The sequence below is a fragment of the Meleagris gallopavo genome, chromosome 9, assembly GCF_905368555.1.
Source record: "Meleagris gallopavo chromosome 9, MGAL_WU_HG_1.1, whole genome shotgun sequence".
Lineage (NCBI taxonomy): Eukaryota > Metazoa > Chordata > Aves > Galliformes > Phasianidae > Meleagris > Meleagris gallopavo.
Genome location: NC_139412.1, coordinates 14,484,824 through 14,773,181, shown reverse-complemented (window position 1 = coordinate 14,773,181; position 288,358 = coordinate 14,484,824).

The window sequence follows — 288,358 nt, the reverse complement described above, 5'->3', positions numbered from 1 at the left end:
GATTGAATGCTGTCTGGTTGCACATACATTCCTGTGTTAGTAGATGCTCCTACTGTTAGAGTACATCTGGTATGATTGCTATTAATGGGCTAAAATTTAGAAAATGTCCAGAGGCATATTCATTGTGTGGCTTTGAAACATGCAGGAATTATCATATCCAAAAGCAAGCATCCTGCATGCATACAGTGAAACCTCACAGAAAGACTTCTGATCTGACCTTTAAATTATGTGTATTTAAAGAAGTTGAAAGCTTTATAATCAGTACATTGTGGAGATTTTGGGGGATGGGTGATTTTGAAGGAACTTGATTCCAGATTTTCTTACAATTGAATAGCATATGTCCACATTTGCACTCAGAAATAAAATTGTTTCGTGGCAGTGGCACTTGAATGTACCAGTCTGGAATAACTGTTGTTTGGATATTTACTGTGTTCAAATGAATTGCTCATTTCTTCTTTCTTCATCTTTTGACACATTCACCCTTCATTAGTATTTTCTCTTCGCAACAGTCATGACAGGCTTGACTGTAAATTAACATTCTAAGCATTTTCCTGAATTCTCTTTCCTTCTGTGAGCTACAACTAATTTTGCATGCATTTTGTTAATGCCTTCGTAATTATCTTATCTCACCAACAGCTGTAACACAGTAACAATGGCTTACAGCTACTAGTAAGCATGAGGCATATTTTCTTCCATGAAAAGCAGAAGATATGGAATACTTGCAGCTCCCAACAGGATTCCTGGGTACAGTACAGATCCCTTGTGTGTCTGCAGTTGCTCTCAGAGGGTAAAGACTTTTTAACAAACTGTTACAAATCTGTAAATGATGAATATATGACAAGAATGTCGTAGTGATAGATAAACATTTACAGTGAAGACATTAAAATAAGAGCTGTCAGTGGTTCTCTAACTTTATCCTTGCTCTCCTGACTTGAAATTTCACAAGAGAGAAGGGCAGACTTAAACAGTGCATGGCAAAGCACAAGCAATGACTGCCCCTTGTGCCTGGTGAGGTAACAGCATCAGCATTCATGCACTATATGCAACTGTATAATTGAACATATTTTCTCAGCTGCCCTACCTCCCTGAGTTTAATATCTCTTGGATTACTACCAGATCCCCAGCTGATAAAAATCCTGATAGTTGTATCGATTTCCTAGAGCTATCTTTTTTCAAACCAGATCACAAATACCAGGTCACAGTAAACCCATCTGCGTGGGTTAAATGTGCAGCAGTGCAAAATCACTAGTTCCTATCCTCTGTTTTTACATATTTTCCCTTGCCTTGGAGATCTTGAGAAACAGAAGCCGCAGTTTCACATGTCATACTTTGAAAGAGAACATCCGAGCGAGTCAAGAAAAAGCATTTTTCTGATCCAGGTCCTGATACTTCATGATTGCAGAATGTAAAGATGCCCTGGTATTACTGCCGAGCTGTCTGCACTCATCAGACACATTGAATTGACTTGTTCCCTCTTCTGCAGATTCAGTTTGCCAAGTGAATTCAAAATGAGGGAAAGAGAGAAAGGATGAGAATAAGGGAAAGGAGGGAAGGGTGGAATGCAGCACAGCTTCACACCATCCCTGCCATTAAAATGGCCCAGTAATAAATGTTCTGAAAGCATGTATGTGGAGCACCAAGCAATGATTCAGAATTCCAACAGCAGACGACCCAAGATCCAGCACTGCCATAACAGTGCATCCATGCACCTCACCCTGCACATCACAGTTTGAATGTCAAGTATACAGTACCAAAAACACCACTTGCTGAAAACTGTTAACAAGAGAGACTTTTCTTTGTCCTTTCTTACAAAACTCAGTTAAAATTTTCCTCCATTTTTGAGAAAGATGAATCGTATCTGAAGCCACTAATAAATAAAAACATGCATATAAATTTTATCATCTACAGGGAGACACTAGTGCACCCAGACGTGAACTTATTAGTAATATAGGCCTCTCATCACACCACTTACAATTTCATTTTCACCTGCCTAAGGGGTTATTGACATTGATGTTACTTAATACTAGTAAGCACCCCGAGGCTGTGTAGGTAATTCTTAACATTTTTATTATTTCAACTCTTTGGATCTGATCCTGTTTCATTCCAAGAGTTTCCATGTTTTCAACTTGCAAAAAACCTTACAGAAACTGGGGATATATGAATTAGGATCATTTTTAAAGCCACACTTTTTAAGCAATATTAATATTTGTTACCTATATTTTATGCATTTTCTGGTAAGATAAAAGATAAAAGAGCATCATATGGACACTTCACAATCTTTAAAATGTATGGATTTATTTAGAAACTGAAATAAATTAAAACAACAAAAAAACTACTTTTCAGCTGAATAATGTAAAATTCATTTACAGCAGACTAACCATCCAAATTTCATGTGGACAGAGTAAAGAAAAAGTGATAAAGACTGACTAATTTGATGTTAAGTACATACAATAGTTGAGACTAAACACTTTGACTTTTCTCTATTCTGCAAGATCAGAATGACCTTCCCTGTTAGAGCAGCAGTCCTCCATGCAGTATCTTTTTTTAGCAAAAATGATTTCAAATAAGACATCCTGAAGAAGCAGTATTCTTCTGGCACCACTAAAATCTTTATTGTCTTCTTTTATCTGAGGTTAGACAGGCATCAACATTCCTTTTATTTTACTTCTAATATATTTATTATTTTTTTGCCCTGGTTCTGGCTTAGTTATACATAAATCCTTATGACTCCCAGTGGCAGGAATGGAATTGTTGAATTACACCACAGTTTATTGGGTTTTACATTCAAATATAATCCAGCTACCTCTTAAGTTTTCTTCCACTGCAGTGAGATAATGAATTTCAACACTTGGAAAGCAATTTTCATTTAGAAATGAGCTCACAGCAGTTGATGATCCAGTTCAAAAAAGTGTTTGTTGAGGGGTTGGAGAGCCACAACAGAATGTGTCATTATCTTATTAATGAGAAAGAAACAAAGCAGGTGTTGCATACTTAGTGGCCTTAAAAAGGAAAATGTAATAAGCAGCCGCCAGGTGTAAAATAACTACTTTGTAGTTTATCTATACCAAAAGAAAAAAGACAAACTTCATAAAGATATCATTAGAAACCAATATTTTAAAGGGATACAGTGGATAAGAAGGAAAGCTGGCTGAATATTAAAGCCCAAAGCAAATGGGTTAGAGAGTGATACCTGATGACTTCTAAAGGATACCAACTTTCTATCTATTTTTTACTAAGTTTAATCCTCTGTATGGAATTTGAGTGATTGATAGAAAAATAGACACATTATCCTCTCGTCTACTTCTCCTCAGAGAAAAACAGCTACGAGCTGCTACTGGGAACCTTATGCTAATTACATATCAAGAGTTCAGGCACAGCTATCTTGGAAAGAGTTATTAAGTCACAGTTAAGTGAAGTAGCCACATTTCTACATGCCTCCCTCTTTATTTGCAAAGAATTGCAGGTGACAAGGAGGCTGTTAAGAGTTTCTATTCACTCGCACTTTGCATTTCAGTACAAAGCAAAAGAGCACAAAGCACATGAAACCTGCACAGCGACACATCTGTCCTGACAGCCCATAATGTTGTGTCACAGACCTGTCCAGACCTTTGGTCTCAACTGGGCTTCAGGAGCAGGAGCAGCTCTGCTAGTAAGGCAAGAGAGAAGGAGATAACTGCTAGGTTTACTCCACACACCAAGGATGATTTTTTTCCAAATCTAATCATTCTTTCTGAAAGTGATCGTGAAATACATCAAGAGAATTAAAAACATTTATTTTTACCTTGTCAGGCCACCTCTTTTCTTGATTATAGAAAAGATAAGCCAGGAACATCAGTTCAATGCATTCCAAGTAGAATATAGATTTGCTTATTGTCCCTGACTCAGAGAAGGAGCTAAAGCAGGCATATCCAACCCACAGCCTGGCACAGAGCAAGCACCCATTGCTCACAAATATCAGTGTGCAAACACCACTGTCTGGGCTGAAACCAGGGCATGGGGAGCATGCAGTACTAACTCACTCAAGCTATGATAATAATTGTATGCGTTTTGTATGCTCAACACAGCCTGATGAATAGCAAAAAGCATGCAGCTCTGGTTTCTGTTTTGATAAAGGAATTTGAGAATAGGTTTCAAGACAGCAAAAAAAAAAAAAAAAAAAAGAAAGAAAGAAAGAAACCATCAAATGTTTTGTATGTTTTCAGCTCCATTTTCAGTTGACATAAATACATTACCTACAAATTTTAAAGTGGGATGCATAGAGTTGAAATCAGACATTCAACTCAAAAATTGATTAAGTTTCTTTACCAGGCTTTTATGAGATCTATCACACCCAAAAAAGATTTCCTTTGCTTCACAGTCGCACCTTATTCATGTTATCACTTTTTAGCAGTACATACATCTGTGAACTGCTATTCTCTAGGATAAAGCACAAGAAGAGTAAAATTTCATCAGAAATCTCTGGTGAACACCATGAGAACTCACTAAGAACTACAACCATTGCCATCAAACTGGACTAATGCCTTTCACAAAAGCAAGGTGAAATATCCAACTAATTTTATGCATCCGTTGATCTTTTTTTTTAATGCTTTAGTAAAAAATATACATTACAACTATTTGTTGGTTACATACATTAATTACATTATATGTTTTATTTTCTCTTCATTCTGTGTGGCCCAGGAAAGCCAAAAGGTTGGATATCTGTGAACTGCACAAAGGTTTAAATATTTTCACTGACCATTTCCCTTGTGTGGCAAATATTTTAATGGCACCTGTATCACATTCTCCTGATCACTTGCTGTCTGGTACTTCCTTTTGCCTCCCTGCTCTTTTTCCAGCTGTGGCTGATGGGAATTTACACTGGAAATAGCTGAGTTGAGGACAAAAGAGATCTCTTGTGTACACAAGAATTAGTCCAATGTGATATGCTGCATAATTTTCCTCAAGGAAGGCAAGGCAAAGGGAACACTGCCACGTCCCTGTATGTGAGGACATGCTGCAAAGGAGGAGGACCGTCCTTTCTTTTTCTTTTTCTTTTTCTTTTTTAAAGAACCATAGGATTTTCTTCATTAGAGAGGATTGAGGCCTCACCTGCCATTTCTTCTGCCTTTTGAGGGCTAGAGTTTAATTTTAGAAAAGAAGGAAAACCACAATTTTTTCCTAGTGACAGTAAGACAGTTTGTATGCAAACAGTGTCTTTGCTTTAGTGTGTTTAGGGAGCTGGAGCCCTCAGCTTCCATCTGTCAGGAACAAGGGATGCATATAGGTGCCAGTTTCAGGGGAATTCAGGATTCAGCAGGATCCGTCTTAAAAACAGGTGGCATTGTTAGGCTGCGGGGCTGTTTGCTAATTTAAGAGACCCATAACCTAGCTAGAGCTCATTAGATTCCAGCAGAGATGATCCTGGTCCTCTGGGCTCACATTTGGGCTTAACCTTCCAAATGGACTAAAGGGAAAAAAAAAAAAAAAGCCAGCTCAGAGCTTGTGCTGGAGCTAAAGCTATCTGAAACCATCCGCAGTATCTTACAGGGAAAGGGGAGCAGCGGTGCTAATGTGCAGTCATAAAATATGATCTCAGTTTGAATGTTTGCCATGTTTGAGTGAAATTTGCACTCTCACTTCAGCATGCAAAAAAGAATTTATTTTGTTGTGATGAAACTAAGAACATCTCTGCAAGTAAAGAAGGATTTAACAACAGGATTAGCCAAGTAGTTTTTGTTCTGTTTGTGAAGGGATTGGAATTTTCTTCCTGTATTTAACAAAATTTGTGCATAGCACCAGAAATATTGTTTGTCAGTTGTCAATAAAATACAGTAATAGAGCAAACATTAAAAAGGACTAATGATCCAAAAAGCATCATAATTTTGCTAGGTAATCACTTGTGATAAGTATAATATATTGACTAGTAAAATGCCTCAAGGTTTCATATTTATTTCAATTTTAATATATTTATTAATGATAGCGGGGATAGGCAATGAGGGAGCAAATGCAAATAACAGACCCCATTCAGAGAAGGTTATGAAGAATTCTGGGGGAATTTTTCCATGCTGGGTGAGTGGGAAATGGATAAAGAAGCTCAATGGGAGGGAAAGAATTCGAACTATCTTCACTCCTTATATGTTTGGATCTGCTTTTCGTACCATGGGAAGCTTGGAGAGAGCCTCTATTCTCTGTTATCACATTAAGATGCATCAGGAATGAGCAGAAAATGATGTGCAATACATTCTAATTCAGCCTCCTCTGGAATGCTATAAGCTGTACTGAAGAAGGACAATAAAAATAATACAAGCATAGAGAAACTCTCACACAAAGAGAGCCTGCAAGACTTAGACAGTTTATCTTGGAAAAGAGACAAATAACAAAGGACATGAAAAGGGCATATTCAAAAACAAAACGACAGGGAAGATAGATCTGACATTACGATTCCACACACATCATAAAGCAAGAGCAAAAGGAAAGCTAATGAAAATGAAAGATGGTTGAATTGAAATGACTGAATAAATGCTTTCTCTGTGCACAATTAGACTATGAAACTCCCTGCCACCAGGTGCTACAGATGCAAAGATCTGCATAAGGATGTCTATCCTGTTTCAGTGGCGATTGGCCATTTGCATGTATAATAAGGATATCCTGAATTCCAGTGGTTGCCAATAGAAAAGATCACTGAAAAGAGAATTGGACTTCATTCTATAGGGTTCAGTGGATACCTAAGAAGGGCAGTTCAAAATCTGACTTCAGGGAGAAAGAGGGATATAAAAACATTATTTTACATGTACCTGCTGTGCAGTTTCCAAAGAGTCTGCTATAAACCTCTGTCAGAAGGCAAATTGTAGCAAGATGGAACACATTTAGTACAGCAATTCATGCCTGTTAATGATTAGCTTTCCCAAACAAATGATGTTTTTATACATTTTTAAACACGGTGTTGTTCAGTCGTCCCTCCAGCAGACACTTTCCGTATCAGAAATGACACCAGAGCCAGGATGTCTGACTCCTCAGACTTGGGACCTGCCAGCCCCAGGAGCCAGCACAGAGAGCCTTCTCACTTACAGCTTGGCATCTCTGCGTAGGCCTGCATATGAATGTTTACCCTGCTGTCTCTCTGGGCTGTCTAAAAACTGCCTGAACATACAGTCTGGTTCTTCTGCAAATAGGTACACAGTGTAACACTTGCAGGCAGAGGTCTTTAACCAGAAAACAGCCAAGCTGTGAAGGGGGTTGCACTGTAAATTACACATGCCAGAAGCCATAGTCATGTGTATCAAACAACATTCAAGTTACTTATTAAAAACAAACAAATAAAACAATAGCTTCTCTTACTGCTTCTGTTTTGGTGGTTGTTTTTTTTTTTTTTTTTTCTCTCAGCTACCAGATTTAAATCAATAGGCCTGAAGGGAATTTCTTATTACTGTTTTGATCCATTAGAAGACACAAGGCCCCACTCCCCCTAACCAATCTCAAAAAGAAAAGGACACAAACTTCCAGTATCTTTATGTTTCCAGTACGCTTGCTATGATGCAAGAATACTTTCCTTTAAAAAAGAAAAAAAACACTTTGTTTCCACTGTAGCATAATACAGAGAAAAATGTGATTGCAAAAAAAATAGCCTAATGATCCCATGTCTTGATGCCTGAAATTACTCTCCAAGAGAAAAGGCTTTCACTGGAAATACATCATTTCAAATTCTTTCTTCTTCAATGACTTTGAGAACACCTCTTTCTCAAAGGAACTGTGGCTAAGATGTACACACCAATAACGTTATTATCTTTACAGACAGGATGCTGGATGTTTATGTGTTGCCAACTATTTTCCAGTGCCATGAAGGGGTGTGTATTAATATAAAAAGGATGACCCAGACTCACAGCACTTTCTGCAGAGGTGTTTTGTAATATTTGGGGAGCAGTGAGACAGCTCTTCCTTTCAAAGAGGCCAGAGAGCCGGGTGCTACCCTGCTACCTCCTCCATTTGGAAGCGAACCAGCATAAAATCCTGAACGTTCTGGGAATAACTAAAACCAGCTTCTAGAAAGGCCCAAATGAATCCTGCCTATTGAAATAAAAAATCCTTTCCCCTGCTTTCCCAGCACAACATGACGTAGTGATTCACTGGTCTTTGCAAGAAGGATTAATCAGAAGAAAAACAGCTCCTGAGTAAAAGCATTATTTTCAAATGGTCCACACACTCCTTCTGAACTAAGAAAGTTTTCTGCTGCTACAAAAACTGAATTCATCATTTTCAATTAATTTTACCTTCATACAAATGAAATGACTGGAGAGGTGAATTATCACACGGCATCATCAAAATTTGCCTCAGCATCTTAGTTAATACAGCTTCTTCTCACCAAACTTTAAACAGTAGCGCATTTGAGATAGATAGTCATCATTATCTATTCAACTGGACTCAAAATAATTTGTTACAGTCACTTGGTTTTATCATTACTTGATATTGAAAACTGGCAAGCATCATAACTCACTGGCATTTTTAAATCTCTTAATATTTTGACCCTTCAAAAATTTGTTTTCGCTTGGTAATCTAGGTCTGGCTTGCTAGGCCAGCAGTAATTAGTTTCATAAGTATATTACTATCTCAATGTGTCTTATGGCAAGAAAATGATGAAGGGGCCTTGTCACAATTCAAACTAATAGTCTCTCCAGCCTCTTTGTGAATTCTCCGAGCATGTCCTCCTCAGCTGCTACACTTCAGGTCTTTTATCTCAGGTAAATCACATGAAGCTTTCAGACCAGAAAGTGCCCTACTGATTAACCGTTCTTATCAAGAGGGCAATTCTCAAACCTTATTTATTTTTTCTCCTATCTATTGCCTCCTGTGCATGACATATTCACCCTCTCTGACTACTGGTGCAGTACTCCTGCTGCTCTGACTTCCCACTCCCCTCTGTCCCTGGGCTCTGTGCTGCCAAAGCCCTCCCTGCCCTCCAACCCCCTCCACCTCCAGCCAATCTACAGGCACCCTGCCCTGTCTTCCTTGCAGTGAGTGCTGCTGTTCCTGGAAGCCAGCTCCAACATGCTTTCACCTCCTTGCAGGCTTACACACTTGTACACCTCGTGGCTCAGTCCTGCCCTGCTGCATGCATGCTCCACCAGCACACCTCTCTTGTGGGTCCAAGCAAGGGGCTGGATCTGGGAGATGGAAACAGAAACTCTTTTTCCAGTTCCTTGATCCCAAACATCATACAGTCACATAAACAAGAAAGCTGAAGACAAATGTAGATGCTGCTTAGGGTGGATAAAAGCTGCTGTTGCCACCATGCCCTGATGTGCCTTCATCTCAGCATTCAAAAGAGAGCCCTGGAAGCACATAAAAAACCTGCCTTGGTCCCAATTCCTGGAAGAACTTGATTTTTAAAGCACACAATGTGCTTTGGTTTCTGTATCCACTTATCTGAGTTATCAAATTGCCAAAGTTATACATGAAAATGCAAAAGACGAAGGGAAATACTGTTCTATGAATGCTGATAAGTGAACAGCTGTCTGGCTCCCTTTCCCCACCTAGAATCACCAGGGTGACTCCAGAGTTACCTTATATTCAAGAAACATCATTTTGAGTATTCAGATAAACGGATAAAGTATGTAGGATTGTTAACTTCACCACATACAGATTAACATTTGAAGAAAACAGAACACATTGTCACTTTAGAACCAACGCTTTTCTTCCTTTTTACATTCAAATAGCTGTGGAAATCTAAAGTTCACTTGCTATGCTTCCTGGAAGATCCTCCCAAATTTGTGATATGTTCTGTACTGGATGATACTTCCCCCTAGTGTGCATTCTATGTAAAACCCCTCTGACACCAAACTCGAATTCTTAAAGTATGCTCCAAAACAAGCAACGTAACAAAAAAAAAGTTGGAAAGCTGCAAAGCCATTAAAGCATGCCACCTTGCAAAATCACCTCATTTCTCTTCCGACTGCAAACAGATTTTGGTTCTAGCAACTTTTCCATCTTCTGAATACAGCCAGCATACCTAAATATGATAGAGCAGCTGTAAGCTGAGGAAGAAACTTCTCAGTGCAAAGCAAGCTCAGACTAATCTGTCATCTAGAACTTGTATGAGAAAGTGATCAGAAATAATTAAATGATTACTCATTTGGTCCAGTAATCAGACTTCTGTACTAGAGTACTTTGTCAAAGTAAATTTAAGCAGCATGTAGAATGTTACAATCTCACTCAAAAGGGGTGAGCATTTTGAGTGAATTTCCCACCAACCCACACCTCCCCAGTAAACTAGTGTAATCATTTGCAGCATGATTTGAGTCAATGTAACACATTTATCTTGCTGACAGTCTGACTTTTGCCTAAGCTGTGGATAACTATGAGAATAAGCATTCAAGGAGAGATCTATTTCTGTCATTTTAAGAAATAATTGGGCTTTTCCCATCCCAACCTCTGAGTACTATGGGTATTATGGGGTATTTCAGAATTAGCTACTTCAACTGAGCATTCAAACCTCACATTCACATACAAAAAAAAAAAAAAGGAAAAGAACATTAAACTTTCCTCTTGGACAGTATATATTTTTTCTCCCAAAGCTCAAAATCAGGTGTTAATATACTATGGCAACTTGCTTTTGGGCCATGAGGGAGAAAGAGACATGGAATAACCCTTGGACACACTGCAAATTTCATGGTCCTTGCTTTTCCCTTTTCTCAATTTCCATCCTAAGCAGAGGAGACATTCTCTCAAAACAAGGATGTTGTTAATTACACATAAAGACTGCCTGTCTAGTAGCTAACTACTTCTTTTTCTCAGCCTGCTTCTATGGGCAACCTGCACATTTTCTGAAGAGAAGTCTTGTGGCTTGTCTTTAGCTTCCCTTTCTCCAGCATGCCTGTCAACATGCTGCATCTGCTGCAGCCACTCTTGGGGCAGTGCAGGAGCTGTGCAGCTGTACAGTTTGGTAGCCTAGGGAGAATCAAACGAATTTAAGTAAACAAGTTTGATAACTGTCATCAACACCGCACTGCCTAGAGAGATGCCCAGGTGTTAACAGCAAGGAGGGAGAAAGGAGCTGTACATAAACACATACGTATCCTTTTGCTATTGCTATGTAACATGAATTCCTAGCATCTCCAAGAAATCTGGGAACACTGCAGTACAAATGTGTACAATACCAACCATGCCTTAAAGCAATCCTGAACTACCTATCTGGGAGAACAACCATAAGATTTTGTGTTCTAACTGAATGTTAATCAGCATCTGGAAAAAAAAATATACACCCTGATGCTATCCTGAGAATGAACACTGACTCCAGCCTGGTGTCTGGAGGTTAACAACACTGCTTCTAGATTCATCACTAGTACAACCTTCTCTACAACTGAGAGGGGTGTAATCACTTTATCCCTTCAGACCACTTCTTCCTACACATTTGGGTGCAGTTAAGCCAGCTCTGCTAGTTCATCACAACTCCAGCTCCTACTCCTTTCTATTTTGGCCGCTTATTCTCACATCTGAGTTGAACTTCACGGCCAGTAACTTTACTGAAAAGGTCCGGGTTAAAAATAATCATTTAAAAGCAACAGCAGAAAGAAAAAGAAGATATATTAAAAAAAAAAATAAAAAAAATAAAAATAAAATAAAAAAAAAGCACTGGCTATGTGGCCAGTGTTCAGAGAATGGGGTGAGAAAATATTCAGGCCATTTTGTTGCTGAGAAAGTCAAATTTACCACGCTTGTATGTATAATATACTTCTTTCAAGTAGTGACACTCGTTCAAACACTATCTGGTATAATATCACCTTAGCTACCCATGGGAGTCCCAGGTATTGTGTAATACAAACAATTATGAACTAAAAGTGAAAATGCTATTTAAATCTACAGGGTTTCTTTCCTGCGAGGTTCCTCTTACCTTAGCTGTATTATTTCACCACAAAGAAACCAGGACTACTGAGTCCCTGTGTTATTCCTTAACAAACGCCAGAAATGTCAAATGTAGATCAGACATTAAATAAGGAAAACACTGGTTTCTAGAAATAAGCCATAACAAGATGGACCATACTACATTAATCTCAGCCTTGATTTTTAAGCAAAATACAGGTCTATTTTTCCTTTTTTTTTTTTCCTGCCTGCAGGTATGTAGTACAAACTAAGTAACTCTGTAATGAAAACTCTTTAAGAATCACTGCGCCCGCATTTATAATCCTCTGGTATCATCATGTATTTTCATGTATTTTTCAAATCAGTTTCTAAGAAAGAACCACGCTGAAACTTGTAATGGTAATGAACTTATAGATGCCCATCTGTCTTGTTTTTTATCCATTCAAAGTGTTTGCAGCCTGTGGCTGTGCCTGAGGCAAAGTTATATCATCTTGACACAAAGAAATACGAAGTCTTGCCTCAGAGATTTCCCTTGCCTGCAAGCAGCAGTGCCCTAAAAGCTCCAAGGTGCTACAATTAAAAATGTATCAATTAGTTACAGAGTCAACTAAAGGAGAACGACCATTAAGGATTCTTTTCATCGACATCGCAAGCCTTTCATTGTTTATCTGGGCTTGTACTTCTAAATTACTGGTGGAAAAGCTGTGTTCCTAGCAGGAAAAGCATGCCAAGAGGTCTTCAGTGCTCCCCAGGATCACCAGTCAGTCAACCTACAAACTACTCGTTATGTATACACTTAACACACAATTCAAAAATGTCAATTAACCTGCAGGTTTTCTGACCTTTGGGCAGCTGGATACAATCCCTCTCCAGAAATGCTAATGAGAACTTAATTGCAGGCATGAAGTTGAAATTTTAATTAAAGAATGTTTATTATTAATTGATCCTTTCTGGTGCGCACACAGATGTGGAACAGAATTAGAAATATTGTAAATAAAGAAACAAGCACTGCAGGCTAGCATCGCAAAGTTTAAGGCAATTTCAATCTTTTACCTCTGTGCCACATTAGCAAATTCCCTCCCTCACGCAAAGTTTACTCAACAAAATCCCCAACTCTAGTCCTTTACAATGAGTAAGACCGGTAACAACAGGAATATTTTATCTTGTTGGGAAGGGGAATACAACAATTCCTACATAAACTAAAAGAAAAACCCCAAGCCAAACAAAAAAATTGGTTCTATTTGAATGTATGCAAACATTATTATTATTATTATTATTTTTATGGACTGTTGGTTTGTTTTATTTTTGTCATTATATTAAATAATAGATTCAACCCACTGCAAATAATTGTGGTGCCAATTTCACTACATTGCTTTGAACAGAAACTAAGGCAAAACTGGTCAATGTTAATCAATTGCCCTGCAGGAAGAGAGCGCTTTCTGACAGACTTGCATAATGGATGAAGCACCAAACGAGGTAACTGGGAGATGTACTTCCTCACAGAGTTTCTAACTGCATCAGAAAAGTTTCTTCACATTCCTACATTAACCTCTTTCCCTGCATGAACAATGTATGCCCATAGTGAAACCCAGCAAAGGCAGGTTTTGGTAGTTGTCAGCTATTTAAACCTGTGCTTACTTTATTATGCTAATAAAGGCCTTAGTCAACAGACTTTCACCTTAGGCAATCTTCTGTAAACTGAATTAATAAAACATTAGAAGAATGCTTAAAATTTGCTATGTAGTTTCTTTGCTTTCAGTAAGTGCACCAACTGCATAAAATGATGATTGCTTAAACCTAACTTAAAAAAACCTCTAAATCTCAGTATTTATTTTATCCTTTATTATTATTATATTTTATTATTATATTATATTATTGTTATTTTATCCTTTATTATTGTTATATCATTAGTGCAAAAATAATATAATAAAAACTAAGAGCTGTAGAAAACTGTAGACAATAACAACTCAGAGACAACGTTTTACAATAAAGAGAAATATTTGGCTTACAACCTGGCATTATAAGAAGCGAAAAAGTAGAAAATAAATCTAGAGGTGTTCTAAAGGTATAGCTTTAGAAGTAAAATATTCACCAGAAGAGTAGGAAAGTCTTTTAAGTGAGGTTTCAATCCAGTTCCTCACAGCTTCAGGGAGATGTTGGGGTGTTTCCCCTATTTTCACCTTTTTCATTTGTCTAAAAAAGAGCTAGAATACATGAGAACATTCTCTTATTTTGCATATAGTTATGAAACAGATTTGAAATAATTTTCCTGATACAAACCAGAATACATTTTTCCTTTTAATTTGAATCTTTTGTTTCCTAATATGTTATGTTTAAACTTAAGATCCTCTATAAAAAATATGTACATGATAGCAGCAAAAATGCAAGGAGAACCTTGCATTTGTTGCCAAGCACTGGAATGCGAGCCCCCAGCTATATATATAAAACTGGAATTAAAGTAGTGAAAAACCACGTTGAAGTGCAGCTCTTGTCGCAGCCACAAATTCAATTCACTAAACTGAGTTATTCTGCAGCAGTTGCACAGCACCTGGTGAAGTTTTAGAATACACCTTAAAAAATAAAAAATAAAAACCTGCAGCAAAACAAAAGAAATTGAAGAAATTGATCTCCATGCGCAGTTCTGAATGCTTTCAGTAAAGATTTGCATAACATTTTAATATTTTGAATAGATGTAGAATCACCTCTTGCTCATCTGATAGCAAGTAGATCATATCACAAGGAAACACCAGAAGTGTTCAGCAAGCATTACGCAGTGAAAACTTCACAAAATTTGCAAAAAAACTGCAAATATGTCATGGCATGAGGAACATAATAAACACAAGAAACAAATAACATTCTACAAATGACACTTCTGTCTGGGAGGGGTAACAGGGCTTCCTAATCTGTACCTGCCTTTTAACAGCACAGGCAAGTAGGCCTCATGCTATGTTTTTTTCACTTCTGGCTTCTTTTTCTACTCTTTCTCATGTTTTTCTACCTGTCTATGCATGTACACATCTGTTACCATCAACACCTAAATTGCACATCAGTGTTTCTGATGAAAATAAAAAAAATGTCATGGCAATAAGAGAATGTTTTGAAAGCAAGCCAGTTTGTCAGTAAATTATAAGCTTCATTATCATAAAACTCTAACAAATTGAACCCACATCTCATTAACTGAAAGTACAATATGACTGCAGCAGTATTCATCTCCCGGAAGAGTGCTTATCTATAGGAAAAAAAAGATAAAAGTTTTGCTGAGAGCTGCCAGTAATGATAGCATTAACTTTATTTATTAAAGAATGCCTGAACATTTCTGAAAAACATACTTCCACCTTCAACTATGCTGTTCTGATTAAGTAAAATACTGTATTAATAAATTATATGAATTTAGCTTTTCTCTGTCACAGGACTGCACTATTTAAAGAAAGAAACAGGCTTTGTCTTAGGTTTTATTTTCAGTGGCTTGCCCATTTCCCATCCCTTCCAAAAGAACAATCTGTAAGTTAAACTCTCACATGACCAGTTCTACTCTTTTGGCATATTCATAAGGAATATCAAAACTATCCAGCTATTATTGAGGTCACCGGGCTTAGTTTGTATTTCTAAAGATATTTCCTGTGCTTCTATAGATTGTTGGAAACTTAATTATAGAAGCCACTGAGAAAAGTCTGCCCTGCAATACATGAACGAAGCATTACAAAGCTAGTATTAATTAAGGAAGACAAATATTACAATAATATTTCCAAATCACTTCAAACTTCTTATGAAGGAAATCACTTGGTGCTCTCAGCCAGCATTCTATACTCATACCACTACCAAGAGAGATCCCTTAATTGCTCAATACAAATTATGCTGCCTGTGTGAAAGGACACATCCACAGAGGCCACAGGATTTTGAAACCCAGTGTCTACCACAGCACATCTGCGTGCTGCTTTAAGAGAGCAGAGGGAAAAATGATTTTAAGCATACAGCAGCCTTCCTGCTGGTCCTCCTTTATGTCTTGTGGGGTTTGTATGAAATGAGTTGCCAGAAGTCAAGAGTAATTTGCTTTGATCTGAGTATCACATTCAGAATCTCTAATTCTGACACGCATGAAATTCACAACAGAAATTGTCTTCGACCATCAGTAGCTCCCAATAAGCCATGCACACCTGAATCCACAGAATCTTAAAAATCACACTTTCACCAGTTGAATTGTTTTTTTTTTCCAGTGTGAGAAATGTATGCCATGGAAACAACTTCATCTTGAAGAAAAAACAATGGGTGGAAGGTGAATTCTAGGTGATATTATGATATAGTTTGCTTTTGAAAGCATGCATATAATAGAAAAGGTTACAGACAAATCATTAATAGGAATATACATTGCAGAAAATTAGTAGTTGTGACATTCAAATAGTGGTTCTTCCTTTATTCAGTAATGAGGTCAGCCTGCTTGATTTTCTCCTGTGAGGATAACGTATTAAAGAAAAATACCACTTTGCAATTCTCTTTAAATATCATGTTTAAGTCAGTGAAATCCTATTTTAGTATTGTTTACTTTACAAAAGTACTTCAAACTTCTACATTGGACTCCAGCTTACAAAAACAACAATAAAAGTCTGAAACGCAGACACCAAAGTTAATGTTATACAACTATTTATGCTGAAGGGAAAATATCAACTCTACACAGGGAAATCAACTGTGGCTTGCTTGGAAATGATATTGGAGAGTTCAAACTGGCAAATATTTATGCATTCTCTGAAATTATTTCAAATCAGACATTATTTACTTACTACCCAAAACTATGGAGACAGCAAAAATATTTTACAAAAGCATTTATGGTCAAAGAGGGTAATAAGAAATACAACAGAAGCAAAATCCTCCGTCTGCAAAAGGTTAATGAACCCGCCAGTGATGTAAATCAGGGCAAAATTAAATCCCTGCACTAACAGATTCTGTCTGATTTGGAGGTTCTCTTCAGCCTCCGTGGGGCTCCCTGTGCACCTGATGCCACGGCTGTTTTTCATGCCAAGTCACACCACAGCCTGCAGCTGCTCGCCAAAAGTCTTGGTTTGAAGCTGAGAAAAGTATTAACAAAATCAGACTACTATCTTATTTTGAAAAGTCTCTCTGAAAGCCATAGAACTAACAGGAATCAGTCCTAACTCCTAGGAAACTGCAAGCACTGTGAAAGCCATAGATTCTGCTAGGACTGGTGCATTCAGCCTCCGGGGAGGCTCCGGGCAGATCAGTCTGTCTAGCAAACCCGTTCTTTTTGCTACAGCTTCTTTCTTGCTTTTGTTGCTCCATATGTACTACTGCCAAGTTGCCAACCTTGGTCTCTGCTCTTGCTGTTACCTATAGTTGCATAAGTGTGGAATGTAGAAAGATTTTTTTCAAATGTGTTTTATACATTGAAATTTTACTGAACTTCAACTCCAAAATTCCACAGTCCTCTCCTCCCATACTAAGAATATCTAAAAGCTCTTTTTTTCTATTTTACTTTTAACTCTGATCTCAGAATTCTCCTTCATTCTAAATACTTTGAGCAAGTTTACGTTAATTGTAACAGGTGATAAGCAATTCACAATTTCCCTAATACAATGGTTTTAAGGAAAAGGCCAGGTTTTGCTTTGATTTGGAGTGTTATCAACACAGGTTTTTTTCTTCTATGTCTGCTACAGCTATTATATATATAGGTACATATCGCCTGGTAGTTATGCCCCTTTTCTATTTTCAAAATTGTCCAACTATTTGGACAGCAAAATGGGAAGTTCCAAGAAACAGAAGGTGATGCAATCTGCTTCATGTCACATGGTTCAGCTTACACTATTTCTGTAGCAATCCGTATAGGTCCAACCTGAGGAAGGAAGAAATCAAAGGCTGTACCTTTGACTTGCACACAATGGAAGGTGCAGGGTCAGCATGTACACCCAAATAAATTCTCTCTCATACTAGTTATTTACTATACTAATATCCAACACAAAACTAGCTTGAACTCATATCTGCTAGAGGAAGCCATTACCTATATTGTTCCTGCTTGCTTTACCTGTCACCTGCTGTTCCATGCTACTCAGCAGGGCAATTTTTTGACAATACTGATAATGAGAGGTAATTTATGGGTTCTTTTTTTGAGTCTATGATCGTACAATACAAACAGTTTCAAGTCTTTTGCTTAATAGAAAGATATGAGCTGGAAGATGATCGGAGGCAAATAAACTTACACGATTATTATTAATAAAAGCAGATTAGATATTCAGCATTTACATTTACTAAACAGCCATTCCAACAACTTTAAGTTCCTGCTTCTACAGTTGTGTTCACACCATTAATCCTGCAGTCAGTTGCTAAAGTTTCAGTTTCCTCTTGGCCCCTTTTTCACAAAACCCTGCACAACAACTAGAACCTGCAGATAAGGACATAAGAAGAGAATATAAGTTAGCAAACTGCTCCTATTCTAATGCACTGATAATCTCCTAGGAAAAAAAAGAAAAACAAAACAAAACAAAACCAAAAACAAAACAAAAAAAAACATGTGCAGATATCCACAACAAGAAGAACTGTGATCAAACAGGATCACGTTCCTCTTGGTCTTCCATTTTGGACCCAGTCTGCCTCTGAGGTATCATCCCAAATAACTGTTCCTCACACCTCTAATAGCTCACGATCTGCTGCATGCGTAATTGCTTTCAGGATGGCATGTCCCATATTGAAATTATTGTATTATTGGAATAATTGAATTGAATTCCATTAAATTATTGTATTAAACTCAAACAATGTTTATGAATGACCTTTTTTATGCAGAAAAGGGATTATTTATACCAAAGATTTCCCCAAGCATTACAGAATATTTTTACTGGGCTTCAGAAGCCTTCACAAGTTAAAATCCAGCCCATAGCTCAGACAAGCTGGCTGTATGTTACAATGAATAATAAATACATTACATTGGCATTTCTAAACTTTCCTGTGAATAAGCCAAAACACATAACTGCATTTTAGCTGGGCTAAACAAATATAATTAGTTTTTGTTGTAAAAAGCTACTGTTTGTTTAAATGCTGTAATCCTTATGCTAAATGCAAAATGGAATTTAATTTGGTGGCACCAGTAAATTCTTCAAGGCCATTTCATCAAAACTGCCTAATGTAGTTTTTCTTTCCTGATGACAATTCTACATTTCCATAATTACAACTCTTTACTATTTTTCCTGCTGTTTCCTCCAGCTTGGTTAATGGAACTCTCATGAAGAAAAAATAATAAAAAAAAAAAATAAAAGGGAGGGAAGGGAATAAGACTTCTACTGATCTGTGAAAGATATATGTATTTCTTGGTGTGCATACACTAGATTTATGTGCAGATATGATGTACTGAAGAGGAAAACCAAATTGCGCACCTGAGCTTTTTGGTTCAAGTATTTCAAACATCCATGTAATTCCTGCTAGGTGGTTTAACCACAATCTCATTGATCGAGGTCTATTGTGTGCTTAAACCCTCAACATCTTTAAGTTCCACACATGATCTATGATAGTAATAGCTGTAGTATTTAACTGATGCAGATACAGGGTTTGATTCAATACATACATAGGAAACACCACAGTCAAGAGAATTACTTTATAGTTACTATGCCACTAAGTGGCAGGCCCCCTTGGCTTCTGTCTCGTTCATCTGTGTCTCCAGCAAGCTTTGAGACAATGATGTAAAATAATCTCTTACAGCTTATGTGTTTAATCCCATCTGTTTTAAGAAGCAACTACATTAGATAACTTGTGTATTTCTGAGCTGAACTGCCTCAAATTTAAGGATCTCTGCTATAAGTAAATCACAGCGCTGGATGAGGGAGGAGAGCAAAAAGATAAAGATGTGCCTGAAAGGGCAAAATCAATTCACTCCTAGAATTTCTGAACACCTAGGACACTTTGCACAGGGGCACCAGACAAGAATCATGACCAACCTGGTAGCCACAGGAAGCAAACAAGAAATTCTAGCCATGCCAAATCTTCTGTCTTTCCACACTGCTTGTTAGCATTTGTAACAGTCAATTCTTTTTAGTTTTTACTAACTATATTGGTTTAAAAAAAAAAAAAAGTCCTCATCTGGGGATAAATTAATGTTTGTGCATCGTTACTGAGGATACAAGAACAACCTGATCTAAATGTCAGTTGAGATGACCAAACTAGCACATAGTGTATTTATACAAACATACAAGTATAGGTACATGTTTTGAAAAATTTGTGGAACAGCAGAAAATTTTTAACTCCTAATTCTATTTGGCTCTTTACACATATCCATCTCTGGATTTGCTTGTATTCAGACCTTGCTGGCTGAAGTGACATCTAACTGGTAAGTTCCTATGGGACAGTCCCTGGCCCAAACAGGTAGGGAGTAAGCAAAAATGGAATCAACTGGGAAAAGCATAACTGAAATAAAAGAAAATTACTTTTATAGTGCCTCTGCCTACCGAAGCATCTTCAGGGACATGCTGCTTATTCATCCTTTCTGTGATCTTTTTTGATGAACAGTGGGTTGATTTTGCATAAGCACTTCCAAACCTTTCAGTTTGCAAGGGATGAAAGTGTCGTCTTTAAGGTTTTTTCTTACAATTCTGACCAGCTTTTCCCTGGAAATCTCATCTCGAGAGTGTAGAACACAGGTCATTTTGTTGATTTAGTAACTAAAGAATGGCTCTCAGCTCATTGGAATCCATCTTACATTTCACTTATTTGCTTTAATTGGTTTCAATGCTAAGAGCAAGACCATTTTTATGTCTCTATTATGCTGTAATTTATTTATTAACTTTGAATAACATAGTAAAGTGCAGAGCACTAGTTGGCAAGACGTATTTATGAAATATAAAGGAAAATTATTGTTCCTTCAGAAGAACATAATGTCCCTCATCAAAGGCCTTGAAGTCAGAGTCTAAGTGCTAATTCTTATCTAATTTCTTTAAATAAGATCTGATGAATCTCCATTCCTCCAAATTAAAAAACACTTAGGAAATGGGCTAGAGATGACTGTAGCAAGGTGAAAAACAATTAAATCTGTCACTACATTTTTAACTCATTAATATGAATTTACACAGGGCAATGGTCTTTTATTTCAAATAGACCTGTCAATTTGTAAATTCCAAGTATTTGCAACCCTTAGTTCCAGCCACACACAGAAAAATTCTGCCATTAAAGAGGGTTGTCATGCTTTTCCGTTGGCAGTCAGGCATGTAATTAATCAATTTCAAAGTGCTGATGCAAATGCTGGGCTTTGCATGTGCATATTTACCATCTTCAAACACTGTTTCAAAATTTGGACCACTTGAGTAAATCATCTCTAAACTGCTTCTGGTTTGCTGGTTTATGTCTCTTTCACAGCAGTTTAAATTTTACATGCAGATTTGTACTGAATGTTTTGTTTCCTTGCATAAATAAATACAATGCACAAAGATAAGAGTAATCTATTTCCATAAAATGGCAAACAATTTCAAAACAAAACAGCTCTCTTCAGCTGACACTGGACCTATGCTGTCACTTCAGAACCCAGGAAAACATGCCTGTGTTGTACAGCTAAAAACACATCTAATAAGTCTGTTTTCATCAGTTCTTCACATGAAAAAAATATAAAGGAATCAATTTGACAAGACAAACACACATGGAGGGGCAGCATGACATGCTCTATTATCCATCATAAATAAGGATAGAAGCCTTTTGTCATTAGTGATTTTACCACAGGCAAGTGACACAGACATAATAATACAGTGCACTTTAACAAAGAATTAGAACTGCTCCTTTGGGGTGGACTTCCATCATTTTAATTTTGGGTCTCATCAGCATATTTTCTTGCATCTTGAATTACAGGCAGTTTATTAAGCTTCATCTTGCGAGTTGTTTATTAAAGTACATCAGGAAAAAATGTTACTGAAATTGTTTAATGCTTTAAAATCACTGTGTCAATCAAATAAACATTCTCAAAAGCAACAGAGAACGACCACCGCAATTCCCTGTTCACTTAACTGATTGTCTGCACAGTTTTTCCCTGTTGTGAAAGTCCAGATCAAAGTCAGTTCTTAAAAGATAAAACCTTGATTACAATCTGAGGTCACAAAAAGGGGACTGACTGCTCCAGAAAAGGAGACATACACTTCCACCTCCTGCCTGTGTGGTAGGACATTACACTCATTGCTATACACTGCAGTCACTAAATGGAAGGAAATGAAGCAGTTGACACGTCTGGGTGTTGCGTTTTACTGTTTTCTTAGATTCTCTACTAAGAAAAATGACAGCATCCAGTAACACAGGACTTGAGACTTAAAAAATAAAAAAAAGCTCTCCAGTTGCTCTTTAGTTGCAGAGGGTTGAGTATTATACATCAGAAATGTTGTCATAACTCTTCAGACAGAAAAACACACCTTGACAAGATTGCCTTGCACTCAATGCAGTGAACAATAAAAAGCTAAATCTCAGCAAGCATTTTTCCTTCAATTAATTTTCACTGTAACATTGTTCTTTTTATTTTGAAATGAAATTCTATCCAGGATTTTCATGCTAGTCACAACTACAATATTCTCTTTTATGTGACCTGTATTCATTTAAGATGAAAAAGTCCTGCATAAATGCTTGAAAACAAAATCCTTATTACTGTGAGCCCCAGCACTCCTAATGGTGTGGTAGGACATTATTCCAACCCTACCGCTCCATGTTCTCATGAAAATGACTTCACTTTTCTTCTTGGAAGTTTCTCTACCACTATGAGGATATAGTAGTTACCACTCTTTGTGATCTTTTACATCTACTTTACACAATAGACACGTAACAATGGGCACTTTATGTATTAAGAGTTCTCTACACCTTCAGGTGCTTGGCCTCATCAGCCTGTGCCCCTTCAGTTCACACCATCCTTGGATATCACAGTAAGAGCAAGGAAGCAGCAGCTAACAAATACAATTAGCAAATTAAAGCAATGCCTCAAGCTATTTAGCTGCTGAAGTAGTTGCTATTGATTTAACTAGAAACTTCTTATCCTTGACTCAGCCAGCTCAGTATAACAGAGCTCAGCCTTTCTCTCCTTTGACCTTCTTGGCCTAATTACAGAAGGGTGTCTCGCAAACAGAGGAGAATGCTGACTGACAGCAGCAGCCTTTCATTCGGTCCCGTTCCCAGTGTGACTAACATGGCCACTTCAGCTTTTTCAACGCATTTATTTCTTACTAATTAGAAAATTCCAAACTTGTCATTTCTTAGCAACGCTGACAAAGAGCAGCACCTGCACCGTCTCAAAGCACACCGACGCTTGGCCTTGAGCCACATCTGTTAGTGGATCTTTTATTTTTCAGACTGACTTTTGGGAAGAGTAACATTTTAGACTTTAAAAAACAATAATACAAAAACCACTCTGGGATCCACCTTATATACAACGTAAAAACAACAAATTTTTAAGGAGTACTTTTCTTTGGGTGGCATATAAAGCTTACTTCAAGAAAAGTACATTGTTTTGGCAGTAATGCAAATGCTTAATTACTTCCCTATTGTTAAGAAGGAATAAACATACACATGTAAGATTCCCAGCTGGAATATCAAAGCAAACCTCAAAATAGCTCAAAAGCAATGAAACAATCTTTGAAGAGGCCGTAAATAATCATAGCAGACTCAATTTTCAGCTATTTTACTGGCAACTTCTCAATTTCTGCTACCTCTCCAGCCCCCACAAAGTCAGATATTCTGATTGCTGACTGTCTGTATTTCTCTGCCTTTACCAGGATTTTAAAATTACATCAAACTACTCACATTCTGCTCTTTTCCCACATCCAAGTGAGCAAGATCCCCCACCACCCATATGGGCAGATTTTGATTGCTTTTGGACTGAGATGGAGATATGAGTCCAACGTGATGCTGAACTCCTTTCAGGAGGCAGACTTAAATGTCATTGAATTTCATTTAAAAAGGGAGACCACAATAAGGATATTGGAAATCCGAAGAAAAAATGAGAAACTTTTCAAAAAATCTAGAAAATAGCAAGAGATCTCAGTATTTCTTCTGAATACCAAATAAAGGCTGTAAGGAAAATCCAATATATAAAATCAAACTGAAAAAGCATCAAAGATGTAAATAGAATAGTTATAGATCAGTGTAGTTTTGAGTTTATTGGATTCTGTGGTAGAACTGTGAGAAAACTAGGGTTTTAATCTCATTACAGAAAGGTAAGCACGGTCTCAGGTAGATTAAAATGCAGTTTGAGATGTGAGGGAAGTATCAGTAATATAAGGCTGATTTGCATCTCTTGATCCTCAACATGTAAACTGCTAAGATCTTTAAACGAAAAGAGGTTTCTGAGTTTTCATCTTCAAATACTAGGTCAGAACTACCATGACTTCACCACGCAGTATTTAAGTATGCAAATATATTTTAAATCTCTTAGGCATGTAGGCATATAAAAAGTATTTCAGAGAACCACAGAATGGCTGAACATGATGAACACCTCCTGTATTTTCAGACCTCACAGCAAATGAGTTGGGAATCATTATGAAGATCAAAAATAATTTTTTCTCTACAACCTGCAGTTTTAAAACCCGCAGATTTAATGACACACTGTTTTTAAACACTGCCTCAATAACATCTTTCTAACTATCTGAGTCTGCAGAAGGTTTTATAAAGGGCTAGTAATTATGTTATTTCAAATCTACAATCTTTCTTACAGTCTTATTTTTACCCATGTTATCCATAATATTTATTCACATTTATTCACAAATATCTCGCTTGCAAAAAGAATATTATATCCTAGAAAAAATATCCAGCAAAACTAGCAATTTTAAACTCCAGCTCCTTTGCTGAATCCTGTAATAGTTAAAAATTCCTTTTCCCTCCCCCCCTTTTCTTTTCTAGAATTACCAACACTTAGGAAACACATATCCGAGTCCTTAGTATAGTATAATGGGAAAGAGTTAAGGGTTTTCTCTCTCTTATGCTTGTTACAGTCATTATCACAGGAAGAGATTCATGTTGTGCTGTTTATTATTTATACTTCTCATTATATTCTTTGTCACAAGACTGCAGCATCAGAATTTTAATGGCTCATATATTCTGTGGAAGATAATAGTAAAGTGTACCACTTTGACCTTTTCAGTGTCCCATACTTTGATTCATTAGCCATTCCTATTCTCTTCTATTAACAGCATCAGTAACCTGGGAAGAAGAGGTAGAACAGGCAACCAATCAGCACAATATCGAAAAGGTTAAAATTTAGATGTATAAATCTATTCAAAGTTTATAATCCTTTCCAAACTATAGTTGATAATAAAATTATGTCAGTATTCTGGTAAAGATTGCAGCTGGAATAAAACCAAAGTAAATAAGTTTGAAATAAGATTGAAATCCTTAGCTCTTTAGCAAAAGTCACGGGTCAATTACCTCATTAAGCAGCCTATTTGTCTTACATGGTGTCTGCCAATTTATGCCCACGTTACAGATACAGTTAGAGGAAATTCTGTAACCACCGCATTGTCATGTAATAAAGATAAGTGTCACTGAGAACTGCTGCCTGCAATACAATGTAAGAAAAATATTTTGAACAACATACTGTTTGCAATAAAAAGATTCTCTGGTAGGAAAGCCGAAGTGGCTTACACACAATTATTTCATGATCAGCAAGTATCCTCAAATGATTTCTTAGACTGTGTTTACTGCACAGTAAGACTAGACTCTTGAGTACAATATAAAAACATTCCTATTATAACAAAGATAATGATGCTAGTGGCAAATGAAAAAAATGAGAGCGTAGAAGTGAAAAATTCATTCTTATCACTATTGTGTTTTACTACTACATACTCACAATTTAAAAGCAGGCTTGTTTTAAACTTCCTTAAAAGTGAAACAAGTGAAAAAACAAACAAACAAAAAAAAAACAAAAAAAAAAAAAAAAAAAAAAGAAGAAGGAAGGAAATGAAGCCCTATCCTTTATGTGACTTTGGCTTAACATCTGATATTTTACAATTTTGTGCTACTGACTGCAGGATGCAGAAGATTCTACAGTTAAATAATTTCTTAAGCTAATAGGGATTTTATAGAAATCAGGTTATTCTAAAACTCCCCAAATTCCTATATTTCTTAGCACAGTATAGCATTCTAAATGGAAGATATAGATAAAAAAAACTTGAAGTAAACAAATTCTGTTAAGTTGGAATTTCTTTGCCTGACTCACATTAAGATTTGGTTTTATGATGTATGCAGTGATAACTGAAAAGAGCTATTGGACGTTATCACTGAAAATAGCTTTGTTAGAGCAACAGTCATGGGAGATTTAATCTCTGCTTCAAACACTTTGTCATAACGGATGCTGATGAGTTTAGAATAAACAACTGCAATATTTTCTTTTTCTTTTTGGTTATCTGAGAACATTTTGTTTCTCCTTTTCCACATTCCTGGCATTCTGTATTTTAACAATTCAAGGAGGGGTATATCTGTTTTTATTCAATGCAATCTTCATTAAGCAGCCAATAAATGTGTTTTATTGCTCTTTGCATCGTATGCATTAACACTTCTACTATGTAAAAAAGGCCGTATATTTTGGGTTTTTATATTCACTCAATAGTTAATCAGGAGCTCACACCATTATAAATGAGCTGAAGACAATGCATAATGCCACAGCCTGAGCGCTGATTATTCCTTACAGAAGAAACTTCTATTAGTAATAGGTCATTTATGCAATATGATGGCTAACTCTTGGCATAAATTATTATTTAAACCCAAATATGTTTATATAGTGGGCATTTTTTGAAAGATCATCAGTAGAACATAATGCATTTATACAAAATACACGATAAAAATGATTTCCTAGCCTCATTCCCTCCTTTTTCATAGTGTATACTGCAGTCTCTACAATCAAACACAAACTTCTTTCACTTTTGCAAATGCTGGTATATTAATGTTTGTCTTATTAATAAAGTTCTAACATTTCCACATAATGCATTAAACACCTGCATTATTATGTAGAACACTAAGAAAGTATTTTTGTAGTTTCATAACAGCATTTATGTTTTATTTCCTGTGAGTTTTCTACATTACGCTTGCACTGTAGCTGACATTGCCAGATGCAAAAGGATGTGTCCCAGATCACTGGCATCCCTTAACATAACCACCAGAGCACCCAGTAAGCTCTCAGTAAGAACCTAACCCAGAAGTTGAGCAGAACCTGCCACGTTTTGCTTCCAACTCACTACAGTAATTCCTGAATAACTCAGTAGCAAACCATCTTAGCAAGGAACGTAGCCTGAGACCACCTGAAAACCATGAATTGCAGCAACAGCACAACACATCTGTTTTCTACAGATATGTTCTTCCTGCCCACACATAAGGTTTGAACTGGGGCAGGTTTCAAAGGCTTTTAGTTTTCAGTTCTTCCAGGATACTCAGGCTTCCCACTCTTCAAAAACACGTGTGGGGAACGCCTGGCATAATTCACATCAACTTCACATCTGAAGCTTCTAAAGAAAGGCAGAATCAGAAAGGCATGCGTCCAAGCTCTCAAACATTTATATAATAGAGCACTCCTGGGTTCTCTATTACTTTCTATCATCAATATGAAAGAGGTCTTCCTCCCTTGTTTAGTCAAAAAAAAAATAAAACAAAATCACAGAAAATATGAGTCATTTTACAACATTCCTTACAAAGCAAAATTTACTTACACCTCCTCATCACAACAGTCTTCTATTTGGAGTAGAAAAGAATGTATAGACAGTAATATTTAGCTTATGTTGCATCTTTGAAAAAAACTTTTCAATTATTACAGATTTAAGGTCTAACCATTAATATGAATTTTTCAACCGCATATATTTTCTATTTTCAGACAATTAACATAAATGTTATTGAGCATTTGTGTTTTAGAATACAGACCAAGTTCAACAGCATTTTAAAAGATGATAGATTTATAGTAAGAAGACAGAAATACGAGACTTATTTTTTTTCCCCAGGACTTCAATTATCATCAAGACATTTCTGCAGATTCTTTCATGTCGTACCTGTGCCTAAGACAGTCCATACAGGTGTCAGTAGAGATGAAAAGTAAAACACTTCAGAAATATTCATAGTCAGTTTGACATAAGGGAATATATCTTCAGGTATACTGAATGGAGGAAAAACATACCGTCATTACGCTGTTAAGAAATTAGAAGCCCTAATATAACTATTAACATAGAATTGCAGTATTATACTATACTACATATTAAAATTGCGTGGAAATTGTAATTAAGAATGAAGCCCTTCATAAGTAGGTATCACATACTTTAACAGTATACTTTGTGTGAACAAGTTTCGTCCTAGAGCTTCTTTGTTTGCCACACTTTCAAAGGTATTATGTGGCACACAACTCCTTAAATGTAAATCCATCAAGCACTGCAGATCTATTCACATTTGAAGTGAAGCAACTTATTTAACAATTTCTTAGGCAGTGTCTCTTGGGTTTAGCTGCAGGCAGGAAATGAAGTATAATTAGCACTTTTATGTGGCATTAACAAACAATCTTGTTAGTTCATTACTTTTTAATATTTGCATCAGTCTTCTGAAAGCAGATTAAGACCAACTGTAATTTCCATATGTGAGATTCAGTGACTATAAAGCTCAAAGAATGTTCACTTTAATCAAACCCACTGTGATGTCTTCAATTAATGTTTTTTTCTCCAAGATCTTTTTGCAAACTTAGTTTTATGTGAGTGAAGTACTAATCTGTAACGTTCTTTACTTGATTCTGATTTCTGAGTTCACAGTCCTGCCTAGGGTCATAGGGGAAGGCTGTGTACAACAGCACAGAGCTGAATCCATTTTTAAGAACAAAATACAATGAAGACAAATAAAGTGCTCAAATGTGAAAAGAACATAAGCATTCTAATTGAAGATAGGTTTGACACGTGAAATTAAATGATCAACACAGTTCTCAGTTGCCTATCTACAGGAATACACAAATCCTTGGGTTTTTAGTAGTAGATGCTGTTGGACACGTGAGATCCGTGTATGTGGATCCTGAAGAGCATTTTCCCAAAACATCTAGCATATGCTCCCTTGCGGTGTTAAGTAAAAACCAATTCTAATTAGGTTTACTACGTATACTATAAATAAAAATGGAGTTAGTAAGTGGTCTAACACTCAGACCACACAAATATACATTACTCTCCTGCAACATACAAAAGAGAGAAGACAAAGTTCTTCAAAAATTTAACCATAAACTGATGGTAATAAAAAGCTTTCCTTTTTTATATGTGCAAAACAAGTTTGGTAACTCTTGCATTTAAATTGAAAGTGGCAAAGCGGTATACAAACTTTGTTAGCTTCGATCATAACCTGAAATTACAGAAGATTTTCTTTAGGACACCCTGTATCCCTGTAGTCACAGAGAACTCAAAAAAGGTCCATTTTAAGATTTTCAGGTTCAGGTTTTACACTGATTTAAGAACTTTATGTTCATGGCATTAGATTAGTTAAGGGCAATATGCCATTACAGAAAAATTTTTACAGCCAAAATCTACATCTTCATTAAGTTCCTTTTTGTTTTGAGTAGTTTGCCAATTCCATACTCATTAAAATTACTGTTGTAAATGTTGCATTCCATTACTAGACATATAATAGGATTTCAGTGTGCCAAGCTCAAAAGAGAAACACAGGCTAACAAAAGTGTAACATCTTCCCAAATAACCCTTGGGCATAAAAAATTTAGGCACAATCAGAAGTTTATAAATCTGGCAACAGATTTGAAGAGAATGTCAAAGTGCATGAAGAATTATCGTATCTGTTAATTTCTGGATTTTTTTAAGCAGTGCTGAATGAAAGAGAAAAGTATTTAATTTTTGCAGGAAAGAAAAGTAACCTTAACAATATCTAATCACCGCTGGGAGCCAATTTGCCATTCCTTGGTGAGAAACATTAGCTAGAGCCTGGTAAGAACTTGTAAACAAGTCTTTTATCATTTATCCTTTCCATACAAGCTAGAATCAAATAAACCAATGCCACCAATGTGTGGCACAGCTTGATCGTATGATATTTTCTACTCAAAGCTGAGTTGTTTTCATTTGAATGGTGCACTATTGTTGACCAGTACATTTCATTGTCCAAAATAAAATGCTGGGTTCAGTTTACTTTCACCTCATCCAAAGCAAGACTATTTACTTCTTTTTAAACATTCTTAACAGGTTTCGCCCACAAGAGAGAAATTTTCTCAAGCTATCTAGGAGGTCACTCCTGAAAACTACTTAAGAAAAATATGATGCCTTCAAAACCCACAAAACAGCACACTTCAGACAGTTTATAGGTTTGTATGCATATGCTTACTCACCCACATATATACATACATGCTTAAATTTAATAACCGGGAAAATCAGAAGAAAAGAAATTGAACAAACCAGCTCTTAGAGCCTAAAATATATGTGCCCAAACACTTCCAGTGGCTCAGCTAAAATTTTAAACAAGAAAAAAAATTGAGGCATAATTCTGAACAGAGAAATGTGGAGGAATCTTATTTATCAGTCAGAGAAAATGAAGGCAAAGTAATCAAGACGTGATGACAAAAGCCTCTGCAACAGATTCAGTTTTTCAATAATTTAAATACCAATGGATTGCTGTGGTTTAGACACAATCACAACTGCATGTAAAATACAGTAACTGGGCTATTATATGAACCTACCACACTGTTTAGTGCACAATCTGTCACCACAAAGCCTGGTTGTAAATGGTGCCACAACACAAAGGGAAATTGTGGTGAGCTGCAATTACAGCTTTGGCTTGAAACAGTTAAAGTTGGTCAGGCTAGCCTGAAAGTTCCCTGTTCTATGGATTTTAGCCAGATCCTTAATGGTACTTGAACATTTTTATTGTGCTACGATTATGTACTGGCATATTAAACATTCACTATAGAAGCTCTCTGCGTATGAGGTAGAAGACTTGAAATGCTACTCAACAGCTCCGAAATATTCTGGAAAGAAATATATGGAGACTGGATATAGCATGGCATTTCCAACTTCAACCTACGTGACAAATTAATGTAAGTTTGTGTTACAAAAATATTTTCCTATTTTGTTCTATGGTTTATATATATTTCCCATCAAGGGTGGCAAAGAATGTCTTTCACAACGTCTGTAATTAATACAGTAACAATTTGATTAGTTAGAATATGTTCTCTAGATTTTCAAAACATTTTGAGCGGCATATGTTGAACTCCTGACAATTTGGCAACTGGTGTTGTAAGGGGAGGTGCTGCTGGCACTCTTCAAAGTCTAGCTGCTACTCCAGCACTTACATATAAGCTGAGCTCTCAGTCCTTATTGCAGATGGTGAACTGAAAGTCTGCCATTGCATTAACTTTCTGAGCAGTAGTTTGCTTTCTGTACTTACAAATGCTAAGGGAAAGGACTCGCATGTTTCAGTGCCTACTGTATAATTCTAGAACAAATAATAATACATCACATGTTCAAACAAAACGAAAACAAAACAAACTAAAGTCACACACTATACACCTTTTCTTCTTAAAATATTTGAAACGTGCATACTTCAGAATGCGGTATGATCTATTTAAAATCTATTTCATGCATCATCTTACTCTTTCCTAATATCAGTGGATGAACTGATTTTATAATCAGAGGCGCTGTCAGTTTGTCACTTTCTGCAGTTCAAAATGTCAGATGCACTGTAAACAGGCTCAGAGTAAGCCAGACACTTCAGAACAGAGAGACTGCATGCTGGGTTTGAATGTAGAGGATAGATGAAGTCTCTTTATATTACACAGAATAATACATGAGCCAATAGTTGTTATAAGGGCAAATTTCCTTTGAGGGATTATGATGAACAGGATAACTGTGGGCACTGGAGCACCTATCAACATAGCCTAGCAATCTCATTTCTTTTTTCTCTGAATTATCCTTTAAGAAGTGTGCATGCTGTACCATTACAGAGATTCTAAAATATTTGTATATTTCATTTTCTTATATATATATCAGTTTTGTTCGTTTTCTCTTCCTCTATCCCTCAATAAAGAAGTTTAATGGAAAATCGGATGTGGGTAACCATCTGAAGGTCTAATGCAGCCACGAGTGCAAAGAACTGTGAGCAGTCTTGTTCATTTCAGGAGGAATCAGGGAGTCCAGAGAGTGTCATTTGTTGAAATACAGTATTCATTTCCATGTTTTCAGTTTCTGTGCAGACAGAAAGGATAGCTTATCTCTTTTTTCATAGCATTTCTGTCTAAACTATGCTGCCTAAAAATGTAGATTTCACTAAATGTCTAGCATTTCATCAAGAGCTCAATAAATTTATTAGAATGAGAATAACACAAGCAATAGGGCACTATTTCAATGATACAGGCAAATAAAAATTTCTTTAAAAGAACTTTTAATTTTCATTAGAAAAGGACTAAGTTTTTGTCTTAACTGTATTGAGCCCAAAATGCTTTCCTTTGGAACCAAACAGTGAAGTGCTGAAAACACCTCAGTTTTGCTTCTGGTGTGCCAAAGAACATCTCTAACTCAATCTTCATGTCTTTGATAGCAATGTTTTGAACAGATACTGCACTTACACACCAATCCTTGCACAGGAGCATTCCTGGGACAGTGATGGATTGACAGTTATGTCCTAGATAAAGCTGGGATCCCAAGGACTGGACAGCAAGAGAGCTACCACTCCTTCATTTACACCAGGTATTGTGAAGAACATAAGATGGAGTCCACAAAGGACTTAACCAAAGCCTCTCACTCGAAACTCTGCAACTCACTTCATTAGTTGAAACTGTGGGGAAAGGTAGGAAGATGCACAGATACACACAGGAGATCATAAATACAAGATGAGTCTCGTCTGCATTGCACAGAGGCCAGCATACACTTCATGCACATACTAACATATGTAGGTCGCTTCAAAAGTAATGCCTTCAATTTATTTCCATAGAAATTACAACAGATACAAAGAGCACAATAAACACAGTTTGATAGAGCAAATTCTCAGCTACATAACGTTATTGCTCACCATAGCCATCACCATTAGCTGTACATTTTGGCCAGCATGGAACAAGAGCCTGCACACTGCACTGGTCAAATCTGCACCAGCAGAGATGCCGCACAGTCACCATCATCACAGCTGAAACACACCATCCACCATCTCACTGCTCACATCCACTGGTTGGTCTCCATCAACATTCAGCAAGCACTGACAAATGTCAACAAGTGCAATTTTTTCCCCATGGAGAAATTCAGTGACACCCCTTTGCTTCATATGCATATCAGATGCCATTCTGTCCCACGCAACAACATGTAACAGAGTAGTGGTGGGGAGGTTCAGTCTCTACTGCCATACCACTAACATCCACCTCTAATGTCTTGGGCCAACAGAATAAGAGGCATTATTTCCAGAGGAAACTAAAATGTACCCCAGTACATTAAAGCATACAGCACTCAAGACTTTGCTCAAAACACTTGTTGCAAGCAAACTCGGCAGTCAATCTGCTTCAATACCTCTTTTAACAGGGTAAGATAAATTTTAAGTAGGAAAATGTTATTGATCACCTCTGTCAGTGTGTTCATTCTGCTGTCTTTTTCAATGCCTGTAGCCTTGCTCTAAAAGCATTAGCATCGACATAAAAAAAAAAAAATTATTCTACTGGTTAAAATCTATTGGTGCTAATGTCAGCAAGTGTCACTGATTTAGGCTGCATTATCCATGCATTCCTCTGCCTTTGGTCAGGCCCTGAAGGATTACAGTCAAATGTTTTGTCCCCAGAAAGGATTTACACAAAAAAACATTGTCAATGTTTCTGTCATTCCCTGATTTAAAGCCAAAGATTTTTCAAGATTCAGGTGAGCATTTTAATCACAGGAAGGCAGAAGGAGAAAGAAGGACAAGAGAAGTTATTCACAACAAGAGGCAATGGAAGGAGGATCCCCTTGAACATTAAGAAACACTTGTTCACTGTGAAGGAGAGAGTCCTGGCAAAGGTTGTTCAGAGAGACTGTGGAGTCTTTCTCTTTAGGAAAACTCAAGAGGTGTTTGGGCATGGTCCAGAGCAAGCAGCTCCAGGTGGTCCTACTGGAGCTGATGGACCCAGTAGTTCCTGCCAATCTATACTGCAATTCTGTTTGATTATTACATACTCTGATTGGATATTTCTTGTAAAACTCCCATATTGTTTTGCCTAATTTCAAAAGAACTGTTATTCATTTAATTTTTGTTTTATGCACAGAAGTGCAATTCACGTTATCATAACTTCTTTCAGGAGGCAGTATAGTTACATGTGCTTACAAAAGGATAATCTCAAATTACTACTGAAAATGCTTAGTAGGTTTCTTCACCTAAATAATTCTCTAAATGACTGTTATTCACAAATCTCTGTCAGCTTGATACAATTTGTTATATTGTGAAGTTAAAATATCAGACTTCCATTGATTATGTTATCCACTCATTTTCATATTTCCCTATTTTTAGGGAATTCAACATGGAAGATTACTGATATCAACAGATCATATAGAGAAATGCAACAGAGCAGTTTGGAGTTGGGTCTCAGACACAAAAGGATCTGCTATTCATAAAAGATAGAGTACGAGATGAAGGTAGTATTAGTCCATTGGATTTAATGCCTATAATAAATACCAGAAAATGAAGGCTGATCCATTTGTCAAGTAGGTACCTACACAGAAGGGTTCAGGCCCATTAATGGCAAAGAGATACAGTAATAGTTCTGAACGACATTCTACGTATTGAAAGACTGCAGGGAAAAATCCAGGCAGAGTGAAACTATAATGCTGGATTCAGCATTTTGCCTGAACAGTATTAAGTAAAAAGAGGTATGTAGGATGTGGCTACAGGTACAGTAATATTTTACTCCAAGAGAGAGAAGGGAGAGAGGGAGAGAGAGGGAGAGAGGGGGAGAGAAGGGGGAGAGGGGAAGGAAGGAAGGAGGGAAGGAAGGGAGGAAGGAAGATTTCTAAATATAATAATCAGACTTCATGCACTCCCCATCCTAAGGTACTTTATTAAGTGTCTCTGAGCACAGTAAATGTCTTCAGACTGGGAAGACTAGTTGCCCTAAGTCCCTACTTTTGCACTGATTCAAAGCTGGTGAAAGGATGATAACAATAAAACCTCTTTTACTTGCTGCCTAATAACGTATACCAGACTCCTTTAATGTTAGTATTAAAAATTTTACTGATACTTACATTGGATTTTTTGTTCTGTTTGAAAATTTTGCAATATCCATTTGGTTTGCCATGATTAATTAATCTATCACCTGGGTAGGAAAGAACATATGTATGTTACAATTTCAAGGACAATTTTCACTTCTGTACAATGTCAGGCTGATCTTTTCTGCTGACAAGTGGTCTATTTGAATTTCAATGAGTTGAAAATCAAGTCTTTTTCGATTTCTTAGGAGTTTTTTTTTTGTGACAATCCCATTATAATTACACATTGTTCAAAATGCTTGACATCACATCTGCACTAAATGTAAGTAGTCTTTCCAAATCTATTACCTTAACTTTGAAAACATATGGCTTTGTTTTTGAATGACTCCTTTTTGCCTTCTTTATCTACATCTACACTGGGAGACTTGGAAACACTTCCAAATATCTTTTGGAAGTTTGGTTTTCTTAACCTCACATGTGGAGTCAACAATAAAACTGCCTTCTAATGCCTCTTCTCCCACAGGAAGATTCCACATCACAGACCTGACCACTGGAATAGTTCATGATAGAGAACTACAGCAGTATATCCTACATTAAGCTGAGAAGATTTCAACATAACTTGATAATTTCCATGATAATAATGGCATTACATATAACTAATAGTAGCTGTTAAAACCACAGTTTACTTCTAAGCACGTTTTCTTCTAAATAAAGCGCTTACTTTTCTTGTATCTTGACTTAAAGACATGTCTAAACAACCACGTTGCAGAACATTCAGAGCTGCAAGGTACAGTCTGTAATCCAGTCAAATAAAATAAAAGATTTTTGATGCTGGATCAGATCAAATATTCCCCAGGGCTACATACTACTATGTGGGGAGAAGAAAAAATATTTCTCTTCCATTTCTGTGCTCCTTGGACATCTCTCCAATTGTAGGTAATACAGATTTGCCATGTAACTACAAACTGAGAGGGAGCAACTTTCATGATGGAGCAATGCATTATTCACAAGGAGAGAACCACACTGAGCCAGATCTGAGTTGCTGAGTTGTTTTGTTCCCTTTCTGAGAATACTGCATCAGCTTAACAGCTCCCTTGCTCAAAAATTTATCACCTGGGCTTTCTAACCAGCTCTGTCCCGTCTCTTTAAAAAAAAAAAAAAAGAATAAAACAAAGAAACCAAAAATATAAAAACAAAAGAAACAACAACAGCAACAAAAGAGCAAAATAAAAGCCTCCAGGGACAGTATATAAAAGGAAGAATCTTGACTAAGCATACCCATCTTAGCAAGAATGAAGCATCTTAATACAACTTTTCAAGCCCATTACTTCACTTTCTCACTGACTTCAAATTTAACAGTTATGTTATTTAGTATGACAAATGTGAAGAAATTCAGAGCAGAGGGGAATGCTAAAATTTTGCTTATGTAAGAATTTTTCATTGGAGCTTACTTACAACCACAAAAAAAATTTGTTATTCCTAGAACTCCTGAATCTTCTAAAACATCAAATTCCTAGCCAACAGACAAAGCTTGCTTACTCGCCAAAAAATATCACTTCTGAAAACAGTTGCATGAAAACTGGCCTCATAATTGGCCTAACCAGGGTAAAAAAAATATGTGCATTCTTTTTTCAACCTTGGGGTTTTAAGCCAATTCAATCACTTTTTTCTCTCTGTAGAAACTGCCATACGTAGTAGGGAAATAAGATACAAGCTAAATCCACATTTTATAAACCATATTCTCTGCAGTGCTCAAGCCAGAATCATGATCCTCAGGATAAGAAAACAGGGAGAGGAAAGTTTGATTTTCATATCAGTATTCTCACTTGGCATCTCATTCCCAAAGCAGCTATTTTTTTACCTGGTTGGTACATGTGAAAACCATCACAGTTGCTTCACTAGCATACTGGCAGAAGTGTTTCACCGTAACTGGCCTTCTATGACAGAGATATGGTATTGGTGGACAAAAGGAAGGCAACTGATACTATCGACCCGGACTTCTGCGAGGCCGTTGGTGTGATCCTGCACCACATCCTTATCTGTAAATTGGAGAGATACGGATTTGAAGGGTGAACTATTTGGTGGATAAGGAATTGGTTGAAAAGTAACAGGCAGAGAATTGTAATAAATGGCTCTATGTCCAGGTGGAGACCAGTGACGAGTAGTGTCCCCAAGAGGTCTGCCTTGGAACTGGTACTTTTTAATATCTTTAGATGCTAGAGATGACATAGATTATGGGATTGAATGCACCCTCAGCAAGCCTGCAGACAACACCAAGCTAAGTAGTACAGTTGATACAACAGAAAGAAGGGGTGACATCCAGAGGGACCTTGTTAACCTGGAAAGATAGGCTCTTGCGAACCTAAGGAGGTTCAACAAAGCAAAGTGCAAATTTTTGCACTTGTTTGGGGTTATCCCAGATATGTATACAGACTGGGAGAAGATTCCCTTGAGAGTATCCCTGCTGAGAAGAACTTAGTGGTCCTGGTAGATGAAAAACTTAACAATGCCATCTGGAATACTGCATTCAGATCTGGAGCCCCTAGAACACGAAAGACATTAAACTTTTGGAGAAAGTCCAGAGGAGAGCGACAAAGATGATCAGAGGGCTGAAGCACCTCTCCTATGAAGGCAGAATGAAGGATCTAGGCTTGTTCAGTCTGGAGAGGAGAAGGCTCTGGGGAGATTTCATTACAGCCTTACAATGTTTAAAGAGAGACAATGAACAGGAGAGAAATCAACTTTTTACATGAGTAGATAATGATAGGACAAGGGAAAATGGCTTTAAAATGAAAGACTCTTTTTGATTATACTGAAATGCATGTGTGAAAACAATGTAATGAGAGTAAGGAATCATCTAAAAAGCAGGTAAAGGAAAAAAATTTTTCTTGTTACATCTTGTGCAAGCATAAAAAAAGAATAATATAGAACAATGAAAATTTCTCCCTGAACAGTCTTTTGTATAATAGTGAACTACTGCAAATTATCTTCCCAGTTAGTATTTCCAAGACTAGGATTCAATTTAACAAATCAGAATAGCCTAGGCAAAAATGACAAAAATACATTATAACACAGCTACTAGAAGATCCTTACAGCTGTTGTCTTAAACTATACACAAGTTTGTGAAATCTTAGAGAAAATGTGTGTGACAACACCACTGTACCTAATATCCTGACAAAAACATATTTCAAAGTAGGTACTTGGTTACTATCTAGTATGTCAAGATAACAATAATAATTAAAAATTGCGAGCTCCAGGTGCCATAATGAATGCAGCAGTTGTGAACACTTCCCACTATCTCATAGCATGTGGTCTGTGGATAGGACAGAAACAGAGAAACAGGGAACGATGCAGCAGGACTGGGACTGCCATGCAAGTTCCTCATCCTGTGTCACAGTGATCATTCAGGACACATAAACTTGTCCAGCATCCTTCTGTTTGTAAGAAGTATTTTAGAGAAAAGCCTCTTGTTAAAATACACAGCACTTTTGCAGGCTTGGGGAGAGGTACTGGGTTGTTTCAGGCAGGAAACAGGAACTGCCACACTTCAGTGAAAAATTAAGATAAAAAATCCTTTGCAGTTTCTCATCTCTTCTTAGATTCTTTTCTCCTATATTTCCACATAATACAGAGTGTGTGGCACACAATCACTACTTAAACCTGAAAAGCAAACGGATGAATTTATTTAATATTTTTTTTTCTAGAGAAAGGCATCTACCATTTGAAAGAATGATCTATATTGAATGTCATGATAACAATCTTGCTTGTTTTGCATTAAAAATGCATATATATATAATATGCATTTTATTTTATTTATATATATATATATATAAAATTATAATTATAAAATACATTTGTTCCCCAGAGGATCCTTTTCCTCTCAGGAATAGATAATAGAAGTTAAGAGACCACAGGATGCAATCTTTTCTTACACATACATGAAACTGGTAGAACTCTAATCGGAAAGAATTCTAAAGGAATGTAACAGAAAAATGATATATTCAAGTAGATTTTCACTGCTTGAACTTCTGATAAAATTGAATATATTTTAATCCTCACAAATTGAGAGTTTTCCATAGAAAAAAATCAAAAATTTTGAAAATATCATTAAAAAATTAGAACACGTTTCAGTGAAGCTAAATGGATCCCTGTTCACCGACTGAAAACTAGCACTGAAGACATGAACTAAAAGGCTGGCTTAAAAACCTAACAAAGTTCCAGAAAAATAAAAAAAATTATAACAGGAATTGAGTATGGCACATTTGACATTCTCCTATTCTGCCTGTGCTGACTTTTTGTTATTATTATTTTTTTAAATCTTCCAATACTTGGAAGTATGTCTTCTCTGTCTTTCTATGTCTTCTCTGAAACTGAAAAGTAGAGGAAAAGCAATGCAATCTTCATTTCTGTCTCACATTACTATTGATGCATTGATATTCGTAGTAATTACCAGGAATTTTAACCTTCACAGAGGACCTGATAAGGCATAAAAGGTGTCTCTTCATAACTTTTGAATCTATTTAAAGTTACAAGTCAGTATTTTATCATGCAATAAGAGATCATTAAATAGTTGGTGCCAGTGTCTGGACACAAACACATACCAATGCACCATAAAAAGGCAATGTACAAATCTCATTTTCATGCTGAAGTAACAAAAAATAACATCAATGTTTTCACTTAAATAATTCTGAGAATAAAGAGAAAATAATTTCCTCTCTCTGTCTCTCTCTTTTTTTTTTTTTTTTTTTTTTTTTTTTTAAGTAGGTTTTCTGACACTTACTGGTAAATGAAACAATAGAAAGAGCCAGTAGATTCTCTCAGACAAAAAGTGAGGGCAAACATTTGTTTCTACAAGGGGATGTGCTGTAAAGCAATAAGGAAATCCTCGATAAAAATGAAAGCAGTGAAACTGATCCCTGTACAGAGACAGAGCAAAGTGTCTGGAAGGTTCTGCACGAGGTTTGAGTATCTGCCTGCAGCTTTTCTAACACAGAATGCTGAATGTACAAAACAGGCGAAATACAGGAGTCACATCTCTGACGTATCCTAATGCCTTATCCGTAACAGAGACATTGCAGACAACAGTGACTACAAACATAATTTCTTATGGTTAGGAGAACGTATTTAATTTTGACAAAAGAGATTAATTATGTTCTGTTGCTACATAACGTCACAATTAATGTGTGCTGCCATGTCAGACAGCTATTTGAAACACATTCAAGGAGTGGTAAACAGCAGATTACCTGGAAGCACAGAAAATGTGTCTTCAATCTTCTTGTCTTGTTTGTATATGTAAAGCTTCAGCCAAGTTTTAAACATCAATATTGTCCTCCAGAAGAACATTTCTTTGTTTCTGAGACAGAACTGCTCTACCCTCGGGGACTTTTTGGGAAGCACAGACAGGTTTGCTTGGTTGGGTTTGTTTGACAATCAGTAGTTACCACATTTGTAATCGCTGCCACGCAGGTGGAAATCGTTCTTTCACAAAAAGCCTGTGCAATTTTAGAAGGACATGAGCCATTTTAAGAAGTGACAGGAAACTGGGACAAGACAACAGATGACAAAAACAATGTCTCTCAGGTTACATTTAACCTGTTTAAATAAGAACTGTTTGTCCTTACTCACTCCCCAAAGCCTTATTGGAGCTAAGACAACAGATGTTTGTCAGCACAGCTACTCATGTGCTGCAATTTCACTCTGGTGAGCATCTTTTGGAAACAAGCTAATGGGACGATCTGCAAGAAACGTGTTTGGTCCCCCCTGGCTAATATTTCCTTGCCAATGTTATTTATCCTCCATAATGAGGGAAAAACAACCTGTAATTGCTTTATCCTGTACAAAAATATTGCAAATATAATAATAAAGTGTTTTATACGTACGTGTCTAGGAAGTCACTTTACACGAGGAAGTATGTTCTCAAAATTGAAAATGTTGTCAATACTATAAATTAGGGAAAATTTGAATAATTCTGTATTCCAAATAGTTCTCCAATAGTCTGCCTGTGTACACAGCGTACATATGATTAGGCCATAAACTGAGTCAAAACAAAACCATGGACACAGAAGACTGAAATTTATTCCTCTGTAACACATTTTTTTACAAACCTGAGATACAATTTTCTACTTCTTGAAAATTAGCAGTCAGACAAAGGAAAAACCATCAATAAGTTGCATAACCCGTTAAGGTACACACCGAGATGCTAATGATCATCTGTATCTTAAAAAATATTATCCAAAGATACGCTCAAATTATTATTTAATTGTTCCAAGATTCAATATCTAAGAATCCCAACCAGCTAATTAGGTTCATATTAGCTATTATCATCTAACTCCTTAACAATATTTTTTAGGCAATAATCTCTTAATCAGAATGAAAAAATCTCAGTTCTCTCCTCTGCACAACAGTGTAACTTTTACCAAGTTTACTTATCAATCTCTTTCAAAATTAATGCAATATTTCCAAAGTTTTGAACCAGAATAATTTTTGACAGATTTGGACTTCTCATTTGAAATTTTGCATAGATAACAATTCATTTTCCAATTATTTTTAGTTATATAAGACAGTAAAGTCTATTGCTGGAATGCTTGGTGTCTTAAGGATACAAAACAAATTTTACATGTGCACCATTTTGCATTTACTGGTCAAAATTAAATCTAATTTTCCTTCCCATCTGCAAAAACCACAGACCTGAACAACAACTTGACATTTCTGAGAGCTTATCAGCCCAAGTTCTGGCACAACTGAGCCCTTAACAGTTTAGGAACTACAGCATTACATTCAATCTTAGACAAACATTAGTCACTGTAAGATCCTGCTAAAAAAAAAAAAAAATAGTCTTTTGCTGAGGTAAATATTATCTAAGAGAGTTCTGATATTACAGATTGTGTGAAAACATTCCTGGAAACTTCATACGGATTCAGCTTTAATTAGCTGCTTCACTTCTGTGTTCATCATGACAGGAAAGAAAGAAAAACAAGAATCTAAGAAACAAAGTCAAATCCGAAGGAATAGCAAGTGAATCTGGATTGTGATGCTTTTTTTTTCCCTCTAACGATTTGCTGTGCATTTCTTTAACGAGACATTTTCACATTTACGTCTAGTCAGTTAAAAAGAGAATTAAAAGTAGTTTCAAGCACTACATCTGCCCTTGAGTCATTCTGCCAAATTCCGTGATTTTACAAACACATTTCTTTCAAAATGTTTTTCTCTTCTTAGCTGTTGTGTGAAGCAATCAGACATAAAACAAACTGAAAAAAAGGCTTTCATTTATAATGTTGTCTTTCATAACAATGATAGGATACAGAGTCATTGGACAGAAATGCAAAGCTTATGCAGAGCATTAACTTGAAGCTGGATTTTAAATCATTTTCCATTTATCTGCAGTGGAATTGCAGAATACTCTTGAAAGCAGAATAAAAAATTAATCTTGTGGGACAGAGGCTATGCCACTGTTGAGTACGATGAATACAGCTACAATTTTAAAAGAAATTTTAAAAAAGAGTGGATTAGCATTCACTTAGCTTCACTTATATTCTGCTCAACTTGTGCCTAGTGAGATCAGAGGGAGCAGATTTGCAAAGTCTTGAGGACAAGACAGGAGAGACAAGTGATGGCAATACTACTGCATCCAGGGACAGTATGAGCCATGTGGTCAATCAAACACTTCCCAGGGCGTTCCTGCAGAACAGCAGCTTGTCAGAGAATGAAATGGATGAGCAAAAAGGCAAAGCACTAAATCACCACTGGAAAAACAAGCCTTTCAATGTTTCTTATTAGACATATTTTCCCTCAGAATTTTTAAGTTTTTACTGTAGCTTTGAGTTTAATGCGACATAAAAGCAATACTGCTAAAATTTATCAGAGCATGTAAAAACCACTCTCAGTCACACTCATATGACAAAACTCAAAACGAACCAGAAATCCCACAGTCCTGACTCAGCAAACTCCAGTAGGTGACTATTTGGTAAAGTCACATCTATGGAAATTACAAGTTTTAAATCACTCTCAGACCCTTAAAAACTGGCCAAAATAATGACTAATCATTAACTGTTTTTTTCTGAGCTTCTCGCAGTCTGATAGCAATTGCCATTATAAAGGACCTAGGTTCTCATCTAGCTCCTCTGCACCATACATACTGATGTGTTTTTCCATCCCGTGTCTTGGTTTCATTGTGAGCTATGCAGGACTGTATGAAACAGTGGCATTCCGTTAATGAAATTAGATGTTTAAACTAATGCAAATGACTATGTCATATAAAACAAGTGGGAGAGATGGCTTGATTGATTAATCAAGGACAATGTGAGGTATTAATTGCTTATAATAAAAAGGCAGTTTAACATGGCTGATAAGATTGCAAATTAAAAATACATTTGCAAATAAAAAAGGGAAAAATAGCATCTACTGAAAAAGGCAATTAATCAAGCAAAATTGAAATTGGTTAACAATTAGTAATCATCTCAAAACTCAGTAAAATTTGGCTTAGGGTACTGGAAAAAGTCAACATAGTTTTCATGAATTTAAGACCAGTGTTTGTCAGGCATCTTAAAGCAAATGTGATTTGCATAGCATCAAAGAGTCATAGAATGGCTCGGGTTGGAAGGGACATTAGAGACCATCCAGATCAAACTCCTACCAGATCAAGCTGCCCAAGGCCCCATCTATTTCCTTAAGCAACTCCAGGGACGGGACATTCACAGCTTTGGGCAGCAGTGCCAGGGCAGCACTGCTCTCTAAGTAAAGAATTTCCTCTTCAAATCTAACCTATACCTCCCCTCCTCTAGTTTAAACCATTTTCCCTTGTCCCAACGCTATCTGTCCATATAAAAAGTCTGCCTCCCTTCCGTTTATAAGCTCACTTTATATACTTGAATGCCACGATGAGATCTCCTTGGAGCCTTCTCTTCTCCAGACAAGCTCAACTCCCTCAGCCTGTCTTCATAGCAGAAGTGCTCCAGTCCTCTGAACACCTTCATGTCCCTCCTCTGGACCCACTCCAACAGTTTCATATCCTTCTTGTGCTGGATCACACAGGTCTCCAGACGAGACTTTACAAGAGCAGAGGAAAGGGGGACAATCATCTCCCTTGGCCCACTGGTAATCCCTCTGCTGATACAGGCCAGGGAAATACTGGGTTCCTGGGCTGCATTTTACAAGTCACTTATCATATCGTATCTACAACTACATCTGTACTATCAAACTAGTTAAGAAACTCATGTGTGAATTAATAAATAGTTCAAATCGATTTAGATGCCTCCAATAGTTCGGATGGAAAGCAATCTCAATTATGTTTTATTAAGCTATGAAGTTCTAAATATATTTTTCAACCTTTCTAAGCTTTCAGCTTTAAAAGTATTAGAGTTCTTGTTTAAGTTCATTTTTTAACATCATCATTAAGAAGTGTATATTTTGAAGTATTTCAAGTTTGAAAAAATAATTTGGTTCTAATGGAGTAATGCCTGGACAAGTTATTTTTCAGTTTTTCACTTTTTTCCTTACTTCATTTCAAGTCTTTTCATATGGCAATATTCCTGCTCTCTTCTTCATTTACTCCTATGTGCATCTGAAACTCATACCCATTTTTTTGGAACATTATTATCACTATATATATACAAACACGTAACTGCAGAGATTGCAGTTCCTGCATTCTATTTCTCTAACATGACATGAAGTTCAATAAATACTTTCTCCATCCTTCTCACACTTTGGACCAAATCTAAAGGAAGCTAGGTCAGTAACGCAGCTGAGGAAACAAGTGCATAGTAAAGATTTATGCTGCCATGTAAGATTTTCCTCTTGATTTACAACGCATAATTCTATTATTTTTAGAGTAGCTTAGAGATTTTTTAATTATTATTTTTACAGTAAGACTGGACTGGACTTGGACAATAAGACTGGTAAGTTTAGGCAACAAAACAAGAAATTCTGCGGTACTTCATACATTTTTTGCAAAGGGATAAGAAATGTAGATGTGGAAGGAGCACGAGTCATTCTGCAGAAATTTGTATTCAGAAAGACAGGAATTAAACAACCACTCTTAAGAGCTTATATTAGATGTCTGACAGGTCTCTGACCACGGTGATGTTCAGTGTTATTATCTGCAGTGACAGATAGTCACTATACAAAGAGTGATAGACAAGCAGTTTATAAACAGTCACTTTCAGTTTGTAGTTGAGAAAGAGAGTAGGACTAAGAATGGAAACCTCCACTGTACAGACTTAGCTATAGAGGTCTGCTTTCAAGGGTTTCAGAAGTTTTTAAATAACTGAGGTAAATGGTGATTTTTTTTTGCTCCTGCCACCAGCTGGGCACAGCCCTTGCTCAGCACCAGTCCCAGCCAGACAGTGGGCCAATAAACATGGGGCAACCTGCTGCTCTCTGGCTGCCGCAAGACTACAGCAACGCTCCCAGTATGGCAAGATGCTTACACTCTTTTATTTCCCTTTTATTCTGGATTTTGTGAATTCTTATGTGAATAAACCATGCAGTTATTTGTTTTCTCATGATATAGTGTGTATATATTTGCATTCAATGATATAGCGTGGAGGTAACTTTTAGAATGGTGATGAATGAAGTTTTAAATTACTTTTTGATTATTTCTATGATATATATCCTTGATAGACTCATGTAAAGTGTAATCATTTAATATATATTCAGAAATAATGTGATTTAAAAAAAAATGCAAGCCGACAAAAATATTTCTACATAAATAATTCCAGAAGTACTCTTAATTAAATTTTGAAGTGCAAAATATAGTCAAACAAACATAAGAAGGTAAATTATTTTGTCCTATATTGAAATGTTTGGGATTATAACTACATCATTTGAGAAGACAGAAACATAATATGTATTCCAGCAGTGTTTCAATCTTCAAAATAAATAAAAACATAAATTTAAATATGAAGGAGTTGATAGTTTTCATTTGCAGTAAGAAATTCAGCAATGGAGTCATTTCCATCAAATGCCTTTTTCACGTAAACAGTTGAAGTTGCAGAAGAACTTTGATGACACAGGATATAGTCAGTATTTTAAAGAATCAATGCATCAATTACAAAATTATTTATTATTATATTCCACTTTATGTATTTTCATTCTTGACCTATTATAGTCAGAGCTTTAAAACTGAGTTAAGCAGGGCTTACTTGTTTGAGGAAAGTGCTCTTCCCAAGATACTTTATTCAATACACAAGTCCTGGAAAGTAGGCTATTCATACCTTAAGAGTCTGGTAGTGGTCAATGCTACAGTTGAGAACTCAGGTATCAGTTTATAAGAACAAATCTGTCATGAATGTGATGGTGTGATGATCAATTGCAAAATCCTAAGAACTATCCTTTCTGTATTCCATCTGAAGGGCATCATATAGCAGACCATGGAGCTCTAATTATGATCTGTCTCATTTGCTTGCAAATTTGAAATGATGCATGTATTTAACCAGTTCTATAAGCGAGAAGTTTAAATAATAATTAAAAAACTGATAGGATTCTTTCCAAATGCAGAACTTTGCCGGTTGCATATTCTGTGAGATCAGAAACACTTGACAAAATTTTGCATTAATATTATTTACATACTGAAAACTGATACTCTGTAGTCTAATACTATTTAAAATACTTAATATATTAAGTATTTTTTAATATTAATACTTATATATAAATATATATATATTTAAAATGTGACTTAAAAAGTTGAAAAGATCCTTTTAAAACCTGCTGAAAGGAAACACTGCAGCCTTTCTGAAATACTATGTTTCATTTTTAAGGTGAAAAAATTCTTAAATATTTGATATTCTTTTCCTCCTCCTTCCTAACAGGAACAGCTTACAAATTTAACATGAATGTGAGAACATTTTTATTCTCCTATTGGGGAGATGATGTTTTCTCAGTAAGCTCAACCATCATTGAAAGCACTTTTTTTGCTTCTTTATAATGTATCGCTAATGCAGACCAACAAACTCTAGATACAAGGCTGGACCATCCTCAAAGAGCTGCCCAAATTCTTGAGTACTTCACTTAAGCAATCAGCTTAGATAACACCAGGACTGACCATAACATCTAAAATAAATCAATCAGGCAGCTATTAATAAATGCTCTCAGTCACTACATACCTGGCTTATGTAAACTGCAGATTTTACCTAGGCAAAGGTTTCTTTTTTTTTTTTTTCAAATACATTCATTATTGGGTTTTAGTAAAGGATAGAAGAACACTGTAGTAACAGGAAAAATTATAACTTCTAATCACTGATCTCAGCTATCCTAAACTAAATAATGCAGAAATGCTAATTTAAACATGCTTTCATTTCTGGGCAGACTGCATTGTAATGAATAAGCAACAGAACGTCCTCTGAAAAGTAACACACTCTATCAAAAATCATGAGTTGTATTTCCTCCTTTATTTTTAGTCCAAAATGTGATTCCGAAGATATCATTAAGTTATAATACCTTAGTCATTTTCAAGCTCAAGGCACTTCAGGTGCTGAATTTTAGATTGCTTTTTTATATTCTGCCTGTGCATTTCTTCCTTACTGTATGTTAAGTTATTAAAGCTGCCTGCTCCAATTTCCCCTCTACTTAAGAAGATATGACAGAAAGATGAAAGGGACTACCTTTAATCTTGAAAAGCTAAACACACCGTAAAACATGAAACAGTGGAAACTGTAAGGAAACAGTGGAAACTAGTAGTGCCTTACCAAGGTAGTTTACATCGTTGTAGTCACTGAAAATAGATGAAACCAGGAGCATAACACAAGTTCTGCTCGAGTTCTTCCAGAAATAGCACAATACCATTCCTCATGTTTTCTATTAGAAAAGCACTAATATATATTAAAAATAGTAATAATCCATTAAGTCAGTCTCATCATAACGCTTAAAAAAATTCAAAACATAATTCAATGCAGTGAGAGAATCCATTTTTAAATGTCACATTCTAATTAACAAGGGAGATTAACCCCTGGGGAGAATATTTCAATAAAGTAATCAATGAAAACTTAGTTGGAATCAATCTGCATTCTCATAGCTTTCAATACTTAAACTAAATTCCATCCTGGCAATATTTTTTATTGGCAACTCTTGCTACCTTGATAAAATAAGAAAGATCTGGGTATGTATCTCTATGACCAAAGTACCAATGGTCACATTTCTATCTGCATTTGGAAAGAAAGGCTTCAGTATGCTATATTACAGACTGTTCTGCAATAGATGGTGTAATTTGGAAGAAAAAAAGGTGAACAGTTTTTTTATATATTTGTTCAGCTATGAGCCACTGAGTGCAATTATGTTTTGCTCGTTCTGCATTAACTTGTATCTAATATATACGAAATCTATCCAGCTAAATTTCAACAGAAAAGATCACCACAAAACAGTAGCAACAACAAAAATTAGAAGCCAAAGTCACCTGAAAAAAAACATTCATATCCATGTATTTACAGGAGACGGCTTCAAGCCCATTTGTTGCAAGTGGCATTTGTCCCGCCATAGGCCAAGAGCAATACTACATGTCTTAAGTCCTTTTGCTTAATTCAGGAAATTGCAAATGAACCATGAAAGTAAACTTCTCAGCCAACTTGATAGGCTGTGTTTTCACTCCCATAATATTTCAAAAGAAATATCCAGAGCCATTAGTAACACCGAAGGTAAATAAAAATGATGACTTCGGATCAGAAAAAAATGCCCTGAAGTGGCTCATTAAACTAAGCACTAAATGGATACCAGCCTGTGTCAGCTTGAGCGGGTTCCATGCTGACGAAGCCCAAGGCCCAGGTATTGCAGTGCCATTTGGTTTGGTTGGAAGCACAGAGTCAGGCTTCATGTCAATAAGTGAGCATTAGTCTAGCAACACACGCTGTGATACACCGAGCCACATCACCAAACCATCGTTCCAAGAGCAAGTTCTTCTGCAAGCTTACAGAGGAGTTTTATGGTTTTCCTTGGAGCACTTGTCATTAATAGTTAACTGAGCCTGTCCCCCCTCGGCTGCTCAGCAAACCTTTGAAAGGCACGATGGCTGTGGGTTGCTTTAGGCCAAGGGGAACCGCTTGCTGTTTTTCAAGTGCTGGTGACAGGAGCAAGGCAGATTTTATGTGAGAGATTTGCATTAGTTTTATGCTAACAGCTTATTTTTTTTAATGTCAGGGGAATCAAGCATTGCAAGACAGAACAATAAAGCCACATCTTCCTCAGTAAGGGACTACAGTGAATTACCCTTCTCCAGAGGTGAAAACAGTGGTACCTCAGATACCCCTGTAAAACAAGAGAAGATAAGCAGTAATTTGAAAGAGGTAACTATTTCAAACGTATTATTTGTCCACTGGCGGCAAATTGTCTGTATAATTGGAGGGTGGTTTTTCAGACTGAGATAATTATTATTTAAAAATTCTGCCAAGCAGTTCTGCTATATTGATAATAAAATTTTCTACTTAGCAAACTCATAACATTTCCTACAAGCCATCTCTGACCTCGTGTCAATGCTGATGGCAATATTTTTCAGAATTCTCTCTCAAATAGAACTGTACAATCAAGACAAATTATTTTCCTGTACTGCCAAAGCAAAAATCAAAGATGTCAGCTCCTATTTGTATCCCACTAGCAGCTCATCTGGAAGATCTGATAGGAAGAGCTTCCCTTTAATTACTAACAGAAATGCTGATATGAATATGCTGTAATTACACAGGATAAAAATCTATCCATCCAAAGCGGTACAATAATTTGTATAAATTCATTCTACTCTGAAAGTCAGCTCAGAAGGCAAATAACTCTAATAAAGACTAGCATGGTCTCTGTGTTATATATACAGCAGAAGGAGGAGAGAAAACGAGTACAGTAATTAACGTGATTACACAGATATCTCTTTTTCATTCAGCCTTTTTACTGCATTCAAACACATCCACTCGCAGGCTTCCTATGTTACACCTCATTTCAGAAAATACAATAAAAATACGATGTATATAAATTTAAAGTAATTATAATATATATTAAAAGAATAATTAAGAATTTAGCTTGCAGACACAGTCCAAACCCTTGCCATGAAATGTGAGAAAGTGACTAAATCCATATATCAACAAAAAAGGATTTTGTTAAGTATTCAGACAACAGATTCTTGAATAAGAGAAATTAGATGTCTGTGTATTTCTCTTAATTGGGATATGCTAAACCAAGCATACTTCTTTCAGAAAACAGAATACTCACTATTATTCCTAGATATACAGTTAAGCAAAGTTGAGTAGAAAAAGAGATAAACCTGCTACAGAAGAGAAATGTATCTAGTCTCAATGTTCCCATTTCACCTAGACAGCTTTGCTGATTATTAGTTGCCTGTTACTTGCAGTGACTCTGAGTTATGACTCTGAGGATGGAAATCCTTATATACTTACTGATCCAGGGCAGAAATAACTTTACTAATACAGCAGCATAGCTGAAAAGGAGAAGTTGCTATAGAGGACACTCATGGTGGAAAGTGAAGGAAGATACCAGATAAGTTCTGGTATCTACCAGAAGGAGACCATGAATCTCTCCCTTAAAAGTCAAAAGTGTCTCTCTCTACTCAATTTGTTTGTGAAGTAAATTCAGGCCACTAAAAACAAAGCACTGGCTTCTATTAAAACAGCTAAAAACAAGGCTGAATATTTTCCACTTCCCTATAGTAACAAGAAGTGCATTGTTTTCTTACTTTGAAAACGTAGATAGAACAATAGTAGATGAACAAAACTTCAGCCTTGATAATGTTCTTCTCACTTACAAAAGAAAATACATAAAGTAGAATCCATCAAATAGTCATATTGTGTAAACATCAGCTATTCATTAGCTCCTGTATATTGCTCTTGTAAGTATTTTACGTCCAGCCCCTGCTGAGCACTCAACAGAAATAATGTTAAGTAGCACAAATTTGGTGGAGCTCTCAAGGAATGACATGTGGAACTAATTAAACTATCATGACCATGAAAAGAGGATAAAAATGTTCAATGAGTGGACAGAAGAAAATAGAAAAGAAAAACAAACTGATCTTATCTCACTTCTGCGATGCTTTTGGGGAGAAGTAACATCATGAGGACAGCAATCACAGATTTGCAATAATAAGCAAACAATAAATCTTGTCTATCAATGAGAAAATTATAGACCGCAGGCAAACAGAATTTTGATTGTTGTTTTTATAGAGCTTGACTATCCACTTTCTAGATTACCTGATGACTTTTTGACCTCTAGCACATGGAGTTCAGTATTTTGTAGCACGTGCCTGAATTTAGGAAGCACATTATACATTAAGGAGACTACAGAAACATATTGTCTTCTCTGTATTTCATTTCTTTCAGAAATTGCAGCTGTCCACAGTATACTCCACTAATCCTTCAAAAACAAGAGAATTCAGAAGCCCTCCGTGAGCACCCCCCCATCACAGCAACTTCCTTCCTCTGGTTTCCTATTCTCTTAAGAACTTTAGAAGGTGTCAGCCAGAAAAACACAGGAACTTTCTTAGCAATAGACATAACTAGGGAGAGTTTATTATCAGGGGAAAAAAAAAAAGAAAAAGAAAAAGACAAAAAAAAACACATGCAGAAACAATAGCCAACAGTGATTTTCATCAACATATCTTCAAAGACGTTCTCATTTTGCATTGACAGCCAGCAGCAGCTACGCAGAAATAAAAGCAAGAATCCGACCATGAAAGAAGCAGAACTTCTGTGTAAATTATAAAGTCTGAAATCTGTGAGGTGATAAAGAAAAATATATCCTGTTTCCTATGTGACAGAGGTGCATGCTCACTGCTTAAACATGCGGCACGAGGAGCAGTAGCACGGGAACGGAATAAAACACGATGATGAGAACATGATTTCTATGTATGTAGTACATTTTTACCATCCCTCTCAACAGGGCTTTTGTCACAGAAAAGAAGTAAGGCATAATCTACAGATTGATCATGCAGCTGTGCATATTTGGCTCAAAGGTGTGTCAGCTTGTATTTGTTAGAAAGTCAGCCAGCAGGCACACATTGGGGGTGCCTGGGATGGGATCGATACAGACGTATGTTAAAAAGAGCAAGCAAATCTGGGTGGGTTTGCATCTCCATTCAGCTTGGTGCTTACAGTGTGCCTACTATAACTATGGTGTTCACTGTTTCTTCTTTTGTTTATTGAGTGAACAAGGTTGTTCTTAGAGTTAACGTGCCTACGTCCCAATTTTTAGATATTATTCAGATCCCATTTTTATATTAAAATCGGGTACACTGAAACTCCAGGACAAGAGTACAATGCAATGGTTACACTTTGGATGATTTCTCTTCAGCACAAATAGCACTTTTTTCTTAAAAAAAAAAATAATAATAAAATTACAATTAAATACTTTTAAACCATCATCTATGCAGAATATTAAATCATGTTTATGTTTTTTATTTGTCCCAGTCATGCAAATACAGTTAGAATAGTAAGAATAGATAGAAAAAAAAAAAAAAAAAAAAGAATAGTCCAATGGGAGAGTTTACTGTCATAGGATGTGGGAAGTGTTAATGTGATAGATGCTGTAAAAACAAACACTAATAAAGAAATATATTTGAATCTTCCTAGAATTTTTTATTATGTATTTCAGTGATATTTCAACTCCAAATTCAGCTCATTTTTCCTGCGTGCCCCCTCCTGCAACCCCTTCATTTCTCATCTACCTTCCTTCTGTGTATTTCCTAGCATGCTCTACATCTAGAGTTCTTGTTTTTCCTCAAAGCATAATTGCAAAACTGAGGAAAAGAAATAAAAAATAATAGGAAAACTCCATATGCAGCAATTCAATGCCTAGCAACCTGTGATAGACTGAAGGAAGAAATCACAAATTATCTGCAAGAGGCAGTTGGAACTAGGGCTTGGGGTAAACAGACACACAAACAACATGTCAGCCATGATAAAGAGTGTAAATTTGAACAGATGTCACTTCCAGAGCAGCAGCAGGCAGATTAAACAGAATTGACTTTGGATGAAATCCAAGGAAGAGCAAGAAAATATGATGCTTTCACCCGGAGCTCTCACAGAAATCGAATCTCCAGAACCTCTTTTCTTTAGTAATCATAACTGAGGATGGCTAAAAAGAGGAAGAGACTTTAAGAAAGGCAGTTTAAAACTGCATTGATTACACACACTCACCTATCTATAAATATTTCCCTTACTGGAAAAGAAGAAAAAAAAAAAAAAAAACACCAATCTCTTATGAACAGAAATTGCTTCAAGTCTTCAAGTTCTAATAATTTATGGTAGTATCAATTTCATCAACATGCTACTACTACTCAATGAATTTAGGTTAAGTCTGTGAAACAAGAAATAATGCTGAAATTCTCCAAACTAAGTAATAGTCATTACAAATACTTTATGTACATACTGTTTCTTGAATAACTCTGAATACTACCATTCTGTGCATGTATATTTTAAATCCAGGCTTCTTCTTACTTGCACACAACAGCTTATCAATAATAATATACAGTCCCAAAGCCTCTAATGTCTCCTTGACTTTGAATGCCAAATAATGAAACAAAACTTCATTTCAGTGGCCATAAGATTAATGAAGTCATGACCAAAAGAGTTCTGAGGTGCTCCCTTCATAATTATTCTATTAATTTCAAACCATCTGAACTCAAGAAAAATAAATTCCAATAGACTGCCAGCTGTCTATATTCACACACCCTAGAATTAAGAAAATAACATCTAAAAATCCAGTACAAATTCTGAATTAAGCTGCCATCACAACCACCATTGTTACTTTTACCTATTAGATACAAATAAAGAAAAGAGGGAAGCTGAATTTTGCCAAGTTGCAAAAGAAAGAAACAAACGACAGAAATAGATTACCAAAACAACTGCACTTTCAAATATTACTACTGAAATTAACTCCATCATATCATATGACTCAGGATCTCAGGATTACTCCTCTGGTTTCATAGAGGCCTGCTTTCAGTATGAGTCACAGAGAAGCTTATGCTACTTGCATGAAAGAAAAATGAATGTCAAGTCATTTCTAAAATTAATTAATATCAAATTTTCTAGTTAATGCTAAGCTTTATGTGGAATAGATAAAAATCACATTCTTTCTTTAATACGCACAACTGATGCTACTGTATTTCCACACATCTGAAAGCATTTTCATGTTTGTAAGTCCATATTTCAGGCTGAAATGTTACAGACTTTTTCTAAGTCTATCATACAAGCCTACAAAATTAAAATGCACTACTTGTGTCAAACACAACAAAATCATTGTTTGTTTATTTTTAAGGTGATAATAAAAAAGATTAATGATAGTGCTGGATAATGAAACAATCTGCCTCAAGGCAGGCAGCAGAATATAGAGTGAGACTCTAGCCACAGTCCTAAAAAAAAACAGTTTTCTCCCAAACACATTTAGAAGTCCCTTTCATTATCAGGTGACATTTTTGCATTTAAAAGAGAGTTGATTTTCATGCAGTGCTTAAAGGTCAAATAGTTAATCTACATCTGTAAGGAGAGTATTTTCCTCTGAAGAGATTTCTAGAGGACATCAAATCATTAAGAGCCATCAGACCCTACAAAAATTCAAATCTTTCAGTGTTTTTATGACAAAACCTTACATTGGTCCCAAAGAAACTAGATCTAGCTCACAAAAAAAATTTCAGATATCACACAGCTTAAAAAAGTAGCAACATCTATAGTTGAGTAGAGATGTAAACGTTTTAATATGATTAATTCAGAAGAAATGTCTTACTTAACGTGGGCCTTGGCAAAATTTCATCATATACGTTCACTATGTCTTTTCATTTCTAAGTGGAAAAAATCCAATGGTAAGCTGTTTTAACAATAGAAAGTTGCACTCACCTTGCTATGAAGTGCTGAAATTTTGACTAGCACATTCTTCATCTGTCCTTCAGTCCTCAAGTCATGTGGCATAAAACCCTTTGCTTTCTCCTGAAGCAGAGAAAAAGAAAAAAAACAATCTCGAATGAGAAAAGTGTAGGTCTAGCTGTACAAATCTTGTTTTATTTTTCTATTTGTTCAACATATTAAATAAATTTCTTAACTTCCTAAGACATCAGCCACTTGTCCTGTATACAGTGGCTGAAGAATTTTGTTGGGGACACTTCAAATAATAACGAAATACTGAGTTCTGGAAGCTAAGGACAAGTAATCTCAAAAAGATATTTGGCTTTGACAGTTATTGTCTTGAAAGAAGGCTATTCAACCTATCATTTTAGAATGGGATTCGAAAGAATTGCTTTTAATTCCTAGCTCTGACACAAACTTGTACAAGTACTTTCTTTATCAGTTTCATATTTGTAATAGGAACTATTCCAATGCAGATAATACCTTTTCTGGCCTTTTCCACAGACTGGTCTGTGCGACTGTGTCAAAAAAGGAACATTATATAGAAATATATTCATGCGTACACATAAATAAGAGAACAGGTTGGTATTATTTTATTCTCACTTCAAGGCAGCAGGCTCTTTACAGCACAAATGAAGGGAGTAGCAAAAAAAAAAAAAAAAAAAAAAAAGAAATAATAATGAATTTAAACTAAATGAGGGTAAGATGAGGTTAAGATGATCAGAGAGAAGGAAGAAATTCTTAACTCAGAGAGTGAGGAGGCACTGAGAAGCTGTGGATGCCCCATCCCTGGAAATGTTCCAGGCCAGGCTGGATGGGGCTATGAGCAACCTAGAATAGTGAGAGGTTTGGAACTGGATAGGCTTTAAGGTTCCTTCCAACATAAAGACCTAAACCATTCTGTGATTATACAAAAACAAGTTTTGACCTTCACTACGCATGAAATACTCTTATGTGCCTGAAAGGAAGGTAGGGCTGTGAATTACATGAGTACTAAAGTCTTCTACAAGGACAGCTGTTTGTATCTTTCTGCAAGTACAGAACAGCACTGTTTATGAAGTTTTGCCTCTGAAGGAAATTTAAAGAATGAAATAAAGGGAGAAAGTGAGAAAAAAAAAATCCAATGAAAACTAAAAGGGTATATTGTACAAGATACGCTGTACAGACAGTAGTAAAAATAAGTTTTTGTTTGAAAATAATTATTCAAGCCACAGAAAAATAATTCAGCTGCCTGGTCTGTACTCATTGACAAATTCACCTTCACAGTGACATTGTCATTTCTATCTGAGCTTTATATTGAAGTTTTAGTACATACATCTTTAATTTTCATTCCCTTTTCAGCTCATCTAGAATAAATCTCAATAATTCCTTTGTCTTGCTTGCTTTCGGACCCAGGAATAAGAAATCCATAGTGTATAGGCTTTGATGCTTTTTGTTTTCATGATAACTGAGTTTAATTACAATTTTGTTTGCAGGGTCTCTTCAATGAAATTTAAAATGCCATTACTTTCCTCTCAAATACACGCAGTAATTTGAATGACTTACATTTTGACGTAATTAAGGTAAAACTAATCATTATATAAAAAACATTTTTGAATGTCTCTTGACAAAATATTATTGTTTATTTTGAATTCTTGCTTCATTCATTATCACAGGTGTTTTTGCTGCACCTGATGATCAATTTTATCGTTATTAGATGTAGAACTGTTAGAAAAATATTTGCTAAACTAACTTATCTTCCCAATTACTTTAAACAACCTGAAACAGACTTTTCTCCTCTTCTAATTAATGCTCTATGCTTCTATACACAGTCACCCTTGTCTCAAATTTTCATTTAAACAAATTTGTGTCCTTTGGAGGAGAATGAAAACTCCAGATCCAGGTCGTAGAGAAAACATGGACTTGTGGAAAATTGTGTCTTCCTTTCTATGTCCTCTTCATGCATCAGCCTGTCAGCATACACAGTTCAGTCTGGCTGTAGACTAACCTCCAAAACAGGTTTATGGTCATCTGAGATCCAAGTTAAAAAAGGACTGTGAAAGAGACCTAATGATATCCCAAATTCCAGACAACCAGATAGACTTAAGTTTTGGATATGACTTTGTTTGCATTGGAAAAGTGAATATGTAATATAATAAAGCACAGGTCATCCAGCACACAATACAGTTCTTTATTTCTAAAATATTTCAGAAAATTATTTGGTTTTTGGTCTTGTCAACTTATTTGTTTTCTTCCAGTCTTCCCCACAAGTTTTTACTAGGCCATTCCCCAGGAATTAAGGATGCAGTTCCATATGAATGCCATAAATCTTAATTTTTAGTTGTCTCAATCCTCCCTTCATCTATATTCTTCATCCTCACACCAAGATCTACTTTTTGCTCAGCAATCTTCCTGAACTGGCTCATCACTGGATTGTGAAGGTCCCTGCTGTTTCAAGATGAGTTTAAACTGCTCTTTGCTCCCATCCGCCTGTGCCACAGGCTTCCCCTTGCTGCTTTTCAGGCACAAATAATTATCAGACCAGAAGATAAGCCAGAGAGAGGAGAAGATTCAGCTGAAAGTCACATTAAAGGCAGCCCAGACTCAAGACCAGTTTTCAATCTTGTGCATAATTAGGTATAGATAATGAAATAATCTTATCTAAAACAAAAATACTAAAACAGAAAAAAAAATCCATTCTATTTAACCATCAGAAATTATAAAATATGAAATTGCAACAGAAGACTTGTTATATAAATATCTCTCTCTCCAGGTTTAAAAAGAATGTCAAAACAAATTTCTAAATTAATGGATTCTTCAGTGAATACATAGGCTTTGTGAGCAACCTAATATAACCAATATCAAGTTATCCTTCCTTGTCAGGAAGTTAATAGTTATTAATAGCACACTGTTCAGAGAAATTTTACTGATGGTAAATAAACAGTACTAACAGGGCTAATTTACTTCTGATTACAGTATTTTTCCTGGTGAAAGTATCAAAGAAAATCCACAACACTGAAGTCTATTTTCTCTGCAAGAGGTAACTTGAGTAGAATAATATAGAATCATAGAACCATAGAATGGTTGGGCTGGAAGGGACCTTAAAGCTCATTCGTTTCCATCCCCTTTGCTATAGGCAGGGACACTTTCCTTTAGACCAGGTTGCTCAAAGCCCCATCCAACCTGGCCATGAATATAGGCGTTATGCTGATGTTTGCTTTCGCATGGACAATGAATAGAAGTAGACTATTAGGTAAAAGGACAGAGAGGGAAAATGAGAATATACCATGCTTTAAATGGTGGTTTATTCCCATAATAAAAAAGAAAGCGAAATTATCTATTTCATCTGAAATGGAAACATTTTCCCTAGATGAAACCGTTGTATCCTTGAAATTGTTAGTGCCTGAGAAATGTAAGCTCAAATGTTAGAGATGTATACTGGAGGAGGTATATTCTCCTGATTTCTTATGATTAAATAGTCACAGGGCAGTTATGCCTTATTTATTTACAGTTTTACTAAACCTACTGACACTTTTAGCTGCCTCTTTAAGGACTACTTCTGTGTTGTGCAATTAAATGAATCAATAAGACTGTCCTCTGCAGCAGTTTATTTGCAACTGGTAGCACAATTCTGTTGCATTAACAGTTCCTAGAGGTTCAAAGGCCTTCCCTAGACTACACATCCCCTATCACAGCACTTTAGCAGCACAACAGCTGGGCTGCAGGCAGATTCCATGCAATCCAAACTGTTATGCTATCTGGCAAAGGGCACGTGTGATGGAAAGAACAATCCCTGTGAGATCTGCCTCCCTTCTGACCTACTAAAAGACACAACAGCAACTGCAAGATCAATGTAGGTTTTCTCCTAAGGGGCACGGGGCGCCTGTGGTTACACCAGAGCAACACAACCTGGGACACAAACCTCTGCCCTCAGCTTCCCTAGGCTAGTTCCAGAATAAAGAGGGTGGGATCTTTCCAAGTCTAACAAAATATACAAAAATATGGGTACAGACTTATCTGTACCTTCATCTTTGGTTCTGATGTTTGGGGCTCAATATTACCTCTCTTTTACATTTACTTAGGGTTTGCACTGTAAAAAGTCAGAAGCAACAACAGATGCTTGTAATCTTTAATTCTAGCAATAATTTACAAAATGATTAGAGATGAGACATGAGTTGTACACTATGAAAAGAGAGCGAGAACTCAATCAACAAAGAATATAAGTTGGAGTTTTTCCAAAAGGAATTATTGTCCATTACAGAGGAGGGGAATAAGCATTATGGGGATCTCATAGTCAGTTTTGGAACATAACTTCACATAAAGTGTATATCTTTCTATAACGATTAAGAAGGGCAAATGTGACTTGGTAAAAGTAGAGGCAGCTCAATCACTCTGTACATTTTTATAGAATAAATTTATCAACTATTTGAACCTATTTACTGACCAAACAACTTACTAAACAAAACCAAGGTGAACAGAGGCTTTCCCATCTTGCCAACTAGTCAGCCACTGGACAACTGAAATGGAAGTTCAAAAGGACGTGCTTTCCTCAGCAGTCTACCGTAGAACATAAAGCTGACTCCCAAACTCAAAAAGCAATGAGTATAGCATGCACAGCAACTGCCCAAATCTATCCTTACTGTAATTTCAAGGAAGGAAGGAAGGAAAGGAGGGAAGGGAGGAAGGGAGGGAAGGAGGAAGGGAGGAAGACAAAAAACAAAAACAAAAAAACACCTTTTTCCTGGTACAGAAAAAAAATAATAATAATAATCCCTTTTTATTTTGTAGAAAACCATAGAAGCCATTCCACTGAATGAACAAAACCCAACAGCTTTAAACTGAATGATTCTCTTACCTCATCTGTCCCTAACTTACACAATACATTGCTTCAGCCCTTATAAATGCAAGTCATCCTTTCTCCTGCCAATCTGTTGAAGCTGATCTTTTGACTACAGACTCAAAACTTTCCATATCGTTAAGACCACGATCACAACATTAAATGTTTCATGCAAAGAACTTTAAACTCAGTTTTACAATGTTATTTCCTTCCTAAATTTGCATGCACAAACTAATACCAAACACATCTTAGCTATCACTGGCTCCAATACCTCACAGCAATAATTGAAGTACGTTCACTTAAGACATCTCTTCTGCTTTTAAAGGTCATCAGGGTTTCAGAGGCATGTTCTATACTTAAAAAGTTTCCTCACATTTTAGACCTATTACCGGATCTCATTATATTTTCCATATATGAAGTACATCTCTTAAAGTTTACATTAAATTTTAAATGGTTAGAATTTTGAAAGGTCAAATAAATAATGAGGTATCTCACTGCCACAGGAAATATATTCGCTATTTTGCCACAAGGTTTCCTAAATCAGTGACTTCTGGAAGAAAATCCTTTGCTGTACTGACTTACTGCACTAAAATCTTATCATGCCTAGCCTTACAGAATATACAATACAAAATCACGTCAGGCAGAAGCATAACAAAACCTGGAGCAATGCTTTAGACTTGATAACTTTTCTCAAATGTACTTACACATAAAAGATTACCACCAGAATGTGTACAATGCATTGTATAAAACCCAATTTTGGGGTGTGTTTGTCTTTTTTGTCTTGTTCATTAAATGACAATGGTGGAGAGTGAAGTCAGGTCTGGATGTTTGTTAGCCTTCTGGTATACATTTTATTGATCTGCCTCTCTTGGGCAATCAGCCTCACCCAGGTACAACCACACCTGTCTTATAATACAGAGACACAGTTGCTTTTGTTCCATAGCTTGCATAGTGTTATATTAGCTTGCAGCTATGTAATCTAAAACTCAGAATCTTGTGCTAAACTGCATGTCTTAAATATCTCAAAATTGAGATGCTTTGAAAAGATGAAGGAAATGGGTGGGACTGAATTCCCCCGTGCAGAAAAAAAAATGACACCCACTGACGTTCATCCATGTTTGCTGAATATTTATGGAGAACAAAGAGTGGATGTGAGCACAGTGAGGTGGTGAGTGGTGCATTTCTACAGCACTGAGTAACCTGAAAGACAAGCCAGGGTTTGGAATGTCATGCACAGCTGTCACTCCACAAAATGAAGTGTCTCAATTAGCTCACCTGTGCAAATTGGCAAATAGTGATCACTATGTTGAAAAATAGTGCTTTATAACTGAGAATTTTCTCTATCAGACGATGTTATTGTGCTCTTTGTACCTGTTGTATATTCCGGGGAAATAAATAGGAGTTACTTTTGAAGCAACTGATGTATGTAAGAGTAAATAGATGTTATCTACAGCAGGGACTTGAAATGTCACTCTCTAACTCTCTAAATCCTAGAGCTGTTTCTGCACTTGTTATTCTTGCTGGAGACTTTCTCAAACTCCCCCATGGCCTGCTCTGCTATACTGGAGGAGTAAAATGAATTTAGATTTTAATAATTCTTTATTAAATACTTGATTTTTCTCTGTTGTTCAATGCAAGCCACATTTGAAATAAAAAAAGATCACCAATCCCATCTGAATTCTCTAATCACCAAGCTAAATATTCTTAGGACACTTTTATCTTTTTATCTTTTCTTTTTTTAATTGTTACACAAAAACCAGGCAAGTAAGCACCTGGACTCTTTAATAAAATATTCGACACCACAAATGGTTTTACAACACTGGAAGCCAAGTACCTGTTTGACCAGTTAAGTGAAGCTCATCCTCTCTTTAGCCTTTCCCATCAATCATCTCCAAAAACAACTCCCTGCACAACTGAAGTACATCTCAGAGTAACTCATCGATAAGACACTGAGGATTACATTAGGTTGTATGAAATGTAAGTAAGCATTTCAGTATTTAATCATTTCTAAGAACGTACTGCTTGGAATATTAAAAATATATATCCAAGAAAGAAAAGCCTTATGATTAACATCACAAGGCATCATTATGAAGCACCATAATCAAATGTGGTGCTCTACTGAACATCCAGAGAGTGATTTCTGCTGGAGTTGTCAAATGGAGTTGACTCCAGAGAGAAACCTTTTCCAAGTCTGTGGTTGTTTGAAATGAAAGGCAGAAGTCCCACAGTTTTTCTACTCCAATTTTGATACCCCAAATTTTGCAATCTCATAAGGCAAATATACTTCATCATTTACTATCTATAACTTTCACATTTTTTATACTTCCAGTATAGCTATATAAACAGTTCAACTTCCATAAAACTTTTTACTTGCTAAGGCTGTTAGCTTTACAGCAGGATAACATAAATTTAATTCAGTTTTCTGTTTTATTTTCATTTTCTTTAATAATTCCCTGTAGGAAAATTCCTTTATGCTTTGTTTCTTAGCTATAATTGTATAGAAGAGCCTTGAGGCAAATTAGAAACATAATAATCAATAACAGAGTTTTATTAAGAAATTGAATTTAGATAGACATGCAAACTGAACAATAATGTACCAATTTATCCTGCTACTTGGCTTTCTACATAAGATTTATTCAGAAAGATGCTGAATGAGGCAAAAAATGTTCATATTGGTGAACATCAGATTTTCTACACTGGCACTATTTGTAACTGTTATCTTTTTTCATTCTATTTTTTTAAATTTTGCCTTAATTATGGCATATGAGACATGACACTTAGCCTATTAATCAGATTTTCTATAATCACAAGACTGGCTACCCAGAAATCTTGTCATATCAACCCTTATGTGAATGGCCTACATGGAGCCACTTTATAAATTCCTTGTGGATGTTGCAGAAGAAAGAGCAGATCAGATCCAGTGACAAAAATGCATTTACCTTTTATTATACAAGGAAATTTAGGGAATTTTTAGGAGGAGGACATAACCAAATTATTGAATTGACTAAGCAGAAATAGTGAAACATATTTGGCATTATCATAAGAACAATAAATATCAACATCCTCAAATATTTTGTTCCAAACATCTTGACAAAGAGCAGCACAACTGAAGGCTCAAGCTCAGTGGTGGTGAGAAATTTAATACACTGCAGCCTGGATGCATGAAGGCAGCCTCATCTTGGCTATAGGAAGCTAAAAAATCCCATACTTCTACAGAGCAGAAAGCTTGCACTTGAAGGGACTGGATTTTTTTTAAGGCTCATTCCTAAGCCAGTACCACCACCTTCTGCCTCCAGTGTAACATGAAGGGTCACCAAAAGAGGTGCCAGATCCCTGGTGAGATCATGTGGGCTGGGCTGACGTGAGGATATCAGAAAGCAAAGGAAATGCAAATAAAGGCACATCCCACATCACCCACGGGGTATAGTGCTAGGGCACCTTGGCCTCCAGAAAGGCTTGCTGGTTGCTTTTCATACCTCCCAGCTCTCCAGAACCTGCTCTACCACTGCCAAAAATCTTTGCTTTGCTTATGAGCCATTCTGCTTTGTTCTGGCTGCCCTTTCTGCACTGAGACAGCACCACAGTCATCGCACTGCAAAGAGTTGAGCTTTCAATCAGGCTATCTCTCACTGCCATAACACATTTAATCACAAGAAAGTTAAAAGAAAATATGCAAAGAGGTATTGCCTTTTCTCCTCTTTCAAGTCTGAAATAAACATGAACTAACTGTCTCACACTATGCCAGACCTGTCTAAATAGATCTGTATCTTTGGAAGAAAAAAGCTGATGCAAAATAGGAAAGACGTAAATGGAATTAGATAAATAATGCTCCAGAGAATGTTGATTTTATTTTATAACCCAAGTGATCAAATATATCAAAGAAATTTAATCAAAAGAAAGGTGTGGTTTGAACTAACATTTCTTTGACCTTTAAGAGTCTGTGATTAACAGAAACTTCATTAAAAACTGCAATCAATGCTTGAATGCTTAAAGCAGTTTCTAGGTGATCACATTTTACAAACCCATAATGAACGTTTGCTACAGAGATTTCTCTTCATGCGTGCTCAAACCATACCCAACTTTCTCTTCATTCTGAGAGTCTCTAGGTCAGTCCTTCCAATTCTCACAGTGCCAGACACAATAGTTGCCACAAAAACAGTCCAGATAAATTTCAAGAAAGGTTATGTAGTTTTTTTCTTAATAAGTTCTTAATGTTTTATTCCTCAGTTGTTCCAAGTTACTGTACCCACTGAACATTGCACCAAGCAAATATGTCCATCCAAGTGCATCTACTGACAAAGTTCTAAATCCTTTCTTTTAACTGAGGAAAACCATTCAAACTTGATCACAGCACAGAGCCTGCATTAGAATCATTGGATTGAAAGGCAGAATCTAAAGTTATCTTGTTCGATATATACTGAAGTTAAACACTTAACTGAATTTTCAGAAGACATTCTATTAAGTATAGAGTAGTACCATTAGGAAACCACAAGAAAATCCTAATTTTTTGTGCGCTCTTGAATATCAGAATTGTTCGATGACTTTTTCTGTTTCCTTTATATGCTGATCATCAATGTGGTTTCATTTCCATCTTTAGCATTCCATCACTAAGGCATATGGTATACAACTGGCTGTATGTAATGCATTTTGTCCAATTTTCCAATTCCATCTAAAAAATTCAAAGCCAGAGTTCTGACAAATGACTCACACAATCAGCTAAATTAGGGTACTCCAGTTGGTTTAACTGGCAACTTTCAAGCATGCAAAACAAAACAGCAAGGTTTTAATGGTTTAAAACCTCCAAAGTGAATCATAATACAAAATGTATTGCTCATCAGCTGGCATAGAAACCAAGGAATGCCATATGCTTTCAGTTTCATTTGTGTTGTTTATCTTTAGTACTAAATCCTAATGCAATACACTTTCTATTACTTTTCCATGTCAGGCTTTTTTAATGTGTAAGGAGGGTCAGGAAAACAAGACAATATTGGTTCCAACAGTCACAAGCCAATATAAGCTCTATTAATTCCAGGGCAGCTGAGAGCTATCAAATATTAAATTATCTCTTTTTTTTTTATTATTTTCATGCGTGAATTAGAAAGCCCATAGTTAACAATACAGTTAAAATACCTGTTTGGATGGCTACCTATATGCTTTAGATCGATTTGAAAACAAAACATCAATAATCCAAAAACACAGATGATCAACTCAAGATTTAAAAATGGAATAGTTGAGACCTACATGTGTAAATACAGGTTAACTAGCTGGTGGAGAAGGGAATTTCCCCATTAAGCAGCACTGCATTAATAGATTCAGAGCTACATTTTCACTTAAGTATAGAAGGAATTATAGTGCCCTGGTGACAGTGACTCTCCATCTTGCAAAGCAAGAAGTCAGTACTTATGAAAACTCAGATTCCATCTAACATAACTCAGAAGTTCCCATATCCCTATCAGGATGCTGGTGTTTGCTTTCACTTTGTTCTATTCTGCTATAGACAAACATCAGCGTTGTGGAATTATCTTTGAGATTAATTTAAAGACACCTTGAAGTCAAAGTCAGATAAATTTTGGAGGATTCCTTTGACTTTCAATCACTGAGTTATTCCTCTCTATAACCTAGTGGACGTTCCTTCTCAATGACAAGCTGTTTTCATAAGTATATAATGGTCTTGTAAATGGTGCTAATAACCTCAAGTGACTTTAGAAGTTTCCTGTATTATCATAATCATCCTGTCAATTGTAACTATGTTTTGAATAATCACTGATCAAGGCATCCAAAAAGCAGAAGAGCTTCAAGATTAGCTATTCCTTTAAAACCTTTCTTTTCCTCTCAACTTCTGGAATCTTCAGAGATGAGTCATTTTGCATGCATTTCTGCTATTCACCGAATGGAAGGCATTTTATTGCTTCCTTGCTCCCCTTACTATTTATGTAGTACTTTCTCTGATTCTAATGCAAACAATTTTGGTCTTCTGTCTTCTCCTGGACTTGAACTACACCCACTATGAACAAGTAACATGCTGCAAAATGACATGATAAAAGCTTAGAGAAGGCAGTTTGCCAGCTGGCTGCTGTCCTAGAAACTGGGAGAATGACAGAAGGCAGCACATCGAATTGCTAACAAGAAATATGGCTGAAGACAGAAAATGTAGCTTAATAGAGATGCTGTAGAAATTAAAGCAGGAGAAAGAATGAATTGGATGAATTTGATTATCACTGGGGAAACAGTCACCTAAAACAGCACTCAAACACCAGACCATCAAACTCCAGAAATTCAGTTTGACTCAGTAAAAGAACAATCGCTTGGTAAAGAAATTGGAAGAGATGGTTGACCACAGGCAGTTCTGTCTACTTGGATGACAGAAAGCTGGAAGATACGCAGCTGAACATGGAGAAAGAAGAGTTAAAAAGCAAAGCAGATTTTGCTGAAGAGAAGCACATTAATTACCTTCCAGAGAGAATTAAGTCCCTGCAGTCTTAAAACACTTTGAACACAGTTTCACTGGGAGAAGGTCAGTGAAGCAACTGCTTTGTTCTCATTTAAGAAAAAACAAAACAACCCAAAACAAAAAAACAGGAGAAACCCCTGGGAACCATATATTCACTAAATTGTCTGTTTTATTTTAGAAAAAGCAATTAGAAGTAAAAATTAAAGTGCAATTAAAATACAAACCCCAGCACTCCTTCACGTATCTGGGAAGTATTCATCAATTCAATAACTATATTTGCCAAGTATTGATTAATATTTAGTAAATAAAAAGCAGACCATGAGGTAAAATACTTTTTGGGAAGGGGGAACATCTGCAGACAAAGATGTCTTTAAAAAGAATTTGCTAGAGGTGTCCCGAAGAGTTAGAGCCTCATAGAAAAATGTCTTGCCTTTGATTATTTTAAATAAAATAGTCTTAATATTCTTGAAGCTCATGACACAGCATTCTCTGCAGGTTTTACAATGTTCTCCAGTGCCAGCTTTAAGGCCATTACCTAAGAACAATTTCACTACATATAAATGTGCTAAGGCATAGATTAAAGTTTAATTAATCAGATTAATATTTTTCAGTGCAGCCTTTGAATGGACAGTCTATATAAATATTTTTTCCTACATTTATATAAAACTAAATTTCAAATAGTGAAACAGGAATGTAATACTAAGAAGAAATATTATTCTTTATCTTAATTTGACAATATTTGAACTAAGGCAGCTTTGGAAGGTTTTGATTTGTTTAAAATATTCCAATATCTAAGTCTGAGCTGAAGTTAACTTCTTAGGAAAAAATTTAATTATTTGTATAATGCCTTCTCTCTTAAAATTTCACTTGCAGTCTGAATTTATTTAAACTCAACTTCTGTCCAAGTGGATAGAATCACAGAACATTTGGGGTCTTCAGGGATTGGTTCCTGATGAGAGAATCTTCTGATCTCTGTCTCGTGACCAGCAAGAGAACCTGAGGGAATGGCATGGAACTGCAATAGGGGAGGTTCGAGTTGAATATCAGGAAAAAAATCTTCACGAAGAGGGCGAACAGGCTTCCCAGGGAAGTGGTCATGGCACTGACTTTGCCAGAGTTCAAGGAGTATCTGGACAACACTCTCAGATATATGATCTGACTTTTGGGTGGTCAGGCATGGAGCCAGGAGTTGGACTCAATGATCCTTGTGGGTTTCTTCCAACTCGGGATATTCCACGACTCTATGATATCACCTAGTCCATCAAATTGGCTAAAGTAGGTTGCTCAGGACCGTGTCCACTCAGATTTTGATTAACTCTGAATATGGTTACTTAATATTCTCTCTCAGTAATTTCTGCTAGTGCCCGGCCACAATCACAGCAAAAAAAAAGGTTTATCTTATTTAAATGGAATTTCGTGTATTACATTGTCCTGTCATGAAGCATCACTGAGAGAGCCCATACTTTACTATCTTTCATCAGGGATTTAAGGGTATTCAGATATTTATTATTCTACTTCCTCAGGTTGCTGGACCTGTCCAGTAAAATCAAGACTTACTTGAGCCGCGGAGCACAGAACTGGACAGAATGAGCTCAAAGATGATTCACTGAACTATATTCACAAAATTTCTATTTAAGATCCCTCTTTCCTACTCTCATCTAATGCCGTTAAAATAAGATCTTGTACCTCAACTACTTTTGACTGCTTAGCTGAGCTTAAACACTTTGTTTCCTTTTGTTTTTAGATGACGCATTTAGATATCCATTTCTTATGTAAGACTCCTTGTTTAAGATTCAGGTGGGATAGAATTATTTCTGTTTATCTTAGTAAATAGTTCATCCCTCCTCTCCCTACCCACCCCCCCCCCCCAAAAAAAAAAGAGAGAGAAACAGGTTTTAGAGGAAAATAATCAATTCCTATATATACATACACACATATTAATGTAAGTAACAAGTGATGCACAAGTAATTGCTTACCATTCCCTTAATTAATGCCTAGCTAGCCCCCTGCGCAGCAGGAAAAAGTGAGATGAACTCTCACTCCCTTCAGAACTCCTTCTGCATGATGTCATATGGCATGAAAAAGCCCTTTGGCCAGTCCAAGTCAGCTATCTTAATTCTGTTCCTTCCCACTTCCTTGGGTCCTTTGTTACGAGTGGCTCTGGCCCTTTACAACACTGCTTAGCAGCAACTATAAACATCAGAGTGTATCAACATTGTTTTTCTCCTAGAACAAAACATAGCATCATCCAAACACTCTGAAGAAAACAATTTCATCCCAGTTGAAACAAAAAGACACCTCTTTTTCTAAATATATATATATCTTTGAGAGCTGAGTTTGTATCATGCATGAATTCTGCTATGATGACTAGCTTCAAGGACTGCGTTCTATGAAGTGGATTTTTAGCCCAGGCTGAGCACAGACATTACCTCTATTGTTTCTGGCAAAGAGCATGAGCACTAGCAGGTGCTCCATTTGCCTGGTCTCTTAAAAGCCAAGAGGGATCAGCAGTGGAATCTCTAGAAGTTTAATACTTCCACCTCTACTAGTTCTTTAGTAATCTGAAGCTCCAGGAGTAATCCCAAAGTTTCAATCCTGCCACCATTTTGAAGAAGAAAAGAGATTGGATAAAGAACTCACATGCTTCCAAGACCATTCTCTGATTTGTAAATTCTTATCCACTGCCACATTTATGTAACAGAGCATTCAGAAGCCATCTGTTCTCCAGCCCACTCCTTGTATTTTGGTACCATGGACCTACAGGCACAGCCATCACCAGCTCCTACCTGAACACCACCACTTGCACATGCTGCCTAGAGCTCTGCAGCCAGCTGCTGCTCTGGCACTCTGAAATGCAATTAACTTGTAAGAGTAGAAACTCCTGCAGTTTTAGAATTCTCCGGGGAAGCGAAAGAAAAAGGATTGACATTAACTATATTATATAATTCAAGTTTTTATTATATATAATTGTGTACCTGAGTGACCTGGATATCACTGTGAGCAAATTCTCAAGAGCAAGGTAAAGCAAGCTTGGGAAATTCCTTTCTATTACCAAAATCTCATGGGCTACTGCTACTTTTGTGAAAGTACACACTTCCCACTTGTCTTGATTTCTCTCACAAAACATCTATACATCTCAATCCAAACTTAATATCAGAGCAAATCTTCACAACTACTGCCATCATTTTATGATATTTTTGATTTTTCACTGTAGCTCAGGCTATCTCAGTCACAACTGTTCTTGGATATGATCACCTACTGAAGAAATACAGACCGTACTTCGAACTTTTAGAAAGATTTTCTTCCCAGAACAAGCCTCTGAAAACACTTGGAAAACCTTTTGTTTTTTGGATCTTAGTGTTGTTTTTTTTTAAAATGCTACTCATCCATTCCCCACATAAGACCCTAACGCTTATTAATCCAGTGCTTTCAAACGAGTAATGGATAATTCAGGAAAAACATCATCATCTTGCACCGCTAGATCTAAAGAATTGGAGACAAAAAACACTTCATCTCTGGAAGAGACAGGAAGTTTTTGTTTATGCAATCTCATAGTATCATAGAATTGCTTAGGTTGGAAAAGACCTTCAAGATCATCAAGTCCAACCACAACCTAACCATACTACCCTAACTCTAACAACCCTCTGCTAAATCATGTTCCCTGAGCACCACATCCAAACAGTTGTTAAACACATTCACTAAATCACCTCCCTGGGGAGCCTATTCCAGTGCTCAACAACCCTTTCTGTATTTCCATTTCCTCTCGTTCTGCCACCAGTGAGAAGAGACCAACCCCACTTACTGCAATCACCTTTCAGGTATTTGAAGAGAGCAGTAAGGTCTCCTTTCAGCCTCCTCTTCCCCAGTCTGAACAGCCCCAAATCCTTCAGTTTCTCCTCATAGGACACATTTTCCAGGCTCTTCACCAGCCTTACTGCCCTTCTTTGGATCTGCTCCACCACCTCCATGTCCTTTCTGTACTGAGGTGCCCAAAACTGAGCAGAGCACTCGAGGTGAGGCCTCACCAGTGCCGAGTACAGGGCAGGATGACTTCCCTAGCCCACCTCACCACAGCATTCCTGATACAAGCCAGGATGCCACTGGCCTTCCTGGCCACACTGCTGGCTCACATTCAGCCGACTGCCCATCAGCACACCAAGGTCCCTTTCCATCAGGCAGCTTTCCAGCCTCTCCTCCCCAAGCCTGTAGGGTTGCATCAGGTTGTTGTGACCAAAATGCAGAACCCAATTCTTGGCCCTGTTGAAACCTTGGCCTATCAGTCCAGTCTATCCAGGTCTCTCTGTAGTGCCTTTCTCCCCTCTGGCAGATCAACACTCCCTCCCTTTTCTCATCATCCTTTTTTTTTTAATGGCTGCAGCAAGTCCCTGTACAGAAAACCGAATTTCTCATGATAAATTAATATAAACATATTAACTCATTTGATAAAAGATTTATGCTTCAATCGCAGCAGGACTGGGAATTTCTAGCACCCCTTGATGTATCTGACACGCAGATACATTATAGGATCTTTGGGCAGTTTACATGCAAATCACCAAAAGAAGGTCCTCTGATTATCTTTTTGTCCATGTCAGATCTCATCACTCAGTGAAGAAGCACTCTCTGAAGCTAGAAGCCCATAAACCGTGACACCACTCTAGTGCATCTTTGGACTCCATGATTCACACTCCATGATCCCACAGGTCTCAACACCAAACCTGCTTCCTAAGAACAAGCCAGTGCATATGAAAGCAGTCCTTTTTTTCCACTCAGGCCACTAGCTGATGCTGTTCAACATCTTCCCAAGGACAGAAACTATGAAATGCTTTACCAGGTTTTCCAGTTTCCAATGGAAAATTATAATACATGGGTATCAGCTGTCGCCCCATTATGCCCTCTCCATCTCTCTCTGTCCCTTTTCATGAACTTCAATTTTCTTTGCCAGAAAGTGAAAATAAAAATATTGCTGTGCTACCATATGAATACATGATGAGCCTGCATCTTGAATGCTATTTACAACAATGTTCGACTCCGCCTCATCAAAATAAAAATAATAAAGAATAGAGAAATCATCAAGAACATTGATGAAAAATGTGGTACTTCTTCCAAACGAGGAGCAATTAAACAGACTAGAATTCCTCAGCTTAGAAAAGAGAAGCCTGAGGTGTGTTATCTACATGCACATTCACAATGCAGTTTTATTTCCAGGCCATCAAAGGAGTTCAATTGACAAGGGCCAGTCCTAGTAAGGAACAAAACTAATCAACAGTTCTAAAATTGCACTTTGATATGAGTCCTTTTTTTTTCTTAAATAATTTTACATGCCATGCTAATTTCAAAATTTAATCAAAATTAAATGCGGTATCATCTGCCACTTTGCAGCCAACTCCATCAACACTATCACGCTCACTGTTAAAAAATGCCATCCAGAGAGAAAAAAAATCAGGCTAGTCTTAGAAGAGATATTCTCAGCTTGACTATGCTCAGTTACACTCATATTCATCTACTTGTTTCTTTGCTGTTCAACCCAAGTACTGATACTGTGGCAATACCACTACTCCTACAAACATTTCAGTTAGCTAATGCATTTGCCACCATTCAGTGTTCAAAAAGAACTCTTAAACCATTTGATAGATAATGCAAGTCCTGATTACTTTAACAAAGGTTATGTTATACCTTGACAAACTGCTGCAATGAACAATATTTAATCAAGTGTATTGTGTGCATACACGCTAAATGTATATTTTCCTCCACTATAAATTACGCACATTCCAGAATTTTCATAATCAGCTGGTACCTTTGTTAATATTCCTTTATTCTCAGGATCCTCTTACTAATGATACTATTTATAATCCTTATATTTTTGTTTCCTTTTGCTTTATCAATTTCTCTCTGTAGTTCCTTCTAAATAACATGCCTTTGTTGCAATCAATCAGCTTCCCACTCTTCCTATTTGTTATAGTATTTTTGTTTTTCTTACAAATGCTGTAGTTCTCTCTCTACAGCAAGTTTTATAGTATAGCATATAAAATCTTTAAAAAATTAAATCCAACATACTCAACAAGATATTTCCTTGAGGGACATGAGTGTCAGAGAAGCTCTGAAAGCACTTTAATTAAAATGGAAGACCTGGTGCTTTACATTTAAAAATCTCACCGAAATAAGAACATAATATTTCATGAGCTCTTATTTATGTAAATGAGTATTTTGTCATATAACCAACTAATTTAATAATATTTTCAGTTCATTAGAGGTTTTAGAGATTTTCTTTGTTTTTTTAAGTCTGTCTACTCTCATTGGTTCATCTTTCTAATGAATCACTAAGAAAAGCAACCTTTGTCTTTGCTCAGTTTATAAACAGTAAACTAAATACAGAGCTAATTACTCACTGAATATTAAGGAAACTTCTAACCTACTGTGCTGCTTTCAAACTATAATATAAAATGAATACAATCCTTAGATTATTTTATTTCACAAAATTGTGTGCAAAATTTTACAAAAATGTAAAAGTATTTACTGAGAAATATTAGTAAACTTGAAAATAAAAACATACGATGAACACACAAGTAGTGTGAATTAGTAAGAGCAGCATGAGATCTAGACAATGGATCTATCATCTCACAGCATCATTTATCATCTTTTTCCAAGCGCATTTTGAAAGTATCCAGCCAAATGCAAAGGTTTGAAATAATTTTATTAGGCATTCAATTAGCTTAATAGAGATTGTTTTAATTGCTCTGAGATAAAACTAAGTTTTAGCTTTCTATATACATGACTCCCTACCTTGGATGAATTAAAAAGGGGGCTTATACAAAAACTAAATAAAGTAATGAATGTAAATCATCATTATTACTTTCAGATGGAAAGCATTTTAGTCCAAACACCTTGAAACTGTTGTAGAAAACTAAACATTGTAAATACTGTATTACCAGTTTACAAATACAGCTGCTGACTCAGACAAAGCAGGTGGAAATAAAGAAACCCATCTGCCATCTTATGCTTTATGACTGCAGGTAAAATTTGCTTGTAATTGAGCCTGGGAATTGTTACAATCAATAGAAATATTTTTAAAGATTTTTTTTTCTCTAAGAAAACATTTAATTTACAGTATGTAGCCTTTTGTGAAGCCAAAAGAAAGGTCAGGTGAACAAGAGATCTATCTGATGGGGGTAGATCCTGTGTGGACTACATCTAATCAGGCAGCGAGGTCCTCATAACCTCATCTAACCACAACCTTTCCCAGAGGCTAACTGAGCAAGACAAGGCCCTGCCAGGACTAGTGAAGTCATGGCTTCTCTCCCTCCTGAAAATTTCATTCTTGTCATTGACACCTGAGCTAAGATGACTCCTCTCAGATTCAGAATCATCACAAGTGAACAGAGACCCTTCCTCATCTTGAAAGGGTTAGATACAGACAGTAACCATTTTGTCTGATTTTTCAAATAAAGTATATTTTCCTTTTCTCTGTTTCAGTACCTTTAAGTATGTAGTGCCTGAAGACTTACAACAAGCTGCTAATGTTGTATGAAATTAGAAATTCCTATTCAATGCATAGAGAGATTATTTTGTGCATTCACTATGGTAATATTTGTTCTAAAGCTCTACTCAAACATAAAAAAAAAATAATAACAATAAAAAAAGAAAAAAAACATATGAAGTTTCTCAGCGTCACTGATAAAGGAGTCACAAATGGAAAGAGTTCATAAAATCAAGACAAATATTCTGAAAACCAAGCTACCATCCATTTGTATATTTCTTATTTCCAAGTGCATCTCCTGACCAGAAAACACAACAGCCTCAAAACAACGTTAACTGAAAATTAATAATATTATAAAGAAAAAATATTGGAAAGTCACATTGTACTGCTGCCCCATGCACTGCTGCAGGCAGCTACTGATGAAGGCACTGTGAACCAGAAGAACTGATTCAGTAACATGACCCAGATAGGTGACTCCTGCCCCTGCTCCAGGAGCAATGTGTGCCTGGCTCTGTAAGTTGTAGCATGGAGAAGCAAAGATTTTTAAGACACCTTATTAGCTGATAAAGGTAACAAATAACATAACGACAAAGCATAACCAAAAGAAAACAAAACACAGAGAACTTGATGAAGAGTTATTCCTTACTTCTAGAAGCATCATCAGCACATCTGCATGACATTTCTTCGAGCCCAAAGTGTTAATCCATCAGAAAATGAATTTGGTGCAATCAGACAGATTTTACAGTGAACATGCTTTCAGTAAATCCCAAATGGCTTAAAATTTCTTCAGTAATTAATTATTTAAATCATAACAGAATTTTTCATTATACTATGTAAGTCCTTTACAGAATTATTATAGAAATTTAACTTACAAAAATGCATGTAACCACTGTGGAAAAATGTCTTGGTGTTCTGGTGCCTTTCTAACATGTAAGTAATTTTATAAGAAAGCTTTACAACTTTAAGTATCTAATTTAACTCTAATATTTTCTAGGATCCAACTAGCTATTTCTTTCTTCATGTCAGAATTGCTTTTTTCTTGAAATCCCACGTACTCAGCTGAGCTGAGAAAAATTTGCCTCTATCTTCTTTCTTTGATTACCTTACAGCTTCACCTTTTCTACCCCATCCTTTAGACGTGAATACTACAGAAACCACAAGATGTGAATGCAGCAGCTGAAGAAGCACTATTAGCCCATGTTCTACTAAAGGAACTGTACACATGTAGGCCACAGAACTTCAGGCACACCATAGAGCAGACCAAACACATTAATGATGTCTGCTAGAAGCCATTTTTATGAAAACTTGTCAATTTGAAAATTCAAAGAATAGCGAGTTTTGCAATTAAATTCTAGGTATATCAAGCCATTTCCAAAATAATTGAAGTTACCAGCAAAGAGTTATTAATTATTCTTGACATTTCCATTGTTTTGCTCATTATTCTTGTGCCACATTCTTGTTTCGTACTCACAAGCCAGAACTCAGGAGCCTGAGCTTCCCAAGCAGCACTCAGAGAGCCTGTTACCTCTCATCCTACTTACAAGGCTCAGCTGTTGACTGTCAGGCAGACCTAGTGAGATCTTCCACTGTCCTGCTAACTCTTTAGTTTCTGCCAATATCAGGATCCAGCTTCCTTCTGGTTTCCTCTCCAGTGACCCTTTGTACAGTACCTTATGCACTTCCATGAAAGCCAACTCACCAGCAAAGCTTACAAAAAGGAAATACTGACATCAATCAAAAAACGTATAAACTTTTTGTTTCGCTTATGGCTTTTTTAGGGGATGTTTCCATTTAGCTGACATTTGGTTGATACACAAAGGAAGCTGAGTATATCATTAAACATGAAGACAGGAAAATAACATACAAATAAAAGGTAAGGAGTTATTACTGTGTTCTCAAAAAAAGTAATAGCATTCATCAGACTTGCTACAGTCCCCTGGAAAAGCATTAGTATGGATAGTAGGTAAAAATTAAGTTGATAAAGGAAATGAATAGAATCATTTGGAAATAACCACAGCCTTGCAGAGCTATGCATTTTGAACACAGGCAGATGAAAATCACAGGCCTGACCTAAAATGTAACCCTTTTCTTTACAGATTACATTATTTGTGTTCGACATGTCAATCAAAAATAGCAGGAATTCACTTCAGTAGCTGTGAAATTTGATTAAAACTTAATGCATTCTATCTTTTACAAAGTCTGAATGCATTTGGATGGTGAACAATCTGTGAAATCCCAGTTCTGTTCAACTGGATTTCTTCCTCAAGCAGCTTAACAGACTAAGGTGTAAAAAATATTGGGAAGATGATGAATTATTTTGTCAATGTATATGATATGATTAAGATCTATCATGACATTTACTAATCATTATTTCTCTCATACAGAAAGTTAGAATACTTATCTATCAGACACTCTATAAATATTAGGTACATTGGGTCAGAAAAATATGATCTTCATTCATTTGCTGAAGCTTCCACAAAAAAAAGTTATAATTAAGATAATTCCATCCCTTTGCAGCAATAAGCTCCACAATTCTGAGTCCTAATTTTCAGCTTCCTTCCAGTCCCTAAAAGAAGCAGTTTCAGTAGTGCAAATAGAAGTGAAAGCATTTTATGATAAATTAAATTTTATGATTTGGATTTTATCTATATAGATTTATCTAATTGTGTCCATGTTTCAGATGTAGTATTTTACAATGTAGTAACATCAATTGCACTAATATCTGTAGTACCAAATTGGTAAGACTGGATTTGAAACTCTTTCACTACCTTTACTACTTTAAAGTGAATAATTTCAATAATTATGATATTCTTTTTATTATAGTCTTCAGGGGAGAGTGAAAGAAAATATATTCAATCCTTTTACTTTCATGGGAGACCTCTAATAGCAGCATGTAATTATTTTACTGTATTTACTGAGTGAGACACATGGTGCAGTTAGGTGAAGGAAATACCAACAATATATGGCATGATGGTGATAGGCATGCACAATCTCAAATCTATATGAAACTGCAGAACCAGTTTTCTCCCCCTCCTGAACTCAGCAGTTTGAAAGAAGAAGAGAGAATGGCCTCAAGTTGCAGCAGGGGAGATTCAGGACAGATATTATGAAAAAATAGTTATGTGAAGGAGTGATCTGTACTGGAACGGGCTGCCCAAGGAGGTGGTGGAGTCACTGTACCTGGAGATGTTCAAGGAATGTGTAGATGTGGTACTAAGGAACGTGGTTTAGTGGGCAATATTGGTGGTAGGTGGATGGTTAGACTAGATGGTCTTAGAGGTCTTTTTCAAACTTAGTGACTCTATGATTTCACTATTATCAATTAAATCAGTGATAATTTAGTGCTTTTTAAGGTTGTCATTACAATGTGGAGTCTACCTCCCCAAATTACTGATGATTCTTAATTGCAATCTTAGTCTAAAAATCTGAGTTTTCTGTCTTTGTTCATCACTTTTAAGATGTTAGAGCATTTTTAGAAATGTAGCACTGAAGGCTGTGTAATCTCCCAGAATTCATACTGAAAACTGTCTTTACTTCCCCAAAAACAAAGTCCTATGTTTAAAAAAAAAAAGTGAAAACATTCCCCAAAATTCTGTTTTTGGGTTTATTGCAGACTGTCTTCTACCCTTTCAAAAGAAGACAAATGTTTTTAGGGGCAGTTATTTGGCAAACAGAGCAACGTGCAGAGAAGATTTAGATTACTATACAGTATCATGATTGACACTTTAACCCGCAGTTGGAATTCTATATAAAATCAGTCATAAATCATTTTGGCCTCTGATTTCCATGTTTTTTTCTTTGAATGAATACAATGGACTGCACCATTTTTTCTTCAGGGTTATCTGGAGACCTGATCCCATAACAAAATCTCGTTTTCAACTTCTTGTAGCAACAGTAAATACTGTCTCTGCAAGCTGGTGATTTCCAGACATCTTTGGAAGATGCGTGGACAGCAAGGCCAAAATGGACGGCAAGCATCCCTGCGGTGTGGCTGAACCACACTGCTTTATTTCTGTTACTGCTATTCACCTGAAATTCATGGACACAAATCTATGTAAAAGACAACTTACTGCTTGCTAACATTTATCTGGCCAGATAGAGCAGCAGGGATGTAGGGCAGATTTAAAGATTTCCACCAGGTGAGAGATGTGAGGCCCTGGTGCTGGCGTTGGGTTTGCACAACTCTGTGAGGAAATGGAAGTGACTCTGGAACCCCTGCATCTAAAATAACCCTAACCAACCCCTGTGTGAGGAGAAGGATCAGATGTCACTACTTGAAGACAGTGGTGAAACACTCAGGGTTTTCTGAAGTGGCCTGTTAACCAGAAAAGCCATCAATTCACATTTTCTTGGGCAGATTAATGCAAAACAAAACCCAAAAACAAACCCAACCTTAAGACAAAAAAGGAAAAAAAAAATCTGTTCATTAAAACCATGACCAAGAGCAACAGACCCCACATTTTCAGGCATCCTGAACAAACTCATTATAGAAATCAGTGTTAGCAGAAAAATACCAACCCTGGAAATATGCTAATTCTCTTAATCCATCAGCATGTACTTAGTCCAGTAATGCATGCTAAAGCCATTCCTTTATTAAAAATAAAAGAGCTGTACAATCTGAAAAGTTCAAGTCTTATATTGATAAGTAAAAAAAAAATAGTACATATACACAATATATTTTCAGATTACTTTCTGTATGAGGAACACACAAATTCATCTATTGCAGTAGCTATGCGTCATCCAGCCCTAACGTACTTACTATAGCAGTAATATATATATATATGCAGCATATAACAGGTTACCTGTCCCCAGCTCCTTCCCCTTGTACCACCTTCCTCCCCATCAGGAGTCCCTCGAGATTTTCTTTTTGCTTGTAAGCCTTGAGTTTCATCCACATTAAGCATAGGCTAAATCAGGAGACGTGTTATAATTTAATCACAGAGATTCCAAGAGTCCACACACAGGAATGGTAAGCAACCTCACACAGAACTCTGCAGCACTGCATTTGTGCCCAGGCCAGCTCAGGTATCATTCACATGACACTGAATTGTGCCATGTAGACAAAACTTTAACTTATGCAGATGATATGATTCTCAACGCCTGAATCCAAGATGAATAATTCTCAAACACTTCCCACTAAAATAACGTATGCAATCAGTCATCTTAAGCTGAAAAAAGAGGAACCCTAAAAATAAGCTACACAAACAACATATCTGTGCTTACAACTTGTAAACTCAGGGGTTTATGCAGTAGTATAGAGATCCACCTTAAGACAAATAATTGCAGTTTCGAGGCCTTAATCAGTAACTTCTTTGTTTTTGGGGAAAATAAAGAACAAAGAATAATGTATAGTTCAAAACAAATTTTAATAGGTTTACTCTTCACATACACTCCTGTAGCATGCTTAGCCACAAATCAAATTAGATTCTTTAAGCATTCCTTGTCCTCTTGTTCCAAGTTTCTTTTATAAAGCCAAATCAGACACAGCTGTTATGAACAAAGCACTGCTAGAAGGGCAAACCCACCAAGTATCATTATAAATTTTAATAGAAACAGCATTCATTCAGTCAACAATTTATAATAATTTTATAAGAATAACTATGCTATTACACAGATCATAAATATCGCATTAGTTCATAGTTCATTTTTGTGCATTCCATGTGCTCTCCACTTCCTTTTAATGGTTTAATGAATGAACATCACAGATTCCACCTGTAAAATCTCTATTTTCTATTTCCTTAGATTATTGAAAGCTGCATAATAACATGAGAAAGATGTTAATATTCTTATCCATTAGTCATTTCTTGATAGAGGAGGATGAATATGTTATCACACTCAAAATAGAAAGATGGTTCAGGCTGTCAGCGGGAACTTGATTAGTTTGCAAAAGAAACTTGCTCAATTTGTATGCTTATGAGACACACTGTCAAAATTCTGTAAGATTAAAGACAGATGCCCCATTGGAGTACATAGGCAAAGATAATGTACACGTAAATGTACCATCAATCCAGATAGATTCACATTTTTCAAACAGCAGTCTAGTTCAGAAAGGTCTGAATGCTCTTCATCGAAGAACAGTAACAGTCTGAGTGCTGAGTATTACCACCAGAGAGATTTCTCACGTGATTTTTAAATTGAGAGACATCCTTTAATATTATTCTCACTCTTCAAGCTAAAGTAAGGTAAACTTTTCTTTTTCTGAATGTAGACAAAGTAGACAAAAGTTATTTGGGGTGAGGAAAACTTTGTTCCAAATACTGAGAGGCAAAATGAAACTGCAATGAAGTATTTTACATCCACATTCTTACCCTCATTTATTACAGCACTCTAAAATAGCTATAATAATAATTCAAGCAAGGCTTATTATGGACAAACCTCCACTCTTCACTGTGACCTCTACAGAGCCTGCTAAAGTCATGGCTGCAGTGACTTATGCATCAGAAAAAATACTTATGATTGATTCATTCTGATTAAGCACAGGGACAAATGCAGAGGTAATGCGTATGGTGGTGGAATGTTACACATCAGTGAATGTAATGTCAGATGTCAGGCAGTCTTAATCAAAAGGCAACCATGCTAGTATAATTTATGTGCCGGAATGCTGGGGAAAAAGAAAGAATTTTATTATAAAGCAAGGATGTGCAATACGTACATTAGTACACTTTAAGTTGGTGTTCTTGCTAAACTAGGTTGCCCTGGCATGTAAATAAATACCAGCCTAGAATTCCCACGTGCCTGTTAATTTAGAAGCTATCTGAACAAATCAATAAGCCCGGTATCAAAAAGCAGGAATATATCTAAGCCAGTCTGGGCTTGTCAAACAGAAAGAATTGGAAACATGAAAGTTATAATTTCTCTTGAACCACCTCTGAAACTCATCTTGAATATCCTGAACTGAGTGCATACAAGGTTTATAAAACACGTATTATTAAGTAGTTAATAGGGAAAGTAAACACCTAGAAACCTCTTTGCATCTCAACGAAACTTCTTCTAATCAGTTAGTATGACTGCGTATACTTGCAGCCAATCCATATACATTCCCAGTTTAGTATAATCTTTGGAAAATACACTAGCAAAAACAACAAAAAAATATGGTAGAGGTGATTAAGAACACAGCAAGTTATTCACAATTACCTTCTTACCCCTGGAATATTTGCCAATTTCTAGGAAAAAAATGTCTAATTCAATTAATAGGTTTAGGTTTTTATGAATTATCAGTATTACATTTGCAACTAACTTTTCTAATAATTTTCAACAATAAAACCTAGCCGTTATTTTAAAGAAACCTGGAGAACCTTTGGACTGTTCAAGAGTGGAACAATTGCTTTGGCTAATCTTTGTATGAATGAAGACATTTGGTGGTTAGTCTATCTCTGTCTGTAAGATGAGAACTGCTCCATTCATTTCTCCTAGCTGAATGAAGAAGAGGAATTATCTCATCACGTATAAAATACGTTCATTCTGCAGAACTATGCAACAGATTTGCACTTGCTACACACGTCAAACACACAGGCTGTGATCACGTTTCTCTAAGATCACATAAAAAATTGTTCTACCACTGTAGCCCACGAGTTACACACTGTAGCATAGGTACTGCTCATTAATAAAACCACTACTAACATTCAGCTAACACTAGGGTAAATCAAGAATTTCTATTGTGGAGGATAATGAGCTTGGAAGTAAGCACTGCTACTCATTCAGCACCTGAAGCAGATGGAACTGTCTTGCCGTCTCATGAGATACTAGAATATCCACACCCCAAAGCCTGTTAATAACATCTGTTAATCTAATTACAAAGAATGTGCATCTGTATCAAATGAATTTCTAAGTCAACTAGCTTCCAGCATGTCTATTATGACTGCTGATTTCAAAGGCTGACAACTTATTTTTTTCAGAGAATGAAAAAGGCAACAAAATATAACCACTGTACCTGCCAGGCATTTGAGTGTCTTTATGGAGGAAAGTGCTAACTTTTTGTTAGCATAAAAATTACCAGCCTGTATATACAATAATAAACGTAAGGTGGTCCCGAAAAGTCTTGAAAACTAGTATTCAGATGTAAAGATATTTCAGCTCAGTTTCAGATCTTTCTTACCAATTTCTGTATTTTCTTCTTTAACCTGGTTCTGAGTTGAGTTTTGCAGTTGTTACTAATGGTTTGCATGTGGATAAATAGGCACAGTTAATTATGCAATAACTGGTGAAAATAATGTTATATCTGTTTTATCCATACGTATCATTAAGAAAGGCAACTCCATACCCAAGACTAGGCAACCGATTAAGATAACTCATCACATCACTGAAGCTCGTTTTACCACTGTTATTTCAAAGGACTCTGGCTAACAATTTCCATCCTTTGGGTTAACATGAACCTGTTTCTGATGGGATAACTGAAGAAGAGACATGCTGGATATTTACTGCCAGATGGGTGATGTTATGTCATATATGATGTTGATATATGACAGCAGAGGGAAGCTGTCATATATTATCTATCTGTAGCATGTATTAACTTTTATTTTATGTTTCTTTGCTGGGAGAGCAATTAAATACATCTACACTAAAGCAGGTAGGACTGTCACCTCGTGACTAACCACAGGCATGCAGTTAAATTAATCTAGGTTTATAAGTATTTACCAATACATTGAAAAATAGCTGGCAAAACTACACTATTTGATATATTACATCTGAGACTACTGCAGTGACTTTTGTTCTAAATGAATGGTTTAACTGTAGTCTCCATCACTGGCACCAAGCCTTACAATTCTTTCCAAATAATTTTGTGATAACAAATCCAGGACAGGTGGATATTGGCCATTACTGAAATTCCCCTGCATTGTTCAGTGCTCACTCCTATGTTTGCCAATAGGAATGAAGACACTGCCCTTTCTGAAATATTTTTATCAGGGCACTAACAGTGTCAGGGTAACACTGCAATTATTACATTTGATGTATGTTTAAAAACAGACCTAATTGACACCGGCTTACGCAGGATTTAGACAGCGTAAGAAGCATAAGAACACTGAAATGCTTTCTAAATAACATTTTTCCTCTTCTATAAAGATATTTCTTGTACTACCTATATCCTACAACATTAAATCCATTTGTTGAGTCCAAATTAGCATTGAGTAAGTATATTTTTTAACAGAAAAATACCGGAGAAAAGCAGAACACATATTTTGAATTGTAAGGCATCACCAAAAATGGAAACATTTTTCACTCATTTTATAAAAGCAACAAACTAGGCATTTATTTTTTCATGTATGGCTGATAAAATGCTAAGTGCTGCATTTCACATCTCTCTGCATTTAGTTACAGAACAGCTGTCAAAGGCTCTAGGCAGTTCTGAAAAGGTGATGAAATTCCACTTTTTAAAATGACCATTTTTTGCAAGAGACACTTCAACATTTTCTATCTTTTCCTTTATATAAAAGTCATTGTTGAAATACCAGATATAAATAGACTTTGCTTTGTACAACAGATGCTTTTCTATCGTCCTTTCTTCTTTCCTGTGATTCTGCCCACTGAATAAGCACCTTGCTGAAGCAATTCAAGAAGCATAGTGAAATCAAACATTGTTCTGTCTCTCTACTCATTTTAAAGATAATGAGAGCTGACTACACTCTTCTAATATGTTTCCATCTATTGTGATATGCCAGGATTATATTTTCTTCCAGATTTCCACATGTTAGCACTGACTTTGGAGGTTTCAGATGGGCGTCTGGGGAGTAGTGCTACTTTACTATATTTTTGTTCCTCCAAAAGTCAATTAAAATTACATTTTTTATTAAAAAAAAAAAAAGAAATTCTCTGGTAGTGACAAATGTCATCCTAATAGGCCAAATCCCATTTCAGTAGTTGTCCTGTTCAGTAAAAAGATTCATAATCTCCCGGGATCACATTTAACTCTGAAGTATTCCTTCTCAAAACAATCCTCCCAAAATACAGTCAAAATTCTGCAGACTAGATTGTGTCAAAACATAGAGGATAGAAGTAAATCTTGTCAAAATGGTATGGGTAAACAAAAGGTAAAGGCTTCCACTTACCCTGAAAACAGTAGAAATCAATCTTTAAGTTAGAGATATGCTCTGCTACACTAACCTTCCATCAAAGAGAACTGAAGACAGCAAATTGCATGTGCAATTACATCCCTTAAAATTTTAAAAGCTCAAGCAACATATCTGCATTGAGAGAACATCAGCACTTAGAATATTCATGGTTCTGATAATGTTATTTAAAGAGCTTCTCCAGTAGGCAAGACATACAAACACATGACAACTCCTGATACATTGCTGGCTGTAAAACAACTTTGATTGCAATCCTTAGTGTACTCCCTACATAATGCGATTTAGAAAACTGATAGGCAAACATAATCTATTACACACTTACCTCACCAAGGTGATAGTTTTCAAATATTTAAAGCTAAAGTATATTGGAAGCAAATCTTAAGTAATAAGATTCATATGTCACTTAGTAGTTTTAGGAAAAAAAAGTGAATTTTATACCAAAGATAATTTTTACTAGTTCTGTTATTATAAACATTAACTAGAGCGCACACCACTACAATGTGAGGGCATACAAACTCAGCGTAAGTGAAGTCTAAGATCAGAGTAGACAATGGAAGATTGATGGCCATCCTGTTGCTCATTGCTACCTAAACACATGGAGGAGTAACATCTTCTGTGTTGGCAGTACACAGGTTGAAAAGAGATCTCTTACACTAATTTGGTCTCAATTAGGCTGCATTCTGTTCCTAACTGTTAGCCAAGATATCTGCCTCCTGGACCCTTTCTAGCTGGGGCACAGGGGAAAAATGCAAAAAGGCCCCAAATGCCTTTAGGTGACAGTGTCTTTGCCCTTGTAAATTCCTTTCCTCGATACGTGTATGCCTTGTCTCCATGTTTTTTCCATATTTCTGTAGACCACACTGTCCTCTCAGTCTACACCCTTTAATTCAATTTCTACCTCCATTTAACCTAAAATTTGCTAGCTGCCTCCCTTTCATACTCCTCATCCTATGTCACATGTTCACAACACTGCTCTCATTATGCTGAAACAAAATGTTATTGCTATTTCAGTAAAATTTGTAAAGTAGTAGGAAGATTTTTTAGAAGAGAGTTTCTGTAATCTTTGCAGAAATGTGCATATTTTATGAGTGCATACAAATAAGGACACTTCAGGCCTTTCTGTGCCTTCTGCAGAATTATAGCTGTTACATTCTTGTCTTTCTGGGATTCATTTCCAGACTGTGAAAATTGGTGCATTTACTCCAGTAAATAATTCCTGCTGATTTATCTAAACTGACGAATTGGCAGATATGTCTTCAGTTGAATTCACTTCCCATAATTTTTTTGTTTTCCTCTGTAAAAAAATGTTATTAATGATGCTATTAGGTTTAGTATGAGAATATAAAACAAACCAATATTCTGCATTTCTTAGCTTCCTTGTGGAACTAGATGGTAAGATTTATTTAAAAAAAAAAAAAGATTTAAGGAATGACTTAGAAGAGGGAGAATTGATTTCTTGTTTTGATTTTTTTTTTTATTCATTTCTGTTGGACGCCATCCAAAAATACTAGAAGAATGACACTTAGTCTCTTAGCCACGTACAAAGTTGTTCAGTGTAAGTTTCTAGAAGTAAGATCAATGTCAGAAGCAACCAACACAGATAGCAGCATTGTGAATAAGCTGAAAACATGACACTTGGGGTTTTGAAAATATCTTTTCCTGCAACAGAGACATGTAATTGCTATATGTACATACTACTCCTTTCTGATGTCAGTAGCTGTTGCTTTGAGATGCCAAAATTTGTCCACGTTTTCTAAGCTGAAAAATAAAGAATAAAAACCCAATGCTGCTCGATGTGAGTAGGCGCATTTGTATTAGAAAAAAACTCAAAGTTATGAGATTGGAAGCTAAGGGCCAGGTACTCATATTCAGATGCTCAGCTCCATGCTAAACAAAAGCTTCAAATTTTCAAAAACAATAACAACCATCAAAAAAGGAAAAAAAAAATCAGCCTTATCTATTTAGGCTAATTCCTAGGAACAGAATTTCAAACAGCAAATTTCAGCCTATTCTTCAATATATGATAATTATTCTGAAGGTAATGACTCCTATCTTATGATGTTGGCCCACAATGTCAAAGGTGGATATTGGTGACACAGCAATAGAAGTTGAACTTTCACATCAGTATCCCATTACATTTTGTTGCTGTGTAACAGATTGCAGCAGAGGGACAGTCTGACAGAATGGGTCTGACATGGAAGTGCATATGAAGCAAAGGAATGGGATTCAGTTCCTCCATTTAGACAAAAAAAAGGCACCCATTGACACTGATGCTTGCTGAATATCTATGGAGGCCAAACAGTGGGTGTGCACAGACTGAGGTGGTGGGTGGTGCATCTTTGCAGTGACAACAGCAACATGAAAATAAGCCACGTTCCAGATAGTTATCCAGAAAATCCAGAGGATTTTCACAAGCACAGCATTCAGGCTCTTGTTCATCACTTGCAAAAATGCATAACTTACAGCGCTATCTATTTTGAAAAATAATGTTTTTATAGTTGAGAACTTGATCTATCAAATAGTCTTATTGTGCTCTTTGTATCTGTTGTAGATTCCATGGAAATAAAGAGGAGGCATTACTTGTGGAGTGTCCTATGTACATATGCCATTTAAATTAGAAATACAGAAAAAGCAGATAATTCAGTTTCAGGATAACCACACTTTGCCAATGTGGTTATTACTATTCAGAAATAATTGTACTTGCTCTTGTCTGCCCCATCACCCCTTTCAGCTATGTTTTCTATGACCACTCAATTTGTAAATGCTACATTCTGGTACATTATCTGAGGAACAAAAATACTTTATCTGGGCTTACTGCTTTTATTCAACACCCAGAGCAATCTATGTCTATTCCTTTAAGCTCCTTGGGATGTGAAAAAAAATATGGTTACATAAATCTCTGTAATCCTGAGGGGAGGATAGCATATAAAGAGTTTACTGGTGTTAGGATTAAGTCTAGTGTATTACAGTGCAATCTTTAATCTGTTAAAATCTACCTTGGTGTTGCAAGCTGTTTTGTGCTTGCAGATGAAGCTTTGGAAATAGGACACAGCTGGCAACACCGATAGAACACCTTAGAAAAGGAAGAAAAGAAAGAAAAAAGACAAAATTGGTGAATCTACTAATGAACAGGTTTGCCACAGTTGCTTGCACAGTGGGTTCTTGTGAGTCTAAAAAATGACAGATGATGGAGGAAATCCTTGTAACTGAAACTAGGAAGAAACAATCACTGAAGTTGGAAACACTGCCATAGGCACCACAGAAAATTACAAATGTGGAGCAAAACCCGTGTAACATTGCTGTGCAAGATGCAAGAGTCTTACTTGGTTTTGAGATTCATCAATCCAAATGAACGTAACAGATGAGTCTTAGGTACCTAAGAAAAATGAAAAATACCTCATGCTGAAAGAGAGTTTGTTCTCTTTTGATTAATTGGTATGAAATGATAACATTGTTGCAGTCATGTGCTACTTCAGAGAAAAAAATAAAAAAAGGAAAATGGCTATTTTTAGGCATTTTTCTACTATTTGAACTTGTCTATTCCCAGTCAAACATTTTACTGACAAGCTACACATGACTTCTTCTGAGTTTAAAGATTCAAAACCTATGTAGATCAGCAATTAATGCATAGGCCTAACTGGGAGAGAGGCTGGGGCACAGGTTTCTAGCTCTGCAGCCTTGGCTAAAGTATTTTTTTTGGCAGAGCTGTGCGCTCAGGAAAGAAAACAAAATGTAAACATTTGCTTAAGAGCTACTGTGACCTATGACAGTTAAATATCAGATTAAATGGAAATCTAATTAGGGCCCTAGGTATTAAATACAGTTGACCAAAGGAAGCCAATTGATGTTATCTATTTTGGATCTGGGTAAAGCTTTAGATACTTTTTTTCTCAGTATTCTTGTGGTCAAAATGTCCAGCATACAGCCAGACAAAAAAAACATAAAGCAATGGATGAGCAACTGGCTGATGGTTTGGGTCAAAGAGTTATGTATAACAAGCTACAGTAAATGGGTTAAGATCAGGCTAGCCAGCCACTAGTGGGTTCCCCAGGGCTCCATTATAGGGCCACCTCTCTTTAATGTTTTCATAAATGACTTGGATGTCAGACTGGAAAGTGTTTTGAGCAAGTTTGCTGACAATATTGAATTGGGAGGAGCTGCTGACTCCATCAGGGATGGAGAGGCCTTGCTGAGAGGTCTAGACAAATTAGAGAGCTGTGCAACCATCAACTGCACGAAGAGCAAGAGCTGGATTCTGCACCTGGGAAGGGGCAAACCTGGCTATACATACAAACTGGAGGATGAGATGCTGAAGAGCAGCCCAGCTGAAAGGAATCTCTGGGTCATGGTGGACAGCAAATTCAACATGAGTCAGCAGTGTGCCCAGGTGGACAGGAAGGTCAATTGTATCCTGGAATGCATCAAGCATGGTCAAGGATTGATGTAGAGTAGATTGCCCCACTCTACATGGCCCTGGTGCAGCCTCACCTTGAGTACTGGGTGCAGTTTGAGTCACTACAGCACAAAAAGGACATACAACTGTTAGAGAGCATCCAAATGAGGGCTAAAATGACAGGTCTAGTTGTAAAGAGGTATATTAGGAGCAGCTGAAGTCCCCTGGTTTGTTCAGCCCACAGTAGAGAATGAGGGAAAACCTCATGGCAGCCTATTGCTTCCTCACAAGGGGAAGAAGAAGAGCAGGCGCTAATCTCTGCTCTCTGGTGACAGGAACAGGATCAGAGGGAGCAGCACGGAGCTACATCAGGGAAAGGTCAGATTGATTGACAAGAAAAGGTTCTTCAATGAGAGAGCGATCGGGCACTGGAAAAGGCTCCTCAGGGAAGTCTAATGGCATTGAGTTTGCCAGAGTTCAATAAGCATCTAAAAAATGCTCTAGTCCTATGATCTGCTTTTTTTGGGTGGTCCTCTATGAAGCCAGGGGTTGAACTCAATGATCCTTATGGGTCTCTTCCAACTTGGGATATTCTATGATTCTGTACTGTATCTGAAAAAAAAGAGAGTTCATGTGGGCCTTTTCCATAGCTGAAAGCCATATAGGAACCTCACATATTGCAACAAAAAATAAATAAATAAGGTTTTCCCTTAAGCTCTTAAGTGATATTCAAATTCTGAAATTGAAAACTGTTTTGAACAATTCTGAGTGTAACAAATTATTGGACATCAGCATAAAATTCTATATCTTCCTGGGATGCTGCCAGGGTGTTCTTTTGTTTTGTTTTGACTTTTTGTTTTGTTTAATGGAGATGCATATTTTTCTATAGCTAGGATTGTTTCATCTGTCCTTGTCAAGCTTTAAATATCCTAGAGCTCGTTAGAGCTAAATATAAGCCTTAATACACAGATTTTTGTTTATCTTATAAAATTATGCAAATTATCCTGCACATAAACTGATATTGATCAGTATTTCTGTTAGATATGTTAAGCTTTAAGTAAAATAGTTTCAGCCTTGGAAGGAAGCCTTAGCAGAAAGGAGTCATGAGACTTCAGAAGCTATAAGATTGTATAGTAGTAGCTTTTCTTTCTTATTTAGTAGCTTGCATTTCCAAAGCACTACACAATCACGAAAAAATTAATCTAAGGCATTACAGTGAATTTCACAGATAAGGACATTAAAAGCCTTTAGCAAATGTTTAATTGAAATAACTGCCACACATTAATTCCAAGAAACTTGTTTCAGTATCAGAAAGATTTAGCAAATATCTAGTGAGAGTGAACTCAATATGCCCCAGTGCAGAGAATCCCACATGCACTACTCTTCCCCCTAAGTTAGAAAGAACTGCTTTGAAATTACATCTTAAGAGTAAATGAGAAGCACACTAAGAATAGAAAGAAATACACAATCCCATGGAATAGACAGAGAGTGTGCAGAAACCATGTTCTTTATAGCTGTCCCTTAGCTGACAGCACAGCTTTGCATGGAGAAAAAATCTTTCACTTGGTCCTCACAGTACTTCCAAGTCAAAGGATTTGCACTCCTTTAAGCAAGAACCACTGTCACCTGTTTTCCCCCTCCAGAATGGTAAGTTAATTCTAAACTCTCAGGAAAACGTGACATAGGATATCCTGTGGTGAACACAAAGGTCTCCTCAAATAACTGTGTTTTAAGGTAAGCATCACTACTTCTGCATTCTGCCATCTGCCAACAGGAATCCAATTGCTTTAGGTTCCCTACTAAACACCACTGCCATGAAATAAACCTTAATATTAAATTTCTGTTCCTGTGCAGTCATTTTGGAGCAAAGTGTCTGGCATTTAACCAATTGGTCTTTTCCTGGGTAAAGGTCATAAAGAAGGAGGGAGGATGTGATCCTTCACATCCAATTATCCAAGACATCTCAAGACACGTTAAACTGGGAGATTTTTGTCACATCTCCTCTACTAGGATAACCCTTTTCCTAGCACAATACAAAGCTGATGTGTTTTTTAACAGATATCCAATAATGATTTCATTATAGAAGAGAGGATGGAAAAAAATCTAGTAGAAAAAATAGCTCTTAACATTTCACAATAACATGCATATTGCTTATTAGCAGGCATTTAGATCGTATATGGGCAGAGAGTTTGCAGTCCAGCTCTGTGACTATCTAGCCAGAAGCACACCACTGAGTTGGGTGGGTAGAGCAAAGAAGGCTTGCACATCCTCTGTCAGCCTGGTTTGTTTCTGTTGATGACTTTTTAAGAAACGTCTCTTAACTCTGATAGTTTTGGCTTCCTATGCATGACAAGGTTATGTTTGATAAGTGCATAAATAGACTGGCTTTTTAGATTTCTTGTTTACCTAGTTTTGGGGGACAAAAGTTTTTTGAGTAAAAAAGAATCTGGGATATTTTGAGAATATTCTGCAAGGGGGGGGGGGGGAAAGGAAGGCAGGTGGCAGCATGAGAGCTAGGAAGGAGAGAGCAGAAGAATGAATAATATGATATTACTAATGAATGATGGCCTGCTGGTGTCAACTTGAAGTGCTTTTAAGATCCACCCCCATCAAAGCTGAGCTTACCTGAACAACATTTTGCTGAATCTGTAAAACGTTCTCTGAGTTTTGATTTTGCCTCTTGTTCTTTATGGTAACATTCTCAATTTCAGATTAAAAGTAAAGTATTTAAACCTGGAACTGTTGTTTATTCAGGCAACAAGCTGAATTTCAGTCTTACATTGGTTCTTCTTAAATAAACACAGATGTATACATGGAATACAGAAGATATGTTCTGCATAATAATGAATGACAATAAATAAGCATGCTAAGATGATAAACAGAGAAACTACTTAGGCAGTAAATAGGTGGCATTCCTAAAAGAAGTAAAGGTAGACATGGATCAGCTTTTGCTTCTTCCTATATAGCTGCTCTTAATATTTGTGGGCTTTTTATTATAAGTGAATTTAATGAGTGTCATTTTGCTCATTCACTAAAAAAGGCACTGTGCATATTGGTCTGTGCTCAGAAAAAAATTTCAATTAAAATACATAAATGAATAACCAAATATACTCACTACAAGAGCATATTAAAAAATGGAAAACCAAAAAATCACTCTGTTGAATACTGACTGTCTGTGTTGTGTGCAGGCCTTCCCGAATCTTCTCCTATTTGGACAAAATCAGGATAGTATATTCTCTCACGTCTTAGCAAAATAAAAATGATACCTGACATTTCATCTGCTTAGTTGGCTCTGCTGTTAAGGGATTTAATTCCTCTCAGCAAATATACAAATGCGACCATTTGTCTTAGTCCTAGAGACAGAATCATTTATGTTACACTGCTTTGCATTACATTAATAATTTCTATCCTAAGTGAAGTCACAGGAAGTATTTGTCACTATCTCCAATGGGACTCAAATTTATTTGATGTATGTTAAGTATATATAAAGTTCGGTGATTTAACTAGAGTTCTTAAATTCATAACAATTTTTTTCTCCAATGCTTTTTTGAAAGGAGAAAAAAAATCACATGCATGCACATTCATAAAATACTACCACAGAAGAGCTAGAATTGTGTACAATTTGAAGAGTGCTGGATTACAGGTGGGGTTAAAGCAACTTCACGTTAGTGAAATATCGTATGGTGGCTTTCATTATTGATTCTCTGTCAACATCATGTTAGTTCTTTTCTAAATCAGCTCTGTGGCTTGAACTTGAAAAAGACCATGATGCAGAGTCCACAGGTTCATTCTAATTGCTGCTTTTCCTGGTGGACTCCACCGTGCCAGCCTGTCACTCATCAAGACCATTTGTCTGTGAACAGACTTAATTAAACACCTCAAATCCAATTTCTTTGATCTTTTACACTATTAAAAAAAAAACACACTCTGTCCATCAGCTACAGAGAGTTTTCTAAAGAAAAACCTCCTTAAAACACCCACTGGTGTTATTCTCTTCTGTCAAAGAAATAGAAAATTCAAAAACAAGGAGATGAATTAGAATGGGAAAATAAAATAATTCTAGAGACAACAAAGAATTTGTTAGATCCTAAATATTCAGAAGATTTAAGGAGTGATTTACAGCACTTATCAACTGTTGTGTTTTTTTTTCTCTTTCAAGAGAGAAATAGTAGAGACTTGACTTAAATATAAATGTTTAGTTGCCCTCCTTTCAGATTTTAGCAGCAATTGCATTTGTTTTTGTGAAAGAGGTATGCACTTTCAGCATCCTTTCTCATTGCTCAGATATCCAGCACATTGGTAGAAATGGTCAGGTGAAAAACTTTTAAACATAAATAACCAGTTTCATAAGAATAATTCAAGAGCTGCTTTTGCTGTTGTTGTTTTTCTATTAACATTCTTGCCATTTACACTGTATTTACTAAATTGTTTTCAGATAATATTTACCTGTGCCTACTCCTATAACTGCTTATGCAAAATTGTTTGCCATTCATAGAAAGATCTGATCTCACAGCTTTGTAACAGCGATTATTCTGCACTCAATGGCTACTCTCTGCACCATCAACCAGAAACTAAATTCACAATATAGATTGTTGTGAGTGTGGAAGGATTCTTTAGTAATTAATTTATTAATAACGATTGCATTCCACACTGGGAAATAAGTTATTTGTATTTTGGAAAATGCTGCTTCTGTAGGTGCTTTTCTGAAAGAAGATCACTATCTATAGTTCATTCTATTGTTGTCAGGTTTTTTTTTAATGCCTTCTTGGCTTATTTGCTCTTCTTACTGTCAGTTAAGTATTTTCCAGAGTTGTAAGGCTATGCAATGGAGATCTGGCTTTTGCAGCCGTGTCTGAAGAGCAGCTCCTGTGTGACAAATGTTTAACTGGTTAAAGAGTGTTTTACAACTCTATGTAAGGCTGAATTAACTAGAAAATACTCAGGCCTAAATACAGTCCTAGTACAAAGTTGATTTGAAACAGATAAAATTTGTTAATTCAAGCTTTGTGAAAACTTTGCACATATATTTGTATATAAAATATTTAGTTCTCTCTTTAGTTTGAGACTACTTCTGCAATTAACAATTCATTATGGACTATGTAACAACAAATGTAAATGAAGTAGAAATCTCTGCAGAGACTACTGGGATTGTTCAGTCATTGGAGGAGGCTCAAGAGAGACCTTATTGCTCTCTATAACTACCTGAAGGGAGGTTGTAGTGAGCTGGGGGTCGGCCTCTTCTCTTGTGTAACAAGTGACAGAAATAGAGGGAATGGCCTCAAGTTGCTGGAGGGAAGATTCATCAGATGCTGGAATGGGCTTGTAGGTTTTTTCCAACCTTGGTGATTCTATGATTCTATGATTCCATACATTATTGTTTACTATGATTCTCACTATCTTCAGACAACAAAATTTTTATGTGCTAAATGTAGTAAATTTCCTGCATTCCTTTTAGAAGCACTTTTTTGTCCTTCAAAAAACAAATATCAGATTTGTATTGGAGTTTACTTTTCTTAAAATCCTATTGGATATGATATATATTTATGTTAAAAAGTAGTACAGAGTTTATCTACTTAATTTTCCAGTCTCTATATTCTATTTCAATTCTCTCTCAGAGTATAAGATACATTTGGAAGTTTGAGGAATTTTAAGACAAAACTTATGATGAAAGCTGAAAACTGGCATTAGATTTGATTAAATAAATCACCATTACAAGAAGGTAGAAAGAACCCTGAGCAATACTGTAAATTCCATGTAGCCTCAATTTGTTTTCACTTCATTTTCCAATAGTATTCACATGTGCTAGCTTATAAGAGTTGATAGCACTGTCTTTAGCCATTGCTGTTTTTTCTTCTAATTACCACCAAATTACGAGCACAGCAAACTATGTATGTTTTTTAAAATATCACTCTTTTAGTTCTTTATCCTCAATGCAAACATGATGAGAGGTATATCTATGTTTATTAGGTGTCTTACCGCAAGGCACAGTTACCCATATGAAATCTCAGGAGACCGGACTTTCTTGTGACCCAGATATTTACAATACTGGAAGTCAAAGTAAAGCAACGTGAGCAATGGCACAAAGTCATCAGTAACAGCTAGTGAGAAATAGTGCTTTTCTAAAAGCAGTCTAATCTTAAAAACCATTTTAAAATGATTTTGACTCTAGTTTTCCTTTTATCCTAAGAAATGTGTTCAATTAGTGAAGTGTCACACCATCCTTAATCCCTGTCTTCATATTAGTAGGGCTTGATCTGTACTGCAAATAGTAGAGGTCAATCCTTTTCCTCACGATACGGCCACAGCAGTTAGAGGTTTTGTGCCAAGCCAGAATGCATATTTTGCTATGATTCCAGACTATCTAAAATGACATAATTCTATTGGATACAGAGATGGTATCATTAGTACGTATTATGAGACTCAGAGAGGGTTAAATTAAGAACTGATGTGTTTTCATTATCCCGAGAAAGTCCTGTATACAGTATATCATAGGAAACTACTTACTGAAGCAAAATATCAAGCACGCATTATATATCTCTTGAATCAAGACATCATAAATAAATATTTTCAAGACAAAATAAGCAAACTTGCAGTTAAGCAGGCCATTAATCTGACCTCTTTATCATGTATTTCAAAAGAAAATCACCCTGACTTCTTTTTATTAACAGCCTTCTCTCACCATCCACTAGAATTTTCTGACAAAAAACACCACAAGGGCTCTGAGTTAAGGCGGGCTGAGCTAGCTGACACAACCAACTCTGATTTCCATTCAGTATTCAGCTAGTCACCAAAGGGTCTTAAATTAAGCTAACATGAGATAAGAGGGAAGATTCTCACAGGGATAACTAACTAAAAGATTGGAAACAAAGAGCTGCAATAAATGGTCGATTTACTCAGTGAATGGAAGGCACCAGTGGCATCCCACAGGGATCTTCACTGGGGCCAAAGCTGCTCAACATGCTCAGGGCTGATCAGGAGAAGAGAATGGAGAGGAGATTAAGTTTGCTGTTACTGCTAAGTTTTCATGGTAAGAAACACAGAAATTGACTGCAAAAAAGAGAGTTGCAGAAAGACTCTGTGGCACTGAGTGATTGGGGATAAAATGGCAGACGACATTCAGGCTACACAAATGTAGAGTAATGAACTTGGCAAACAACAGCTCACACTGTGCCCAGTGATTGATTCTGAATTCACTGCTACATCAGGCAAAATAACAGCCTTGTGAAAATATCAGTACAGTAGCTCAGGAATCATTATCAGAGGAAAATCTAAGAAAACGTAATGTTTTTGTGCAAAGTCAATGCTATGATCATATCTTCATTGTTACGTATAATTCTGGTCCTTTCATCTAGAAGAAGCACTCAGTAGAATTTGAAAAAAGGTGGACAAAGATGATCAAAGGTAACCAAATAACTCACACAGAAGGATGATCTGTAAAAGCTGGGGCTCTTAATCTAGAAAAGAGCCAACACAGAGACAGGTAAAAATCACAGCAGACAAGGAGGAGAAGGGATAACCAAGCTGCCTCTTCCATTGCAACAGAAAAGCCTCAGCTGAAAATGAGCATGTGGAAGTTCATCAAAAACCAGGTGTGTAGTTCTTCACATAATGCAAAAGTGAGCAGTGGCATCTCCTGACACGAGATGTTGCAAATGCTAAAAACATTTACGGATTCACGGATTTTGGGAAATACTTGTGAGAGAAATGTCTGACAGGCTATCATAAACAAAGAGCCCTTTTCCTCAGAAGCCAGAAAAGTCCTCAACAAACTTATCAGCAAATGTCTCCAACCATGTGTTCATTATTACCCAAGCATGACCTGGAATACTGAGCAAGATTGGGCATTAGTGTAATCCATTACAAATATTTTCCTGAACTCTACAGAAAGATTGCCAGTAGCCAGAAAAGTCATCAGGTTCAAAAGCATGGCAGTACCGGAGTCCCAAAGGTACCAATTTAACAATCCTATCATAGTGGGACTAATTCTGAGTGGGCAGTCCATGCAGTCTATCCTCAGCTATTCTTCTAAGCTTTTACCTAAGAAATAGATTTCTAGAAGCAAACGTCCTTTTGGGAGGACAGATCTCCATTCTGGTGGCATGAAGCATTTAAAAATGAGAAACAAATAACAATATGCCCACTAATAATTTCACAGTGGATTCAAAAGTCCTTTAGAAGAGTAAGGAAGATTAATAATTCTATTCTACAGATGAGAGGAATAAATGGTAAAGCTGTGCACAAAATCAATCTTATTTGCTGTTTCAGTGCTTACTGCATGGAGCACTTCAGTCTCCTAGGACATGCAGTTAAACTTCAATGAGAGTTAAAATAGGGATTTTATTCTGCACATTGTAAAAAAGTTTTTTTTTTTCTATATTAAAAATGGTTTACACTTCAATCTTACGCCTGGCCCTAACTGCAACAGATGTGTTTTAAAACTCTGAAATGTGTGGGGAAAAAAAAAAAATAGAGGAAGAAAGAAAGTAAAGCTACATCTCAGTTCACCTGTAATACTAACAAGACTGAATTCAAGAGTTCTTAATGATCGTTTCTGGAAAATTCCCAGTCCCTGTTTACAAAGATGTGAGTTTCTTTTTCCTTATGAATTGTACTTAAAACACCATTCATCTGTCTTCCAGCTCCAGGAACAGAAAATAAAGGCTATAGTCTTATAAAATAAGACTTGATGGGTGCTTGAGCTTCACGTTTTCTATGCAGTTTTTGAAACTGTCACAAATATAATTTGCTTTTAGGAGTCCTGCTTTGAACATTTATACATGATACACAGCTTAACTCTGTAAAAAAAAAAAAAAAAAAAAAAAAAAAAAAGACATAGGTTTTAATTACATTTCTAGGCAAGACAGAATGACAAAATTGCACTTAGTGATTTTAGAGTTTTTTAGAGTTTGTTATCCCCTTTTTGGGAATGTGATGATATCGCAAGCAAAACCTTGCTTCCCTACCACTAATAGGGAACGTGAGCTGGGTTAGATCATTGTGACTCAGGTTAGTTTTACCCTACTGATGATGTGTTGTTGTCTAGCTGTTTGTTCAGTCTGTTCTTCACTGAAAAAAAAATTACCACATATGATAAACAGAATGTGGTAAAAATTTGGTCACTCAATCTGTACGCAGCTCATCTAAAAGACAGCTTCACAGCATAAGCAATTTCTGGTTGCTAGAAGCTGAAAATAACACCTCAAGTCGAACATTCAGAACAAGGGGTGATTTTAGTTCAGCAAATATAGAGAATTCTTTCTCCTCATCTCCCATTGTAAGATTAAAACTAAAATAGAAAATTACGTATACTTTAAAGTTCTGATGTGGCATTTAAATGTTATGCTTTGCCTTGAAAAATGGCAAAATATTGATAACGTTCTCCCTCTTTAACTTAATGTTTTTGTTATTGTTTGCTTTTTTGTTTTAAGGGGGCCAGAAAACATCCAGTATAGTTGAGAATAGGTAAAATCTCCCCATCAGTCTATGAATAATAACTTACTTTGTTCAGCAAATCATCAAACATTCCAATTCTTGATTTTAGACTTCAGGCAATAGCTATTCTATTTTCATAATAACATTTCTAACTGCAGTTCCACTGATTTTACATCATCCAAATCCAACAGATAACATTCTAAAAGTGCTGAACAAAAACATTACATATTTTGCATCAATGCTATGCTTGGGACAACATAAAAGCAATGGAATATATAATGAAATGAGCTGAATTTAAAAGCTAGAAGTAGGATATCGGTAGGATAATAAAAATCAAATTCTACTGTTGTAGGACTGATACCTCCAAAGCAAAAAGCTAACTATGGGAGAGGAGTACAAACAAGGAAAAACTAAGATGGCATAGCATTTCCTTAACTTTCCAAACAGCCTAAATGGAAATTGTCAGGTAATCCTAACATGTAGGCTCATTATCTTGCAGACTCTGCACAGCTCAGTCAAACCTCTCTAAGCCTTGGCCAGTGAACATCACTGAGTTGTGAAGATTATTCATTTTGAAGATCAAAGTGAACAGTTGCTTGAAGGAGCTCCAACTAAGTCCATTAACGTTCCTTTTCCTGGGAAACTCTTTTTGTACAAAGCTCAAAATCCAGCCAAAATCATCATGCATTCAGCTGATCAATGAATTAGCACTACGTACAGCACTGAGGTAAATGTTTGGGGACGACAAGAGCTAGGTAAGTAAGAAAAGGTACACTGCTCTCATATTAGTGCATTTCACTAATGAGAAGGATTCCAAGCACCTTAAAAACAGATAATTATGCCAGAATTTTGCTGAGTAAGAAAAATCCATTGCATTGCTAAGAGAAGTTTAAGTTTTGCACGCAAATCCTCATGATTCATAAGTATGTTTTACTGCTCTCTTGTTGTGTTGCTCTCACTGGCTTCATTCGTGTTTAACCCTGGTACCTTAGAATAAAAAAAAAATGACTGCAGATAATGATTAGAAGATAAAGAATTAGAGTTCTTTTTCTAGCATGAGCCTTGCCCTTTATCATTAATGGATAAGGCAGAGTTGCTCAACAAACAGCACGGGCATTAGCAGGTTAATGAGCAAACATTCAATGTTTTTGCACACCGTCTGAGGCTTGCTGTACAAAATGCAAACTGTGAAACGAAATGTAATAATTAGTTTTGTCTTTGTTATTCTAGAGTACTCATCGCTATGGTATCTAATTTATTCACAACCAAATTAATTTGCACCATGCTCTTAGGGACAAGCAGGGCCAAAATGCTGAAAATAGTGAGTGTTAAATTTGGAGACAGCCTTCATCCAGTAATTTCCTTCCTTCTGAGTGCTGGATTTTGAAGCCATAAGCACAAGATTCTGATTTGATAAATACAAGGTTTTTGATGCCTAGATCCTAGCATGTGTGTTTTTATTTTTCAAGGCAACAAAGATTATATCCATTTTATGATCATTTGCCACTTGATTACATGGAGTTAACTGACAGAGGAACTTTCCCAATTTTCCCAGTCAAACTTGTAATCAATATTCACCTCGTTTTGACTGTGAACTATTTTGTTTTTTAAGGTAAGAAACAGAGTTCTCTTTGAAAAATAATACGATATTAATGAGATTACTTCAATTCATCAAACTAGAAGAAAATCTGCGGGATTTCAGTAATGCAACTAGCTGATTTGAGAGACCAGCCAACAAATGAAGTAATACTGGTGAAAAATTATTTCACAGTAAAATTATTCATGCTCAGCAGGAAATTAAATTGTCATAATATGATAAAATGTTAAAGAAACAGTATCTCTTATCTACACCTACATATGTCTTATGAAATCAGAACAGTAATTTTTCATACTGTTTCATAGTGTGAGAATTCTTCTTTATACATGGGATAAAGTCATGTTGATCATTTAGTAGAACAGTCACAGCCTTTGTTAATGCTATACAGGTACCACCCCCATCAAACAGAGAACTCTGAAGTGAAGGAGTGCTGGAGCAGCTGTTCAGTGTCAGTGCTATTACAGAACATATTTGATGCAACCCTTCTTATCCAACAATTCTATATTCAATTTTACAAATATATAGGTTGACTCATTTAAGACTGAAGTGATTGCATAGTACAAGGCTTACTAGTAAGTAAACTAAGCAAAAGTTCTGCATTTTATGGCTTAATAAGAATTTTTAAAAGCATTTTATGTAAAATTATATGCTAGTCCAGATGATCAAATTTATGATTATTTACATCTTGACATAACAGGAAATGGCCAACACCAAATGTAAATCCTTCACTTCCAGTTGTACTTGTTTCCCCTCTTCATTCAATTTGATATATTAAATAGCTTAAAAGGTTTGGATCCCAAACTAGTTCTATCAAATAACTACCTGCAGAGACTTGGCTGCCTCTTACAATGGCATTGTGTGTTATCATCAAAGAAGTGAACCACAGCAGGTACATGTAAAAGTGGCAGATAATTATTTACTACTTCATTACCAAAAGTATTTTCTCATTGTTAGAAATACGGAGATATTTCAAATACGTGCAGAGTAAAAATGGCTGATAAAATTATCTTCTACTTATGATTACCATACCTGATGAATAACTTATTTTGTCTGCTATGAAACAGATAACACTTCTTTTCCACAAATACAGAACCACCCCAAGAAGCAAGCTGGCCTTAGAGACTTTTCACCAGTGCTCTGATACTGACATAGATATTCAATGACATTAACTCAGAAACAGACAACTGGCCAAAACAATTGGCCTCTCCCCAAAATTATCAGAACTTTCATCTGTACAAACAATTTATTACTTTTCTCTACAGAGAAGAGAATGTATGGACAACAATAGAATATTTTCTGCTCAACTTCAGGAAGATTCTCCCATTAATTTGTAATTGACTTAAAAGATAATCTTCAACATTTACAAAACTGCCAGGGAAAACAGCAGTAAGGTTCTGACTGCTACAAGACTATACCTAAATTTAAAACTCTTGCCTCTGGAGCTGAAATTATTGAACTTCTCTGTACTAAGTAGTCATGAATTGCATCTATAATGTCACTTATTCCTAAAAGGAACCCGCTGAAAGGCAAAGCACTCACAAAGTGCTAAGGATGATGTGAGACTTTTTCCTGTGTGTCTCATTAATGGCATTTATTTTCTGAAAGGAGTAAAAACACATTAGATTTGCAGAATGTACAGTATAAAATTTAGTTTTAAAGGCTTGTTTTCCAGTCTGTTATAGCAAATTAACATGATCCTAATTTTTTTTTTTTTAATCTAATAAACTAACTCCCTGAAAATATGTTTTAGATGTTTTAGAACACAAAGGACTTTTAGCTTAAAGCATCCGTTAGTCAACCAGTTTTGCTTTGCTGGGTAAACAGTCTTACTTTTTTGAAAACAAGGAAGTTTACGTTATAAACTCCTCTTGAGAGAGCAGTCATTACTACAATTACATTTGACCTTTGTTGCTTCAATTCCAGGGAAAATAATCACAATTCACAGAGTTAATTAAAAATACCAAATGCTGCAGAAAAAAAAAAAATTGAAAACTGTTTGAAAATAAAGAGACAAATTGTATTCAGTACGTAAAGCTCCAGGTGCATCCATTTCTTAGATGATTAGATAATTTTAAAGTATCTCTGCTGTTATAATTACAGAAGTAGTTGTTATTCTGCAGTTTCTCAGTTTTTTAGTCCCTTGAACGCTACAGTTTAATCCTTCTGCAAAAATCACATCTGTTGACAAATTAAGTGTTCCACAGACTGGCCTGAACTGGAACTCCATGATTTGCATGTCACAGTTTTTCCAGATACTCAAGTGTATGTGCTTGTGTATCTGCATACACAAATAGATATACAGTTCCTCTGTGTCCGCCTTGAAATTTTACCATTAGGTTTAATGTAGACTCCAACGCAACGCAACACTAAAACAATCAATTTGCTTTCTCTTAAGAGACTGAAAATACAAGAATATGAATGATCTATCTGCCCTATTTGTGGCTGCTCCTGACTATTTTGTAACTTTTTAAACAATAAATTCTAAAGTAACAAATACAAGAGTTACAGCCAAAGGGTTCAGTCACAATTGGGATCTTGATAACGGTGTTCACTTGATAAACCAGATACAGTGCTTGTCAAGGAAATTTATGACTGCATACTGGATGCACTATATCAAAGGGCAGTGCACTCATAGGACTCTAATGAGGAGGTAAACAATGTTGAGGGTCAGATCAGTAGGCTACAACATGCTGCTCTCTACAGAGGAAATAATAGCTGAATTAAATCCTGTGTTTGGTAGCAGCGCCACATGAAGGAACATATTTTACTCTTTAGACATATAAGCTGTTCTGGAAAACCATTTCCCAGCTTATTGTCACACAGGTCTTCTATTGATCACAACAAAAACAACACTGTGATTGATCCTTCTTGCCTGTAGTATTTCCAATATGCTCATAAACTACAAGTCCAGGTACCATTTATGTTGGAGTTAATGGGACAGTATGCTTGAGCCTAGGTTACTCAATCTCTGTACAGTTTAATAGAACAGAGTCTAACCTCTTTGTGTCTATGGTTTTGCTACAGTGGAACAGATTAGTTAAATAGTATTGCACATAAAAAATACCACTTGATAATGCTGCTTAGATAAACCTTTCACAATGTATTCACATCTCCACTGACTCACACTGATCATGTAAGTTTTTCCCTCCTGGCCCTAGGAGAACAGTGGCTGTCATATTTATCACCTCTGTGTTCAATGCCATCCTCTGTTATTTCAAACCCTGTCTCCTCTCCTATCAGGCTATGCTCCAGGTCATGTATTTATGCTTCTCCTTGAGCTTCACTGTGATAACTGAGAGGCTTTTATTCCTCTTAAGAGTCTCCTATTGAGACATGCCCTATGCAAACATGCAACCATTTCTCTAAATAAAACCTGTCTTTGCTTGCTAGAATTTACCATATTACTATGAAACTCAACCAGAAAAGGAAATTCAGGAGGAAAAAGAAAGAAAAAGAACAGCAAACAAACAAACAAAAATGCACACTATGTAATTAGCACTAAAGCAACCACTTTATTCCTGCAAATTCATTAAATCTGTTCATAGAATTTAAGTATGGAATGGAATTGCTTGCAATTTTACCACAAGTTAAAGGATTTTATTCAGCAAAACACTCTGTAATTTTAAGTCCGTTTTTCCTGCCATGTATCAACTCTGGGAAACAATGGGAATTATGGTCATACTCAGTTCCACCCTGAAACAAACTCTTTCACTTTTAGCTAAATGTAGAGGTGAGAAAAATAGACAGCTCTCCAACATTAGTTCCACTTTTTATTCATTTGCTTCAACGCTTCATGCATATTTTTAGTAAAATCATATTTGGCCTCAACCTTACAAATTTTAACTAAAATTGGAGCACTGTCCCAACTGTTTTTCACAGACTAGATATGATGAGGATCCCAAATATTCCTGTTAACCAAGAATAAACTCTATGAATTTGAAAACAGTCCAAGACTTGGTCTGAAGCATTGGGTTTATTTGCAGAGAAATTCAACTGTAGTAACAATTCTTCCAAAACTCTGTGGCACTGATGAACTTTTCAGGGAAGGTAGTGTGTATATTTTTGGTTTTTCTTATAAATGGAAACAGCAGTTCTTTCATTAAGAGCAAACTACAGAACTCATGACATGTGGCTATGCCCAGTCCAAAACAGATGTCAGTGGAGGGCAGTCAGAAAGGACAGAAGAACATCAATATGTGAAGAAATCTCTCCCAAGCAGAAAAGGGCTGGATGTGAATAGACAACTATTTAAAACCGCTGGAACATCAAATGTAGAACAGACTAACCAGGTCAGAACATAACTCTTTTCTGGTAACTTCACTGTTTCAAATAAAAGTGTGGGACTTGAGAACAAAATTAAAATTAGGATATTTTAATAGCAATTTATCTTGAGCAGATTTTTCCAAACAGTGTGAGTCTTAATTCCCGAATTTTTCAGTTTGATTGTCTTTATGCTGCTAATCTCTTTCTTTTTTCTTACAACACCAAGTCGCAGTTAGGAAGTATGCAGTGGTGATTTTTAATAAACTAAAATCTATGTGTACATATACTTGGAAAGCAAGTCCTCAGCTAATAATTCTGACTGTATTTTAAACTTGCTCTGAAAGCAATGGCCATTCCTTTGAAGAAACTTGTTGACTACAAGACCAATCCAGTTTGCTGACAACAAATTTTGAGCCGATAGTCTTTGCTCACAATAAAATCCGTGCACATATAATCTGTACATTAAATATTATTTAGAATAGAATTTTAAATAAATGCAAGGAAATTGCAAGTTCTATACAAATCAGCCTACAAGGAATTAAATATTTAGAATATATTGTCTCTAATAATTCACTGGTTTATTTTAGCCATTATGTAAATTTTTCCCAGACTTGAATCTGATACAATATCTCTGACAAAGGGATTCATAGCGAAATGTTGCTGCAACTGCTTCTTTTAAACTCACCTAATTATTAGTTCCAGATGTCTTTCCTTTCTGGAGACTCAAAGACAACTCTAATTTTATTCACACATACTGCTTGTCTAGGATCAGGCTACACTGTAATTCTCTTCTACCTAGAAAACTGAACTTTGTTTACATTTGCACCGTTGTACTTTTTTTTTATTGTTCTAGTTTTTTCTGATATGCATAAAAATACTGTAAATTCATGCTATGAATATAAATATATTCAGAACGGCTGCAAGACACCACAAAGAATTATTGTCTTAAAGCTGGCACTGATTTCAAGTAGACAGAACACTCACTACTTCATCTAACAACCAGCATTGCTAAGGATCAGGGATAAATTGACCTGATAGACATACCAAATGCATCACTTTATTTCAGCACATCACACTTTAGTGGGAAAATACATTGGTTCATCTACACCAAAAATACTTTCAGACAATATAAAGGGAAAATTAATTCCATAAACAACATGCAAACTGTTGTTGTTTTTTTTTTTAATCGTAATTTAGATGAGCTTATTTGGCATTAAAAAAAAAAAAAAAAGCAGCTTTCAGCTTTCACTACAATATCAATATGCAGCATGTTCTTTGCTGACAACCACTGGAACGGCCCATATGTCAAATGTATGGACTAGCTCTTCTTGATTTCAGTTAGTCCCACAAAGACAAAAATATTGCCTGTTTGGCCAAAAGATACTTGTCATCTTTGCAGTGAATAAGTAAACTTAATTCACAGAAATAGCTGCCCAAAATAGATTGCTCCTTCCTGGATACAATTTCATAAAGCCATACACACACAACAACAACAACAACAACAAAAGCTGTATATCAAGACAGTTCCCTGAGACTCTTAAGAAAAGTCTGAAGACTGAAAGACACTTGTACCACAAGTTCCTTTAGCAAACTTAACCTTACTCTTTTCTGAGAAGGTCTTGTTTCTATTGAAGATGTTTAGAGATCCAGAAGAATTCAAATTGCTTTTGCCAAGGAAATCTACTAATGTTTTATTGTGGAAAAATCTGGAGCAGAGGTGACAAAACAAACAAACAAACAAGTAAAAAGTTGATATTTTATAAATGAAAGGCTTCTCTTAAAAACTATCATAATTTTTGATTAACTTACTTCCAAAAAGCATTTTTGAATTTTAGCTTGAAATGGAATTTCACTTCACAAATACCTGAAATGTCAAATAAATTTAAAAAATATATAAAGCATTTTTGCTTTCATGTTCATTTTTAGGTCAAATTCCATAAAAGTGAAGTGGTACCTTATAGATTATTTGTTAAACTTTTCTGTTCCAAACCTCCAAACACATTTAACCATCCATACCACCTGCTAATCAATTTTTCCACTCAGCTCTATTTCCAAAGCAATTTCCTAGAGGTCAGGTGAGACATGTATTGAATATATATCATTTTAATCTAAGCAACAAACTATAGGACATGAAACAGCTAGCGGAGCTAGTAATTTCTCTCTACAATTGACCTTTCAGGCCTCCTTCTATTTCATATTTCTGTTTAATCATATAGCTAGGATTATCCTTACTCAGCTACTCTCTGGGTATTTTACAGTTTTTATCAGTTTTTTACCATAGTTCTTTTCAAATCAATCTTGACAAAGTTCAATTCCATAAAAAATTACCTTGAATTTTCATCAGATTTAAAAATAACAAGATCCAACTGTGTTTGGAGGTAGTATATCCTCTGCTATTCTGTAATCATTTTTATAATTTGACTAGTTATAATATGAAAAGCAACACAGAAATGTAAGAAATTAAACTGATCATGAATGAGTTGGCCATTATTTCTCATAAATACAAAAATGAATTGTAGTTGTTACAAAAATGTTTTCTAAGAAGTTATTCAAAATTAATTTGTGCATTAAAAGAGCATTCACAAGATTTATTTGAAGTTTAGAAATATCTTCTATTAGAAAAAATGATCTATAAACAGTCAGAAAGCTGTTTGGCTTGGTACCATTCTCTTTCCAGAAAGTCATGTTTTCGCTGAAACTAAGAGCAAAGGTTCCTACTTGAAGTCTCAATGATTAAAATTTGCAAATGATGAAAAAAAGCCATTTTCTCCAGAAAATGAATATTTTTACATTGAATATTTATTATCCAAAGCTCAAATATTTCAAAACACAACAGAAGCATAATTTGACCACTACTTCGATTTTTTATTATTATTATTACTTTTTTTTTTTTTTTTTTTTTTTTTTGGTAGATGTAACTGTAGATTTCCATCAACGAGAGAAGAAATGAGCTTTGCATCCATAAGTAACTCAAAGGACTTCTGATTCAGGAAATGGGAAGTAAAATTCAGGTAAATTAGGTCCTACTCTAGGAGACAGTTATTTTCCATAGCACAGACCTAATAGAATTGGCTTCACACTTTGTTTATTTATTTTACTTTCAAGGATGAAGTGTGGCCATTGGCCAGACACTACGGTGTCCAGGGGATCACGCAGAAATATCAGCAGCCTTATAGCTGGTCGAGGATCTGATAAACCAAAAAATATGAAAGATACACACACAGAAGTGCTATTTAACATTACCCAAGGGTATTTCTACTTCATTCTTTAGGAAGATCTAGAAACAAAAAATAAAAATAAAAAAAAAATCCTGCAGACAGAACAAACTAAGGAATGATATATAGATGTGTGTCTGTTTTTCTCAAAATTTCCATTCACAGCTCGTGGACCCTAAAACTTGCATCAGTTATCTCAGATGGAAAAGACACTGAGCTACGTCAAGGCATGGCCCAGGCTGCACTGTCCTCACCTTCAGACACTGATCAAGGAGGTGTGGTAAATATCTGGCACTCTGTTACACTTGCAGTTTTCACTTCAAGTGCATAAGGAAGATAAATATGAAGAGAGTCACATAAGTTTTCGAAGAAAACATGGGTTTACACAGCAGTGATGGCCTGCACCTCCCTATGAAATATACCTTCAGGAGTAGCAAGTTAGTCACTTGGTTCCCAGGTAGTCTAATAATTGCCTTCCACCAGCAAATTCCTCAAACAGAGGAAGTTTCAGGCTAATCTGACTGTTCAATCACATATATGCTTGATAAGGCACATAAAATACAAAACTAAGAAGAAAGATGGAAAATACCCTCCAGCATAGAGTGGTTGTTTCGCTTTCTTTTGCTGTGTCAGGAAAGGAAGATCACTTTTCATTCCACTCCCAGATTCCTCTCTAACATCCCTCAAAGTCCTTCCTTCATCATATTACCTTCATTTTATATATACTGCCTGATAACATATCACATATTAATATTAAGCTTCAGGGCAAAATCCTTACTTCTCTGAAGTTAATAAGTGCTCTATCACTCAGCTTCCCGAGGCCATAATTTAATTGCTGGAAGAGATATGGCAAGTCTCAAGAATTTGCAGGTGTCATCACTGTAACTAATATACTCTCCAAGGTAAACAAAATCATGAAAATAACTTGGTATTAACACTATTAACCTAGCATTCCTTTAGCTCAAAAAAAAGGGCTTGTCTTCATTAAAATTACATCTAAATATCACTTATCAAATTGGCAGGTCTCATTAGTTAGATTTTGCCTTTAAAATCTAATCAGTATCTTGGTCCCAAATCACTTTTATGCTCTTTCCTCATTACAAAAACTGCTATTTTCAACTTAATCAGTTTTACTGCTTAGATATATTTCATTAGACTCAAGAAAACTGCAAGAGTGATGTAGTCTATTAAAAAAAACATTGAACCTTGAGCTTGGTTTTGGAGAAACAAAGTGTTCTGTGGGACACCTAACAGCAGATATGGGACAAAACACTGTCCTAACAAATTTAGCAACTTACCTTGCACTATATTCTTAGGTTTAAGATGTACTCTGTTTGAAAGAGCTCTCAACTGCATTTAAGTGGAATTATTGCCAGTAATTACAGTCAAAACTTATTTTTTCCAGCTTGTAATCCCACTAAATCAACAGGAGTAACATTCAAATCTCAGGTATGAAGTCATACCAAGAGCTGATCATTTGTCAACCTCACTGAAAAGAATACCACCACAAGCAAGCAACTAGAACAAACTTTAAAGATATTTTTGGAAGTGAGAGCCACAACAGATGGCGCTGAGCAAAATCCTGCAGCTCTATTCTTTGTTTGAAGGCTATGAAGTTACACTTACAGAGCCCTCTTGGAATTACCTCCACAACCCAAAGAAACAAAATTCATGTGGCTTCGCAGGGGACATATGCAACTGCATTACAAAGCAAATCTCTATGACTGTATTTTGGTGTTCTACTGTTTTCATAGCACGTACCAAAAGCTCACCAAAATATTTTTGTTTCACAGCAAGAAGAACTCAGCTTTTGTTCACATTTAGGTCATGGATCTGTCCAATTCATCTCATACAAGAAAAAGGAAAGAAAACCATGCAGGTGAGCAATACAAAACTTGAAACCTCGCAACAGTACTGTAGATATTCCAATTCAGATTAGTTGGAACTAAGAGCGGTACCAGATCAGTAGCACGAGCAGCATCAAGCTTGAGGCCAAGATATTTCATAATAATAGAGATGCCAAATGCTTAACTTGCAACTCCCTAAAAAGGCTGAATTTCCAAAAGCACCAAAGGTAAGCTGGAAAAGTAGGGTTCTCTGTATCACTTCCAGTCCATCACCCACAGATGGCAGCTCTCTGTATCAGCTCTTTTCCTTAAACCCTTGCTTAAGCATACAGCTTAACCAAGTTACCTACAGAGCTACCCCAGCAGTCACAGCGTTAGGAATGCTGCACTTAAACAACATATCAGAACTCAGTTCCTGCCTTCTAACATGTTAAAGGGGAATTTGGATGCAAATGAACCTAACCTATAATCCAAACTGTGCCTTAATGCACTATATGTCCACACTGCAGCTCCGCAGGCCCCACCAGGTCTCTGACCATTTCCCAACGCTGCTTCTCAGTGTTCATGCAGCCGAAGCTATAGACTAATTCTCAGCTCAGAGCCTGTCCTAGTGAAAGCTGAAACAATGTGTGTCCTCAGTCATTTCAGCATGGAGTTCATCTAGTAGTTTAAAAAGGTCTCTGCGTACTTGTTTATGTCAACTTGTCTGATTTTCCTCTGAAAGAGACTAAAAGTATCCAAAAGTTTCCCTGTGTCATGGCTGAAGGTAGTGACCAAAAGCCACAAATTCAGGAAACTGCCGCAGGTTACTCTCAGACAGTCTTCAAGGCATAAACCCAAGAAGAAAATTAGGAAGCAAATTACTGGTGTGTGGGGTGTGGGGCTCCATAACCCCCTCTCTGATTCCCCACCACATCTATTTAAGCCCAGGCTGCATTTACTGCTCACTCTGTGTCAGTGTGTGTGAGTACACTGGCAGCAACTCTGGACATTTGCCCAGCCCAAAGCCCAACCTAAACTATTTAACAGGAATTAATCTGCAAGTTCACACCAATAACATTGATGATTTCTCATCTTTGGCAAAAGAATTTTCAACCAAATCTTTTTTTATTCTAGGAAGTGATACCTTTTCCTCACTTTTGCTGTATAGAATCGAGGAAAACTCTATCATTACAACAGAGTTCCAAAAGGCAAAGCAGACCTGACCGCAGGACTGCTTGATCATAGCAGAGAATACATGCAATATGAGCTTTGGGCATGTACGAGATACTGCTTATGTATCTGCTGCCCAGAAAAATTTACAGCACAAATGTTGTATGAATCAGTGTGATAGCTGCTGTCAGCTACAAATATCATCTGCATATTACGCACCTACCACATGCAAAATACTCCCACAATGATCTTATTAAGGAGGCTGTGCCATACATCAAAATAATGTTATACCTACAGCAGCCTGTAGGTACTAAAATATGCCCTTCCTGCTTATTTTGAACACAGTGAAAAATGACACACTTGTGGGTAAACTTGCTCATTAATTCTGACAGATAATTCAGAATACACGGTTGAAACCTCAACTTAAGTATCGGAGAAATGTAGAACTGGAAGTGCTCTAAATGTTAGTAAAAAAGGAGAAAGAGGTGGAGGAACAGAGATGACAACATAATTACTTGAGCTGTGCAGAATTTTAGATGGGTAATAATTAACTGAGTGGTGAGCAGCTCAGGTAAGAGAGAGAAAAATCTCACAAGCTTTTTTTGAGTAGTGTCTGAACGTATCCGGATCAGAAACAGAAGAGTGTTTTGCAGCAATCATTCCAGAGTTTCCCTCTTCCACCTAGCTTCTCCCACCTATTTCATTATCTAAAAAGCAAAAGATACTCTAGGCACAACCATGCAAGAACTGAGGACTAGCCTGTGCCCATTCACAGCCTTAAGGAGATTAGTTCATTGAGATGGGAGAAAAAGGAAAAGAGGATCTATGGAGAGTTTTGTCTCAAAAAGGCCCAACAAACTGCAGAGCTGTGTGCCTGTGGCTGAGGTCTGGCCAGCCTCAATGCCTCTGAGCAGCACAAGTAGGAGTTCCTCCACACTTGAAGCTGTGGGTCCCATGTGCAAGGCAGGGCATGGCCCAGCTTTCCAGCAGGGCTGCTGCCCTTGGAACACCAGCCAGCAGCAGGAGCAGCCTCAGCAGCGCTGCCACTCCATTCCTTACTCAGAGCTAAGGATGTCCAAGTCTGAGGCTGAAAGGGGGAAGCAGCAGTCCAGTCCTCGCAAGCGTGAGGACACAGGGCCCAGAAAAGATGTCAGCACAATGCAACATCAAGGACATGAGTTTTTTCTTGCATGTCAGAAATCAGCTGCGTTACTCCAGGTGCTGTGATCTGACAGAATCAAAGCATTTCCTAGAACAGCTTTGTGCCATGAGCTGAACCTGCTGCTCAGGAATCAAGTAGATTCCCCTCCTCCACCATCATTTTGCTTTATAAAACCTGTGTATAATCCACTCTTTCCCATAGTTTTCACGCAAAGCCATTTACATTGATTGTTGAAAGGCCAGGCGAACTCATACAGTGTGGAATTCAGTACAGCAAACATGAAAACATTTGCCATTATTGTAACCCCCAATTATTGTAATCCCCAAGCGAAAAGGTAACGATAAACCATTACCTACAAAGAATATTTCATTTTCTATGTAAGGTGGTGGCAGTGGAAGCTCGCTAGCAACGAGTAGCCAGTAGTAGTCATTTCTGGAGATAATGCTGAGTGCTGACCCCTTAAGGTGGCTGGAGCAAGTGGTCCCTATTTAACAGACACAGCTGTATGCAAGGAAAGCAGATCTTTCAGGAGAACAAGCCACAGTTTTAACTTGCTCTTGATTGTCAGAGCAGCAATTGCAGTAAAATGGAATTAAAAAAAACAAGTATACATTACTATAGACAGATAGCTAATAAAAAATTGGGGCGCTCTTTTGATACAGAAAGTAAGTAGTTTACAAAGACACCTACATAACAAATGCTTGGACATGTCTCCTTTTATAGAACACAAACATTTGCCCTTTAACTCAGCAGCTCAACTATTCATTCCTTTGCTACTTACTCTATGCAAAGTTTCAAAACAGGTGTACACCCAATATTTAACCTTTACAGTATAATGTTATGAACCCACCCAAGCAATAGGTGCAGCAGGTATTAATCATTAAAGTGCCATACTCAACTACAGCGATAAATTTTTGTGATGAAGATCCTGGATTTCTATTCTATCATGCTAGGTGTAGAGTAGTCCCTATGAATTAGCAGGTTGCAATAACCAGTAAATACACATCTTGGCCCACTGAGGTTTGCACACGCATGCAAACATCTGCTTTTGTTTTGTACTTCCATCTGAAGACAAGAACAAATATTTCCATTTCCTCTCAAATGTTGACAGGTGAATCAGTGTTTCAACATTAAAGTAGGTCAGCCCACGTTGCATTATTCAGAGTAGCAGCATGACACTTCTCAATGATAAAATATTGTTTAATACTAATTTGAAGCGATACAGACATATATCTGCGTTCTGCAGAAGAAAAGTTGCTTTAATTTGATATTGTCCCTCCTCCATCTGGAAGAAAAATGTGAAGGATTACAAATCAATTCTTATTGCCTGCCCATCCTCCTCATCCTAGTCTATAGCTGGGCAAGCCTGCGACTTGAGGACAAGCATATGTGCGCTCTGAGGAAGTACAAGTGACAGCTGATGTACAGGGGTAGCAGCAGCTCTGAAAAAGAAGAATTAAAGCTACCTCAGATGCAACAAACTTCTGGGAATCTCCCCTAACCATTTACAGTCACAATCATAGCATTTTCTATTCCTTGAAATGCTTTCTCTCCCATCTCACGTTCTCTTCTGCATAATCTAGGGAATTATTCATGAATTAGGAAAATCACTGAGCGCTTGTACAACAATCTCAAATTTTATATTATGGCATAGCCAGTCTGAAATGTCACTTGTGGCATTGTAAAAAACAGGCTCTATATGTGTTCATTTATCTTTATGTTCAAGTAGATACAGGAGGGCTGCTCTGAAAGCAATGCATTCTATTTTGTGATGTTCGCCCATAACCTCAGGGGCAGATGCTGGTGGGATGGGAGTAGAGGCTGAACCTTCCTACCAATATCCCAATACATTTTGTTGCCATGTAACAGATGGCAGCGGAGGGGCAGTCTGACAGAATAATGTCTAATACGGAAGAGCATATGAATCAAAGGGGTGGAAAACTGAATTCCCCCCTGCAGATAAAATGGCATCCACTAACGTTCACTTGCTGAATGGTTATTGAGACCAAATAGTGAATGTCAACACCGTGAGGTGTGTTTCTGCAGTGATGGCACGAATGTTAAAGACAAGCCACGTTCCGTGCACAGCTGTCACACCATGAAAGGAAGAGCGTTTCAGTCAGCTCCTCCACATAAATTTTGACGTGGATTATGACGAGGGAACTGTGTATGGAGCTGAATATCAGCTCCAAAACATTCCAATGTTTCCAACATAGTTTCCAATGTCGCAAAGTTTACACCAGGTGGGTCCCCCAAATGCTCACAGAGGATCAGAAAGAACACTGTATGCAAGTTTGTCAAAACCTATTGAACCAATATGAAGTACAAGTGACAGTTTCCTGGATCACATCATTACTGGCGACAAGATCTGGTGTCAGCACTACAAGCCAGAGTCAAAACAGCACACCCATGGAGTGGTGACATGTGAATTCACCATCAAAGAAAAACTGCAGAATGCAGCCCCTCAGTGCATAAATTGATGTGCAGTGTTTTTGGGGATAAGAAAGAGGTGATCCTTCTGGATTTCCTGGAATTCAGACAAACCACCAACACCAGCCGCTACATCCTGATGCTGACTAAGCTGAAGGCTCAAACTTCCAGAGGCAGGCCAGAGAACAAGACAATCTTTCTTTTTCAACATGGTAATGCCAGGCCCCATTCCAGTCAGAACACCGTGGAGCACATTGCCAACCTACCACACCTATTTGGCACCTTCTAACTTCCAAACAGATTTGGGCCAATGAAAAATGGACTGTGTGGGCAGCCATTTTTCCAGCAGTGACACCATCACAGCAACTGTGAAACAGTGAGTCACCTTCACTGACCCAGATTTGTACAAATGCGGCATGCTGGTTCTTGTTCATCACTGGTGAAAATGCACAGCTAATGGTAGTGACTATGTTGAAAAATAGTGCTTTGTAGCTGAGAATTTGCTCTATCATTTGCTCTATCATTGTGTTCTTCTGTTGTAATTTCCATGGAAATAAATAGGAAACATTACTTTTGGAACGACCTATGCACTAAATAAATATACCTGAAAATATCCTTGCAAATGTAACAGCCTGTGATCATAGTTGCAGCTGATGAGATGGAAGAAAAATCTTAGAACCTGTTACTGCAATATTAGCAGGGAAAATAGATGTGGATTTATCCAAGAGTAGAGATGAAAAAGCTAAGTCCTTCTCAATCAGTAATGCCACCTCCCCATTAGCAGCATGCTCCTCTACATCAGTTTTATTTGCTTCTGACCCTTACCAGATACAACAGCAGATACTTCAGCTCTTCTCCAGCACACTTCACACCTCCAAAAAGATGAAGGGATAAGAACTGGATGGAGAGGAGGGAGCTATGCTAAACATACAACACTGGAGTTACCTCCCCATAGAAATCCATGCTGATGTCAGCTGATATTTTCTCTATTAAAATTAAAATAACTGTTTACAGCAAAATTTGTTTCTGATTTTTAAAACTTTTCAGATTGACAAGAAAAACTCAGCAACCCTTCAGACACATAGTTTACAATAAAACTCCCCAACAACTCTGATCTTTCTATGTATAAACATGAGAACGCTGATGCTTCCTTAGAAAAGAGACATTGCCAGCAACATCAAAGATTTGGCCAAATGTGGGGGTGGGAGGCTTGATTGTGGCTACTTGCATTAGTTTACCAATTCGCAGAAATTAAAGGGAGAAAAGAATCTAGCTGAAGCAGTAATGGATAAAATCACTGATATTCTCTCTCTCAGTCCTTCTCTATGCCACCAATTCTCCCTCTTCCAAATGCACAATGACAGCACATGTCAAATGACCCAAAGCACAGCATGACAGCACGTGTGCTGCCACATGGTGTTTATACACACTGGTAGAGACAATTATTTCCATAGCATGGATTTCCGTGGGCTGCCTTCTTGAACATGAGTTCTCAAACATACCTTTGCCAGCAAACCAGAGAAGAAAATCTCCTAATATTTCAGAACCACGTCTCTGCATCCTGTCTTTAAATAAACTTTATTCCAACAATCCTCTCAAATGCTTACCAATGTGAAACCAGAAAGACTTTTTATCTCTGACCACACATATTAGCCACACCGATATCACTTTTTTATACTTTTTGATCAACTGTAACCAAATACATTTAACATATGAACGAACTTCATTGCTCTATCTGTTCCAGTCACTGTATTTATCACAGAATTGCTTTTGTTACTTTTTTAAAGCAGTTTCTTTTTCCTCTAGGACACTTAGCAGAGTAATTTAGAGACTTACAATGTTGTGTCTGACCAGCATATTGTCACACAGCATCACTGTGAGCATTTAAAATGCTCCTGACAGCTCTTGCTTCCATCCAGGTGATTCTAATGTTGCAGAGCCAGATTTCCTCAATAATTGCAAATTACTCTAAAGTATCATCAAAAAGCATGGATGAACTAGTTCAGATGCTGGTTTTCCGAGCAGGAGTTGGCAGTATCTGCAATGGAAAGTGATAGCATTTGTTTGATTTTTATTTCCCTTGCTTAGATTCTAGGTTTTGTTGTTGTTTTGTTTTGTTTTTTTTTTCCCCCTCCTCATTTTCCTTCATTAATGACAGCAGAATGTTTGGCACAGAAGAATCGCCTCTTCATTAAAAGAAAACTTGTGATAAGGTGACATATCAGTTACTAATTTTATTTCATTTGTTTTTATTGTGTCTTGAGAACACCAAAACAAGACTGTTTTTCCAATTAAAGTGTGAATCTCCACAGAAAACTGACTAAACAGTGACACCATGGGGTGCCTTGCCTGCTGGTGTTAATTAATTTGCACCTAGAATGACACAGCACACTTAGCATTCCAGCTGCTGCCCCTGTGTAATTAATGAGGAAAATAAAGGGCCTTTTTCACCCACCACATCACTGAACACTAAAGATTGCTTAATAATTCGAGTATAATTGTGATGCCCACCAAACACAACCCACCTGCTCTCCCAAGGAGCACAGGACTGGCACTGCAGCACGTTCAGACAGCCCCCTCCAAAAGGACAAAACAGAAGCATGCTTTGTGATGTACTACATTCTTTATAGGTCTCTTCCACCTGAACTATTCCAACTGTAAGCAAGGTCAGGGTATTGCCGTAACGACTTTTTCTTTTTGCTGAGGTATCAGTGGGCCCTGAGCTGAGCAAATCTGTGGTCATGTTCCGATATTTTACACAGACGTTGTATAAAAATTGCTTCCTAAACCCATCTTTCCCAAAATAGCAAAATAATGCTGAATGCAAATTAAGCTGAGGATCCTGAAGTGGGTCTAACTTCAGAGACAGCAAAGTTGTAAAGAGATCATTAAAATGCTGGTGACAGACATGCAAATAGAGATACATTTGTTTTCCCATATTTTATTTTAAGCACAAATTACTTGCATTGATATTCACTTCAAGGAAAAAAAATAAAACTTCAAGTTAGAAACACAGGTTTAAAAACAAATGAAAAGATATTTCTGGAGTTGAAGACTGAAGTGCAGATGAAGTGCTATATTTTTAAAACAATTTTGATAGTCACAGTTATGTCCAACCCATTAATTTAAAAATCTGTTATAATTACAGCTTTCCCTGTAAGTTTGATGATATCTCTGATATAACTAATTTATGAATCCAGAACGAAATTAATATTTGTTATTTTAATTTTAGTCACGTGAATTAATCCCAAATGAGGACTTAGGACCTCACCGTGTTTGGCATTGTACACACTGACATGACCCCAAGTCTCTAGTACATATTTTAATACGTTTAAACAAGCCTAAAATGCAAAATCTGTAAGAGATAAAGTCAAACTAAATCAAAAGAAGACTGCAAGCAATTTTTTTTCAGGACAGCTAACTATTTCTCTTTTTGTTCTTGATCTTTGTTTCCCCTCTTTCAATGGAATTTTCCATTCTCACTTGTTTAGTGGACAACAATGAGGCCGATTAACTAAACATGCTTCAGTGGTATTTCACACAGCATTCCTAAGCCAATCCTTACAAGCTGGACAATTTTCTTTCTACAACTTCAAGTTCAGTTAGTTTCTAAAGTGTGCTCGCCATGCTCGACCTTGCCATGCTAAAGTAACTGGGAAGCTTGGCAATGACCTCAGTGAACCTACAGCTTCACGTTCTGCTCCACAGGTCAGGAAGGCTACAATTGAACCTCGAATGTAGTGATCCAGATCAACTCAGAAAATGGTCATTTCAAAACATTTCAAATCTGGATTCTGCTGCTAATGATGAGAGAAAAATTATCCCTGTTCTGATTACACACAAAGAGTGAGAATCCAAGCTTTGTTTGCAACTGAGACATTTCAATTACAGTAGATGAGTTGCAAGAATAGTAAAAATACCATTAGTATTAGTAATCACTATTACTATTAGTAATAATAGTAAAATTGCTATCAAGCTCCGCACCTAAGGTGCACAGAAAGCATGATGCTATGTTACACAATCCCTTCCAGATTTCTGTGCATTTAAAATATAGCCCATGGGGATATCTGCCCTTTTGAACACCGAACATGGGACACGTCACATCAGCTCCTTGAAACCCAACACATTCAGAAGCTGCATATCCCAAAATGGGAGGCACTGGAAATCAGTTTTAGAAGTGTAGGTCACTGTGCTTTAGGTGAGGAAGAGTTAATATTGAAAAAAAGTTATTTTAATTCTTTTATAAATTAGGTTCATTGAAGTGGTCTGAAGAAAACATCAGCTCCCTCAGGAAATGAAGCCAGCATGCTGGTGCTGTTCTGACCATAACCCACTTCTTTTGGGTGCCCATCGTTAGAAACGACGCCCTGGGTTATTTGTTTTCTTAACAGTGTTTTTGCGAAACCTGCACGCTCCAGATCTTTCAGGGTGACACAGCACTGTGAGAGACATCATGTCTGATTACATCAGTCAGACTGCATTAGGCTGTGTCAGTAATGACTGCCAATGTGACTGATGTGACTGGGTGTGACACCATCAGGCCAGCTCCTAATCTGCACAACATCGCATAGATTTCTGGTGAAAAGAGAGCAGGAGAAAGAAAAAGCTCAAAAGGTCTCATACAAACTGACAGTGAGTTTAAAGAAATCTTTTTTTGTGCATAAGAAATCTTTCAAAGGCAAAACTGACAGAAAAACCATAACATCAGGAATGGAGTAGCCGGGTATAAGATGTCCTTGCAGTTAGCTGTGCAGATGGCTGTGCTGTACTGAGCGTATCTCTTTGAAGAAAGGCATGATCATGGCAGGGCAGAGCTGTTTGCATTTACGGAAGTATCACTTATTAAAAAACTTGCCTGACCATCCCTCTGATGCTTCAACAAGAATGCTCTCTAATAATTCTATATGTGTAAGCACAGCAGGTAAAAGCAAGCACGGTAACCCTCAGACACTTCTGGAAAACCATAAGTTCAGGTGGACCCTAAGTGCTTCTGGTTACTGTAGCATGATGAAGTCTTTTAGTGTTATTAACATGCAAGTCACTAACAAATTTCTAAGAACTCTTCTGGTGCCCATCTGATCCTTCTGGCATTGGCTCCAAGCTGGCAAAGGCATCTGCTTCCCTCGGTGAGTGATAGGGGACTGCAGTCTGAGTGCCTGGGCTGCAGAGCAGCAGCCAGGAATGCTTGCAGTGGGACCTTTAAAAGCCTCTCTCCTGCAGTACTAATGTAAGTTCACAGATGAGATTTAAGCCATCCTCAGCAATGCCAGCATTACAGAAGTCAGCACATTACTTGCCATGGATGCATCCCTCCTAACTCTCAAAAGAGTAGGCAGTCATGGGAATCCAAAACAAATCAAAGCCAGGAAAGCACCTAAAACACTTAGATTTTCAAATGGTTAGTGATAGAAAAAAATCAACCTCTTTTAAAGCAGATCCCCTTCTAAAATCCCACTCAAAACCTAGGCAAAAATTCTGACAAGTAACAAGCACATAAGGGCCAATTATCCTTGTAAATTCCTACTAAATATTTTTCCCTTTTTCATGGCCAGTTGGAGAATTCTCATGGCCAAATACTCAGAGAAGCAAGCTGCATGGGAACTGTCACATTGCTATTTCTAATGTAAAGCACTTAACTCAGACTGGTAGAGCCACATCTTGAGCAGCAGCTCTTCATCTTCCAGCTTTGCCTCTCTGCTGAAATGATGAGCTGTGTTAGTATTTCGTATATCACAAGTGCTAGAAACCAGAGATACTACACGCCTCACATGGACTGACGCTCACTTGAAGATAGGAGTTAATCAGCATCAACTTCTGTAGAAAAGGAAATGGCACACAACCAATTCACACTCATCAGACTAAATGTGAGTTTGCCCCAGTGAAGGGTAGGAGAGGAGAGTAGGTTCTTCTCTCTCCCCCTCCTTTTGAATAAAGCCCCAGTGAAGGACTTCTGCGTTTGATAGCATCCATGTGTGGCAAAGAGTGCAGCACTACCTGAAAGAATAGGAATCATATCCCATGTAATTCAGGGGAAGAGCAGTCTGTTTTGTTTTGTCGGTTGTCTCAGCAGTGAGAATATGTGCCCTACAAAAACAACCTCATGGTCACACAGTGACTAGAGGAGCTATGCCTTGCAGTGGCTGGAGGAAAACAAAGTCATGCACACAGAGAAATGCATGACATGCTCAAAGCCAACATATTGATCCCCGGTACCCATTCCTAACGTGTGCTCTCTGCCAAGTGCTCGAGCCCACATTAGTTCAAGCTAATAGCCCAGCTGCAGGGGTAGACATGCCTGCCAGCAAGAGCATCAGCTCCAGCAGCAGTGCGATTTACACGGAGGAGGAGAGGATTGCTGGCATTAAAGAGATCTTTGTTCTGGGTACAAAACTGTTCTGGTGTCAGTACAAAAGCTGACAATGCTTTTGCCCTCTCTGCAAGTGACTGTGTGCAGGCCTTTACACCCGTCTTGTGCGTCACTCGGAGCTCGACCATAAAAGAAGCAGAAGATAAAAATTTTAAAGAGTGCTTACTGTGGGAGTAAAGTAGACTGAAATACGTTTTTGCACGTATGCACAAGAATTAATCTTTAAAAACATATTCATGTATATTAAAAAGCTTCACTTTTGTGGGGATTTTTCGTGGTTTTTTTTGTTGTTGTTGTTGTTTGTTTTTTAAGAAAGATTCCACACTTAGACACACAGCAACACCTACTGCAGACTACAAATGCAAAGGAATTTAAATAAACTGACCATTCTGAGCTCTCACCTCAAAAACTCCTATACAACAAGCAGAAGAAAAACAGCAGGCCAATGCCGAGTCACACAGGTACATTTGAAGGTTCATCCCCATCCTTAAACTCCACTTCCAAACGTATCCAAGTGCTCTGATCAAAATCAGCCCTCAATGTGAAATAAGAAGTAAACGCATTTTTGCTTCATTTCAGCCTTATCTTTGAAGGTCATCTCTCCCCGCAACACATTTTGCTTACAACAGAAAAGAGACAATATTTTCCATGATGCTGCCTCGGTAAATTGCATGAGTCAAATTAATTTGCGTGTCCATTTTCCACAAAAAGTCTTCTGAAGCCTAGAGCTCTGTACAAGAGAGCATGTATAAATTAATTGTCTTCAGAAGGATATTATATGAATATTGAAACTGGGATCTTGGTATGCAAACTTTAGCATTAAAGAGCTGAGCAGAATGCAGAGTGTAAGCCTGCATGGAAATATAATTTATTGCAAATCATTTTGTACCTCATGCAGAAAAGTTGCATTTGCCACTTCTCCAACTTACACTCCTGAAGAGAAATAGAAGATACTTTTTGCTGGACTTTCCAGTAGGAAAAAAGTTACTGATATCTAACTTGAATTGATCAAACCTTAATTCTAATTTCTGTTTCAGAATCTGCTTTTCAGTTTTACAACCAACCTCAGAGAAATGCAGTTTCCAACAAGACCATTTGAATATCTCGCTCCAGCAACTTTCATCCAATACCTTTTCTAGGATGCAGCAAACCATGCTACTTTTGGGAGCTTCTTCCTGTCCAGAACAGTTACAAGGCTATACGAAACCCGTCATGTACCATCACATTCAGGAGTGATAGGTTGCAATAGCAATAAGGTCATAAAGTCAAGACTACCTAGTTTTACTAGCCACATCTTACCCAGTGCCGCTGAGAAATCTGTCTGCGTCAGCCATGCTTTTGAAATACCTCTCTGTGAACCCAGGTGACGGGTTTTTAAACTAGGATACCACAGTCTGATTTACTATGTTCTTTGGAAATGGCTCTTCTGAAATACAGGGCATCATCGCTTGCAAGAAGATCATTTGAAATTACGAATTTCCAAACACAATCATTTCATAATTCTTCATTTAAGTCTTCCTGCAAAAACAGCAGAAAAGGTACAGGCTTAAACCTGCCATGGCTGTCTTCTTCTTTCTCAATTTAGATGAGCTGAGATTCATCAGGGAGTTTCCTAGTCCAGAATTTTAGAAAGATATCAACCTTCTCCGGAGCACAAGATGGTCTAAATAGAGCTTTAAACATGGCTAAACAGTGGATGAGAATTCATTCCCTACAAAAGCTTGTACCCCAAAGCAAACTCTTGGCCACCACTGCATATACTGTGAATGAAACTGTGCAAAGTTAACCAATGACACCTTGATCCCAGCCCTGCCCAACAACAAGCAATGAACACAGACATGACTGAGATGTCTGCCTGGAAGCTATCCTCTAACCCAGATGACAGCAACAGAAAAAATACATTCAAGAGCTTGGCATCTGAGTCTTGCAGCTGTCAGAGCACAGTGGCCACAGGTGTTACTTCCAACCATGAAATGCACTTGGGAGGGAGAAGGCAAATTAGAGAACAAATGCTACCAGCAAAACAGGGAGAGCAGGGCAGACATAAAAACCTTTCACGTGCCCCCATAGCAGCTTAGATGTTTTCTGAGTATAGGTACGGAGAAATGGCAAACAAATTGGTAACCTTGCCTTGTTGAGTGTGCACCTTGAATGCAGGTGTGTTGGCACCTGCCAAAAAAATATTCACAAAAAAAAATGAAACCAAAAGACAGAAAAAAACCTTAGAACTGAAAACACCATATTTTCATATACTAAATATACATTATATGTTAAAAATATATGTTATAGCACATTATAACATTTTATCATGTCATATATATGTATATATTTAGAACATTGAATGACTGTAAGGAAAACATACAGATGTTTGCCTTTTACCCCCCCCCAGCGATTGCTCAGTGATCTGGAGATGTACCTCTTTTCCATTCATTTTTTTTTCCTGCTCTGTCTAGGTTTTCTCCTTTCAACCCTATGGTCAGCTGTCCTGTCTCATTACAAGCGCCATCCACGCAGGATGCTACTTCTGCAAGTGCCATCCTTACAACTGTACTCACGTCCTCCCCTGTGCTATGTAAAACGCTACATGAAAACTGGTAATAGTAGAGGTGAGCCTATGAAAAATCTGGGCACAGACTATGCAGCTCTAACAAAAGGTAATCAAATGAGGAAATTTACAAAAATAAATACACTTAGGTCCAGTTTTCAATTCTTTTTAAAAAAATAATATGAGACTATGAAAAAGAAAAGCTGCAGAAGGCTTCATAACACATTTTGCTTTGGCTTATCTTTTAATCAGTAGATTAAACAATTTAAACTAGTTGGACACGGCAAACCGTTCAGAATGCCAGCTCTCAGACTCACTACATTCATCAACTATTACCAGCTGCTGGGTGGCTGGCACTGAAGCTGTGGTTTTGCACAAGCATGAGTGAAGCTTCCCACTTATCTTTCCATGGCTAACTCGCCTAGGCACAGAAAACAACTGCACTAGGATAGGAGAGCACAGGGTGCAAAGGGATGTGGAAACAGAACAATCTGTTATCTACAAAGGACAAGGAACTCATGTCAACTTTCTAAGGCTATAGAATTAGGATAATGGACCAGCAGCCACACTGACAGCAGGAGAACGATCCCTCCCACTGAACCCTAGTAATGCCATCGCTTCCCTCTCCATACCCCTCCAGAACTTCTGGGCATAAGGAGGGAAGTTATAGCAGCTGAATGCTGTGGAAATTGTTACAACTGAAGTTCTGCTACACACAGAAATAAATCGAGTGGTTTCATTGTGACAACCAAAGGCAGAGACAGGGCTCAGCTACCTTCCTCTAAGCTGCTTAGTCACTCCAGGAATGGATTCCACTTTACCTTAACTCTCTGCAGTTTATAACACCCTTCGCCACCTCTCCTCCCCTTTTTAAACAGGAAAATTGCAAGCAGTAAGGGAATTTGCCTAAAATACTTTAATAGGAATGTAAAGCTTAAATCATGTGGAGTTTCAATGGAAAATATCCTTCGTTTTTCCAACAACAGAATAAAAAAGATTTTTTCTTAAATTATCAAATCCAAGTGTTTTGACATTTAGATTTTCCTTTTGTTTCATTTATTTATAAGTAAATTTATGATCATTAAATTTATAGGCAATTCTAGCAGTTGATTTCTTAGTCCAAACAAATTATGAAAAATTAGCTAAATGCTTTCCTATTCAGCTTTAAAAAGACACCAAAACACCTGGGCCTAAATTCTTATTCCATGTAGCCTTTTGAAAATGCAAGAAATCAGTCACTGCGTAACCACAATAGTTAGATTTAAATATGTGAAGCGGGTCATGGTTTAAGTTCCCTACTTCGTAACTGTGACATGTTTGAACTATTAAGGCAGGTGACTGAATCCTCAGAAACGCAGAAGTAATATACAGGTTTATCTCATGCAGAACTTTCTACAGCCACGTAAAAAAGGCTTATTCCCTTGGTAGCCTTTCCCTCGCAGTTGGTCTCCATGTCCATTTATCCCAAACCTTTTCCACAGAGTATCCACACTTTGCAACCCAAAGACTGAGACCATGAGCTGAGCTACTCAAACTAAAAATTCAGTGCAGATATTTAACACTCAGTTATTACATAGCTAGAAGACCTACAGAGTGATGGGATGGTGGTATACACCAGGTCCACAGGGTCACAGCTACCAATAGTGCAGAAGTTCAGATCAACAAATATCAGCTCAAGAACCCATGGCTCTTTTTGGGTTTTGGCTGCCTCTACTCAGTTTTCACTCCACTAGGCATTAAAAAGCTAGTAATTCTACAGCTGTCACAGAGCTAGTAACAGCACTCAGAAATTGAAGATGTCTGTAGCATGTACGAGTTTTACAAACAATAAGTTTAATTACAGATGGAGTTTTAGCATTCAACTCATTTAGGTGCTTTGTTATCCATTGTCACCAATTTGTGGCTAACAGTGCCTAAATACATTAATTGTAAATAGATTTTATCCGCATGCATCACACAGCCCCATTTCACTTGAGGAAAAATACCGTTCTTATAGAATTGCTATTTATTACAAGATTTATTTTACATGGGCATCTGAAAATACTATGTGAGAGACTTGCAACACTGAAAACCATTTACTGCTTTCAAAACAAAAGGCAAAAAAACCCAAACATACCCAACAGGTATTATTGTTGGTTCTATTACTGCCCATCTTGGGATAAGGGACTGACTTTCATTAAAACCACAAAAAAGTCTATTACTGCCTTCCTGTCTTTATTCTCTTCTGCTCCTCCACCCCAAGTTCCCATTACAGACTCCAGCACGAGTTTTTCAGGTCTGATGCCTGACAATGAGATGGAGAGACTATTAAAGAATTGAATCCAGTCATCATCCCAACTCTCATTATAAGTTAGATACAACCTACAACTTGCAAAGCCTCTATTTCAATGGCTATGAACAATGGACTAAATGGAGATACATTATATGAACTCATCTTACCAGCTTTTTCCAAAACAATAATATGTTCTACTTTCTCCAACATCTCTTCAATGTGATCAATAGAGAGAACTGAACTAGGTAGGTATCAGGCTCTGCAAAAGCCAGATGGGCAATTTAGAAAAATGGGAAATACAGTGAAAATGTTAAGGTAAAGCTGTATTAGGAAGGACACGACTCATAAATCTAAGGATTTCCAAACATTTGCTACTGCAATGCACAACTATTTAAAAACATAAATAGTAAAACAGAAGTCTCTCTACAACATACTAAGCTCCAATTTAGCATAATGATTTTTTCTGGAACAAATGATGTTTGTTTGAAAGTAATGTCAAGTGTTTTTCTTCCTGTTCCAATGCACACCACTGCATTAAAATGAATGAGCTTCTCAGCCTCGACATAGAGGACCTGAAGCTGGCAATTATCTTGAAAAGAGGCTGTCCCAGTCTTCCCTGAGAGTGCACAAAGCAAAAGACTGAAGGAAGTATGGCATTTATGTTCTGTACACCCATCTGTGCCTTGTCTTCATTATGGTGGGCAGGACTCTGTTACCTATCACAACTGGAGATGCCCTGCGGTGTCTACGTAAGATCACATTTAGCCGTTACCAAAGGAGATGGTAATCATACATAGGAATCCATGGTTAGGAGAACGAAAAACAAACTGCCATTATCTACACAATGCTCCCTGTAAAGTACAGTTTGGTTTTTGCTTTGTTTGAAAAAAAAAATAATAATAATAATAATTTCTGTGACTCAATTGTAAATTTGAGATTGTTATGTTCATGAATAATAACTAACCCAGTGTGGATTTCTTGCAATAAATGTTTAAAAATGTGGTGATTTTCTAGGAAATGTACCTTCTGTTTCAAAATGCTAACTACTTTGGATATAGCTCTATTAATTTCATTAACACGTAATATATAACAATATATTACAATGTTAATTGAGGAATACGTTCTTCAAGATGCCAACCATTTCCCTAACCAGAAAACTTTTATGGCACAATACTGATGTATATTACAGGATACCTGACTGCCCTTACTGGCAACATATGATGCTGCATATTTCAAAAAAAATTGTCTAAAGTATTTTGCAATTAGACTACACAACATCACTTAATTTTTTTTCCCCCTCTATTAGTTTTCATGATGGGACCTTCATATCATTCACAAAATTTCATGTGGGGTGAAATTGACGACTGATATTTACTCAGTTTTACACTTTCCCTGTGAGAGGGGATCTCCCCCAAACCTTTCAGTTGTTATTTCCTAATAGAAAAGCACAGTAACACAGTATAATTTCCTTAATGATCTGCAGTTATTAAGAACTATATTAGTAGATAGGATGGCTGTTTTGATATGTTAATGATTTTTAAAATGTTATTAAGCCACTTTACAATGAAATTAACAGCAACTGCATGATTTTTCCATATCGTGGAATTTGATTAAATACCATTTACAGTCAGATACTGAATTTCCTAGAATTGGATAGAAGTTTTGTTACATGGATTCAGAAGACCAAGACAACACCCTGCATGCTATTTGGATCTTAAAGATCAAATTCTGAGTTCATTTAAAATGTCATTTACTGTTTTGATCAAGATTTTCAGGAATCTGAAAATGTGCCCAGTGATGTGAAGCTGCCCAGGAGCCACTTTTCAGTCAGATAACTGCTTTAGATTTTGTATATGCCTGCTGTATTTGCTGAAGATAAACAGCTCTCTAGTCAGACTTTGTTTTTATGAACCATGACTAAACGCTACGCTCAGTTTCAATTTACCAGATGAAGGCCCTAAAAATGCATTTTTTTCAAATTAGATTTTTCCTTGTTAGCATTTACACATTTGTGATCTGATGTGGGTGAAATTCATCAGCTAAAAAGCCTGTAAACATAGCAAGACCAGGTGATGAGGCACATGGCATGGGAAAAAAGATGAAGTGCAGGCAAAAGAACATCATCTCCCATATAGTGTCAGGGGAGCATTCCATTCTTCTCTATGTTCAAGCACCTACTGGGATGCAGGCAAAACTTCGGCATGACACAGTATGGTCAGATTGCAAAAGCTATTCCATCCTACTGTCAGAAATTAAGAGCACTGTAGTTCTTAAACCAAAGATCAAACACTGCCATAAGGTTTGCTAGCTCACATTTACCACCAGATTTCCAGCTTGCAAGTCAAGAGTATTTCATTAGGGGAAATACAACTGTATCTATGCTGGTCTGATTTGCTAAGCTATTGCTGCTCCACAGCTTTATTACAAGATTTGCAAATAACTTTTTTTTTTTTTTTTTTTTAATGCAATGACAATATCTATATGGAACAAACCACATTTATGGCACTTTTGTTTTCTTCACACATAACAAAAAACATATTTGACAAGAAATCTTCCATTTGATCAAATGTAAAAGGACAGCACTGAACAAAGCCATATACATGAAGGAAAATATCACACATAATACTAAACAGGTCTGTAATTTCTGATCACCTCTCTAAATGCCCACTAACCATTTAACAAGGTGACAAGCATCTTGCTATGCTTCATCTAGCAAATAGTGCTAGATGAAGCATAGCATATAGAAAGAATATATATAAAGAAAATGTTACCAACTCATCTTTTGGCCTCTCTGAAGAGAAGCCTTGAGATGTCATCTAAAACCTGGACTGCCTGCCTTGGGAAATCACAGGAAACTCAGCTGCTCATGATCCCACAAAAGCTGCAAAAATCACAGTCAGGACTTAAGTTATAGAAAGACTTTGAAGTTACAGTTTAAAAAAAATTAAAAAATATATTTTAAAAAAATATATCCATCTTGTTCCATTTGTGTCTTTGTCCCAAGATGATTGTACTTTCTCCGTGTTAACCAATATCTCAAACTCATCATGTTTCAATGACCCCAGAAGGCACTGTGAGTGCACAGACGCACAATCACCAAGATCTTTAAAATTATTACTGCCTTTACGGATGTCAAAAATCACTCCAGATGTGATGGGAAGGGCAGTGTGAAGACAGCTGCTCCTGAAGCAAGACTCAGTATCAGAGCTGCACAGAAAAACGCTAAAAAAATAGAATAAACCTTTCCACTCAAGGAAAAGTTCTGTTATTTTTTTAAACCAAATCCAGATGCAGTACGTCTGCATCTTTCTCTTATGACCTCTCCCAAAACTCACACTTGTTCCCTTCACAGCCTTCTCCTTTCCCCTTTCTTTTACTTCCTCAAATAAATTCTTATGATCTCATCCAATTGCTCTGCTTTCTTTACTCTCCCACTCTCTGTCTTTTCTCCCAAGTGCTTCTCCATTATTACTTCTTTATCCTTACTCAGTTTCTTACCAGATTTCATCTCTTTCCATCACCGGCTGCACTTTCCAATATGTAGTTCTATAAGCTCTGCTTCTCCAGCATCTCCTGGGGAAAAGCTGCCTCCATCTTATTCTAAACACAGTGAAACTGAAATTTCGTGTTAGGTACAGTGGAGATTATCATAATACTATTCCTGCTTTTTACTTCTTAAAATTTAATTTATTTTCTCTGTGTTTGTTTTGATGAAACTAAGTATAAACTAGAGCTTGAAAATGCAAGAGATATCGGTGACCAAATCATTCAGGACAGTGATTTTGCTTGGCTCAAATTCCCTTGCCTCTTCCAGGTGTTCCCACAAGTTTCATTAGCATTCACTACAGGCACAAAGGACACAGTGTGCTGGGCTCTGTGCAGGACCAGAGCCAAACTGCAATATAAATAGCTACACAGATTCGCAACACAGAAAATATCTGCAATGAAAATCTGCAATCCCCAGGACTTAGAGAATTAATACATTCAATTAACAGGCATTTGCACACATTCTGAAGTAGTATCTTTTTCTTTCCACGCTGAATTTTGAAGGAGATGCTTAGTATTTGATTATTTACTTGTAGAGGATTCTCTATCTATGGTATCTCCTAGGTGCAAAATTATTACAATAAAGAATACATTTAATTTAGGGCAGAATTTTTAAAAGTTTCCAAAAACAATTTCTGACTTAATAAGGAGATTGATAAATCCATCAGATTTATGAGGCTACAAAAATATTAAATCCATGAGAACTCAACTTACAGTGTTGATGAGTTCATAAGTGTTATTTCCAAACTGTTAAGTTGATGCTTTATGGAAATATTATGCAACTTTTTCAGTCCCATTGAAGAGTTTTGTCTATTCCCACTTCTTGAATGAATGCCTGAAACAATGTACTCCCAACCTGTTCTGGATAAAAGACTTTAGACGACATCCTGTTGCTCTAAAACAGATCACAGCACAAAATTCATCACCAATACCTGGTTGGCATCCCTACTGGTATCTTACAGAGTGCACATCCACACTGGCATTGGCCCTGCAGAATACTGCTCTAAACAAGTAAAGTGAGCAGAAGGACACAGCAAAGACTTAGAAAACACCACCACATCAGAATCGTTTCCTTGGCATTATTTAACTCTTCCGCATTTTAAACGGTGAGATTTTGAACTCAGATGTGTCTTCTTTGTAGCTTTGTATTGCACCTATCAGGACCACACTGTCATTGCCATTAAGAAAACAAACAATTCCGTGAAGTGAACTGCAATTATTTATAATCTATAATCTCCATTTCTACTAAAATTGATCTAGCCGTTATTTCTTAGTAACACCTTCTCAAATGACTGTTTCAGGAATACAGTAATTTACTTCTCTGTAGGTAACAAGGTTACATGCCACTGTTACTTCAAGATGATATATATCACAATAGTCTCCTTTTTTTTTTTTTTTTTTTTTTCCCTAAATTATTTAATGTTTAAAGTTTCCTAATAGTTTTTCCCAACCTCTGAAAAATAACTGCTAGGACACATGTTTTCTAAACTAGTTTTTTCCATCCATGTCCACATCTGATTTGAATGTGAAGATACCTAATTACATTTCTAAACTAACTTAGCATTTTAGCTAATTGATTGTGTCCTGCATGCGAACACTACAAATTAAGACCAATTTACATTTTTAATCTTCTGCCCCTCTATGGTTTTAAAGAAGCCATAAATTTTGTTTACTGTTATAATACCATGTGGGGGTCTTGACATTTTGCTTTCTAATCTATCTGTGTGCTAAAAAAAGAAGTCATATGTATCTTCTTTAAGTCTTTTATATCACTTCAGCATTGAGTAACGTTGGGGTATTTTAAGTAGCAGCCACACATTCCACTGCTTTTGGTCTTTATTTACACTGTTATTCTGTACTTTCAGAGAAACCGAGCTTGTTAGCATGGTGACAAACTCTGGGGTATTATGCTGTCGCAAACAGATAATCAGTTGAAAGAATCAAGTTTAAAATACTCTGATTTGATACAGAATTGACATAAGCTAAGATAAATTGGGAGAAAATAAGTATTCTGCATTGGGTTTCAAAGAAGAAATTACAACTCAACTGGAAAAAAAATAAAGAAGCTTGGAAGAAAAAAAAAAAAAAAAGAGGAAAAAACAAAACAAAACCCAAAATCACAGAACTTGATCTGCCAGAGGTCAAGTCAATAAGAAACAGACTAAGAGGAATACTAAGGAATACACAGATCTACTGGAGGGCGAGGTAAGAGAACAGTACTGCAATAATTGATCCTCCCTTGGCAGGGCAGGAGCAGAGACTCAAATATTTTGTTTTATGAACTGATCACAACACTCGTGCTTTTAATTTTTTGACATTAAAATTTCATAAGGACTTTAATGTTGACTTACTGCTCATTTACAATAGCTACACTGATAAAATCGACCATGATGACTCTAAAAGCTTTTTAACAAACTACATGGACTATAAACTAGCCTTTAGAGACTTTCAAATGTAGCAATGTATGCTTTATTAGGACTTACTGTTCTTTATGACAGTCTGAAAATTGGGTTTTTCTTTATATTAAATTTCAAAGTCACTAAAAACCTGTGTGAATAGGGTAAGGTGAGGCCTCTTGGGGTCAGCTTATAGACTTCTCCTAATTACTTTAGATCCTACCATCTCAGTTGCAGTTGAGTTTCCTGAATTTCCAGGATTTACAAAAATAAGCCAGAACACAAAATGCTCCATTCACCCTTCTCAATCGATGTGTATTTTGAAGTGCATGAGAGAACCTTCCCTGTGTCTTCTACTGTGTTACAAATGCAAATCACACAATTTCATGAGGTAGATATGCCTCAAGTTTGAGTAGTATGAAAACTCAGCTTTCAGAAAATAAATAAATAAAAAAAATCTGATGCTAGTTTTCTCCAAAGTTGACCAAAATTATATTTTCTCTTCCAATCATAACCATTCTCTTCATCCATATATTTTCCTCCCTCCCCCAGAAAGGGGTACTTAACTATCCCTTAGGGTAAAGAATGTATGAGAAACATCAGAAATATTTACCTGTAAAATGGGATTGGGAAAGGCAAGTGAAAGACAAGTGGAAAGGTGAAGAGTTGAAATATCTGCTGGAGTCTTGTTTGTTTAAATTAGCAACTGATTACCACTTGCCCACATCAACTGCAATCAACAGTATTTATATTTATCCTTGGCATTTCCTTCCAAGCTATCAATCAAAACATTTCTTTATGGATTTCATGTTAATGTCCTCTCCTAACCTCCAAAATATGTGGACTTAGAGCCTAATTCAACAACACTTCATTGAAAGTAAGAAATTCTGAGTAATTGAGCAGATATGGGTGATTTTTTTTTTTTACTTCTGATACAAAGTTGATCTATTCCTTTAGAGTTTAGGTAAACTGAAGCCTTACTGAGGTCAAATTTGCTCCAAATACTTGAAAACTTACTAACAAGAAAATATTGAAAGACTACTGCTCTGTACATAGCAATAAATTCCCAAACCCCAGTTTATTTTGTTTCCTGAAAACATGACTTTAACTGGAAATACACTTACAAAGCTTAACCTGCAAATCCATCAGCTCTTCCTGCCAACCTAAACATCTTCCATTTTTACAAGAATGAAAAAAGCTAGTAATCTTAGTTTATATAGAGAGATTTAAAATACACATTCATGCTTGATTCACATCTTGAATTTTTTTATTTTTTATTTTGTTTAAACTCCACTAAGCTATTTCAGCAACTACTCAACACTGCCGTCCAAACGTGAGCATAGCAGACCCTACTATTGTTGAAGACTACAAGCATCCATAGAGTGTTTCCTATTTGCAACAGTTAAAAGACATTTCCCTGACCTAGAAAGATGATATTTTCTTATGTGCATTTACTTTGCACTTGCAAGCATACAGGCACACAGCCTCCTAGTTTGATCAATTTTTCGAAATGAGTTGGAACATGCAAAGAAATGTTCAGTGAGTTTCTGAAATAGTCTGATTGTCCTAGAGCTCCTTGTTTGTAAGATATTTCACTCCTGATAATGTATTGAATTATTATTTTAAATACAAATACACAGAACACTCAGGCTGATAGAATCTTATGAATGACTTTTTAAAACTTAAAAGCCAGGCAAAGACTTTGCATTTAAATTGATTTTTTAAAAAGGGTTTCCTGAACAGCCCTGTTTTCATGACCACACTTAGTGATACCTACCTACGAAGACACCATAAAGTACGGGTAGCCTAGAATAGAATGACATTCATTTACATACAAATGAACTCATTACTATTGATTTATTTATTTTTTAACCAGCTGTTGATTCAAAATTTGAAAGATGTTTTATGAAACTACATAAAACATTAAGTGATGCCCATTCTGTTATCAGAGACAGTTATTAATTCTTTGTACTACTTTTTATCTGCATTTTAGTAACCATCATTCCATATGTTGATTTTAATCAAAGCTACCGCCCCTCAAATCTTAATCCACATTAGGAAGTATTTACAAGTGTAAAGCACATTGTAAAGAAGTTTGAACTACGAAATGACAAGCTAACAAAATATTTTAAGGGAACAAGTATGTTATACTTCCTGTCAAGGAAATACGTATTCTACCCATCAGTTAAAGCAATATCAAATTTACAGGCAATCTCTGCTGAAACCTCCTTCAATAAACATTGACTTCAAAAGGATTAACATACATCTTTTCAGAAGCCAGCTCTTAATCAATATTCCAGGTTTTCTTACTTTGAAACAGCAGGAACTGATGTTTTACTCTATAATATACTGTATAGCAGGTAAAATGCTACACCCTCTTCCAAAACACTCACCTGGGTAACTCCGGGAGATAACTAATTCCTCCGTGCCCTACATGTTTGATAGATTTTGTCATTCTGTAAATGACTTTGATTGGATTCACATTGTAGCTGGTGGATTCTTTACATGGCAATAGCATGAGAAGGCCCAAGGGACATGCCCTAGCTCAGGAGATCTGCTGAGAAATACCTGCCAGAAAGACATTGCATACCTTCAGTGCTGCTGTCAACACTTTTCCTTTGCAGATGGGCAAACCAATTAAATGATTATTGGTCATTTAATACTAATACATTAAAAGTTACAGAGAAAAAATAAAAAATAAATCTAATGCAGCAGTACAGACTCCGGGATACGCGCAATAACCTTGACCACAGGGCTGAAAATTATCCCTCAAGAAGCAACGTCCTCCTAATCTGAAGTTCTAGCTGAACAAGGACTAGCATGTCTCAAACAACAGAATGAGGATGCCATGACAGTAATTGCAGGTAAATGGAGAAGAATACCCACCCCCAGCTACCAAATCAGTGTCCTTAGCCCAAAGTGCCCAACTATGACCAGAAGCCCTTCATGTCATGGAGCCACTTTCATCCCAGAGACATTAGATTTTGTCCCTCCTCTCCCATGCCCACAAAGCCCAGCTCTTCCTCTTGCCACGCTCACACCTGTCCTGCATCTCACCCATCATGCATTGCTACATTCCTCTATCTTAATCTTGCCAGAAGGCAGAGTGCAGCCTTGTGCTGCTTTGAGACACGATTTGTTTAAGCAGTGACTTAGCACACAAATAAAAAAAATGAACAAAGCAAGACAAAAACAAAACAGCTTGGTTCTTGCCAAATGCTGACTAAAAAGTAGCCCAGCTTGAGGGCCTAACCACAACATTTCATAGGGATTTCAAAAGGCAGTTTTAGACACTGACACCATTTTTTCATGCCAGATTTTGATTATTACAAAGCCGTAGCAATGTACAATCCTACTGAGATATCCTCTGGACTATAAACCTTCCCATCACTGAGCATGAATTAATAATTTCTAAAGTGGCGGATTTTAGTTTAAACGTTGCAGCACATTACTGTTAACATTATAGCCTCTGAAACTGCAGATTGTGTACTACTGTTCATGAGTTTCCTTCCTGCAGAGTTTTTGGAGGAAACAAGCATTCAAGAACAAAGCATTGCTAATTAGCTTGGAGCCTGCCTGTCTGAAGGGGCCATCAGTAATGAAAAATGAGACGCAATCATTGAGAGACTTCAAAACACAAGAAATTGGCAAGAAGAGCACAGCAAACCAAAACATAATTGTGTTTTAAATATTGCATCGACTTCGAAATTAAAAATATATAAATATAGCAAAATTCTTTAACAGAGATGATAAGCATAATTGGAAGGTATATCGAGCTGATTAACACATTCAGACAAATCCTTTGTATTCTGAATACATTATTCTTTTCTTGCACTGGTGGGTACATAGCTAGCTCTAATTTTTTAACACTTTTTAATGAATTAGCCACACTAGAAAACCACTGAGGGTATTAACAAAAGCACATCTGAAATTCCATCTTATGCACTTGAAATGTATCACGCACAGGCTTGACTGTTTGTCATGGAGATGATTTCTCATATGCATCAGAACATAAAACTGAACCAACAAGAGAAGTTTCTGCAGTGTTTAACAGAACATTCCAGAACAGATACAGAGATTTACATGACACACACTCAAAATGAAAGATGGTATCCAGGTATTACACTTAAAGACGTATTTATCTTCACACCATCATAACTCCACAGTGATAAACCAAAAAAAGGTGTATCAAAAATCCCAAATCTGATTACCAATGCCTGTGTAATAGAATCACGTACTCCATTTCAAGTATCAATCAAAGAAGTGCTTGCAGATTTTGATTGCAGTGGAAGCCAAGCATGCAACAGTGGTCCAGCATTTCTTATGGTCCTAATACAGATGCAATCATCCAGAGATACCCTGAATTATCTCTGAGAAACTGTTTGCATTCACATAAAAGGCTGTGGTTATTTAGACTATTTCCAGAGACACAGAACATTCTAGGTTGTCTTTTTTTCCTCACTCTATGCTAAATTTCTCAGTAAAATTAACAGCAGCAACAATCTTCACTGCAAGATATTTGCTTATTTTATGTTCATACTATCCCCATAAGAGAGAAGTGTTGTCAGAGTCTCAGCAGTGTAAATTAAAATATTTCCACTACATTTACTTTCCAAAAACATTCTCTTCGAGCAAGGATTGTTGCTCCTGATGAATAAGGCAGCCATAAGTTGGACTAAGTTTTAAGAAAAGACACTTTCCATTTCACTGTGCCTTAAAATTTAGAAATATCAATACTCATTCCATGTTAATAGACTGTGCCAAGGCAGACATCCAAAATAACAAAAGAAAGTATTGCGGTAAATTCTGAAGTTCCAAGGAGACAGAAATCAGGTGTTAACAAAAAACTCACATTTCAATTATTGAGAAAAGAGCTATAGGCACGTATCAATATCTACATTATTTATTCAAAGCTTAACTGGGTCTTTTTAAAGCTAAGTTTGACTGTGACTGATTGTCTGAGAGATAACTGGTAAGTTGGAAAATCCATATTATTAGCATGAAAGAACATAAAATCTTTGATTTATAAATGGTTTAGGAATAGACAAAAGAGAGAAGTATTTAATACAATCCTTACACCTACTTAACACAGAAAATAGCAAATAACATAGAGAAACTGCTTCCATGAGAATGGAGAGATTTTTATTCCTTTTTTTTTTTTTTCCTGAAAGTATATGGAAGTAAGGAAATTGAGAGCAAATTGTGTACTATAAAGTTTATGCACCACATGTATTTTATATTTACAACTCTCTGGCTTCTGTCAACTTTTATTTCAGAGTCATTGTGTCAGTTCTTTCCCTGCTGAAGGGCACACACATTGGCTTGCCCTTCCTATATACAGCTAGCACAAAACAACAGTCCCCAGGCTCCAGAACATATTTTCAGAAATATCACAAAGCAGTATTTATGTACACATATATATACACACATAGATGCATCATACATAAGCACCTCACATAACGGGTCATTAAATTGGATGGAAACGACAGAAAATAAAAAGAGAAATAAAGTAGAATCTGTAATCCAGTATTATTTGCTTCATGCAATGGTAAAACACTACAGAGTATTTCTGTACCAGTGGAAAAAAAAAATTGTAAAAACTGGAATGTTGACAACTTTACTGAATTCAGTGGATAACCACTTGAACAACTAGTTACTACTGTTGCTTACTTTTAAGATAAAGGACCAGTAAAAGTCCACATTTATGCATTCATTATTTTTTAAACCAGGCATTTCCAATAATCAGTTGACTACCCATATAACCTACAATAGAGCATTCTTCCTCTTTTCCTTTCAATAGTAATAACATCTCTATTCAAAAATATATGTATATTAATAGAATACACATGATTACAATGAATTCAATCAAAAGGCAGAAAGTGCTTCCAAAATATTCTTCTAGATTGCAAAAGAAGTTAGTTTTACAGAAACTTTGCCATCTAGGAAGAGCTATCACTAAATAGCTACCTACAAAATCTAATCTATGCGCTGACCATCTTTATAAATTACTTCACAGGCTGAAATACCTATTTTCTGTGAACAAAACAACAACTCAGTATTTGTACATGAATGGAAGCACAACAAACTTTTTGACAGGACTGCTTCTTCATTTTTACGAATTGATCAAAGAATGCAGAGAACAAAGAAGGTAAAACTGCACAATACAAGTTCCAGTGGACTAGGCTATGAGGAATCCCTCACACTGCCTTCTCATCCTACTGAATACATTATCCAAATGGACACACAAACAACAACCCAAAACACATATTGACAACTTTTAGCATACAATGCTTAAACAGCATTCTTAATACTGACATTGGTTTTCTGAAATAAAACTGATTTTTTTCCTTAAGTCCACAAAAATTCTTATGCTTCACCAAAAGAAAAGAATCATTTCAAGCCATTAAGTGATAAAGCAAGGAAGTACATAGCTGTGTAGTGTTTGCAAGATTTCAGGCAAAATCTGACCATAATATGGCTGATTTGAGGAAACTACACCGCAGGGAAAATTGTGGTGTTTGCTGTTGCTTTCTTAAATTGCAGGGATTGCATTTTATTGTGCATACAGTTTGTACAGCAACATAAAACATTTTCAGCTGAGCCAAATTTCTGGACACTAGCAGTGCATAGTAATTAATAAAGTGCTTGATTTAAAATACAGCAGCCATTTCATCACGAGAAGGTCCTAGCAATAAAAATTAAATAATTAAAATTCAAGTAAGCATAAATCCACATCCTTCAGAACACCATCCTGTACATTTATGTTGTCTTAATAGAGCTAGATTGTCTTAGAGTGACCCATATCAGAAGCAACATACTGGAATGAACAGATCAGTCCTCCAAATGGAAACTGGAAGATCCCTATAAAGGCATTCTCTTCCACTGAAGTGAAGTAGAAGTTTTGGTGTTATCCCACAGGACCCAAAATAACCCTGAATACACTATCAAGAAATTACGATATAAACAACTTATTTTATGAAAAATGATATCATTCATACTAATACCAGTAGGACAGTTTTGTTTTATTCCAAATGAGATAAAATATTTTGATTTATCATTGACAGAACTTTTATGATTGCAAGAGATACACGTGGGAAATAACAACAGAAACCATTTGCTGATAGTAATGTATTTACTAATTGCTTCAATTCTCAGGAAGTGGAAAAATATCCAAAAGTTCCTGGCTTTAATCTCCTTCTTACTTCAGTTTTTTGTTAATTAGCTATCAAGTAAACCTCTGTACATTATGACTGTATGGTCCTCTGATACTCTGCTTGTAATACACGATCACTTGCTTACGCTTCCACTTGTTTCACTTTAGAGAATGGTGTGACTAATTTGGGTGTATTTCGTATTAGGTGAAAGGGCCATTTATTTGGGGAGGACTAAATTTTTCTATCTATACTGAACAAAATTACTTTTCCCCTTTTACTGTTAAATATGAGAGAGAACAAAACAATAGTTTGTTATAACATTTTATTCAGGTTCTCTGTGAGGTTCCATCACATCTTACTGCCATACTATTTCACTGGAAAAGCTATTTTGAGTCTTCAGAGAAGCAAGCAACTAATCAACTACATGCATAGTATTATTATTTCCAATAACACTGCTGAAAAATAAACTGAAATTTGAACTTAAATGCTACGAAAGGACTAAGTTTCCTGATAAAGACACAAAAAGATTACAGGATTCTTATTCATTTTCTGAGCATCTAGATATATGTTTCTAACGTTCACTTGTAGGTTAAGAGAGGTTGGTTTGTTTGATCAGTGATAAACCTAAAAAATCATTTCACAGAACAAATTTTGAATACAGTGAAAGGTCATCAAGAAAGCTAAACCTTCAAAATGAAAGCATTACTCTCTTTCTTCCCCGCATGAGATTTATCATCTTGAACTACTGCAGGTCCTCAGACTCTGAAGATAAGGAATAATCCTGCTCATATTTTTGTACTCGGAGGGCTTTTCCTTTGTGGACATGTAAAATTAATCATTTTGCACTACACTTTTTGGCAAGCATTACATTTCTGCTCCAATGTTCATGCATTTCCTCCAAATACTTGCTTGAAGTAAAAGGAGTTCTTGAACAGTGGCACTTCATGCAGTACTGATCTGATTTCCTGCTCCCTGCCCCCTTCATGTGTTATGACATCATTTTAACCTAAACATGCTTGGGCTATCTACCTGCATTACTCACAAGAGCCCAAATATCTAATAGAGTAACATGGCACTTAAACACATAGAAGAGTCTTACTGTGATTTAATTGCACTGTAAAGGAAATATGAAGGAAGTAGAAAAGAGGAGAGATTGCACAAAATTGAAATATCACTGTACAGAAGAAAAATAACCTTAAAATCATTAACAATAAATGAATTAAAACAAATTTCTTTCAAGAACTGAATTGTAAGAAACATTTCAAATTGAGTGCCTTATCACAATAAAATACTCTTCATTTTCAATGAAACACATCTTTCAAGACTGACTAAAGATTATTCACGTTTCAAATATTAGCTGTATATAGCAGTAAGTATAGATGTTGGCTGTTCAGTACTTGAAATCTTGCATTTGGGTGGTAGGGTTTGTTTGTTTGTTTTAAACTTTGTTAATTTTTGTTTGAGTTTTCTAGAAGTGCCAAAACGTTCATACCTCTTCCACGTCTCCAAGAAAAGAGATGTAGAGTATTTGCAGTACTTCATTTCCCAACCATAATCTCTCCTTTTTTCACCATTCCAACCACATGCTTTAGATTTGATTTTTGAAAGTAAAAATAACTAACGAGAAGGCCCCATCAGATAAGGACTGGGAACAGGCTGATATTTTAATCTGAACATTTACCTTCTTGCTCCTCAGTGCAAATCTTTTTTTTTTTTTTTTTTTTCCCTAAGTGCACTCAAGAGAATTGTGAAATAGAAGACACTTGGGCAATCAAGTTCCCTTACTTTTTTCTCCCTTACACTTTTTACATACCTGCAGTCCATACCTGATTCCACCAACTTAAAATAGGAGATAAAACATTCACAGAACACCAATGGATTGCAGTTGTATAAAATAAGATCTTTACTTTCAGGTTTCTGTTAGTTTTCAATAGCAAGTTCCTTTATGTTTAAGTTTCTTGCCTTTTTTTGTAATTTTATTCACTTAATGGAAAAGATTTTATTTTTTTTTATCAGTTCAAATTCTATCTCGGAGAAAGTAAAGTAACACATAAAATTGCAGTTGCTAATGCATTCATATATAAGAGCTCTAACATTTCCTCAAAGGAATTTCAATTTCATTTTTCAGGAAATCACAATAGACATTCAATGTTGTGAGACAAAATCCCATGGAGAATACTTCACCTTTGTTTGTGCTTCTGAGGCTGTAGGTATTATAATATAAGAGGTCTGTGATTTTGCAACTACTGTTTCACTTAGGATAAGAACATGTTTATGCACATCCAACACTTTATTCTTGTTTCTGCAATATTAATCACGTATAGCAAAAATATTCCACCAGAATGATAGAAACAGAAAGGCTCCATTAAATAGCTTTTATTTTTAAGAATTGCAAGAAAAATAAAGCGCTGGCACTAAGAACAATAAATTACTCACAGTACTACCTGGGAAATGATTTAGAGGAGATGAGGGAAGACAGGCTGAGTGCCTGCTGGCTGACCCACACATATTCTAACACCCACTCAGCCCCTAACACCAGGATTGGAGTATTACACTTAAGCAAGGCCTGGGTGATCTGGAAGATACACACACAGCCAGTTTCATTTAAGATGCCCTGTTCCAACTAAACTGGTTTGTGTTCTTCAGAACCACTGAATCAGAGAGACTCCTTTTGAACAGTGTTCCAGATAATCTGAAAATCACAGCAGAGTTCTCTGATATTTGACCTATTGTATAATGCTGGAACTGAAAATCATGGATATGTAAGCCACAAATTGCAGTATATCTACGGTTTGGAAAAAAAAAAAAAAACAACAACAACACAGTAATATATTTTAGGATAGGGTTCTAGGGGTTAGGAGGCTCTGGTATTAAGCTGAGCAAACCCCTGCATAGATCTTAGTCTCAAAAGTAGATCAATCAGAAAATTCTTGCCTCAGGAAGTTCAAGCAATAATATTTCCATTTAGAAATGAACATTCCACAGGTTACTGAATAACATGAGCAAATCCTACTGTACAGAATTAGGGATGTCCTCTGCAATGGGATGGATGAGTTTCTCAACGTTTTCACAAGACAGCACTCCTCTGCGGAGATTTGTATCCCCTCTACATGAGATACTAGCACAAAGATCCACAAATGCAAATCCAGAAAGAGCATATTTTAAGGAAGTTTTCATGAAAGTAACACGCCTTTCATTCCGATACACACAGTGCTACCTACAGCCCAAAACTGTAGGACTTGTTCTGCAATAACTGTTTCTGAAATGTCAATAGCTCAATTAAATGAGAAGGGGAAGCTGAGTACGAGGAAAGGGGCCCATATTTTCTAGCTCCATGTTCGAGACACACGGTGCAGTGTACATCAGTCTTTTCTCATGTGCTTAAAGGTTACTGTAACCATTGTGTAATAAAACTGCTAAGTTACTGGGACGCTATGTCCCAGTATGGTGATTAACCAGGCCTGTTAGCAGCTCTGAATGCTTCAAGCTATAACAATGAATATCAGGATTAAAAGAAGAGAGAAACTCATAATGCCTTTCACCTTGAAGGGACACTAAGCCTGGACAGTTTTGTCAGAAAATATATTTTCCTTTTAAAAAGGATCCTAGAGAATTCAATAACAATGTCATCACTGTAAAGTCATAGTTGCCAAGGATGACCTCAGTCCCTTCTAAAACATCAAGTTTACTCAAATTCAAGTCAAGTTTATGTTTCTTTAGTCTGTCTTAGGTCTCTGCTGCTAAGCAACTATAACACACGGAGTCACACATTTGCTTTCAAAATGCACTGATTAAAACATCATACGATCAGCCTGTTCTACAAAAGTCAGCCAGCATTTGCCAACTTTTAATAACTGATTACAGCCTAATGAGGACACGTACCTCCTCTTGAGCCGGTGGAAGCAAGATGGAGCTTGGTCTACCAACTTATACGTAAGTGGGCTGCTCCAAAAGTAATGCGTCCTATTTTATTCTGTTGGCCCACTGTATCAGAGGTGGATGTTGGTGGTATGGCAGCAGAGGCTGAACCTTCCCACCAATATCCCATTACATTTTGTTTCCACGCAACACATGGCAGCAGAGGGGCGGTCTGGTAGAATGGTGTCTGACATGGAAACATGGAAAGAGCATAGAGGTGGAACTGAATTCCTGAATTCCTCCCTGCGGATAAAATGGCATCCATTGACATTTGTTGATGCTTGCTGAATGGTTGTCGAGACCAAACAGTGGATGTGAGCACACTGAGTAGGTGGGTGATGTGTTTCAGCAGTAGTGACAGTGAGTCACCTCCACTGGTCCAGATTTGTATGAGCATAGCACACAGGCTCCTGTTAGCTGTCATCACTAACTCTGCCAGTGATTATGTTGAAAAATAGTGTCTCGTAGTTCTACCAAACAGACTCATTGTGCTTTTTGTATCTGTTGTAGATCCCATAAAAATAAATGGGACATTACTTTCAGTTTGATCTACATATATAAAAAGCATAACTTGGTCAACTTATGTTTCACTATAAGATTGATATTGAGTTTTCTCCAAACATTTATTACTTTCATGGACCAGTTCCACCAAAAAAAAAAGAGAAAACCATAACAAAAAAGCCCAACAAGTTAGAGGAAGACTTTAACTAGGTCTACCAATTACATGAACACAGGATAAAACTATTCTAATAAATAAATCCAGTTGTGAAGACATAAACTGCAGAACTAAGGCAAAAAATACCATCATGAAGCAAATTAAGCATGATTTTGTGCAATTGAGCCATGTTGAACCTCAAAACAAATGGAGGGAAAACAGTGAATTACATGTAATTCAGCGTGCATAACGCAGTTTTACCTTTCAACTTCCAATTTCTCCAAATGGTGTAATTTTTTTTTTTTGTTTTATTTTGTTTTGTCAAACACTTCAATTTTAGAGATTTGTAGAAAGGTTTACATAGTATTATACTCAAGAAGTACATCTCAAATCACTTGTTTTGGATTATTTTTCTGCACTCTTTCCTAGTGAAACTTTACTTCAGATAATTGGAAAAATTCTCTGCACTTTGAGCCTAGCTCTTTGCCTTCCACATTGTTTTTCCTGATGCTGCAGCTCACCTGCTGTTACTTCCTCATTGTTTCTCTAGTTAAACCTGGACCAGGTAAGAGCTAAAAACCAATCTAGCTAGTTCTCACTCAGCCCATTCAGAACTGCACAACATATCTAAACTTTGCTTCTCAGTAACCCTAATTCTGGAAATGGGATGCAAAGTCCCATATTGGCCCTGCATACACCCAACAGATCTGCAAGAGTATTTTTGGTTTTGTTTCTGGTTCTGTCTTGCACACAAACTATAAAGGTCTTATTCCTCTTCGTGAGGCATACTCACCTACAGAAAACGTCATTTGTGTCAAAATTAAGTCTGATTGCGATACCTCTACTGTCAATACTGATAGCTTTCTTACAATTATCATGGCTATCTACTGCTATAGTTAAACAAGCCAACGAGCATCTTGATTCATAACAAAATCCTATTCCAGATAGATTAATGCAAAAGAGGACTTGAAATGACATCTCAGCTGAAGGCACGTTATAATTCTACACATATTTGCATGAATACAAAAAATAAAATGTTTTTCTTTGTTGTTGTTTTTTGTAGATTTCTCTCTAATTGTGAGCTGACTTTTATAATGAATTGCAATAGAGCTGCACCATGAGTACATGCTTTCTTTCACTAGAAGTCATAGAAATATTACTTGAAAAAGAGAATGCTTCAAAGTCCATGCCTGGATGGACACTACTGCATTCACCCCCCAGCTAAGGCTGGGTAGATTAGCTGTTGTCCATTATGTTACTAACTCTGATATGATTCTTGACATAGTCAGGACACGAGCAATGATAAATGTAAGTTTTTCAAATACTATAGAACTTTAAAATAATATATTTTTACAAAGAGAAATGTCACACTGCATAGTTCCATGCCCATAATTAGATTTAAAGAATAAAAATAAATTGAAATACCTTGAGCCATCAGTGAAATCAATGGCAACAGTTAATAAAACACAGCCCAACTCCCATCACCAGACACTAAACTAGATCAGATGCCTTTCTTTTTGAAAACACTTATTATCCTTTTTCTCTGGAATTTACATGTTACAGGCAAATAAAATCATGTAATTTTGCTTCCCTCAAACTTTTTCAAGCTATTCAGATGCTTATTTTCAATGGAAAGATAGCTTAGGCAGTTAAAACTATATGTTAGTCATGATAATTTAATTATTTTTCTATTGATCATTTTTATTACTGCATTTTGCACTTCACCTGATTATTTATCAGCTACTGTAATGAACTTCTACTGCTTCATTGCATTATTTAGTAAACAAAATAGCAAACTACGAAATTGGAGCAATAAAGTTTCTATGATTTAGCAATAAGGCTGAATTTTAATTAAGTTATGGGAAGATGGTTTTGAAGACACTAAAGCAGGATGGTTTACTCAATAAAGGCAGAAAAAGCAGTTCATTCTTGCCTGGTAGAAATGAGAAAAGTTTCTTCATCTGAATTAAAAAGAAGAGAAAAAAAGTAGATAGTAACTTTCAGAAGAATGAATACGGATATTGTATGGTAGTTCTGTACAGAAAAAGAAATGAACATTCCAGCAGATTCCCTTGCTGTCAGCATTTCTTTAAGCCATTATTCCCCAACAGAGACATTCACAAAACTTACAAGTGATGATAATGGATGGAAAAAAAAGAAACCTAAAACCCAAAATATGTAACCCCAAATGGTCCAAAAACATTAATACATACATAACGTTTATACAACTTGCCACTTATGAATAAGCTAGGAGATACTTCAGCTTCATACTCCTTTTAATAATATATTTGAGATCTGTAATACTTGTAGATTTTTAAGAAGTTTTCTTGTATTTCTCATTACTTGGGAAGGCTACATTACTGTATTTCTTGTGTAGTACTGTTTTTCTTTTGGCTCGTGCACTCCACACTGGCTCCAACACAGCTCTGGTAACCAGCTGGCCCCTCACTGGACACGGCGCTCTCTCCTGTTTACAGCCTAAGGTTGTAGGTTTTGCATTACAACCTAATCCCTCTACCCAGAGAATGGGGTCATTTTCTCTGGACACAAATTTACTTCCTGACACTCCAACAGAGGTCTGTAGGTGTTCACTGAACCACAGGAAAGATCTTTCTGTGCACTACCCAATTAACAAGCTAATTTCTTCTCTTTAATTAAGACCTCATTAGTTAGATTTCCCTTCAATGTACGTTGGTGAGTTAGCTTGTCTTTGGAAGAACCAAGCAAGCTGGAGAGCAGAGCAAGCAGATAGATTCAGCTCCTTCACTCTCAACGCAAATCTCAGAAGAGTAGCCCACGACAGGATAAGGCACATGCATACTGCATACTCTATCTCTGCAAGAAGCATACCGGTTCCTGTAATGCACGGCTCTTATTCCTCACTAAATATACACCTAGTACTCAGCTAGCATATATTTAAACAACTGAAGTTATCACAGAAATGAAGTTCAGATTGAAGAAAAAAAAAAAACAACGATTTCAACTTAACCCGGGGTGTCTCCATTCTAAAAAAAATGTCTTATGATATGGCTAATTTCATGCAAATCCAACCACGTTAATCTTATTTAGAATTTATTTTATTTTTATTTATTTTCTCAGCAGTTTCTTTCCTCTCTCCAGCCCTCTATTATTCAAAAAGGCATTTCACTTCACTTCAGTTCTGGAATAAAATCCCCGGGTTCTGTGAACCTAATTTACCTTCACTCTAGATAAGAGAAGCACAAGATTATTTTTGTTAATAGTATTTCCCTTTAGCTTTCTGAAGATAGGAGTAAAAATTTAAATATGATATTTCAGAAAGACAGTATTCTCCTGACTACACCAAAATAACCCAATTAATTAGGAAGACCAAAGGTTTTTTTGTTGCTCATGCAATAACATAGTGGAACTTTCATTCTCTTATAGAACAAAATGGAAATAGAAATACAACATACTCCATGGACCAAAACAAACTTGATGCTCTTCTCTCCTAAAAACCACGGACTACCAGCAATAAGGTACATATGCAGCAAACATGGTTTTTAGACAAACATCCTCTTTTCCTAGCAACTACCTTGTTAACTTAAATATTAAATATGTTAACTTAAATAATTGATGAATCTGCAGAGGAGACAGAGAATAGAGAGACAGAGAATAGAAAGCCAGCAGCACCATGTCCACTAAAACACAAACTGGAATAACCAAGTGACAGCAATGACTGAGAGGACAGATGACAAAATTAATATTAATGAGCACTAGATGACATTCAATCACTGTCCTGCCCTAGCTACAATGAAAGATAATTCAACATTAAGCACAGCAATAGAAGAGAGATGACACTGCTAGTTTTTTTGTTTGTTTTATTAGCTTCTACCACTAAAGAGTCAGCAGGGAAGGGACAAAGTTAAACACATCTATAAAGTCCCCTCGGAAGTTCTCTCTTCATAAAAGCAAAACAGGTTCTTATCTTCCTACCCTGAAATAGGATCAGAAACCCCTAGGCCTTCCACAACATTGCTGCGACAGAAGTGAGCGGGGTCAGGCACTGTTGGGCACTCAGCCTTGGGAGAGCTCTGTGTGCTCATACAGACGTTGTAGCTACAGCTATGGTATGACCCAGCTAGAAGGCATTCATGTCACACCAACACAATCACCTGCTAGGCACAAGCATAGCAGAAAAGTGTTGTATAAATTTAAGCCTATGTAAATATTGTTAACTGAGTTTCTATATAGATTAATGTTGAAGATCTGAAACTTGGCACACAAAAAAAAAAAAAAAAAATCAATAAATTTAAGCTGTATGCAGCTTCTCTTGCACACAGGCATTTCTCCAGTTAGCCTCAGCTTTTCCATAATTGTAAACCTTCTCTATGTTCTGGTATTGCATAAAGCACTGTCAGTGTTTGCATATGGCCACAAAAGCCAAATATCTACAGCTTCTTGTCTCAGCAAAAGATGTGCTGCACCTACCATCTTTTCTGTGTGGATAAGTATTTATGTATCAGCTAGAAAATATCAAGAGAAATGCCATGTTTTTGCAAAGTAAAAGCGAAAGGTGAAAGCAGTTTGCATTAACAAAGCAATGGGATGTACAACCTTTTCAGTACAAGTCAGGAGATGCAGCCAATGGGTTTGCTATTGCAGAAGACAAAAATCAAAAGAAAACGTTGAGTAAAAGATTAAGCAACACTGTTCTGTGTGTCACTGTTGATGGTTATTACTTCAGTTATTTGAAGACTGGTAACCCAGAGAAATTATAATTTAGGAATGTGGAGGAAGACATGCTCCAAAATATTATTGCAATATATATTTTGATATAAGGAGCAATGTGTTTTATCATGTTCCCCTGCAGAATTGCTCATAGCAGATCCATTGAATAGCTAGGCACTTTAAGAAAAAGGCAAGAAAAGAAAGCAAGACATCTGTAGGAAGTTACAATTCCTTTGAAAAGCTGCTAATGATCAGATATTTCAACTGTAGAGTTTAGTCTGTAAGTGCTTGCTCTTTTTTTTTTTTATTATTATTATTTTTAACAAGTGACTAGGTGCTGGCTAAGCAAGGTATTTACTTCATATCTTCCATGCAGCACAGAAAACATTTTGTAAGCCGTCTGTGTAGCAGGTATGCAAGTTGATGTATTCAAGTCTTAGTAAATGCTTTGGTCTCGTGTTGGAATTTACTATTCCCTGTGGAGCCTTGCAAGCAGTTATAAATCTGACTCACAGCTGAGTGAAACACAGGATGAGTGGCAGTATAGGTCTTCTACCATGCAGCAAAATGACTCACTAAGACCACAGAAATGAGTATCCAACAGCCCCATCTTTGGCCAAGTAGCTGATGTGCTTAGGAAGAGATGCTACACTGCAAGTGATGGGTTTGCAGCTACTCCTTGTGGCAGCTACTGCAACGCTGGGTAAATGCAACACCCTCCTGCAGGAGGGGATCTCTGCTCAGCTGTGTTTAGATGCTCCAATTGTTATGCAAAGACTTTCTAGAACACAGGAAATTAGTGAGAAATTGTTTTCAGATGCAACTTCTTCCAGTAAAATCTATACAACAGGATCCCATCCAATACCATCATCACATACTTTCTTGTTGGCAGAAAATAGACTCATAGGTACTTCCAGAGCTCTTATAAAAGAACAAAAATGTATGTGTATTTATAAAAAATTGATGAACTAAGTCCTGCCATCTTTGGGTAAATTTCATGTAATGTTTTCTGAGTATTCAACTGTCATTTGATTGTGGAAAACACTTAGAGTTTAATAATCAAATTAAAGCAAAATACACTCGCCAGGAAATTAAAAAAAAAAAAAAAGAATCTCATCTGGTATTAGCAGGTATAAGTATGTGGTTTCTGACAACATCTAAATTCTGTATCTTAAGCAATGAACCCTCTCTCTTGCACTCGAGATTTCTTTCCCTTTGTTCTGTACCAAAGAACATCATGCTGAATTAAAGAGAAGAATAGCAGACTCAAGAGTGTTGAAACAACATTTGATTTTAACATAAACATTGGGAAACTCTGATAATAATTTATCATTTTCCTACCATATGGCTTCAAATTCAAACCAAACCAAAAGGTTTTCTCTTGGAAGAAAACTACTGTCTACATTCCACGCCAGGCCTCAGAAATCTTCCAGCACCCATGAGTGATGCTAGCTGCAAAGATTAAAGGTTTCCTTCAAGATCACCACTTTTCCTATGATTGTTCCTCCCCACTGCCCTTTTTCAATGCAGCTGTTTCTCTGCTGCTTTTTCCAAGCCATTCCCCTGGTTCCTCTCTACTGACTGCTCCTGTTTTGCTAAGTTTAATTTTGCTGCTGGCTACTAACAGCTGAAGATGAGCTTCATGACCACTAATAGCTGGGAACCATAAAAGCTGGAATACACTCTGTGGTGACTCAGATGTGTGAAGAGGCTAAGATTTGAACCCTGAGCAAAGCTTCTCTGTGTGCACTAAGCCATCTGAAACTGCAAGTTAATTATTTAATTACAACTAAAACATTTTTTCATCCACTCTACTTTAAGAGCAGACCAACTCAATGATCTTTCCCCCCTGCTTTGTCTCGCTTATGACTGCAATGCAGAGGTATTTGTGATCCAGAATCTCCATGAAGAGTTGACATCCACAAGATTTTAGAGACCTCTAATTTGTCAGCCCCTCCCAGGTCTGCATCATTCAACAATTCCTTGATTATTATTTTTTTTCCTGTCTACTAGAGAAGAATCCTAACAACGAGCACCTGAGTGATCATTTGTGCTTGTGGTGTATAAATCTACAGAGAAAATGGAACCCTATTATCACCATACGTTTCAGGAGCATTATTCAAGCTGAGAAGGCATCTGATATCAGAACATTATCTAGAAGCCCCTAAAAAACATGATTAAAAATAATCTAATACACACAGTAAAGAGTATAGAAAAAATCATTTCTCATTAAAACAGTCAACACGTTGCCATGTCTAAATGCCTGGAATGGTTATGAAAGTTGATGAAACAGAACCAGCCATGGCAACTTTTTTCCTATTTGTTTTGGCAAGGGCAACACAGATAGGAATTTTACACCTAACTGATGAGTCCAGTGCAGTACTTAATCCAGCCTGCTAGAGCTAGAAAATAGCTTTTCACGTTGTAGGGATAAATACATGATAAGCTACATGGGATCACTGCAAATTCAGCAAGCTTTGAAAATTGAAAACTAAATGGAGATGCACAGCGCAGTTGCCTAGACCCAGCCCAATACTCCTGTGAGATACTCAGCAACAGCTAAGGATCAATAAAAACCACATAAGACCAACCAAATTCCTACAGAGAGGGATGCAATGTGTCTTTTCCTCCTCTGCTGAACTGTGCGGTAGACATACGCAAAGATCATGTTGACATTTTGTATTAAAAGTTTTCCTTTCAAATACCACTAGATCTTGCTAAAACCACAGGGCATGTTATCCATTACCACTCAAAAATGTGCATAAAAAATAAACAAACTTGCTTTGTTTATTCTCTGTCACAGCTATTAGGTCACTTACTTATTCTTGGTGTTGTCTCTGACTGAAGTCTGAAGGTTAGTTATTACATTGATACTAAATTGAGACTTTTCTAACCAGTTTCCTCTCAGCGCTGACTGTGATCAGTCAAGGTGGCAATTAACAGTAAAGCACAATTACTTCATCTAGGCTCCAATCTCTTGATTGCAACATTGCATCATTTATTTGTATCACTAAGCGCTGTCACTTTTATCTGTAACTGGTTTCACACACAAAACGTGCCCAACGCCAGGCTACAAATTAAAACTTTAACAGGCAAATAAAATAAAATAATCCCTATAAGGACTTTTTCCTGGGAAAGCACTGATAGTCTGAAAATGTTATTAAGACACGCTAACGTTTCTGACTCAACAAATAACTTGGTGGGCAGAACTGACTTTGCTTGCAGCAAAAGAGGAGTCTGCATGATGGTCTGCTACGAGCCTCCAGCAATGGGACTCTAGGCAGATGAATGGATACTGCAGATTTTATAACACAAGTGCTACAGAGTCTACTTCTGAGTAATGGACTCTGAAAGATTCCTAAATTTTATCCAGATTACCACAGCAGACAAGAAAGCTCCTAAGGTCTAAAAAATCTGGAGCAGGCAAAGGCAGATTTAAACCCATTACATGTTTAAGTAGATTAAACAACATCTGGGTCCTTCCAGCCTAATCAATTTAGCTGAGATGTCAAGGTTGTGGGGAAGGTAGGCGATCACCACCACTCACAAGATTAATTTTTTTTATTCTCTTTCCCCTCACTGCCATAATGGCTATTAAGTGACAGACATTTCACCCAGTGTGGAGGGGGAATGCTATTTTATTCTCTACAGCTGCAAATCTATATTTAAGGTGTCAAAAAATAAACCAGGAAGGTCTTTTTCACGATATTCCATCAACATGCTTTATATCCTTTTTATTCAAGTGATCCAATTCTTTTTTAACCATTTATCTTTTGGAGTTCTAGACTTCTATTTCCCTCCCCCCCCCCCCCCCCCCCCCCCCAAAACTTATACGACTTCAGAATACCTGGAACAGGACTACCAATAATCAGAAGAACAATACAACATGACTACAAGGAAACAAATATTCAAAGCTAGACTTGTGGCCATCGTATATTTAAAGGGAACGGAAGATTCTTACACAGGTAGATAGCAATAGGACCAGTTTTAAACAAAAGGAGGAAAGATTTTGAGCAGGTTTTTACTGACAGTGGCCAGATACTGGAACAGGTTGCTCAGAGAGATTATGGATACCTTGTCCTTGGAAGTGTTCAAGGCCAGGATGGACGGCGCCCAGGGCAACCTCATCTAGTACCTGATCTAGCAGATGGCAACCTTGCACGTGGCAGGGGATTGGAACTTGATGAGCTTCAAGGTCCCTTCCAATTCAAGCCTTTTAGTGGTTCTATGAATATATCATTCTTGTGGGAATGCCTCTTACAGCCTGTGTTCTGCTCTCAGGATCTAAGATAAGATAAGAATTTTCCCCGCTGGTTAACTGTTTTGCTCTTTTTATCCTCTTGTTTGTTGAGTTTTTGTTTTTCACTAAAAAGAAAGCTTTAAACAGTAGATGGAAATGTTAAGTGCATTATTTGTAGTGGTGGAACAAGTTATTGAATACAGCTGTTGAGAGGTATTTAAACAGCAACATTACTCTGAAGACAAGTTGTTGAATCTGCGTACTGTTCTTTTTCTATTACTATTGCTGCATTCCAAACCAAAGTAAGCTGCAGTAATTAAAGCTACAGGTCATCTAAGTATGACATACAGACAAAGAACTAAAAAGTTGGCAAGATGAATAATGCAATTGAAAAAACAAGCTAGGGTGATGCACAACAGAGATCCTTATGGCCTTGTAATTAACTGACAGACTACAGTATTGTGATTCTGTAAGTCTCCTCAGAAATATTAAGAAAAAGATATTAAAAGGTTACTACATGTATAGATAAATGCCTAGGCATGTTTAAGTGGTGAGAAGCAACAAATATTCAAATCAAGCCAATGAAACAGCTATAAAATGGTCCACTGCTACTGATTTCTTAAACATGGTGAGAGTTTCTGAGGTTTTGTTTATCTGAGGTTTCTTAGAAAGTGTGAAATCCTGCATTTCCTTTTAGTAAAATATGTAAAAAAAGAAGAAAAATTAAAAAGTCCAAACGCTTACCAAAGGCTAATCCACAGAACTTTAGATGAGACAAAAAGGGAGCCCACCCTCCTGAACTCCATTTCACTGCTTCATCCTCTCGGTCTCACTATATCAAACATGAATTATTCAAAGCCTTCCGCTAGTAAAGGTGAGACTTTAAAGAATGGGATCTCACCTTCTATTTATTAAAATCCTACTTGTGAAGGGTGTATACCCAAGATCAAAAAATACATACAGCTGGGAAACAGGAACACCATTATTTTTAAGGCATAGCATCGCACGAGAGAAGTCACCACTCAGTATTTGTAGCAAGCAAGCTACCAGGTTCTGCCCGTAGCTATTGAAAATAAGTATTAATAAGTTCTAAAACTGAACATACATATATATCTTTTGCATAATTAGGAAAAAATCTGGTTTTGTTTTATACAGAAAAGTCTCTGGATGTTGTTTCCAGCAGTAGAATGTAGGCACTGCAATCACAGAATGGCTGCATCTGCTGAGGATGGATATCAAGGGTTGAGTAAAACATATTTTAACATTTCAACACACTATAGCTTTTAAAAACTTTTTTTCCCCAACTGACCGGAAAATCATTCCCACTCCCTTGCACAAATCATTACAAGTTAAATGAATTTAGTAATAGCTTGTTGGATACAGCTGAAAGAAAAATCATATATGAGGCTGAACAAACTATCATTTTACAAGAAGTTACAGCTTTCACTTGATGAGCTACATGCAAAGTAGTCATACGGGAATCCTCACTACGCTGTTTGGGGATTAATGCTACTTCTCCGGAATTTTAAAAATTGCTTTACATCTGTTTGATATCTTTTACAGTCAGTCTCCCTCAGCTGAGTATGATTCACAGCTGAATATGCCAGCAGTTATTAGCCAATTACATAGAGTTCATGCTTTCTTGAATATTCTTCCTGCATTTATAACGTGACCTGCAGACCACACTAACATTTAGCTCCTAAATCACAGCATAATTTTTCCAGAAGTGCTGAGCTTCACAACTCTGGGGAAAAGCTGCCACTACCTCATATTAGATTGTCAGCCTCTTACATGGCCGTGTGCTTACTGCAGATGTACTTCCAGCACCTTCAACTACGCAACATAAAGGCTCTGATTTAAAACATGCTATAAATACGTGCTGTTAAGCAGGTATAGGACTCTTCACAGTATTCAGCAGAGATGTAAGCTTGAGATTAAATCATTTCCTAAAGAACATATTCAGCTTATATTACTGTCATTACTATTACTATTAAAGACTCATGAAAACTGCAGAGTAACTACACAGTTACCCTCAAGAGCACTGAATTAAGACAGTCACCAATATTTTCTTTGTTATATTTTGCCAGTAATCACAAAGTATTTAGCAGCGCAAATCATGACAAATATTGTTATTATGGTTTACTTTACCATATTTAGTCATATACTTGGAAGTATTTCTGTAAGTAATAAAACATACATCACAGGAATTATCACTGCATGCTGGTTGGATTGTAGATGAATTCTTAATTTAATTATATTCATAACAGTTAAGTAAACTTAAAATGAATAGGCCTAAACTGGAATAAAAAAGCTATCTGAAGGCATGTAGAAAAATGTGTGTGTAAAATGACTAACACTAATTTTAGCAATACATATTTTAAAGTTCCCTACATTGTAGTAACACAGGGACTCCTCACAGGTGTTCTTCTTTTACAGGTGTTGGCTATCTCTGAAATTTCCCTTTAGAATGATGACTATGGGGTAGCATTTCCTGGCACAATATTTGACAGTAATCCGTGCCACTGAGTATCAATATACAAAGTTTGGAGCACTGTAAACAGTCCCTGAACAATAGGAAGATTTGCTAAGTTCCATTTGCTAAGTTCCAAGCTGGAGGGTGCAAAAGTATTTTATGGTTTAGTTGCATTGGGATCTCATATTTAACCCTCTCAATAAAAAAAAAAAAGACAAATTGTTTAAAACATCTCAATTTTATTAGGAAGCAGTATTGAAGGAAGGCTGGTTTATGAAACAGAACATTTGAAAGGGATTTCTTTGAATAATCCTCATCTTGGCAGAAGAAAAAGACCGTTTTACATGTTTCAAATTATAAAATAAAACTTGATTCAACCACTGTGACATTATCCTGCTTCGTTTTGTTTCCACTTTGACATAAATATTTCAGCCAGCAGTTGTTACAGCTGGTCAAGGAGAACTCCTCTGTGAAAGAGTGCACCTACCTCAGTTTGTGCCAAGTGTGCCTAATAGGTGTATCAGAACATTGCTAGATAAAAAAGGGCATGAAACAGAGATGAACAATAAGTTCAGTTTATCATGACTTTCCTTTGGAGGCTGTAAGGACACTGCCACTTGACCCAATAATCTGTAGAAATCATCTTTCCTCTATTCTCACATCTATATTTATATTAACTTCACTAGTCTTCTATTTAGTTTTAAGGACTACAGCAGAAGCAGTGGATAGCAACGTAGAACTCACTGGGATTCGTGAGTATGTTTTTTGTTTTGTTCCTTTGTAGAATTCAACATACTGCCTATCTCTGCCTCTGGTTTATAAAAATTATGACTATTAGACCTAGTAGGAAACCTGGATTAAAGGTGTGGTAGTTCACACCTTTCACTTTATGTACATATTTAGACCTAAATCTTGGTGTCTTTTCGGTCAGACAAGGCAATGGCCATTTCTACCTACACTGTTACATAATCTCTGCCTCTTAGCACCGATATTCACCCAAATCTTGCAGACACGTAATGCTATTCTTATTTGTCCTGTCCCTGGAGTTTCAAAGTCAAGTGCAAGAACCAGGAGTTCTAATAGATCTAAAACCAATCCACTGACCCTTCCTCTCAACTACATAAGACCTGTAAGACTCAGTATTAAGCTTTCAGCTTTGACCCTAACCATACAAAAATCCCTCTCCCTCAGGCAAGCCCAGGAAACCATAGTTACCCAGAATTTACCATAACCCTTTACTGTTAAAAATACTCTCCCACAATGAAAACCAGTAAGCACTTCTGAGCTACCAAGTAAGCCTGAGATTTACTCTCACTCTAATACTAGCCTTCTCTGAAACTACTGACAAGCTCCTTCCTTCCTGCTCACATTTCATCCCAGATAAACATCCAGAATCCCAGACAAAAACTTTTTTTTTTTTTTTTAAATCAATTCAGGATCCACAATATCCTATGGCCTTGGCACTATACAATATCTAAACGAACTCAAGGCATCCTATACTAGAGAGTAAGTCACAGGCTAACAGCACCCACTCCTCCCTCAGTCTACAGAACTTCATGGACAGGCTCAGCAATCCTCGACAAAGTCATGAGACACATACCTGAGGCTTACACAGGACTTGAGCTAAGCCCCATAACATCTGGCTCTTTGGCTCAAACCCTAGCCCCTAACTCCCAAATCCTTACTCCACATTTTCATCAAGGCAGTGGATTTCAGCCACAAGGCATCATTCCAGGCAGGTGGACCTTGCAGGATGCACTGATAGAACTTTTTCCCTGTAAATCAAAGCCCTAAGCCCAGAGGTCACTTTCTGGACACTTGAGCTAGTTAGCAAAGACTAGTGACTTCTGGCAGCCGTTCTGATCTTAACTCCAAGGTCTTTCACTGTTACCCTAGTTCTTTCTCTTTTTCCATCCTAAATCCTGAGCAGTCTTTCCCTACAATACCAAGTGGCAAGGGTCTACTCATCTCTAATGTCCATGTCAAGAGCTTTAATACCAATTTACATACACTATGAGTGCTAATGCAGAAAATCCAAACAAGAATCCTAAGCTTTACTTAACTTTGGAGCCCTTAGCTAGCCATGAATTTTCATCAGATTTCCATTGGCATTCTCACTGGACTTCATCCTATTTCTGTCCCAAGTGGTGGCCCAGAATAGCAACTACCTGTTCACCCTATTCAAAGGATGTTTTCTTAGATCTAAGCTTTGATCTAGGCTTTGGGAAAGGTACAGCAGATCTTGATGTATTTAGTTAAACTTGCAAGGCTGTAAGACTAACAGTATAGCAACACTTAAAAAAATTACTGTTTAAGAAGGCTGAAAAATGCTTATGGTAGAGTTTGAAATAGGTTTGAATTTACTATGGAAGACAAACATTTATTGCTGGATCCTGAAGGGCAATCCAAACTAGAATGAATGCTGGTGCAAGATAGGACATATGGTTTATGCTTAGCTTTAAGCAGACATATATCCACTAGACTATGATTATATCTAGAATTAAAGGTGATTTGGAAAGTAGAGGCTGAGGATCTCAGTTCACAATGTACTTCTACACTCATAAATCTTCTGAAATCCAGGCATAAACTTACCTGCTCAAACTCTGCTTTCTCAGTACTAGCCCCTACCTTATCATTAACTTTAAGCATACCTTGAACTAACTACAAACAATTTATCCTACCAGTTCTTATAATCACGAGCAATTTGTCAAATTCAGAAATAAAAAATCTGAACTCTTAAGGCAACTTCTGTTTCTTCTGCTGCTTCTATAGGGTTTAGAATTAATTTTGCGGTGTGTTTGTGCACTTATGTATGAAACTTGAGGGAACTAGTTGAAAGTGCTATCGTTTCCATAACAGCCATAAGCGTTTATAAAGTTGGGAATGGTTCAACTTTTAATAAAGTAATAGCATGTGTTTTTAATGGAATAATTCAAGTAATTGATAGCTTAGAGCATTCATTTTCTAACTTGAAGTGTTTGTAGCTGAGGTAATGAGGGAATTTGAAGTTCAAATGTTCTGATAAGACATTTGTGGAGTCATCTAATGTTAAAGCTTAAGTTACTTCGGATGCTTCCAAGATGAAGCTCCCATAATGATGCAGATGGCTTTGCGCTGCTATTAATAGCCTGGTAATGGGAACGCATTGCTAACCAACAGAATAAGGTTTCCTACATATATTATCAGATAATCAAGCATGTGATTGGAAAATATTAAGAAATAAAAATATACATTTGAGAAAGCTGTTTTGGGAGGCCTTTTCTGGCAATGAAATCCCTTTTGAACTAAAACCAAATGAGTGGTAAGTATACAACGCCACATTGTTTGCATGTGTTTTATTCAGCTCAGAGAGTATGAAGTCACATCTGCATATTTTTTTTTTAATTGAGAAAACATTTAATATTATATTAACTGATATTCTCCACGTGCCTTTTCTGAGTTCCAACCTGATCATGAGCTATTAAACTGACTCATTCTTGGCACTGCAGTCAGTAAATAGTAGACGTTTAGTCAGCAGACACATTTTCCTTCCCTTCATTTTTAAAACAACAATGCAAAAGATATTTGAAATATCAACATACTTTCTGCACCTCAGTTCAAAGCTTAACATCCTTATTCTCTGTAAATTCATTTTTCAGAACAAAGAACAAGTAGTCATTCAGTTCTACCAAATAGCATACACAAAGCAACTGCTTCCTGACTTACCTGTTAGTATGTAGCTATTTGGCTTGTCAAGAATACTGCAGCTACCTGGTCTTCAAGCAGCTACTTTTACATACATATGAATGCAAGTAATTCAGGCAGGAGTAAGGATACTCATCATTAATTATTTTCTACCATCTTAAAGTCCAGTCCATCAAGATACACAAAAATGACTCATGAATAATAGCATACAGTATATATACAAATGCTCCAGAAGCATGTAAAATGCATAAAAGAGCTGCTAACATCAAGAGAATAAGGCAATTTATAAAAGTTACGAGTGATAGGAAGAAGGTGAACTGAAAACAAAGAAAATAAATAAAGGGCTGCTGGCTTTCAGCAAAGGAACTGAATTTTCCACAAGAAGCACACAGCAAAGGGGGAGGAATTCAGCTGGCTGCAGTCAACTTTATGCATATGTTGCATACAGTTTCATTTGTTTATTCCCATGTTTCCTGTGCAGTGCATTTGGGGTGAAGCGCGCAGGGAGAGGAGAGCATCAATTCCTAGCTTTCTTCTCTTTCCATGTTTTGACTAGATAAGCTAACATACTCTTCATAACAACCTGCCTCATCAGCAGCACATATTTCCTTCACTCCTTTCTCATGAGAAGATGCTAAGATTTAATTAAAAAAAAAAAAATGTATATATTGATTCTTAGCTGATGCAAGCCCAAATAGTCATAAATAGTAGACAATGAAGAAACTGCAAGTTACTTTAACTTACAAATGGACAAGTCTTCTTATGAATTTTTTGAGGCAGTTTAAGAACTTTCAATTATTATCATTACTGCCCATCCATTGGAGAAATAAGGAATCCACGCAGAAGAAAGCACGTATTGCAGGATAACTGTTCCAGTTTAAAGCAGTCAGGAAGGCTGTTCAAACTGAACTGCTAGCTTTCCTATAAAGCACATAAGGATTCATCCAGCATTCCATCCTCGTACTAATTGGTTGGAGAAAGCCTCAGCCTACGGTTTCTAGTTTCTTAGTGACACAGTGACCACAGAGCAAGTGTCCCTTGCCCTCTCCTTACAACGGTTGGCCATGTGCCCTACCTCCACACTCGTGCTCCTCACACAAATGCTGCTCAATGCAAACAGTAATGGATTCCAGCACAACGGCACATACGCTATTAACTGCTGTTCATGGACACAGCAACACAAATTCATGCAATACTACAGAACTTGCACTTAGATTTTAAGTATCTTCACAGCTAGTAATTGTATTGAATACATCTCTAAAACCAATTACATGAAAAAAAATGAAACGTGGAATTAAAATATTACAAAAAACTACTAGCTGACAATCTAGCATATGTATACCACACTGTGTTCACTGAACAGTTATGTCAAGCAAAGCTCTGGCCTAATGGTTTCTAAGAGGATTTTCACTTATTTTTAAAAATATCTTCACCAGATGTTTGAAATCACACCAAAATAAAATATTATTCCTTTAATTTAATTTAAAAAAATCCCTTTATGAAGTTGAATTGAAAACATACCAGAAGTTTGAAGTCTCAACAACAGAAGTATTTTTGATAGATATCTGTCATTCCATGAATATACAAAAAAAGTATCACCATTCTCATTCATTCAGACAAAATAAACACAAAACAAAACACAACTATGCATTCTTAGAGATGAAAACCAGATGCAACATTAAAAATTCTCCCTGTATCTTTGAATCCTCTTTCATTCCAACCTTCTTTACTACCTGTCTGAACATATTACCCTTCTGCCAAGGAAACATCCCTAGCTTTGACAGGCACCATCTGAACAGACACTGCTGAAAAGAAAAACATGCAGGATTCACGTCTTCTACAAGGTACATCTATCCAACAGATCAGCATGACTACTGTGGATAAGGACAGTCCTTTCTTTCACTAAATGAGAGATGAAGAGGTCATCTCCACAACAGGATTTCCTTCCTGCTGGTCTGAAATACTGAAAGTAAAAGAGCAGGTCAAATTTTACACTCAATTATGCAAAATACTGTTCCCAGCTTTCTTCTTCTGTATAAAAAACAGGTTGTTCACATGCAAGAAAATGCCAGTGTCACAGATGCCACTTTCCTATTCACTATAATTTCTTATTTTTACAATCTTACTTGAGAATGAAAATAAGTGCTTTGTAAAAATTAACACATACGGACTTGGGGTCAAAAAAAAAAAATCAGCTTTTACCCACAAACTAAAAATATCAAGATTTTTAAAAAGTGTATGTTTTAAACCATTACAACAGATATCTTTCAAAACGAAAGCTAAATGATTTGCAGAATCAACTTTTTGTAAGGGTAGGCAGCGATAGGACAAGGGGAATGGTTTCAAGCTGAAGGAGGAAAGGTTTAGATTGGATGTCAGGGGGAAGTTCTTTACAGAGCGAGTGGTGAGGTGCTGGAACAGCTGCCAAGAGAGGCTATGGATGCTCTGTTCCTGAAGGTGTTCAAAATCAGGTTGGATGGGGGTCTGGGCAACCTGGTCTAGGACCAGATAGAGAGGCTGTTGGCCCTGTCTGCAGCAGGGGTTTGGAACTTAATGATCCTTGTGGCGCCTTCCAACCCAAGCCATTCTATGATTGTGTGATTCCTGTAAAACATCTAACTTGACTATATAAACTATTATTTCCTCCATTTTTGAAACAATAGCTGCCAAATCGTTACTTTTTGGCCAACTCTTTCAAAGGTGAAGTACTCAAAAATACCTTTGGAATTGAGATTAAATTCTACTTTATTTTCAAGTAGGCCTCAGCAGCACTCAGTAGGTCTGGGCAGGTGGCCACACTAGCCCTAAATGCTATGGCAAGTATAAAACACAACCATAACAGCAAAGCACCTTTAAGCAGCATGAATTAGGTTAAAAAGAGTACTGATCATCTGATTGGGATATCCCTGTGCTATGCAACATTGTGGTGTGCAGAAAAACTTCCAGGGATGTAAGGAGGCCTCAGAAATTGAAGATTGGAGGTCTAAATTACTTGAAAATACAGATCAAAATTTGCTACAGAACTGAAAGACATCATATGTTTTTAAAACACATATTTATTTTAAACAAGAGCAGACTCACAGCAAATCATTAGATGTACATAACTAGGAAAAAGGTTTCTCCTGTCCCGCCAACCCCTTCCAGTTTGCTTGGGCTGTTCCTGAAGTACACATTTATTATTTTTGCACAGTGTATTACTTCTCATTACCTCACCGTACTATTCTGAAAACCCACAAGCCTGCTCAATTAGAAAGTAATTCACAGTTCTTTTGCATCTCATCCTTGGTAAACTTTGCATTCATTACTCCCTGAAGTTTGGAATAATCAGCAAATTTGCTGCTTCATGTTTGGATTCCTCTGCTTAGGCTATTCATGGAGATTAGAATGGAGCTAACAAGTGACTTCTCCAAGAATGCATTTAATTCTCCCTGCAGCTAAACCTGTAGTAAATCTCTATGCTTAAGTACTCAGAGCCCACTATTTTAAAAACCTAATTCTTAATCTACCTTCATACTCACATTCTGACTTCAGAAACAATCCTGTGTTTTGAAATCTGCCATGCAGAACACAGCTGTATGTGAACCACAATGGTGCATGCATCACACTGTTATAATCTGAGGTACAAATTTGCTCCCTTGACTTGCACATAGTTCCATATGAAAGACAACTAGTATTGTGAAGGAATTAAAGGAATCTTCAAGGACAATATTACTAGCTGTATAAAAACACCGTACCAGAGAGAAGGAAGTTCTGAGACTTTCCAACAAGCAACATGTTTGAGAATGAAGCACCAGTATCTGTTCAAACAAGAGGTTATCACTGTATCATGAAATTTTCATGTTTTTTAAACAAAATTCTCTGACTCAGAGTGGTACGTTAGACTGAATTGCAGGAAGGACAGTAAGTGACACGTGTAGATACGACATATTTTAAAAATCCTTAGGGATAGACTGAATAGTATAAAGTAGCCACAAAGGGCAATAGCAGAGATTGAATGCACCACTTCTCCCCTGCATTATAAATCTGTATTTACTCTGGGCCATTTCTCAGCTTCACCATTACTCAAGCCCTAAACTTCGTAATTTAGGGACTTGCCCTTCTATTACTTCTGAAACAGCGCAAAGAGACATGAATTCAGACCTTAATGCAGGAAGCTTTGGAGATTATCCAGCTTTAAGGATTGCAAGTAAATCGCTTCTTGCCTGACCATGATACTGCTCGATGTCAGCCCGACCGTGACTACTGGAGCTCCTTTGGGGTAGCATGTATCATTAACAAAGACTGAATAAATAGGAAAGGGAATAAGATGGCATTCTGGTATAACCACAAACAATTACTCCAGCCAGCACTACCTGCTCTTCTATCTATGAAGCTCTCTGAAAGTCTGCACTTCTTTAAGCTTCCATCATGTTCAAGATATCAAAGGTCAGGCAGCCTTTGCTCATTTGCTCCTCTCCAAGGCCTGGTGGCACAACAGTTACTCGTAACACAGAACTCAGATGCGATGACCCAGCAGTGCTTCTGTTTTCAAAACAAGCAAGCTTTTGATTGCTACCACTTAGTTTGGGTGTCCTGCAAACTTGCCTTAAGGCAAGCCCTGAGGATCAGTGGAGCAAAATACAATCTGACTTCTAAGTGAATTTAGAAGCTGATAATTAACACAGTATATAAATATGACAACTACACACCATGTGATTTTTAAGTCCTGACCATTATTAGTGTATGTTAAATAACTTGCTTCAAATGGAAGTAACATCACCATTTAGAGACAATTTTCTGAACCAAGAGTCCCAGTTGCAGCAAGCACAGAACTGCAACATTTGCAGGCACATCGGTAGACTGCAAAATTTAGCTAAAGGAACAGCTAAATGCTATATGATACTACTTTCCAATGCCATCCATACATTTTTCAGGTTGTGTAAGCATACTTAGTTCCTTTTAATATTCTCACAATTCTTCAACCAGCTGTACTAATGTTTCCCACTGGTTTTTCAAGCCAGCAGTCTACAGAACAGCTGTATTTACCTTCTTTTGTTCTTTTTAATCTGCACTGATTATAGAGTAAGCAGCTAACATTTCACTCCTTTCTTCACAATTTCAACAGTTTCCCAGTTTTAAAAACATAACTGCATAATTAGTCCAGTGTATTCGTTATGTCAGAATGGACCATTTAAAACTCTGTTCTTATACCTCCTTTTCCCCTACAAAACTCACACAGCACATTTATTCCTGTAACATAATAATTGTTGCAGGAGAAGCTACCATGAAGTCAGTTCCTACACTGCTATGCACAAAAACATCCTCAGGGCACAAGTGATTGACAAACAGGATCAAGTGGCACGAAGGGACAACATGTCTTTTGGAGTGGTAACATTTTCTGTGTGGGCATTCAGGCTTAGATCTCCTGAGGAACACGAGTACCATGCTGCAGTGATTCTCAGGCCCAGCAGATGTGCACCAATGTACATGTTTCTCATAACAACACAGCATCAAAGACAAAGCATTCGGTTTAATCAGTTTCTGTTCAGTGCAGATTTTATCAAGGAAAGGATCAAAAGCCAGCTACATGGCCATCACTACAACTCCTGCTAGAATCTGCAAAGCAGAAAGGACACCAACAGGTGAGCTGTGCCATAGGACAGCCATGCTCTATGTGTACTCACAGTTACTGACTTTTATCTTGCTCTATATGGGGAAAAAAAAAAAACAACTAGAAAGAATAACGGAAACCTCTGAAATGTAGTTATAATCAAGTATTTACATGAAAGTTATTGTAAATATCAATTGGGCTTGAGAGGAATAGAAGCAGCTATGCGTTAAGTTCATATTGTACACACAAGAGAGGTAAAACTACTTCTCACATATGAGAAAACCAGAGTTGAGAGCTATTTCCAAAAGCTGAAGAGACAAGCATATTTGCACAAAAGCTTCTGCACGGTGTTGTGAAATAAATACATGTCTATCTAACACCTTTTTTAGCATCTCAGCTAATTTTGCTCTTCCAGAGCTCCTCAGCCTATTTCAAATTCTAAGGAGTTCTGAAAGTTCAAGACAGCTCTGAAAACCCTTATTTCAGAAGCAAAATGTGTCTTAACAGCAAAAAGACCAGATGAGCTATAACTACTCTACGTGCTGACTATAGCAGCAGAGGCGTCTGCATTTTATTGCTTTGACTCTGATCAAGTGCACGCAATCAATGCGAATTATTACAAAAGAGTTAGGAAATAATTTTGAAAATGTCAAAAACGCAAAAATTTGAAAGTTAGTTGAAGTCAGGATGACTCTATTGATTTTGAAAAGGTTTGTAAATTACACAGAAATATCATCTTGTTTTAAAGTAGATCTCAAGTCTTTTTAAACAACTCTAATGCCATACGCAGTTCCCAGTGCAGTATTTCCTTCCACGAGCTGACCCATTCTTAACCCTTAGCCAGCTATGTAAGCACTTGTTTTCAGAAGCAGGAATAAGGTCCTGTGTTAGTAATGATGTTCTGGGGTCATTCTCTTTTGAAAGCCTTTTAGACCAAGAATATAAGCATGGCCTCACTAGCTATCACCCAATATTCTTATTTTATTTCAAATGCATTCTGAGGCTAGAAAGAAGATACGCTCCTAAAGCTACATAGCCATCACGACAGCTATTGCCACCAGTATTTGATTAAATATCATAGACTCAGCAGAAAACGACCCACAGAGATCCAGTCCAATTCCTAACTCCATGCAGTACCATTCAAAAATCAAACCGTACATCAAATCTTGAGCAGTAGAGGTAAAAGTAGAATAAAATTGAGACTATCTAAATAAAACTTAGAGATATGAAAGAGGAACCAACGTCCTTCTTTCTTCTACGTGTTATTTTAAGATACTCCATGGGTATTGACCTAGGCTGAAGAATGTAATCTTCTGTACTCTGATGATCCCAGCCTGAGCCTTTCATAAGAATGAGGGAGACTCACTCCAGAGTGCTCTGAAGCTTCTAGAATTTCCCCAACCAGAAAGTTGGAGCATGTTGAAACCTCTCAATATGTTAATCGCAGAAGTATACAAAAAAGCAATTTAAAAATACAATCATCACCGTGACAATTTAGTCTTAATAGTAAGAATAGTAAGAAAAACCTTAATCGATCCTGCTTCCAACTGCCCACATCAGATCATTCAGAAATCATACTTTGTTTTTAATTACATTGATAACAAAGAGTAGTAAGAAAATTCTTTGACCTTCTCACAGATTGATCTAGATAAGTAGCAATAATGAGGGAGAAAAAAAAAAAAACAACTACACACACAATCACTCTATTCCTATGAAAACCTGTTATTTTGCCTTGGGTTTACATATTGCTGAAATTCACATTACTGAAATACATGGAAAAACACAAGAGGTACACAGTAGGACCAGCAATGATGTTTCCAGATCAAATCATCAGACTACAATATCTGGGGGTAGGACAATTTTTTCATTTGATAATATATATTTAACATCACCTAAACAAAATAATACCTTATAATTCATAATAATACAGTGAAATAAATGAAGGACATTGATGGTGATTGGCATAGACAAGGAGAGAAATATTTATGTCTGTGTTGGGCAGCTTTTACAGCAGAGAACATCTTGGCTTCTGCAAGTAGACAGTCAGAGCAAGAGAGCTCTTCTAAGCTCCCTCCCCACCACTTATACTGTAAGTGGAAGGAAAACAGAAAAATAACACTGTAAGGTATAGCTGTTATTTTCTGTTTCATCTTTAATAATTCATCATCCAAGACCTGTCCTAATCTGAAGGAGTTACTGGATCATCAATTTCAGCCAAATTTCACTGTCTTTAAATTTCAGAACTGAAAGCATTTTAAAATGAAGTCCGGAAATTAATAGTGTAATCTTTAGTTATCTGATGCTTACATTGGCTTACAGAATAAATTTGATCTCCTTGAAACATTTAAAATACAGTGAAGCTACATAGGTAGAACGATCACAATTTTTAAAAAGGAAAATATAGTCTTAGTATATTATTAGAAATTTGAATATCCTAATATAGAATTCTTTTTTAGTAAACAGAGCAATTATTGTTGAGGGGATTCAATCATGGTTATTAAAAACATTACAGGTAATTAAAAAAGACCTTAATTGTAAAGATGAGCTCATTTTCTCAAGAATAATATTTTTCCTGTGTTGAAACTATGCCTTTATTTCTATTAACGAGGTGTACAATAATGATTCTGGTCATTTGAAAACTTAAAAGTCTGTAATTGAACAATTATTAGTGTCATGCTGCCTAAGGGCACTACTTGTCAAGAGATTTACATGATGGGCAATTATATCCACTCATCCTTGAAGGATAGATAATATTATCTTCTGATGGAAACAAATTACCCCTTATATCTAAAAAAATAAAAATTAGAAGTTTATCTTCTGTATTTTATTATTAGACCTTCCATACCAAAGCCATGAGAAGATCCATTATTCCGCCATAAAGCATTATCGATTTCACCACATTACAGTATAAAAATACAGCCATTATTGATTCATTATGTTAATTACTCCACCAAACAGAGAGGAAGAAAAAAGAGGCACATTAGTTTATGTCTTAGGCCTATTTTTTCCTTCTTTGTGGTTAAACTTTCGTAACACGTACAACTACTACAGAAAGAGACGAGAAAAGAGAGGAAAAGCTTCATGAACAAGTGAATACACAAATCTCTGCTGTATTTAATTAAAAGCTTACTCTTTATTACTTAAATCTGTCTTTAACAGATTGTCGTTTTAAAAAACACAGACATCCAAATCCATCCATTCTTTCTTCACAGCTTTTCACGTCATCAGAAAGAAAACATTACTCCCACCCTTTCCTCCCCTCCTCCATCTGTATCTTTATCTCCCATACATTTATAAGGAGGGGAAAAAGAACAACAACAACCAGAAACACACCAACAAAAACACGCAACACTTTTGCAATCACCTCAAATAAGAAAGGCTATTGGTGGACTCCCACAGCATTACGTATTTTGTAATGTCCAAACCCTAAAGCAGGGTTAAAAAAAAAAAAAAAAAAAAGCTTTGTAGATCTTTGTAGATTACCTGCAATGATTTCTAAGTGCAGAGGATATTTATTTTCTGTTGCCTTTTTCAACAGAGTGACTAAGATCGGGGAACCTGATCAGACCTAGTAGGTCATGATTTGAAGGAGAAACAATTAAGTGGAAGAGCTTCAGATCCTGGCAGGACACCAATCCAATGCCTGAAGGATACCACAAAGGAACAGAGGTGTTTAGGTGGTGCTTTTTCCCCCTTCTATCTCAAGTGAAAAGTGATTAGTTCTGGAACCATTTATTAAGCCTTCACATTGTGTGCTAAAACTACCACCTGTCCCTGGGGAGATGAACTGCAAACTGGCAATCTTACAATAGATTTTCAGACCAGAAAGGTCCATATGTCTCCTTAAAACATTTCCAACACAGATAATCAACTTAGAATTCTCTTGGAAGGCCAAAACCCAGAAACGCAGTCTGCCACAAAGAGAGCAGAATGATCTACAGCATTGCAAACATCCTGTGCTTTACTACAGAGAAAATAAACCAGCAGAGCCATCCTCTTGTGGTAGACAGGGCAGCGTTGAGCTGGTACTAACACACAGCTTGTTCATTATGAGCAATCAGAATCTGGGTGTAATTAGGAAATGAAAGGAATTATTTATTACATCAAGATTACTTCAACTGCTCAGTGCTTCACAGGAAGATAAAACATGGCTAGCGACTGTCCCAAACCAGTCTGAAGAGCCACTTTAGACATAAGAAGAAGAAATCTGTCACTCATTATCTTCAGCAGCCCAAAGGAATTGAGAACCAAGGCTGTACGTTCTCCTTTTGGAAGGCTTAATCCACATGTTTCATTGACACGCTGCTATTATCAAAGCCTGAAATGTTCCTCGTGTATTATTACTCGCATTAAATAAAACACAGTGGTAAACACTTCATTCTTTTCACAAATTCTGTTCCCATCAGCTCAACTAATATTGTTTTCTTCTTGTCAAGTTTCAGCAAATAGCCTGCTAAAAAGCTATCTGCAACTTAATTAAAATACACATTATTAATGTCATGTTTGTATGAAAAGTCTTCGGCAAAATAAGTAGCCTCTAGCTTTTGAAGCAATTGCAATTAAGTCTGTCAATATGCACTAGTCGTAGAAATGCACGATGAAAACAAGACTAAGTGAAGCAATTTGACCTGTTTCAACCTCCTCTGCATAAAATACCATTTCACACAATATTTCATCTAAAAACCACCCTTGGATTAATTACCAGCAACTGTCAGTTGCACAACTGAATGTAAAACTAAAGGTGCTAAGTAATTTAAGCTAATTTTATTTCAACAAAATGGGTAAAATCCTGTCTTGATACATGGTACCCTTTACCACTAATTTCAATAAAACTTTATTTTCTTTGGATTACAGAACAAATGCTAGTTTAAATGCAGTATAAGCAGTGGCCACTGCATTCTTAAGTGAAAGCACCCCAGAACTCCAAGACTCACACTTCAAAACATCTTTTGGGGTTAAGAGTTCCCAGTGCCACCCCTTAATTTTATAAATCCTCTCTGCACTTCCATAAGGAGAAGAGTTAGCTATTTTCCCTGGATGCTTTACCAGGGAAATGCTTTATCATTTTTGTATGATGATAATAGACTTTTTTAAGGTTCCAGCAGACAGCATTGCCTGTAGTACCAAAGAAGTTTAGCAACCATATCTGCAGCAGAGGTCACTGTGAGAGGGAAGGTGCAGAACCACCCTGTAAGCTCCTGGCATGGAAATGCAAGGGAACAGATGCACAGCCATCCTGCTGAATGCACGTGTCTGACAAGTCTATGGAAAAGTTCTTCATTCTCTGTCCTTGTGACTATCAACACAGCTTTATTTTTTGAACTACATAAAATAGTAAATATTATTTAAAATGAAATTATTATGCAATTTGGAGTGATAAAACATTAAACTGCTGGCATAAAGGCATTTAAGTAGAACATTTCAAAGCAGATTCAGTTATTTTGTTTTTATTTTTCAAATAAAAGGTGCTACAATTACTGCTGAGCTTTTGTTATTTTGAAATTCCCATATTGAGCTCAGAGGAAACACACTTCAAAGCACCTACTTTTCCCAGGGATGGAAATCCCAAGAGCCAATCTGCTCCTCTGTTAGTAAATGCATATCATAATAAATGGACAGGCACTAAGTCTGGGTTGCCTGCTAATTTTTAGTTGATTTAATACTGTCTGTATCTCACTTTTACTCCACATTTCTACCAGAGACCTCTCAGACCTTGTGACCAATTACATTTTTATTCTTTGTTGAGACATACGGAAAAAAGCATCTATATTTAAGACTGATTTCTTCAGCAAAATAATAATTGTAGAAATTGTTTTTGATTTGCAGATATGAAAACTTGTTACTATGCAACATGTTTGGACTTACTGTAAGACCAGAAGCAGATTCCTGTACCCAACCTCACTAAGTAGCCATGCTAGGAAGATGTTATTAACAGTCACAACTGTGAGCATTTAAACAGTGTTAGAAATAAGATGCAGGATTTTCTACTTAGTGAAATCTCTTGTGATTCCATCAGCACTTCTTTCAAATGCTCTCAGGGTCAAATCTTGCCTACACTATAATTTCTATCAATGCTATCTCTGGTAGACACCGCAGGACCTGGCCTTCACAATACAATTATAAGCAGATGCAACGTGATGATGACATTCCAAGTACCTTCTGTAACAACCAACATGCAGAGTTCTGAGAAACTGTGAGTAGAACGAGGTGTGAGAAACTTGGGAAAGGCATGGTCTCTTCACAGTTTGGCATGACAGTAATAGACAAAACGATTTTGTATTCCCTGATTTATGAAAGTACAGGAACAAGGAAAACATCCACTAAATACTACCCCATGAAACAAACTCACAAGAGCTTAAAGTATGTGTTTGGCCTCACTGGGTTTTTTTTGTTTTTTTTTTTTTTTTTGTTTTGTTTTGTTTTTTTTCCAAAAACAAACTTCTAGCACATTATATGCTATTCTAGACCCAGTGAATACAAAGACATAACTCTTGTTGATTTCAAAGCCACCGCATTAGATATAATTTAATAAATGTTCAAACACCGTTTGATGGTATGACAAAATACTCAAAATTTGCAAATATAGAACAGACTTATGGGGTTAGAAACAAATTAATTCCTCAGATACCTCTTAAAAGATTAAATCAGTGCCTTTGTAGTTCACAGTTGTGATGCTGGTCAATGCTTCTTATAATATGAATGAGATGGCAGGCCATTTTATAATTAAAGATGAGAAGATCTTTGAGAAAATGAGACCTTGTTTAGGTCTTTTAATTATGCTTCATCTTTACATTCACTCATGAGGCCAGAACCAGTTGGAAATGTGGAAACATGTATTTGTGGAATACATATAAGTATGCATAGTATGAAAATTAAAGTAGATTAATGCAAATAAAGACCAAAAAATTAATCTTTCATTGACTGTAGAAGATTAAGCTTAGATGTTACAATTTAAAGCAGTAAAGAGACAGAATTCATTTTATGACTTCCATTAGTCAAGTATCTGCACATACTCTTAAATAACAGTAAATTAGCAATGACAATTTCTGTAATTTGAGCACTGTAAAAATCTAAGAGTTTAATGCATATGACACATCTTAATATTGCTTGTTTCTCACTTAAAAAATTTTTGATTGACATTTTGCTGTGAATAGCTAATGCATATATCCATAATGAAGCATAAAGTTTTCCCTCTCATACGAATTCAATTATCTGCAAGAGCCATTAAAAACAACCCCCAAATAATTAATATTACATTGGTAAAGAAAGTCATCTTAAATCAGAACAAAATGAAATTTTCACACCGTGAAATTATTATAAAAGACCAATTTCAGTGAGCTGCCCCTGATTACCGTAGTACCATACTTAGGAACAATGAAGGTGAAATTAAGTGCTGAGAATGAAAAACCCTACCTGCAAAAGATGGTATCAAGGAAAATACTGCGTACCCCAAACATAAGTTCAGTAGTCCCTTCAAAAGAATCCTTGAAAAGAGACTTTGGATATCTCTTTTTCCCCAGATTGCCTGATTACTGATAGCCAATTGTGAAAGATGGGTTATAACTTTAAAGTTTCATTTTCACTGGTAAGAAAATGTAGAAAGGCTTTCAGAAGAAATCTAGATTTTCACTTTTATTAAATGCTCCCTTCAAACATATATTCACAGGAAGATGGATTCCAAGCTGTTTCCATGCCTTGAAAAACTTATATTAAACATTTTTCACTCTGCCAGAGGAGCAATGCAAATAATATATATCTTGCAGAATATCTGAATGGGCAGACATCCACCTTTGCTGAAGTATATATTTGGCTCCCATAGAGAATAATGCACTTTTTCACATTCTAAAACTGTTCACGCATCCTGATAATGTATTAGTGCAACAAATACTTTTTATGGAATAAAATATAATCTTAATATTTCCTAAAAAGAAGACAGTAAAATTACTATTTCAGACTAAGGAGTGTCCTTACTGAAGCGATATTTGAGATGAGAAAACTTCCTCCTGTCTCAGACCTATCAGTCTATTTTTTCTGACAATGCGCAAAGCAATCAAGTCGAAGTCCATCCTAACAGGGAACTATGAAATTATACTAAAAGACTTCACTGAAGTGCTGGTTTCATAAACTAATGAAAAAAATAATTAAAAACATTTTATGAAACTAAGTACGTATAACCTAGACGTAGGCACATAAGTTACAGTCTATTAAAATATAACAGTTGATTTTTTTTGACACTATTTCAGTATCACTGTAACAACAAACATCAGGTAGAAAAATCTCTCACAATAATGAACATGCTGAAAAGAAAGGGAAAGCTGGATTAAAACTTCATAGAATTTTATATATATTTATACATATATATAAAATATAAATATATATATTATATATTATATATAAATACTCAAACCTCTTCCCATGCATACAGAATGGTCAAGCTCACATTCCTTGTGATCTCCTGGGTAGTTAGAATGCCAATGTCGTACAAATCCCAATGAGACAATATCCCTGTTCTCTGAATTACTCTCGTCATTCAGAAGATGTAAACAGGGTTTTATTTGGTAAGACATTTATGTGAGAAAGCATAGAATGACAAAGTTTTATAGAGAACTGCAAGAAATACGTAATGTTTGGCTTATGCATCAATCTAAATCCAGAATTGTTTATACCTTCAGATTCAAAACAAATCTAACAACAAGCTTTCAAGTATCCTGAATAAACTCAATTTCTCCTTCACCTCAAGGGAAGAAATAGCTTTGAGTTCTTCACTAGTTTATACATTGCATGATAATTTTATCTGGCCTACACGAGTTTAATGCATTCTCATACTTCCAGAAGCATTGTACATCTCTTATTTTCAGTATGCAACTCACCAGAACTAGAGCAGAATGGGATCAAACACTCTGTGGGCTGCAAAATGTTTAATTATTTTGAATAATATCGTATTCATTGGATTAAAAAGAACCCTAAAGTTTAATTCTTTCTTACAAGTGAAGGAAAACATACAATGTTTGTTCTGCGTTCTCTGAGATGTACTTAAAGGCTTTCAAAAGAAACCTTGCTAAAAACCTTGAGGTTCAAAAAAATTAAAAAAGCATACTCACATTGTGGTGAATGACAAGAAGCAAGATTCACTCTGCCCACAAAGAGAGGCTTCTGGCTAGGGGCAACAGGCTGCAAGAGAAGGAAACCAAACTTTAATTTCTTAGACTGGACACTGTTAACTAGTAAAAACTTTTTCAAACTTCCTCATAAGTAGGTGGTTACTCAACAAAGGACAGAGCTGTTGTCAGCATTCCAAACATGCTAGACCACGTACTATATAATTGTTTTGATTTTTTTCATAATTCAAGACAAGCAGGGCTAAATCTGGATTGTTTTTTCTACTTAACTCTGTGCTTTGACTGACCTTCTGATTAAATTTGCTGCAGTAAATTTCCCATTAATATTAAATGACACTTAAAATACTACCTCTGAACACCAGAGTTAGTTTTCCATGAACTCTTGATGATTTCTGTTCTCCAGTTATTTACTTAACCTACTAGCACAAAAATACCCAAAACCAATATCGTCACCAGCCTACCAATTTCAAAACTGGCTGAATTGTAAATACATGAAGCATCACAGTACTCAGATGATAGAGACAAAAAAAAAAACCTTATTTGTTTGCCATTGTTAGTCCCGCCTCATTGATTTGTTGACTATTAACAGCATTACCCAGTCACAAAAAAAAGTTATTTTCTTTTAATCAGAGTTTAAAATGTAGATTTTTGAGAAGTCACAAAGCCCAGTTTCCAAATCTCCATGTGACATTTTTGATGCTTATTAAGAATAAAACTATTACAAAGAAAAGCAATTAACTTTCAGGTTAATAAGCAAGGGTCTTTCTCCTCCACACAGAAACTTGATTTTGGAATTTTTCTAAACCTCTGTCAAATATTGAAAAATGGGCAACCAAAGAGAAGCAGAAATGAGTCTAACAGAAATGCTCAATTTTGGGAGAAGCAGTGATGAAGTCCGTAAATTTTACTCTTTCTTTCATAGCAGGAAAGAAAGTGTAATTCATCAATTAGATAATACTGAAGAGAAAATTATTATACAATATTCAAGACCCTCCTACATATTTTCTATTAACATATGATAGCAAAAAGGGACGTCACGATGCTGCTTCAGAAGTCATAATACTGCAGTTAGTATTCCGTGAGCCTTTTTATCCCACAGAATTCAGTAGATACGTGCAAGTGTATAGAGAGAAAAGGTGTCAACAAAATGCTTATGCATACAAATGGAGAAATAAGAACAGATGAAGAAGTGCTTACAAGAGCGCTGGGAAGCCTCCCCATGGGCAGTCCCCAGCAGAAGGGCAATGGTAGTGGAATGCCCCCATTTTGTACACACATGCTTATCACATGCCCATTCTGCACACAAACCAGTAGGGCATTTTCTGTACTACATGAGGAACTTTAAGCATTTTAACATGTATTTTGATAATACATGCAAGTTGAAGTCTGAAGGTTTCCAGAAGTCAATAGTTTGGCTTTCACAAACAGTGTGGCGTACAAAGCATATGCAGAAGTGCAAGCAAATAAATGACATGTTGAATTGCCTTAAGAACATCCACTGGATAATTTTATTTTAGAGGAATAAAAGGTTAAGCCTCCAATACCCACGAGATATCTAGCCTCGCCACTGGTAAGAAACATGACTCAAAGAACAGCCTAGCTTAACAAGAAATTTGGGTCACAAGTAGGGCGAAAAAAATATATCAAAAAAGATAGCTCATTCAACATCCAATCAACAGCACCTCACGCCCTGATGCCTTCAAAAATAGTAATAAATGAAAGTATGGGATGCTGCAGACTTATTTCAGAAGAAACCCTTGGCTCAGTAGTGATACATTAAAGTGATATTTTTGAAATTATTTATGCTTTCTTTTAAAGGAATAAGCTACACCTTAGTAGTAGTATATGAAGAACAGTCTGTTCTGTATTTCCTGTATCTGGTTATAATCCCAAGACGCAACCTTTTAGAAAATCCTTGCAAGTCAAGTACCTCCGTCAAAATTATCATTGTGTTTAGGTTTTGGATAAGCAAATATTTTCATAATAACCTTAAACCAATTGATTTTTTCAGTTTAAGAATCGGGAAGAAAAAAAAAAGTGTTTTTATAGCAGACCTTAGGCACTGAATCATGATTAGAGAATCAAGCAAGCGTCAAAACGTTCACAGTACCACAGGCTATTTTCTTCTCTGCTTCCGATTCCTGGACAGTTATTACTTTTGACAAAGAATTATAGAGAAATATTCCTCCAGGTATTTGAAATGTAATGAGACATTCATTATTAACAGAATTTTTTACCTTGTTGAGAGTGTTGTGTCAGAAAGTACCTTTCAGGGAGCTTGAGGGAAAAGAGCAAGGCAGACTGCTGGACACTATGTATGTTCTGCCAGAGGTCTAAAAGATCATCCAGCTCTATTTTTTTAGATTCATTATTTATTACAACTTTAATTTTTTGCGGCTGCCAAACATTTTCTCATTTTACAAAGTAATCTACAGAAATAGTTGGCTAAAAAGCTTGCTCTGATATTAACAAGTAAGCTTGTTCCTTCACAGGTGAATACATACACTTATGCACACTCCTCTACTTTTTTCTATTTTGTAGCATATTGCAGGTCATAATTTAATTGAAAGACTGAAGGTCATATCAAATTATTTTTAAATTATTTTCATATCTAACCTGCCTAATGCCAGTAAGAAATTAAAAATATATATAGATGCTTCAAGTATTTAGTAATACATTTTTTGCCCTTACTATTATCAAGGGTTAGTTATGAGAACACTTGAGGAGTGACTTGCCACTCCATCTGACAGACACAGGACTCTTCCATACACCTGTTTCCCAAAACAGCACTAAATTTAGTTGATTGACTTTGACTATGCAACAATAATTTTGATAGAGGAGGCACGAGCCAGAACCAAGTAATCTGAGAAAACATCAGATTCTTTTACAAGAAGAAATTGTAGCCTGATACATAACATCTCATGATTTGGTGGTAAATTTTATTCACTCCAAGTGTAGGCATTGGATCATTTATGCGACTAACACTGAAAAATGAAACCAACTGCACTTGGAGTGAATGTATTAGAGTCTAATTCTAAATAGTTTAATGGAGCAGTTCTCTGCAAGTTAGTTAATAACACTGTCAAGAAACTGTACTCTAAATCCAAAGTATTGTTTTCCAGCTATTGGCAGTAAACAGTTGAGGAAAACAGTTTTAGTTATCTTGAAATTGAGATTTTCGGGCATAAAAAAGCCGTTAAAATCAAATGCCTTATGTTTCTTACAGCTTTTATAATGTGGTAACGTGGTCTTGTTCTTTAATCTGGAAAGTTTTCATGTTCATAACATAGCAGACACATTTGACCCCGTTCCTATTAGAAATAAGAGTTAAATATAACTGATTTAATTTCAAATGAGTATAGCTTTCCACAGGAGACAGTGTCGGGACAGGTTTTCCCTTGCTATTGCTTCTGCAATAGTAGAGGCAATTTGAGTCACTCAAATCCAGAGCTCTATATGCTGATATACCTCAACACCCTCACATCAGAACAGTTGATTAAAAAAAAAAAAAAAAGTGTATATATATATATATATACACACACACACTATATACATGTATACATACATACACACACACACAATATATATATATTATATACTTTTATTTATATATATAATATAATATATATATATTTCAAGATTTCAGGATTGTCAAAGCCACTTGCAGATGCACAAGGCTATCAGACATCTCATCATAATGATCATGATTATGGTCCTTTTTCCATCACATTGTGATAGAAAAATTGAATATCACAAATAAGAAATCTTCGATTTATAGTACATTATTTACAGCTATATGCAGTAATATCATAAAACTGAAACATCTATTTTACCCTTTAAATGCGTTTTGATTTCTGTTTTAGAAAAGTTAAACAGCTGTTTCATCCAATACTTGTTGATATTAAAACTCAGGAACATTTAATGCGTACAGTAATGTTTATGACTGAGCACCACTCTACCAAATAAAAGAAAAAGGAGCACAAAATAATTCAATACTAAAAAATGAAAATGAAGAGTACCATCATACATGTGTTACAAGGAAGTGGAGGGGAGTAAGCCTTGGAAGTCACTACAGATAAGAGGTCTAAAAATACAGTCCAATCTTTTATAGATAGAGACAATATTTTTATTAGACCAACAGGAATGAAAAAAGCATGATTTCTGACATGCAAGTAGTTGTTAAGATCTGAAACAAAAGAAAAAAATTAAAAAGTGAAATGAAATTAAGACATTGAGATCAATTACTCTGAATTTCATTAAATATGTATTAAACTATCTAGGAGAAGAGGAAGGTGTGCTTGGAGAGTCAAAGAGACTCATCAGGGAGGAGAAGTAAGAGGTCATTGCCTTCCAGGGGATAGAACTAGATGTAATTTATACCTTGTGGACAAAGGTGACCTTAAGAGTTGATGGGAGTGGGCATGGGATTGGGACTTGCAGTAATAGACCAGTAAAACAAAATTTCCAGTGAATCTATGTTTTTTGTCATCTACCAAGTTATGAATCCAAATTGCCAGACTTTGAAAAGTATTTTATAGGTCACTCCCTAATTAAGTCAGAGCAGTTTCTTCCAACCTGAATTTTGCTTTGAAGTTTACTGCTTCTGTTTCAGAACTGAAGAACTACTTACATGCCCAAGAGCTTATCTGCTTTTTTTTTCCCAGCTATACTTTGTTTAATTAAAGAAATTACCCCACCTGTAAATCTGCTCCTAATTAGCAGCTTCGTGGATTTGCTGATGGCAATTGCAAGAGTGGATCATTCCACTGCTATCAAACCAACAGGGAATTAAACTAAACCTGCTGACACGTCACTTCTTCATTTAAAAGATGCAGTAACACCTTTCCCTTTCTAACAAGACTAAGACAGAAAATTCTGCCCTACAAGAACATAATGTTCCTGTGAGATTCAAAGAGTTCAGCCCTCTTATGTTGTAGTGGCTGCAGAACAAAAAGCACTGTAATTTAAAAATCGCTAAGTTTCTCTGACTTGCAGGTGCCACAAACAAAGAAGAGATGAGACAGAAGAACTAACATCTGGAAAAGAATAAATTGAAACTGTTCTCACTGAAGAATAATCTGCTTTTAGCAGAATGGAACAGGACATAAAACAGTAATGTTGGAATAGACAAAGTGAGAGCAAGTGTTGAGTTGATTGGTATACTGTCGAAGTGAGCAGATCTCCATAGTAGGTATGTATTCCCTACAGAATATACACTGAGATGTCAATCACAGACTTTTCTCACTCTTGGGATTTGAAGATTTCAACTGAAGTTTGTATCTCCACTTTAAAGCCAAAGCCAGAAGACTCAAAGGGCAAACCACGCAGATGGAACATCACACGTGATGCAAAAAACAAGTGAATTGTTTGTTGTAGCACTGCATGCTTAAAGACTTATGCAGAGCATAAAACAAGAGATGCTATGGAGCTCACCTAAGAGACTGCCACGAAAAAGAACTTTGTCCACCCACTCTCCAAAGAGAAGTAAATCTATTATTAGGGAACAGCACTTCCAAAACTTTAAGTGACATTTCCTCCAGATGCTTTCAAACTTTCTTTTCTCACATACCACTAGTTTTCACTACATCAGTAGGGGGTGAGAAAGGGATCATACAGATGTTCAGTTGTGAAACTTCAAAATAAGAGAGATATTAAGCTTCATGAATACTTTTAAGCAGTTGTACAGAAGATAATACATAACAAAGACTTGACCTACTACTTTATTGTAGGAAGGAAAAAAAGTTCAGCATTCAAACAGTAAAAAGAGAAGTATATGTTCAAGAGCACAGAGTGCAACCATGCAGCTAGAACAGTCTAAACTAAACCCCTTCTGAAAAATCACAACAGGTGTGCACAGCAAAAGACATCACTGAGAAGACCAATAAATAAAGCAGCTCATGTTTCAGTAAGCATCTCTTACAAGGTGGTGTATTAAAGCTGAGTCCTTGCACAGTACAACAGAGAGACCATGTCCTCCCCTCGCAACTACCGCGTACTTTGAGTTCAACAAGTCAAGTAATCATTGTAGCAATTTAGAAGTTTACTACAAACTCAATCTCACGAATCACAGGCTCAGAAGACTTAGTAAAAACAGCCCATATCTCTTTTTGGCATCGTAAAAGGAATTGTACAAAGCGTCCTCTTGGCCACAGAGCATGTGGAAGGATAGCTCCTGAACTCATCTATCAGTGATGCTTCACCTCCCATATGCCATTTATTTGTTTGTTTGTTTTTTTATTTAATACAATAAATAGTGAATCCGTGCATTAGTTCTTATTTTCAAATGTGTTTAAGTCCTTAACTTAATTATCCTTAATTATGGATCTAATTGTAAAAAGTATTGCTTGTGCTGCCATTTCTTCTGATAGTGTTTCTTGAATTAAAAAAAAAAAAAAATTAAACTCTTCATTAAAATTCAATTTGTGTATTATTGGGTCAACAATGGCTCATCCTCAAGCACAAACTCTGAAACTCGATGCACTATAATTTCTCTAATGCACAGATTCAGAGAGTACAATCTGGATGCATCATTCAGCATTTGGGAGCATGGGAGAGCTGTGCATTCTTTTTCTCTTAATAATAAATACATGATATTAAGCTTTTGAAATGGCTGAAGAAATGTGCTGTAGAATCCAGTGATTCCAGAGTGAGAGCTGATAATACTGATTTAGAATATTAGTCTGAAAAAAGAGAAGGAAAAAATAACAACCTATGATTACAGTCCTCACTTGTCATACATAAAACACTAAACACCTTTGATTATTAGGTTAAACAAACAGAAGCACGGTAACCTCATCTGTTCAAGCTTTCTATTAAAAATAACAACGAAACAAAACAAATGAAACAAAACACAGAAGACGATTGGATAAACACAATACAGGTGATAAAAATTACTCATTTCAACTGCAAATATGGAGCTTCTCTACCATTTTCTTTCCTCCCGTAAGAATGGTTCTTGGCAATACACAGGTAAAGAATACGCAGGTAGGCCAGTAGCCATGTACAGAAAGAAGAGAAGAACTCACCCAACTGGTGAAGGGAATCTGTAGCTACGCAGCACTCCTCCTCAAGAAGCAGCCTAGCTCCAAGTGATATTCTCCTTTCAGTGGCCAGCCCTTGTATGAACCCAGAGTGATTGCACCCTGGGCCCACCCTTTCTAGTCACTTGGGGAGCACAGGTGCAAACGATTTGCTTGCACTCCCTAGCCAGCCACACCCCTTTACCAGGTGCTCAATCACCACAAGCCCTGCAGCTGAGAACAGAAGATCCATATCATTAGCAATATATCGGAGAGACATAACACTGCTGAAACACTCCATCCATCACCTCGCTGTGCTCACACCGACTGTTTGGTCTTCCTCGACTTCAGTAAACACTTCTGCTCCGTACACCCTTCCAAGTCGCTCTGTCAGACTGCCCCTCTGCTGCCATCTGTCACATGACAACAAAACGTAATGGGATAGTGGTGGGAAGGTTCAACCTCTACTGCCATCCCACCAACACCTGCCTCTGACATCATGGGCTAACATCAAGAAATGGAAGGCACTACTTTCGGAGCAGTCCTTGTATTCTTTTAACTTGCCAGTGTAAGTGACAGAAATGTTGTTACATCTAGCACAAGGTATCAGCTTGCGCTTGACTGACAACACAGAAGCTGAAAGATAACATTCAGGAAAAACTACATAGATTACTTTAGCATATGTATCTGTCTATATTTTAATTTCATAGGGTTTTATTGTAGTGTTTCTCATAAAAGATTCAAATTTGAAATTCAGAGTGTCTGGAAACAGTTTAAGCAGGCACATACGCTGTATGTAATCACTGAGGACCCTGTACAACAGGGGAAGCTCAAGAAGCAAAACAAGAGCAGCCTTACTAAAGCCATCTGAAGAGAGAGAGGGGAAAAAAAAAACAAACCATACAAGCAAAAAAATCACAAAGACATTTCAGCCTGCATTTAGGTGTTTACTAGCTGGGGGACTACTTCGCTTTTAGAAACAAAAACAACTCCAATGTGAAGACTAGTATTCATTCAACATCAGTATACTACATGAATACAGTATTTGGACTGTCTCTACTGAAGCAAAGAGAATGCTCAGCGTAGGACACGATGCTGTCCATGATTGTGGAAAAATTTCAGAGGAATCCAGGCTAATATTCATGAATGTAAGGTCATGTACAGTGAAAGAGGAAAGGGTCACATCTATTTAACAGTTGGTCAATGCCTTAAACCAGCACAGAACTTCAAACAGGATTTAGTCAATGACTAACATCAGCTTCATCACTTCAATAAAGAACAAGACACATTAAGTTTGAAAGCTTGCTTCCAAACTGGTCACTTCAAAGTGAGTTGTTACTGCTGACTGCCCTTAGCAAATAGAGTATTTAATATTATATCATTTTGTAGGGATGTATAACCATCAGAACATCCACAAAGGGACTAAATGTCTGGATTGTGGCCTTAATCCTTGTACTTTGGATTCAGGTGCAAATGCAGATTTATACAAAGACATTTTCTTTAAATTCCTAGTAGCAAATATCAGGGAACTTAGCATAAGAAGTCTGCAAACTTTCTTCTATTGATTCTCCTGGTGAAATACACGTTAGTATTGCCAGGTTTACAGACAGTAGGGCTAAATATTTCAAATGACTTAAGAGCGCAAATTTAATCAACACAGGTGATGGCTATACTTGGGGAAATGAGCCTTATTTAAAATGTTAATAGCCGTAGGAGACTAAATTCATTTTCGTAGAAAACTGGACTTTGCATATGTGTGAACTGATATACATAGAACTGAGTTAGGCCTGCTTCTGTTGGGTCAAAACACAGTGGAAGCGACACATGACAAAAGAGCACCCGTTGTTCTACTATACTAGGCTCTAGCTGAGGCACCATGATGTCTGGCTGCTGCAGCAGTGCTTGGAATCAGATGAAGGGACAGGATGGACCTTTGTGCTGCTTTGTGACCAATGCCACTGAAAAGGCTGGTCTGAGTATGCTACAAAGGAATTGATCACTGCCATTTTTGCTGCTCTTTTATATGGACTCATTTAGCTTTGAGAATGGTTGCAGGATGAGTTTTCAAAGAATTGGATATCTTCTTGTGTGTTTCTTCATTGTGGGAGCTACCAATGTAATATTTTACCATCTTTACACCCTCTATGAACGTAGACTTTTCTTGCAGTCCTTTCTTTATGGTCTCTCTCTCTAAAGTGATCACACCACAGCCAACTTTATGAAGGACAAAGTGAAGAGCCTGCATATTTGAAAGCAAGTGCGGGGCTTACAGCTACAGAATCCAGTCTCAGTATCTAGGGATCACCCTTCCTTCACTGATGGCTGATTGCAGCACTGCCAAGAAAGGGTTATGTTAACACACATGCTCTGTAAGATATGCCCAGCTTTACACGGGTTGGCTCTTGACTTGCTGGGGGGCAAACTGCTGGTGAAGGAGAGCTTTCTCTTATTTACCCTACAGGGACTTTTTTATTTTTAAAAAGTAAGGAACTGTTCAGGATATTTCAGACAAGCTGACATTTGGAGATTTCTCTCTTAAGCTTCCCCATTATTTACCAAGGGACTTGTTAAAAATAAAGAGAAGAGATATTAGATTTTTGTTTTAGGTATTTAGCTTGTCTTATCAAAGGAACCCCTCACTTCAGGATGCCTTTGTTGTTACCTTTGCCTCTTCCTGTTCCTGACATTACTGCGTGTTCTCTACCAAGGGACATCAGTATCTGAAGTGATAACTGGCAAGAAACCTGGCACACAGACAAAATCAATATCATTTTTAAGGACTAAATTGAGAGGTGGCTACCAAGGGAACTCTCTGTTTGGAGGTGGAAGGAAATATCTCCTTCCTCCCTGCTTCTGGAAAAAAAAAAAAAAAAAGAAGAAGAAAAAAAAAAAACCCTGAAAAACGTGAATTAAAAAATAATGAAAAGCATAGTGGTTTTCTTTCAAGTAAAGGCTAAGCTAAAAAGCTTATTTTTCAGATCACTGAAAAAGGAAGCAATCTGACTAAACAAACATCAGCCATCCAGAGCTCAATAAAGCCAGCCCAGCCTGTGCCCTGCTTTAGGTGTATCATAACATCATCTTTTCTAGTCAAAATAGCATGGACAAGCTAAAATTTGACATCTTAAAATCATTCTTTACTCATATTGTCCTTTAGCTCCCATTTCTTTTACTGCTGATGCATTCATATATTCCTTTATAGAAACCTAGCTTCATTTTAATACTCATTCAATATGAAATTAGTTACATCAGATACTTCCTAACTTGTGAAGGATAGTTAATCTTTATGTTCGCCTTGGCGTAGCGGTACAGATTATTAACCTTGATCAAGAGATCCATTGCAAAAGACCGTGATACACCAGCAACGAGCTCTAAATAAAGATCTCTACACTGTGCACACACCTTTCTGCAACTCTGATGCAAATATAAGCTCTTAACTAGACTGGTGGTGTACCTTTGAAAGCAGAACTTCACTGCAGACAGATGATATCTGTGCTGACGATGGGTCACTGAGTTCTCTGCATATTTTGAGATACCTAAAGCAACACATTTATTTCCTTGGTCTCATGGGAGCAATATATATATGCAGTGTTCCTGAACTGAGTGGTTGCAAACTCACTCTCCATGGTAATTTGTTCTCCAAAATCATGACTTCACAAACTAATTACTTATTCTACTTTTTAGCCAAAAGGTGATTATTTTTTTCCAGAGTGCTATGAATGAGGTTTAGCAGTTTACTTTGGTGCTTCAACTTATAGAAACTGTCTGTAGATAACAAACACAAGCAGTATGTTTAAAGGTTACAAAAAAACCATATACACAAATATAAAAAAAAAAAAAGTTTTAAAATAAAATTTTAATTAAAACATACAGAAAAAAATATAGAGAGATCCTTTAATTTCTTTAATCAATACAAAATGGCAGTGCAAGGGGACTACACCTTCATACCTACCTATGAGCTAACTTCCCCTGTATCACCATGAATACACAAACAAAATGCTTGCCAGTTTGACACTTTGCTTCTCTTTTTTGAGATGCAAAAAACTTACAGGGTCAAAGATACCAGTGGTACTCCAGATCAGAAGCTTTCATTCATGTTTGACTCTGAGTAGATGCAGATACATCCGACTCTCTGTACTTGTAAGTAACTGTACAATAGTTTTCTGAATATATTTCTGTTCAGTGGTCTCCCCAATGCTGTGAAACACACCCAAACACAGGATGTCATAATACAAATCAATAATGACTGCATCATGGGATTTGATAACAACTGCGTGGACATTTAGCAACATCATTTGATAGACAGGAAGAAAAAAAATAAGGGGATTTTGGGGAGAGTTAAAGACTGCTATCTGCTCTGCTGAGCTTTTTGTAGGGAAGGAACAGTGCAAATTCATTTAATGGGCTGAAGTTCTATGTTTATGTTTTCAAGTAGCAGAAAAGACAAAGAGCAGTGTAGCACACACCAGAAGCCTCTCCCTTACCAATCCTGGTTCTTGTCCAATGAGAAGTGACAGTCAGTGGATGAAAATTACTCATGTTTTTAGTAGGGTCAATCCACATGGTCCAACAAGCCAAGTTACCTCAGCATGGGGTAACCTTCGTAGGCAGCAGGAAAACATAGCTAGAGAAAATTAACCAGCACATCCTTATATTGACATAAACCCATCAGGAATCATCACAATAACTGCTCATGCCTATTCTGATAGCACAGCTTGCTCCAGCTCTCTTTTAATCTGCCATTCTCATTGAAGTCTTTGGGCTGGTGAGAAGTCTGTTCCTTATGCTACAAAACTCCCATGCAAATTCACTGGAGAAAAGACTAAATAAAATCTAGTCCAGAATTCAGAATGACTTCAGCAGCTCTCAGGATCTTGTCTCATGAAAAAGCTTATATAAAACTCGCTACATAAAACTGATGGTTTGGACAGATGCTCTGCGTCCCCGTGCTCCTAGGTATCAGGAATTGCCAAGAACTGAACACATTTAAAAGTTGGGTCCACTTTTCCCCCTCTGTTAGAGCCCTTTATCAGACTGTCATGGAATGGAGATGTAGGTATATAAAAAAAAATTCCTCTGGTAATGGTTTAGTCATTTAATCCTTCAGCCTTTCATCATTGAGCTATCTGAAGGCATCTCTCAGCATGTGAGTCACAGCAGCTGAGGTCCAGGAGGAGTCTGCCCCTTTAAAATGCAGCACTTCATGCTGAGAAATGACTTACTGCTTGGGCTCTATTTTTTAGTAATGGATATCACAAGCTGCTATATCTTACAATCCCATTGATGTTAATGGGTAAAATTCTAAGGTTAAATTTTAGTCCTGCTTCAACTCCCACCGACACGAATGACAAAAGCTTTGTTCTGCTTTCAGTGAAACAGGATTGGGAGTTCAATTTTACCTCAGGCCTGGCTCACGCAGGTCTTGCACAGAAGTCAGCGGGAACTCGCTTGAACAACGGTTAAGGACCTCAAGAGCCAGCCTATGAATGATCTGAATCTCTCAGTAACCAACAGGATTTGGCCGGTACACATTATTAGAGGCAGAGAATAGTGTTGGGAGAAAATGAAACATTTCCATCTGACTGATTCATTCGAGATTTGAAGAAGAGACCAACTACTTAATAACAATATAGAAAGTATGTTACTCTCCTGTAAAATATGATGACATCCAGAAGAATTCTGTTAATCTGTACATTCCCCAAAAGAAAACTTATTTGCAACTCATCTGTCCATCAGCTGCAGCAGGCAAATAATATTCAAGCTATAGCTATGGCATTACAAGCTCAAATCAGTCATATATTTTATCTATTTAATGCAGTAGAGAAGGGTTTATATACCTCTTCATTTATAAATTGAAATGCATTGTGAGGTTACATGAATAATGACTACTAAGGAAAGACATCTGCTGTTAACAGGTCTAAGAAACCCAGAATTTCACACAAACAGGTTGAAAATGCATTCTGAGCCTTTCCATTTTTTCCAAGGTGACAGCTTTGAGAAGGCTCCACTGAGCAAAATGGGCACTGCTTCCTTTAAAGTTCACTATTTAATTTCCTCTGACATTTGGAAAATTTTTACTCCATTCTGCTCTTTCTCCTCTTTGTTATTTGTTAGACTCTCCTTTTTCTTTCTTGTCTTTCATGTCAGAAAATAGATGAAATGATTTGGCTCATCACAATAAAAGAATAGCTCACACTGTTTTTCTTTCAGTTCTGGTCCTCTATTACTTAACTGCAGACCTGGCTTCTTCTTTGTATTACGTCTTCCATCTCGGGAATTAATAAATTAAACAGAACAAAAATTAAATTAGTCTTGGCAGGCTTGCAATAGCTTGTGATTTAGGTATTTCCTCACATCAAATTGAGAGGTAACCTAGGGGACAACAAATGAGATGAATACCTTGAAAGAGATTAAAATTTGTTAGGAAGACAGAAAGACAGAAATAATAGGGAGGAACTTTGGAAAAAGGTCTGAAGGAGAGTAATTTTTTTTTATTTTTATTTTTTAAATCTTTTTGAGAAAGAGGGAATCATTTCTTCTACCCAAAGATCCCTTCTGAAAATTGGCATGCTGAGAAATAACAAACTTCACATACTTTCTAACAAGCAATATCAGGTCTATCTGAAATTTTCATTTCTTTATCATAGGATAAAGAAAGCACCAGTTTACTGGTGATATAATAAACATGAAGATACGAAAATGTAATGGGCTCTAATTGATTTTTCCTTCTCTCAGTATGTGCGACACATTTATTTAGGCACAGTTGGGCCAGGGCATTTACCTGGAAAGACAGAGATTGTCCTGAGCAACATATCTGATATGCCTGAGGGAGACAGATCCACAGGCAGCTGGCAAAAGAATGAGAGGAGGTAGTCACAGCAAGAGCAGGAGGCCTGCCGATAGTGTACAACTTCAGTGGTGATGGAAAGAACTGGAGGCATGCAGCAGAGTTTTGCCACAACTCAGAAAGCTGCTACTGCACTCAAACACGAAAGCAAGGGCTCACCTGCAAGGACGTGCCAGTTAGAGATAGAACAGTTCACGTTCACTGTGCATTCAGAACTGATTGTTCTGTGTTACCTCTATTAAAGTAGCTCTCAGTCTATTGGAGAAACACATTATAAGGAAAATGTTCAGGTACAATAATATTAAAACTTCTGACTGATTCAGCATTATCTCACGATGTGCCAAGATGTGCTTAGAACAGAAGTGTGCATCACCAACAGATTTTTTCTTCCTTTCTTTCTTTTTTTTCAGAATGTGCAATGACATATTTTAATAGAGACAAGCTTTGGGTCCACAAATAATAATGAGGAGACTGCACTGAATAATTTATAGCAAATATTTATATCAAGCAGTTTGTTTTATTTTGCATTTCATTAACAGAGCCAACTTTCTCAAAAACTACTGTCATATGAATCTGATAAAGGCATTGCTCTACTTCATGTTCATTCATCTCCTACTTTTACTTGGCCGTAATAAAAATTTCAGCAGTGTTTCTTAGTGTCAACTGGTCATCTCAAATGGTGCGATTTGCCCTACTGATAGTTTATACAACTAGTATTTCTGTGGGATAAATGGCAGTCCCCCAGGAAATCTATGTGGGACTTCTGAACAGAATGCATGGACACAACTCAATAGTCCTAAGTCACAGTCTGGCACAGTAGCTGGAAGTGTTGAAATAGGAGATTTTGTACTATGATATCAGGCCTGTGTGTGACACACGAGACACCGTATTTGTTCCGCAGTCTTTATTAGGGAAGTAGTTTCCACTAAAGAGTGGTGGGTGTCTGTAGGTAATAAAGTCCTGGTGAAGCAGGGCAGGAACCCCAGCAACCTGTAGCAGAGGAGGCTGTCATGGCTCCGATACATGAACAGAAAACACATCGCTTACAAAACTTTACATGTTCATGCAACAATACTGATATTCTCAAGGAAAAAGCATGAAAATAAGAGCAAGGAAGCAGCACAAAGTGCACTTAATAGGAACAGTTGAGTTTGCCAAACCTGTTTTCACCTTGTTATAAATTATAAGTTGTCATGCTAATCAAGTAAATTGGAGCCAACTCAGCACAAACCCCCAAATATTAAATAGATAAATATCGATCCAACAGAAAAGCATGTCTTTGAGTTTTGACTGAAAATGAAGTCTAGTTAAATTGCTTGTGCCAGGCAATACCTGCTGTCAAACTGAGTAGTATGTCACTTCTTTGCTCCCTGGAATGCAGCACAAATGCCTCAAGAACAAAATCCTAATCAGGTTAAGAAATATTAAAGCTTTTTCACACAATATATAGGGAGATTTTGCAGCTGATGGCAGCACCAGAGGGATGACAACATAGAAACTAGTACATGGTGTTCAGTGGAAAGGGCTGGGGAACCAAAGAAAAAAAAAAAAGATACCACCAGCCCAAATACACAAAATAACATCTTGTTGCTATACAGTTTTTTTCTACCAATTAAAATGAAAGAATTACTCTATCGCCTTCTTTTCACAAATTATTCCAGTTTTGAAGCCTTTTCAATTATTGCTAAAAGCGTGACTGGGTTCCTTCCATATAGAACATCTCTTCGTGAGCTGACCTGTGTTATTTTTATAACTAACTGGAGGGAATACATCCGTTGTGGTGGTCACACAAAACTCTAGATCACAAGCAGAAATGATGGCACAGCAATCAAAGGATTTATTACTACCATTCAGTCTAAATGGGACTATAATTGTAGCCCTCCTTTTCCCATCACTGGTAAGAAAGCCATTAAGTGATCAACTAGTTTTTAACATTATTTGCTTTGGGCTTCAAACAAACACAGAAACTCTGCTGCTTCTCAGATCAGGCACTCAGTCCAAGCAGATTATCTTCTAAGTGAATGCACAAGCAAAATTGAACCATAATATTTATTTGGGTTTCAGACTGGACTCATAGATAATGATCAAGATTTTTCATAGTCAGTGTGATTAGTCAATGAGAAAAGTTAAACAAAGGTATCTTCATTAGCAAGTAAAATTTGAATAATAGATTACAAAGGAGATTCAGTGCTTCAGACCCTTCATTATGGAATCCAAGAGGTCACGTGATGAAAGCTGAACAGAATCATATATACATATCTTTAAAAACCTCACTGAGTATAATACATTTAAATATGTGCTTTATAGTGGATTCAAGAGTCAGATCTATTAAGAGTTTTAGTACTGATTCAGATATCTGCCCCTCTGGGATAAGACTGCAATTCTGTGTTAGGTACATAGAAATCTTGTGCAACACATGAGAGCAGAGACCCTTTAAAACTGGGGTAAGAGCTTCACAGGCAAGTAGTTTCTTTTACCAGAACCATTATTTTACTTAGTATAAGAATAAATCTTAAGTTTGACCTGCTAGATGCTCTACTTAGAGCTGCATTAGGATGCTTCTTTCTGCTTGGCAATAGCTGCAGTAGTCGAAGAGTAGTATTCAACTTCTTCTGAAGAGCTGAATAGACTGGCACTTTTATTTTAAAATACTGCTATTAGTATTAAAGGTTGTCAAATAATAGTCTTTATCTAATTCATATAATTAGATCATTAGCCTAGAGACATCTCTGCGTGGGGAGATTTTAAGCTGGAAGGATCTGCAGCATGTTGAGTTGCAACTAAATGGTGCTGTAAGGTTTATAATTCTAGCCTCTACTTTTCACCTAAATCCTATTTTATACCTAGCCCTGAAGGATATCAAGTAGCTGAGAAAAAAAAAAAAAAAGCAGAAAAAATTTAGAACCTCTTTTATCCAGCCCAGTCAGACTTCAGTAGCTGAAATCCCTTTGCAATAACTGTCTAAACATTGAACTTAATTTTGTTTCTCTGCTAATCAAAATGGTCATTCGAGAAATAGTAATCATCCTGAACACTCTCCAAAGACTACATAGGAATTATCCTAAATTTAATGAGTGCTGGATAACTCAACAGAGCATCTTCATTTTAATTTATTAAATTGGTATTTCATTTGCTGACCATTAGTACACGCTTTTTTTTGGTTTTGTGTGTTTTTTTAAAATCACTTTAGATATCCAGAGTTAATTGATGTGTTCATTAAAACTGTATAGCCATGAACTTCAAGGAAAAACCCAAGCAATATCTTAAATATCTGCTATTCTTTAAAAACATTACATGTAAAGTTATTTGTTACGTTTCTGCAAGACTGAAAATCCATTGCTAAATGAACTTTGCAATTTCCACAACATAATTTACTTCAAATACTTAGATAACAATGCCCTTATAATTTTGCGAATTAACAACTACTGAAGAATTTTCTAGACAGAGTCATCCTTTCCACTTGACTCTGTGATACGTGATCTTCTGCAATTTCATTAGGAACAATATAAACAAGATTTATATTTTAAAGAATAAAGTTCCATGGTTTATATTTGTAAATAACTAATGGATATATTTCTATCAAATTTCCTGTGAAATTTACTGAAATGAATAGACCAGTTAGAATACCTGAGAATCAATGTGTTTTCTGAAGCTTCCTCTTTCTCACTTGGAAAATAGAAGATTATTTTATATAAAGGTATCATTATTATTGTTTATTTTTAAAAATATAAAAAAAGAATTGCCTCCTTAAACATCCAGGTGCCTGAATTTCAACCAATGTTTTGATATATGCTACTATATTTTGTGACCAAAGAATTTTACTGTTACTAGCAGATCCTAGCCTCCTTAAAAAACCAATGACTGTGAAATAGGAAGGCAGCACTATCTGCATTTTTACAAACAGAAGCAAATGCACAAACACCAAGGTGAAACATTTCTAACCTTCCCTTCCTCACTTGATATTCTCAAAGTCCCAAGGCCATGGGTGTAACCTACTCATCTCCTGGCATTTTCTCAAAATTGACAGTTCTGCCCATAATGATGAAAATTCTCTCAAACACCTTATTTTCATATATTGAAATTATATTCCACCCACCCCCACAATAAGGACTGTGAAATGATCCTTGGAAAACAATCCCTAAAATTATGTATACTGTGCCTTCTTTTACATATAGCACCAAGAAAAGAGAAAACATGCTCATCTCGTGTCCTCCAGTACCTAATTACACAATACAGCATAGTTACTGATCAGTACTTGCTGTTACAATGAATACTTTCATCCACTTGGAAAGCAGAATGTCATATAGTCTGTTTCTAGATGGTGAAAAAAGCTATAGTCCTTCCATATTCAGCAAGACACTGAGATAGAAGGAAAAGAAGATAAAGAAAACATCTACAGTATCACTGTCACAGATCCATGATAGCTGACACAATAAGGAACTCCAATCTAACCCAAACCATAAAAGATAATGACAACTTATAAATGACTCCATTCAGTTTTCAAGCCAGTAATAGCGGAAGGCTTAGGGATAACGTAAGGCCAACACTGAAGGATGACTATCTAGCTAGGAAAAATACCTGGCTGTATTCTATGAAGTCAGAGGTATTAGCACTCTTGCAGTGCTGGCCTTAAGAGATGCAAATACCAGTCACATACCTTGCATAAAACGCCAAATATTCCAAAACTCGTAGTGTTCACTCCTGCACATTGCACACTGTGGCTTTCTTGTTAGAGACCAGTGCTCTCAAAGTTAAAGACCATCTCAAAATTGGGAATTTCTCATTGACAAGTGAAATCATGGCGTTTTTGACAAGAAAAAAAAAGAAAAAAAAAAGAGCGAAACATGATTTATGAAGATTTAATACTATCCAAAACAACTCACATTCATCTCACTTAAAGGAAAGCCCAAAGGAAATTTAGTAAAGAACAACCCTTAAGTCAATCTGACATTTGCTGTCCTGTGCATGAAAAAGCATTCCTTTTAAACATTAGATTTTATAGCTATATGAGAAACCATAATCAAAGTTAATATAAATAAAATAAAATAAAAATGACAACAACACAACTAAACAGGCTGGTAATGCTGGTTCATCAAAACAGACAACTCCTATCATTAATTCTTAAAAAAAGACACAGGATAGAAAGTAGAAATTTAAATGCCAAAGGATCAAACAAGATGCAATTCCTATCCACAGTGCCAATACTTACCTCTACACTGAGCACACCACTACTGCTGGAAGATTTGGATTTATTCTAAGTGCACATGTTGTATTGATGTCAGCATTAATAAAGACAAACCTAAGCTACAGAAATAGATGCTGAGTACAAAACCATCCTTGAGTCTTTAATGTCTTCTGCTTCTTTGTTTCTTCAGTACCTTTTAGAAAGAAGGACCCTAAAGTTCAGATTTAGATGCTCAGTTCCTTACAGGTCCTTATCACTATGAATGATGAAAGCTTTTCAGACACAATCAAGGGCAACACCATAATATCTTTTGCAAAGGATAAGATCTTCTCTTTGAATCTATGCCACTTAATTCAATTGGCTGCTAACTTTTGTTGAAATGCTAGTTTAGATGAGCATTATCCTCAGATGAATTCTCAGAAATGCAAGGTTAGATATATCTGATAAATTCATTCCCTTTGGATGTTATGGACTCTCCCTTCTAGAAGGCCTCAGCTCTATTAATTACCAGTGTTTTGCTTTATCATCTGACATTTGAAACTAGACTGTAAGCTTTATTCATATGAATTGTGAGACCCCAGACCAGGTGCAGAGTCCACTGACTGCGTGGGGTACATGCAGCAATGGCAAAAGGGAGGAAAAAAAAAAACCAGAGTAGACATATCAAACATCCTCTGAGTGAGAAAGAAGTCTCGGACTTTTATACCAGAAAGCAGTCTATCATTTATACAAAAGCAAAAGAAGAGAAGCATGAAGAAGACACCTTTTAAGTTAGGCAAAACAAGTGATTGTGGAGAGGACAATTTCTGTTTGGCTAAAGAGGAAGACTGCAGCATTAGCAGATGCAGAGAGACTTGATAGTTCATACAGATAATATGCCATCATGGAGCCCACAAAGAAAAGCTTTATTTTGTTCCTTGGATATTTACTTTCCCTGATTTCCTGTTTGCTAATGTGCTGACTTCTCTTGGGTCTGAGCGATTATGAGATTTTAATTTTTTTTTTTTAAGTAGGTGAAACACCTGATGCAGGGGACATAAACACATACTGTGCTGTAACTCTCCTAATTTCCAAAGAGTATTAATACATTTCAAGCTTGTGATTTATTTGGTTACATACAAGAGTCTAAAAACATATGATGTTCTTAGTAACACGCGTGATATTCTTACTGGAGCAAAACTACATATTAAAACACTTTTTGGACAGGAACCATAATTTTCATGAATAATGGGGAAAAAAGGTGCTTTTTTGCATGACAAAATTTTCTGAAAAATGAGGTGCATTTACCTTCTTATTACATTAAAACTTTTTTGTCTCTTTTGGGAATGGCATTTAACGTTAACACCTTGTGTGTGAAGGGAATATAGCTGTATGAGAAGCAAAGCAGTAATTATAAATGCTTTGATGGAGAAAGCTTTAAAAAGGAGGAGAGACAAAGTTTTAAAAGATGGTCAGGAAGATGGCAGGAGAGGCCTGCTGCCAGCCAGGGTGTTGCCTGGGCAGGACATTCCATCTTGGAGATCTCAGAGTCTTTGTGGTGGTTCACATTTATTTTTTCAGCTGCTCTACATTAGAATTTATGCGGATTCTATCTTAGAGCTGTTTAGGAAAAAACAAAAAAAAAAAAAAAAAAAACCCTCAACCAACAACCACCAACAATGAAAACAAGGAAAAATAACACACATACTTACTCCCATGACGAAAAAAGGAAGGAAATTGCTGAGGAAATGGTATCTGTCATTACCTAGAGTTTCAGATCAGTGGCAGAAAGAGGAATCTCAGTTCTTCTGGCCTCACTATATGCCTGCAGGGTATATTGCTTCCACCAAATACATGTACTGCTGCTGTAAGGAATATCCTTCCCACTCCAGCAAAAAAGTATTGTAATAGTTGATATTGACTCTACATTAAAACGTAATATTTTCACAAAGCAAAGAACACAGAAAATACGGGAAGTAGGAAAATTTCTAAGATACCTCTACTCGATTTTTTTCTCTACCAGTAGAAATGTTAAAGGTCATACCTCATTTTTGGTGTTGAGCAAGCTGCCTTTAATTCATGAGTAGACTTTACATCTCTGTACATCTGATATGAGAAAATGAAATGCAATACATACACAATATCCTTTTAACAAATTTTATCACATCAGACTATTCTCCTTTTGACATGAGATTTTAGGTGGTCTGCTTCACCAGAAAAGTTTTATCATGATGCTGATCCTTCAGGACATACAGCATCTTCTAGTCAGGTCAGTGAAAGCTGAGAATGCTCTGTGTCTCCAAAGAGTTTCTTAATACTTCACAGAGCCATGTCTAAATTCATTCACTGCTGGTACATGCATTATTGTCTACAATACAACATGAAAGAAAGCGATATTGATGAAGCATGTTACTAACCCTCTCAAAATGAGTCGCTCTTTAAGCCTCTAAAATAAAAAAAGGAAGTCAGAATTGAGAATATTAAATAATTTTGACTGTTAATATTTAGTATTTTACCTTTTTCAACCTCCTTTACTCTGTTCTGCTATAACAGCTGGGATGAAAATGGCTTTCGTTGTTCTTAAGGGAGATGGTGTTTCAGAATATTACATCTGTTCTCTAAATTCAGAAACCCTGGAAGCCACAGAAGCAGATAAATATCTTTGTCAAGAAGACATACTCAAGGTTCCTGGAGCAAAACTGATTTTTGCCTTGTGGGTTAATAGCATTAATAATTGCCATTTTTGTAAGTCTGAATGTAAGAAGCCTGCTCAAATAAAAGAGTCAACCCTTCAAAAATGACTATCCATGATAAATTTTGAAAAGCAGTGAAAATCGTCACTCTGCCAGCTTGATAAATTGTAGCCCCAACTGGCAGAGCCACTTGCCTTGCAGTAAGCACAAAATGACAGATCTTTGCTGAATACAAACTATATGCTTGCACCTTTCACAGCTGGTTTAGCTTGTAAACGCAGCAAAAAAAGAGAAGCTTTAATAAAATCTGAAGGTTATGCACAAAAAAAAAAATGGTTCCACAACTAACTGCTTCTCTCCTTTTAAAGATGTTGCTTTCATATTTAGAAAGTAGTCTTGAAACAAACCCCTCAGTTGTCTATGAGATCATGTTCCAAAAATACACGCACAACTACATGGTGGTAATTTCTTCACTCAAATGATTCACCAGTGCAGTCATCTTGAGGAAGGAAAAATTGTATTTTAAGTATCGCTTTAATATTTAGGAGAACACACACATATCACTCGTGAAAAAAATACAAATCCATACACTGAGCTGCATCTCAAGACAAAAATAAACTCAACACCTTTGGTAGGTCCATTGTCTAATTGTTCACCTCCTTGATCACTCATTCTAATCTTCAACCAAATATGAGAGCATTCCTAATGTTAAAAAAAAATTGCTTTATCAGAGATATGTTTAATCTGTGTCAATAGGTGGAATTCCTTTTCCAAAAATCACATTTGTATGAAACCTGTTTTGCATAATATGTAGGCAGCTCCAAAAGTAATGCACAGTAACACAAATTGATAATTTCTCAGCTACAAAGTAATATTTTTCAAATAAGACACCACCATGAGCTCTGCATTTTCACCAGTTACGAACAGGAGCCTGCATGCCACACTCATAAAAATCTGCTGTAGTGGAGGTGGCTCACTGTACTGTTGCCACTGCTGAAATGAACCATCTTCTGCTGGTCTCCATCAACATTCAGCAAGCATAAAGGAATGTCAATGGACGCCATTTTCTTTTTTGCATAAAAGAATTGTTTCACATCCTTGCTCCATATACACTTCCATGTCAGATGCAATTTTGTCAAACTGTCTCTCTGCTGCCACATAGCAACAACATGTAGAAGAATAGTGGTGGGAAGGTTCAGCCTCTACTACCATAATACCAACATATGCCTCTCACATTACGGGCCAGCACAATAAAATCAGAGGCACTACTTTCAGAGCAGCCCTCATATATTCACTATGCATGCACTGTACCACTGACGTCGGATTGATTACTCTGTATTGCTAAAAACAGGTGGTTGAGTAGCAAGGTTTGGGTGAAGAAATCAAGAATTATCAAATACATTTCCTTCTGCAACAGTCACATTTATGCAGTGTGCTGAAGCAATGATGAGAAAAGTCACCCAGTAGATGGTATTGTCTCATAGGTAACCCCAGGGGACCTGTCTGTACGCATATCAATTCACAGCAACCGCTACACTTCCTGGAAGTTCTCTTTGACAACGCATTAATGAGGTTAATTATTTAACCACTGGATTGTTGAATTATTTATTTATTTCGTGCACTAAGACAGCCAAATGCCACAGAAGTCTCTTGCAATATGCAGCACAGTGCAAATGTAAATGCCACTTCATTTATCACATGATCAGCCATCTCCTGAGTTACACAGTCGTTTCGCAGGCTGCTACCACGCATTTTACCTACATTTATTAAACTCAGGAAACCCGTTGCTTCATATCACAAAATCATCGTGGGAAATTACTTTGCCTTAATCTTAAACATGAGTTTCTTTAAAGATTTACATTTAGAAACGCACATGAATTAAGAGAAGATTGGAAAACTGCTTTTGAGAATTATACTGTCTGGACTTTTACACGAAGTTCCCAGTAGGACACATTTCCTTAAAATACATTTTCCCCAAACTCACTTGAAATATGATTTCCCCTTAGAAAGTTTAAAGATGCTATTATTTTATCTCTCACTATTTTAATTATGCAAACACTGTGTAGATTGAAAGAGAAAGTCGTCTGTTGAGGTGGGTCATCAGATTATATTATACTCAGCATTCCAGTTTGCTACCTTACTGACAAAACTCAACACATCATGAGGAACATCATAGTTCATGAAGACTAATACTAATTACCACCTTACAGAAAATGTATAATAATGCTTTTGATTCATCAATAAATTGGAGATTAAGCTCAAGTATGAGATTTTATGAAGAAAAAATGCGCTATCTAAAAAAGAACAGGTATTTTAAAACACACACACAAAACATGCCATACAGAAAATAAGAGAAAGATGATGCCACACTTAGTAATCAAAGTTAGTAGTCAAAGTGAAATATGATAGAGCTGATGAAAGAAGGACATCCACAGTGTGGATGAAACACATTAGAAGACACATAACAATATTGCCTCAACGAGTAGCTTGACCTCAGATCTTCAGAAGTACAGACAACAGAACTGCTGGAGGTATCCAGAGGGACAGATAATGGCTCCAGTGCTTTGGTTAGCCCAGGTAGCATATGGAACAGTGTGAACAACTCTGGCCATTGATCTCAGTAAAAACGAGCAGAAATTACCATGGCTGGACAAGAGCTAGAAAGATAGACCAGGGAATGGAAATGCCTGTCTTAGAACATAGCTGTCTTTTTCAGCTTGTAAACTTGAATGGAGATAGGACTGACTGCTGTCCCAGAGCACTCTTACCTGAAATAAAGACCAGAACAGAAGCAGAACTAATAAATAAACTGAAGGACAATTCTGATGTAAAACAAATAGGTACAAATGGAGAACCAAAAAAATAAATTATTTAAGAAAAGAGAAGGCAGTTTCTAAGTCCTGCAGTCAAGAGTTTGAAGTAGCCTTCTGATGGAGAGGTGAGCAAGTGAAAGGCATCTAACTAATTTTAGAAGGAAAGATATATGATGTTCCTGGCTGAAATAATAGGATACTGTGACTTGACCCAGAAAATCCCTTCACTTCATACATTTATAGTACCGCCAATAAAAGGAAAAAGAACATGCAGTCAACAGAGAAAGAGGAAAATGGGGAAGTGTACTGACTGAAGTGAACACATTTATTGTGTATGCCATTAGAGAAGGAAGATTCCCCCTTGCTGCTCCCAGCAGGGTAAAGATAGAGAGCATTCTTTGTCCATTTTTTCCAAATGATTTTTTTTTTTTTTTATCCGGACCAAATCTTTTCTCATCCTTCTCTACTCAATATTATGACAGGAATTTTTAATCTGAAAAAGTCAGATAACTGAAAAGTTACCACAAAGAAAATTTATTTATTAGCGGAGGTCTTTTTCCTGAGCAAACATAAAAAGACCAAACACAAGCCACAATCTACCTTAGTGAATGTGTGGGGTTACTTTTGTTCTGTTTGTTTGGGGGGTTGTTTTTTTAACTGTTTGGAATATTTTTTTGCTCTGTACCAAACATGAAGTGGAGTGCTGGATGCTGTTTTGCTGCAAGAACAGACTGGTTGATGAAGATACCAGAATGACGCTCCAGATTCTGTACATGCAAGAAGATCCATGGGCAATGGGACATCATAAGCAAGATGTAGTGACTTGAGAAAACATCTGCAAAGGCTTAATATAAAAGTAGTTAGATGGCTACCTCCAAAAAAAAAAAAAAAAAAAAAAAAAATGACAAGAGCCCAAACCAGAAATTATTTTGAACACTCTCTCTAGAAGAAATTGAATGGTAATTCCATTACAACCACAAAGAGCACAAAGCTAATAAAGATATTTTTTCAATTTGGGCACTAATTAAATGTCCTTCATGAAGTAAACAAGGATTCCACTGTAGTAGACCAGTCCCAGCCGAATTGTTACACTTACCGAGATTTCCTTCCCACACTTCCAGCACTTATCTTTCACGTATTACATATCCAACAGATCGCTTTGTTTAAACCATAGCCTTCTTGAATGAAGAATAAAACTTTGAAATAAGAATAGATATGTTTTATAAGGAACATAATATTCCTGCGTGATGTTTTTGTGGATGTCAGGGAAGTATTATTTTCACAATGTTAGGTAACTTTCCTAGACTCTTTAATTAAAAGCTAAGGAGACAAACACACAACAGAAATCCTATTTGAACTTTTACAATAAACTCCTCTAGTGGTTGATACTTTGCTTGATATATCTTCTACAAGCAAGTCTTGCAAAGGATATTCTTTAACGATTTTTATTTAATATAGAATCTTCTAGACAACAATTATGTTTGTACTGAAAGAAATAATTGTAAGAATAATTTATGAAGCTAAAGAGTCCATTATTATTATTTAGCTGGTATTAATATCCTCCTTCATTTACCTCATTTTTTCTCATTTAACGTTTCTCTGATTTCTCCACAATATATAAACAGGAGCAGAGCTGATTTTACGTTTTATTCCAAGCCACTACTACATACTAAAATGTCAATTCACGAAGGGCTGAAAACACATACCTCGTTAATCATACACCTCTACTGATACCTGTGCTTTCTAATCAGTTCAACTTTTACCATCATTAGTTTGTACAATTCTGCTGTCTCACACCAAATCCTTTACAGAATCAGATCAAACTTCGTGGCTCTATGCATATTATTTTTACACTGTTAATTTGGACAGTAAAATTATTGTCATAAAAACAATGGTCCTCATAAGCTCAAAGTGAAAAGCTTGCTTATGCTGCCATTGCTGATTTATACATTTAATCAAGTCTGAGCTGATTCATCATTTTGTCTAAAGCCAGCACCAGTCTGGCATTCCCATTGTTATCACAGCTGTCTACATTTAATCTATAAAATATTGTTGCAGCATTTTTTCCACATTTCTGGCTTTCAGAGTTTGTTACCTTACTAAAAGCTGATACTTTCCAAACCAAATAATTATCAACAGGAAAAATAATTTAGGCTCTTGAAAGAGAACTATTCTGGTCCTGACATTCTTAACTATCTAGATTGTTTCCAAAGAGTACAAAACAAAACATGATGCTCCTATGGTAAAAAATTCTCTGATTAACAGAGAAATAAAAATATTTCCAGGAACCATATTAAAGATTTTTATTTTTTTTTTTAAGGAAGAGAACTCTGCATCACATTGAATCATTACACTTTATTCTGTGTTAGTTTTGATTCCTTTTGAATATTTTTACAGACATTTAAACACTCTAGAAATGACAGTGTCCTCTATCTATGAAAAGTACCTCTATGTTAATACTTTGGGTAAACCTTACAAAGAACTGAAAACAATAGCATAGAAGAAGCCAGAAGACTTTGTACCTGAAACAGGAAAACACTGCTTTGTTATCTAATATTTAACCAAAGATATGGGCAAATAAAACTACAAATATTATTATCTTCAGAGGACAACAGAGAAAGAACCTTTACAGTAATATAGTAATGCAGATAATAATCTTTCATTAATTATCATGACTCATTGTAGATCAGGATACATCGCTTAGAGATCACAGCTAGAAAATAAGATTTAAAGTCTAGAATTTCAGTAAGGTTAAGTAAGGTTATACATATTGACACAACCGCTATCAGAAGCCTTTTACTATATGTAGTCAATCCTTTAAGACTGCATGAGATCACAAAGTTTAATCAAAGAAAGTATCAGGTATGATAAAACTCAAAGAGGGAGAATTACTTATTTGTAGAAATACTGATTTCAGAAGTAAAATTAGAAAAACTGTAGAAGAGGACTATGATGGTTCATAGGATAGAATGAACATATTTCAGATTATTTATAAATACTATTGTAGGAAGTGCTTCATGTATATGAAACATTTTATTTTTCTTTTTAAATTTAAAGTTTATGTAGACTTTCATAAAACAGCTAACAAGAAAACAAAATGTTGATGTGCAATACATTGTAAACTGCTGGTCAAGTTAATTGAATTCACAGCTCAGCAGAACCTGACAAATTTCTGTATTTTTGTTTTTTTGTCAATGCAATGGAAATTTGTCTCACACAATGGTCTATGTTTGGTAACATTTCAAAAAGTTATTTTCAATTACAAGTCTTGTAGTCTTCATTATTTTTTGGATGAACATACTAAATTAGGAAAGCCTATTTAATAAAGGAATAACTCATGCTATTAATTTAAATACAAAAAAATCTTTAAACACAAAGCTGACAAAGTATTTGCCTTCTTCTTTTAGAGTGTGCAAGAGATTTAGAAGCAGTAACTTGTTTCACAAAAGGAAAGCTAAGAAATTTAGCTAACATTCTGAAAATTGGATTGGACTTTGATGGTTAACGTGACCAAAACCCAAAAGTACACATTAATATTTTCTTTTGTTTCACTTGATATCCACGCCAACCAGTGTTAAACTCATCAGTATTCTAATCTTATAATTCCAGAAACAGACATTCGTGCTGGCATTTGGATCACAAATCTCAGTGGCAAACTACAACTGCAGCCACTTTTAAGAAGGATCAAATCATACTCTGATATCTGTGAGCACTTCATGCTTTTCACTTCATTGAAATACAAATATTTGGAGTAGAATCTTAAAAATGTTTTTCTTCCTTTGCTTTTGCACATGAAATCTTTCACGAAACTCTTTTCTGTTCTATTGCTAACAGTACTCCCAGTTGTCTAATTTCTGTTTATTGAAATTATATAAGTGGATTTTTTTTGTTCAATGATTACAATTGGTTCTGTAAATTTCTTCTGGGACTCTCATGTGAGCGAGCACAGCCTTTTGGGTTACCCACTGTGATTAAACAAAGAGCAGATTGTTCTTCCCAGAAAGTAGAAAGAAAAAAATTCAGTAACCTTCCAACTGCATCAGCAACAAAGACAATCCGCATTCTTAATATGTTTTATGCTTTTGTTAAAAATTCAGTTTCTGTGAATTCTGAGATGTGTGGGAATCCATAACACACAGTCAGAAATATAAGACCATATCCCAGAACTGCATGTATCACCCTTAACTCAAAATTAGCACTTTTTTCCTCTTATTTGTACAGTTTCAAAAGTTATGTGAGCTGAAAATATTTACAGAGGTTTGTTTGTTTGTTTTCCTGACCTATAGTCACTGCTTACATTTCTACAGTACAATTTAGTTTTGCACTTTAGCTGAATCAGAAAATGTCAGCTTGGCTATGAATGGAAGAACAGAGTGAAAGTCTTCCTGACCAGCTCAACAGATTTACAACACTGATCAGGAGAAAACAGAATTTTAGGGTTCGGGCCCAAAGGTGATACGTAGCACAGTATCAATATAGGTATATACAGATACATATTATGAAGAAAAGGGTATGATTTACTATGACTTTTTTACAGTCTTTTCTTTGTATCTTCCGTAAGATTCAGACCTTCTAAATTTGCTTGAGAAACTAAACTGATTTTTTTCTTTTAATTTTAAAAATCCACTGCTTCCTGTTTGTAAATAACATTTTCAAACTAAAACTGCACTGCAGATAAAAGTACATTGTCTCCTTAATAAAGAGGGCAGAAAGCCACGAATGGTTTTCAAGGGTTTCAAGACTTAAAATGAATGTATCAATTTATTAACAATATGAATATTGTGCATACAGTAGACTGCAATTATCTTCAGGAACCAGTGCACTTTAAATGAGAATGTTCTTCACTGCAAGAATACACTGTACTTATTATAATACTGAAAAAATAAAGATAGCATGTTGCAGAAAAAAAGAATCTCTAAATACTTTCAGATTCAGTCTGGAATGCATCTAAAACAAGCTTTCAAAAATAATGCAATAACTATGAAACAAAGAAGGTGTGTTTAGTACTTTTGTAAAAAAAAAAAAAAAAAAAAGGTTTATCAAGTGTTACTTTCAGTAAGTTTTCAATAATGTCATTATACCCAGCACATGTTCTACCCCATAATGAACTGTAACAAAACATGCTGAAAAATTAGAGGTGGACAAAAGTTACTGTACGTTCACAAGTTTATCAAAGCAGAGAGAAAAGTGAGAGATATGAATGTTCTAGATATGAATCCTATGGAGATTTAAGCAATGCAATCACGAATTTGGGCCAGCTTGCAATATGAGAGGGCCTGTATGCTGATGTACTCAGCAGAACTGAGGACTGAAAACAAAATTCTATGGCACAAATAGGGCATAAAACCAGAACAAAAAATTTCAGTGGAAGTCCAGTGCCTCACCTTGTAGTCTAAGTGTCAGCAGAGTTCCTTTTTTTTTTTTACTCAGATGAAAAAAATAAGTCTCTGTTTGAAAAATAATTTCTAATTTCTGGTAAGGGATATCTAATGATATGTATTAGTTTCTTATAATACACAAAAGCAATAGTGATACAAACAAACAACTGCCCTAGGGATAAAAAGCAACAAAATACCATCAAAAAAAGCTACCACAGATGCTTTCCCAAAGCTTGTGGGACTTCTGCAGGACTTCGATACAGATATTTTACATTTTTGCTTGCATAACCCTATTATGTTTCAAGACATCAAATGTTTTTGTAAGTGCTGCAAGAATGAGAACCAGTTTTAGCAAGGTACTAATAGTCATGATTGCAAAAAATTACTGTAAGCAAATGGACCACAAAATCTTGGAAAAAGAAGCTGTGAATAAAAAAATAGCCTCCCCATCAATTTTTGAGGGTCTTTAAATGTGTGCATCATCTAGCTTGGCTTTTATGTGCTGCTGTTTAAAATTGTGAACAATGATAATTACGGAAACGTAAAAAATTCCTCCCTGACATTTTCTTCCCCATTAAAAGGAGTAGAAGGCATACTTGGGTATTGAAAGAGTGCTTGCAACTGCTGAATTGCTGGCAAAGAATCATCTACTTAAAAGTGGCCCTGAAGATTGTTTGGGTTATAAAAAACACTTGAAGAAGCAAACAAGCTCTGCAAAAACATGACAGAAGAGAAGAACCTTGGCAGCTTCTGGGCTAAATGCTTTCACTGTAGTGCTCTGCACTGAAACCCTGGAGATTTGCAAACAGAAGTAACAGAAAAACCAACTTTCTTGATCACTTAGTATTTTGTTTTATCCTTTTGCTCTTTCATCCTCCTGCTTTGTCCCTGGGCTGTATGAACAGGAAGACCAGACCCCATAATTCAGCAGTTTTAAACACTGGGGAAAAAAAAAAAAAAAAAAAAAAAAATCAACAAAGCAAATAGGATGTTCTAGACCTTGGAAATAGCTCCAGATATCTGCCTACTTCTTTTATTTCAACTTGAAGTTGAGCATATTGTGGAAATGATGTATGACAGCCACCTTCTCAAACAGCATCCTTTCTGTACCAACCTGTGGAAGGTTATTGGTAGGTGAACGAGCCATGCAGTGCTCTCCTCCCAGTGATATCTGGGATCTGAACAAACTGACAGGATCAGGGGAGAGATGAACCCTCATGTAGATATGCTTGATGCTAGCTGATAACCAACAGCACTTGACAGGCAGGTCCCTCAACGCAGAGATTTCCTTAATATGATTAAGACTAATTTGGATTAGCATTTCTATAAATCACAGCTTGATCGTAAAGAGTCAAAACAGTTTCCAGTAGAAAAACCTAACAACTCACTTTTCACATGGTTTTACTTGAATTATGGAAGAAGCAGAATATTTATTACGAATACAAAACTACAAAAGAGAATGTCCTTTGATAATGTCTGAACAAAGTCTCTCAAACAGCCTCTCTGGAATTTTTCCACTTTCTTTCAGCAATACAGAGAGCAAGAACATCTGCAGTTTTAGTTTAATCCCATGCAGTTTGATCTCATGCTCCTAACACAACTCTCATTCTGCAACCATCAGGATTACAGCTACCAGATACCACCTGTAAAACTTTTTAGCCTCTCCTTCACTCAGTAGTCTATGTATTTTTGAAGTCCGTAAATACAGAAATGCTGCGGTGGACTGACTGCTACTGTCATGATGAATAAGGTTGGCATTTACTCCACAACATTTACAAGTGGACTGAAAAAGCAATAACATATTTTTACCATTCCCCTTGTGCTTAGCACATAGTGTGCAAGAGAGACAAGCTACCGCGAGAGCTGCAGTTTCATAGTGAAGAGTAAAGCTCATAGGTCATGGGAAATAAAGAAATTGTAGTACAAACATTATGCAAATTCATTTTTAAAAGGATCAATTTTTCAGGTAAAATCTCTTTCAGGTTATTTGCTCCTGGTAACTTGGTTTGATAAATATCTTAGTTTGCATTCTTCCTAGAAAGCAATGCTACCTAGGTAAAATGTGGACTTTTCAAACTCAACATGAGACAAGTTCATGTCAAGTAACAAGACAATTAAGTGACTAGCATGCTGCCAGTATATCTCTAGCACAGTCACTAGTGCTGGGTGTGCTTGTGTAAGATCTCATTTCTTTACAAATAAAGTACAAGAGGAACTGGAAGTAGTAAAAAGGAGGAAAAAAAAAAAAAAAAAAGTACCACACAGGCAAAGAAAAAAGAATACTTCAATTGATCCTGTGGTCCAGGGTAGCCCAGTAGGCTGTTCACAGCTTGCTGGAAAGACATTCATCCTCCCTATGAAGGCTGCTTGCACACTGTCACCAATTAGTGCTGTGGTCTGGAGCTCAGCGAGCTGCTAAATGTCTTTTGAACTACTGTTCTGTAACCTTTCCAAAACTGACCTTTTCATTATCATTTCACATCACTCTGTTGTGTGTCATAGAAACACACTTTTTAATGTCATGTTTATTTCCACCAGCTCTTAAGCTTCAAAGCTTAGCTTGTCAAAATATACTGTCAAAGTATACTGCATTTCAAGTAAGAAAGAAGAAGCTCATCTTTCAAACATACTTAAACAAAAGAAAAACAAAATGAGACTCCTCCCACTACAAACAAAAGCTTATCATTCTCCTTTTCAGGTTGACATTGCATCATTTTAGCCACCACAGAGTGCACAAACATTTCTGTCAATAGCTGGATACCATTACATCAGATTTAGATTTAGAAGCACTTTTTTTTTTTTTTTTACTTTTTTTTTTTTTTCCCAAAAAGCCATGCACCAGTACCCCTAAAATCTTTAGATAATTTCTCTAAAACAGCACAGAACTTCCAGACATATGGAAAAACAACTCTGTGCCTTAAACTTTGAGATCCAAGCCATAAATGAGTAAATCACACCAAAAAAGTTTGTGCAAAAGCCCCACAGCAAATACAAGTTTTCACAAATAAAATAATTGTAGTCAAATGACCATTTGCATGTGTATTTTAGATGTGATTAGGATGAAATTCATGTTTTGATTGTTGGACGTTTATGTACACAGCTCCATCTCTATCCACATAAAAGCCTTTAATGTAATCACAAATACTGAAGTTAATGCTAAAATCAAAGCCTTGCATTCATAATTACCCAACAGTGCTGCAAACACAAATTCTCACCCAAACCAACAGATACAAACATCAGTTTGATGGTTTACATTCCAGAGACAAATATAGACCCAACAAGTAAACCTATGGACATGGCAGAGGACATGGTAACAAGTAAACCTAAAGGACGTGGCAGAGATGAGCACATTAAGATTACCGTATTAAAGACTCTATGGTTACTTCCCTTGTGAAATTCATTTCTTTATACATATGAATGTGGAACATTTCTCACAGCATAGATCTTCCGTCATCAATCAGTTTTAATACTTTTTCCTTTCTTAAAAGAGGTTCAGCAGATTTCATTAAAAATGGAGTTTCCATCTTGCCCATCTAGGTGAAGCTACCATCTTTTCATAGCAGTGAGTTTCCTGAGATCACTTACATCCAAAGAGAAAGTGAGCAAACAGTGGATATTGCCTATCACTGTCTGGGGGCCTTTCCATGTTTTAATTTCATATTCCTCATATTTGCTCTTGGAGTACAGTCTACCCCTCTTGTTCCCAAATATGTTCTGATGAGAAAAATGTCAACACTTAAGAAAGGATTTCCCATCACACAACTGAATTGCAGCTGATCTGATTAACTCCTACTCCCTTCCTTTTTCTCCCCCCGCATCTCCAAAGATCCAGACTTCTCACTTCTCTGATTTGAAGATATGACCTCTATTATCTCCTGGGCATCAGGCTCTGACACACTCTCTCCCTGTTGATTTCTAGAACTACCTGACTTACATGCCTGCTCACCCAGCTGCCTTTTCATTTTCCACACCATCTGCTGAAATAGTTTTAACGCTACATTTCCCTTCACTTCTCTCTGCCATATGCTGAAGACCATGTGCCTCCACAGTTGCACTACATATATAAAGGTCTGCCTTTAGGTCCTCTGCCTAGACATTTTTCAAAAAAAAACATTAGCTGCCCATTATATCCTTTTTCCACTCCTCCCTCGTGTTCTTAAACTCTGTTTCCAAGTAGAACTCTAGTCCTTGAATCTCATTCTTAAAGATTCCACTGGTTTTCAGCCAACACTTAACGTGAAAACAAATATTGTCAAGCACCCACTTGAGCGTAATATTATATCTTCACCTTCTTCACAGTTTTTTTTTTTTTTCATTAGCTCCTCGACTTCAAACACCTCAAATCCTGCATCACTAGCCATTTCTTTAGAGAAAAAGAAGGTAACTTGCCTTCTTTCAGTCTTCTTTCGCCTCCTCATCACAACCAAAGAATAAAGTCACATAGCCACTCAACTTCAAGAACAAACTGACACCCACAAAATCTAAAGAAGTTTAAAAATATATTTGGAATGAAGTTAGATCTCAATGGATGAGTCTAAATAAAATACCGGTTGAAAAGCTCTGATCCACGTTCTGTGATTTAAAGCTGAACCAGATTTAGCAATTCTTCATATTCTTGCAATGATGACTGTTCTCTGTGTATATCTACCAGGCAGTACTTTAAGCCACGTGCAAAACAGAACAGTTTTATTTTACACAGCAGGACCAACAAACCCCGATATTACCTCCTCCTGCTAGCTCCAACCTCAGTAAGAAATAGCTTTGTTTCTGAGCTGCCTTCCCCTCTGTGACCGATCACTTCCCACAATGAGAAAAACACTTAAAAAGCTTAAAGACAAGAACATGTTAAGGCAGAGACACATTTATAAAATCCCTATTTGCCAGAGCCATTTCCTTTAAGGCAGTTTTTGATGCCAGGGAGAAGAGTAATTGCAGGGGGTTCTAAAAGAGGCTTATGAATCAAGAACGATAATCAAAGGTTTTGATGTCCTTTAGAGTCATATTTATTTACTAAGGAATCATCATAAGATAATTATTATTTTAAATAAATAAATAAACAAACAGTACGGTTGCAAAAAACCAGGAATCAACGTTTCCATCTCTCCTTTTGTTATTAACAATTGTCTCAGTAGATTCTGCTTGTTCAGGATACAGTCTTTACAGCTTTGAAGCTCCCACTCTCCCCTTCCCCTCCATCCCAGCCAAAGCGCGCACTCCCACTTGTATGTTTCACAGCCCATTTCACTGGCCTCTTGAACGCCAGTCAGGCACCATCTATGCATTCAAACATTGACAGACATTCTGTAATTCAGAGTTTGTTTGCTTTAGTGACTTCTTAAGGGAAATGAAACGCGTAAAGCTGCAAGCTAAAGCATTAGGATTTTAGCAGTTTTATTGTAACAAGTAAGTTTTGTTTTACTCATCTCTGTATCTTGCCTAAGGCAGTGCAGTTTTAATCTACATGTGCATTAGTGCCCTCAAAGCATAAAAACACCTGGAAGTGTTAAGCATCAAGCTAAGAAAGTGAAACATTGAATAACTTGACAGGCACCTCAAGCAAGGAGCAGCAAACCATTTGGGGACAAGCTACAGATAGACCGACTACGTTTTGTCATTACCTATGAGTCCAGATGCTGAAGTTGTTTAGACTAATTCTACTTTGACATCAGCAGTTTTCATTTTACACTGTGCTTCAGGCTATTAAAACTTTGGAAGAACACATTGATTCAATGCACCTAGAGTATCTAAATGGGAGTAGCAGGTTGTATAGGAATAGCATAGTTAATAAGGCAATGGTCTTAATAAGGCTCCTGGTCTGTTTCTTGGCAAGCATATAACTGCTTCACCTTTAACTCATCAACAGAACCAAAAACCAGTAAAATCCTTAGAGACATGACAAAACTAAAATTTCTGTGGAACTCATCACTAGGGACAGAACTTCATTCTGCCAGATGTCAGTGTAAGTAGGAACCATGGAATGTTTTACATCATGGGCGTCCAACCTTTTGACATGCCTGAGCTGTGTATATATAGGTTATTTTATTAAAAAATAAAAAAAATAAAAAATAAAAAGAGAGGGAAAGAGAGAGAGAGAGCAATAAAAGAATAAAACTAGTGGGATATGTGACCTTACTTTTGTGAAACAAGTGCATCGGTTTGGTTCGATGGCAGTGGTTACAACTCTCAGTCAGCTCTCAAGGTGCTTGTCAGAGATTTTTGATGACATTTTACTTCTTCTGTACTTCATCCAAAACAGTTGTTCACAGATGTACATACTGCCAAAAAGCACTGACACGAATTAAGCAGATTAGGCAGAAGTGAGGGATATTTTTCTCTGGTAAGAAAAGGCTTATAGAAGTCTGGTAAAGAGACACGACCAAATTTTTGAGCTCAATGTCTGATTGCAACTCTATTACATTTGAAATTTTGCAGGTAACGCATGTTGACTGAAAATGGAGTCACAAATACACCAAAAAAACTCGATTTTTTCAGCAGTCTTGAAACCTATTTTCAAATTCCCTTATCAAAATAGAAATGGCCATGTATTTTTCACTGTTCACTGGACTATATATCAAAATGCACAAAATCACTCACTATCACTTGAGTCAGCACTGCCCTGAACCCTCCTCGTGCCCTTCTTTCAGTTCAGACAGTGCCCATTGCACACCCATGTGTGATTGTGAGAGATGGGTGCATGCCCAGGGCTGGGCTGGGCTGCTCAGCAGGACAGAGCTGCCACCGCATGGTATGGGGCTGGGCCAGCCCACGTTTGGTCTGTGGGTTGGACATGCCTCGTTTACACTGTCTGGTTGTAAGGATGATTTACTGAACAACACACAGTACTGGATACTCAGTAAAAGTAACCTAGATTATATATGTTTCTGTGTAGCTGAACTCCACTAAAGATATACTGATAGAAGGTTTCTTTCTAAGAATGCTTAAGATAATGCACAAAAGAAGCTCTGTGAAAACTTGGCATTTGACCCTGATCTTTCAAATACAGCAGTTTTCTATGACAGAAAGGGGAGGAAGAATTGAAGAATTCAGACATTTCTCCTAGCAGAAACATTATCCTCAGTTTATTCAGCTGATACGATCATTATAATGATCATATCAATATTGTCAACACCAAGTGCATCATCTCTTGTAAGCCCAAATACAGCAAGCTTTTTTTCTTTGGAAGATGCTCATTTTTGTCCTGGCTCCAGCTAAGAGCTTACAGCACCCTTGAGACAGGAGGAAATGAAAAAAAAAGAGGGAGGGAGGAAAAAAAGAATCCAAGCTACTATTTCTTGCCAAAGAGTCATAAAATAGAACTAAGATGGAAGAATTATTAGTTCCCACCCTGCTCCACTTGCTGCGTATGTGGAATTGTTCCCTATGGCACATTATGTAGTGTTGCATCCAGACTCGTGTCAAGTGTTCAGCTCAATTTCAGCCATGAAACTGCAGCTAACGAATAATCTCCTCTGGTTTATTTTTATCACATTCTTAAGTATGCATTAAAATTAGCATAATTGATGGTGTAATTAAGGACGTCAGTACAGCTCTGAATATGGGGTTTGCTAGTTAACATGTGTTCCATGCTGGTTGGGTGTTAGAATAAGACTTTCTCCTGAAAGCTTTCTGACAACATGACATCGGATTACTTTAAAGACACATTTAATTCCTAATCATTATCCAGCAGGTTACAAGATGTTGTGCTAGCTTTTATAGTTACATTCATAGGCTCCCACATGATACCTGTTTTTTCTCTTTGAATGGTAAAGACACAACTCAGCCTGCTCCAGTTCCATGTATTCACTTGTGTACATAAAATTGAGTCAAGACATAAAGATGGGCTCTCCTTAAGCTTCTTTTATAAATGTCCATCAAGACTAGGGAAATAGCAGTCACCCCAACAAGCAATGCAATTTCCAGTTGTCCACACAAGTGTCCAAGCTTAAGCACCTGCCATTTAGATAGCAGTTCAAGCTGTAGCTGATTGACAGGAAAGAGCCAGGGAACATTATCACTTTAAGAAGCAGAAGGGGAAAACCTAAAATTTGTCCCAAAGGAATCTGGTAGAACTCCACCAAGAAAGTAACGTGGCCAATAGCCTAGCTCTACATCAATGCACACAGCATAAGAAATAAGCAGGAGGAGATGGAAAACATTGTGCAACTAGATAGCTATGACCTAATTACTATCACATAAACAAGGCGGGATGAATTACATAACTGGGATACTACAAATGAGGGCTACAAGATTTTTAGAAGGAATAAGAAGGTCAAGAAATGCAGGGGAGTTGACCTCTACTTTAAGAAGTGGATAAATTTCAAAGAGTTTTCTCTGAGAAACAGCCATGACGCATCTGAGAGCTTGTGAATTAAAATTAGAAGCCAGATCAATAAAGGACATCTGGTGGCGAGGGATTGCTGCAAGTCACCTGAACAAGAAGAGCCTGTTTACAAGGTACTCTTTCTTCAGCTGCATGAGGCATTGTGCTCGCAGGCTCTCATGCTGATGGGGGATTTCAACCTCCCAGATATCTAAAACAACACAGCAAGCTGCAAGCAACCTAGGAGACTCCTGAAATCTGTTGAAGATAAATTCCTCACTCAGGTATTGGACAGACCAACCAGAGGTCTTGTAGCTCACCAGTGTGGAAGAGATCATTAAAGAGATTAAGACTAGAGACAGCCCAGGCTGCAGCAATCATGCCCCAGTCAAGTTTGTGACCTCAAGAAATAGGGGCCTGGAACAGAGCAAAATCAGGATCATGTACTCTGGCTGTTTAAGGAATTATTGGATGAGATCCCCTGAGAAACTGTCTTTAGGGACATAGGAATGGTAAAGAGCTGGAAGCTCTTTAAGCATGCCTTTCTGAGAGGATAAGAGATCTCCATCCCTCAACATAAGAAATCAACCAGAGGAGGCAGGAAACTAGCACAGCTGAGCAAGGATCTGTGGGTAAAACTGAGGGAAAAGTACAGGCAGTGGAAGCAGGGAAGAATACAGGGATATCATCTGGATATGTAGAAATGGAATTAGGAAAGCCAAGTTGCAGATAGAATTAGACTTAGTAAGGAATATGAAAAATAACAAGGGATTCTATAGATATATTGGTCAGAAGATACTAGGGCCAAAGAGGATGTAATCCTCTCTGTTAAATGGAAAGGGAGAACTGGTTCAATAGACATGGAGAAGGCTAAAGTACTCAGTGAGGTCTCTGCCTCAGTCTTCACTACCAGTCAGGCTTCCCATGCCACTTGTGTCCTTGAACCTCTACATAAGAGTCAGGGGAAAGCCTTCCCACTTGAGAGCAGAACAAGTTCAAGACCACCTCATGAGGCTGAGAATGTACAAGCCTATTGTGCCAATTGACATGCATCCCAGGTTCCTGAAAGAGCTGGCTGATGTGGTTGCCAAGCTACTCTCCATTATATTTGAAAAACTGACCACTGTAGCTTGAAAAAGGGAAACATCACTTCCATTTTCAGAAAGGGAGAAAGGTAGACCCAGGGAACTACAAGTCAGTGAGACTCACATTCAGTGCCTAGAAAGATCATGGAGCAGATCCTTCCAGAAAATATATTAAGACACATGTGAGACAAGGAGGTCATTCAAGATAGTCAGCATGGCTTCACCAAGGGCAGGTCATGCTGGACCAATCTGGTGGCTTTCTACAGTAAAGCGACGGCATCAATGAACAAAGGAAAGGCAACTGATGTCATCTGCCTGGCCTTCTGCTAGGCCTTTAACCATATCCTTATCTTTACATTGGAGAGATACAGATTTGAAGTCTAAACTATTTGATAAATAAAGAATTGGTTGGATGGTTGCAGCCAGAGTGTCGTGGTCAATGACTAGGTGCAGATGAAGGCCAGCCAAGACTGGTGTCCCCTGGGAGTCTGTCTTGAGACTGGTGCTCTTCAATATCTTTATCAATGACATAGTGAGACTGAGTATAGTCTCAGCAAGTTTGTAGATGACATCAAGCTGAGTGGTGCAGTTGACACAACAGAAGGAAGTGATGCCATCTAGAATGGTCTGGATGGGCTTGAAAAGTGGTCACACATGAACTTAATGACATTCAACTAGGCCAAGTGCAAAGTGTTGCACTTGGGTTGGGGCAATCCCAGATGTGTATACTGACTGGGAGAAGAATTCATTGAGAGCAGAGAAGAACTTGGGGAGATCCTGGTGGAGAAAGAGCTGGACATGAGCCAGTAAGTGCGCACTTTCAGTCCAGAAGGCCAATGGTATCCAGGGCTACATCAAAAGAGTGTAACAGCAGGGCAAGTTCTGCCCTGGTAGGGCCCCCATCTGGAGATTGAGTCCAGGGCTAAGGCCCCCAGCACAAGGAAGATACTGAGCTTTCAGAGCAGGTCCAGGAGGTCACAAAAATGATGAAAGGGCCAGAGCACTTCTGCTAAGAAGAAAGGTTAATGGAGCTGTGCTTATTCAGCTTAGAGAAGAGAAAGTTCCAGAGAGATCTCAGTGTGGCCTTCTAGTACTTGAACGGAGCTTATAAGCAGGGGAGAGACCAACTTTTTACATAGGCAGATAGTGATCAGATAATGGGGAATGACTTTAAACTAAAAAAAAAGGAGATGTGGATTAGATGTTAGGAAAAAGTTATTTACCCAGAGGGTGGCGAGACACTGAAATATGTTGCCCAGAGAACCTGTGGTTGCCCACCCATTGGAGCACTCAAGGCTTGATAAGGCCCCTGGGCAGACTGATCTAATGGATGGCAATCTTATCCACTGCAGAGGTGTTGGAACAAGATGATCTTCAATATCTCTTCCAAACTAATCCATTCTGTGACTAGGAGAGAAGAAAGTTGTGTGCTCAGTACAGCTCTTGGAGAAGTGACTGACTTCCTTTTCATATGTGCCCTGTATCGTTAGGATTCCAGGGACCAGTGATGAAGTGCAGTTAAGGCTGTTAAAATGACCAAGGAGAATTAAGTCAATGAGTAACACTCCCTCACGCCATTCTAGCAAGTTTGCATTCTTTCATTTATACCCTGATTGACTCAGGTGATGATTATCCTGCTTCAAAGATGACACTAGTTTAAAAAAAAAAAAAAAACTTACTCACTGCTTATTGTTTATTTTATTAACAACTTAAAGTGATTAAAGCCAGTGCATGTTTTATAGTCATTGGTTGGACTGTACAAAATCCATGACTGAACCTAATTTCAAATACGGGACATTTTTACAGCATCTCATCCATTCAGTAAGAGATGTTCTTGTTCGGTCCCCCTATATGACCCCACTGAACAACAAACTATTCCTGCCTTCAGAGATACTACACTCATGTCACCATCAAGCTCTAACACATAGAAATGTTACACTGGTAGTATGCTTTTTAACCTTTTAGCACCTTAGCACTTTTTTTTGGCTCCTAAAACAATAGCTTCCATTACAGCTTTCCCCTTGTATCAGAAACTGCACAGCTGTATTCTCATTCAGGTAGTTTGCTGTTATATGCTTAATTACATTCTGTTCCAAACTTACAAAGAGGCCAAACTTATCACAGAGGCAAAATATATATATATATATATATATATATATATATATATATATAAAACAAGGTAATAATTATGTATATAAATGTTTTATATAATATATATTATATAAATAATTTTATATATTATATATATATTTATAAATATATAAAACAAGGTATAAAACTATTTATCAATTCTCAATACAAAAAGCAATGGAAGAGTTGAGAATAACCAAAAGGGTAAAGTATATGTTGATCCCAGATTGAAGTACTTATGAAATAAACTCAGAACTGTGACTTACTTGGTACTGATCAGAGCTGTAGGATCTCCATATCTTCAGAAGATAATTGCAATAAGAGAAGATTTTAGTCAAGGATAACATACAAGAACAGCAATTTAAACCACAAAGAATAGATCTCTATTTCTGCACTTATGTACAAAGCTTAATAGTTCTTAATGAGAGCTAATGGAAGACATCCATTTCTAAGTTGTTAATTCAATGAGAGATGCTCCACAAGTCTAGAACTCTTAACTTCCGTGACACAGAAAGGGAAGTTTTATATCTCCACAGTTCTTCACTGTGTATGAGTTTATGACTTTATGCTCAAAAGACTTGAAGGGATTACTTTGTTTTAACGCAACTCATACAAATATTAGAATATAATTTTTAACATGGCACTTGTTGATTTCCTGATATATAAATCATGCAGATGAATTTGTTTGTGCCTGTGATTTGGCACAATTCCATTATCATTTTCCATTTCGTTCTTTCAAATGTCCCTCTGCTGCATTTCATCTACCTTATAGATCTTCTCTTTCAGCTTCCTTTTCACGAATCCATTACAAAAGATACCTTACCTGTTTTATACTTCAAAATATCTTTGAAACAAAGAGAGAAGAAGATAAAAGAAGATAAAAAACATCAGAAGCAAGCCTTGATAACGAAGCAGACTTTGAAGATTTGATAGAAATACAGCACAATACTTTTCTAACAGATTTTTAATTTAAAATCTCACATTAAAACAGAATAATTACTAGACCCAGTGGCAATGTAGGAAGACAAAAGGCTTAAATACGAATCTGAGAATGCCTCAGTGGTATGGCTTGCTTTCCTCTTCCTTTTACTTTAATAACATTTCAGCTATACAATGATTTTGGTAACTATTGCCTCTGAGAAGCTTTCTAAAAATGTAATCAGACTCTACAAAATTGAATTGGTCAAGCAGTGCGAGTTACATCAAGAAATGCTCTTTGGTAAATATGTTGGAGCTGCATTTGAATACATTTTAAACTAACATATTTCTCAAATGTGTAAGTGACAGGTTTATCCTGAATTTCTTACAGATAGAGAAATGTAGGAATATTCTTGTACTACAAGCCTACCTTAATGTAAGAGCAAAGCCCCTTTTGGCATTCATATCCTCACCTGACAGTTAATAGCTGCCTAAATGTGATTTGCAGTTAGTGGTTATTAAGAAAACATCACATCTCTCTTGGTAACAAGAATTAAGAGCATAGGTCATGGAGGTCATGAGTTTCTATACAACTCAAAGGCAGTTATAAATTTACTCGAGTTACCTTGGATTACTTCAGAATTAAAGCATTAATGAATTCACATGGAAGGTAGTATTTTCAAATGAATCATGATCATTTGAATGATAAAGTCATTGGGATAACAAAAAGAAACAGAAAACATCACGCGAGAGGAACATCAATGCAGTCGACAAGGAGCTTACGACCTACTGAATTGGGACCTCCTCCATGGTCCATTAACCTCAGTGCATCAAATGACTGCATGTTTAAATTGACTCTGAATCAGGAAGACTTGAAATGCAGTCTAATTAAGTAGGAAATATAATGTCTAGTTAAACTATAAGAAGGATCTTATCTCCTCAGGAGACCGAGTCCTAAGAAGCGAGGTATAATTTCAACAGACATGAGTATGTATTGAGTTAGTTCATCTTAGTTCACACTATTTGACTCAGGAAAAATAAGTTCTAGTTCACTTTAAAATGTCAAACCTCGTCATTTCTTATTGCTTTTTAAAAACCATGAATATATTTTAAAACAAACATTCTCAAAAGTCTGTATTAATATCTATCTTATGCCTAAATCTCATTTGCATGTAAGTATTGCAGTGTCAGTAAGTTTGAGTAGAGACAAGTGCGTAGGCAAATAAATGTAGCTTGTTCTGTGTTAAATGAAAATAGGTACAGTGAAAAGAGTTATAATAATAGTCAAAGTTAAGTAAAACCACTTCATCTACGTCTTCTTTACGGCTATGTATAGTCAAATCTCTGTGTATGAATTTACAGTCCACAGACACTAGCATAATCTATTATTATGTACAACTATCTATCTACAAATCTGGATGTAAACCAGGAAAAATGCCTGAGAATAATATGTACAAGTTGAAGGCTACAGCACTGAATAACGAGAATGACAAAGTGAAAGTACAAAAGACGTGATTGACTGACAGCCACCGAGAAAACTTTGGAAGAAGAAAGGGATGTGGAAACAAGGAGACAAGAAAGAGAGAAAGTACTCCTAATCACTTCCAGTATGTATATACCAATATAATGCTTAAAAATAACCAACATGCTGTCATCTTACACTTCCTAAAGCAGTTTGTAGCATGCATTCTGACAGCTATAAATCAAAGAGATCTGCTATTTGGCATTAAAATCTAGAAACCAAATTGTACACTGCCAGCATAAATGTACCAAAAGCAGTGAGAGTTGGAAAGCAATACGTCAACTTGTCCACACAGTACTCTAACCTGAATATTTTGTTTAGATGTGTGTCGCATAGACAAGTGGGAAATAGTTTAAAGGAATATAGCCCGCCTAGTGAAATATTTCAATGTAATCACAAATCTGTTATCCACTGCTGTGGATTACCTACCTGTCTAGTACACCTGAAATTGACAGATTTTTCAAGTTATTTTTTAACCTCCATAATAGGGCAATACCCAACCCATCAGTTTTATTCTCCCTTGCAGATAAATGAGGCAATTACCCTATTAACTATTTCCTTGAGCAGCTAAGTGATCTCTTTGCAGAGTCAGTTACAAATACAGTAATGATACAGCCTGACAAGCCGCTTGACTGCATGTTATTTAATGCTCAGAAGGCCACTAAGCGTGCAGTGAAATTTGTGCTCATAAGATAAACTAGTCAGCACTGGCAATTGTTTCATTTGGCGTGTAAAGAGAATTCTTAGGAGTTTACCTAAATCATTCCTAAGCCAATGGCTTGACAGCATAGGCAAAGGAGAAAAGGACAGAAGCAGGGAGGGCACACAGGATAATGAAGGGACTTAACAGTCTTGATTCAGACACGTCAGATAAGACCCGTACTCTAAAGCATTTGAGGGGGGGCATTTCAGAGTGCTTCTACAATTTTTGGTATGGTTAGAAAAATCTGAAAATCAATTTTCAACATGGTTCCAGCAAGCGATTCTGAGCTGGATCCTCAGATCCAGGTTATCACATGTATTTATGGGAGTCACAATTGGCAATATTTCATATTCAAATATGAAAGCAGTACTATGCTTCAGTCAGCTTTCTGGTCAACATAGAAGAGCTTAAGGTATCTCCAGCATCCTCCTTGCAAAAGTTTATATAATATTTTGAGATTATTGCTTCACAATGGTGATTTTTCTACCGTATTACTACGGTCACAGTTACACATATATACCCCAGGCACATACCAGTTAAACAGCTTGAGCTGTCAGTATAGGAGGAAAGAGATGAGGCAGCCCTTTCTGAGTATCCATATGAACTTCGCATTTTTGTCAGGAATAAAAGACATTAAACACAGAGTCATTACCTGCATTACTTGATTGACTCAGATTTGCTTTTACCATTCCAAAATATATGTTGATGGTGTTGTTAAAGAGCAGTTGTGATGGTCCTGAAAAAACAAAAATTGTATGGCTAGCATATCTAGGATATTACGTATATAGCAGCAGTTGCACAATGCCTGAGGATTAGTTGCACTCGGTCATTTATAACTGCCATTCAGAGAAGTCAGAAAGAGGGGAAAATATGGGTAATAGGAATGAAGAACTGTTGCTCACTGGTGACTGAAAAAGAGCAGAAAGACAATAGAAAGAAAAAACAATTAAGTGACGCATATATCTCTACCATGTAGCTCTGAGGAACATGAGGCATTTTGTGGTATTCTTAACATTCTGCTCCAAGATAAAGTATTTTCAAGAACACTGCCCCATATAAAATGAAATCAACAACCTTCATTCAATCATGTTCCAGCCATATTGCAAATAACTCAGAGGAAAAAAGAGTCACAAAGAAGACTGGCAGAAGCTAGCTCACAGTGTCTCTTATGTATTTGCATTACAGTATTTATCAACTAGAATGGATTAATTTTAGGTCATATTCTATTGAATTTAGAATTTGTATTATGAATAAGTTATCGTGGAATTTTAATGCTTTGAGTGTACTTTTATTCACATATCAGAGAGTTAGAAGTGCAGAAAATAGTGCATTTATCCATTCTTACGGCATTATAAACATAATCTCCTTGCTCTTGTAAGCTGTTTTCTTCTATTTTATTTATTATTTGGCACACTTTGGTTTTGTATACTGTTACATCATTTTCTGGCAGAAGTTGAACTTGACATGATTTTTAATCTATTCTAAGGCTTTTACTGTTATTGTAGTCAATACTCTAGTATCCAAACTATGAAAATTACAAAGCATTTTTAAGTAAAATTATTCTTTCCTTCTCAAAGTTACTAAAGCATCATTCTGAAATTATACTATTTTAGATGTAGTGCCTCTGCAGTGCACTCCCAAAGCTTTTTTAAGACATTAAGTAATACATCACAATGTTTCATCAAGCTGCACGCCTCTTGTATCTTCATGCACTTTGGACCAGGCACAGTAAACAGAGGACAGACTTGGGCCTATTGTTATGCAGAACCACGTACCGAGAGCAGACTGAAATGGACTCCTGCATTAATTTAATACTCCAAGGGTTTCACACAGCCCTTCTCCTGCTCTAGTTGAGCAGTGAGGGTCCTACACTGTTAGCCCTGGGCCTGGCAGGAGTCGGATCACGTCTTGATGTCTTCGGCCTTATCCAGGGAAGACTCTCAAGTCATGCAAATGTGAGATTTTCCACTTAAAGGGGAAATGAACCACGAAAAGGTCACTGTTCCCAGCCTCTGAAAGGGGATGAAGAAGGGAAAGAAATACCTAATCTGTTGGGCGGGGGGAAGAGGAGAAGAGGTATCCCAGCCTTGCTAGCACAGCCTGCCCCTACAGGCATCATATGGGCTCACAAGTACAGCAGTGCTGGGAGGAGGTTGACATTCCGAGTGCCTCCCCCTCCCAATAGCTTTAGCATCTATAAAGTGTTCACTCCTGTGAGAATTTGAAATGAGCAATCTTAGTGATTACGCTGTTTGGGTTTTTCACTCATACAAGGAAGCAAAAATACTCAGTAGTATATTGGCTTTGACCTTGGCAGTATTTGAAATAGTCTCCTGATACTAACAGCAAGTTCTGGTCTGTTGTGTCCAGCAATAATGAGGACTACCTTAAAAGAGCACGTATCGATTTTGCTGCCAGTTGTCAGCCCTTACTTATTCATTTAACAGCACTACAATAGGATCAACAGTGCTGCAGCCATGCCACTCCAATCATCATAATACACACAACGGGATAATACAGTGGCACATTTTGCATTTAAGCTATGGCTTAACAAAAAAAGAACGGTTCTTCATTGCACAGAAACAATTAATTTGCTTAAGATTGATGGCAGTATCAAATAGGAAAAGAACAATTGGTCTTAGTGTAGCTTTGCTTGAAAAAAAAATTTCTCATAATGTTAATCCAAATGAATTCAGAAATTTAAACAAACTATAGTAATTACTATAGTGCAATAATTATTAAATATATAAGCAAGTAACTACTTGTTACTTATTTTCTCCACAGAGCATGCATCAACCATATACCTCTGCACTGTGGGTGGTTTGGGATCATTGTAATGCCACACTAGTTATACAATAATCCAAGTATGAAGAACCATAAACACACACACAAAAAAAACAAACTCAACCATGAAAGAATTTTTAAACATGGTGCCTATAGTCTCCCTAATGCCATTAACTACCTTTGGATATAAGAACGTTTAAAACTAATGATTTTTATAAATACAGAAAATTAGGATTATTTTCAGATATTTCAAGACAGTAAAAATGTCATTTTTAAGATGAAGCCACTAGCATGATTTCCCAAGCAGTGTGCTATCACTAGAAATATTGACAGAAAGGAGGAAAAAAGCATGAAAGAACTGAAAATGTTTGGTGATATTTCCCTTGTATCTTTCTGAGCTCTAGTTTCATGATCATATTAGATCAGAGACCACACCTTTTGTTGATAGTCTTCAGCAGTTCTAGAGTTTTATAGACTTGTTTAATCACCTTGTGAATACATACAAAACTTTTGCATCCCATAGATTAAGCAGAATAGAGAACCAAAATTCTGTAGATGTCACTCTCCTGCAACAATGTCTTATAGTGCATGAAAGGCTGAAATCATCCACAATTCACCTGCTCTGTTATTTATAGTTTCCAAGACATGGCCTACGTATCTGATTTTTGTCTCATTCCCAGATTGTTCCCATATCTTTGACATATCTCCTTTTGACAACCATTGTTGGTTTTCTTTTTGGTATACATGAGGATAAAATGATGAGGATATACACATGGCAGTAAACTAATCTCTCACTATTCACTACTGTCCAACTCTCTCCCATCCCAGAAGTATCATAACATCACTATTGACAGTAACTATCAGTATATATTTCAGTCAATAAAATTCTTATAGGGAACGTTCAGCCAGTCCCCAAGTTAAAACCAGAATATTACCTACCATCACAGAAACAGTTATTTATAAGAAAATCCCTTGACTTCATGATGATCTAAGGAGCACTTTATGCAGTGTGCAAATTCAAAAAGTGAGTTTGTCAAATTCTGGTAAGAGCATGCTAATAAAAAGGCATTTGCATAAGGATATCATATCCCAACCAGGCAAGATAAAAGCTCTCACACCAAATTAGAATACTTTCTGAATCCTAAAGTAAAGACCTGAAATGCATTTCATATCAAATTATTAGCATCTTTAAATGGACATCTGAAACTGTAAACAAAAACGCAAATCTAGAGATTAGAAGTATGTGTATGCACATTGCCAAAGCTCAGATGATTAACCTGAGCAACTCTGCTCCTCCTGCCCCAGACATAGACCTGGGGAAGCCTGCCCACCAGGAGAGTCAGGGAACCAGGCTCTGATCTGCGACCAGCACAGCAGATGCACAAAGAGCAGCTCAACAGGAACAGGGATGATGGAACAGTGATCATACCCAAAGTGACATCTGAGTGGTAGATTCAGAAAGGCAAGCGTGACAGCTCACTGGGACAGGCAATGGACTTGCTGGAACTAATCAGACACAGATCAGATCAACAGTGGTGCTTTTTGACACGCTGAGCATGTAAAGACCTCTCTCAAGCGCAGACCTCTCCTGTGCAAACGTTGAGAGATTAACATCTCTAGAGCTGCTAAAAGTACTGATGGTGTTGGAGAAAATGAAAAGTCATGAAGTTATCACACGGATTCATTAACAAACTGATTGGCGCTTTCCCATTGCTCCTGTCATGAAAAAGGACAGGAAGACAGATTCACATTTATCTTAAACAGTTCATAGCAGCAATTCTCAGGGAAAGTACATCCCCTCATCTCTGAACTCTGAAAGGTGTCTAGCACTAGCGTATTTTGAAGATAGCTGATGCTAACTGCGGAACGAGCAACTTTTATTAAGTACAGACTTTCTTACTAAGAAAACTTGGCATTTGCCAATACGTTTGGTATTTCCATTCTTAGTATAAGAGGTACAAATACTAGAGTGCAAATACTGGAGATATATTTAGAGAAAGAGCTTGAGAACCCAAAGAACTATTTTTTTTTTTTCCTTTTTCCCCAAAGGACTTCTGTTTCGAAGTTTAAAGAAAAAAATGTATCAAAAATAATACTTTATTTCATCTGCTTGCTGAGCATCATAATCATTAACAAAATCTAGTTATAGCATCAGTTTGTATCAAAACAAATCACCAAGATCAACACCAGTGAATAATGAACAGCTCCTGAGGCTAAACTCAGTATTCCAAAGCATTTGAGTACTGCTACAGTAATACAGCATTTACAGTAAATATTTCATACTCTGTTCTGGACAACAGCTTTCACTTAAAACACATCTCTACAGAGCATCCTTCAGGAAGGACGCACTTTTGCCTTTTTGACATCATTGTCAGACTTCTCTATTTAAGGGTAGCCAAAAATCTTCTCAGTAACATGAACAATGAGATTTTACAGCTAGCACAAGTACTGGAGCACCCTTAAAATGTCAGCTACAGAGATACCACAGTTCTCCTGGTAGATTTCTTTCTGAGTTGTAGGCATCCACGCAAGCTTGTTAAGAAAAGTGGTTATGTATATGAACTAGCTTCCTTGCTTTGATCTTCCCTGAATAGAAAGTTACATTAGAAAATATAACAAAAAAAAAAAATGCTATCAGTAATTATACTTTTCTGACAGTGAGATTATTCAGAACCTCCAGTTAGCTGCAGGGTTGCATCTTACTGGATGTTGTGTAAGAGCGGACACAAAGAAACGGTTGTCTTTTACATTACTGTAAAAGCTAAATAGTTCACACAAAGTAAGAAGATGGAAAGAGTCTACTGCAAACAACTAAATATACAGACATATGTGAAAATACTGAACGCATATGGAGAATGCTTGCTAGAACTAACAGCTGAGAAAGAGGGTTCAATGAGAAACAAAGAAATAGAGCAGAGAAGCACTGCTCTCCTCCCTGCCACTGCCAACATGCAGTTCTGCTTTGTCAGTGTGACAGGAGCAGATGCCACAAATGCTAGCCTAGCAGGATTGTTTGCTGCAGTAGAGGAGTAAACAAAGGAGCTCAGCAACAACAGGTGCAATAACAGCATTCTGGCAGGTATTACCTCTTTCACTTTTCCACACTTGGGCACCACCAGTGCCCTTGGGTTTCCTACTCTCAAAAAGTATGAGAGAAACTACTGTAAGGAACTGCAAACTTAGGGAGGACAGTTTGCTTTTCTTGCAACCCCAAGAACATCCACATTCAGTAGAACAATAAAAGCAGCACTCCATTTTACAAATAAATAGCCTGACATACACTATTGGACAGAGCTCACTTTTCATTGCTTAGATACTTTCAATAATAAATTATGTGCTTTAAGACAGTCAAGGCAATTTTTCTTGGAAAAGCCTAAGAAACACCTTGATTGTTGTCATGGAATTCATTTTCTCTTTCACTTCTTTCATCTCCTTTCCGCATTTTATCCCCATTAAGAAGTTCAAACACCTTAACAAAAGATGCAAAGAATTGGCTCCACTGAATGTATTTTTAAAGTGTCTAAAAGGATTAAAAGTGATTAAAAGATATATTGACATCTGGCTGCAATTAATATCATGCTTTCTCTCTTCACCTGCAGTTCTGTAACATGACTGTTTGGCATTGGCAACTGGAAGAGTCTTGTGTAAATCTGACACTGACATTTCCCTGCAATTAATCTGTGACTATTGTTAATGCCTCCAAACAGGTATCTTATTCTAGCATCGCTAAGTCTATCACAGTTAAGCTAACATAATGTGAGTCTGTCTCAGTCTTACACCTCTGGATATCCTCCATGGTAAGGCTTTACCTTCTTGTTGGGCTTATTTTTTCCTCCCTTGTTCACTACTGTGGCTTATAAAGCAGTCAGATTTTAACACAATCATGTATTCTTCACACCTGCACAAAAATAATTACTTCAAAAAGCCCAGGTTAAGACCCGCTTCTCTCTGAAGTAGGACACTTTATCCTAAATCAATTCAAGCAATACTCTGAGATAAAATTATATGAAAGTTTGTCAGCTGTGTGATTCAAGCTACAGATTCTTAATAGAGAAGAACTGAAATCCTTTACGAGGCACAGGCAGAGATTTCAAAAGGTGTGAGTAGAGGTGGCAGACATGAAGAGTCACTTCTGTACATTTGGTCTTCTGGAATCATCTGTTTTTTCTGATACTGAATGAACTAGAAGTATATATTTCCTAATCAGTCCTTTATCATTTTTCTATACACTGCAGTGATTCTCTACATAATACCCTAAGAAATAGAACTTTCAGTTTTCACGGAAGAATACTTGAGTTTGAAGTTTTAAATTATTACGTTGGAATATTTCTCTCAAAAGACAAGGCTCCTCTTATTTGCTACTTCTTCTCAAGTACTCAAGCTGCCATCAAAATCAAGTCTGTCTTTTCAACTAATGTATTTTGAGGAGACAGCTGGGGGATTTGGGAGCTCTTTGTTTTTATAGCAGCCTTTTAGCCTGCTGAAGAGTTGCATTTTATTTATTTTCTGAAAACAACGGACAAGGTTACTTTGCACTAATGGAGGAGTTGTCTTCTTGTCACTGGGACTGACTGGTTGAAAAAGTATGCATAGAAAATTACTTCCTGCTATGACCTCCATTTTTAGAGCAACTTGTGTAGGGTCAACATAAAAATAAAAACAACAAAATAAAACATTATGCTTGGATAGGATTATATCTTGTAAGAAATTCCTTCCTCATCTTCAATCACATGTCCTAAAAGAGCATATATTTGGTTCTTGATGTTGTTTGGCCAGATGCTATCCATTAACAAAGTACAACTAATAAGCAGCAAAATCAAAGAGAAACAGATCATGATACTGATTGTAAAATAAAAATAATAATCCAATGAGGGAGGGGAAAAAAAAAAAAAAAAAAAGAAAAGGCCTATACTCAGGCACGGTGATTCTAAGAAGTCCCTCTTGGCAATACTGTGCTGTAATAATAAAACCACAATTTAAGCCCACAATTACCATTTGACAGTATTTGAGGGACTTCAGTTATTATCTATTCTCAGAGCCACTCCAGTACCCTTAGGCACTGTGGAATAAAAGGATAAATTTCTATTACTATCTCCTGGATATATGCAGGCAGGGATCAGACAGAGATGCTTTCTGCCACAAGTATTCTAGAGTAAAAGAATAAAAGACACTCTCCCAAGGTTACTAAGCTTAAATTGACATGGATGCTGAAGTGAAGCCTTGGGAAGGAATGAGATAATCTTTCAGCATCACAAGAGCTATGTGAAGTCATACCTGTATTTTGGGGACTCCCTAATCCAACAGCGCTCCTGTGCTCCTGTTTTCACTCCAGCCACACACTGGTCTTACACTAAGTTGTTCTTAGCGCTGCTCTTCTCTCCTAGCTCAGGAGAATTAGGTGGTGTTCCTAAAGGTGTTTAAGGCCAGGCTGGATGGGACCCTGGACAATGTGATCTAGTAATTAATCTAGCAGTTGGCAATGCTGCCTGTGGCAGAGAGGTTGGAACTTGGCGACCCTCGAGGCCCTTCCACCCCAAGCCATTCTATGATGTGAGAGTCTCCTGCTGAGGTGGCTGCTTCCAGCCCCAAGTAGCCCGGAGATAGAATGATCACAGAAAAATTGGAAACAGATAGAGAGAGATCAGATGAGATGGCAAAACAGCCTGTGGAGAGTTCAATCTTCACACGTCAACTTGACAGATGTTTAAGGTGGCCTTAAACGTGTCATCGCAAGTTTTTCCTTAATTACTTCCAAGGAATAAGCCAGCACACAGGTTAGTTATTTCATATTTAGCTCTCCACAATGTTTTCAGTAAAAAAAAAAAATAATAAAATGTTTTTATATCTTTACACTGCAACAGTTCTTCTTAGCTTAACTGTATATTTAAAACAGATGATTTGCCGCATGCATCTTGGTCTGTCTTCTAATTTTTTCCCTCCTTCCCATTTTTCCTTGACAATATTCTTGTCTTCCAGCTTATTCCATCTTCATTCTAGTTGCTCCTTTGCCATTGTTACTTGAGGCTTTCGCTCTCTTTTCTCTGCAGTCAGCTTTCCCCTGCTGTACTGAATGGTACAAACCACCTCCTCTCATTCCATGCCCCATGATTTCACACAGAAATGAGATGCTATTTTCCAAAGTACCAATTCAACTCACCAAGGGAGAAGTGTCCAAGACCAAGAGCAGCAAGAAATTAGATTGAGTTTATTATGAGGAGAGAAAAAATAAGAACAAAAAAAAAAAAAAAAAAAAACCACCTAAAATCCCACAAAACTAAACAGCTAAATATTCAGATTAGCAGATGGGAAGGAGATAGCAATTTTATAGGAATCTATCAATATATTAGGGCATATTCTTAAGTAAGGGAAAGGTGTTCAAGCTTGTCTTAGTTTTTTTTGCAATTAACTTGTGATCCACTTGGTTCTAAACCATGGGATTTAAAAATATTCGGATTAAAAGTAGATTGACACCAAGTATTTATCCAAACAAAAAAAAAAGCAGTAAGATCTTCGTGCAGTACACCTTCAAGGAATGAATAAAGAACATATCAGTGAACTTCAGCTACACTATCAGTGCCATTGCAACACTGGAACTTCTTCCAGTCAAACAATGCTGTTCTAGCAATTTTTGTTTTATGCTGATTTCTCCTATCCTCATTGCAATCCAAGTAAATCAAGACTGAACGATATCTAAACATTACAATATCTGAATTATACAACTGATTTTAATATTAGCATCTTCTTTTAAGTGCTTGGAAGCAAGGGCTGGAAAGATTGCTCTTGAGGCTAGCTCCCTTCACTCATAGGCAGGTGAATTAGGTTGTATTTCTCCAGCTGAAAAACTGGTTTGTTTTTTTTTTTTCGTTTATTTTGGGGGAGAGGAGGGTTGTTGTTTTTGTGGGTATTTTTTTTAGCTACCATTACAAGTTGCTCCAGAATATCAAACCTGTGAGAGTCAGACACCTATTTATTTCCATCTTAAATGTATTTACATTAGCCTTTAACTTACTGTTCACATTCTGATAAGTTTACTTGACTGGACAAAACAAGACAGCCTATCAGCCTCTTATGAAAGGCTTCCCATTCCCCAAGTGTCCTATTTACCTTTCTTCCCACCTGTTTCAGTTTGAATACACCTTATCTAAAAGCAGGCAAAGAGAACTATTGAAAGTATCCTTCATTAAGGGTTCTGCAAGAACTCATGCAAAGATATTTGCTATTTCCTTTGCTAATGCAAATACCTTATCCAACACCACTTAAGACTTTATATGCCCTTTTCACTGATAAGTTGGTGGCTTGCAGTCATCCTGTAACATTCCCTTCCTCTGTCATGTCCAATTAGCAAGCTCCTAACTTAAACAAAAAAATATATAGTTTCTGTACACGATCTTGCACTTTGTCCTATTGAATTTCATTCAGGTACTATTACTGTAGTCTTCAAGGTCATCTTATTCTTCCTGTATGGTATTCCAAGCTACCTATGCGACAGTGTCTACAAAACTTTGTGGGGATCAGAAAAATTGCTTTTCACAAAAGAAATGAGCAAAGGAATTAATGATATGTTTTTAAGCAAGATATACCAGAAGTAATTCTTGAAGGACCTTCAGGTAACCCCCTGATAGCCCTCAGTGTAATCTCAGTTCATCTCCAGAAGATTAAAATAATAGATATCATTACAGAGATGACTTTGAATGAAATTGAAGCAATATTCAAGAACATTGAAAAACTATCAAAGATCTCACAGATGTGTGAGCATTTCACTTAATTTCACTAGGCATCATATGCTTTATACACCTTTCACATTCCTGGGAATGTCCATACACAACGCACTCTAAACCAAAGCTCTGAAAACCTCACAACAGTGGAATTGCTAAGCTGTACCATAGAGATAAATCTAACCTTACTTTGGGGCACTTTAAATTTGCCTTATTTCAAGGGCATTTTAAGTTTAGAGTAAAACCGCATGGTCATTGGGCCACTTGAAAATATTTAGAAAATGTGATTGGTACGCATAAGAAACTTCAGCTATGCAACCAATAATAATGAAAGAAAAACTGAAGAGTGAAGAAAGACACTTTTACTCCTTATCCAGGACATCAAAAGTATTTAAACTACTTGTCACTTTTGCCCTTGGTTTATCTAAGTAACCACAAAACAGAGTTTTGAAATTCAGAAGTCTCCATGCACCATAAAGAAAGATGTAAGTGAAATGGCCATTCTCCTATTACACATTATAAAAAAAAAAATAATGAATGTAGAAGTAGGTACAGCTGTTCTGCTGCATTGAAAAACCAGCACCCACTAGGAATCATCTCTTCTTCTCCATTCTTCATCTCAACACACTTTTTACTTTGGAAACACACGTGGAGAACGCACATCCTTTTATCGTGGCCTTGGGTGCCCTGTTCTGACCACACATTTTAAGAGGATGGACACATCTACACTGATCACCCCTTGTAAACCCCAGTATAGATTTACTCAGTTGACGTACTTGTCAAGATGCAGGATAGGTATTATGCAGATTTGTACACCGATTCTTGATTCTCCTAAAGTGATACAGCATATTTAAGAATCTCAGTTCCTAGATATAATGGTGTTCACTGGTCTCTATTTCCACATACAGTGTTTACATTTACATTTTAAGGATAAACACTTCAAAATAATTATGCAAGCATCATGAACTTCAAGCAAGAGCATAATTAATTGATAAAAAAAAAGAACTGGAGCTCTTCCCAGAGCCTCCCAGAGGATTCACCTGAGTCTAATAGCAAAACTCTTCCATTGTCAAAACAGCCACTGAACACACCAGTCCAAAGGTAACAACTGAGATTCTGAAAATCTACATGGACATAAGGGCAAGTAGAACTCTTACTGTTTTTTGTTGTTTTTGTCTATTTTTCCTCTTAGTTATGTCATTCATAGGCATGATTTGAAGGTTTTTAAGACCTAGTCTCCTCCCTATCAATTCTGTGCATAATACTATATATTTAGTTTTTGAATAAATAGTACAGCTCCTTGTCAAATTGTCTGAAACATTCGAGAGGAAAGACACACATGAAGAAAGACTATTCTGAGCACTATGGCAGAAGGAGGTACAGGACCTTGGAGTACATGTCCTACTGTAAATCTCTTCAGAATTACAATAGTCAAGACCGTAAAAATGTTTGATGTCCAAGGATAGTCAAACTAGCCCATCAGCCCATTAAATAGGACAGCTGTTTTTTAAACATATGTTGAAATAAAGAATCAACATCAAATTGACATGATCTTCTTATTTTCTACTCAGTGACCAAAAAGAGTATTTTGCAACTTACATATCTATCATTGCCCATGACCTATACCATACTGATATTTCTTTTTTTCTCCTGGGAGCACTCTAGCACTATGGCACCTGAGCATGTTTTTTGTTTGTTTTAAGTATACAACTCATCAAGTGTCAATGCAAACTGAAACGTCTTGACAAAAACCATGCACACAAGAAAATAATTGATTAGTCATCATTTGTTCTATAAGGACAAAAGAAAACTTTGTGAGGTGCACCACTGTACACTAAGACTAGAAGTTAATAAACCATAGGAAAAGAAAAAGAACATATTCTGTGTTTCTTACTTGACATCTGTTGACTTGGTTTTAACCTTTAAAATGTTAAATTACGTACAAGTTGAAATTCTGATAATAATTACTGATAATGTATTTGATATGTTTTTTAGCTAAAGAACCTCAAGGAATGAAGTGTACCATACCCGAAATTCACATATCCTCAGATTTCAGAGACTACTCCCAGTCTTTCACAAAATCATTCTATGACCAGAATTACAAGATTTCAAATGCTGTTTCTCATACACTCAAAGTTAATGAACCCCTTTCACTGCTTCTCATTTCCTCATACCTGAACAGGTCCCCAGTGAAAGGTGGCATTCATCCCTACTCCCATGACTATCCAAAGTACCAGACTTCCATATGTACCAACAGAGATAGAAAGTAACACAGAGAAGTGACTTACTTGCAAAATACCATAGTAAGGTCCCTCATGGTAGTATCATTGGTGTAGATACCTAAATCCCTTTTACACGAATTGGACAACTTAAACAACGTGAAAACTGATATAGTAGGGATGAAGTCCCTAATGAGAACTGAAAACTGAGTGAATGGAAGGAATATCAGAGATTTCAGAGCTGCTAGCTTAAGTGCAGGTAAAGAACTCCATCCCATCTATATTACGTGCCTGCATTTCATGAAGCAAAAAATTCTGGCAAAGATGCCAGGACTGAAGAGTTCATCTGAGTTTGCAGCCATCACACTTCCACAAGCTAGCTGTTAACTACCAAGAGAAACTTCTGAAGCTAAACTGACAACAGCTACATTTGGTATACTTCACCCAGCATACCTACCAAAGGGATGCTATTCAGGGAGCCAGCACTACTCAAGGACATAGCACACAAAGGAAATGGCATCCTCACTCTGCTATTATTTATCTCTTACTTTCCACCAAGTATTGGTTTCTGTACAGTACTACCTGGAAACAACAGCAGTCTCTTCTTTAAAGTCTGTAAATTCTAATCACAAAGTGTATTTCAAGGGCCATTTGGGGGGAATGTGTTCAAATAAATATTTTCTAAACAACATCTTAAAAGTACCTACAGAGCTCAGTGTCTTATGAATTGAAACAAATACAACAGCAGCACAGATGCCCCAGTAGGCTGTTATTACACCCAATAGCAGAAAAGAAACAAGTTCGCATGGTTGGCCAGAGAATAGGGTGGGAAATTCAAAATCACTCATGTTAAGACCACCATAAAAATAGCTTTTCAGGAAACTCTGCTAAGTATTTGGGCAGTTTTCCTCTTTAACTGTGAGAAAAATTCATGTGCGGGTAGTTTTGGGGTTTGTGTGGTGTCTGTGTGGCTACAGAGGCACCCAAGGATAAATACAGAGTGAAAACCCCAGCACAGCTGATAATTCAGCTCCAAGCAGTAGACCTTTGGTTTCTCTTGCAATAAAATCATGCTGAACTGCTTGGGTTTCACGTCAGTGCCATATATAATTCCTCTGCCTGAATAATGCCCACTTACAAAAAATGGGGATTGCAGATGATTAACTTGTATTAATGTTAACCCTAATGAACAATTTATTGCAAATGTTTGTGTACTTAAAAGCAATATTTGTAAGCCAGGTACCAATACTTTTATCTATATGTGATGAGTAGTCAATTCCTTCTTGGTTTTAGAAGATCTACAAATTAAGTATTTACAAAGCCAAATGAGTTCCATTCTATACAAACTTGTATTCTGTTTTAGTGTCTGTAATACGATGGAAAGCACAGCAATAACAGCAGAGCAGCAAGGTCCCAGGCTGCAGCAAGTGAGGATTTGCTCAAACGCAGCAGCTGTAGGCAAAGAAATAAAGAAGCTGCTTACCTCCAGAAGACCTGAGGTATGCAGGGGTCACCAGTGAGATACCCTCACCTCCACTGCCAACCTTTAAATGTGGTCTGGGAAGTGATGGATCCTGGCTCCACCCCTTCCAATCACTCAAGTACATTGCATGCACCTGAGTTCCCCTGGGTTGGCCCTGCCTTCCCACCAGGTGCTCAAGCTGTGACTTGGATTTTCCACTACGCTATCTTAAACAAGTTTGGTTGTTTTGGTTTTTTAGCAAAAAAAATACAGAAGTATCATTCATTAAGGCAGACCTAAAGATCTCATTATAGTGCACACACGTTTGATATTAAATCTGGCAGGTGTTTTAAGGCCAATTTAAATAAAGGCACCAGCCACTCCAGAACATCCATCTGATTGACAATGAAGCAAGGAACAAGCACAGAAAGAAAGTACACCCAACAGCGCAGCCATTTCACAAAGCTGATTTCTTTCTTGAAATTTCAGTTGTTTACATTTCTTTACTGATAACTCCCTACTGCTAGACATTTTGCTAGGAAGGGTGCTGAACAGAAAAAAATCCTCCTTCTTCCCAACCCCTATATTTTTAATAATAAGTTTGTTTATCCAAAGAGGTACTTGAAAGCAATGGTTATTGTAGAAAACTAACACTAACATCATTGAAAAAAAAAAAGAATCACTCTCCCATCTTTCCATCTCTCTTGCAGCTCAATGCGTAAGGAACCTCAATCCTTACACATGTTGCTGGCCCTGGAATAAGCTGGTGACAGCTGCATCACCTGGCTGACAACACAACCTGGTTACTTAAATATGTAAAAAAAAAAAAAAGATCTTGCAAACTGTATGGAGAATGCGTGGTGTTCGCATAAAACATATACTAAATGCAACTGGATATCACGCTTTCTGAGTTTAATCCCTTCATGGTGCAAATATGAGTATTTCCTTTTGATTTGGACAGATATCTTTTTTTTTTTTTCTACAACATGAAATCCGCACTAAAAACTCCCAAAAGCCAGTGCCTTTTTTCTTATTACTATTTTTCTAAGTTACTTAGATTATAAACGTAACTTGTGAGGTCCTCTTTTCCTTCTGCCAATAGTGCACGTGGGACTCATTAGATACTGACCTAAATCCATCTCCCTTCATTTCATTGTAACATGGCAGATTTTGTGATGGTTCTAATCATACTAGTAGGGCTGCCCACCTCAATTCCATTAATGAAAAGTCAACATAAGCACACTTACACCCTGAGCTATTGACTATTCCTGGACCAGGCTAGTGAAGCCTGCAGAGATAAAATAGCTCTAGTATTTTAACAGTGATATCTATTTTGTTTCTTCCTCTTTTTTCTGGCCACTGAAAAGTAAAGCACTGAAACAGAAAATGCAACATTAAACAATCTTGAGACTTTAAATAAACCTACCAAAATAGCAGTTGCTCAGCTGACAGTTTATTTTCTGGGTCTCTCACCATTCAGTTTTGCTTTCAATGTTTCAGTGCAGTTTTGAACTCTGAACCAGGCTGAGGATAATGAGAAGATCAAAACAACTCATGATATTTTTTTTCTAATTCTGTCTGTCCTAAGCATGACCTATACCAGAGAAACATCATTGTGCTAAGCACTGCTACCAGGACTGCTTGAATATGGCTGGGAATAAGCTTCTATCCAAATTCATAATTTCAATTATGCAAAAAATAGGTCAGACAAGTTTGGATTTTTCGTTGTTGCTGTTTGTTTTGTTGTTGTTGTTGTTTTTTAAATAGCAATGTGCTAACAGAAATTGCAATGAAATTTCAGAAGAAAAAAAGCAAAACAAAACATTGTCAAATCTACCACCTTACAGATACTATAAATCCAAACTTCAGCATCACAGTATTTTTGATGCTAGATGGAAAAGCTAACAGGAAAGGAAAGAAAACAGTTAGCAAGTTGCTAGCTGCTAATAAGGTTAGGGCAGAGGAAGCTGTGCTGAACACACAGCTGGAGAAAACACCCACCCCAGAATTAACTTTTACGTTATTTCAGTTAACAGTCAGTTTGTTAGAGCATTAACGGTCCAGCAACCAACAAACCAGCAGTTAATTGCTAGTAATAATTGGCTTCTTAGGGATTATTGCCTAAATAAATCTCAAAAGTTCTGTGCTCTTGTAACATACTATTTTCTTAAGACAGTCAAGTTCAACAGTAGTCAGCCTTACTGCTAATTCTGAACCCCTGTGTCAGCCATTAATTCCTACCTCCTGTCTCCATAGAAAGCAAAGTACAAAAGCACCTTAACCTCAGGTGCCTTTACAGTGGACAAAGGAAAGCTAGTCTCATACTCTGTTCCATGCTCACAATAGAAAGAATTCATGCCCAAGTGTGGACACGTCTGTTCAACATAAGTATGCAGCCCTTGCCCCTCAAATGCACACCGAGTTGGTTTTTGAAAATCCTTATGTATGTATTTGTAGAGTCATCATACATTACTGGGACTGTTTTGCTTCCAAAACCAGACAGCTTATTAAAACTAACTAAAATTAGATCGAAAGACAACGGTCACTCTGGAGCCCCATTATAATACAGAATTACACTGACACACAGAATTTCATACTCTGCAACATACCCTCCAGAAAGGCTGATTTCTTGATGTCACAGAACAACACCGCAGTAAAGTGGCAGAACGCACCAAGAAACACCAGTTACTTTTGCTTTTTAGTGAAAGACCTTACGTTTCACGTCATGAGATGAGACCCCAGTAACAAAACTGAGGCTTTCTCATCTTATTTCCAATAGCACTAGCTAACCCTCCTCTGTACTGTATGGATACTGAAAAAACATCACCTATCAGATCTGGGAACCAGCAGAAAGGTAGGAGCTTTGGTCATTTGATCAAAGGCACTGAAATAACGGGGTACCTACATAGCGTCTTATAACAACCAGGGATGCCAGCTAGTAACTTCTCTGGTAGCCAGATCAGTCTACTTATCTGACTGACAAACCCTATCACCATCAGGAGCACTTTTTTTCTCAGATTTGCTAGCAGCAACTGGAGATCCTGAGGAGTCTCATTAAAGTTAAGAGGATTCCCCAGCGGGACAGCGAGCCTTCCACAAGCCTCACTGAGCTACCTGCAGTAAAGGCAACTTCTTTAAGGTGGGGCTGAAGCACAAAGGGATTTCTACCACCTGTTTTGTAAATGAAGCAAGAGCTCAGCCATGAAGGAGCCAGCAGCTGTTCAGCTCACGGTCCTAAAACCCTGCTATGTGTAATGTAAAAAGAGAGGTTATTGGAGTCAAATTCATAAGGTGACCTCGAGTTGTAAAAAAGCAATTCTACATAAAGCACCGCTTTTGTGAATGAGGATAATCTGAAAACTCAAATACGCAGTATGTTTCAAAACAGGCAGCTGCCAACACATATACATAACATATGAGCAAAGTGAATCACAGAAACGTAAGGAGACCTGCAAGCACTGCCAAGCTGAGAAAAAACCAATGCAGAGTCTTCTGACGATTCCCTTCTCAGAGATCAACATGACAATGAATAAATAAATGAAAGATAAAATGTAAGGCCTGAGTTTATTCATCAGTTTTACTGAATGTATGAGGATTTAACATATTCCTAGAGAAAGTATTTGGATTGGGATAAAATAAAAGTTAAAAACAACAACAACAAAAAGCCACCAACCAGTTATCATTTGCCTTCACCTTTTCTGAAACCTGCATTTTATAAGTGTTTCCAATTAAATGCATTAAGGTGTGTTCAACTTGCTACCCCACTTTTGCTCTTTAAGGTAATAATTCACTTTGGTATTTCATCAGAAGCATACTCATTAAAATAACAGAAGGGCACGGGTATAATTTTCTTTATCATACGTATTATATATTAAGAAAAATAATAGCCAAGGTATCACTTTCCCATTCTATTTTTCTTTCTATTTTCATTTATCTATTTAACCAGTATGTTATAAGTATGAATTCTCCCAAGCAATGAATTTCTCAAGCAGATGAAACACATGGCAAAACTCTTCTCACCTGCTGCCAGGTCCGCTAACAAACCCCTGCCCTGACCAGGCTCACCTCTATTTCGCAGCTTTAATTTCCAAGGCTATCTCTTTTTTACCTCCTTAGGCTTTATTACTATCAGATATAATTCTCATTTTCCTGGAATTGTTTTTTCATTATGCTCAGTGGAAAGAAGACTATGGATTTACACCTCCTCAATAGTTTTGACAGATACAAATCACAGGATACCTTTAAACAATATACAGGAGACTATTTGTGCCTAGAGCAATTATGTAGGAAGAAATTGTGTGGGTACAATCATCAAGGAGAGCTCTACTATTATCAGTATTTATTTCTTATTACAACAGAGGTGCCTAAGCTCTGTTTTGAACACTGGTCTCAGGTTTTCCTGTAAGCAATTGAATCTTTAGACATGGCATCCTTGCTCACACAATCGCTTACACGTTAAAAACACATGCACGCGCATACATATATATATATTTACCCTTAATAACTCACTGTAGCTGGTCTGTTTCAGAAGAGAATGCTAAACCTTGCAAAAGTTTGCCTCTGAGTCCCTCACTGCAACTGAAATTGATCGAATACTGAAACTTTTGGAGTCTTGCAGACATCACGGTATGCCTCGCAGGGTCAAATCCTGAACTCGGATCTTGCTTCCTCATGGCACACAACTGCTACTCTTGCTCTTTATAAACTTATTAAGTCACATGACTGTCATGATCCAGAAGGGCTGAACCAATGCCACCTACGTGCTCATTCATGTGGAAGCACGCAAATACAAACACTAGGAAGAAAACACTACAGCAAAGATCACAAAGCCCAACTGCAGGTTTTTCCTCTCTTTGTCCCTCTGCAGTATTAAGGCAGATAAAATGAGCAGATGTGACCCAGGGGTCCATCTCACCCCAGCCCTCAGCAGTGGCAGTCAGTGCCTGCATTCCTGCATGCTCTCAGTAGGAAGTACTGGGCAAATACTGTAACCAGCTCACAATTATTATATCCATCTATTAGCAGAAAATATTCATGTGCCACGTAAGACATGGCTGCCTCAGGAAAGTTTAGAAAAGTCTTGATAAAACATGCATAATTACTCTAAAAATACAGTAGACAATTGATAAAATAACTTCAAATACGCTACAGCATATCTGCTTACTTTTCAGCAGACAAAGAATTTATGGTAATAAGTTTTGGAAAGTAATACAGCAGTGTTGCTAAAAATGCAGAGCAGCTGCTTCAGTTATTATAAAATGGATAATTTTTACTCATTTGTGACATGGTTTTGTAGATGGGTAACAGCTGCAGTTTCACCCAGCTGCATCCTGATGCTAAATGCACACCTCGAAGCAGTCAGATGGAAGTATAGATTGCTTTACTTTACAACACTAAGTACCAGTGCCTTTCCAAGAAATACCCTGAAGGTCATTGGCAATTAAAGCTCCCCAAGGTCTCTTTCACTCGGGGTACGGTGGCTAACAGACACAAGGTCTCCAGAAGTCAGCCACCATACAGTAACATAGCAAGTAGTAAGTGAGCTGCATGAATTAAAGAGGATGTTGAAAGGGCTTCCTACCTGTACAAGTTGCTACTCCCCCTCAGCTTGGAACCCTAGACGCTGGCTCTTCTCCTTAATTGCTGAGATAACACGGATTTCTCAAGTAAGAAGTAGAGAAAAAAAAAAAAAAAAAAAGAGAAAAAAAAAAAAAGAAATAGAAAGAAAGGCTCTATTGGTTGCTGCCTCCTCCTTATAAAGGTTACTTCAAATGCCTCTCTCGCTCCCTATTTATTTTCTGTCCCTCCCAGAAGAGCAGTTTAGAGGTAGAGTATCGGAGTGTTTATCCTGGCTCTGAGGATGCACGCTTGTGCGATAACTGCCTGCTCCCTGCAGTATAGCCGGCATGATGTGATGTGCATACTAAAGCAGTTTGCATTAGGCAAGGCTTAGCAGAGCCAGCTTCCCAGTCTCCACCTTCTGTATCGCAGAGCGAGACTGCTTCTTCGAAAACACTGGGGCTGTAATGACAAGGCGACAGGGCTCTGCTTATAGCGTACGTGCATTTTCTTTGAAGATAGTATTTAAGGATGAGGTTATATTTGTATATCGCCTCACCTGTGAAAAAATAGAAGCAGCTTTAAGTGAAAACGCGATACAGTCACATGAACGTGTAAAAATTCCCTGTTATTTGTTGTCATATGACAGATTATACTAAAAGCAAAAACTAATGAGAAATCCCCAGTTAGGAAACATTTATCTGCTGCCATCTATCAAACGAGGAAAGGACGAAACAAACAAATACAGCCTTGAAGAACGTAGAGGCTTAAATGTCTACAGGCTCCAAGATAAATGCGGGGTTTTTACACACTATAGTCATGGCTGAACAACAGCTACATTATGAACGAGAATTAGCTCTAAAGTACTACATTTATCATAAATCTGAATAAATATTAGAGAAGAGATCAGGCTGTAAAACCCTAATTTGGATTTTGAGCTGTCTACAGCTCAGAAGAGCCTGAATCTGGGGATTTGCCTCTGGCCTATCTCTCTGTGCTAGCTGCTCACACACACACTCACAGAAGTGTGCAAGAATGCTAACACAAAAATCCCATTTGTTGCACTGGAGTAAGAACACAGCAATGAGCTGCTCGCATTTATTTTTTTTTTAATCAGTGATTCACTTCTTGGTTACAAAGCATTTAAAAATTGCTCACTTTTTGACTGTGCAGGAGGATCTCAGGGTGGATCAGATTTTTGGGACCCGATTTTTCCCTTATGATTAGTGCAGAAGCTGAATGCCTACATGGGTGTGCAGCACTGATCATTTATACCAACCGCCTTATTACTGAGCCCGAGAACATGCTTCTTTCCTGCATTTTAGTTTGATTTTCTTGGGTTTGCTTCTCTCCCACAGGGTGAAGCAAAGGTTCGGTCAATACCACTCCGCTTCTATATGGGTAATGTTGCTGCCTGCTCCTAAGCAGCTTTCCAGTAAACATAAACCCACAGTTAACAGTGAGAATAGATGTTAAAACATTGATCATCTTGCATGAATTACTGTCAGAAACACTACACAGAATTATGTATCAAGTTCCTTAAAAGGATGCTTGGGTAGATTTATTCCTAACATGTATGTTTTGGTTTGTTTGTTTTATAAACACAAGAAATGACCACAGGGCTTTCAGCTTTTGTGGCAGACATGGAGGGCTTTGGCTGATATGTCTGTTTTTCCTTGCAGAGAAAGATGTTCAAAATGTAGCTTTTGCTTATGATATCTGTAACGGCCCTCAGTTGTTCATTTCCCCCTCCTGGAGTAAACACTCATTCATTTAAACAAGAAAGGAAATGGCTTACAGAGTAGGACACCAAGGAAGGACTCAAACCTATTGTTTCCCCACAGCCCACAATCATCTTGCACATGAGTGACCAGGACTGGGCCTGGAGCTCCAACAGACAATTAAAAATCAGCATTCGTATACTTGGTTTTCTACTGAAAATAATTTTCAGTGCTTGAAAAAATCACATTTGCCTTTTTATGGCTCAATCATTCTGGCAGCATTAGTCATCTTATTCCCTATTTGTACACCAAAAGCTTTCCCATTAGATAAGTTCTGACTTTACAGCAGAAGACAGTGGTAGGATTTCTTGTGTGTACACATATGTTATTATTACTAGTAAGTTTTATTTACCTTTATTCCCACAATTCTTACAGCTCCCTTTATTTTGTGTTTGATATTCTAATACTCCTTTGTACAGACAGTGCCTCTTATCTTTACGTGCAGCAGAATTCATCAGCACAACATCTATACAAGGATCATTCTTGAAAATATGTTTTTAATTGGTCCCAGGGCTGATTCTTGATGAATTCCATTCGCATGTTTCTTCCAACCTATTACTTCTGCCTATCACGTGGATGGTCTTCAAGACAGGAAAAAGTGTTTGGATGTAGTTTAGGTTCAGAAAAAACTATTGCAAAATATCTCTGCTTGATATTCTGCTCCACAGTGTCATAAAGAATAATGACTAACTTTACACCTGTGCATGTACATAATGAACTCCCTTTTCAGTTGAATATCTGGAGTGAGAATTCTCCTAAGAATAACCTTAACTTTCTGTTAGAAGCAAAACAAACTAAAAACCCCACACATGGATTCTTGCTACTTCTTGAGGAGAGGCTACAGTTCTGATTTATAATTCTGTAATTAAAATCTGAAGTACTTAAAGAGTTCATGCTTTCCATACATGTGTGCACACATAGGTAGGTCCCTGATAATACATCTGCATTATTCACATTGGCAGGCACTGAAGCCTCACAACCTTACAAGATAAAAGACAACAAGAGACAAAAGTATATTGTTAGTTCTTTCTTCTCTTTCTCTTTCACCATGCGTAGTGTTGAATCTATTAAAAGATGTTTTCCGTGCAATATTACTTATCAAGTCTGAGATCTCTATTCCAAATATAGCCCAAAGTGATTCACATGTTTTCACCTAGGATATTTAGGATAAGAAGTCAGGATCTGTTGAAACGTACTGCAGAACTTGACAATTCCTTCATGACTTTTTGTTAAGGACCTTACATATCACTTTGAAGAAATCTGATATCTATCACAAATCTGAGCGCATAGCTACATATACATACACACACACATATATACATGCAGATATACACACTCATATTTACTTTTATTGTCATAAGTTTGTCAGTAGAGCACTTCTCTATCTATAGCCACTTAAAGAAAGCTTGAGAAAAGAATGTGTTTCATATGTAATTGCTGCCAGGAGTTACTCAAAAGGCTAGCAACAAGGAAAAAATGAGACTGCCTGCAGCCAATTTTAATACAACCTGTTATTCTTCCTATCCCATGACAGACATGAGTGTTGAGTGAAACAGAAGTAACATTTGGCTGGCTAAAAAATCTTTACACACAACTCTGCCAACAGACATTACACATTAACATTGAATATGTCTGATGCTCATTGTGCAAACATTCTCCTTGTTTCAAACTAGAGCCAAAAGATATTTTATGGCTTACATAAAGTTTAGTGGCAACTGCAGAGGTATATCTTTATGGACCAGTAGAGAAAGTCTTCCTGTTCCTGAGAAGGCTATTGGGAAACAGCTGGCAGTCACAACCTATTGAGAAATATAGATGTTGAAATAGAGCATAAAATATGCCTGTCACCCTCACGCTTTCCAGGAATGGACACAAAACACAGTGCACTATACTATTTTCTAAACACTGATTATGACTTCCCCCAAAACTTCAGCTTGCATTTTTGAAGCTGACTAGAAGATTTATGGTACAATCAGTTCCCACCGACATCAAATTAAGATGCTTTTGCTTGTTTGTTTTTGGAGGGGAACAGGAAGGGTGAAGGGAAGCAGTCACTCTGAAATAAATATATAAATATATAAATAAATAAAATAATACATCTGGTTCCATTGAAATAAAAAGGTCAAGTGCTCACCCAGGCTACCTAAAGCTAAAGGCTATACAACAGGATAGATTAACAGAAACAGAGACTTTTGAAAAACATCTGCTTTCCCAGAAAGAATGCAGAGAAAGCATATATTCAAAATGAAAATAAAGTCATCCAAAAACAATTTCATACAAATTTGAAGTCAAAAGGCTGGAATAGAAGGATGATTACCCATAGCAACTTTAGTACTGCTATCCTGAATAACTTAGTATTACTATCTCCAATGGCTAGACTTTAATCATTGCCTATGAAACTGTGATATGCACACTTCAAGTATCTTTGTGCTTCTTTCCTTACTAATGTTGACAGATGTCAAAGGCAAAAAAAAAAAAGCTCTGTACTCTTAGAGTATAACTTTCCAAAGTCTTATTGTAGAATGGTAATATCACCGTTCCACGGTGACAAAATGTGTTGGTGATAATTTCAATGCATGATAACCATACAAACATGACATTTTGATGTAAATGGACAACTGGAGGTGGGGCAATGCCATGAAGCTGATCTCACCCTTTACCTGCTCAAAAGGGACATACTGCTCTGGCCCACTAAGGCAAGTCTGAGATTGTTTCAATTTCAAGTCAAGAACCTCTCTGGATATCCTATAATATATATGGACATCAAAGTTGCACAAGAGAAGTCTGCTTAGTGACTGGCACATGACCAGCATTAATATTAAAGTGTTTGCTACCCATTAATTGGAAAAAGATGGAGGAAAAAATGCCCCTTTTTGTGTCTCTCATGCTGAATTTGTTTTTGCAATAGGCAAATTTTTTTGCTTCTTCATTAAACATTGGCTATATTTGAAAAGAATGTTCCTGTTCATTACCTGACAGAGCTTAAGTGTAAAAAGGCTGAAGGCCAAAAAAAGTGCTCCGTATGATTAGCTCTGATTCTCCGTTCTGTGTAAAGAACATCATTAAAATGAAATTACTGTAACCAATGGAATTCAGTCCAACTGTCTGAATTAGCATTTGCTCCATCTCCACACTAGGAGAACAACCTCATATCTTCCAATATCTATTTTCCTAGCGATATTGAAGAGTAGAGTACCACCTCCCATTACATTTGTATACAAGCCACTGGAAGATGGCTAGAAAACTGTGCACAGGGCTTCTTTGATCAAAAAGTTATTTTAACAGTGTTATTTTGCATTTAAATATTCAAAATAGAAGTGATCGTGCTGTGACTTTGCAGGATTTCTTCTTCTTTTCTAACTATTTAAGAACAATTCAAAACATCAGAACAAGGTAGCACTTCTTTTTCTTCTCAGGAAAGCTAATCTATATTTAATAACAGAGCACCAAGAGAGGGACACTCATAACAGGATGAGAAATATTAAGGTGTTTCTCTTGTTAAGCAGTGAAATATAGCTATTAAATCGTTAAAACCTCTGTAGTGCTTAAATATGACAGAAGAAAATTGGTCCCAATGAGATTATCTGATCTTATTTCAGTCTTTTAGAATGGTGAATGTGGACAGAAAGATATGGAACTACAGCATTTTTTCAATGAAATTTCAGAGCATAACCACAATTGCAGTGAATCAATTTTGACTTCTCAGAGAGATTTATGCAGAGATGTATAACACTGCACATTAATCCCCTTGTGTCCCCAGAGGGAAAACACATTGCTTATTCAACAACATTAAAAAAAAAAAAAAAAATGTTTCCAGCCATGTATCTGTCCTCCAAAACCAAAATGAACAGTTTGGATAATGGGAATATTTTTGCTGAAATAAAAAATAATAACATCCCCATATATGTAATGGTTTAGCTACATACATCATGTCATGAAGGGACTGCAGTTTGTCATTCTGCCTCTGCCTGTGTGGAACTATGGGCCCGAAGGCACAGATGGGGAAAAAGCAGAAATGTAGTGGTAGAGACTCTCTCTTTGAGCCATGAATAGCTAGGCAAAATCCAAAGCAGATCTAAAACTATTTAATGCCACTATGAGGCACAATCAGTCCCTTGATTCCTAAAGTAAAAAGGATGGAGAAGATCAATGGTTTTAAATAATTCTTAAGCAAAGAGTTTTCTGGGTTGTTTTCTTTTTATATTGGCTTGCATCCTGCAAATTGAATTAGCTTCCCAATATAAATGGAGGAAAGGGAAAAAAAGAAAAAGAAAGAAGAAACCCTGTTTATTATTGCCTTCCTTGTAAATCATTGCTGGAAAGAGTTGATAGAGTATTTGTAACCTATGAGGCACGCATCCTCTCAACCACAGTACAGGCAAGAGTTGGGACCAGACGGTTTGGAGGGCAGTGGCAGCAACACTGCAAAATGGTCACAAAGCTAATCTTTGCTCCATAGTTAAAAGGGAGCGTTTCTCTCTCAGATTTCAATTTAGATTACCTGATCACTATTGTTTGCACAGATCAGAAACACTTTTCATTCAGTCTTTCCACCACCACTTCTGTACTTCTGCCAAATGCATATTTTTTATAAAAGCACTCACACTTCCCTAGAGGTAACCAGAATCCTATAGCTACACCATTTGAATTTCCTGTCCTCAGTCACCAAAAATAAAACAAACGCCAACAAATATCATTTCCTCTCTAATTTTATAGACCCGATAACCTTCAGCAGCTTTACTGTCTGCTAATTTGTTTAATAACCTTATTTCTCAGTATTATATGTTATAGTTTATGACTTCCCTTTTAAATCAGGTTGTATCACCCCAGAGAAAACAAAGCATCTACTCCTAGCAGTGTGGTGAAAACAGCACAGCTGGAGAAAACTAGTATGTAATCATGAGACATTATTACTTTTTCAGCAATTCTACCACCAGTGGCTCTACAGTGCTTTGCTAAGGCATCAAGCATTTTTTTTTTAATTAACTCAAATTTTATTTCCCTCTTAATAAGTTCATCAGAAATAATACATGATGTTGATTGTATTTTGGATTTAAAAGCATAAGACTAACCCTGAAATCTTGATTTTATGCCTGTTTTCAGAATGTGGAAAGCATATTTCCTTGCATTTAGCGCTATTTCCTCTACAAGCACTTAGTCAAAGGCTTTTTTTCTTGATGGAAGAAAGGTAATAGCTCCAGGATTGAAAACAGTGCCTTCTTCAGGAAAACAAACCTCCAGCCTAGAGGAAAGTTTTGGTGCACCATGCCAAAACTGCATCCTGAAAGCTCCTGCTGGAGCTACAGGACTGGAGCACAGTGCATCAGACAGCTCACACAGCAGACCAGGCACCAGGCAATTCACTGCTGCCATGGTATAATTACATTTCATGGGGAATCATGCTAAAACTGTAGGTAAAGCCAGGGGCTGAAGTTGTGATATATCTCAAGAAAGCTCAAGTCACAGCTGACAAGACGTTGAAAATATGCTCCCACTAAAACGCTCCATCTTCTCTTCCCTTTCAGTGACCAAGTAAGGGACAAAATACCCTGAATTTAAGGCTTGTAAAAGAACAAAGTTCTGCCTGATGTTTTATTGATGTGAGCTTGTGTTGCTTAGGTAACTGCAAATGATTTCAAACTGGTTTTCTTCATATTGTACTACACATAGTAGCAGAAGGACCATATTTTAACCTATGTTTGAGACAGTGTAAGTTATTTTTATTCCCATTCCTTATTTCAGGTTCCTCCACAAGTAATATTAGGGTGCCCCTGTGAGAAAGTCCTGACTCAGTGACCTTTGCAAAGATAAGAATTTATAACTCGTACTGTAGAACTCACTCAAAAATACTCACGTACCTTTCTCTACGTTCAGTAATGTCAGAGTAAGTCATAAAACATTAATGGAGAAAAGTGAAACTAAATTACATTTAAGACTTAATTCAATATCCAGGTATCCCAAGTATTTTATTTTTATTCTACTGGTCAATCTAACTTTTCCTTCTTCTTCTCGTCTTTTCACCACTGTTGCTAATTTGAACATCAAAATGCAGATACAAGATCCAGTTGATGCAAAACTTGTCAGAAAAAAACTTCCAAATTTTAGATTTTTTGGACTAAATTTTGTAGACTAAATATTTTCTCTTCCCTACAAATGAGGAGGGTTTGTAGCTTGCCATCAAATAAGAAGTGGTAGAAAGCTATTAGGAGTCTAGCCAGTCCTCTTCTCTGCATAAATACAGAAATTTTGATACTTAGAAGTAAGTTTACCTCCACAAATTTACCTCCATACGTTTAGGGATTACTGCAATGGAGAAGATCTTTTAAGGATATTGGATTTGACGTTGTATCTTTTCATACTATGTTTTCTCTTGTGGTCCTCCTACGTGAAGCATCAATATCATCACAGAATTAATATTGTGAGAAAACTCTATTTGACTTTACTGAAGAAAAATAAATTTTAATCAATATAATCCAAATCAGTGCTTCTGCTCCTTGTTTTCATTTCAAAATAAAATGAAAATGAGTTCTCATGGGTGAAGAATTATTATCTGCAGAGAATCACGAGCTGTTTTAATAGGAGAGGGACTGATAGTAGCAGACACCTCAAGTGCTCTTCCAGAAGTTAATCCAGATGTAGCCATATATGTGCATATAATATTTATATAAATAATAATAATACATATATAAGCCAACACTTCGAAAAAGAAAAAAGAACACAAGTTTAAGAGGGAGAGTGAAAAAGTCAAAAGAGCAACGAATATTGGGAAAATGACAACAAGATGTTAGCCATTGTGTTTGACAAGGAAGATGATTCAACTCCTTTCTTTATCGCAATTATCAGTACTATCGAAAGAAAAGTCTGGAAAACAGGGCCTCAACTAGGGCTGGTATCATTCATTAGAGGTATTCAAGCCAATGCTGCCAATACAAACACTGCACAACCTTCAATAGCTCCCAAATAATAGGCACCGTGTATCTGAAATATACTCTCAGAAGCAAAGCTTGGATCTCATTCATTCTCAGCTGAACCCAATTTTACTACACAGTAGCCAACCTCTGGGTGAAAGAAGACCCCAGCTTGTACTCCTCTCTCTGCACAAAAAAAAAAAAAAAAAATCTCAATTCTGTATCAAAAAGAAAATATATACGTCACAACAGGGAGAACAAAGAATTCATCTTAATGGTCTATCTACACCCTCACCCTGTACAAATACAGGGCACAAATTATAGCACAAAACATGCACAGACCTAAAAGAATGGTCTGTGAGCTCAGAAGAATCCCTAACAGCCACGACTCCATCCTAGCAATTGCAGAACCTCTGCAAATGGGACACCCTTCCTTGATCCTAGTTTCAGAGTCTAAGAAATACCCAATCCATTGCACTCTCATCCTCACAGTTCTTGGGAATTGCTAACCAGCTACTCCATTAGAAAACTAGATGTTCTTCTGAGGTCAAAGTGGCAAGACAGCACAGACATACATGCTGTCTCTCTCCAGGACCTTTGCAGCTCTGCTTCTTCTTGCAGCCAGTAAATTTACCAGCTACACTAGAAGGTTTGATTAGTTTTGATGTATAAACAGTTTCCACAGACTCACCATACACAGAGAATTAGAAAATAGTAAACACTCATTTTAAAGGGTCTGTAAACATTCATTCAAACAGAATGCTGAATTTGCTTGCCTTGGTGGACTTTTATGTTTGGTTTCTGTAATGCTCTAGCAAATGAAGATGCTTGTAGAAAGTACTGTAGCAGAAAACACAGAATACTTTGATGAAAAAAAAAAGCAAAAAAAAAAAAAAAAAAAGCTATTTGCTTACGAAGGAAGATAAACGAAAAACATATCGAGCTGTACTATAAAGCTATGCCAGCTTTCAACCCTTCCCAAGTAAAAGACATCGTTTGTTTGTTAATGAAGAGAAAAAGCAAACCACAACAAAACAAACAACCTGGACAGAGACCAGGTAGTCCAACAGAAACCAGGGGACAACAACGCTCCTGCTCTCTGCTCTCTCTGATGAGTGACAGCATCAAGCTTTCTTTCAGACACCTTTGATCCTCTCCTCTGCCTCTGGCTACCACAGTATATTTTGTGATTTTCCCACAAAGCAAGAGAAAGCTCATACCTTAGAATCCCAGCCAAGCCCTATAAAATGCCCAGAAGGCACCTCTCAGGAGGTGGGAGGAAACATAACAAGTTGCACAGGACTAGTGTATTTCTCCCTGCTGCAAAAAAAGTGGGCTAGCAGACCCTGCCAATGAGAAGCAAGCCTAGATGGCTTGGAAGTAATGAATCTAATCACTTAATTTACACTTACTGTTTCAGCTCCTAATTCTGCCTTTCTGTGAAATGGTGTTTATGCCCCCTCTTATTGTCAGTATGCAAATACAGTCTCCATTTCCTCACGCAGCCATGCCACTGTTATACTGTAAGACATCGTAACTTAACACTAAATAAGGGCACGTGAACTAATGCAGAGTGAACTGATCTGTGCCCTCAGCCTGCCTGCCATGCTACACAGCAAACATTATGCTGTCTTGTGACTTTTTTCCATCATCTCACTGTAGGAGCCTTTCCCAAATAGCTTTTTGGAGTATGTGAAATTCACGCATAGGAGAATTTACAGAATGCAAACATTGATTCTGAAGTTTGCCTGATTTTTATGCAAATTACATAGAGAAATGCTGCATAACTCCAAGCTGAGAGGCAGTCCCAAAGTAAACCTTTTGTCTGCAGCCTGAAATTGCATGCATAAAAGACTATGCAACAGCATATTGTGCAAACGACTACCTATATTAAAGGAAATTAGTGCAGGAGCCAGGTGTGCCTGACAAATAGAGAATTTTTTCTTCTCCTTTCTTCCTAGATGTGTGGAAATTACTGAAATAGTACCAGATTTCCCTTTTCTCCTCCACATCAGCACACGGGAGACAAAACCTCTATGTTATTGTGCAGCAAGCACAATATGAAGTACATTCCATTTGGATTTGATGAACTATATGTATGTCAGTCCTCACTAAAACATCCCCATCAGGATTTCAAAATTATATCAATACAACAAAATTAGAAGAAAAAAATTGGCCATTTAAACAACGGAATTTCTTTATATTTGTTCATTTTAATCCTCATTTGCTTCCACATCTGACAACAGCCATAAAGAAAATGTCTCCAAGTACTTCTAAGAGGGACTGGGAACGCTTTACAAGAGCCACATGCTTCCTTCCCGAATATCCCCAGTGCATATTTATTTAGCTGTACTTGAATAATACGTGGAGCTACAGCCATGGGATCAGAAGCTGGCTGTCCCCGCTGTCGAATAAACCAATAACAACAACAAGAAAAGATGGCTTCTTTCCTCCTGAGAGCCCATGCAATATACAACAGGTGGAGACAGGAAAAACAAAGGGATCACCAAAGCCTCCGAGAACATCCTGCTCAGCAGGGGAGGCAGTGCTGATACTAAATCACCCACTGTCTCCTTCTTGTCAAGTTTTTGCAGCCTTTCTAGCACAGGAGATCTCAAAGGGAGCTGTGGAGCAGGATGCTTGCAGATGTTTACAAAGAGCTTCTCTTATGTGAGCAGAGCAACAGGGGAAATACTGTGACAGGATTATTTTATTTGGAAGCACAGAGGCAGACAGAGGACTCCAGAATATGCCTGATCTTCTGCACCTGACTTCAAGTTCTCTGTTAATCAAGAGAAATAATTTGAAATTAGTTTGTCACAATGAAACTTCAGCATATCTTGACTTAGCAGAACTGCAATGACTTTTATCATTAATGGTCTGTTTCTCCAGAGGGGCAAAGAGAAGTGAAACAAAAAGAGTTTGCCAAGTGTCTCCGTGTCTACTAGTTCAAGTAGAGAAAGTAGCACAATTCCTGCCTCTTTCCCTGACCCAGATTTAAATGGCTAAATGCATTAGCAAAACAGAATATTATCCATCAGCTATTACAAACCAAGAATCATAAGAGCCGGATTTGTGTGTATGTGCCAGGAGGGGGAGAAAATGTGCCTGGTGAGAATAAGTGATACTATTAAGTGTTGTGCTCATTCTGAGATTCATCCTCTTTATACCACCTAAGTGGCTCAAAGGGGCCTTAATCCAGCTCCAAACTGTCAATGGAGAATGCCCTATGAATGAAAACTGCTGTTGCATTTCTGCTGGGCCTTGACCCCACTAATACTACAAGCACACACCTGCAGGACAGAGCTCTCTCCAGCCTCACCTCCTCCCAGTCTGCACCATCAGGAGCCACCTCTGAACTGTGATGGAGGGCACAGCAAGCAGCCCTCAATCCATCCACATCCTACAAAGCCAGGCACTGACTGCCCAGCAGGGATGGGGCTGAGTGATGGCTGTGTGCCACCCTCTAATTTACAGTTGTTTCAGGCTGCACAGAGCCATATGCTTACATGAATTCATGATTTCTCTCCTTCCCCTCCCCTTTTTTTTTTTTCCTCCTACTATGGAATTCCCATCAGTTTGAAAGTGTGCAAAGCAACGTGCTTGAGATGAAGAAACAGATCCCACTACAAATTTCTGCAGGCGGGAAAGCAGCAGGAACCCATGCCAGACCAGAAGAGGGGTCTTTCTGCAGCATCCTAACGCAGACTGTGGCTGCTGCCAAAAACCTGTCGCTTTCTGACTGCAAGAAACAAGTGCCCAGAAAGGCAGTGGTTTCCAGCGGCCGTCAGCTGATGCAGATGTGGGTACTGAACATGCTATCCACATCCAGCACTCACACTGTTGGCCAAGCATTAGTTTGTGCATTCATACCACCTCTCTGCAATAACACACCCATTTACAGCCAACTGTGACAAATGTGACTACCAGATTTCAGTGCAATTACTTGGGTTTCTACCTTCATCACTACATGCCTCAGAGGTAGTGAAGTGGTAACAGCACTTTTTTCCTTTCGTTTTCAGGCCTGTGCCATAACAGATCAGTCCTCCTTTGATGGAAGGGGAACAAAGGTAAGTAAAATTAAAAAAATAATAAATCAGCTAACAGAAGCTTCAGTAAAGTAAGAAACCAAGGGCAGCACTCCATTTATAACTGGAAAACTCTGTAATAATCACAGATTCTGGAGTAATAAAAAAATCTAGCAGTTTTTCATTCTTTAATTTCTTTCAAACTCATTTAGAGCTGCTCTGTGTAAAACCCCAGTTTTAACCCCACACAATGATAATGCTGTTGACCTAAAGATGGGATTTATCCTGTCAGCATTCACTATACTGTGCGTTCTGTGCATATTGCTTCCCCAGACTGCACTCCTTGCACTTAAGGAATGGCTGCTGGCAGCTTTCCAGCTTATTTCTATGTCTGTGCTCCATCAAAGCTCAATTACCCTGAAAACTTCAATAAATGTTACCAGGATCTCTGCCACGTCCTTAGAGGACACACAAGAAGTTTGTTTTTTAAGTAATGTTACTGAAACAAGAAAAAGTACCACAAATTTGCATATATTCTAGGGTGGGAGTAAGCAAAAAAGAAAAAAAAAAAATCTGAGGTGGGAAAATGTTTTCAAAGTGGACTTTTAAGTGCATCTTATAATGAGAGCCATTGGTTTTGTATATATATTCTCTGCACTGATTCCTGAAAGCACTTTGCACTTTTGGGTTGTTCACCAGCCATATTACAGGTACTTTATAATCCTGCAAAATCATTTTCTGCCCTGTGAATGTTTAAGCAGGAAAGTTGAACATGGTACTAGCACATTCTATTTAAAAAAATAGCAAAAGGAAAGGAGAATAAGTTAGCTAAAATGAAGCATCATGGATCCACCAAAAAGAACTATAAAAAAAAAAAAGTAATTTTATAGAGGAATATTAAACATTCGGTGACAGCTAGCTTGTACTGCTACCACTGACAGCATGGAAATTGGCGGGTTCTGTGAAAGCATCTGACCAAAATGCAGCAACTTTGGTGACAACCCTCTGAGCCCTCTAACTCACTCTGGCAAATGTGGGGAGGAAACAAAAGGCAGTCTGAAGTGGACGGCTGGAAAGGCTGCCACAAATGAGCAGCCAGCCCACAGGGGATGCACAGTAAATCTGAGAAAATAGAACTGCGAGGGACGTGGCTGCTGGAAATCCCTAAAGCATTCTTCCCAAAGCACAGCCATGCAGCCAGTTATATACTTTGACTGTCAAATAGAGCAAAACATGTTTCTGGTTTTTGTTCTTTTACAGACAAGCTGTAAGGGAGCAGAGAGAGACTCTGCAGGAAGAGCTGGGGCTCTGCAGGAAGCGCTTACTGCTGCTGAAGCCTCATAAATGATAACAAATGCATTGCCTTCTGATTTCAGATACTGAGAGAACCAACTGTTTAATGGCTGGACCAATATGAGCAATTTCTCATGTGAATATTCCCGAAAACATTTTATACATTTCAATTTGTAGCTGCTCAGTTATCTCTGAGAAGCTTGCTCAGCTTCACGCTGGTTCTCACAGCCCATATTTCTGCATCATCCAAAGCCCATCCAACACCTGTTCTGAAACAAAAATTCATGTCCAAGGAGCACTATCACTGGGGAAGTTCTTTACAGAAGGAGCGGCAAGGTTCTGGAACAGGCTTTGTGAATGCTCTGGAGGTGTTCAAGGCCAGGTTGGATGGGGCCCTGGGCAACCTTGTCTAGTACCAGGTTGGAGGTTGGCGTCCCTGCCTGTGGCAGAGGGGCTGGAACTCAGTGACCCTTGTGGTCCCTTCCAAACCAAGCCATTCCATGATTCCTCCTGTTATATGAATGTATGCACACACAGAGTTCGCTGATCCTGAAACCAAACCGTGTGACCTAACCTTAATTTTAAACTGTGAAAAAAGTGACATCCAAACACAGATATTGATCCAAAACCCAACAGAATTTCTCAGTGGAGTAAGAAACCTTAGAAAACTGTCATATCCAGAACAAGGCAACATTCTTAGATCTAACCATTATTCTGAACTATTAAGTGCAGTGACCGTGGCTGCTGTCACTGATGCCTCTGAAGATGCATTGGCCACTGATGGGCACCCCTAGGGGATGCATATTTTACATTTGTACATGTTTGTGATTCAGGGAAAAAGTGAGTCCCTGTTTGCATGACCCCCCTTTTGTAAATTCCTAAATAATACCTTAACATATGGGGTGTACATTGTCTGGTCTGAAACATTTTTTCCTCTTTAAGAACAAAAACAACCATAAATCCTACAGAAGCTAATGCTGCAGATTCCACAGCTGAAGATTTCCACAAATCCCAAAGGCCATGACGTCTGCCAGATTATAGATTTAAAACCAAACATTTTGCAATAATGTGTGTTTTTAACAGCATGGGACTGAAATTCACTGTGCACGTGTGCTGAGGAGAGGTTTGGGGTTTTGTGTTTTAAATGAAAAAGAAGCTGATCCTGCTGGCCTTTAGTATGACCTCCCAGCTCACACTAGGACGGAAGGAGCAGTTTTGCAGCCCTCCAGTTTTTCTGGATCTCAAGCAATTCAGATCACCTTCACAAGTTCAGTGCTTGAGGATAAATAGAGCTTCAGTTGTGTATAGAGCTCGAGGTTTTGTACAACACTGGGCTCATCTGGTGCATTAAGTAGCAGCTGACTTGTTGCAGGGACTTAGAACTGAAAAACCAGTTAAATACTGGAGAGAAAGAACAGCAGATGACAGGAAATCTAGTTAAAACAGCTATGGAAAATATTAAATATCAATACTATTAACTGATGATACATAAAACGGAGCTGTAAATGTTCCTTCTATACCATTCACCAAACATGGGTTTCTGTTCAGTTTGTTTTAGACCAAACTCTACAGAGGAGGAACTTATTTTGAGAACTAGCTCAAACATTTTGTATTATTCTAGACAAGACCATAGACAGAGTCCCATAGAATCACAAAGGTTGGAAAAGAGCTCTAAGATCACCAAGTCCAAACACCACCATGCCCACTATGTGACATCACTCAGCGCCACTGTATTGCAATATGATGGCAAAGTGCAAAAGACAGCCCCAGCTCTGGCCAGGTGGAGGGCCAGCAGCAGACACCTGGCACTCCTCACCCTGAGTCTGGAGAAGTAGGAGAAGGGGACAGCCAGTGATGCACTGCATGGGAGATCTCTGTAGATGGAAGACAATAAAAGAGCACAAAGGCTGCTGTGATTTATAACAGCTGCCAAAACGTCCCTGGGAGGCCATAGGGCAGCAGAGCATTCCCAGGACACGAGGACAGCCTGTCAGCACTCCACAGGTTATGAAGCCCAACACATTTAGCTCATCCCTCCCTCTCACACCATTCAGCAGCAACCTAATAAGGAGTTTATGGACAAGAAATGATAAGAATAAAAATGCTTCCATCACATTACACACAATAATTTAAAATCAGATGTATTAGCAGATAAAAATATAAGAAGTCCAACAGCACCAGATTTCTAGATGCTTCACATTGAACCCATCAGTAGATTTAAAAACCTAATAAAATTCATAAAGGAAACTAATTATCTGTAGTACCTATTCAATTATAAAACATGATGAAGAAAAAACTGACAAAATAAGACTGCTGTCTCGTGTTTACTGATCCATCTAAGGTTGCTAGTTGTACGCACTAAATTAATATTTTCCTCATGTAGATAGCTGGAATATTTATCCCAGACACCACGGAATGCAATCATTATTTAACAACAGTAGTGAAAACCTTGCCAGCACAGGAAGTTTTTATTATCCAAAAATTCTAAGTGCCCGTATATTTTTACATATACACTCATGTATAGAAATCCAGTCTTGGTATGTTCTCATGGCTTATCTTCGATAGATGAGGAGTTCCTTTGTTATCAGGAGAAGCCAGATAAAGTCAAACCTTTTAGACAGAGGTCATTTTATTTTCTCCAGTTCCTGGGGGAAAAAATACTAGGTTTCATCAAGTTTTTTCAATAAACTGGTAATTAAAATGTATAGCTTAGGATTGCATATATTGGAAATTTCTTTCCTGGCTTAAAAAAGGAAACAGTGTTGAGTGGATCTTTTCTCAATGGCTTTTGGACTACATCACTGTCAGATCCTGCTTCTTCCTTGAAACCAGCTTCCAAGAATGCTGAGCTATCGCAGCTTCCATTAACTGCAACTTTTGATTTCTCAACACCATGTAAAATAAAATAAATGAGAAAAATCAGAATGTTTGGATTAGTTAGATATGAACAAGCATTTAGATTGTTATTGGTCATTAGATTGATGCAAATGAAAGTATCAAAGGCAAGTTGAATCAAAGGCAGATGCAACCCTCCCATTTTCAGTTATCTTCTTTGGTATTTTTTGTTGTAGAGCTTGTCTATTCTTTGACCACAGAGCCACAATTAATTAACTTAGAATGACAAATGGCTGTGTCTAGGAGTACTGAAATTGTATTAAAAATACTCAACTGTCTGAAGTGTACTTTGCTCCTTAGGCCATTCAGAAGGAAGCGTTCACATTAAGAAGCACTAACAATAATTCACATTACTTATGAAAGGTAGTTTTTTGTTAGTTTTAACACCTATACCAAGAAACTCATACATATGCACAGCATAAAGCATTTTGGTGTCATTTGAAGTCAGCTATATTTCTGGAGAATGAATTTTGCTAAAAAGAAAATATCTTATGAAAGGGAAAATATCCAGAGCAAAAATAAATATGCAGAAATCATTTAGCAGACTACCACATAGAGAACAATGTAAACATTTTAAGACAGAAGGAAATAGATTTACCTGCAAAGACAGCAAGAGCTGTTGAAACATGAAAGTTGTGAGCCACAACCAGCAGCTCACGAAACGTCGAGTTTAGTCTGAAAAAAGTCAGCTAGCATATCAATGCCTTTTAATAGAACCCAAATTGGCAATGCCTGAAAAATTGGACAAGAAATGTCCTGGGAAAAGGTTTTCTCAGAAGAGAATTCTTAGTGAGTAAAACATGAAATCATTTCCAACAGTGCTCCAGTGGTTGAGCAATGAAAGTAGAGAGGAAAGACTGCATTAACCACAGACACAGTTCCAAATCCTGCAAATCTCATTAAAATGAAACTGGGTTTCCTTCAGATAGTTGTGCTGTTTGAATTAGCTTCTCGATTACCTGAACGTTCTTATTTGTTTTGCTGCTCTCCATGCCCAGGAACTCAAGGAATGCCCAATCCTAATGATGCTCAGAAGAAGAAAAAAAAAAAAAAAGAAAAAAAAAAAGCACAAGTGCTTAGGTACCATATTCTCATAATGTGGGAATATAATGTATTAATGGAAGTAATATGTAACTGAGAATAATGGGAATAATATGTAACAGATGCAGTTATTTAATGCCCGCTCCTTTCTCCTCCCCCCCCTTTTTTTTTCCTGCTTACTTTCTACAAGGTGAACAACAATCGTCCTCTCTTTTACTTGGCTTGGGCACTGAGAAATTTAAGTTTAAAGACAGCTTTCTCGTGGAAATGGAAAGATTCATAATTTTATCTCCAGATACAGATATCTAATCTAATTCAATCACCCTGGAAAATAAAGATATGATTCTATGCAGCTACCATAAAGAAACACCTGGTGTGATGTAAAAACATGGGTACGTTTGGTGTTTCATGTTTTCTTCTTGACATGAAAGTACACTTTTTTCCCTTACCATTTGTCTAAATGTTAAAGCCACTGAACCTCTTCAAGTAAGGAAAATTAAAGTAACCTCAGAAACTAGCAACTCTTGGGCTTTGAAGGGCCCATCTAAAAGTAAACTTTGGGAAAATTACATAAAATGACAGAAATGCCTAAAATAAAGCAGTTCAACATGTATGATTCTTTCATAAGACCAGAGTCAGAGTGGATGCAGACAGAACCCCACTCTTGCTTTGTGTCTCTGTTCCAGAGACAGCCCACGTACCTTTGGCATTTCTAGGCCATTTTCATTTGCCAGTCTTTTAAAAGCTCTGACTCTGGATTTGGCCCTTCCAGTGGTTTTCACAAGAATCAAGTTTACCTGATTTCATTTTCATTTTAATTAGGATGTAATATTTGGTATTACTTGACATAATAAAACTAACTTATTGCAATACAGTGAATTATTTTGGGCTATAATACTTTTCATCTAAGCCTATTAATATCACTATCTGGAATCCAATTCCTCACGTTGCTTAGAAGACCAATAGCTTAGAAATTAAACCCCAATCAGATATTCTAAGCAAACGATTTCAAAATTGAATACATTAATCAAAAATATATAATTAACTGTAAATGCAATAGAACAAATCACTTTAAATCCTAAGGATGCAATTATTTTAAAAGGCAATATAAAGGAAAGAGAAAAAGATTTAATTCTGCTAGCGTCTATTCTACATGGACTCAGATGATAAATAAATATTTTCCAAATACAACGTATCCGGTTTTTCTGTTTGTTGCAAATATACAAAAAAAAATACAGCAATTTGATTTTTCTCAGGATTTGTGCCCAACAGTTTGCAACTGCACCATTGGAGACACACACCTCTCCATCCTGCTAAGAGATCATCATAATCTGCCCCATCCCATGAGTGCCAGCAGCTGTGCCTTTACCCTGACATTAAAAAGGAGGAGGGGAGAAAATGAAAAGAACAAAACAAAACCAAAAATTTGTGATCTGTCACATGAACTGTAGCTTTCCAATGGAAAGTCAACTTCATTGTTCAGAAAACTCAAGTTACCTCATTTAACTCCCCCACGAGGAATTGGGTCTAGTTCTGGGATAGTCCCACTCTTGCACTGAGAGGCAGTTGGAGTTCCTAGAGGTGGTATCATAAAATGAATTGGTTTTATTCTTACCACTTCCAACATGCTTTAATAATATTGAATACTAATGCAATAATCACCTCTTGATGGGATTTTTTTTAAAAGGTTTTTTCCACCCTCCACCAAGTGCAGTGGTATTTTAATTATGTAGTTCTAAACATTCAAGAACTTTAATGAGGAATTTGGAAGACAAATTGAAAGAGATGCAGCCAAATATAAAAACTTAAGTAAATGCTACACAAACTTAATCATTCCTGGCAAAGGTGCCTGAAAAACACATTGACCAGTTTACACATCACCCTCAGTATTTCATTTTGCTGCATTATATTCTACGTCAACAGTCCAGCTGATAACAAAGAGAAAGACGACATTAATTTACAGCTGCAATGTCACCATCTTCTTCTGAGCACAGAGTACAGAAACAACACTTCTGCATACTGGGAGGAGAGGCTTCGTTAATGAACAAGATAGGTGTAAAGAACAGAAACATTTGAATCTCTCTTCATCAGTTCTGATAAAATCGCAGGGGAAAGCTGCTAATTTATAAAAGATAGAGGGTTTTTTTGCCTTTTTTTTTTTTTAATCAAGTTTTGTAACTTGTTTGTGATAGGTAACTGTAAGTGAGCCTCTTTGAAGGCTTGCGTTCTATCTCCTTACAGCTGCATAATATAACAAAAACTGTGGAGAAGCTACCGTAGTCACAGGAGGATGATGAAAAAACCGAGTCAGAATCCCCAGATATTTTGGGTTGCAAATTCACACTGTTTGAAGTAGACAGTTTTTAAAAGCAGCACATTGGCAGGTATCCAGTGGCTCTAGAAGCTAGAAGAGCTGTTATTAACCATGCAACTCAGACCACAGACAGAATTATGAGGTCCTTTATGCGTTCCTCATATCAGAGACCCAGCACCATCACTACTGCAGGTATGAGTTTGTCTGACTTGCTGGTAATCCACCCACTCCTCCACCATCACTTTATGTAACTATTGCTTTTTACTTGCTCTGATTACAAAGAGTGAATGATAAATGACATTAAAGCCATCCTTACCATTTAATATTCCTTATTACACATTATTACAACAATTCGCCTTATTGAAGTGCATTACTTATTAAATATGAATATTCAAACAACTGTAAATTTGCTAAGTTACCCTTTCATTCTAAATCTTCAGAAGCTGCACAGCACAAAGCAAAAGTCTTCTGTTTATTTAGACATAACGACTTATTCTTGTGCAAACACCAGTTCACCTTCCACCAAATCACCTTCCAAGGAGAGGTTTTTCCTACTCAAATTGTTTTAAGTTTACTTTCATTTCTGATTTCTTCCAATACAGCCCCATTTTCTTTATTAAAAAAAAAAAAAATACACTGTAGCACGTAAAACAATTTTACCTTCCTAAAGGTAACGCAGTAAGACAGGCCACAAGGGATCCTGGTAAGCTAAGCTGAACTGAAAGAAAAAGAAAATTGCAATATTTCTGGTTTTAAGGAGGAGGGTGCAGACTGAGGGTGTGTGCCTTCAAAAAGAGCACATCCTCCTGCAAGCATGAGAACTCAGGAGCCCAGCTGTGCTGTGTTCAGCGATGCCTCAGATCCAGCATCCCACTGCTCCCTTATACTGCCAACAAGTTTGGGGAATTGGCAGCTAGGGACATTTGCATCTCCATCAGAGCAGCCTGATGTTCGCCATGGCACTCAGCAGCTCTGTGGAAGGGCTGCAGAGTAACACAGTTCCATCCCACCAGTAGAAAACATCAGGGGCAAAAACAGGCTCCCTCTGCTCTCAGTAGAACGAAGTTTTATTTCTCTCTGTACTCTAATTTATGGCACCAAAAGCACCAAGACATTCAATAAATGGTTGCCTACCACCTCTCAGTCGCTTCCAGACAAAAGCCCAACCAGCATTGATCACACTGGGCATTTAAGGCAGCCAGGTTGTCCTTAAATCACTACTGAGACTGATTTTAACCTCACAACTCAGTGTTCCATCAGGCAGAACACATCTCCCACAGCAAAAAGGGAGCAGATCCTACTATGGATGTTTGTGAATGACTTACTTCTGGGGAAGGTTTCTGCTCAATTTCCAGGCACTGAGCAAGTAGGCCATAGGGTAGAACTGAGGGTTATGCTGTCTATCACGTCTGCAGACATTCAATAGCCATATAAATACACAGCCAATAAACTCCACTCGAAGCTTACTATTTTGTGGCAATGAGTTCCATAGATTAATTCTGTGTTTGGTAGAAAGTAGATACAGTCAATTTGTAACCTAGTTACATGCATCAAGTTGTTTTTGCCATCACTAAATCTCACCTGCCTTGCTAATTTGTTTGTATATTCTTGTATATGCTTACATTTGTTTACAAACCATCCAGAAAAATACTAGCAGTACCCAAATGCTAATGATAATTAGTCCTGCACTGTGTCATACTGCTAGGTTTACTGAGCAATAAACATTGCATCAGCAGCTGAAAGAAACAGCAAATAATGTACATTCAGTCTCTCAAGCCTTAAAAATTAGTCTCAAGCAATGCCTTGCACTTTTCAAGGCCATTGCAAGTGTTCTGCAGCTGGTCTGTAGATGATGTGTGCTTTGTAATGTTAAAAAAAAAAAAAAGTGATGATTCATGTAAAAACCTGATGATCAAGTGAAATACTGCAGGATGACAGTCTATTTTTAATATAAAGCTCCTGAGGATCAGTGATTTGGAGAGTCATCAGCATAATTTTACGAAGAACTGTGTTGTGTGCATTTGTCTTTGTAGATTTAGCTCCACGCGTCTATCAGCTAACCCAAAACAAAATGTCAGAAATCTAACATCTCAGCCACTTCTAACCTTGGTAAATGTATAAACCTGGGAATCATCTACTGAGGTGATATGTAAGCAGTCTTGTAGATGCTCTTCTCCACAGGTGTGACCTTTCTTCCATGAACAGAGAACATTTGTCTTAATGACAAGTGTAACACATCTACAGCTTTGCTAATGTGATCCAAAACACAGTGTATGCTTTTGTGACTGACTTACTGCAGTAATGCAGAAGCTTATGCAAATAAGCCAACACTGCATCCTAAATAACAAACTATTTAATATGCACATGCCACCCATCTATCAAAATGAGTGGCGTTCAAACCTACAGCATTTGGTCAGCCCATGAGAATTAAGAGCTCAAAATGATGCTCAGCTTCAAATATGCAGATTATCTCTGCTGTATTATAAGATCAGGGCAATAATTATCTCATGCTGATATCTACCAAATATGTCTCCACTGACCTAAGATTCATGCCAGTGAAATTCAGTGTAATGACCTACAGGAATCTGTTCTTTTCATTGGAAAGATTACATCGAGTTTTACCTCAACTCTAAATACAATTCTAAGCTTTTTTGAACATTGCAAATGTTTGAATTCAGAATCAAATTCTATAACCGAACCTAGTTTTCACAAAGGAGTATGTATGGCACACGGGTATACTGGCTAAGAAACTGATGTTAAAGACAATACTTGGTAATAATTAATTTGAGACGAGGAAAAAGTCTGTAGGCACTGAAAAATTACGTCCAGTAAGAAATATGTTATTAAAAGGCTTGTCTAAGAGACCCCCCGAAGAGATTCTATTTGTCCAGTGGCCAAATTCTTTCAGAAGAATCTCATTATTGAGTCTTTTTAAATATCGTTGAATGCCTTCCAAATTCCCATTGATTCTTACTGCAAGAAAAATACCTCCTTGATGATACTAAGGGGAGTTCCTCTCCTGGCTGCCATGTTCTAACGATCCGTGGGGCTGAGGACACACCTGGTTCCTCCTGCATCCAATAAAAGCAGCCCTGAAGTTTTGCACTGACCCTCACGCTTCTGAGGGGGCAGATATGAAGAACATGGAGATGAAACATATTTAGCCGTTCGGCACTTCCTGAAGTTCACATTAGTCTATGAGAAAGCCGTTACAGATCAGTGCTGAAGAACACAAAACGTAGGTGCCTAACTCAGACTGACAAAACCTCAGAACCTGAAAAGGAACAGTGCCATGCTGGCTCAGTTCAGAGTGTGCTGTGCACAAACAAATAAGCCTGTTTGATATGCACTGCCTTCCACGCTGACGAGTAAAAGATCAGATCGTGTCACCAGCAGCTGCCTGCAAAGTCCTAATGACGCTCAGATGTCTATTTTTAAACAGATAGATGTACACAGCGAAGAAATTCCCCAACTTGCATCAGACTGTTACTGTTATTACACTAACCCTCACCTCTGGCATGGTCAGAAACCTCTCACATTCACTTCTGATGCAGCCTACTTCAGTGCACATACTTGCATCAGAAATGGACTAACAATTCTTCTCATTATTGATACTGCATGCAAGATGTAAACCTTAGCTCTTCAGCATGGAAGTGCTTTGCATTTTTTCAATTACTATTTCTTGATGCTTTTCTTTCAGTAAAAAACTATATTTTCATGCTTGTGTGCATTTATATGCATAGATATTATCAAGCACCTATGTAGTTACTAATTAGACAGGAATAGAGATCTCCCAAATCAGATGATGCAAGGTATTAGCAGATAATCATATTCAGAAATCAAACACTGGCAGCTCTGCTTTGTACCTTTTAAAATACTCCAGGGTTTGATTATTTTATGATAATCACAATCCCTTGCACGCCTTGTTACACAAATAGTCATCTCAGACTACTTGCAAACTGAGGGAACGTGACCTATAAAGTTTATCTAATGCAGCAGTTTTCTTCCTTAGTGATTTTGCTGTCAACATCACATTAATCTATGCCTATTTTTGAGCAAGACACAAGCAGCATATTATCACGGAGAAGACAACACAAATGTTAATGAACAAAACAAATCAGTTTGTGTTTCTAAATATATGATTTCAGGACAGAAGAGATGAATGCCTACACTGCTGGTTGTCCACCTCTCCCATGACCCAAAACCTGACAAGACAGAAGGGCCACCTCGTGGACTTTGTTCCTATGAAAGTTAAGTTGAAAAAATAAGCATAAATAAAAAGCTGTTTTATTAACAGTTTATTAGCCATATGAGAAAGGAATTTTTATACGATTTAATGAAGGATGGTGTTCTGGAAGCATTCCAGGGGAGCATTTCAACAGGGGCAACCTGACTATGACGCAAACACCACGTGGGTATCAGGATGAGGAGGTGCTGCATACACTCCACTGTATTTTCAGATTGACTCACATTTGTTTGACATTCCCACCTCATTGCTCTTTTCCAAAGTGCCAACAGCTGCATATGAAATCAAGATTTATCAAAACGCAGTTAAAATCATGTTAGCCTTAAACATGCCAGGTTCTGAAAATTTCTATCGATACTAAACCGAGACATAAAGAGTCATCATGGCTTCATCAGAATCCAAAATTATCATGAGATTGATCAACGTGTTGTTAAAGCTTTTCCCTTAAGATCCAAGTTGCACTTTTACAGAGCTTTTAAACCTCAGTCAGGTAAGTGCTGAGCAGACTGCTGCAAGGGTAACAGCCAAGATTGCTAGACTAACTGATTTAAGAGCAGAAATACCTTTTTCTTCCATAAGGAGTTCAGATTTTCTGAGCATCCAGATTATCTGGTGAACGCTTTTAAAATTACATCCACTTGATGGATGCAGTGCCAGTTCTATTACTCTGCATATTGCCAGGTGTCATTACACTCTACTCAAAAGCAGGAGCAAGGTTTTCAATCAGCATTTACAGCGTTATATCATAAAAAGCCTAACTATGCATTTTACACATATCCAGAGCTAACCTGTGATATTATTTAATCTCTTGCTGCTCATGGCACAATTATCATACGCAAACATTTCTCCAAAAACATGAAGCACAGGGAAGTACTCCGGATGGAAAATGAGCACATCCTGCTGCTGGTGTGGAAAAACCACCCCATACTGCTGTTGTGCCCTCCTGCACGCTGCCAGAGCCACGGGCACTCTGCAGGGCTCCAAGCATCTGCTCTGTGCTCATTAGCAGGCTTTCCTGCTAGGCAAGGTGAGCACTCCGAGAAACAATGCACTAAATACATCTCCAGTCTCAACTATCAAAACCAGGGTAGACAAACACTGTGATGCACAAGCAGTCTGGTGGGAGATGTAGCAGTATGTCTTCAGGTGTGGCTAGCAAACGTTGGAGAGAAATACTGCGGCATTTTCAGGTCTTTGCTTCAGCGATACTTTCTTACTCTGCAGCACATACCTCAAAGGGAGTTACTTTAAGTAAAAACAGAAACATGAAACTCACTGGTACAAGCACACATCACCCATTGTACTGTGTGCCCATTTTTTCAGTCTCTCTCCTGCAGAGCATCTAAGTAAATACCTGACTTTTCTACATCACATTCAATGTCGCTCCTGCTTAACAAGGCAAATGGTTAAACTCTGACATTATCACTCTAAATTCCCATAAATTACTTCTGCTGCATCTCACTCTCATTTTCCTCCTATGTAAAAGCAATACTCCTGGAACCTTCCTACTACTCTGTTTCTTTCCAGTATCCCTCAATATGTTTGGCTGAAGAAGAAAAAAAAGAGAGAGAGAGAGAGAGAGAGAGAGAAAAACACCTTGAGAGAGTTCAAACTGCAGATTTTCAGTGCAGTAGCTGACATCTGATTGGTAATACTCTGCTCTGTATTCCAGCTGCCCTACAGAAACCTAATATTGTGTTCTGTTTGCCTACAGTTACAGTGTGAATGACTCCTTCCTTGAAAGCATTAATAAATCTTTCTAGTGATGTACTATGTCAGTGTGGTAAAGACCTCCCGTGACATTTTTTATCCTACTTATTTCAGAAAAACAATTAGGGATCTTAAAGCAAGCATTATATTCTGCTCTAGCCTGCAGTTTATCCAGGAACTCTTTGTTTCAGAAATGAGAGCTTTACTCTTTCCATTCTCAGCACTGCTATATCCTGGGCATTAGGAGTGAATATCTAATTAAGTTAAAAAAAAAAAAAAAAAAAGCCTGTGAGTATAGAGATACGCATGCCTGATAAATGGCCTAACAGTCTAAACAAGACAGTGCTTGCAAAATTCAGGTGCAAATGAAAATATTTAGGCATACATTTAGTAAAATCCTCAAGACAATTATGCTATATCCTCTGTCTCTATGGAAGCCCCCAGCTACAGAGGTCAGGGAGGCAGACAGACTTCACCTGGCTTTCTAGAAATTAGTTTCCAATAACAATGCCTTGGAGTTTTGGGGACCTGCAGGACTTTGAAGTTTTCAGAAATACAAGAAAAACAGACACTACAAATCCCACATTAGTGATTGCAGTAGGTCTTGTAATATGTCATGAAAGAAAAATTTCAGTTTAAGAGGAGCAATCAAATTTTACCAGGATTGCCCTATAACTTCTCATATGCTGAGCAGGATGACATGCCTGAGGTTGAATTTTTTTTTTTTTTTAACTGTTTTACTTTTTTTAATACTCCAGCAACTTCTGGATCTATTGACCTAGTTCAATGAAAAGACCAACGCAACTTGGTTGGGATCTTATCTTCACCACAATACCAGAGCAAACAGACTAGAAATTAGAGGATACAGAATACTATGGGGAGGATGAACTTGTAAAAGCTATAGAAGACAACATTTATAAGAATAAGGATTTATTAGAGCTGCTGCTCATACAATTTAGCTCTCTACATATATTCCTACACTATTTACATTGGGTAAATTTCAGTCATCTGAGATTACTGTTGGATTTTCATGCATTAGTTAAGAGCTATAACTTGTGCCATGCAGAGCCTACAGACTGCTTCTGACCCCATTTCAAGTACTCTTACAGGTGATTTTTCAATGGCAAGTTTGTCAGATGATCTGCATTCATGAGGCTGCTGGTAGTTTTGAAATCAATATCAGTACAGTGAGCTGAAAACTCTGTAGCACTTACAGCTGAAACTTCTTTCTGAAGGATTAAAGCTAAAACTTGAAGTTGATCTTCAACTAGCATAAATCATTATCTATACAACTGGTGAAAAGTTTTAACTGTCAGGAACAGCTCAGAAATTCTTCCTCAATTTCCATGCAGCCTCATTTTGCCAAGGTAAGGAATTTGGAGGCAAAGGCAATGGACCTTTCACTCTCATCTTCCAGGAGAGATGAAATTACAGCTCCTATTCCACTTAGAAAAGAATCATAACGCAGTTTTATAGACAAAGATGTGTAAGGACTCTCTTGCACAATATGAGCACCATTACTCATAGGAGATCCTAAAATGCCATGTGAATCGATGTATTTCTATTCATTCTGCAACAGTTCATTCTGCAGATCAAGTGCTGTTACTGCCATAGGCAAAAACCTGTACAAGTAACCATTTGGGGAAAAAAAAAAAAACAAAAAAAAAACAGAGTGGGGACTGAGGGGAGAGGAAAGGTATGTACATGAGGAACAGTTGAAGGTTAAGGTTTCTAAAGATAAATTGTAAGACTTTAAAAAAAAAACAACCAACACTCTGCCAGGCATAACACACTCAAATCTTCAAAACAATTCAAGTTTTCTTAATTTTCTTGCAATTCATGACAATTTCTCAGTAGAACTATTTAAGGTGCCCTATACTCCATGTTTCTACATAATACTAACTGCCAGAAATGTTATTAAACAGCCTTTTAATTGTCCATTTTCAAATAAATAAAAGTACTAGGTTATTTGTGAGATTAACTGATGGTATTACACATCTTTCAGGTGATGTTGTTTGCCACCAACTTCAAACCTCCCTTTTTATAGACATATTGCTCTAGGTAGACTCAGGAGGAGTACTTACTATCAGCTAATGGAGTAAGTTCATTCACCATTTCAGTTAAAATCACTTAATTTCAAGTATGATTTAATCATGAGGTTCATTTAGATATACAGGGCTTCACCCAGTTTCATCACAGCTAGTGGGAGGGCTTTCCTAAGTACTGAAGAGGCTTAGCAAGATGTATGAGATTTTTCCTTGAAGAAATATAAGATCCTAATGTTTGTGGGAAGCCATATTTCAACTGGGCATTACATTTCACCTCCCCCCAACACCCACCATTGTAAGCCTGGGGAAGTAATAATCTCTCTCAAGCTGTCTAAATCACATAATCAACAGTAATTTACAACATCCTCACTTCATAGCATGTTAGAGCAGGACACATCATTTACTTTATGTTTGTTATCTCCATAGAAAAACACTTAGAAGACGCATACTTTCTTCCTACTAATTTGAAGCATCGAATCTCACTGCTGCCTTGCTGGTGCTGTCTGAGAATTCTGCTAAAAATGTATTTCAGATTCTACTCCCACTCTTAAAGCAGGTCCAGAGAGTTGTGGTGAGCAGAATTAAATCCAGCTGGTAATTGGTGCTAGTGGTGTTCCTCAGGGTCAGTACTGGGGCCAGCCCTGTTCAATATCGTTATTGATCTGGACAAGAGGATTGGGTGCATCCTCAGCAAGTTTGCAGGTGACACCAAGTTGGGAGGGAGTGTTGACAACAACTCCATGGAATTCTACTTGGGGCAAGTAGGCTTGGGGCAAAGTGGCCACAAAAATAAGTGGCAGAAGAGGAAAAGGGTGTTAGCTAAGAGTCATGATCCAGCAGTATGCTCAAGAGGCAAGGAAAGCCAATGACATCTTGGCTTATGGGGAGCAGCTGAAGGAGCAGGAATTGTTTGTCAGGAGAAGAGAAGGCTGAGGGGAGACCTTATTGCTCTCTACAATTCCCTGTGTAAAGAGGTTGTGGCAAGGTGGATGTCAGCCTTTTTCCCCAGATAACAACAATAGGGCAACAAGCAATGGCCTTAAGTTGCACCAGGTGGGGTTCAGTCTGAACCTTAGGGAAAATTTCTTCTCAGAAAGAGTGGTGAGGTATTGGTAGAGGCTGCCCAGGGTGCTCTTGAAGTCCCCATCCCTGGAGGTGTTCAAGAAACTTGGAGATATGCCACTGAGAGACATGGTTTAGTGGGCACGTAGGGATGGGTTGACGGTTGGACTAGATGATCTAAGGGGTCTTTTCCAACCTTAATGATTCTATGATTTTTCTGACAAAGCCCAACAGCATTTTTGTTATTGTACGTTAAGTGAAATATCCTTAGAGATATTCATGGGTCTACAGTAGACTACAGCAGACATTAACATCTGCAGCCTCACTGTTCTTCATAAGGGGTGGCAGGTGGCAGTGACCAAACCTAATGCCCTCTGCATATCCCAGTTTCTTTTAGCTACTTCAGATCAGTTCTCATTCGCATAAGATGGAGACAAGCCATTCTGCTTTATTCATCTTCTTTGAGCTCTGCTAGGAACACAGCTGCACAGTTGTAGTGGCTGCCTACAGCTTTTCAGAGTCCTGTGCTGCCCTGCCCTGCTCTCTTCCTTATGCACGGCTTTCGATCAATTACTCCAGTCAATAACCATTTTTGGACTGTTTCATTTTTGCATACAACACACTATCTAGTCTCTTAACACATCATTTAAATTCTTCCTGAACTGACAAATTCAAGAATTGTCTCATTTTCTCTTTTGACTCTCTTTATAAAAACAGGTACATTCTGCAGAAACCAGAGAGGTAATTCTGTAGACTTTCCACCATCTCAGCAAATATTTTGTCTGCTGATTTAATGCCAGCTGTTAAGCTATACAGCAAGTTATAAGTTTTAGCCCTCATTAAACTCTGTAAAAGTGCCACCTTTTTCTCATCATCAGTATCATTAGTTGTAACACATTGTTCCAATCTCCTGACCTAGATGAGCTGTCTATTGAGTTATCAAACAAGGAAGCTTTCCATGGTCCTTGGGAGCACCTATCTATGCACTGTGATTGCCATCCTCATGGTGTTAAACCAGTGCTGCACACCTGAATCAGGCTTCCATGCACATTTTCTCTCTTCACATTACAAGGAAGCTACACAGACAAAACTGAATTCTAAAACCTGTTTTTAGTAATTTCAGATAAATATAGAGTGACTAGACATACAGGCGCTCTGTCAGAACCTGGTGCATTCTACCAAGGAAATCGAGCTGTTAGAAATTTATAAGCACTTTAAAGGGATACTAAAAGAATAGCCTGACTGGGCTTAAAAGATCCAATGATAATTTTTAAATAAAAGCTCAATTTCATTCAGTCTGTACTTACTCTGAAAGACATAAGGTCGCATTCAAGAGTACTGTACTTGAGGCACTAAGCACATATCCTGAGGCAGCCTATAGATTGCATTTGGCAAGAGCCCACTTGGAAAGTAGCTAAAGGTTTGAATTGCTACAACTTATCAGCACTGAGAAAAGCATCTTCAGAAAACTTTGAACTTTCTGAACTGCATTGATGATATTACAGATGTTCTTGAGAGATGGCTAGAAATGCACTTATCACTGCTTATCCAATTAGTATGGAACACAATTAAATTTATGAAAGTTTTTCTTCCATCCATGCAAGACAACCATAATGATTTCTTTTAGGCTAAAAAAAATCTTAAACTTACTTTGAAAGCCAAAATACTGAGAGTACTTTTGAATTTAAAATACTGATTCAGCCCTTTAAAAGCATCTGTTTTGAAGGAAGGTGATAACTTACAGATTTAAGGAACCATTCTGTGTGTCTTTAAAGGTTGAGCATAAAAATAGGTAATTCCTAGTAAATAAATCAGTTTTTAAAATAGTGATAAATCAAGGTTAAATTTTGAAACTTGAGACTTACTGGGTAATCAAAGTGGTGTAATACATAAACCATATATTTCCTCTTAAATAACAGGTCCAAGTATGAAAGCACAGCAGACAGCTTCTAGAAATTCAGCTTCAGAGCATCCTGCCTTAAGATGATAGTCATGGAAGGCAAAAGTGAGTTGAAAGCCATATATTACTTCATACAAGGAGATTTTCAGCTGTAAGAATTTGCCTGAGATGAAATTAGGGTGAAAGGCTAAATGGATGAAGTTGCTAGAAGGATTATTAATTCCTTTCTGAGACCAAGAGATAAACTCTAGGAAATGCAGATAGTGTAAGCAAGGGATTTGCAAATATGGTGCAACAAACTAGTAGAAGGAAATGCAAGTTAGAGGAGGAGAGAAATTTTGAGATTAGACAACAGCTTGTCTAAGCAGAAATGAAATGTTGTACTGAAGATCTAGGAAAGGAGCATTAGAGGAAATGGATGCTCAAGGAACTCAAAGACCAGGAAATACAACAAAAAATCAATCAGCAATATAAAGAAAATACTCGAGTATTATAATACTTGTAGGTCCTCAATAATAGCTTTCATCCATCTCAGCTTGTACATCAAAATAGTAGGAAAATACTTAAGCAATACGTAGTCATATTCTTAACAAGGTGACTCCCACTGCCCCATACCAGAAGGACAGTACTAGTGCTCAGTTCAAGTCACAGTATGGACATAAACTTGTAGGCACACGTGCTGTACAATACTTTCATTTCTCTTTGATTCAAGAGTGGCTAAAAATGAAGAATTTCCTTCATTTCCAACAAATGCCTGCCAGCAGATTCTTAACAGAATGTATGAGTTCAGAACACCGTTAGACCAGTTGCAAAGTTAGCAACTGCAGAGGGTTTATTTCCAGTAAAGAACAGGCACCCAGATAGATAAGACCAAAAGTTTTTCTTAACAAGTTGTTTATCAAGCTGTTGAATGCTTAGCCATAAACCTGGGCCCAGGATACCTAAAGAAGGGGAAGAATACTGTTTGCTGAGAACATTTTAAATGGAGAGAAACTCCACTAATCACTTTTCCATAGTGAGATTCCACTGAAGCAGGACTTCCAGAAGATGCCCACTGTGTTTCTGTACTTGCATTTGTCATTTAAAAGGAAATATACAATCTACAAGTTGAAAAAGAAATTTGTACTTTATCATTAAGGCCAAAGATCTTTATAAAGCCACACCAATTCCTTTGAACAAATCATGAATGGGAGGTGGGGGGGGTGGAATCTGTTTGAGAATGACCAGAGGAAATAAAGACAGCATAAGGTAGCCTTCAGGAAGAGCTGGACCATGGCCAGTATGAGCACTAATTGACATCTCTTTTATTCCACAGCATAAAAGTAAGAGTCTCTCTCACTCTGACAATGCTTCTCAGCATCAACCAAGCCACTTATCAGCTAATTCAACCTCTTCATAAAAATAAAAATGAACCAACAAAGGAAAAACAAATGAACATTTGATCCTGTCACTGCCTTAATTTAAGATGTTCAGAACTCTTATTCCTATCCATACACCTATAAATATTTACATGAATGGAGATTTTCTACTCATAAATCATTCTGCAGCCTGATTTGCACGTGTCTACCCATAATGTGTCTCTGCTCCCTAAGAAATGTTGCTGTTAGCAATTAGTTAGAAAGCAGAATTATCATTACACCAAGGAATACAGTCCCAACTACTCATGGAAAAAAAAAAAAAAACAACCAGACAGCAAGAGCAGTAGGATGAATGTTTTCAGTATGCAGGTAACTACAAAAGCTCTCAAATTAAAACTCTGCCTGTAGGTGATAGAAAAATAGGAATAATTGAATATTTCTGTTAACTAAAATAAAGAATATTTCACCTCTTTCTGTTCAATTTCAGCACTGAGGAAGCAGCCTTACATGGGTTGCAGCACTTAAAAACACCTTAAGGCCTGCAGATTGTAGCAGACTTTGCACAGTGGAGATCTTTGTTTTTCTCCATCTCCATTTCCTGCCACTTCTGACTCTCCAGTCTGTAATGCTGTCAGGAAATGCTTTAGTTAAACAGACACATCTTAGCTTTTATTCTGTTTTCTGTCGTTTGCCAGTCTTGATTCTGGTCTTCAGGTTCATGGTTAATCTGGAAGGGCAAACAGTAACTGATACTTTTAAGGCACTGAAGTGAACCTGAAGATGGAAGATTACTTGAGATTATGTTAAAGATAATACTCCAAATCTTAGAAGTTTATATTTAGGACAGATCCTCTCTAACATTGAATAGTAGGAAGTAAAAACTACTAGGCAGCAAAAAGAAGGAAAATATAAAAATTACTTGCTGGGTTCTTGATATAAAAATTAATATTTTGATCCCCAAAGGATAAAATAAGACGTAATCTCTCTGACAATTCAGTCTGCTTTCGTCTATGTTATTTCTGTGTAAAAAGAAACTCTTATGCTAGTAGTCACTGAAAGTGACAAGAGCAAATATAACAAAAAGGGAACAAGAAAGAGAAACTCTGACATTTATAAAGTGATCAGCTTGGGCAGGAGGGAAGTGAGGAAGGGATAGAGACAAGGGATGAGATCCATTTCACTTAAGCCTCACACAAAGGGCCCATAAAGGAAGGAAGGAATTACAAAGACATGGTTTATTGACCGCTCACCACTGAGACAGAGTTTTCCTGTATAAATTCTTTCTTAGAAGGTTAATTAAAAAAGGGTTAGGGCCCTGATCTGAAAACCCTTTATTCACTCGCATAATCCTTATTCTCACAAGTGATTCCATTGATTTCAGTGGACACGGGATTGCTCATGTGGCCTATGGTTTGCAGAACTGGACTCTGTGGGTTTGAGGCATTGAAAAATGGTACTGCTTTAAGGTAACAACACAGGCAGCCCAGCATAGCAGCACAGCTCTGCTTTAGTACAGGAGCAATATGGACCTCGCCATTCTACCAGCTAACTTTAATTATAAGAGATATAATACGTAAACAGCAGCTACATTAAAAACCAGCATACATAAATACATGACAGAGAAAGATCACTAGATAATTCAGACAGGTTTAGTACAAAATATGTACATCAACATGCTGAAGTAACACTCCATGTCAAGAATGCCTGTGATATTTCTGTCAGTACTGGCCATATCCCTGTCAAGCTCAGGGCTAAAAGCAGGATCGCAGTTGCTCCACAGCACATCAGAGCCACCGAGAATAGATACTAAGGGCATGATACATCTCTATCCCTCACAAACTGCGACAGTGTCAGGATCAGCAGCAAACAGAGCTGGAAACCTCTGCCCAGTGAGCAAGCAAGCCTCATCTGGTGTTCATACCTCTTTTTCCCTCCTCACCCAAATCTGCTTCTGCTTGCCAACAGCTCTGCCTCCATGTCTCTTTATATATGCAAACTGCAAAATACACAGAAATTGTATCATGTAGAAAAATCTACAATATGTGAAAAAGCAATATGCAAGTATGAAGTTAGGTCTGTAGCATAGCATACCCTTTCAAAAAGCCTGATCAGTCCTACATCTCCTAGCTTCTGTTTGAATTCGTAGCCCACCTTTAAGAGTTCGCAATGTATTTCTAATTCCTAATGCACATTTACTTCAAAGTAGCTTTGCTGCTGAATGTGTGACAGGGTCCTACCTTCATCACTGATGATCCTGAAAAGGGGCAGCAGTGGTGACAGCAGTGAGACCGCTGCTATCTGCTAGGCAGGTGCTGAAAGAAGTCGGCCCTTGAGTGTGTCTCAAAGGGCAAATATAGAGGGTGTGGATAGAAAACAGAGTAAGGATGGATAAGATGATACTTTTGTTTATTATACATACGCTCAATAAGGCTATTCATTATTATTGAGGAGGAGAGTGATATAAGAAAATATTGTTTGAGCATGGGATCTAGGCCAATATTTCTTATAAAAATTAAATATACTGCCTATGTGTGGAGGAGAGTTATACCTCATATGCTGTCACCTCTAACATCAGAAAAATATAATTCTGGAGGAACCCAAATGGTTCATTAAATAAAAACTGTTTTGTAAGACTGAGACCTTACATAAAAGGTCTTAAAAAGGAAGACCTTGCATAAAAATATCTTACTATATATCACAACGAGAAAATACTACAGTAGTTGCTTTTAGAAATCTCTAAATGTCACAGGGACAAGAAATCACTTGTAGTATTAATGAAATACCAGCATTGCACAGACATCTATATACAGAAAATCTGTAAAATTGTTCAGGCACAAGTTAACCTTTTAGCTCGCACTGGAAATAGAGATCCAATTCCCTTTTAAGGATAACACAGGAAAACCAAGGACAAAGACTGCTTACAAAGATTCAGTAATCATTACAAAAATAGTTTTAGCATAGCTTCCTCCAAATCTCCTCAAACTTAAGCAAAACAATAGCAAAAAAAAAGAAGAAAGAGAGTCACTCTGGAGCCCAGGAAAGGTGATGCAGGGCACAGCTTGGGGGCAGGAAATCTTACCATGCTTTTTACAGCCTACTCTGAAGAACAACACTTCAAATGCAGAAAGGTCTCTTGGCAATCAATAAATCCTCATGAAAGACAAAGTGCTCAAAGCTTTCATGTCCCTGGAGTAAACATTACACCCATCCTTTGATAGCAGGGTGCTCCAGGAGAACAGCAGCCAGCCCCCTCACTACTGTAACCATACAGGTTAAACTGCAAGCTCCTAACACCCAGCTCACTGCAACATCCCCTGAAATCAGCCCCACATCCCTCCAAATCGCCCCCACCACCCCATGGGCCCTTACAGTGTGCATATGAGGGAAAGACACAGCAGTTGCCTCATTCCTAAGACATTTCCGTAGTTTCAGATAATCTCTGGGCGAGAGACACCTTGAATCAAACGTTTTTGGTGTTTAACAGTCCTGGGTAAACTCATCCATCCAATAGCCTTGTCTATAAATTTCTTTGAACTCATCAACTTTCAGTAGTCAGAATGTCAACAAGTGCCACTATTCAATTACACTATGTGAAAAAAAAAAAATTACTTTGGTCTAGGTTATTTAATTTTTTGAGACATTTATATGTCCTTGCTGTGCACAGAGCCCTGCAGCACCTTGGGTTCCAAGGATGTTTCCTCCTGGGAAAGGACCTATGGAACTACCAGCAGCCACAAAAGATTATAAAATCATAGTGTGTTGTGAACAATATGAACAGTAACTTGCTGTTTCTCTTGAGATTAAGGTCAGACTAGGGAGGCTATGTTATTTTACATTCACATCTACTGCACCCAATAGCCAATGTACTGTCTTCTTTCTATAACCGCATTTTATGGAAAAGTAATTCAAATTTAATTTGGATTTACAGGTCCAAGAATAATCAATGGCTAGAAATATGCCTTATGATAAATATATAGGGATGTAAATCTATTTATTCATTCAAAGAGAAGGCAAAATGTGACAAACCAGCACAAGAAACAAATCAAAAGCCAAGAAGTGAATGGAAAAGCTTTCCATCCTAAAGAAAATCAAAGCCTCGCAGTCAAAATTCAACATTTTTAGAGTAAGAAATAAGGTGCAAATTTCTGTCAGTGACGGTAGGTAATATCCAGGATAACTATGTGGATTTATTACCAGTTAAATGTTAAGTAGAAACTGATTTTTGAAAAGACACATACTTTGTCTTAAGTATCATTATTATTATTAAACCAGTATCATCACAGTATCAGGATCTAGAGCTGGGAAATTCTACTGTCTGTGTTACAGAAGAAGATCGAGTGGATGACAATCCTTTCTGGCCTTAAAATTATCAGTCAGCAAATCTACCAGTTTAAGTTCAGTTCCCAACATGCACAACCACCAAAGACAAATCTCCAGTGGAAAAATGTTGATAGCTGCACAGGTGTTAGAATAAAAAATGGTAAAATCTGTTTCCTAGCTGGGAACAGAAGGTGGATTATGTTGGAGGTATGTTTGATTGTTATGAACAGCAGATACAAGACGGTGTCATTTAAAGACAACTTGAGCAGATGGATGGCAGTGTGTGTGCACTGTGAAGTGATGTTAATTGAATGGCCTGGGATTACCTTTAAAAATCTTAAAATGAATAATTGGAAAACAATTAAAGAAGCAACTACAATCCGCAAATTCCAAGGCTGCCAGCTGGCCCAGAAGGTGGGACTGAAGTTACATGAAACACAACTTTTCTTCCATCCTGATTTTCACACAAGAGAGCTCAAAAAAGAATGTTTTGCGTATTTTTCAAGAACAATGAACCACTATTCTTGATGCAAAGCAGTTTCTTGTTTGATAATAGTTTTGACGTTGGCAAGACCTCAAACTAATTTTATTTAGAACTGCATCATTTCTGTAAGCACAACATCAGACTGTCAGAGCAGAGTATCCTTACAATTCATCAGTATAATTTGAACAAAGGGGCTACAGAGATGTGGGCTGCTGCCCATCTTTGAAATGAACTATGATGCAATGATGTAAATATGACAAACGTGGTACCCTGCCTGTTTTTACTGCTGCAAATACCACTGATATACAGCACATATGCTGTAGAATTGGGTCTTACCGTGCTGGTGAACAGACATGGTACATACATAGCATAAAACTGACCTCAGGTTTTCAGCCAAAAGAGCCAAATGGGCAAAACACTCCCACTCTTGTGTTCTTTTGATCAAAACCATTGTAAATTCAAGCATTGTCCCATTTGCACATGGCTATCTTATTCCTCAGCCTCTCTTTTCCTCCCTCTGTTGCTGCTGGAAAACATTCTCTTTTACTAATAAGACATGGAACTTAGAAAAAGGGCCATATGTTCAGCAATCCCAGGATAGCAGGGTTTAGCTGTGCAGATCACTCCCTCCAAGATGCTGCGGTCAGGACCTGCCCTTTGCAGTTGCTGCTGCAGAGCTCTCATTCAGTCTGTTTAGCACTAAAATGCCAGAGCACCTTGAAATTATCAGAAAGCTCGGTTGATTCTTCTGCATTTCTGGGGCTGGCACCAGATTCTTTTTTGGACCAAGAAAAAAATATGAGGGAAACTGCTCTTTATTGTTGCATTACTATTTATTTATTTACTTTTTTCAAACACAGAGCATCTTGCAGTTTGGAAAAGACCTCCATACAAACCAGGGTCACACAAAGGATGAAGATGCTCCATCCCAAAAGAAGATTTCACAGAATCACAGAATTGTAGGGGTTGGAAGGGACCTCTAGAGATCATCGAGACCAACCCCCCTGCCAAAGCAGGTTCCCTACACCAGGTCGCACAGGTAGGCGTCCAGGCGAGACTTGAATATCTCCAGAGAAGGAGACTCCACAACCTCCCTGGGCAGCCTGTTCCAGTGCTCCGTCACCCTCACCATGAAGAAGTTCTTACGCACATTCGTGCGAAACTTCCTCTGCTGCAGCTGATGTCCGTTTCCCCTCGTCCTGTCTCCACGTACCACTGAAAAGAGACTGGCCTCACCACTATGGCCGCCACACCTCAGATATTTATAAACCTGGATCAGGTCCCCTCTCAGTCTTCTTTTCTCAAGGCTAAACAGACCCAGTTCACTTAGCCTTTCTTCATAGGGGAGATGCTCCAGGCCCTTCACCATCTTTGTGGCCCTCCGCTGGACTCTTTCCAAGAGATCCCTGTCTTTTTTGTACTGGGGAGCCCAGAACTGGACACAGTACTCCAGATGAGGCCTTACCAGGGCAGAGTAGAGGGGGAGGATCACCTCCCTCGACCTGCTGGACACGCTCTTCTTAATGCACCCCAGAATGCCATTGGCCTTTTTGGCCACGAGGGCACACTGCTGGCTCATGGCCAACCTGTCGTCCACCAGGACGCCCAGGTCCCTCTCTGCAGAGCTCCTCTCCAGCAGCTCATCCCCCAGCCTGTATTGGTGCATGCAATTATTCCTCCCTAGGTGTAAGACCCTACACTTGCTTGTGTTGAACCTCATCCGGTTTCTTACTGCCCAGCTCTCCAGCCTGTCCAGGTCTCGCTGAATGGCAGCACAGCCTTCAGGCGTGTCAGCCAATCCTCCCAACTTCGTATCATCAGCAAACTTGCTGAGGGTGGCCACTATCCCCTCATCAAGGTCATTGATGAAGATGTTGAACAAGACCGGACCCAGCACAGACCCCTGGGGGACACCACTGGTTACAGGTCTCCAGCCAGACTCTGCACCACCAACGACGACCCTCTGCGCTCTGCCAGTCAGCCAGTTCTCAACCCACCTCACTGTCCACTCGTCTATCCCACACTTCCTCAGCTTTGTTATAAGGATGTCGTGGGAGACAGTATCAAACGCCTTTCTAAAATCAAGGTAGATTACATCTACCGCTCTTCCCCCATCCACCCAGCATGTGACAGCATCATAGAAGGCCACCAGGTTGGTCGAGCACGACCTCCCCTTGGTGAACCCATGCTGACTACTCCTGATAACCTCCTTTTCTCCCAGTTGTCTGGAGATGGTATCCAGCACAAGCTGTTCCATCACCTTTCCAGGGACGGAGGTGAGGCTGACAGGCCTATAATTACCCGGATCTTCCTTCTTGCCCTTTTTGAAGACCGGAGTGACATTGGCTATCCTCCAGTCTTCAGGGACCTCCCCTAATTTTTTTTTTTTTTTTTTTTTTTTTTTTTTTTTTGCTTGACAACCTCAGCTACCTTCCTTTTACAAATGTTTGGAGGCTTGAAGTACTCCAGCTCTGACAGTAGGATGAATACATAACTCTTATTGTGGTTATAGTATTATTTCTACATTTATTGTGAGGGAGCACCATTCACAAACAACTTTATGTGGACCATGGCTACATTTTGAAAGTCAATTCTGAAAACTGCTGTTTCTAAAGGACAAATCAAGCTTATTAACCTTCTCTCCTCTAACTCCTTTCCTTGTAAGTTCATTTGCCATATGAACTAACAGCATTTGGTATTCTGTGCATTCGATTTCCAAGTTAAGCCTTTCCAAGAGTTGTCACCCTGCTTTTCCTCCCTGTTTTAATTTCAGAGTTGGGGTCACGTGTTATATGTTCTGCATAGACAGCAGAAAACATCTGTGGAATCCCTGGTATCAGAACATGGTAACTGTTATCCGTTTTTGCAGTAGCCACTGCTGTATCACCTTTGACTATTATACACCTGTTCTAATCCATCAAGTGAAAAGTTCAGCACCAACTTACTTTGAAATGCCTCAGATTAACCACTTCCACCAGCTCCAGCCCTCAGCATATTCCCTGGGCAGCCATCAGCACACAAGCTGTCTGCACTGCTTCACAGCATTCCTATCCAGAGTGCCTCTGGGGACAGATAAGGCCCTGATGCCTCTAATAGCTCCAGTAAAGAATAGAATTAAGTATAAAGAACGGAGAGAGAAGCATTCAGATGCACTGAGCATTCAGGCAGTTACCAAGCTGCCTGAATGGAAACTGTAGAGAGGGAAGTTCAGCTCTGTCACTACATCTCTCTCTCCCAGCAAATGACACAAAAGCAGATGCTCATGTACCCCTGCCATGGTACATTCCTGTGCCAGGATGCTGGTAGACACAGGAAGGGAGTGTATGGGAAATCCAGTGCAGGGCTGCTTCCTCCTTTAGCATCACCAGGCCTGCAGCTCCCCACATAAACAGTGTTCTTAACTGAGCCATGCTTCATGCTATGAGAACAAGCAAAGCAGGGAAACTTTGCTCTTGGGTGGCCACTAGAGACAATTTATCTTCTCTGGCACTGTTAGTAGATCTGTTTTACAGGATATGCCCCAGCAAGGCCACCAGGCAAGGCTGATAACAGGCCATTGGGGGAAGATTATTTGGCATTTACTGAAGCAAAGGCCTGTGTTAGTGCCTAGTTCTCACCCTTTATCATTATCCTCTCACAGAATCACAATAAAGAGAACAGCGTGAAACCAGTGAAATAAAAAGATTATCCAAATATTTTGAATCTCCATGCTACTGAAGTGAATCTCAGTTTGGGTTAAGTTTCAGAAGTGTTTCTATTGCACATGTGGACTTACAGGTGATTTACCTCAACAACAGCCCTGGGTAGTTTTTAATTGAGGTTTGCTCACCATCAGATGTGGGATTGCAGTTCTCACACCTCTATGGCCACTTCTTCTCCTGACTACTGGCCAGGATTAATACTGTAGAAAGAATTTCTACAGACTCGTATTCCAACCTTGTCTTTTCCATTTCCCAAATATATTCTCGAAAACACACGTACCAGAGGGAGCATTTACCATGAAGCCAATAAAAACGTCTGAAATAAGAGAGAACAACACTGCTGGTAGCTTTGTGAGCTTTCAAACCTGCCCCATGCCAGCAAAATGTAAACGCGTAGTTACATTCAGCAAAAAGATTGCAAACTTACAGCGGAAGCTGGAGTTATAATCCTCCTCCATATTTCCAAAGGCCTGCAAAACAGTTGTGCTGAGGATGGAGATTCTGTTATCATGCTTTTAAGCTTCTCAGATGCTTACATGATATGAATTAGGAGCGTGCTGTATTTCCTGGAACACCCTGAAGGGTTAGCCAGATCAGTAGCTCTCCCTTTTTGTAGCTCCAAGCAAACACTTCTGAAAACCTCAGCTTTACAGAAACAGAATGATTTTCCAGCCAACATGGCAGAGCCCAGTGCTGCTGACCAAGGCTGCAGGAAGGCCCGTCGCTCTGGGAACGCTCCCCACCTCACAGGCAGATCTCTTCTTCCTTCAGCCCAACCTGCAACTCCCTTCTGCTGCTCATCTTGTCCCAGCAGAGACAGGAGAGCACTGCTGGTCCCAGGCACATGGCTGGTGACACAGTCGCTGCCCTGATTAATCTGGCTCCTCTGGCCTGGCTCTGATATGGGTTTCCACTGCTAGGAAGAGCTGAGAGAAGCCTGGGCTTTGCCTTTACCCCTGGGTTCAGAAGGGGTTTGTAAGACCAAGTCCCACAAAGCACCTCGCTGCTCTACAACCCATCTTATAAAATCTTGGCTCCACCTGGCACCTCCACGACATGCTATTGGAGGCAGCTATTCCCACAGCCCTGTTGGCATCAAGGCCCCAGACAGGGCTGGGTACTGCAGCATTGGGAGCACCTCAGGGAAGGCTGCTCTGTACAAAGGCAAAAAGCTGCCGGCAGCAAGAAGGGAAGAGTGAGGAAGAGTTCTTTGGCACAGGTTTCAGAGCAGCAGGGCAGGAGCTCTCTGTGGCCTATGGAAAGACCACACAGGCAGGTTCTGCTGACAGGACCATGGCTGTGGAGGACACATACAGAAACAGAGAAGCACGTGGAAGATGGAGAACAGAAGTTCTGCTATGGATTATTTTCCCTACATTGTCTGCTTCACCTGCAAAAAAAATAAACAGCAAGCAATCTCCCTGTGTTTATCTTACCCACAAACTTTTTTTTTTTTTTTTTTTAACCTTGTTTTCTCCATCTGTCCTATCAAGGAATGGGAGTGAGTGCGCAGCATCGAGTCCCACCACAGGGAAACATTTACTATGATGTTCTCCAGAATAGCACATAGCCTGAGCTCTGGAGCACAGCAGCTTCTTCACACCTCAGCCAGGTCCTCCCCTGTTCCAGAGCACAGACATCAGTATTTGGCCCCATATTTATTCATGCTGGTTAAACACTCCCTCAGGTCTATGGGAGGTGATTTTAGCCATATGACCATGCTAAGTCATGTCATGTGTTTTCTCTGACTATTTTGAAGCACTCAATCTTCACTTCTTCTCCAACCAAATCACGTTTAGTCTCAACAGGAGCCACATGAATTTAAATCTCTAGACTATGGCCTTATATGTTTTTAATAGCAAAAATGCTCATATTTTTCTTAACTTTATAATAACTTTATTGTATCTTTGAGGTGTTTTTCTTGACACATCCCATTGTGATGAGTCACACAATGCCATGCCCATCACTTTAGAGAGTTAGATAACAAATGTTGCTTAAAAAAAAATAAATGAAACATTTCTAAAACTACGTATTAGGCATACTCTGTTTCAGCACTGCTAATGTGGAGGTGCCATTTTCCACCAGATACAGACAATGCAGGCTGCACACATCCATCTCAGCAGCTTGCACACATCACATCTGTAGAGTAACTCAAGTCTCATGGATTTTTCTTTTTTCCTTTTTTTTTTTTCTTTAAGATCAATTTTTGAGACCTGGGTTTTAAAACTGAAAGGGAAAATACATTCTATTACATTATCAATACATGAATCAGGTTGTAAAAGCTTCTCCTTAGGGATCTGAAAGGCATTATACTAAACTTGTGCTCCATGATAAGAAAAAAAAATACATTTTTCTAGAATAAATCAAAACCAGAAGCACTTTTCTCTTTAGTCCTGGTAAAACGAGTGTGGGTTTTAGGTGACTGAATCCAATGGTTAGAGAGTTCAGCAATAAATCACAGAGATAAGACAAAAAGCACCTTCCTATCCTTTCATTCCTCATACGTATTCAGCTGCTTGGAAGAGTTAAATGGCAGTTTAAAAGACAAAAAGTTAGGCACCACTTACATTCTTACTCTTACATGTAACTTTAAAAAGGCAGACACCCAATCTACCCGGTGATCTAAAGGAATATTTGTCGTTTCTTGGGCAAATTTAAGCCAAGAACTAACACAGCTTATATATCTGGTTCTATATTATATCTGCAATATGTAGAGTAGCTTCAGGAGCCCCGCTAAAGGAAAGTTTAGTCTTTTTCCCCCAGTGGAGACACCTACCATTATGCAGAGCAAGGTCTCACTATCTGTCTTGGCACAACAATGGTTAAGGTTTCTTTGCCACTATGCGGATTCAAAAGCTAAGCTTGGACATACTGTTACCCCACACAGCTGAAGAAAAGTCAATTTCTCAACATACCAACACTCTTTTTTACAGTCTCTAAGCTTTTTGGTGTTGCTATTGCAATGTTTCCCTTTTTGTCTCCCCTACAGTTTTGTTCTTGCTTTTCATCTCCCCTTCTATTTGATCCTCTTTCTTCTTCTGTCTTTGTTTTGTCTCCACTCTTCTCCTCCTCTTTCCCCCACTACCTCAATTTATTTCTTCTGTTAGATGTCCTTTATATTGTCATGGGTTTTCTTACTTTCTCCAGAAAATGCTTGATTCCTCTAATGCTAACAGGGCTCCCTGTTGGATAAAGACAAGGAGAGCTCAGAGATGGCACGTTAGATTGCACAGAAAGGCTATCAGGAGTGAAACTATCCACCATAAGCATCAGCAGAATAAGCAACAGCAAGTCTGAGGAGGGATAACATGCATACATGCTACATGGGGTACCTGACTACTCCTGGAGCATTCTTAAAAGTGCTCTTGCTGTTAGCAATGTATCGCCTGGGGCTTTCTGCAATCACAGCTACAGAAACCAGAAAAAAAAGGAAGGTAGGCAAGTCAGTGATGCTCAAACACCAGGACAGAGAATACAAGAGGAAATATGAAGGTGTGATAATGATGCCAAGTTTTTCAAGCATTTTCTTCTGCAAACAAATGGCAGTATCTGTAAACTGAACGGGAAGCAATATCTACAAGTAATGAGCCCTCTTGCAGAGTGTTTAAAGTATGACTTCTATTCCCCTCTGCCTGAGCTAAGCAAAATCCCATCTTCAGTTCTACAAGAATGCCAATATTTTGATATTTTCTTTCCTGGATTGAGAATAAAAAGTGAAGCAATCAATGCATTGTACAGGTTTTCTAGACAACTTTAAGTTTGAAAATGTGGGAATTGTTCATTTCCTTCCAAACCACCATGCAACAACAGACACTTCAGTGCTAGAAGGCAATGGCTCTGGAGGACCTCTCACCACTACACTGCTAATGCCTCAAAGCATGTGTGCAGTTCTGTGCGGAGAAGAGTCTGTTCCGCTGGAAGCCAGTGGATATAGTTTCAGAAGTTTCAATTAAAATTTTGAATTTCTGGAGAAGGACAAGTACAAAGCATTCAGTCCATTCCCACGTTATATCCCCACCAGGTTAGGTGGATGCTAATAAATTCATGGACAATAAAACTCAAAATGCTTTACCTCTACAAAGCAGGTGAAACATTTCAATTCTAGTCAAATTTCGTCATTGGAAGTTTCTGGGAAAATCTGAGTCACTGCTGTGGCCAAAGTCCACAACTCCAAAGCAAACTCTCACAGGCAAGCCCAAACCCTTTCCTTCTGCTCCGGATAAAATATACCCTTCCTCAAGCCTACTTTTTCTACAAGCTGGGGAAAAAGAAAAACATCTAAAAAGCAAGAGAAACATTTCACTCCTACCCTTGAAAATGATATCTGTGTGTCATGGTTTTATGATTTTTGGTTATCAGTATTCCACATCGTAGCATCACGGACTGCACTGGGAGTTAAAGAATTAATGCTCCAATTCCAGGTGCCTGTCCAGAAGAGAAGAACTACATATCCCAGAGGACTTTGTGTTCAGAGAGGAGATAAAACTCCAGGCAAAGTCACAAGACTTCTCTCTCCTCCCTTCTGCTTGCCCCAACTGCACATCTTGCTTCAGCACTGGAGTAAGGCCTTCAGTTTTCAGATACTCTCTCTCATTTTATTTCATTTATTAGCTACAATTCTAATTATACTGTATTGCAATGTGTTATCTTGCATTCTAATATCATATTTAGTAAATTAGTTTGTTTCTTCTCAGATCATTGCCGCTGTTTTGTTTTTAGGTCCATTTCTCTACCCTTTTCCCTTTTTTCCCTTTCTCAGGGCATGGATCAGATCCATGGGTCCCCCCACTCCGTTAGTCATGAAACTGGGCTGAACCACCCTGTAAACAACTGACACCCTGAAATGAAAGAGAAAAATCTCACAATCTTGATGCTAATATTGCTCCATGAACTAACAGGAACAATTTTACTACTATAATGATGAACACGGTATAAGAACCATACACTGTGATGTGAAAAATAAACAGCATCGTCAGAATCCTATGATAGCATAATGGCTCAACATTATAATGTCACATTCTCCTTGCAAGTATAAAAAGTTTTTTCAAGGTGTTTTTCCTTAAAGCTTTTTACTCCAAGTTAATTGATAGCTGGATGACTCAAGCCACTAATAGAGCTACAGAGAGTACTGTGAACACATGCTACACTTTGGTCCACCTCATAATGTTTTCTGAAGGCTGCCTTGGACAGCACAAACAGAGATTTATCCAGCACCTACTCACTAGAACAAGTTACAGCAATGTACAAGCCAAGCAGAGATGAGGAAAGAGAACAAACAAATGTGGCCATCTCTGTGTTTTTCCTTAGATATCTGGCAGTATTCTGACCAAATTTATTGTTAACTGATACATTTTTGGTGGCAATTCCATGTTTGCTATATGAGTGTCACATCTAGCAGCCACACAAGGTTTCCCATTCCACCAAAATTTATGAAAGACCACATTAAGCGTTTTGAAGGTAAAATCCCCTCAGTAAATCATTCCTCTCATCCCCTCTCAAGCAAAGCTTTGGTTATAAGCAAAACAATAGCATTGTTCTTGATTTTTTGTGCCCCTGGTAAGAGGTGAAAAAAAAACAAAACATGAAAATGAGAAAGGAAAAATGCACTGAAAGAGGAGATAAAATGAATAAGGGGGGAAAGAAAATGAACTGACAGACTGCAGGAAAATGAACTCTGCCAATAATGACCGGAAGGTAAAAGTCTGTTCCCGCCAGTGTTTTTCATTTAAAGTTTCACTCTCCTGATTAAAACTTTCTAAATAGTAATTATTATCACAAAGATATTCATAAACAGATGTTTTGAAAAATGCAAATGACTTCACAATTCAGTTCATATGTCATGGGGAATTTAATCTTGGAAAACAGAAAAATACATCAGCCCCCATTTCCAACTTAACACAGTTAATCAGTACTGGAAACAGCTTCCCCCCCCCCCCCAAACCCTCCTCCCCACCTTTTCTTGTTAAATATGGTAATGGAGGGAAAAGCCTATTATTTACTGCAGACTATTGTTTTTATATTGCATTTGTATTCATAAAAGCTTATATAGTGTACCTAATTCTAATACCTAATTATTTTATTATTTTCTCAAGATGGGCATTTGTTTGTGAAATGCAACATGAGCTATTGTTTCTGTGAGGGTAATTGGGTGTGGACTCTCTTCTACTTCGTACCATGAGATACTAGTAGAAATGATGAAATACTATAGATTCTAAAATGAGTATGGTCACTTAATTTTAAAGCAAAGCAATTACTGTTCTATTACCAGGTATTCTGAATCAATACCTTGTCTTGCAACTAGCACTCACATCCAGAATAAATCCATAATATCACAAGTAATCAGAGGTAAATAGAGATAGAACAGAACAGATATTCAACAGGAGTCCTTAGGTACAGTTTATGTAGGTTATAGACTCTGATGGGCCAGCAGTGAAAATATACGTTGCTTATTGGGTTTCCAAAGGTATAAAAATATCCAGCCTGCCAAGGATACACAGAATAGATGGAGCTTTTGGAAACAATAAATTATATTTCATTGCACAAAGATGTAATTCCTGCTGTATTTTCAACAGCTCAGGTTAGCTCCTTTGACATCAAAGGAACTAATAAAACATGAAGTACAGTAGATTTGACCTGAGAGGCACACACATGCTTTTATGTACAAGGTAAAATTTTATTGGTAATGGTAAGACTCACAGCTGACTTTTTGATTGCTTATTATGTTCTTGATTTTTCTTCCTGCCTTTATACATTGACTAAACACCACATCACTCCTATTGCTTGCTGACTAGAAAAAAAAAAAATCTCTCCCTCTCACAAGGTAGCAAGATCAGTGTTTTAGTAAAAACCAAAGTAATTAAGATGCATAATTAATGATTAGAAAAGCGATCACTGCTACAAGTAGGAAAAACAGAAAGGTAGATTAGAGGACTACTTTTTCCCAGCTGAAGAAATTTTTAATGCTATACTTGTTTGTTGTTTTTTTTTTTTTCTTTTTTTAAATTGGTGCATTAAACATTAGCAGTTACGAAGTTTAAACACCCGAATTTTTATGAATGCTTTAAGTTATTACAGAGCTACATATCTCAAGGTCCTGCATCACTAAAGTGAAGCTCCTCAGGCTGTGTGAACACACAGCAGGTAAGCAACATCTCCTCCCCAGAAGCTGAAGCAGGGGTTACCAAATGTAGAGATTTCATCCTGCGTTATTTGAAATTATATTTAATTATTAATGTGAGGCAGACACTGGGAAAAAACTAAATATACTGAAGTGAGGCAAACTGCCAGATATGTAATCATACAAAGCAATGTTCCATTTCTCAGTTTATACAGTAATTTCTCCTAGTTTTCTGTAATAACATTGAGGATCAAGCAGGTGATATTGCAAGCAAGTTTGTGACAGCTGGAGACATGGTGAGCGGTCCTGCAGAGTGCAGGGATAAGACACCCTGACACAGCACAAAATTATGGTATCTGAGATGGATTAGACAGTACCTCAAGGAACTGAGTCTGAATTTGGGTCCCCCACACTCCTCCTGCAAGCAGGCAGTGAGCCCCAGCAAGGCTGGGTCCTGCAGGGAGCAGCATTACAGCCTGGTGGTACTGCACATTTAGAGCAACACCTACTGAGGAAGCATGTCCAGTTCCTGCCTATTTTTTCCCCCCTACTTGACACATTCGAGTTTGCAGAAACAGGGCATTGTGAATTTTATTTATTCCTACACAGCAATCTTTCCTATTCTGATCAGTAGTGCTTACTATGTAAGTAGAGAAAACAAGAACAAAAGCATATCTATCACCAAGGATTCAGCTATGAGCTGACCCATTTGTAAGGTGTGTGCTGCAATTTCCACAACTACTCTTCAAAGCCCTGCTAAACCAAGTGAAAGAGAAGCTGCAGCTGGATGACCTGCATGTTGAGGCATTCCAAAGATATGGATAGCAGGTAGAAGGGGAAGTTTGTTAAGGCAGTATAAGAATTGTTTATATGTATGTGCCTATCAAGTAAATATGCATGTGAGGGTTTGATTTGCCACTGGATAATTTGGACACTTATAAAAATTATTATCAGTCTAAATTGGTTCACGTGTTCCCTCATCTTCTCTGTCTCCAGCTTAGCAGATGTGAAGATGCAGACCCACGTACAGATGGCCAAAATGCAAGAAGCTCTGCAGCATGAGGGGTTAATGGAGGGAGACAGGGAAAAAAAAAGGAAGTAAATAGGTATTATGTTATGCTGGAACTTCAATCAACAATTAAGGATATGTAAATACTACTCAAATAGGGAAAGGTAATATGGCTTAAAACGAAGTGAAGTGGTCTGTCACACTTGAGACATGAGCTGATATTGGGTTTTGCAATTCAATCAGGGTAGCAGCAGAGAAAGAAAAGATGGGGGCAAAGTTCCCCACGTTCAGAGAGAGGAATAGCCTCATTGTGCGCTACTATAGTATCTCTGAAGATATAAACAGGAATTAAAGGGGTTTAAAATAAATGCCCTTTTGTCCTTCCATCACTATCGAAACCCATCCCACAGCTCTAGTCCCCAGGCTAACTCTCTTTCCTTTCAGCTGAAAAAAGATCATTCTTACTTTGAGAAGCTGATTCTTCCTGAAAGCAATGCAGTCTCTATTTATTAATAATCAACCACAGACACACAAACACAGACACACCTAGCCCAACTCCAGCAATCCCTCTCCATCCTTGACCATGATTCACCACCTTCAAGGCTGATTTTCTCTGTCCCCAAACAGCCTACTTCTGGGCCTCCACATCATAAGGAAAGCATTCATCTCCAGCAGGAGGAAAGTCAGGTTTCCTTCTTAAATCTCAGCCTCTGGAGATAGGCAACAGCCCCTCTTTTTAGTTAGTTATTTTTAAGTCTTTGCCTTAGTTATACCACAGCAATCATACGCACGTTTGGGGATGCTTCTACTTTTCATTCAACATTCAGTATTTCATACTATATTGCATGCATATCAACACTATGGAACACCACAGACCATTTGGCCTATAAAATGAAAAAGGGCACAGCCACAGCTTATGGCAATGTCTTCTGTATTCAGCTCTTTAAAAAGAAACTTACGCCCTGTGTGAGTTTAATCCTGAAGTTTGTCACTGAGACTGCTGGAAGAGTGACGTTCCAAACACTATTTCGACAGTACTGCTCTACACAGCGTCTGAAGCGAGATTATAGTGTGTACCCAAGTTGTCAGCAAGTACTAAATCAGTCTGTCAGCATTTTAAATGCACGACACTGTGCTCAGGTCCATCTCTCCTTCTAGAATACCTGATCAAGGGGAGCAGAGCAATTCCCCCTCATCTGAATTCTAGGTGAACACTGGAGAACTGCAGGGCCACTAAGAAGAAACGACATCCTTGCGATGGTAGCCTCGTGTTGATGCAGTCACAGATTAACTCAGCTCTCAAATGTTGTAGAAAGCAAAAACTGGAGCTGAAACCTGCATTTTTAGGAAGATTCAAATGCTAGCACATGAATATTAGCAATGCTCATGTCCATAGGGATTTTACTGAGTGGTTTTGAAACAATTTGTGCATCCATAAATACCACATTTTTCAATGAGCACAGGAAGCCTGCAAAGCTTTTTGTGCAAAAAAGCAAGGTTAAAACTCATTAGAGCTCACATCAGGCATTTGATGGGCTTTACAAGCTGCCTCAGTGTCTTAAAGTGAAAAATAACCGGTAGAAATTGCTTTATATTTTTAAACGTCCTGGATTCTCCTTTTAGCCAGAAAGTAAAATTGCCCCACACCAGACATGCATTCCCCTGATAATTCTCCTCCTATCATTTTAAAAGTATAAGTTTTGACAAGGGTTATAAAGATTGCCATTAAACTCTGCTCGAGTACAGCATAGGGGAGAAGGTAAAAATAGCAAGGATTCGGGCCATAGTTACCTCCATTTTAGAAGGTAGGAGAAGGAAATGCAACAGCAGGAACATTGCATTTTTCATCTCCAGACCAGGTTTCTCACTGGGATCACCCAGACCTGCTTTGAAACTGATCCCCGTCACTGGAACCACTCTCAAGGGCTCCTCTGCCGGCAGTGGAGGAGAAAAAGAGTGGTTGGGCACTGGAACAGGCTGCCCATGGAGGTGCTGCAGTCACTGCCCCTGGAGATGGTGAAGAAACACATCAATGGGGCACTGAGGGCCATGGTTTAGTGGTGATGAGCTCACAGTTGGATAGATGATCTTTTTCAAATGTAATGATTCTATTATTCTCTGATTCTAGGATGGGAGTTCTCCCTGCTGAGCAGATCCCTGACTTGCTGGTGTTTGGGGCATTTGTATCTTCTGATTTTTATTTTATTTTATTTTATTTTTTTTTTATAAGGGGCAGGCTTCTGGAGGGGGCAAGTTTAGTTGTAACAAGTAGAACTGTGAGCTGATAGGTCTGACTCAAGACTTCTTAATGTTTCCCTTAAATATAAAGCAGGAGAATAAATACAGTGTGTAATAAATAATAAGTAAACCCCAACTTGCATTTTATGAATACTGAACAAATCTAGTACAAAAGCTTCTCTTTTAAGATTAAAAAACAAAATCAAGCACAATCTATTTTTAAGTCCTTGGATTACTGTTTCTTATTAAGTCAAATTTACCACTTGCTTTGTTGACTGTACTGTGGAGCAGCAAGGCAAAGCTGGCAGTGGGGACAAGTGCTGCAGAGTGCCACCGAGACATCCCAGTGCCCAGAGCTGGGAGGGCAAAGGGGCCAACTGGAGCATCTGGGATTTCTGCAGCTCATGCACCTCCAAACAAAACCACAGTGGAGGAAATGCTGCTTTTTGCAGGTGCATCAGTCTGACTGGCGTCCAAAATAAGGCAGAATGACTGAGATTAAGGAAATACAATCCAACCAAAAAGAAGAGAAGCATAGATGGGGTTTTGTTGCTTGCTATTTTAAAATCTGACTCACCATTCTCATGATCTGAGTTTTCTGTACTAGGGCTTGATGCAAAATTACAACCGCAAATTTAAAATGGGACACAAACCAAACTCATCAGCGTTCCTGCTGTGTTGAAAAAAAGGGGAATATAAAAATGTTTGTACATAAAGTGCGCTATATCTCTATGAATGATATGCTATAACATGGGGTGAAAGACCTCAGTGTCAAAGGCAGGCATGGGATGTTTTGTTGAGGCAACATCCCAAAGTGGAAGGGTTAGTAGCTAAGTCTATACTGGAATTCAATGACTCATCTATATCACAAGTCATATAACACCG